This window comes from Cydia pomonella, chromosome 18, assembly GCF_033807575.1.
Source record: "Cydia pomonella isolate Wapato2018A chromosome 18, ilCydPomo1, whole genome shotgun sequence".
Classification (NCBI taxonomy): Eukaryota; Metazoa; Arthropoda; class Insecta; order Lepidoptera; family Tortricidae; genus Cydia; species Cydia pomonella.
The window spans coordinates 12,976,464-13,229,733 of NC_084720.1; the positions used below are offsets into that span (position 1 = coordinate 12,976,464).

Genomic DNA, 253,270 nt, shown 5'->3' on the forward strand with positions numbered 1-253,270 from the left:
AAGCTACTAGACTTATCTCAGATAACTATTGTAAACTTTATTGAATGCACCACGCAACCTTGAACCAGTGACCATGAATCTCCGCCTGCAAGATTCTGCGTTCTCTGTGCTCGTCTTTCACGCATGCGCTAACCAGATTCCTATAGATATAGAACACTAAACCTTATATCCTATACGAAATGACCAAAATTGTAAACCGCAAAGCTTCGTGTAATGCAGGGATCCCCAACCTTTTTTTGCGTCAACACCTTGTAGAGAAGAACAGAAATATGAAAATGAAACAAAGAAAAAATACTGGTTGTATTTGGTCTTTTTGCGCCCCCCCCCCCCCCCCCCCCCACCTCGCAACACGCCCTTAGATAAAGGAACATGGAAATCCTAATGACTAATGACACGCAAAATTTTAGTTCAAATTATTCTAAGCCGCGATCTTCGGAACGGGGTCGCTGACTGATCCATTCGCGCTCTTGGCACGAATTCGTTTCAAACTCGGCCCGGCTTCCACTATCGGGTGCTTTGCCAAAAATAAAGCTGCAGTGCAGTAGTGGTCTTGCAGCGAGACTGCGGGGTCCTCTCGCATTGTTATGTCAGAGGGGGTCGATACATCACAGGGCTCGGCACTCTCGGCAGTGTCGGAGCGCCGTCCGCGAAGCGTGGACGTCCCTACGCCGCTACGTTCGTGTTGACGTACCTCGCACCCGGTCTATGTGAATTCGGTATAAACAAAACGGAACTTGGTGTATTATTGGTTTTTGACAGACATTTCAGTTATAAGAAATATCTTGGAACGCATTTGGAACAGTATGTATGACTTATTAAGTATTTTAGCTCCGTTTTGTGGAATACGAATATGATAATAGAGCCTGAATTAAGAAAGGCTGCCTACAACTACAGATTCTGTAATATCTAATGCTAGGTATGGGCATAAATATTATGTCATGTGGATGTCATAGTCATAAAGCAGAGGTATTATAGTCAAATTGGCCAGATAACCTTCACAGATTTCGGTTGTCGCTGTCCAGTCTGAGGTGAGGATAATAAATTTTATTCGTCTGCAGATCCAATCTTGTCTTACATAAATATGTTAATAAAATACCGCATTCCATAATATCGCTATTACACTTACCTATTAAGTATTCGAAAGTTTTGCAATTTTTGAACAACTGTGTCTACTAAGTAAATCTAAGTAGGTCTAGGTATCCAACATAGAAGATGACTTCAGAATTTAAACGATGGATGGTAAGTGATATAGCGTAACCTATGAGGATGAATTTATTTTCGAATACTTAAAATAAAAAGGACTTATAAATACAACGTATATCTGAATCCTGAAAGCCTTATATCTTTACAGTAATAGATAGGATGGTCATAGAAAAAACTTTAGGGCTTTTAAACAGAGGAAACATTAAGTCGTCGTAAAAATAAATTGGTATATATACTTTTTTGAAATCAACAAAGAGCAAATTCACAAGGAAATAAAGATCAACACTTACCACCACAAGTACCACAACGTACGTATTTGGAACTGAGTACCTAAGTTTGAAAGAGTCACAAAAAACATTATCTTTACTTATCTTATAATAATATTTACAAAATCAAATAAAAGAAAAGATGTACCAAGTTTTTTATAACTCGTTAATGGCAAGCAAGCAAGAAAGCAAAATACATTGGATAATACGTTAATGATGATACTTCCACACATAAATAGTCATTGCAAAATGTGTGCAGAATTAATTTGGTTAGACTTTAAATTATTCTTCTTTATGGTTAAGTGTTAAACCTTTAAATAACTTGTGCTACTGAATAAATATTTTTTTTTCTTATAAAACTGATAGGTAACGTTAAATTCCACTTAAATTCATCTTTAACTGCCGATATTGTACTTTGATATGATGGGAAACAAATTCATTAAAAACCATTTAAGTCATAAAACCGTATCAGTTTCAGTGATAAGTACCTATACTAGAGAGTTTAGGTAAATCTTGGAAAAGTTCCTACTAGAAATAGATTACTTTATAAAAGGTTTAGTAGGGTGTATTTTCTTATATACAATTATTTATTATTTTCTCAAGGGCCTATTTTAGATATAAGCTAGTTATAGTAATCATCTGTATATATCCATTATTGTATATTGTTATTGTCAATAAATATTTCTCCAATTGTCACGATGAAAACAATATGAAAAAAAAAATGTAAAAGTAAATGTGATTTAAATTTTATGAAAGACCTGGTAATGTTTAAAATGGGGTATAACACTGCGCCCAGTCTTTCAGAAAATTAAGCTCAATTACAGCGGTTCCCGAATTCTTTTGGTTACCGAATCTTTTTTGCCTCACCATTTTTGAGTATATAAATATCTAAGTTAGTTTCATTTATCGTACACTCGGCAGATTCGAACTTTAAAATGAGCCTAACATTTCCTAAATTCTGTACCCCTAGTGTAAATATTTTCGACAGCGAAACGTGACGTACGGCGTTTGCGTTAAGTGTCATTTTGTATGAGATTTTTGACTTTCCAAAACGTCCCGCTTGGCGCGCTGTTCAAAAACCCATACAAAATGAGACTTAACGCAAACGCGTACGTCACGTTTCGCTATCGACTAAATTTACACTAGGGGTACAGTTCGGATTCGATCTTTTGGTCTTGTCACACCAGAAATTAATAGGGTAGCACGAATGATTGTTTCTTTAGTTTGAAACCCCTGTTAATAAATAATAAAATATTAAAAAATACTTTGACTGTCAATAAGGTCATGGTTGTCCTTAAAAAGTGCGAGATAAAGAAGTAATGAAGATAAATTGGTTTGTTTATATTATTACCAATTTCTATTCAACTTCACTTTACTTGTAAACTGGGTACACAGATAAAAAAGATATCTTAATTCAAAACGCAAAACTCTCTTGCGCACGGTTGCTTAAATAAAACAATAAATTGCTTAGTCCAATAAATATGTCTTGAGTTAAAAACAACATAATTTTTAAAAGGAGAATATAAATTATTTAGTTTTATCTTTACACATTTTTAAAGCGAATGGTAGTGATTTGAGTTAAGATATTAATTATTCGCCGCAAGAAAAAAAAGTCTTAGAAAGAGATATAGCACGCTCTTAAAAAACGGTTTTATCTTGAGTAACTCTACCTCAAACCAAAAATATTACCAAATTCCAAAAAAGAACCACCAAATTTTTCCTTTGAGACTTTTAAGTTTTTAGGCAAGAGCGATTAATTCTTGGTTTGATGTTTTCAATTTACAGTCAAGGGCTAAAGCTTTTTTTTAAAAGAAGCACCAAAACTTTGGTTTGAGACTTTTAAGTTTTTATACAAGAGCCATTAATTCTTGGTTTGATGTTTTCAACCTACAGTCAAGAGCCAAAGCTATTTCAAAGAAGAAGCACCAAAATTTTCCTTTGAGACTTTAAGTTTTTAGACAAGAGCGAGAAATTCTTGATTTGATGTTTTCAACCTACAGTCAAGAGCCAAAGCTATTTCAAAGAAGAAGCACCAAAATGTTGCTTTGAGACTTAAGTTTTTACGCAAGGCGATTAATTCTTGGTTTGATGTTGTCAATATACAGTCAAGAGCCAAAGCTATTTAAAAGAAAAAGCACCAAAACTTTGGTTTGAGACTTATACATAAAATAGTATCAAGAAATTTGATGAAGGGGACAAGAGCGCTGGTGGCCTAGCGGTAAGAGCGTATGACTTGCAATCCGGAGGTCGCGGGTTCAAACTCCGGCTCGTAAATTATGAGTTTTTCGGAACTTCTGTACGAACATTTGATATTCACCAGTCGCTTTTCGGTGAAGAAGAAAAACATCGTGAGGTAACCGGGCTAATCCCAATAAGGCCTCTAGTTTAACTAGTGCCTACGCCAATTCTCGGGATTAGTTTCCAAGCGGACCCCAGGCTCCCATGAGCAGTGGCAAAATTCCGGGACAACGCGAGGAAGAAGAAGAAGATAAAGAGGATTCTTGAAAACTACAAAGATTTCAACGAATGACGAAAACCATGCTGGTTTAAAAAAAATCATTCTTTATTCAAGACATACTAAACTTGGCGCTAAGAGATTTCGGCTCTAGATATAAATAATATCATATTTCACATTGAGTAACGCACTCTTGAACCAATACTTTTTCTTGTTTTTATGGAGAAATATAATTCTCAATTCAATTATGAGTATCTAACCCCAAGAAACAAAGTTTCTTGGCACAAGTTCTTTAAGTATTGCACTAAGACAGTTAGGTTCAATTTAAAAAATACAATACTTAAAACAAAACGTAAACGCTCTTGGTGAGAATAATGAGCTTTTTAAAAAAAAACTTTTTATAGCTCGGATAGAGAATTTAATTTTTTAGCTTAAATAATAAACTTTGAAATATTTTATATCTTGACGCAAGAATTTTATTGTTTCCTTATATAGGAAACACAAAATGTCTGAACACAAGAGTATTTACTTGGCTGGAGAACTTTTTTTTTTCTGTGTACCGAATCACTTAATCGAACCATCATCTGTGACAAAATAGTTTATTATTACCGATCAGTGACGTAATAAATTCGAAATCTAGGACACCAATACACACATTTCTTCGTTTTTACTACCTTAATTATAACTTGGCGTATTATTGCGGATTGCCACATATAACTACTACTCTGTTGTCTCAGAAACCCGTGTAACAATAACACGCGGGTAATCATTTCTCAGCGGATGTGACATCAAGATAAATTGTGCGTCTAAAAAAAGAAAATAATTATGATCTGCGTGAACTGAATTTACGATACATTAAGTTCACGGTTTTGGCACGCTTGATCTCGTTTTATGCTTCTGTTCTTTCAACCAGTTATGAATTTTTATTGTTCATAGTATGATATATAATGAAAATAACTTAAGTAAATAATTAGGTACATAACTACTTTTTTAAGTTACTAAAATATGCATAGTGCTCTTCAAATCTTCTACCTTGCTAGTCCATCACTACTCACTTGTTATATCTACTTACTTGCATATTTTTTGCATGCAAATGATGATGAAAATAAATAATTACGCAAATAAATAGAACAAACCACCACCTAAAGTACAAAACTCGACACGCGTTTCGCCTCTCTATGAGGCATCATCAGATACTGAAGATGTTGACGGTATTAGTTGTCAAGCGGACCCCAGGCTCCCATGAGCCGTGGAAAAAATGCCAGGACAACGCAAGTTAGAAGAAAAACGCTTGATTCTATTAATAATTTGAAAACTACCACTTCTGTAAAACAATTTTTGAGGCGAGAATATAATGTAAAAGATAGAGACAAACTTAGATGCAGGGTTAAGGATCATGTGAAGGAAAAATGATCCTCTCGTATCAAAAAATCAGAGAAGTAAGAGAAGGCTGGGTAATACTCCGTGTACAAGAAAATAAATCATAAGCTGATGATAAATATACATATTATAGCGAGATATAGTGAGTGCATGCAGTCAGAGAACAGCTACAGTAAATTAAAGGCATTAAGGGTCCGCAGCATGCTTATTACTCATTTTAATGAAACTCTGAAACTTTGTACTAACAATAGGATAAGGTATATCTAGTCTAGTAGAGAGTATTCGGTCGAGCTTGTTGGGGACTCTTACTAGATATAATATTAATTAAAATGCATCACCCTAAAATGAATGCGTCGTGACTAATCTCCTAATTATTATTCCTCGTAATTACAAAGCTTCAAGTTATGCTAGCTTATTGCACAGCGAATGAGTTTTTTGAACTCCTTATCTGAACAATAAAGAAAGTCGTATAAAGTCACAAAACTTGAATGGCGGCATCGCGTGACGAAACCAACATCTTATTGAAATGTAGGTGTTTTCAATAAATTATACAGCTTTAACCAAAATAAATTAGCTGGTGAAATAATAGTTGGATTAGGTAACATTAATAACCAGTTTTGCTTAATTTAGACTTTTTCGCTAAGTTGCATGTTCGCAATGTCACTATAGCTATGTCAACGTCATACTTGAAGTAGCACTTGATGCGAAAACTTAGCTTGGTCGGACTCTAGGTAGGTACATGTACATACCTGTCTATATGTATGTTGAAACAGATAGGCATAGATGGTCTAGATATGGTTGGGTAAGGTATGAGAAATGATAGCTATGTCGGGACAAGATCGCTTATTAGCGACAACACTGAGACCTATGTACCTAAATCAATTTGTTCTATCTGTGCTATTCTTCTTTTATGCCGGTGTGCAATAAACAGTATTACCTCATAGCAACAGAATAAAATTGAACTTCTTTGAAAATGTGTCACTCTGTACATAAGAGGGCTTTAGGAGGACTGGCACTTATTTTGTGCTTCGCGTTTGTAATATACAGAAACATAAATAAAGACTCCGTACAAATAGCCCTAAGGCCGCTACCACACTTACATATTTAGTATTTCAACACACCACTACCTTATGGTAGTAAGCCTCCAAATTCAATACGTCGTAAAGTTCCTAGGCAGTTAGTTGGCATTTATCAATGACTTCATTCATTATGGCAGCTACCGCCGTATAGTTTTTCCATTCATTTGCTGCTAAATATTAACCAGTGATGCCAAACTTCTGTCTTTCCTGGATTGATATTTATTGTTTGTTATACTGTATTTGTAAACGCATATTCATCGAACTACTAATTTAATTAGAGGTTTAAGAAACTTTCGTCTCAAAAGAAGATACAAACTTCACTGGAGTGAAAATTTAACTCATATAAACGTACCTACTAGTAATGTCATATAAGAGTTGTAATGTATGTACATACCTCCTATTGGTAGAACGTAAGTACTAAATTATAAAACTTTGGACATATGACACTATGCTTTTTCTTTAAAATGTTTAACGATACTGAGTTACGGATTTCAGTAGGTAAGTAAAGTACTGTCCTCCGCAGTAAAGTTTTTCTGACCGAAGTAAATATTTATAGCTGTTTAGACTAAGAAAGGTATGTTAGAATACAAGTTTTAGGGCATGTTTCACAATGTCCAAGTAAAGTCCTAAATAAGCAACTTGCCACTTATCTCACGAATAAAGTCATCGTTGGCGTTTCACAATCTTTAAATAAGCTTAAAGCTGGTAGATAAATACCTTTTCAACTTAAGGTAGTTTTATCTGGCAGTAAATTTATTTGTTAATTAACTATCAAATACTTTACAACATTTATACGCTGATGATTTGCAATTGATGATCCCTTTTCATAAACACGACGTTGGGGAAGCAATCCGTCGTATGAATGAAGATCTCTCGAGCATAGCTGAATGGTGTACGAAAAATTCCCTAGTCTTGAACCCAGCCAAGTCCAAATTCCTCGTCCTTGGAAGTAAAAAACAAATTTCTGGCTTTATGCAGTGTAATGATAATATTCAAATTCCAATTGAGCGAGTATATAAAGCTCGTAATCTTGGTATTTTAATGGATTGTCACCTTCGTTTCGAGGAACACGTTATTGACACGGTCCGCAACTGTTTCTATAGCCTGAAAGTGCTTTACGGGATGGGTTAATTCATTTCTGTAGACATGAGAATAAAACTTTGTGAAGCTCTTGTACTGTCTAAATTGAATTACTGTGACACGGTTATAGGCCCGTGTTTGTACAAGAAAACTCAAAAGCTGATCCAAAGGGTTCAAAATGCCTGTGCCCGTTATTGTTTTAACATTCCCCCTCGAACATCGGTTTCACCTTACCTATCCAATGCAAGGCTGCTTAAGATGGAACATAGGCAACACCTTCACTTAGCGTCTCTTCTGTTTGGTGTAATTAAAATAATTAAATACGGCAAGCCGTCCTATCTATCGGAAAAATTAATCTGGCGACAACAAAGGCGGACAAAACGTAATATCACTAACCTGAAGCCGCTCATCAACCCTAAATATAAATGTGCTGCATTCCGTGGCAGCTTCTGGTTCCAAGCTACCAAGTGCTGGAATAACTTGCAGCCGCCTATTAGAAACTGTGGTTCCAATTTCGGTTTCAAATGGAAACTGCGTGAAGTTCTTCTAGACTTTCAAATTAAATCTGGACCCGCTGCACATTAATTATTGTTATTATTTTAGAGGTATAAATTCTTATTGGCATGAATATTTAATACTTTAATTTAATCTTTAAAAACTATTCATTTACTATATTATTAGTTTTTTTGAATACCTATTTATATTACTATATAAACCTATTTATTAATATTTATATGTCACTCCCCAAGGCCTTGGCAGAATAACAGCGTTGCAATTTGCCTCGTTTGCGAATAGCAACAATATGCTGAGACAGGGTCTTTTCCCTACTGCACACATTGCTGGACCCAAGTGTGTAATTTGCGGATTTTAATGTGTACATAATTCTATCTGTTGTTTTTTTTTGTTTTGTTGTTCTTATCATTATCTTTCTATCTTATTTATTTCATCTTCTTGTCCTGTGTATGTGTGCTTTATGGAATAAATGTCATTTCTTTCTATTTCTTTCTTTCTTTCTTTACTTAGACATTGTGAAACAGGCCTTAATTTAAATAAAGTTTCCCTTTTGATAGCGGCGACTCGGCGATTCTTTAATGATGGTGGAGGGCCTGGGATTATCGACAAGATAAGACGAACGTCACCTTCAGTGATCGGCTGATCGCTCAATAGTACAACTCACCGAAGAGACGGACGCTGTATCTTATCGTGATCGCGAGATAAGGGGGACCGTAATAGGCCTTTTGGAAGGAAGATAACTGAAAAGAAGAAATTGCTAATTTCCGAATGGTGGGTGAATGAAGAATTGGAAATCTTATCACTTAATTAAAACATAATATCATAGTTGAAGTGACATTGACATTCCAAACACGCGAGATGTTCTAATTATATCAATGGAACTAAGAATAGAGAATAGATTTAGTGCAATAATTTATGCGCTGACGGAAAAATTCATTCTAGCCTCTCGTATCTACGTCCGTTTCAATTTTAGCTATGTGCAATTTAAAAACAAAGGATTATTAGTTAGTTGCTAAAGATAACAAAAACATGCGTGTAAATAAACATTGATATCTAAAAATATGTAATTGCTTAAAAATAAAAAATGCTCCCCAGGTCGTCACTATGTATTATGGTGCCCAGAAGACTGCCAGCGTTACCCCTTTGGATGGCCAGACTTAGTCTCGGGCCGAAGTACCTGCCAGCCCTCTGGTCACCAGAGGCATCCACAAGGCGCGGGGTAATCTCTTTAATACCTACTACGTTATTTAACTCACCATTTTAATTTGCCATTTAGACTCCTAAAGTACCTAACTATATACTTACATAAATAACTTCTCACTGATTTAACCTTTCACGATTTTTACACATTATTAAAATAACACGATTAGGTCCCGTTCTTTAATTTAATAATGAAAAAGGTTCTTTCTTTAATTGGGAATAGTTGTAATTGGGAAGTAGGTAATCAGGGAAAAATATCATGACAATGAAACATAAGCAAAAAAATCGACATAACTAACTGAATTATTCCTTCCTTCTAAATATGTTCTTCCACTTTATGATGCGATGTAAATACTGAGTCACAGTGTCATAAATAGCTAGATTGCGGGGTCAGCAATGTACTTATATGTATAATGCACAATCTACAGAAACTGCAGAACTAGCTAACGTCGTTAGTTGACTCGGACTATCAGTTGTGTTGTGCCTAACGAGAGGCCGAGTTAATGCAACTATGTCAGATAGTTTCGCATGGTGCAAACATCTCTGGAAAGTCAGAAGCCGGATGTTTTCCCTGACCTGGCCTGTACCTGCTCGATGCGACAATCACCTAGTGTTTGTAGACAATTGCCTAAGTATAAACACATTGTCTAGTCTTGGCTGGTAAGAGATAACTAGAGTTAGACCAAGCTTACTCTGCACGACATATGCAATGACAATTCATGTCGTCAAATTTCTATGAATATTTATTATGACGTTTAACCATAATGACACGTGTTTTTTTTTTCTAATCAAATCAGCGTAAACTGCAAAATTAGCTAAGACCGACTCTAGGCTATAGCCTCTGTTAGAGAGTTGGTAGACATTTTGGAGTATTATATAAAATGGCAAGGTGAAAACTTGTCTGATACTTCACCTATCATATCCTAACTCAGCACTGCAAGTCTGGTTGCGAGGTAGCGGGGCTAAATCGACCCTTATATTCAAGATTTTTTTTGGCCCAATAAATTTTATTTTTAAGGCAAACTGTAATTTCTACAAGTTAAAATTGTCTGCCTGTCTACCAGCTCTCGGTCCATATAGATTAATAGTTTACAGCAAATAATATATGTTGAGGAGATATTGGAGACCCTCGTATTGTGGATCCGATCAGATGTCACACAGTGAATGTAGTTATAGTGCGTGCGTAGGTTAGACAGATTCTGACACGTGATTTAAAAACCAAATCTTATCAATATTGTTTTGTAGCAGCCTATAAAGTTATAGATCCTGTCATTCACGAAGACGTGTGCCTTGACTCGTTTTGTCATGGAATTAAAAGTTAGATTTTACAAATCTGCGCGTCATCGTGGATGACACGAACTATAACTAATTAAAACTCATTTCCTTACAATTTTATTTTGACTAGTTTGTCATTTATCCCGGTTACTGAAATATTTACATTTAAATAGAAGTACACTGGAAATCAATCGTCGATTCAATTATAAATATTATCTCTCTTCAATAGATTCTAGATTGCAGGTGTTAAAATTATTATGCATGGTAGACACAACGCAGCGGTCAGCATTCACAAGTAAACTGACAATGCAGCGAATAGATATGATGTAAGTAATCGATTTTGCCGAGTTTTGCCGGCTTAGTGACGGGTTTGACGTTTAGTTTTGTGTACATTATTTGTAGATAAATAAAGTTAGACCAAGATACCTCGGCAGCGATTTTGATAGCGCATACTGTGCAAGTGTCATTTTAAACTTGAAACTTTTATGAAATCATGACGTTTAAAAGACCACTTGCAGTCTGTGCTATCAAAATCGCTGTCGAGTTAGCTTGGCCTGACTTAAGTCATAGTAAAGTCATTCAATTAAGATTAGAAGCTACCAGAATCTGGCGAATTTAAAATATTTTGGGGTCACTCTCCGTTAAATTTTGTTATTTCAGCCAGGGATCGGAAACCGGTATTTTTTGTTTGGGAACGAAAACGGTATTTTTTCGTTCTTTGTTAATTACTTCATTTCTAATTAGGCAATCTAATAATACGAAGTCGTTATCTGAAAACACAACTGATTCCTACATTTAGAGTATAAAATAAACCGAAATATATGGTTATTTCGATGTTTTTGCAAAAAACCGGTTCCGATCCCTGATTTCAGCGTTACATTACGTTGAAGTTTTCCACTCAGTTTCACAAAGGTTAGCTTGAAAATATCTCTTATATGTTTTCCTTTACATAATAATATTTGTAGAATTGTACGTATGCAATAAAGAACTTTACGTATTTTCTGTTATATTGTAACGAATATGGGCCATGCAATTTTAATTTGTAGTTCACCGCACTACGCTTTGCATGGAGAACATTCCTTTTGTTTCCGGATGAGAGCCACGAGCGCGACCCTTGCCAAGGTTCCTTCACATGTAGGTCGACAGCGGAACTAGGCATATTCAAAAGATATATGACTTGATTTTCTTTTGAATTTGGGTAAATAAGATACCTACTCTGTCGCTGAACAGTTGGTATAAAATAGATAATGACGCTGACGGTATAAGTGGCCAAATATAAACATCAATGGTTGCAAAGATGTGATACGATATAGTTCGTGTCATCCACGATGACGCACAGATTTCTCAAATCTAACCTATAATAACATGGCAATACGAGTCAAGGCACGTGTCTTCGTGAATTACACGATGTATATATATATATTTGGCCAATTTGGCGGTCCTTATCTATTCATAAATAAAAAAAATAAAATAAAAATAAAAATCATTTATTTCGGACGACACAATCCATATTTTGTTAGTTACAAATATACTTAAATTACTATTTGACTCTATTCATACACGTCTGCACCTACTCTCTCTATCTTCTTCTTCTTATTAGCCTTTTCGATCTTAGGCCTCCTTAATTTTTTGCTATTCTGTTCTATTTTGAACTCTTTAAACCCATTTCGATCCAGCTGTTCTTTTGATATCGTTATACCAACACATCTTTAGCTTTATATTTCCCTTTCCCTAAGTGTGAGATTCCTTACCATACTTCTTTCCATCGCTCTTTGGGTTACTTGCACCTACCACGATGCGCCATTTAATATGCAATAAAATACTTTTCTATAACGTCTTGTCCTGCCCTTTCCTGGGAAAATTTTCTTATTTGAATGGCGATACGAGATATCATCTCACCTGATTTTCTTTCTGACTCGAATCCTTACAAGTTTGCTTAGAATGACTATCTATTTGCCTTATTTAGATTCCAACATTCGATCTTTAAAATCTGGTCTTACTAGAAGAATATTTCGCTCACGCCAATATTTAGAAGTTTTTTTTTTATTTACAGACGAAAATTGCGAGTTTACTTTAAAACTTTAATATCTGTCAGTAGGTATGTCTAAACCAAGTCACATAGTGGCAGCGTCACAGCTAAAAAGGCGTTTTTGACTAAGTTATAAAAGAAACAAATTTTCACAAATTGTCATTAGGTATCTCTAAAACAAGACCGATTTCAGAAAACATTGTATGACATTTTAGTCTCTAAATGCGGTCAAGAATACACCTTTGAAATCTGTCAGGTTTAATTGGCCCACGGTTTATATTATACCTACGTTATACCTACGTACAAGAGAGATGTACAGACGGATAATGATAAAATGAGATCAAATCGACATCAGTTAGTTCAAATTTGCCTCTAGGAGTCTCTTTACCAATGCTTTGTATGGGAAATATATAGGATGCATTGATTCCTATTTCCCTTACAAAGCATATTGCGATCAAATATCACGCAAGATATTGTTTCATTAGCATTACGATACAGAAACATGGCTGGCGAACCGCACAATCCAATCGACGCATAATATTTTAACATTATAAACTACTTAGTTTTGTTTTGAAATTGTGATGAGAATTCGTTAGATGGGCTTATTGAATAGGCGTTGTTTCAATGAGAATATTCCGAATATAGTAATTTATGACCCTCATCTTTATTGATGTCCAATTGAGAAGCATTTCCACAAATATATGCCTCTATCAATATTGGTGATCAGACTATCAGTGTATCTGGCACAATTGATAGATTGGCAAGATTGATTAGAGTTCGATAACGGATGCGGCTATGAGACGGCGATGTAACTGTCACGATTGTTTAAGTTACGATGAGGGAATAATAGGAACTGGAGTAACAGAACTGCTTTATGATAATAGAGATGAAGGCAAAGAAATCGTGAAGAGAATTAAATAGGCATTATCTCAAAGAAGATATTCTGAATTGCTGTAAATAATAATATACCTAGAGTCAGACCTATGTAAGTTGGCAGCGATTTTGATAGCGGAGATTGTGGCAGTGTTGTTTTTAACGTGAAACTTCTATGAAATTAATATGTTTACTTAACACTTGCTCATTATTAGCTATCCAAGCCGCTGCCATCTTAGCTTGGTCTGTCTCTACCTTGATAGTATTCGGGTCTAAAACTGTTTTAGTAAGAGTAAGCCTTAAGACTCATGCTAGAACGGTCCGGGTTCGAGCCGAGGCGTTGTTCGTGTGGATTTCGTACGATAAAAATGTACTTTAAAGCCTAACTTTCTAGTTGGAGGTGGACCCTGACAGGCATGATCATGTCTTTCTATTTCTTAAAAAAAAATATTTATAGTGAAAGCGTTAGTAAAAGTGCGTGATTTTGTTTTATTTATATCAAATATTGGTCAGGTAGTAAATCTAAATATTAAAAGCAACTAAAGTTACTAAAATGTTCCTAAATATTTTACTATTATATTGTCTGCAGGAAACACGCCGTAATATTCAATTTGCCCATTCATTTCTCAAGTCAGAAAATGTAGGGACGAGAGATGAATCAAATATATAAATTAAATTGTAATTAATATGTATATAATATTATGGTGGGGAAATTTCGACCCTCATCTGTATTTTTTTTTATTTTAACAAAGTTACATAAGGCTGTATGAAGTGTAGGAAAATGGAATGGGAAATTGATTTATTTATAAACCGAACGTCAGTGTAATTTTTTTTAATCATATATGTCATATGCATATTTTGGAGTTGATATGCACTTATTCGTTTTTAGGGTTCTGTACCAAAAAGGTACAAAAGGACCCTTATGGTGCGAATCTGTCCGTCCGTCTCCGTCCGTATGTCACATCGCTAAATATCTCGAGAACCACTTAAGCCATCGATTTTAAATTTGGAATAGTTATGAACAACGCTAACGCAGACACATGGAAAGTATTCTTATTTTATTTTATCTTTATTAACTATGGAAAATGCCCAATATGAAGAAGGGGCAAAATTGCAAAGTCTAGTGACTAGGTCAAGTGGGGTATCATTTGAAAGAGCTCAAATGGCACATTTTAAAACATTTTTTTTTCTCTATGAAAAAAAAAAGATTTATGAAGGAAAATGTGAAAAAAAAATACCGCCTCGCAACCGCCCCGCCCCGTAACTTGTTTTTTATTAATTAAAAACCCTTCCGATTTCAGTTTGCAATTGAACCAACTTTACGTGTGTTTATTACACCTGAAATTTCTATGAGTTTACATTAAATACACCTTTCTCAAATAAAAGATCAATTTTTGTAATCGGTTTACATGATAGAGAATTATCCTCGAAAAACCAACATACGTGCATTACATAGCGCCGATAGATGGCGCTGTACATAATTATACTAGGTATAGGTACTTCTGTTCAAAAGTCTTTCGCCTTTATAGTTACAAGAGATAATTCAAAGTTTGTACGGAACCCTCGGTGCGCGAGTAAAACGAATTCGCACTTGACCGGTTTTTTATTTTATAGCTCTTGGCTAGGACTGAAAAGCTTAACGCTCTTGATGCTATCCAAGCTAGTTGGCAGCACTCTTAGCACGCTTGTTGACTTCTCAGACCAATTAGGTTAGTTAAGTTCTAGCTTAGCCTGGAAAACTTGGCTACAGTTTTATATACTACAATATTTGAGATGCTTGCTTGCTAATTTTGCTTGAATAATCACTACATAATAGGTAAAAAAAATAAAAATAGGTAGACTAAAATAATCTTGAAATATTTTTTGCAAAAGAAAATTGGGAAAAAATACTTTATGGAATGAAAATAGTACTTTATACGCACATAAACATCACACATACACATAAAATCAATTCCAAGCAACACTTTTAAGGTCCTTTATTTCCAATTTAATTGAAAAAAACAAATAACTTCTTCCTAGCGTTGTCCCGGCATACTGCCATGGCTCAAGGGAGCCTGGGGTCCGCTTTGACAACTAATCTCAAGATTTGGCGTAGGCACTAGTTTTTACGAAAGCGACTGCCATCTGACCTTCCAACCCAGAGGGTAAAACTAGGCCTTGTTGGGATTAGTCCGGTTTCCTCACGATGATTTCCTTCACCGAAAAGCGACTGGTAAATATCAAACGATATTTCGTACATAAGTTCCGAAAAACTCATTGGTACGAGCCGGGGTTTGAACCCGCGACCTCCGGATTGCAAGTCGCACGCTCTTACCGCTAGGCCACCAGCGCTAAAGCGCGCAGCGAAAAAAACAAATGACTACAATATACAAAATAATGCAAACAGTGAACAAAATAATGTTATGTATTATAGAAAAAATATGTATTTGGTATTGAAATTATTAAAAAAATGTTACGAATTATTTCCGTTATTGACCAAATATTACTTAACCAAGAACTCCGTTTCACCTTCGGCAAAAATGCGTTTATACCTATCTCCGGATTCGGATGTTCTGCTGTACCGGTTGGTCTGATTCTCATGAAAACATAGTCTAGTTTAATAGGTATTTGAAATATCTATTCTGTAAACCTTGAAGATTTGCCAGGAGCACTATATCAAAATTGTTATTATTATCTACCATTAATCAAATCATATGCGCCGTATCAATAAATCACCAAAATTCTGTCAGAATCAGAATTCCACTAATGAACATTCGGCTTCTCCTACCAATCGCTACAAAATGAGATCCTGCGCAGCGATAGATCAATTTCCCAGTAGAGACCGCTCTCATAACTATGTAAACATAGTGAAACTTCACAATCACGAACGCATATTATTGTGAGCTGCATGTCCAGAGAAATGGACATAAATCAGTGATGCCCCCCTCCCCCCCCAAGGGTCGAGTATAGCGGTCTTAAATATTATAATGAGAATAGCGAAAAACGATATACATTTTTCCGCAGTCCAAATAGGTAAAACATGTACCTACTTAGCGCTTTCATGGACGAAGCTCTTCCAGGCATTCTCGATACGTCTATCGATTTCTATAGACTGCCTGTTTTGTTACTCTTATTCATGGTAAAATATTGACAGTGTTTATAAACAGATTTTGATACTTATTTTACAGGATTTGTGGTTTTATGTCTTATTCACGGATCCACGCCCATCTTAGGGGTCCTTACTATAATATTTATTGTTTAAGTACTTTCATTATTCTGTAGTTTTAATCTAGTTAGGTAAACAAATCATTTGAAAATCTGAAATATGTAGTGAAAAACAAATTATTTCTCAAACATTGTACAGCTTTTTAAATTATTTCAAGTAAATAATACAGTGAAAACCCTCAAAACATCCAATATCTATGGTTTCCAGCTGATGCGTGTCGGCGTGAACTATTTTATCTCCAAGGTTGCGTGCTGAATGCTACAAAATAAACTAAACTATTCCGAACTAATTGCATTCAAAACAAACATCTATTCAAGAGCTTTTAATGACCTTTCATGACATAGCGGTGATGTCACCGTCACCGGTATGTCAGTAAGGTCGGTCGGACTGTGAGAACACTAAGCTGATATGTCAACACATCCTTTATCACAGAGGCTTCTTAAAATAAAACCACATAGCATACATTTTTAACATTTTAACGTAACATTTGTGATTTAGTCTGTTACAATGCCTTCCAATTCTAACCTACACTTTAGCTCCGGCGACACACGGCGCAAGACTCGGCAGGACTCATTTTTTTCTTCATACAAGAAATTCTAACAACTTCGTACGGAGTCATGTTTTTTTTTTCTGAGTAAATCTAATAAAATTTGTGATGCATTCAATGTGAGAGTTCTTTAAGAATTTCTGATTGAAATATACGTATATGTAGAAATAATACCTTCAGAAATGTTTAACTACCTACATCAGATATTAAGTATAGGTGTATAGTACTTTTACTGGTACCTCATGACAAAATATAATTCTCAATCATTTTATAAAATGAACTGTAAAAGCTTCCGCCAAATAATGACAGGAAGTAATCAGTTCAGTACGTCCATATTGAATCACGGAATTATCAATTCGCGTCCATTTTAAAATCGTAGGTTTACCCACTTAGTTCTATTTACTGTTCCATAAATAGATCACAATGGCACTGTATTCATACAAAGTGTCGTATGTACATACGATGGTAAATAATGAATAGGACTTTTTTAATTCGAGGAGGAGAATAATGGTACAATTTAAGTGGGAAATTCTCGCCGCCTATTAGCGGCGCAGTTTGTCACTTTGACACGACATGATACGGGATAGGTACGTGACATTGGTACTGTTAACTGTACACCGCTAGGCATTATCACATTATGTCCTACATAAGATATATAAGTTAATCACAGACATACACGCGATAGTATTAGCTAGTAACGAGTACTGCTCTATTTGCAAAAAAAAAATCGAATTTAATTTATTTTGTAGGTTTTACAGATCACATTAACTGTTTACGAATATTCTACTGTAAGCGCTTTCTTATTTTCCTTTTTCCAATTTTTTTTTGTGTAATAATAATAATATAAAACGATAACAGTAAAATACGAATTTTAATAACTTTCCCATGAAATATTTCAAACCGTAATTTAGTCAATGGCAACAAAACCACCGTTACCGGTGTTATCATTGTTTGGTTAATATTCAATATTTTGATGAGTAGGTAATAAGATTTTGTAGGTATGCCGATAAACGACACCTTTTGATAAAACTACAAAAATATATGATATACATTACCATGCAAACTTCCACCGAAAATTGGTTTGAACGAGATCTAGTAAGTTTTTTTAAATACGTTATAAATGGTGCAAAAACCCTTCATTGGCGAGTCCGACTCGCACGTGGCCGCTTTTTTAACACAAGTGTTATCTATCGCGATGGTTCTTATTAGTCATATTTTGGTGTATGTTTTGTCTTTATCGCACCTTTAAAATTTGGTGTCTAACGTAGTACCTACCAAAGGTTCGTCCGCAGCTAAATATTCACATAAAACTCAAAGTAACGAAGTTTACCATTATGATTACCGAACTCCACTAATGGCCAGACTTCGATCTTGCGTCACAGCTCCTACGCGGTCGTTTGTCATCAGATTTGCATATGTCTTGCGGCGCTTTTAGCTCCACTGTGTCACGCCCCATTTCACCTGACGTTACTTTATCAAGTTTTATTTGGCGAGAAGTCAGGGTGAGTCAGCGGTTCGGGAATAAGGGTAGGTTAGACATAACGGAACCAGGCGTGGCATGGCTATCCATAACAGAATATCGCTTGCCTAGGTACCTACTTAGATTTTTGTATTACTACTAAAGTTTTGTAATACTAAAAGTTTCAAGCTTTTGTTGTATTACGTAGTAGGAGAGTGGCGAAATAGCTGCATTTTAATTTAAACATATAAATATAAAACAGACCCGTTATAAAGATAATGACGGAAAAAACCTGATAAGCCAGAAAAAGCTGATAAAATCGCAGCCAGAGGTTAGTTTTCAATATATCGACCTTGAGTGGCGAAATTGCTAAACATTTATGTCATCTAAGAACCTACAAATTAAAGTACATACAATGGAAAGTTATAATTGAGCTAACTTGTTAGGTAAAGTCGATAGGCAGGTAAGCGGATCACAAATGAGGTGATAATTGGTAACTAAGGACTCGTATACATATTAGTCCGACCGATGTATACGAGCGTCTTTTGAGCATCGGCGTCTAGTTAGTGAGCGCTATGGAAAATAGCGTCGCTGCGCAATTAGGCCAACGTTGCGTCGAGCGGCAGCCATAGAATTGAGTAGACGCCGACGCTCGGGAGACGCTAGTGTGTGGTGGCCCTGAATTAGCATTTCGACATGCTTTTTTGTAAGTTTGAACATTACCGAAGTGCTAATGTCCGAGTCCCTGCGCTTAATAATAAAATTCTACCGGCTGCCGCATGTTGAAATCATTTCATGACTGTGTCGGTCGCAAAGACTTCTTTAATTCTTGCGATTTTAAATTATTGCTGGCTAAGTAGGAGCAATCAATTCAACTGATTGATCAAATGTCGCATTGTATCGATAATCGCATACGATTATCGGTGACGTTTGGAGAGGTCATAACATAGATCAACAAGATGGGCAGTTTTCATCTTAATACGTCCCTCGCTCTTGCGTCTTACTATTCCCCCGATGGATCTATTTCTCATTTATGATGCTCCAGCTTGTCTCAATCAATATTTTATTGCTGATCACATTAAAAAAACTATTGTTTGTTGTCGGGAGTTTAGGGGATTTAATCAAACAATTTTTTTGGATCGCCCATTGGTCATCTTGATACATGTTTCCCCTTAAATATGTATAGGTAAATAAATTAACTGCCAATCAAATACATATTTAAAAACTGTACAAAATAAAATGAATTACATAAATGTACCTATGACTAATTTCGCTGCATAATGAAATCAATTTGTAATCGTGTCAATAATTTATATTCTCTGTACTTACGAGTATGTTCAAGGTTTTATCTCTCCCTATTCACCCCCGCCAACCCTATTGACCCCGGTTGACGGTACTTGATTATTAATAAATGGGGGGGTTTCAATAATTATAACTAATAATTATTGAATCAATTACTAATAATTATTGTTTCAATAATTATAATAGAGCTGTTTTAGCCTACACCCAAGAGCAATGAAAATTGATTACGTTGTTTGAGCATATCCATGGAAAGTAACCTATTTTAATTACAGTATGGTTTATGGTGCTGTATGCGACACTCACGCGAACCTCTCGTCGCCTGTTTCCTGTAATTATCAAACGGAAGTACACTATTTTGTGCTTTATATTTATTATTTAATGATACCATCACGGTTGTTATTTCTTCAATTATAATGCTGTAACTACATGTACAGTCGCTATAAAATATATCGGAGTGGCCAATGTGTCCACAAATATCTGAACAACGCTTCTATTAGCAATCAGTGCGTGTTCAGATATCTTTAAGCACCTTGGCCGCTCCGATAAATTTGATGAGGATTGTACAAAACTGTACCCCTAGTGTAAATTTAGTCGATAGCGAATCGTGACGTACGCGTTTGCGTTAAGTCTCATTTTGTATGGGTTTTTGAACATCGCGCCAAGCGGGACGTTTTGGAAAGTCAAAAATCTCATACAAAATGACACTTAACGCAAACGCGTACGTCACGTTTCGCTGTCGAAAATATTTACACTAGGGGTACTGGTACCTATTTCGTGCCAAAGTCATTCGCATCGATTGTAAAAATCATAGACAATTTACATGAACATGCTTTTAAATAATACTTGTTTTAACTTGATTGTATGATATGAGTAAATTAATAATTTGTATTAACTAAAATTTTGCAACTAATATGGCTAACGAAGTAACGGTCTTCGATGGTACTGTATATTGATGAGACTTTTTGCCCCTGACATCTTCTCTATAGGGGCTTACTTAATGTCGTAAAATATGGAAAGTGTTGTTTAATAGAAAATGACAACATTATAAGTACCTATTAAACCTATTAAAAATATCAAAATACAATTTTGAACGTAAGATATTTTGTTAGTCGAAAAAAAAACATATTTTATTTCCTGAATTACTTTTTATTTAGTAACTGCCTAAAAAGGATAAAAATATATTTATTAAGTCAATTCTTTTATGAAACATCTGTACTTAGCAATATAAGAAAATACTTATATAATGCACACCTCACACAGTTCACAATACCTATATTTTAATTACAACTAAGCCAGGAGGTATATTGATAGTAATAACAAGTTATAAATTTTATCTGGATTTGTTATGGACTTTTCTTTAACTAGAAACGTCACTCATAACCATGACATGACTGATCACATCCATAACAAATCTAGACCAAAGGGCTATCCCACCCTACCGTCTTTCGAGTGTCGACGTCTAGTAGTTAGGGAGGCGAGGTAGCTAAATGGCGTAATTCAACGGCGCCGTCGAGACCTATCAAAATCGAAAGATAAAATAATTTCGAAAAGAAAAGCTCGTATGGTAAAAACCATTTTAGCGGTGGGTTTGGCGTGTACGGTTTATCAAAAATGTAAAAAAAAAACAGTTACTTAGGCATTCTCGAGCGCGTCAGATATTCATACTACGTATGCCCCAAGTGCCTCTGATAACAACGGTATACTAATCTGCCGGTTTGCGTGGTGGGGGTAGGAATATAAAGTAGTCAAAAATGCAAAAAAAAAAATTTACTCGAGCGCGTCAGATTTTCGGAAGGGGTGTTAAGTAGGCCCCAAGGAAGCTCCCTTTAAAAAAACTGACGATTTCGGCGTGACGATAAGTTACGATGAATTTGTGAAAATGCAAAAAAAAAAGTTTTTTTGAAATACTCGAGCGCGTCAGATTTTCATAGGGGAGGTTTATCTCGGTATCCTGAAAGCATATTTTCTTAATCTGACAAAAATGTTGGTGGGTTCTCTTAATCTGACCGAAAAAGGTTTTTTGGTTTCTTTTTTTTCCTTTCTTTCTCCTTGATAAAACGGGGATTTTAAGAATGACAATAAAGCGATAGATGCAACCAACGTAAATGTAGATGAAATGTAGTACGAATTGTATTATTTATTGTATAAAAAAATGAAATGATATAAAAATATATTTCCGCGAAACGCTCAGTCTGTATTACATGTTTATGGCAAATTCCTCTTTTTTGCTTCAATTCTTCACTTCGTTTTGCTTACGGTACGTCCAAAAAACAATTTGAGGATCAACAGGCTATTGAATAATATACATACATGAAACTGTACATGTTAATAATACTTTTGTATAAAGATACGCGTAACTTTTTCCGAGTCCACGAAAATTGTCGAGAAGCTTTGGAAAAAAAATTTTTTTTGAGATATAATAATAGTCACATAATTTAATCATCGTTATTTCATATAATTTTTTTTAACACCCTCAGTTTTCGAAATATACTCAAAAAACCGGGAGTTTGAGTTTTTATGATGCTTCAAGTCAAAAAGTTTTAACTTTGGACAAAAATGTAAAGAGACCTTTTTTGTGTAAAATAAAATTACCTTTTTTGTTTATTTAAACTTTTTTTTGTAAAATGTATCGTTCGCGACTTATATGCCGCAACGCGTTTTTCGGAAGACGAAATGGCTACTCCACACTTCCGGTCATGCGGAAACCGGCAGATTTTGTATTTTTAGTAAGTTTTAGATTATATTCTTCAAAATAAAAATAAAAAAAATCGCGCTCGAGAATGCCGGATTGACGTTTTTTTTTACAAGTTCGCGACCCTATAACTCGGCGGCGTTAAGGACTTATCGTCAGATTAGTTAAATTTAGTCTTAAAACACTAAAATCAACCCCCAATATCTTAATCTGACGCGCTCGAGTATTTCAGACTATCGATTTTTTTTTACTAATCTGATCGTCTATCCTAGGCGCGCGTCACTACATATAGAGCTAAATACTTTACAAGGTTGTTCTATTAGGTCTAAGGTATCTCTCATATCTTAAACTGCCACGCTCGAGTATTACCGAAAATTCCCCTATTCGCCGCCCTAACTATAGTCAGCGCTATTGAAAATGGCGTCGCTGCGCAGTTGCGCTCTAAGATTTTTTTTATACTACGTTGGTGGCAAACAAGCATACGGCCCGCCTGGTGGTAAGCAGTCTCCGTAGCTTATCCAGAGGAGTTATATGCGCGTTGCCGATCCTAGCATCCCCCCTCCCTCGTTGATCTCTGGCAACCTTATTCTTTTTGTATGAACGTAACGTTTGCACTTTGCAATGTGTTATTTGAATGATATTTATAACCAGTTTCTGTATTTAGGTACTACATATATACTTAAACATATTCATGTGGGAGATCGTGTCATTAACGACGACGCGGGCCTTCACTCGTATTATCATTCTATTAAAGGTTAGATTTGACAAATCTGCGCATCATCGTGGATGACACGAACTACAGGCAGGTAGGTTAAAGGATTCAGACAAAAATGACGCCTTGAATGTACAAAAAAATTACAATCGGTGTAACGTAATTTTTATGTATTTTTACCCAGAGACCGTCTAAGTCTCTGGGTAAAAATACATAAAAGGGCGTATTCTAATTTAAATTATAGGAGCTGTCAGTGTCAAAAGTAACGCTTTTTGGTTGAAGAAATGTTTTTTTTGCCCAGTTTGGCCTAGTGGGTAGCCCTACCACACAAAGCGAGATATCATTCAAAATGCCCATACCTCTCTTGTTGACGCAGTTTAAGGACGTACCCGGGTCCGAATGTCACTATTGACACTGACAGATCCGATCCACATGTAATCCAGATCAAATTCATATCCTATAATTAAAATTATAATACGCCCGAAATACTAAATTGCGCTAGTATAGATCGCGTCATTCACTTCGACGTGTGCCTTGACTCGTATTGCCATGTTATTAAAGGTTAATTTGACAAATCTGCGCGTCATCGTGGTAAGGTAAGGTAAGTAGGTACTGTGTGGATAGTTCTAATTAATTAAACTACCCGAGGTGGATGTAGTAAGATAGATTTGGTCAACAGATTTATAGTAAGTGAGCACTAAAACATACCTACGTGGTTAACATAGTAAAGAGCGACTCTAATACCTATACCTAGCTTGCTTAAGGTGCTGATTTAATACTGGAAAGGAACTCGCATGCACAAACAAGACCACTAAAAAGGGCACTTTGCAATTGCATACATATACGTTAGCACATCTAAGCTTCCAAGCAAAATCACCCATTTTCATTGCTATTGAGAGTAGAAAGCGTGGATGAATATTTATTGCCATTTTGGCTAAAATGGCTACCACAAATTACTTCCCATCGACTTGTTTGCGGACTTTGTTTTTCTAACCATTATAGACATTTACCAACCGAGCATCGTGCATCGCATTTGTGCATGCCTTCTCTCTCGGTCACGATCGGGCGAACTTTGGACGTGACTTGGTCATTTGCGGGCACAAAAAATATACGCGACCGAGTGGATAAGTCGAAAAAAAAACAGATTAAGAAATAAGGAAAATTCTAGGGAATTATACACATTAAACTAAATAAATAACATGTAACGGTTACTGAGCACTTAGGAAACAAGTTAGCCAGAATATGGACAAAATTTAGTTTATTTTTTCTTTTCTTTTGCTCTGAAAGAGGGTCATTGTTGTTCTAAAGTGTGCAGATACTTTTCTGCACTAGAGCTTTTTACTTTCCAAGTTCGATTTTTTTAATTTATTTACTCAATCGATGTTTGCTTTTAAATGGATTTGTTAATACAATATCCCTTTTTTAATGATATAGGAGGCAAACGAGCAGACGGATCACCTGATGGTAAGTGATTACCGCCGCCCATCGACACCCGCAACACCACTCTGATATTTAACTCCCCATTCCATAAATAACGATACTTTTACCTAAATGGTTAATTGAAAGTACCCTTAAGAAAAGCTATAAAAAATATACTTAGTCATGTTTAAAAAAACACATGTATTTTAGTTTTCTTCGTATTCGTAATGAAAAGTATAGTGTTTAACTCAGGTGAAAGGCATCATTTCATCGCTTGGTTAAGAATCTACGATTCCTGTGCAGGTACTTGTTTCGAAAAGCCTAGTTCACGACATAACAAGCGTAGTGTATATTCTATTTTAACCAAATGATTACAGCTTAGTACATAATGAATGGACATTATAAAATGGTGATACTAGTGTCAATGTCAACATCCTGTTATTCATTTTATCTACTCGTATTGTAGTCATAATTATAAAATAAAACATGCGCTTAAATATCAACGTTTTATATGTGCATATTTTAACACACTGACTTAAGTAGACGTAAAAACACATTTTAATTCAACGCCATTTAAATGTCATTTTACTAGTGTGACTTACCACCGTGTATCGAAAGTGCACTATCTGTATAAGTGGTTGGCAACTATCATAATTATGTATGTAAAGAGACTAAACGGATATTTAACAGTAGGCAAGGTAATCATTATGGGAAGTAGAGGTAAGGAATGAAATCTCCATGTACCAAAAAGTGTCCGTCAAAAAACCTTAACTGGGTGGCGCTACAATACCTAGAATATTAAAAAAAAAATCAAATCATAGAAAGCGCACTTTACACCGTCAATAACGTATAGGTTCTTTAGCTACTCTAGCGCTACTCTGGAGAGTTTTGGAACTATTATTTATAGCTGACAGCTGGACACTTTTGCAACACTTCTGCCTATGGAAGCTGGAGGTAAGGAATTAAATCTCAATGTACCAAAAAGTGTCGTCAAAAAACCTTAAATAGGTGGCGCTACAATACCTAGAATACTTGACAAAATTCAAATCATAGACAGCGCACTTTACTCCGTCAATAACGTCTAGGTTCTTAGCTACTCTAGTGCTACTCTGTAGAGTTTTGGAACTATTATTTATAGCTGACAGCTAGACACTTTTGCAACACTTCTGCCTATGGAGATTGCATTCCTTACCTCTACCTTCCATAGTAATCATTCTAAAGTTTGACACCCTATTCTACTAATTGACACTTGTTTGTCACTTTCATAACGGATGAAATGATTCAATATTTAGAGCACCAACTAAGAGCGTTTTCACATTGTCCAATCCGATATTGGGTGTTGTATGACTCTTGGAGAAAGCCAGCTGCTAGAGGGTGCCCTACCCTATGGCATAAAATGTTTATATCTGGTTTAAATATTTATTTCAAACAGTAAACATTTAATCAATCAACAAATTAATATATAAAATGACCGCACATTCGGTCGTAAATGCCGGTTTCGTATTGGTTTGTTTTGTACAGTCAGGAGAGACCAGTTGTCCCTCGCGTACAGACGCTGCCTAAGAGGACAGGGACGGCCGCTTCTCCATACAAACGTAGTCCCCATTTTCCTCTCTGGATATTGATATTATGAATTTTTTGACATGATTTGATGTATATTTGCCATAGCTATGCCCTACTTTTGGATTTCATAAAAAAATTTAAAAGCTCATCTTATAATAATTAAAGATTCGAAAAAATCCAACGTAGGGCATAACTGTAGTTGATATACAACAAATTGTGTCAAAATATTTTCAATTATGTTAATATCCAAAAAGGTAAATGAAGACTACGTTTGTAAGAAAAGGCTTTTATCAAGTTGTTAAAGGCCTCATGATGGTCGTATCGGACATCCGATTAGTGAACACGCTCAAATAGTACGAGTACGAGTAGTATCAAGCACTAGAATAAACTTATATTAAACCTATTTTAATAACGACTCGAGGTAAGCATCGGACGTTTTATCATTAGGTTTTAAAAAGTTGAGTCGTTCTTATTGGCTTTTGTTAAATGTTTTGTCTTGTTAAACATGCAAATACCGTTCTCAAGGGTCCCAAAATGAGCTCATCAAAGGTTCTCAGTTTTACCGAATGACTCATTGGCGTTATCCGGTGCCCGTAACCTTGGAATTCTGACGCGTCCGGCCTATTCACGATTTTTTTCAAATTTAACTTGAACCCGGGAATTGTAACTATTTTTACTGGAGGTCAGACTTAAAGCAATTCGTTTGGAGCAAAGTTATAAATGAGCTGTTGTGAACAAATGCAGCTAACTTAAAATTAGAGTAAATCAAGGTTATATGTGCAATGTATAAATAAATAAAAATTTACTACTTGCACGACAGGTACAGTCACGTCTGAAAATATCGGTACGAAAAATTGCCAAAAATATGTAAACACTACCTTAATATATGGGCAATAAAGTCGTGAATACATATTTTTGCCACTTTATTGTATCGATATTTTCAGACGTGACCGTACTAGTTTCATATGTCCGCAAAGTTCAAACAGCTACTATTAGTATTTTAATTTCATTATTTCATATAGGTATGTCGTTGAACTAGATATTTATGCCAAGACGGTTTCATTGTTATATTAGGAAATAAAATAATGCATATCGACAATGCCGATTTGCCGCTCTTAATAATGAAGTAAGTAATCTTTCGGACCCGATGTATTTATATACTAGTAAATTAAACACGATGAATGACCTAAGTACATTTTAGTATTATTCAATACCAAACGAAGCATTACATCGATATGCTTACGCCAAAATCATGTAATATTTCCTTCTATTCTAACTTCTTCCATCCAATAGCTCACGTACTCGACTGGAAATTATTACTAATATAACCGTAATGCAAAAGTAATGATGGTTTAATCAAGTAGTTACGCCGGCGCAATAATAACCTCGAAACAAGTAAATTGGTTCCTCTTTACAACATCCGTGACCGCTGACCTTGCATCATTATTTGGTGACAAATTAGTTGCATAGTCATCACACAATTAGGTAGGTATACGAAAGATAGAAGTGGCAAAGCCAAATTTGCCGCAAATACTAAGAGGGCTGACTCCGAGTAAAATGGGATTAGAGCCAGGACCAAGAAAAACTCTGAAGGGTTGCAAATTACCTATTCGCACAATAGCACTAGTGCGGTAAAGTAGCACCATATGTACCTACTGTAAAATATATATCAACATACCACATTACCGATGATAATTTTAAATTTCGTGTATTGGAGCTAATTCAATTCAAGGAGCAAACTAGGCACATTTTACGGTAATTTAAAAACCGGGTGCGTTATTATTAAATCACCTCTTTCTTGTTACAGAACACTCACTTGTACCAATCTCAGAGCTCCAACTACCCGAATGAAGTGTTACAAAACGTCCCGCCCTGTAATGAGGAGCTGCGTGAAGTAAAGTGAGAATGGGACGAAGGAACGTGAGCATGATGCGGCTGGGGAGGTGCGTGGCCTTCCTGGCCGCGGCCGCCTTCCTGCTGCCCTTTACTATCTTGCTGATGGTTGCTGACCAGCAGTACAACCTCACCTACAACTCTAAACGAGTCTTCTATCAAGAGGTAAGATACCACCATACAGTATTAGACTATAGTCAATTCTATTGTTCTTGCAAGTATTTGTATTTGAAGTATAGTAGGGCGAGGGCGGATGTGCGCTGCAAGTGCACCTTCTCTCTTGACAGATTTTTTAAAGCTGACGGCCTACCGCGAACCACGTTCGACGTGTTGCCTCCCTGTCACACTTACGTACAAATTTACAAGTGCGACAGAGAGGCAACACGTCGAACGTGGTTCGCGGTAGGCCCTCAGGTTCCTTCGCAATTTACATTTAATTTGCCTAATGCGTCGCGTTCAGAAGGTCCTTGTTTTGTACCTACAACTTCGATACGCTAAGAAAACATTACTTCGGAAGCGTTATTACTACACAGGTATCTAATGCTAGCTAGGTATGTAATGCTCAGAGTTGTGCCGTTCTAGAGAACGTTCTCAGTTCTGGATAGTCTCTAGTAATGCTTCAATGTCCTCAATCAGATAAAGGGCAATATACTTCTAAATCTGTAAATAAATTTAGTGTAGTTTGCAACATCGCCTCAATCACACATACACAAAATGTGTAACCAACTGTGTCTAATCTAATTTCTATTCAGTTGCTAGGTCCATTCCAACGCCGCAGAACCGCTTTGTGGCGTTTTTTCTTAAACCGTTAAGCGTACGCGACCTTTTTAGGTAGTTTTTACGGTAACGAAATGGACCCAGCAGGCCAGCGACCGTTGCTGGTTCTGGACCTACGAAACCACAAATATGTGGGTTATCTCCAGATAGTCTAGGTGATAGAAGGCATCGGTTAACGGCGAATAATACAGGGGCACCGGTTAACGGCGAATAATGCAGGATGATTCAGAAGACGTAAGCAGGATTAACCCTATGAATTCAGTAAATTATAACTTATAATTTATAAGCTACTGTTTCGTACCAGTATTAGTAAAAATAACGTTTGAAAAAAAAAGTTAGAGGATATTATTTACTACTTGCATGGTCACTCTACAATTAGAATACTACCGAACCGATTTGCTTTATCCGTGACAAATGTCAAATTGAATGTCATCAGCGGCTGTAGCGATCGTATTTTTATCACTTGTCACTATGCCTGTCACGTTCTAACAAGTATGTAAGAGCAAAAGTGACAGACATAGTGACAAGTGATAATAAAAATGCGACCGTGCTACAGCCGCAAAGCCTAAGTTACTAGAGGTAGGTTAAAAAAAATAAAATAAAAAATATTTATTTCAGACTCATAAAATCCATATCTTGTTAGTCTCATTTAAACTAGGAATCCTATAAACTAAATGTTAGTAGTTATAACAAAATTAAAACTATAAATTAAATTATAACACTCTATTTCCCACTTATTTAACTTATTTTGCACTCCCCGTTACAATGCTAACCCAATTCTTTAATATAGGGCAGCCAAGACGCCCAGCTACCATCCAGCTATCAGCTACCCTCCTACATCGCTTACTTTTGAAACATCGTATCTCACTCAAATTTAACGTTTTACTTTCTTTATATTCAAAGTGCTGACATCTACTTAAGTGGAGAAAAAAATAATGAAATACCTACGATGGTGAACGATCCATTAATATTTACTGTGCGTAGGGTTGGTCAGCCTTACGTCTTATGAAACATCCTGTATTTCACCATAGTTTTGTTTTACAACCTATTATTTTATTTGTCAGTCATACTTAGCTAAGTTCCATTATTTTAGTATAAAACCAGGTACTGTTTGTAGACTCATTTGACGAAAGTGAAGAACTTCATACTCGTACATAAAATTTGGTAAAATATAAAATTACATTACTTTCGAGATCGCCATATATTTTTAAACTTGTAAGTGACATATTAATTTATCAACCGGTAGACCGGTACTGTCTTTTCTTGCTATTTTATCACTATTACGAGAGAGAAGATGTTTTACGTCAGTAAATACTGACGTTGCTAGGCTGGGTATTAAGGGGCCTGATTGCCAGTTTGCCGGACGATATCGACCTGTCAGTTATTCGCAAAAACTGACAATCGCTAATAACTGACAGGTCGATATTGTCCGGCGAACTGGTAATCAGTGGGCCCCTTTAGGTACATGGTAACAAACGCCGTGAAAACTGAACGCAAATACCTCTACATAACGATGTTTATTTTAGAGATTTACGGCGTGCTTATGGCAATCAACACGTAATATATTCGACGCGATGAGCGTAATACGAACATTATTACGAGTAATTTGGGCGTTCAACACGTGCAAAGTCGAGACGATTCATCTCTTTAAAGGCGTTCTAAAATCTGTACCTACATTTGACTATTTTTTCAGTATTTGAAAGATTTGTGTCTTGTGTTGTCGACTGGAACAATATGTACACTTTTTTTTGTGAAACTCCACTTGATGAATTCTTCTTTCGATACAGGAAACTTCTTTTTTTCCAGAGTAACTTCTATAAAATAAATGGCTCGTATTACATGCCCGCATATGCGGCTCCATCGTTGTCACGGACACAGGTAACAGAAAAACGTATGACATATCGATGTGAACCACCCAATCCGACGCTACAACTGGGGCTCAATCGACTTGTTTTATCGGCAGTTCGTGACATAGGTAGCTGTTACAAATGCTTAAGAAAGTGGTGATACCGATTATTTGGCTTTAATGTCTATCTGACATGTCACGAAGTGTCGTTTAAACTTGTGGAATATAGTCCCTGCACCCACGCTTTACTGACAGACTTGAACAGACGGGGGCAATTTTACATACGTTCGGACTACGGAACTTAGTTATAGGTTAATACAGTTGTGATTGTTGCACACATGATATTTTTCGATGTTAGTTCAATCAGCGGCTGTAGCACGGTAGCATTTTTATCAATTGTCACTATGTCTGTCACGTTCTAACATGTATGTAAGTGCGAAAGTGACAGGGACAGGCATAGTAAGAAGTGATAAAAATGCGACCGAGCTACAGCGGACCTTAATTTTTGGCACCAATAATAAAAACTTAGAGTTCGTTAGAAAATTAAACGTAAGCACACTCGTATTATAAAAATACATCATTACTATGGACTTACGGCGGTTAACCGCCTGGGTACCCTGTTATATTATTTTCATCACACTTGCTCGAAATAGATCTTATTTCATGCAGGTGTGCTGAAGGACAAAGGCATATTTTGTTCCCGCGGGAGTTATGGATTGTAAAAAAAAGCTATAACTCCCCAGGGAGTTATAGCTTTTTCTTTAATTATGCCACTTATTCATACAAACCAAGTAGCATAAATGAGTTTTACTTTTAAAATACTGACGTTTATAATTTAATATTTTGTTTATGTTTAAAATTATATAATTTGATTAATTTAACAGCCGTTTAAAATATTTTTACATAATTTTCAATCGTGGCTGAATGCCGAAGAGGTCTGTGCCTTCGATGCCTCACCTGCCAAGAAGTTACAAAATGGCGGACGAATGTTTGATGGTGACATATCAAGAGCATTTAAGAATTATTTTGCTTAAAATTAATTTTTTTCTTCGCAAGTGTGATGAAAAACATTGTGTGTAACTCCGGGGGTAAGAATATTGCAAACTCGGGTCTTTAATTCCACCCTCTAATAACCACCCCCCCTCCCCCCCCCCCTCGTTGCACAATGTACTATTAAATATTAACTTTATACCATAACTATGGGCTGAATGAACGCGACAAGTGAACGACAGCCCGCCTGCATCCGGCCGGGCGTCCCTACACTACATCTCATACTATAACTAAGTTCCCAGTCTCAAAATTGCACTCCTATCCTCCTAACGGTCTGAAGACGACTCTGCACGATTGTTCTACACCTGCAATGCTGACACAACGACCTCGCTTTACACTTGGCCGATGAAAGGGTTTAAGTATTAATTGGGCAAGTTGGTCAATGAGGTTGGTCCCTATAACCTCCTGTGTGCGACGAGCCCTTATGAATTTAATGCAATAACCAACATTTATGAGTCGTACCAAATAAATAATATTATTCATTCTAAATTTAACAAAGATGCTTATAGGGGCCCACTGATTACCAGTTCGCCGAACAATATCGGCCTGTCAGTTATTCGCAAAACCTGACAATCGCGAATAACTGACAGACCGATATCGTCCGGCGAACCGGTAATCAGTGTGCCCATTCAGATGTAAATTAATATTATATTTTTAGGGTACCTACTTTGCGAATACTAAACGGACTCAGTAATAACTTTTTAGCTAATTATTATAAAAAAAAAAAAATATTCAATACATCTCGTTAAATAATAATTAAAACTGGTACGGTTATTACATTCTGTGAGAATGGGGCCAGTTTCATTACCATCGTGATATACAAGCATATTGTGATTTTATGAAGATGTTCAATAGTTAGTGATATAACTTAAAAATATATTCGGTTAATAAAGTTCAAATTAAAGAACGTTTTAAATTTAAGGCCTCAACAACAGGAGAGTTATGGGTGTCCGTCCGAAACTATATTCGTTAATCGTTGACTTGTGTATGTGCATAGATGTGTTGAATTTAGTACATGTTCAGATTGTTCAGTGTTAGATAGTACACAATTAAATGTATAAGATTTGTGAACGTACCTGAATGTTGCACTAAATGTTAAAGTCGGACCAAGCTCCGCATAGCGTTTAAAATGACAAAGTGCGTCAATGTCATCATTCATGTTAAATGTCTATGAAAATATGGTATTTAGGTATAATGAGACTATCACTATGTTCTATTTAAGTCAGTGAAAGGCATGCTTAGGCAGATTCTGAGGGCTTACCGCGAAAACCGAAATTCGCAAATTGCGGGGATCTTTCTCATTTACTCTTACTAAAACGTAATTAGAGGGACAGAGAAAAATGCACGCAATTGACGAACTTCGATTTTCCTGGTAGGAGCCCTGTTCTGTTAGTGAAGTTAATAATTCAATGATTTTTTGCAATAATTGATGATAATTTTAGATTTGGTCTTTCTTGCTCACCTGAGTCTAATTAATAAATTACTTTTTCGAGTGAAAAAAGAACTAAACTCAATCGCACGCTGCAAGGTCTAAATTTACTCGAGGAAATCCACTACCGAGTTTAATTATCCGAGTTTCTAGTACCTACAGTAAGATTACAGAGTTACTTACAAAAAAAACTAACATGCGAAACATATATTAAAACATGTTTAGGAGTTCCTTAATATGAGAAGGTACCTACTTCTGAAACACACTTACCTAATTACATTATGATTGATAGCCTAGCTTGTTTGCCGACTACGATAAACTGAAACTACTGACGAACCAGGGTATGTTCTTTGCTCAACTATTTAGCAAAAAGCATAATTTATAACTAAGTAGGTAAATATTTAATGATAGATATATACAGAGTTATTACTATTAATAACTAGCTTAAATCTAAAATAAGCCCTTACGACATTGTACCAAAAGGATGCTGGCGACATTTCCCAGTTGTATCGCAATTCTGATACGTTGTGCGAAGAAGCCGCCAGCTCTTTGGTCACCAGTTACGTCGATTTCACTTTATGCCCTGGCTGGAGCCCATTACTCGAATGATATTATTATTACTCCACGAACTGTCAAATCTTATGAGTTGCCAACGATGTACTAAATTTATAAACATAATGTCACTTGAGATATGGGCCTCCGCAAGCCTCACAAATGGTGTCAACAATACTCGTAGTACAGTGGCCATGAAATATATCGAAGCGGCCAAGGTGCTCAATAATATCTGAACACACTAAAGCCTCGACAGAAGAGGCGTGTTCAGATATGTGTTAGCTATAGCCGCTCCGATACCTATATCATAACTATATGGATTACTGGGTCTCAAATAAAGATATTTTTTTTATCCTTGTCCTAATTCGACTGTTGTTGTTAATTTGTTTTTCTCTAATGAACTATTAAGTGGTAGCATCTGTATTGGTTTATGAATTATGTATAGACACTAGCTATAAGGGACATGGAACGTTTGTGCCCAAATATACATTAAAATAAAACATTACTTATAATATAATATGTACAGTATATTATACGGTAAACTGGAACCAAAGTGATGAATTTATAATTGCTATTCTTGAATTCTTGCAAATGTGAAAGACAAGTTTTGCGATAATTGCGATCCCGTCATCCCGTCGTCCCATCATTAGGGTACGTCGAATATAGTTCGCTTTCAAACTCACTCAAAGTGTAAAATTTCAAAATTGAATGAAAAATCAATAATTTTTAGATGTTTAATAACAATTTGTTGTGAAAAGGTGTATAATAACATTCTAATACCACGAGTTCCCCGAAATAAAACATGTTCAGAACGATATTAGTTTGTAAATGTTTACATGCGGCTAGAACGAGAAAACAACAGATTTACACGAGTTTTGTTTTGACCGTGGTTATTTTGGGGGTATAGGGCGGGAAAAGGACGTGATGAGAAACATATGTAAATGTTTCTGAAAGTCGGCATAAGATATATCAGAGCGGTCAGGGTACTAATAAATATCTGAATACGTGAACTAAAAAGTAAAAACTGAAGTAGAATAGAGACTGAAATGTATATGTTAATAAATGTAGTAGGTACTGCGATACCTAAACGTACCAAACCTATATAATTTTAGGTACTTGTTTTATCGTGCGGTAAAATGAAATAGAAGTCGTGTATGAAACAAAAAGTTTCCATGGCCTCAAGTGCCCAGGTCTGGAAGTGTCTTCCGCTTTCGCAACTGCCGCGCAAATATGTTACTGTCTCACTGTAGAACAAGAACTATCCACTTTCAGAGTATGAGAAATGAAAAATATCTTATTGGGTCATGTTCTGACCATATTTTACTGCCCGGATATTAAATAAATAATACTTAATGGGCGAACTTTTCGGAAGGCAAGTTTTAATAATTGACTATAGGTACGAGTAGCGATACCTAATTTGCCTTTTACATTCAATGTCGCCCATAATGACCATGTCTGGTAATGGAAAAAATTGTGTACATTAACTAATGGCCGATGACAATCAGTTATTGGAAATGTAAACATATTTCCGAATATGTTATCGTACACTGTGGTTTTATACACATAATTGCTTATTTTGGAGGGTTTAATGTCCTTCATAATTAATATTTTTTATTAATCGAATTTACTGCATTGTGATATGTTATTAAGAAGGAAGTATGCCACGTAATTGTCAAAAAAAAAGAGAAAACGTTTTTCCACTTCTAAATCTATTGACACAATGAAAAACTAGGTTTATAGGTTTTCCTTTTTTTTTAAATTTGCAAAATATTTTTTTGAAGCAAAACCCATAATCCTATAATATATTATGCTGAAGCGATCGACATAAAAATCATTTGTTAAGATTTAGCTAGTGGAAAACGTTTTCGTTTGAAATGAAATTTCATATACAAATGCCGTTATTTCGCTAGGATCGCAACTTAAGCTATTCTTCCCTCTTAACCATAATTTAGTGAATCTAAAGGACAATTACACTTAAGCTACTTGGTACACCGGAACTGATTATATGGGACCATGTGTAAGCCGATGAGTACGAATGACGAAATTTCCTGGTAAACAGTTCCGGGGTCCGGTACAGCAATTTCACTGAGCACCGTATGTCTATAAAAATATACTCAAAAGGAAATTCTCGCACGAATGGACATACATTTCTACACATTCACCCATAGATTTTATCGCTGTGTTAATAATCTGTTATCAAATGGAAAATTATAGAATTGTGAATTTCCACAATAAATAACGATTTTAATGTAATTACCTATTTCCCCAAAGTTAAAAAGCTATATTTCTCAAAATAGGTGCTACTCGTGCCTCCTTACATCATGCCAAATTATTCCCAAACTCTACGAGCACTAGACCTTGTTTTATTAAATTTAATATTAAAGCACGAACCTAATTTTCTTCCTTAGACAAGTACCTGAACGCTTCTCACCTTTAATATTGTTACGCTCCGAAAAACAACTTAATAAAATATGCAAGTTGTTCAACACGGACGTTCTAACAATGGCCGAAAAAGACCCAGAAATATCGAATTTGTATTCGAGACGGCCTGGGGTCAATAACATAGCGGTAAAATAGACTAGTATTGTTTTAAAAGCATATAGAAAAACGCCATTATAGAATGGTATGTAAAAAAACGCGCCTTAATTAAGACGAAAGTGGACGACCCGTGCGAAATCGCCTTTTCATACAAACGTCGTACTCGTTTTTCTCTCTGGATATTAACATTATTGAAAATATTTTGACACAATATGTTGTATATCAACCACAGCTATGAATATATTATTTTTTTATTATTATTATCCTTAAGAGTTAGGAGCATTAAAATTTTTGTATTAAATCTGTTTTTGGCTCCTAATTTTTACAATAATCATAAAATCGAAAAAGCCAATATAATAATAGCTATGGTTAGTATACATCAAACTATTTAAAAATATTTTCCATAATGTCAATATCCAGAAAAAACGTTTCAAAAAATGGAGACTACGTTTGTATGGAAAAGCGGCCGTCCCCTTTCCTCTTAAGTATATAGGGCTTTTGTGAATGGGTTACTGGATGTAATGAGCACTTGGGCTTAAACAGTCGTATACCATTATAAACGCGTTTGCTCCAGTCAAAACTAGTTTATAACTTAAATTAATTTTGAACAATTTGTGAAAACTTGTTTTGGCCAGGGCATTTCCCCAAAACTATAGTTCTGAATGAACAATCCTAGTTAAAAGTAGTGTTTCGGAAAACTAGTTTTAAATATTGAAAATGCGTTTTCACTAATGTGACATGGAAAACTAGTTTTAACTTTTATTTTATGATGTCCACAGGAAAGTCGCATACCTAATCTTACCTAAGTCCTAATTCATACTAAAAAAAACTGTCCCAATTAATATCTAGGGTTGTTAACATAAGTTGAATTTTATAACTAAATCTAGTTAAATAGACAGAAAATGAGTAATTTATTACAATAAATTGGAAACTTATAAAATATATGGGAATAAATACAAGACCTCACTTTCAAAATAAGTAAATTTAAACATTTAAAAAGGATAAAATAAAATCGGTCCCTTATAATAAATAAATAAATATTATAGGACATTATTTCACAAATTGACTAAGTCCCACGGTAAGCTAAGGCTTGTGTTGCGGGTACTTAGAAAACGATATATATAATATATACATATTTATAAATACTTAAATACATAGAAAACACCCATGACTCAGGAACAAATATCCATCCTCATCACACGAATAAATGCCCTTACCAGGATTTGAACCCGAGACCATCGGCTTCATAGGCAGGGTCACTAGGTCACTACCCACTAGGCCAGACAGGTCGTCAAATATCTTATATTTTATTAAGAAAATAATTGTATAGTAACAATATATATATAAACGCAATATTTCACCGACAAAATCGCAAATTCCTTGGTTTCCATACATCGAAACGGCTTCTAAGCAATAGTCACGTTACATAGTGACGTTATCGTTACGATGTATTGCCATTATGTTAGGAGCGCTTCGTCAGTAAATGGCTATTACCAGACTTTGACTATCATTTGTGACAAAAAAATGCCGTGTTTAAACTGATCGGAATGTCACGTCGTTGTTATGTGCGGTAAGGAAGTGTAGCAAAGCTAATCCAAACGCGGTCAGGTTAATATTCCACAGTGTATGCCGTACCTGGTGCAATAACCTTTGAGGCTTTCCTCCTCACAGGTCGTTCAATAACACTAAATAGGAGTCCACGTTACGCCTATGTAGGTTGGTTTACCTAGTGTTAATATGGTTTATACTTTATACTCTATTATTAAGCTTTCTGTGGTATCAACGCAAATGTTAAATCATTATATGTGCCAAAAACGGCTGGACCGATCATGTTTGCTATATAGTTTTCATTGAAAGTATTTGTTAAATTTTTGTTTTACTTTTTTTTTTATTAATACATTTGTGGGTTATCGCACTGATGTGGTTTCAGCCATCAGTCACCATCAGTTAGCAACGCCAGTGTATTTAGCAAACGAAAGAAAAAAGTATTAATGCTAATATGTTTACTTCTGTGAAGCATATGATGCATTTACGTGACATGACTAAAGTTAGGAGGTTTCACTTTAATCTGTAGCTCAGCTTGTAGGTGCCAGCAGCAACATACTTCATCTAAGTTTTAAATAATTTTAAACTTTACTACAATGATATAAGGTCGAACAGATGTTTGTGCGAGTCTTCTACAAACTTGTACATAAAAGATGCACAGCGCGTGAATACCCGTCGTGTGTCGTGACACGGCACAGTTATTGGATAGTTCCAATTACCGGTCGTTCCTACGGGTGATTATATAAACCATGGGGGTTTAGGGTTCGCTAGAACTCTAAAATAGCTACTAAAGAGTATCGAGTACGAGGTACGTGTACAGAATATATTCTTGGGAACATGGGAACATGAGAATTTGATCATTCTCAAAGTAGCATACCCTATTAGAACCATAGACCACCTCAGCTACTAGACGGAACACATAATACAATCGAGGTCACCATACATAACACCACAATAATGCGGGCCATAAAATTGTTTACTACTCTTATCTTTGTATGAAATGTAATGTAGTACACAGATAGTACAACATTGTCGATGTAACTTTATTTAATGAAACTAGCAAGGCAGACGCACCTACGCTACAAGGGCGCAAAGGTGAGGATCGTGCTGACTGCTGACAGCTAATGCGTAGGCCCGGCCGTGACATTACTGTTTTGACAAAGGGTAGCTATATACTGTATAAGATAGAGCATTTTCAGCATAATTGGAGCGAAAAATACGACCTTTTAGGGCATTCCGCTTGAGCTTTAACGCAATTGACATTTAAGAATATACTTTTTGACAAGAATATTTATTCAATGAGCTTTCGTAAAAACTTCGTCCAATATTTCGCACAAGTAATCTTCAGCCACAGGACCGACACAGTAGGTATGTTGTATCATAGAGAAATATACCTAAGTAAAGAAAGAGTGGTAACTGGTAACTCCATATAACAGTTTTTTGTTTTTCTTACCAAAACGCGAGTTATTTCGTAGTCGACATCTAGCATCAAGTAGTGGATTAGTGGATTTAGAGTACCGCTACTTGACATCAGATGGCACAAGTGTCGCGACTGACGAAAAATATATTGTCAAAATAATTTAAGTACAACTAATATTACAAGCAGAAGAAGTTGAAAATAGAGTTCCGGGTAATCTGATTATAATATTATCTGAAAATTGTGGAGCATTAGAGTTTTTGTTCTTCGCAACATTAATTATCAACTAGCGGTACTGATAAATTCAACTACAAAATTAACTCGATAATCTTGGACCTGCTGGAGTTGGGATCTTTTGGACTATAGATCGGCGGTTTTGTATAAGAAAAAAAAGAGTGGTAACTCCATACATTAGTTTTCTTACCAAAACGCGAGTTATTTCGTAGTCGACATCTAGCGTTAAGTAGCGGAATTTATCAGTACCGCTAGTTGACAATTGAAGAAGACCAGGGGGGCGAAACTGATCCTTTCGGTCATTCTCGGCTCCGCCTCCGTTCGGTTCGGCGTTCATTGCTAGGAGCTAGGACCAATTATTAGGGTTGGCACAACTTGACGTCCCTTTGCGTGCATAACCACACATAAAATAATGACTTGAATGTTGACAACCCTAAATAGACGAAAGGGATAGTGCCATACATGACGGGACAGTTCAATTCGTCCCTGAATCGCTGTCAAACTTTGGTTTTGTAGGAAGTTTCTTTTCTGTACGGTAGAATTATTACTTATTGTGTGACAACACCGAAAAGAACATTGGTACGGATTGAACTTCTGAATCATAGTTGGACTATAACTCTGTGATTTTACGGTTCTTAAAATCCGTAACTTAAAAAAGTACAAATTACTGCATTTGTGCTCGAATGAGTTGCCTCTAGATCTATGGAACTATAATGCCACTTAGACCCAAAATAACTTAATTTCATTAAGCAGTCAAGATACTTTAGTCGTTTTAGTATTTAGGCTGAATCCCATTCGCCACGAGCACCATTCGGCGTTCATAAAATAAACGATTTGGGTGTCTCCTCAAACTAGCTCTTGTCACGCTATACATTTGAGCAACCCGTTCGATTCAGGCGATTTATTAACTCGACACGCGTGCCTATAAATTAGTTTGTAAGTTCCCATTGACCTGATACTAAAAATAAAATCTAAATTACTCAATAAGCAATCAATTAAGCCTTTATAAGGCAGAGGGAATATATTTCCCACGTAATTTTGAACTTTATTTCAAAGTGATAGGGTTAAATTTTGCATAATTTCTGACAAAAGGTTAAGTAAAGTTGATGATTAAATTTATTTTTGTAGTTGTAGTTGTTGTAGTATTGATGTATCAGAATAATAATATTTTTAAATAATTATTAAAGTGGCATAAAATAACAAGATTTGAAAATATTTAAGGAAAAATTAATTTTATCAAAGTAAAGCCAAACCTAAGCGCGTAACATGTCGCTGTCCTAAAAATGGAACAGTTTTTTTTGATTAGGGCTTTTTGTCTTATATTTATACAAAAATCTTGTATGCTATGTACCAGACAGATGCATTGATTATAAAATTATCCATTGTATGCTTAGCAATCTATGTAAATAACAATATTCGGTATGAAAAATTATAGCAAACCAAGATGTTACTTTCAATATTTGCCTTGGATGCAAGATTTCGTGTAAAAAGGGAAATGTTTACTTTATAATCAATGACATATCATAGTTTACTAAATGTGCTCGTAAAATACTAAAAAAACACATCTTTCACCATTAGTTATGACCACACAAACTAGTAAACTAACGAGACTAAGCCATTTGTTTTGACACCTAACTAATATGCTAGAAGAGGATCAGCATACCCTGTCAAAACTCATTAGTTTAACGATGAACATAAAACGCAACAGGACAATGAAAAATATTTCAGTTATTAATGGCGCAAATGTCTAGTCGCATTAATTTTCCATAATAACTTGCACACTCTGTTATACGCTATCAAAGATATTAACTCCGTATAAGATTAATAAAGTCAACTTACAGATGATTCTATTCGTTATAGGTATGTAGTACTAGTGTTAGTACAATTACTGGTTGGTGTATACTTTACAGCAATTTAATATTATGTCATATCACAGGTCATATGTACGAGATCTTGAGAAGCCAAATCGATTAAATATAGATAAAAATGGTGCCTTTAAATATGTATGTTTATTTTAGTGGTAACATCTACATCTCTTACACAGCACTACATATTTATAGGGAGCGTGCATGAACTATAGGAGGCAGCACAGGAGCCGTCAGATTTTTGGCGCGAGGCGTAAATGTGATGTTTTTTGTTCCGATGTAGCCCACAAGATGGCAGAACCTACTATGCACAAGAAAACACTTGACGTGTAAATGTGCCTGTTTATGGTTTCGATTCAGACCACAAGATGGCAGACCCTCCAACGCGCACGGTCCCTATAGCTGCTAGTACAGTTTTTAGAAGCTTACTTAAGTAGCTAACCTACTGTCAACTTATTATAATACAGGTAGCTGTATAATAATCATTTGCATATTATGAAATCACACATACTTATCAGTGATGCAACGCAACATACCGGTATTAAAGGTCACGAGACCGGCGAATAATCGTAAATAAGTTTGTTTTAAACGATTTCCTTTTTTCCAAACTAATACACAGTATATTCATGTCTTCTACTTTTCAATTTAGTTGTAAATAACCTCAGAATTCATTTAAGCTGAACCAGAGGGCCTACCGCGAACCACGTTCAACTACGACGTGTTGCCTCTCTGTCGCACTTGTAACTTCGTACGTAAGTGTGACAGTGACAGGGAGGCAACACGTCGAACGTGGTTCGCATTATGCCCTCAGAACCACAATACACGTCATATTTTCATAGAAATTTTACGTTCACGATGTAATTTTCACAATTTGTCATTGTGATATCAATGTAGAGTTAGCTTGGTTAGAGTCTACGTTTGTCTTCTGTCGTTTCAAATTGTTATTAATAGCTGTATACGTTTTTTGACATTTTGAATCATTAATCATACTCGACGTTAACAAAATACAACCTACTCAAATTATCGCCCAACAACCCACCACTAAGTAAAAGTTTGATGTTATTTTTAGTTCGATTTACCTACTGTATTTTATTTTTAATGGTTTGTTTGATTTGATATTACGGTAAAAGATTATGAATAATTCAACTTACTAGTTCGGTCGTATAATAGGCAAAATGACACTTTATCGATATTATAGGTACACGTATGTACTTAGGTACAAGACTTACAAAATAATACCTACGTGTTAGTAGGAGATGCCTTGTAAGGAATATCTACCCTAAGGATTAATCTAAAATCTAAGCAACCATGGACTGGACTAACTTTTTAATAAGGCGACCTATTACAGTTAGATTATATATTAAGTAAACTTTCATTTGATATAAAATTACCGATTAAATAACAGACAAAAAGTAAAAAAAAAACAAAAACAATTTTGTCCGTACGCAATTTAACTAGGCAATCTATTTGGAAATCTATGTGAATATTATCAATCATTAATTTCTTATCACAAATAAATAACATATGAGGGCAGATATTCCTTAGAACGTATCTTAGATTGTTTTTTATTTAAAATAACAATATCGACTTGTCATTTATTTTTTATGGCAAAGAAATATACATGTAATATTAACGTAAACTTGAAATTGTTGTAATCAGTGTATACAAATTTAAGTGCTTACGCCGTATTTCAGCAAATGCGACTTTTCTTACTAAAAAGCGTTTGGGCAAATGCAGCGAAGTGTAGGTTCCATAAAGCATTATGATTTCATATCACACCGCTATAAAAGGCATAGGCATGGAAGTGGAACAAAAGTTCGATTGAGCTTCAACGGCCGCACTTTCATTGATACGGACATCGGATAGGGGAGCGTTATTGTCTTCACGTGCCTGTATAACGAGCGATCGACTCAACCGAACCAGCAAAGGTGTGATGTTACATTAACAAAGGTATGTATAAAAAAATAAACAAGACAGTTGATTCTGAAAGACAATTTTTAATTCAACTCTTAACCACAACAGCATAATAAAATTATATGTGTATGTAGTTGTATTTTTATCGAGCGGCAATATATTTCGCACGCCGTGATCACTTATGATAGTTGTGTCATTTTGGAGTTACAACAAAGTAGTGATACATTGCTAGCTTAATTATTTTATATGGGAAAATAAAAATCGTCCATTTTTTATAAAACCTATGAAAGTTTGTTCATTAAAGACAAAATAACTACCCTTTGACTAGTCTAGACTAGTAGTTCTAGTCAACTCTGTGGCTGCTGCACGACGCAACGTTGGCGCAACTGCGCAACGTCATTTTCCATAGCGCTGACGCTCAAAAGACTAGTGGGGTGGCTCTATCTTTTGTTACATTTTACATTCGAACGATTGAAAGCGATAATAAATAAATAATAAAGCAGTCACGTATGTGAAATTCTTTCATGACCCTTTCGCACTGACGAAAAGTGTATAATATAGTTATAGAAAATTGCCTATTCTGCTATTTTGAGATCCTCTTAAGATCGTATTTAACAAGTCGATTCAAACACGTACGCTGAAAGCGATGAGAACACAATGGGGAGAATAGGTAGGTAAAGGGGAAATGATTCCTCGGTGCAGCGCAGTGCGGCATAGCCTTGTGCTATTACCGTTCCATCCCCACTGTCCCCAGAAGGTCGGAACAAGTGAACTGATTATAGCTTTGTAGCGTGTTTATCTCTCTTTGATCACGCTTTGAAACGGATTCAGTTTCTATACTTACCTTTAATAGAATAATCATTCTGTTTTTATATGTGATTGAATTCATAAGTGATTATAAAAAGCTTGATTTCAATGCGCGCCGCGCGCCGGTAAAGATAGGTATGGGTTTATGTATGGAGGTACAGTAAGCTGCAGAGATAACTAACCCCCCCCCCCCCGTTTCTATGCAGGCAGGTGCAGGTTTGTTTGCAGGGAGGCAGTTATCTCTGTAGCTTACTGTGCACTGGAAAAACAAGATTGAAGACACAAAAAACGTGTATTTGCACTTTCCATACTTTTAAAATAAACAAAAAGTCATTAAAAGGAGGTGGATTCATTATGACGTCATCGTCTCAGTTTACCGTCTTCGATTCTTATAACAAACTATCGAAATAGTTAAGTTAGTGTTTTAAAATAATTGCTGATTTGACTGGATTTATTTATTCCAATATGACAACAATCTCTTCAAGCTGGCTGGAGCATCATTGATCTCAAACTTGATAGGTATGTTTATAAATTTCAAGATGTTTTACTTCTAGTAGACTTAAACTAGTTAGGTTTTAGACGGGTCATTTGAGAGTCTAGTTTGATAACGGTAAAATAAAGTAACATTAAAAATATAAAATTATAGCAACTTGCCCGACAAGTTCCTTGTGCAAATTGCGTGAAAATTATTAGTATAAATTATTTAAATCTTCGCTGTCTGTACTCCCTTTGAATTTTTAAAACAACGTTATCCTCCGCTATTTCTATCGTCTGATCAGAGGTCATTAGTACATAATTAAGTAGGGAAAAGGAAAACCTATGCTTGACCCGTAAGTCCCGTAACGCAAACCAAATCCAATGTTTATCCTGCGCAGGTAGGTATTTATGTGTTTTTGGAATCGTAGCTCTCTACAGTCTACATAAACCATTGACAACCAATCAAATTACCGGTAAACCGCTTGTTGTGTGCCTCTTCTTGAGTTGCCGTTTTCATTGTATTGTTTTCAGTAGCATATTGTATTGTAAAGCGAGGCGAAATAGACTACTTCGGCAAAATTATTAAGATTGCATTACTACTATTGCTAGGGCTAGACTTCGTTTTTTGTTCTCTCCACATGTCGTGACAGTGACTGAAATTGACTACGTCCCGTGTGTAGGTTTCTTCACAGCTTCTAAAGGAATCGCTCCTGCGTAATATATTTATGACTGCAATATGGGGCACAAGAAAATAGAATAGATACTTACTTACAGAACTTAAAAGAGACGGTAATGCGCCTATGGCCTGTGACACCCCTAGAGTGCCATGCATTTTGTGTCTGTGATTAAGATAATGATAAAGATAGTTTATCTTCCAAGTACATATGCATATTACAATGCGCTTAATGCTTAAGAACGTCAAATAAAGCTACGGTGCTAAGCTAAGCTGCAGTGAGTTCACGTCCTTCCAGGGCAGGGGCCGTGGAAAATTTTCAAAATCTGTGCTAGCTGAGCCCGCTGCATCTTAACTTATTATCAGGGCCGTGAGCCTGACAACTACAAAAAAAATACCCTTTAAATAATAGGATTACAACCGCTAAAACCGCAAATAAACAGAAACTATCACCGAATAAAGTTGTTTACATTAATAAGTACATATGCAGCTATATCATAGAGACGCGAGATAGCAGTAAAATAGTGTCGTATTCGGCTATAATTTTCACCTGGCGATGGCGGTCCCGCACGGTCTGAGGTTATTTACATCTTCACGTGAATTAACTTGTAATACGGTTATCACACTCATGATTTGAGCAAGACAGCGCTATGGACGTATATGTATACCTACGGATGTCCCACTCGCTCACCGGAGCGGCGTGCGAATAAGTAAATATTCAACGCAAAGACCGCCTTAATGCGCAACTCCAATTTTAGAACTTGGTTCACTTACTCCACTTAACTTTCTCTGTTTTACCTTACATATAAAAAATAACGGCATCCATTTGCTCCAATCCATATTACGTTGCACGCCTGCCGGCTTCGCTTTCCCTAAACATTGAAATGAAATTTTATTTTCGATATTAACATTAAATATTCGAAATTAAGATATCAACCGTTACGTCACTGGTTACGAGTATAAACTCTTCTTTTGTTGTAATGGTCTTCAAGGGGCCTATACCAATACCAACTGGCGACTGAGATCACAATACTATCTCTTTCACTGTTGGTTGATCTTAACAATGGTAAAGGAGATAGTAGCATGACCTCAGTCGCCAGTTGGTATTGCGTTAAGTATAGCTAAGACGGCAATCACCTTAGCTAGGCGCCTGAAATGAAAATCTTTCCTTTGCGTCTAGGTACAAAATCATCATCATCCTCCTAGCGCTTGTCCCGCACTGTTACGGGGTTCACTTTCCTACTTTTACCCTTCCACTTCGGTCTATCCTGGACCTGGATATGTTTTTCCGCTAAACCACAGGCGTTTAAATCTTGGGCGATGACATTGCGCCACCGCTGCCTTGGTTTGCCCCTCCTGTTTGGTCCTGGTAAGGCAAAGCTAAGGGCTCTGTTGCCTACGTATTTAGGCGGTCTTCTTTTGACATGCCCCAACCACCTCAGCCGACTTTTTTGTAGCTTATCGGTGACGTCATTCACGCCGATACAAAAGACGTGTGTATTTATTGGAATAAAAGTTTGACCTTCAATGAACCGCAACATAATGATTGCATTTTTGTACCTAACAATTAGGTATATCTTAATTAACACCTGTAAGGTCTACATAAGTGTTAATTAACATATTGGAATAAGATATGATAATACAACTTTTAGAGAGTGTAACTAAAGGCCTGCCAATTATTTTAGGCAGTTGGTAAAGAGGTTGCGTACTTATTTACTAGTAGAAGGTAGATGAGTTTTGGATAAAACTAGTTTATATAACTAGGTATTACATTTTTACTTTTTTTTTAATAATACGTCGGTAGTAAAAGAGCATCCTCTTTGAGCTCTGGTAACCTTAGTCACCGGCAGAAACACAACACTATGAGTAGGGTCTAGTGTTATTTGGCTGCGGTTTTCTGTAAGGGAGGTTCTTGGAATTAATTTTCTTTGTTTTAGTATGCAATGAAACAAAATAATTGCTACTTTATTTGGTATATGAGAAGTTCTAATTAGATTAAAACGGAGTGTATTTTGTATTGCACATTGGCAGAGATGTGAAAAATAGTTTATAAAAAGTATTTGAATACAAAATACAAATACTTCCTTGATATACTATTTCAAATGCAAAATACAAAATAGTTTTCAAATTTGTATTTAAAATACTAAATACAAAATAGGTATTTTCAAAATGCTTTTTTAAAATACAAATACTTTGCGATAAAAAGTACTCTTAAATAGTGAATACCTAGTCTGAATTAAAAAGTTAGTATTGCTTGGAATTTACAATTTGGAAAGGCTTTCTTTATTCTTTAAAAATAGTGTGTATATCAGTCCTCTATAGTGCAAATTTTGTGTCTCCTCATGTTTGCCGGTTGAATGGACTTTTAAGTGATGGTTTTTAACGGTCAATTATTAAAAGCATTAATTTAGATTTGTAATGTTTTACAGCTAGTATGTACCTCTCGTTGGTTGGTGAAAACGTCTCGTTTGTGTTTCACCAGGGCAGAAAAGTGTGTTTACCTCTCGTGCCTTGAAACCCTTGCAACGCTTAAGATTCCACATTTTTAATCTCTCGCTACGGTTGTGGTCATTTGCGGCGTTACTAAACAGATTCACCAGTTCCATGTTAAAATAATAAATAAATATTATAGGACATTATTACACAAATTGACTAAGTCCCACAGTATTAAGCTCATTAAGGCTTGTGTTGTGGGTACTAGACAATGGTATATATAAATTTTTGTAAATACTTAAATACATATACATAAGGTCGATATTTAAACGATAGATACAATAACAGCTTCGACAAGAAAACATAACTAAGTATGTAATAATAGTATTAGGCTACGTTCAGATGAACGCGCGGTGCCGCGCGGCTGTTCACATGACGGCGGCTTGCGCGCGGCAGTCTATCGTGAACATTCAGCCAGGATGGAAGTGGAGCAGGCAATTTGCTTATGGATTTTACACCGCAGACAGCGACGTCGTCGTCGAAAGCAAAGACGATACTGGGTGCACCCTGTTCTAAGTCATAGACTTAGTTTAAGCCTGTTTGTGACTTTATATCCTATACTGAGATTGCACGCAGATCGATTTTTCAACTATTTTAGGATGTCAATTGCATCCTTTGACTTTTTGTATAGTTGCGTTGAAAGGGATTTCGTCAATAAGTAAATCGAGACATATTTCCTCCTCCATTTTGTACGTCGCTCCGTGCGTCCAACCGCCTCAAACCGCGCGGGTCATCTGAACAGGTCGAGGCAGGACTGTAGTTCGTGTCCCGCGCGGCGCCGCGCGGGACAAGAACTTGCGCGCGGTACACGGCGGTGCGCGCGGTGCCGCGCGGCGCCGCGCGCTCATGTGTACAGCAACATACATTTGTTACGATCTTGAACCGCGCGCTGAGCAAACCGCGCGGCACCGCGCGTTCATCTGAACGTAGCCTTAAGCAAACGCGGATCGGTCCACGCGTTCTCGCCAATTATTACATACACCCTAGAGGTTTTAAGAGGTTAAAAAAAAACATAGAAAACACCCATGACTCAGGAACAAATATCTGTGTTCATCGTACAAATAAATGCCCTTACCAGGATTTGAACCCGGGACCATCGGCTTCATAGGCAGGGTCACTACCCACTAGGCCAGACCGGTCGCCATAAAAGAATGAGAGAGTTGCAAGGATTGTAACGTCAGAAGAGATTGTAACTCCTACTTACTTTACCTAATAAAAAGTATTTTGTATTTTGAAAATAGAAAATAGGTCCCAAAATCTATTTGAAATAAAATACAAAATAATTTTCTTTAAAAGGTATTTAAATACAAAATACAAAATAGGTATTTTGCATTTTGTATTTGCATTTTAAATACAAGTATTTCAAATAAGTCACATCTCTGCACATTGGGCCTTGCGAGGATAATATTAGTTTTAGTTCTATTGAAATAGGAACGGCCCTATCACTCTTCATCAGCCTATATTCGGATTCAACGCTATATCGGGGTCATGGGTCACTGGGGCCCTATCAAAGGCTTGCCTGACATATTGGCAGATTTTCTACACCGTTTTTGCTGTAAACGATATCAGGCGTGATCAAAAAAATACACCCACATCAGAATTGATATCTGGTATCCGGGAAATTATTATCGTGGTTAGCGAATAAGTTACGTTTGTAGTTTTGATTATGTGATAATATTATCAGTGTCGTTTTGAAGCAAACTACATTTGCAATAGGTAAAGCGTTTAAAATGCAATAAAAATCAAAAATATTTCTTCTAAATGCATTTTAAGTCTTTCACCGCCAAAGATGGTCTCACCAACGTTTACATTTTAATAATATTCCTAGATTCCTATAAGTTTTACTATGGCGCGTTATGGAGGGTTATTATAATAATTGCTTGCTTTTTGCAAAACACCTAAAGTCAGCCGAAGCTTACAAAGGCGATTAAAAAAAGTACATTTAGACGCTTACAAAGGCGATTAAAAGAAGTAGACCCCTTTTCCTCGAACACAGCACTGCAATTTACGACACGCTTAACGTTATTGTATAGTGCATTTTTATTCCGCTAGCTACCCGCTGAAATGAAAATTTATGTTTCACTTTATCGCTTTAGTCTAAATCATGCAGGCGATGATAGCAATAATGTATGTTTAGCGACATTACGCTCAAGAAAGCAAAAACTTTGACTTATACGTACTGTTGCGGCAAGCAAGAAAGTTTACTCAATTTCATGGTAGATGGCGCTGCTCTGCATACATCGCGCGTTACGAGTTCCCAGCAACCTATATAAGCGGCGGCGGATTGTCAAGCTTTTTATTTTTGCAATATTCTTTATCGAATGAACATGTATACGCGTTAAAATGTTATAATATAAAAGTGTGTTGTAAATGGCGTCTCAATTCTTATTTCACAAAATATGAGTAACTAGAGTGTACACGTACCGTATTACACTGCCCCACCTCGTATACATTAACTACGCGAAAATGGGGGATCTAAATTTAAAAAAATATGTACTACGTATAAGCTTTCCTGGCTGTTATCAAAGATAATTTGAAATAGTATTGTCAAAGAAAACTTTAAAGCGACGTAAATTTACTGCCATCTTTTGACACATAATTAAAACTTTACAACGCCATCTTACCGGGCACTACCTAAAGGTTATGGCGCCATTCCCACTTTTTGATATTTAACAAATTTAACTAATATCAGTAAAAGAATAAGGATGAAAGTCAAATGGCGTTCTAAAAGTTTTAATTATGTGTCGAAAGATGGCAGTAAATTTACGACGCTACAAAGTTTTCTTTGACAGGACTTTTCAGGAGCTACCGGATCTGGTAAAAATCAGAATGTTGATTTTTGTTTAGGTTTAAAGGTTTCGCTTTATTTATTTATTTGTATTGCATATTTTGAAAAATAGGAAATCCTTTAAACCTAGTTTTTCATTGTGTCAATAACATAAAAAAAAAAAAAAATCATGGAAAATGTAAAATAAGTGGAAAAACATTTCCTTTTTTTGTATAAGTACTTCCCTCTTAAATTATCATTCCATTTCAATTTGATCAACTTAGGCTCTAAAAATAAAAACATCTGCAATTTTACTGTAGAACTTAGTCACGCCTCGTGTTAGTTCAAAAATAGTTCACCGTTACCTATCATTGACCGGCTAGCTGAACTGTTCATTCAAACATTTCGAACTTTCCAGTTTATTCTGCAAACTCCGGTCCGATAGTAAAACAATGAATGGACCAGAGTTCTATTCGAAATCATTCACGAACGAATGAACGGAAACTGAAGTTTGACTGTTCGACAAACTAGGCGGTAGTTTAAACTGCAAATGTAGCTAGAAACGAGTACTAACTTTAGCTATAAGTCTGAGTATGATTAGTATAGTTTTACAGTAAATCCAAGCTAACGGATATGTAGGGTCAAGGAAGGAACAGTGGCTCGGTAGAAAATGTTCCCTCTAATACACTAATAATAAAATAATAGGGAATATTACGCGAAACTCTGCGTAGGAGGCGCCACTCTAAACAAGAAAATCTAAATTTCGTTATCTAATTTAACGAGCGATTTTTTTTAGTTTATTTATTAATTAATACAAAGATTTAAAAACTTATAGGTAACTAAAATTCTTGCCAAAACTGTATATACAATTTGACTGCAGGCATGAGTCTCTTTAACATTACATACCCTTTGTAAACAAACCACCTTGATGATTCAATGTCAAATTTTATTATCTGTGAATACTTGTCAAAAAACAGTTTAAGGAACAGTTAGTCTATGGTTTACGATACTAGCCCCTATGCTAGGTGTGCTAGCTGCTGCACTCTGACGACAGGACATTGCAGTAATAATCCATATTCGGACTTACAAATAAATCATGTTTTAATGCAAAAATACATATGTAATACTTAGATTAAATATAAATATTTCCTTTGCATGACCTAATGTGAATTCCATTCTGAATAGGTAACTAGGTTTTTTTAATTTTCATTAGTAAGTAATCTAAAATGTTTCTAGAGTAACTATACTGTTTTGATATTTTCCTCAACGGTAACTCGTAGCAGTGTAAAATGTAACGGTACATTAATTTAAAGCTTTATAGCAGGTCAACTCATTAGAGGCTAATCTGCAGGCTAGTTACACGCATTAGGCCAGGGGTCTACAAACCGCGGCTCGCGACCCGCATCAAGCTCTTTTGAGGTACAATTACGGCTCTTGTAGCTTTGCAAAGTGGAACTTTTAAACTATTTAACACGTTCCCTGACCCAAACTGAATTGTTAACCTTACGGCTTTGTAATAAAGGCTATTTTTTTACATCGGACACGGCGGCTGGCTTGTAGATCTTATGAACCGCGGTCACCAATTTTCGTTTCCATGCTAATTTGTTATGAAAGCGCGACTGCTTGCGTCCGCATCACTACATTTTTAGGTGCTCATTTAATTAAACACGAGTTTAACTGTTCATGGCGTAATTTATTATAAAAGTAAAGGAGCTGTTAAGCGCGCGGTTGTTTATGCAATAAACGCAGCGTTGAACGCATACGCTCAACTGTAGGAAAATAGTACATTACGATACAAGTGCGAAAAATAGGAAATTCGAAACGAGTGGCGATAAATTAAAACACGACCGAAGGGAGTGTTTTAAATCGACACGAGTTGCGAATTACGTATTCGCACATGTATCGTACAACGTTTTACAGTACATATGGCCCTTTAAATGTTCGACACAGTAACGTAATAATCTCATAACACTATATTGTTTTCCTCGGTAAACGCAGCGGTAAGCGCATGTTATTTTTGAAGTGAAAACTTCTTTAGCGGCGCTGTGCACTTTTTGTGATGGGGAAAAAATGTTAAACTGGCGTCAGGACACAGACAGACCAACAGAAAAGAAGCGTGATTGTTTTACTTAATATGATGGTGAACGATTGATTACCATTTACTGATTGTGTAGGCTGTAGCTCACGTCTCATGAATTACTCTGTATATGTTATATATTAATACTAAAATTCGCATTTCAAAATATCTTCCACACTCAAATTTATTTACGTGGGTATAATAGAGAATTATCTCTTTCACAACGTTAATATTCAAGTTTTCACTTCTGCCGGCACTCCCGGAGTGCAACCTGTTGTTTTTTTCTACTGGTCGACTGTAATGGTTGAATTAATATTCCGTATACCAAACTATAACTGCGTGCTTTTCATGTATGGGCTCCCAACTAAAGTATAATATTCATTTCGATATATCATACGCTGTAGTCACCTATAAAAAGATTTGACCAATCATGTGCCGCCGCTCCCATAGAAAATACATAAACGGGAGGTTCGTGCGTTTATTTCTTTTATACTACATTTTTGTCTACCGAGATACTTACCAATTTTTATGAATTATTTAGGTTTTATAAAGTATTATTTTACATTACTCGTATAAAAAGTATTGTATACAATAGTGATCTAATCAAGCTTTTCTATCTCGTACCTTACTTAGGCAAATCAGCAAGCTTTGTTGCCTAAACATGGTACTCGACTGTAAAACTCTATTATAACACGATTTTATAAAATAATATATTTCATACATTTCGTTAAAGCATGCGTTCAACGCTGCGTTTATCGCATAAAAAACCGCGCGCTTTATGAGTGTGTGGCGACCTGGCGGTCTTTATAATTCGGAGACTGTGGGCAATGCTAGTTTATGGACTCCCGTTCTTAACAGCTTTCCGATCCCTGGATTAAGCTAATTTGTAGCATATTCGTGCGCAGGTTTCACGACCACGGCCAATCACGACAAGAATAACTGATGTCTAATGGATTCTTAAATCGGTTCATAGAAATGTCAGAAGTTAATTAATAGGCATGATTGCATGGAACCAACTAGGTAATTAAGATTGGAATGCACTCAAATATATCTTGGCATCGACTCTATTGTCATTGAAATAGTGACAAAATATTTTTGCTTGAGCGCGTATGTTGCGTGTATAATATACGGAACATATCAAAAGCTGTTGTAGCAATATTAAAATACTAAAGTATACCAGACTACGTAAATCGATAGATAATATATCAACAATTGTTGCAACAAAGCTCATGGTGAAACTACATAAGCATATTATGTCTCACTGGGACATCTATCGCTAAAAACAACCAGCAAAATGACACCGTAACACGTAAGGTCTCATCTTCAATCTTTCAAAGAGTTGGTAAACGTGACAAGCATCCAACCCATCTATCTACTGATACATCAAGCCTGCTTGACAAGCACATACTGTCGACGTAGGATACTTATTTGAATTACGTAATTGAGTGCGATTTGATGTTATTTCAAGCCATAAAAAGATGTAAAGCGGAACTTCGCTTGACAATTGCTTTACGGAATAATCTGGTCAACTAATTTCATCAGGTTAATAAAGTACCTAAACTATATGTATCTGTTTTTATAGTGTCTCAGTATAAATATCTCCACTGACAACCAACCCTTGCCAAACTATAGGTGGTACAGTCGGCATCAAATATACACCGTGTTTTTATTGATTTCCGTTAACTTCAGGGTATCGGTATGTACGTTGAAGGACACCAAATGGCATAGTTAATTAAAAAAAAAAATAATAATAATAAATCCGCAGGGCAGCTTGTGGCGAGCTGTTGGGGAGTAACTACCCCACGGACCCGAGTACTCCCGAGAGTCGGTCAGGGTCTCCATCTCCGGCGTGTCTTCGTCGGTCGGAGTGGACCCCAAGGGGACCCGCAGGACTCTCAGCTCTGGCTTGCCTTCATTGGCCGTCCAGAGAGGAGTCGTTAGAGCTAAATGCTCCAGGGGTGGAAGTGAAAACTTGCATAAGACGCGAGTTGGCACAGTGGCTGTAATCAGCCACTGGGTAGAAAGCGGCGTACACCTCTCGACACCCCTGAGCCGCTCACACCGGTGTTGCTCCTGGTCGTCTTCACGACGGCATTTTCAGGGGCCCATCTAGTGGGCGGCAAGTCACCGCCTGCCTGGATAACTAGTGGAAACATTGTTATGGCAGGTGTCCGGACGTCTTTGCAATAACCCAGTCTCATTGTCCTCCCAAACTTCAATCCATAGACCGTTATACTGTTCATTTTTACTACAATAGTCCCAATGCCTGCTGCGACCGGTTCATGGGTGTCTATTGTTGCGCCTGTGAACGGATTCCAGCAGGCGTTCTACATGACATTAAAGCTCTCCAAGGGGCCTCTACGTGTTGGATCTATATCCCCACGCAAGCCTATCAAAAGACCGGGATTTATAGGCCCGTGAAATCCAAGGAGATACAATAATAATAATAATATTTTATTTTTTATAAAAAGTAATTAAATGTTTCACATAGCGTTGTTATAACCTAGACATTACATGCATTTAACTCAACTAAACAATTGAAAACTGTGGCATATCGACGTCATTTCGAACACCGATCGTCCGAGATAGTACTTACGTTTATTAGTAAATGTATGAACTCGTACTAAACACTACTCAATATGTAAACAGGCCCTAAGGCAACTGAACACTCTCGTAAGGGCCTAATCAGATAAAAAATAATGATTGGTTATCTCCGAAATGGAGTTAATTAGAATACCGGTGTCTTTGAGAAAGTTACTTAATTTAAGCTCAGGGATGCACCCTTGCAATTAGCGGAAAAAAAAACACGGTTTATAGTAGCCACAGTGGCCAAATATATCGTAACGCACCTTTGCTACGTAAGAAATAAGATAATATTTCATTCTTACTGTACACGATCAATCGTGTTTGTACCTACAGCACGCTTCGTGTCGTCATCGTCCACGCCGCACTTTAGAAAATTAATTCGCTAAGCGATAAACACTTAGCTTTAAACTTGAACACGTCTGTAGCATTTGTTTTTATAGAGCCATAACCGAGAAATCCTGCAACCACAGACCGACCGTAAACCCCTTAATTATAGTCGTAAAACTCAACCGCAAATTTACTGTCCGATTAACGGATTCAATTAAAAACACCATGTCTTTCATCTTTAATGAACATCAATTAGCGCTTAATCATTTTAGTTCCGTAGTAGATTTTATGATAAGCTTTACGAGATAGCATTTCGTTTATATCTTCATCTACCGCCCAAGAAGCAAGTCTAATATTGCTTTTTCAATACCTATTCAAAACTTCTCACATTGTAAATATGGAAAACGAACTACACTCCCTGCCGCACCATTGCCTACTTCCCGTACAGGTAGAAAGTACATGCGCAGAATAAACTAATTTTTAATTTTTTTTTTTTTTTATTTTTTTTTATGCTACGTCGGTGGCAAACAAGCATACGGCCTGCCTGATGGTAAGCAGTCTCCGTAGCCTATGTACACCTGCAACTCCAGAGGAGTTACATGCGCGTTGCCGACCCTAACCCCACCCCCCTCGTTGAGCTGTCGAAATGTCGGAGACATTGCGGTTTCTAAAGAAGCTTCTTACTTAAACTCACGTGTTATCAGGGTTCTCAAAGGTATAAGTGGGTCGGCATAGTATAAGTACTTCTTTTGATTATGCTATGTCCATTAGCGCCAATGACTTTTCATAAGGCAGCATGTCGGAGCAACTTTGCTAATATATGGGAATGTTCATTTCCAGTTACTAGTGACTTTGCTTTGCCAATTGTTTTTTTATGCACAATGTAGTTCAGATATTTACACGAATGTAAATTACTTTTATATACCTATGCCCTGTAAATGACATTTGAAACCTTGAAAACTAATGCATGGTCTGCAGTCGGGCTGGAATAATCAAACTAACACTCACGAACAATAAGCGGCGGTCGCTTTATATTAAAATTTCCACACGAAGTATCCCATTTTAATGGTTATTCAGTGTACGTTGATGTTTTCTAGACTTGACCGCACATAACATAGGTAGGTAAAGTAATTAAAATGCTATCATTCTGACTACGAGTGTTAAGCTAACATTAGTAGGATGATTACAATAGCCTAGGTATAGTAGGGAATTGTAAATACTCGTACGAGGGCTAGTTCGACTTAAGGTTCCGTACTGTCACAGTTTATTTTTACGGCGTGGCAAAAATGCTGAATAACTATGACGTATTATTTGTTTTTCTTTTTTATTAGGCGGGTCCACACTGAGCGAGTATACGCGCGAGGCATTTGCGCCTATTGAAATATTCTTTCATGTGTTCTTATTCTAAGGCAAATATAAACATCAAGTGGGTCTATCTGTTTAACTGTCACAGAGTGCAAATAGGGAAACTAATGAAAATATTTTATTAAATGTGACCGCGGCCGGCAAAGCGTCCCACTTTCTCGCTTGCCATAAGATCGCCTTGACGGGTTATTCGTTAAAAAGTCGGACGGTTTGCCGGCCGCGGTCACAAATATGTTTTGATTCGTGTTTTTAAGTTCCCTAGTCTATTGCAGTACATCAAAAAACCGTTTCGGACGGGCACCAAAGGCTTAAATAAAGCTTTAGTTTTTCACCCTGCGAATACAGAACCCCAAAGATGGGCTATGGCTATTAAGATCACTATCTTTTGTGGTGATTACCTTTACCTATCTCCATTATTTGGATCAGTAATACTTATTGCTGCAAACACAAAATTGTTTGATCATTAAACAAGTTAAACAAAACTGTCTGATAAGGTCTTCATTAAATAACATAGGTATATATGTATCGATCAAACTTTACTGTACCTACACAATCATAGGTAATTTGTGTTAGGATCATAGCAAATATAAAATGAAAATGTTATTAGTGTACTAGGTATATCTAAATGTAAACTTGACGTTGTGTGTGTACTTATGTTTACAGAATGTGTGTATTTTGTTGAAAATAACAAATATAGTAAATAAGTAAGTAAGTAAATATTCTTTATTGCACCAACCATTATACATTTTACATACATGTACAACGACAAATATAGGTATTAAATAAAAACTTTATCAGACCTATTAAGGAAGGGGTGATGTGGGAAAGGTATTTACGTTTTTATAGGTTTGTAGCTTTCTCCATTTTGCGTGGTAAATTGCACTTATCGTACTTAGGGCCAGTTTCAGTTGCCCAAGTAAAGTCCTAAATAAGCTACTTGCCACTTATCTGTCGAATAAAGTCTTCTTTGGCGTTTCACAATCCTCCAACAAGCTTCACTGGTATATAAAGTGCTGAGTTTTGCAGGAAGTTTTATCTGGCGATAACTTATTTGTTAATTAGCTATCCCATATTGCGATAACTTATTTGTTACTTGGAAATTGTGAAACAGGCCCTTATTGTACTAAAAATAACCTTATTTTTTAGCTCTCATGATCAGCGAACGTCGTCCAATTTAATACAATACAATAAATACACATACAGCATAAATTACTTCATGCGATTACCCCCACACAGATTTGATTAACCGCCTCGCCTTGTTATTTGTCTAGTTCCTCCTTCAATAAGCAATAAGTAAGTATAGTAATATTTATACTATATTACGATACTTGCTTATGCGAATATTTGTAACATCGTAAACGAATAGTCGTAAAATATTAATCAACTTACCCAACTAAACAGAAACTTATCTTGTCAAACTGGCAGCAAAACTCTCGTAACAACGGTAAAATGTTCATAACATAAACGGGGCATGCACAGCCGTACAGATTTGATTAAACCCACTCGAGTTGTTGTCCTGGAAGACTCGATTGAGATTCTGATCGAAACAGGAGATTGAAATACGTAGGAAAAGAGGGGACTTTTTATTTTTATTGAGATTGGTTCTATCACAGATCATGTAACCTGTGTCAAAGATACGTCACCCTCATGATATATTTTACCTGAATACGAAGTATTACTTCAATGTTCTGCCGCCAGAGAACAGCACTATTTTAAATCAAAGAGTAAAACATATACTAAGCCTTAAAAAAAATTGAGAAATTTTCACTATGACATTGATGTATCAAGGCCATTGGTTTACAATGTTCTACTAACAGAGAAGCAGATAACGCAATTTCGATATTCGTGTTTCGCGGTAGGCCTTCAGTATGTGCTAGAGGCAAACGCAGAGTTTTGCGTAATATTCCGTATTATTTCATCAAATGCCATATTTCGGTTGTTCGTAGTAGGGTAGTAACGTGATTTCAGCTCTTGACATACGTAATTACGAGTTACACGAACTCGCCACCAAAAACCACTCCCATGCTGTCGAAATTACGCTTTAATTTTAAAACGACATGCTTAGATTACATGAAACTTGGCAATAACATTTACGTAAAATAATGAAACATCACTTACAAATTTTGATTGCTAAAAATTTATATACAAAGCAGTATAGAGCGAGTAGAAAGTTTGTATATATTATAACACTTCTATTTGCTCTAATTTCTTTTTATTACAATTTCTAGCAACGAATATCAGTACCAGATATAAATGTTTAGAAGATAATGTTACTTGAATGTCCATATCAAATTTCATATTAGGAATTTCAGAACGTCGTTTTGAAAAGGAAGCGTAACTTCATTAATGTTTTTAGACTTTTTAGTTAGATATGTTATCTTATAATAATCATAATAATAGATATATCTACACACAGGAGCTTTATAGTCTTTAGCGTTAGCACTGCAACCCGCTCCCTTCCCAAGTCTCCGGCGCTTAGTGGAATCCTGGTATAAACATTTAGTTTTTTACGACTATATACTACTTATTAGACAGTGGCGTATCTGGAATTATAAAATCCTTGCTGCCATCTCAAGACGAGTGCAGCCGCCAGTCGGAATGGGATCGCACTCCGCTCAGGTTCTTGCGGGAAAGCGGAGAAAGTTAGGCACTAAACCTAAGTTTAGTTTAGTCTAGAGACTGGAAAGTGAAATGAAGACTCGTATGTGCGTGGTACCACAGAATAAACTGCGGACAGAAGTCTCACTGTTTAATATAATATAAGCGAAGTTTGACAGCGGCGGAGGGTTGAAGTCTTGTTGTCACTCTTATTAGGTACTTACACGTTATTATTTTCACTCTTTTTAAAAGGCGGTAAGCGGTAAGAGCATACGACTTGCAATCCGGAGGTCGCGGGTTCAAACCCCGACTCGTACCCATGACTTTTTCGGAACTTATGTACGAAATATCATTTGATATTTACCAGTCGCTTTTCGGTGAAGGAAAACACCGTGAGGAAACCGGACTAAACCCAACAAGGCCTAGTGTACCCTGTGGGTTGGAAGGTCAGATGGCAGTCGCTTTCGCAAAAACTAGTGCCTACGCCAAATCTTGGGATTAGTTGTCTAATTCTCTAATGTTGGAATATTCTAATGGACTAAAAATATAATTGTCATCATCATGATATCAGCCTTTTATCGCCCACTACTGTATAGGCCTCTCTTCGCCATTTGTCCCGGTCCTGAGCTAATCTCGTCCAACGGACGCCAGGCACGTCTTTCGTCTGAAAGCGGCCACCATTCCGTTAACATTTTGGCTTACCAGCTATCACTGCCTGGCAACATGGCCCGCCCAACTCCATTTCAGTTTCATAATGTTGCCGGATCTTGACCTCACTCGGTATTGAAGTTTGATGCAGAGAATGGCGCGCTCCATGGCTCTCTGAGCCACTCGGATTTCATGCACAGCCTCCTTAGTGAGCACCGTGAGTCTCAGCACCGTAAGCGGCGTAAGTCATGGTGGGCAGGACACATGCATTGGTTAAAGAGGCGCGTTTTTATGCATTGTGGAATGTTAACGAGTTTGAGGATGTCCGCTAGTTTATTGAATGCCGCCCAACCCAGCTGGATTCTCCTGGAGATATCCTTCTGCTGGTGTGTGTCAAATGTTAGAATATGTCCAAGATGGACGTGTTATAAAAATAATAGATAGTTGAAAACGTAAATAAGATGAAATTCTATGATAATACTTGCTATTTAGTAATGTTGACGCGAATGCCGTTGTTTATAAACTACTTATTTACAACCCTCAAATACGTATTAATCGTTTGTCGTTATCATAAATTAACTAATAGTGGCTTGTAATTTCTATGCCTAAAGTAAAGTGGTGATATATGTAGTTGTCCGATCATTTTAACGAAACATTATGACTACTTTGGACCCAGGTACGTCCTTAAACTATGTCCAAAAGAGAGGTATGGGCATTGTGAATGTCATCCCGCTTTGTGTGGTAGGGCACAGCACAGCGGATGTCATTCCAGATCTAGAGCGGAGCCCAACTGGGGAAGTACCTCCACCTTAGGGCTGCTCTACACGATGGCCCAGCGTAGGCCAGTCTAAGGGACGCAGCTATGCGGTGGAATGAGATAGCAATATCACTTACTCCCTCTAACGCATAAATGCGTCCCTTGGACTGGCCTACACTGGGCAATCGTGTAGAGGAGCCATTACAGAAAACCGCAGCCAAATAACACTAGACTCATAGTGTTGTGTTCCTGCCGGTGAGTAAGGTTACCAGAGCTCAACGAGGAGGGATAGGGTCGGCAACGCGCATGTAACTCTTCTGGAGTTGCAGGCGTACATAGGCTACGGAAACTGCTTACCATCAGGTGGGCCGTATGCTTGTTTGCCACCGACGTAGTACAAAAAGAAAGTGTAGTTAAACGCGGAATAATTATCATTTTTTGACTCGAAGGGTCACTGTCTAAATCCTCCCCATCTTATACCTACGTCATCGCTTCAGGGGTTACTTACGTTTATTTTTTCATCAGATACTACAGAGAAACATCATAAAACATACTTTTCTCTTTCCCTCTCTGATTTCAGCAGTGGCCTGAAAAAATAAAGAAGTAATAACCCATTTTCCCCGTTGCCCGAAATAGCCCGGGGACCGTTCGGTTACCGTAACTTTTCTGTCTGAATATTCTGCGATAAATCTTTTATCGAAGTTTCTATAAGCGTCTAATTTATCTTCTCTAAAAACTATTTTATCCGCAAATTTATGCCACCGATGCAGGAAATTAATAGTAAATCATAAGTTATCGGGCTATTAAAGTTTGTTGAGAGTCTGTTTTGTATCCGGCAACATTTGGTTAATAATTTCACTGAACTCAAAGAGATAACATAGTCATATTAATTATGCGTTAGATTTAACAAATAATTTATTTATTTTACATTATTTAAATAAGCTAACAGTGTTACACCAAAACGCTTAAACAATAATAACAAACATAAATAGTTAAAAACAATCATAAAATTGCTACTGAAAACTTTTTAACTGACCTACCTGTCGACAGACCTATCTTTCTACTATGATTTTTATTTATGCAACCTATGTTGTGTCCCACTGCTGAGCATAGGCCTTCCCTTTCTTCCGCCACTCATCACGGTTTGGTGCATGTCGTCCCGCCATCTCTTTTCTTTTTTCTGCCCCTCCTTCCCGGCTAATCTGCGGTATAAAAAAAAACAGAGTATAGCCTGCGCAGTCGCGGCGCATTTTCTTGGTTTCTTAACTAAATAATAAATATGGGCCACAACGGCTTTAGAAGTCAAAGATACATTATACACGTTGTTTTATTGTAATTTTTTTGTATCTTTAAGGTAACGAAATGGCATTAATTTTCCTAATATGTTTTTATTCATAAAAATTAAATGCTGAAACTGAAACTCAACCAAACTATTGAAAACTATAACATATCAATATCATTTCGGACATCGTTAGCTCGGGCTACAGTCAGTTCAGACATTTGCTACTAAACGCAAGTACAATCCCGAGATTGTACTTGCGTAAACTGAACTCGTACTAAACACAAATCAATAAAAAAATCAGGCCCTAAGGCAAGTGTACACGCTAAGGCTATTATTATATAAATATAAATTATTGATTATCTCCAAAATGGAGTTAATTGTATTACCTACTTGTGTTTGAGAAGTTAATATAATTAAGCTTAGGAATGCACCCTTGAAATTAACGGCGTTCAAAAATGTATATTATATTCCGTAGGTACATATATTTGTATAAATCCCTTGTACTACATACGAATAAATTCAATTAAACTCTAGGTAATTCAAATGAAAGCGATAATGAACAAACACATTAGTAAACAGCACTTTAAACAATTACAACTTTTAATAGTTTACAGTACAATAATAACAGACAGTATAGTGACTAACCTAAAATTACCTACTTAAAAATAAATAGAAAAAGTATGTTTTTGGTGTGTAACAAATTTTTGTTTATGCAACCCTTTTGGCTGACGCACAGTGTGACAAGAAGCCTCATTTTTGGAGATGTTCTGTTGATGGTCAAAACCGGTAGCCTAGACCAAAACAATGCTACGACTCAAGCTCCCGATTGCCAAATATTGCTAGTTTTTTAATAAAAAAATATTAAAAATCAACATCTTTTTAACCGGGTTTTTATACAAATATAAAAAACGAGTAAATTATAAGCTTTAGGTCAATATTTTAAAATAACTCAAATACAACTTTTTAAAGACTTCACTGACCAGTAATTGAAACACGCAATAAGTGAATCATTTCGAAGTTATTAATATTATTTTAATATACATTTATATTTTTTTTCTCGGAAACTACTCGATATTATTTTCTGATTACTAAACATAAAAATAGCATTCTATTTCTCCTACAAGCTGTAAAAATTTGGGAATTGTATTGTGTGGACTATCAAAGTTATCAACAAAGTTAAGTTATATCCGGATTACCCGGTTTCAGGGTTGGCACTAACAAGTTAAAACAATTTATTTTTTAATGGGATACAATTTGTTATTTTGGCGTATTTATGATCATTGAGGTATAGTACTAGAGTCGGCATCTCTATCAAAATGTTTCCGCACCTCAATGAAGTGCCGGAACTTCATTTTGTTTAGTACGTCTCCAGCTACTGGCGAGATGCCACGAATGTAACGAAAATTAAAAAAAATATTAAAAATGCCTTTGTGCGTTATGAAAATGTATTCTAATAGTATCAAGAAACATAATAAAAGCAATACAATAAAAATCCACTGCGAAAATATTCTTGTTTTAAGCTCATTTAGATTATTTCGAAACGTCACTTTAAACACTCGTGGTGATATGCCATTTTTACTTTTTACATTTCGCAGATATAACACATAGCTACTAATGATTACCTACCTTATTGTTTGCAGAATATATACACAATAATGATATATTACTCTTTATATTGTAATTATTTGTAGTAATTTTCTAACATTTAAAGAGTATATTATGCTATAAGCGCGATTTTACCAAAATTGCTACGAGTACGAGAGTCAAATAGAAAGAGTTTTATAATTATTTTTATAAATTTTAATTTCGCCAGTGTCACGTATGTAAAAAAAATCAATACACTTTTAAGAAAATAAATACATTTAATCTTATTATATTATATTATGTTAGACAATATTCAAATATGGCATCCCTTCACGCGTGTATTAGGATTTTGGAATCTTTACACAAGTTAGGCTATAAAAACGAAGTGAAGCAGTAGCGCATAGCGCAAAATTTGGAAGAATACCGCCTCGTTAAAACAAGGACAGAAAAAATACAGGAAGATATTCGGAATAAAATAGGAGTTTTAGTGGCACCACAAACGATGGTAACACAGCACGTACCGTATTATGTTATGTGATAAGTACCGACATGTTTTTGCAGACATTATCGGCGTTGAGAAATGGCTGCTAGACGGACTATATACAATATTAGTCGATTTATCTAGTAGCTTTCCAATCGTCTCTCTCAAATTTGATGACTTCTGCAAGCAGCTTGCTTACAATTACGCGGAAGAGCACCACTACCGCTGGCACCCTATGACTGTGACTGTACATAAAATCTTAGTCCACGGAGCCGCAATCATAGAAAACTCTTCTGTGCCAGTAGGGATGCTCTCGGAGCAAGCGGCAGAATCCTGGAATAAATTTTGGCGACATGATCGCGAATATCATACCCGTAAGTCAGATAGGATTTTTCACAGGGCATTGGTATCTTCAGATCCAATCGTTTCTGCCCAACGCCAAAATCAAAGGCGAAAGATGTTACGAAAACAACCACTTCCTGCCGCCGCATTAGCCTTGATGAAAGTACCGTTATTTGAACCCAATCCGAGTACGGCCTCTGAAACAAGTGATGAAAAAGATTGCGACAGACCCTGTGACGATTTTGAACTCTTAGAAGCCAAACTTGTAATTTTAACCGTCGAGGAATATTAAATATTTTACTTTCTTACACTACCTAATTTGTAGGTACCTAACTTGTTCTCATATCCGGATATTGTGTGACAACCCTAACAATACATTTAAACATGCCATAACTTCAATAGTCCATGGAATTAGTTAATGAAATATTTATAGAATATAGAAAAGCTAAGTAGCTTTCCGTTCTACAAAAATAACAAAATAATATGGTGGATTTTTCGAGAAAAAAAATAAAAACCAAAAATGACTAATTCGCTTCTAATACCGATATGAATGCTGTTAGCACTGTGCTGATTATTACGTTCCATAGTATTTTGATAGTTCTAAAAGTTTTGTTTGAACTATTTTTTTATTATCGGTATCGTTCTCAGCGTATTTTGAGTTTTAGTCAATACCCGGGTACATTTTTCCTGACTTTCAAAAAATTATTTCTCATTAACTAGTAATATTTGGCAATCGGGAGCTTTAGTCGTAGCATTGTTTTGATCTAGGCTACCGGTTTTGACCATCAACAGAACATCTCCAAAAATGAGGCTTCTTGTCACACTGTGTGACGCGAGACATCTCGGTAAAGCGTATCGATAATGATCTGAATTTATAGCGATGCACTGATGGCTATTTTTATACGTCTGAGTTACAAATGTAAGCCATATAAGGGTTAGATGTTCCTTGCCATTTTTATCACGTCTTCAGTACCTAAGTAAGGCCAAACCTATAGAAATGAAGTCTTCATGAAGTTAAGATACTGATGAATGTTTTCACTATGGCGGTAGTGATTAATTAGTGTAACTATGTTAATTAACACTATTAAACAAGGTCGCTGCGATGAAATTTAACGTACTCGTTGCTTATGTATGCTGTGAATGCAACATCACATATGAACTTTATGATAATGAGGAAGTAAATACTACTAAATCGAAATTTATTTGCAGTTAACCGCGATGACTGCATAATCGTCTTAAATCAATTTACTCGCCATGCTATTTTGCTACGGCTCATGGGATCCTGCGGTCCGCTTGGCAGCTAATCCCAAGGATTGGCGTAGGCACCAGTTTTTACGAAAGCTACTGCCATCTGACATTCCAATCCGGAGAGTGAACTAGGCCTTATTAGGATTAGTCCGGTTTCTTCACGATGTTTTCTTTCACCGAAAAGCGACTGGTAAATATCAAATGATATTTCGTATAAAGTTCCGAAAAACTCATTGGTACGAGGTTTGAACATGCGGCCTCCGGATTGCAATGCAAGTCGCACGCTCGCTCTTACCGCTAAGCTAGGCCACCAGCGCTTCTTACCTACTTCAGCGCGTCCTACCTTCCCACCTATTTATAGATATTTACTTTTAAAAAATCCTGCCTTCTACAGGTGTCCTAAGCCAAAGGATATTAAGAGCACAAAAGCAAGCTTTTTTTATTTATGAAAACTAGTCTATAAAAGAGATATTTCTTCTACATTTAAGTGAATTGAGTAGAAAGAATTTCTCGCAGATTTAAGCACTCGCAAAAAGAAATATGTTTACCACTCGCCTGTATCTATCTAACACTATTTTAAAGTGTGTTTGTGTGTTGTATGTAGTTGGGTTTCTGTTATGCACTTTATACTGTTTGGTAGTTTGTGTCCACTTTTCACAGGGCCTAAGATGGTCGCCGTTTTAAAGTCTGTCGTCATTGTCGTTACGTCGTAACAAATGAGTGCATAACACGACAAACGATACAAGTGCACCCATCATACTCGCATACATCAGAAAGTGTATGGTCCCTCTAACCGCACATGTCTTGACATATCATACTAATGCGATGTCAGAAAAAGCCGTAAACTTTTTCATATCGTGTCAAGGGCGACAATGACACGTCTGCAGCAACATATACCTTAGACACTAATTTAGCACATTGTTACAGTACATGTACGAGAACGGGACAAATGACGATGGCCTCTTAACTCGGGACAAGTTCATGGAAGTGAACGCGCGAATGGAGGCGCGGCGGCGTTTCCTGAGGAGCGAGTGCTCGCGGCTCGGCCTGGACAGCTCGCGGAACAAGGCCTACGCCTGGGAGTACCTGATCAACCGCCAGTACCATGTTATTTGGTAAGACCTCATTTTCTTGTCCCTAAAGTCGGTCATTTTCTTTCGTATACCTAGGTACTTCTCTCCTACACTTTTCCGGTTGTATCCTAACCGAAAGAAACGCGGGGTTAGCTTCTAGTGCGTGCACCAGAACTGGGGACCTAACTAAGATAACAATCGTTTGCAGATAACGATACGAAATTTTCATAAATTATTTACGTTTATCTTATCGTTTTCTGCAAACGATTGTAATCTTGACTAGGCCCACTGGTGCCCGCACTAGATAATAAAGCGATGGTCACTAGCAGCCGCTTTCGTAATAACTAGTTCCTGCATCAATTCTTGGGATTGAGATACAAGTTCTGAAATCAAAAATAAAGTAAGTATGTGTGAAAAGTATTGTCCGGCCGAAGTTTCGGTCTCGGTTTCGGCAGGTTACGACAAAAAAACTGCCGAAACCTGCGCCCGCGCCGAAACTGTGTTTTCATTAGTATCCAACCGAAGTTTTGGTTTGATGTTCGGTTTGTTCAATCCCCGAGTTTCAAATGCCAAATTCTGCATCAGCAATGTATGTTGCCATAATCCAACAAAACACCTTAAATGACCTTTACTGGCATCTAAACTGGGTCGTTACTCTTATCACACGGCAAATAATGGGTTTAACGTATAATTTAAACAACGGAAATGTCAGTGAAGTGCAAATTCTCGTCGTTGCAATTAAGCTGTTGTTCCAGTTTCATGTAACGAGTAACGACTAATGCATTGTTAGGGTTCCGTAGCCAAATGGCAAAAAACGGAACCCTTATAGATTCGTCATGTCCGTCTGTCTGTCCGATTATGTCACAGCCACTTTTATTTTATATGCCATGATGTGGCAAAAAACTTACGGCGGCTTTGCTATGTAAATATATTTTCTCCAATATGCTCGGAAATGTTCACCTTATTGTAGCAAAAATAGTACGGGAAGTTCTTCGTTATGGTGAAACTCAAATTAAAAAAATTCAAACCATTATTGTCGTGTTTTAGCGGACGGGAAAGTTATTACTGTACTGTATTGTTTTTTACTTTTAAAAAACATGTATCTACTAAGTAAAACGCATACAGCCAATAGGGTTGTTTCCATATACAAATCTCAGGGTCGAATTGTATCCCAATAAATTCTTTTGGATTATAAGAACATGTTAAACTACTTTTAGGGGACCTGTAATGACCATATTTTTGTAAATATTGAAATTAAAATATCTTTTGGCACACGTCACGTGACCAAACTCGAAACGTCATTGAAGATTCTGATGACGTCACAACTCTCGGATTGACACTGTTGACAGTTAGGCGATAAACAACAAATGAAAAATGTCAGTTGACAGTTCGTATCTTCTACGTGTGTATATAATGTAGTTATGTGTCAAACCGTAAACTGTGACGTCACACAATTTTCAAAGAGCGTTTTGGGCGCGAAAGCATCTGTCAAAATATATTTTGTTAAATTAACATATTTAAAGCCGTTTTTAGTATAAAAGTTGAATTTTAGGGCAACTTTTAGTTAATATAGAACGTGATACAAGCGTTTCGAAAAATTGGAAACAACCCTATTAATATAGCTGCGGGCTACGTCTACACGACCAGGTCAATATCATTTCAAGCAAGAGGATAATCGTGTAAGATCGACGTGTATGTTCGTGCGAATACTGCTTAAGAAAGTCAAAGACGATAACTTTTATATTTTTTTAAGGATCTCATGCGTGCAAATACAGCTTATATTGCACAATTATATTAAATGAGCTAATATTGAATGGTACTAAATAGCAGAATAGTTGTGCCTTTAACTTTTAAAAAATAATTAAAGAGGGAAATTGTTTATGACATTTTTGATGTAAGGTTCGATCAGAACGTAGTGATTAAGTATATGCTCTTTGGGTTCGATTTGAGTGCTGGTTCATGTTTAAATTATGATTATTTTACCTGATTTCCTCGCATGTTTGGAGAAAAGCACTACATATGCCTCGGCAGGAACAGTAATTCGTGGAATCGTCTTCTTTGTCGATCGACTCATCCACGAATTGCCCTTTCCCGGCCTCTGCAATAATATACTAGTATAGTTAATACTCGTATATACTCGTATAGCAACAGTGATACCCTAAAAGGAGAGAAGGTACGTACCTACTTTTCAATAGGTACCTAAGATTCTGTTAAAATATAAGCAGTTATGCAAGATTTCTTTGCAATGTGATACCTATCGAACAAATTTTACTACAGGACCTACCCCAACATCAAAAAAATATTGTTGCAAAGAAAACATTACCATTCAACTTCTTTTAATTTTTAATCAGCCGATATGTATGAAATTGTTGTTTTACTTCCGCGGTTACTACCTATACGGGGTTAAATAAAACAATAGTTGTGTAGTATAAGTAATATATTTTACATTAGATCAAAATATATTTTTTGTTTCAGGTGTAATATATTTAAAGCGGCCTCCACGTCATGGATGTACAACTTCAATCTAATGGCAAACTACACGGCTGCTTTCTTAGACAAAACTAAAGAAGTGCCTCTAGGACTGGCTAGAAAGAAATACGCCAGGCCATCAGTCGAAATGGTCAAGAAAGCCCAAGTAGACTCAATATCATTCCTGATCGTGAGGCATCCTTTAGAAAGGCTAGCTTCGGCGTACAACGACAAAATCGCCCACGCATGGCCCAAGTCCTTCCATGACAAGATGGGATACAGGATTATTCAAAAGTATAGGAAAAAGGTAAGCTGAAATGGAATTTCAATTACGTTGAAAGCGTTCCATTTCGTTATAGCTTCACTTTGCTGATTGTTTCGCGGTTCTGTCGTTCGCTAATGATCGAATACTTGAAATGAAATGACATGCGCTTGGGAAATTAAAATGAATGGCACGCGGTAATAAGTAGGAATGAGGGCTACCGCGTTTAATTTCGCCGCTAGAGGCGCTGGTGTAGTTGGCCTAGTTTACGCCAATTCTCGGCATTAGTTGCCAAAATCCCACGAGGCGTTGCCAAAAAGCCGGGACAACGCGAGGAAAATGATGAGGGGCGCTGGTGTAGACGGAGGTCTTTTATTTATTTATTTATTTAAACTTTATTGCACAATACATGAAGAGTACAAATGGCGGACTTAATGCCAGAAGGCATTCTCTACCAGTCAACCATGAGCCAAACCGAAAGATCCTAATTGGTGCAGGGTCAGAATACAGAGTAAAATGACAAAAAAAAAATCACAATATTACCTATATTAAATTATACGTACATAAATAATATGATACATAAATATAAATACATACATATATAAATATATACCCATTGTGAAACATCATGAGGACGACCTTTGAACCTTGTCAAACAGATGCTTGCGCAACATGCGCTTGAAGGAGAATTTGTTCTGAGCTTGTCTCTTTCAAAATGTCAAATGCATAGAATTTTTGGGGGTTTTTTATCGCGAATTTTCACTCGTTATTCATAATTGTGGTAAATCTTTTTCCATCTTTGAATAATCATGGAAAACATTCGATGTTGTTCAATAAATGTTAGTGGTTTTAAAAAGTGCCAACAAAAATATATGCAAAATTAATCAGGTTGAAAAAACGGCAATTATAGACGGTAAAGTACCTTTATTTATATCAGAAGAGAATTTTGAGATCAGTTCTTCTAAGCCTACCTACATCTACAGTGGCACTAACTGGTGAGCACTAAAACGGTAGCCCTCATTGCTTCAGAATTTAAGCTGGTTTGTAATTTCTTAGGTACCTATGTATAACGTATTATATATTCAATTGTATGTCTGGTTAAATTTTGTATTTAGAACAGCAGTCCTTCGGACTTCGCAATTTTCAAAACGAACGTTAGCTTAGATACCATAAACTGCATGTGACTCGGTGATAAAAAGTACCTAATTAATGAAATAATGAATGTAACTGATTAAATAGTTATTTGTGCAACAAGCGAGGAAAGTTAGTTTTTCTTGCGAATGTTGATTTTCAGTCCCTCACTACGCTCAAGGATGACTCAAAAACACGAGATGTATAATAACTTTACTCTCGTGTGAGACATACAACTTTTCACCTCAGTAGTGAAAACATATAGAAGGTTAAAAAATTCAACATCAAGTAAAGTTTTTATTCCTGTATTCATTTCACCTTCACTAAATTAAAAAAGCTACTTTGTCTCACTCCCTGGAGTGACGAAAGGAGGCTTGTTCGAGCTGCTGAGGTGAAAATGTTTTTTTTTTATAACAAAAACTTAACGGTAACTTTAACTTACTATTATTTTAATTTATACTAAGAAGGAATACACGAATAAAACTGTAGGTACCTAAATATCACAAAAAGACTGTTATTATTTGGTCATACACATGACCTATTTCATTCGACACGACATATGACAATCAAATCCCTTGCAAGCCTTCGAATAATTGATGACAGCACCACAATATTTGCTATTGCTATTGTTACCTCGTCAGGCAACGGTGACTTACATTAAGGGGTTGAATGGGGGTGGAAAAGGGGTGGAAAAGGGGTGGAAATGGGTGAAGCGCGTGTAATCCCTCGACGTGAATAATCATGAAGCCATTTCATAAATTCATAACAAATGAGGGGTCTTGTTTTATATGCCATAAGTAATGCTCTCTTTGTAAAACTTTGGTTTAGTTTGCGTGGCCTAAATCTACTTCATACATAGTATAATTACTAATTAGTGTTTTGTACTGAATAAATAATGAAACTTTCATAGTTTATTTGATTGCTGGTCTCCGGCTTAGGTGCTGTGTACAGTGCCAGTTTTTGTGGGTAAACAACAACATTTCTATGAGAAGAAGACATTTATAGTTAGGTACCTTACAGAAAAAAGGTACATTGGTTATTACAAGTACCCTATGATAATATTTTTAAAGTCTTACTAAAAGTGTAAGGAAAACAAAATAGGGTAGCAACTGTAGTATGTAGCAAGTAGCAAATTATAATGAATATTTTTTTTATCCTCGTATTAAGTGACCTTGCCTAAGTTATATGTAATTATTACGTATTTTTGAGTGACTAACACTAATCCACGGACATACGCCAATGCTGATAACTACCGATACAATATAGGTTACAAATAACCCACAATGTATTTTTTAGAAATCTCCAGATGCGCCACATTCGCCGCATCCCATGTTCGAAGAGTTCGTCTCCTACGTTCTGGACGAAGCCCGGGCGAAGCGGACGCTCGACATGCACTGGACGCCGTACACGGACTTCTGCACGCCGTGCAAGTTCGATTTCGACGTCGTGCTTAAGTTCGAGACTTTGGACGTGAGTAGCCTAATTATTTTAACTTCAAAATGTTAACGTGACATTCGGAATGCGACTGCAGCTATAGCTGCAGCGTTGCTGGTGTACGTTTAAGGACACTTTCCTTGACAAATTGAGTGAGGAACTGAACGTTCTAATCCCAACAGCAATGCGGCAACGACAGCAGCGCTGCCATCCGATTTTCACCTTTATACGTGACTGAACGCCACGGCCTTACACAACGACATGTGCTGACACTTACACATACTCGTACTTCGTTTTCTAGACCTTGAATGTGAGTAGATTTTGTATGTTGTATGTTGAAGTATTTATCAACTTATCATTCATATAAAGTTTCGTCATCAAGTGCCTTGGTAGTGGTAGGTACAATGCAAGAGTTATTGAGGTTAGTGAAGCAGTAAACGTCAAACATTATTTTAACATCATCCCAGTCTCGTAGCTCCCTAGGGGAGGTTATGACGTATTTTTATCTAAAGAATGTACCTACCGAGCACACAAACAAAATTTTGAAATAGGTACGTAATTGAAAAAATATTTCCCCGATTCCGTTGCAAACAACAGGAAACGTTAATGTCGCGATGCTCCGCCGGTCGCGGCTTGGAAGCACTTCCGTGTTTCGTTTTGTTTTGGTTACCGTGACAAACAGCGAACATAATACTATTAATGTAAAAATTTAAAACATAAATGTCAATTTAGTCAAATCATTAAATCAAGATTAGATCCTCGTTTTATTACCAAGAAGACCTGTCGGTATGGCCATTTAACGTAGATCAAAGACATACCTAATGAATCGCTCTCGTTGTCACGGCGGTTCTGGCTAGGGCTCCCGGTATCCGTGTTACACGCCGAAACGGATACCCGTGTTCTTAAGCCCGGCGGTGCTAAGAACACGGTTTAAACGGAACCGCCGGGATCCGGATCCGTCTCCAAGAACCGTTCCCAAGAAACGTTTCTCAGATACGTATCTCCGTTTAAACGTGTACTTAAGACCGGCCCGAACGGATCCGAAACAGTTTGAGCCAATGCTTACAAGGTATTGAATGTTGACTTCAGATGAACTTGTTAGGCGTACAATTTTTTTTAATTGTTTCTAACTGGGTGGATATTACATATTTAGCCAACTATACTATATATAAATCGAAGTAGGTGTCCCTATTCTATATTGTCTATTATTTTTAATTTTAAACCTATTCGGCCCTAGTTTAGAATCTTATTTTTTTAGTATTATTGTTTTTAACCTAATATCATTACATATTATATTTTAATGAAATAAACACATTTTATATATACTGGTGTAATAGTTTCGTGAAGAATATGTATTCAGACAAATACTACCTATATTAGTTAAAAATAATAGTTAAGAAAATAATTATTAATTACTTTGTGGTTATTTTTATCAATTTACTGCTATGCGAAAACAACAAATCTGCCAATGATGCAAAAAAAATACACACACAAGCGGCATTCGAAACGAAGAATTTCACGCGATAACCTTAAAGACTCATGCTACCTTTCTTACCTTTCGATTATATTGTTTAATACATTAAGATAGATCTCAAAATTGGCAATCATTCATATTCACTTGGGACACTTTCACAGTTTGCCGCCCGGTGGCGTTCCATTCACTAGATTCTTAGAACGTATTGTTTTTCGAAGACCCTATTGTACGATATCGCCAAAACAAATAGGTTCCCAAACAGTTATCAGAACTGTCACAACCAATTATGAGCTTTATGTCCTTGTAATAAGGTAAACATATCTGCATACATTAAAATTGTAACAGATGCAGCGGCAAAAATTAAAGTAAATGTATCCCATTGTTTTGTAGCCGCACCACACTAAAAGGCATTTTTCTATGACGAGAGTGAGAGCTACAAGATGTTATTACTTAGGTACATATTTGATTGTAATTTGTTTTCAAATTAATCTTAATACTAGCATTTGATTGTTTTTTAATAATTGTTTTAAGATATTGCATTTTTTAATTTTTACGAATATCATTTTGATTTCAATTTTATTGTGTAATCATTTAAATAAGTAGTCTACTCGTAGTCGTACTAATGTTTTTTTTTTATTAAACTTCCAAACTTTGTGTTCTAAGATATTATATTTTTTACATACGTTCCCCAAGATTACCTATTTTTGAAATACAACTATTTATGTTATTGTTTGTTATTGATTATACACTACATTTAACGAAATCTATTGATATCATTTGTTTATATACTTATACATTTTTGTTTTAAACGATATTCGATGGAATTAAGTAAATAATTTTAGTAAATATTGTCAATTTTGAGCCTTTGTTTGACTTCTGTTATATCTAATCTACCTACTGAACTCGACCGATCCTATAAAAAAAAAATAACATTACCTATTCCTAAAAAGGCTTTTTCATTTCTCATGCTTTGAAAGTGGGTCGTTGTTTTTCTAAAAAGTGTGCAGAAAATGTACGTTTCTGTTAGCGTCTTTCTTTCGTAGTTGGTTTTTTTTTACGATAAGCAATTAAACTTTAATTTTAAACGGATTTGTTGTACAATTTCCATTCTGATATTTAACTTCTTATTCTATAAATAACGATACCCTAAGTAAGTACCCTCAAGAAAGACTATAAAAGTTTATATGTACTTAGTTATATATTTTTAAACACGTATCATGTATCGCAAACATGTATCTTACTTTCCTTGTATTCCAAATGAAAATTAGAGTTGAGAGTGAAAATTAACTCAGATGAAAGGCACCATTTCAGCCTCGGACTATTGGCGATGTGAAAAACAGTATGAGTCTTATGTTAGATTTTTTTTTTCCAGTTTGATTATTAACATTTGAATCCCTCACTTTGATTAGAGTCCCTCGCTAGGCTTGGAGTTTTACTGTAAAATTCTTCGTTTCGTTTATGATTTAATTTACACCCACGCCGTAAATATGTCTTATTACTCCCTTGTGACACAAACTACTAAAGACTACAAAAATTACATAATAAAAATACAAACATAGTTAGGTTGTCTATGATTTTTAGTAATATTTATATTGACTCCACCATTGCGCATTATGGTAATTCTGATTTTGACATTTATTGCTTTAAGCTAAAAGGGCCATCTTATATTTATTAGTACACTTAAACGTATAAAGTTCATTTTATATGATAATAATATGTAAAACTTTTCGTAAATTCAAAATTAATTACAATACAATTTATAAGTACATTTATTATTGGCAGATCATTATACAAATGTTAATTTAATAATTTTTACATGGTTTACTATAATAAGACAAAGATGTCAGGCTCACGTCAGTTAAAAAATAAAAATATATATTTCATATTGACCGAATGTAAATTCAAGAAAACTCACACATACATTGTAATATGATTGACAATTGATTGAATTTTTACCACATAGGTACCCCAATAGGACTTATATCTACAGATTATTAAAAATATAACTGTTTAAAATGTTCAGTTGGTAAAAAGAATACCAGATCAAGCACTTGGCAGATTTTATCGTGTACAGTCTTTATTGATTTTATTTTTTATTACTAGCACTTTATATTTATTGCTATCAAGTTATATAATAAACAATAAAGTTTTAGTATTTGAACTTTTATATAAAATACTACTATGGTAGCACTATACAGTATTTCTAATTTTCTACTCGTACTTATTGCAACTTAAAACATTGCAAGCAAAAACTAACAGAGGACCTACCGCGAACCACGTTCGTCGTGTTGCCTCTCTGTGGCACTTATAAAATTTTACGTAAGTGTGACGGGGCGGCAACACGTCGAACGTGGTTCGCGGTAGGCCCTCTGCTCAGAAAACGGTTTTGCAAATAAACCGTTTATTGAATTTCGACTCTATGAACCACGGAATAAGGTTAAATATGGCATAAACGTCATGAATCCTTTGTCTAATAATTTGTAGCTCTTACGTACGCCGGTCCGTTCCTTTGCTACTCGTCAAGGACGTTTCCGGAGCCACGGGTAAATAAGATCCGTTTCTTCGAATACCCGTTTATCCGTGGAAACGGCTCTTAATTACACGTTTCTTAATTACACGTGTGGAACGGGCCAGAAAACCGTTTACTTATTATTCGGAAACGGGTATTCGGAACGTGTAAACGAAACACGGATCCGACCGCGAGCCCTAGTTCTGGCCCATCAGGAGAGGAATTTTTTTCGTGCTTTAATCTTTGACTGTAGGCAAAGAAAAAGCCAAAACAATCTTCATTGAAATTTAAATCGCATAGGTTTTAAGAAGTTTTAAGAAAACTCTGTCGCAATTTTGATACCATAGACTGTCCAAGTGTTATTCATACAACATAATTTCATAGAAAATTATTAATAAACACATGCGACCTACGACTTTTGAGTAGACCGTATTTGCGTCTAAATAGGTTTATTATTAAAGAGATCTTATAAATTTGGTAAGGTCAAGTAAGGTAAGTTTACCTGTTACCGGGTTAATTTACACAATTAAACTATGTTCACCTTACCCAACCTGCCCTTACCCATTCGTAATGATTTTGTACTTATTTCTTATTCTGACGCTATCATATCATTGATAGCCAAATTGCTTTCTATAAGTAAAGCCTTAAGGACTTTCAACTCATTGTCTGTAATTAAACGGTACTCTTCGACCGGTAAAAGTGAGACAAAGAAATAATAAGTAACCCATTAAAAGTTTCTGTTCGCAAGCAACCTTTTATCGCCAATCGCATAAATATTCTTACCTCGTCTTGCCTTGCCAGACATTGCCATGTATAAACTCTTTATTGTACAAAACACAAAACATAAATATGGCACAGGATAGGCAGTACACAAGCGAACTTATCCCTTTAAGGGATTTCTTCCGTTAACCTTTGAGTAGATGAGAGTTGATGAAGATATTTATCTCTAATCATGAAGGTTCGTCAATAGGTACCTACCTATTGACGAACAATTTATTACACAAACAATGACTTCCACAATTATGTTGTACTTATGTTGAAAGTATCCCTTCCTGCCCTTTCATCCTGTTTGCATCTTCAATCATATAATGTTTTTATAGTTATGTAGAAGTGGAGACAGTAATAGAGAGATTACCTCCCTGGCTTGAGTACAGTACCGGGACAAGTATAAGCGCTTTAAACAAGTTGCATTCGTTGTATGGGAAGTGATCCTATTACCATCTGTAGATAGCTTGTGGCATGATGCCCGAATTGGCGGCTGGCAGAAGAGACCTACAATTTAATATAAACGAAAATGTACGTGTTTGACAGGAGGACCAAAGGTACCTGATTCAGCTAGCGCGGCTGCAGGACGTGGTGAAGCCGGAGTGGCGGAACAGCGGCAAGGGCAAGACCCAGCAGAGCATCAACCACCTCTACTCGCGGCTGCGGCGGCAGCAGCTGGTCGGCTTGTATAACCTTTACAAGTGAGTTTACTGTTTACACACAAGCGCAAATAGCGCTATTCCTTTCTATCGTATGACAAGTAACAAGAACCCGTCACCCCGTACAACCGATGTTACGCTCTCATTTTAGACAACATGCTTGTGGGCGTGGTTGTAAAGTGGACCTCAGCCTCCCATGAGCCGTGACAAAAAGCCGGGGCAGCGATAGAAAGAAAGATGTTCCAAATATCTTGAAATTTGGTATGAACATTCAAGTAATAATTATGTCTGGTATTAGTTTTCTTTGCTGAAGCGCTGGTGGCCTAGCGGTAAGAGCGTGCGACTTGCAATCCGGAGGTCGCGGGTTCAAACCCCGGCTCGTACCAATGAGTTTTTCGGAACTTATGTACGAAATATCATTTGATATTTACCAGTCGCTTTTCGGTGAAGGAAAACATCGTGAGGAAACCGGACTAATCCCAACAAGGCCTAGTTTATCCTCTGGGTTGGAAGGTCTGATGGCAGTCGCTTTCGTAAAAACTAGTGCCTACGCCAAATCTTGGGATTAGTTGTCAAGCGGACCCCAGGCTCCCATGAGCCGTGGCAAATGCCGGGACAACGCGAGGAAGAAGAAGAAGAAGATTAGTTTTCTTTGCTAGAAATCATAAATTATATAATAAGAAAATAGAGCGAGTAGAAGTTTTGTATGTGAAATTTAAATGACGCATTTCTTTTATTGGAGGGGTTAGTTCTAGGGGAGATGTAACTATTTAATCCTAAATTTTTCCTAAGGTGACCACACACAAGTGTTAGGGTCGGCAACGCGCATTGCATTGCAGACGTCCATAGGCTATGGACACTGCTTACCATCAGGCGGACCGTATACTTGTTTGCCACCGACGTACTATTAAAAAAAGATCTATAACTATTGTTGAAGCATTGAAGCAACATCCCAGTAGAAAAATTGCGGGTCATATTATTTTGTCACATATACAGAACACAGTTGTGATGAAACTTATCCACTCATATAAAATGGACGGGAAATCCCAAGTCTCGAAGCAAAAAGTTTTTATTTTGAAATCCCCAGCCGGACCGCGCGCAGCACCGTATTTCTCAAACGGATTAGCAAAACTGAATAGGAGCCGTTTTATCTGTTTTCTGGAAATGGGTCAGCTGTTTAGTTGTCAGTTTTTATTGTTTGGTCGGTGTTTGTTTGCCAAAAGTGTACCGTGTTCTTCCAAAAATGGAATAGGTCCCGACTACTTTGTAGCAATTAAGGTCTAATAATATCCAATGTGTTAATATTGACACTGACGGCGATTTGACGATTTTGTGTGTTGACAACCGGTCTGGCCTAGTGGGTAGTGACCCTGCCTATGAAGCCGATGGTCCTGGGTTTGAATCCCGGTAAGAGTATTTATTTGTGTGATGAGCAGAGATATTGGTTCCTGAGTCATGGATGTTTTCTATGTATTTAAGTATTTGTATATTATATGTATCGTTGTCTGAGTACCTACAACACAAATCTTGGCTTACCGTGGGACTTAGTCAATTTATGTAAGAATGTCGCTATAATATTTATTTATTTAATATTTCTCGTTACATAAAAAGTATCGGTACATATGTACCTAAACTTAATTTTTATAAAGTGCGTCATCCAACAACCATTTGCACTTCTGTCCGGATCAGTACGGATATGATGGTCGTTCTTGTCTACGTGACCACGTGATAAAACGGTGTCCATCACTTTCAATCCCGCGGTGCTAAAAAATGACGGTTAATTTATCACGTGGATAAAGCCATCCATAATACGCCTGCGAATCGCATCGTTTTTATCGTAGCCGATTTAGTGTCCTACTGGCGGGCAATGGCCGCTCCTCTTTTTTCGCCGCTTCCCTACAGAACAGTGTTGGCCGAAATGCAATTGACCATTAACCATTACAAATTGAACCGTAAACTGTAACTCAACTTAGTGCAATTTAGTTAATTTTTTATTCGAAAGCGGCACATTTCCAGAACTACTCAAATTGTCTATAGTAAAGCCCTTTTTAAAGTTAAAAAAAAATGATAAGAAGGATATGGGAAACTACCGGCCCATTACTCTAATTCCAATATTAGCACAAAAATTTTAAAAGTGCATGCTCAAAAGACTAACCAGTTTCTTAAATAAATTCAACATAATAAAATTGGAACAAAATTCTTTCAAAAACATAACTATCACACATAATGACACTTGCTGGTTTTAACCTAATTCACCACATCGGTAAATGCATAGACGAAAAACAACATACTACAGCTATTTTTCTAGATATGTCAAAAGCTTTTGACTTTGTAGACCATTCGTTACTTTTAGACAAGCTAGAAAATTATGGTATAAGAGGTCTTGCACTTAACTGGTTAAAAACCTACTTAAAAATCGGAAAAAATGTGTAGAAATTGTTAAACTCTACGACTTTAATGAAGAAACCGGCTATAGATTGGAGCTAAAATGTAACGACTTTGGTGTACCGCAAGGTAGTGTACTTGGGCTTTTAATATTTATTGCTTATATAAATGAATTACCCGATATAATTCTATATAAATCTGTTATGTTTGCTGATGACGTATCCTTTATTGTTACATCAAAAAAGAATGAAAATATTGAGGAACATGAACGTAATGTTAATGGGACTTTAAGAAATGTTATAAAATGGTTAGAAGGACATAATTTACGAATTAAACTACGGAAATGAGACAATTCAAGAAATGCAAAATGTAAGTTTTTTTAGGGATAGTTTTAGATAAACACTTGGATTGGCAAGCACAAATAGAAAAAAATCCGTTGTAAACTATTTAGTTTCTAATCTATTTAGATTTGTTTATGTACTACGTAAGTTAAGACGCATATATCATGGGTATATTAGTTCAGTGTTAAGATATGGACTTATTTTGTACGGAAACTGTACGAATTTTAACATTGCATTCGTAGCACAGAAAAAATGTATACGTGCTATTTGTAATCTAGCCCCATACAAGACATGCAAACCATTTTTCAAAAGACTTCAAAAGACCGCTGCCATGTTTATACATTTTAGAAATCTGCATGTTTGTAAAGAGGCATATGTATTTATTTACAACAGCGGAAAGCGCCTCTACCAGAAATCAACGGGATCCTGGAAGGTTAGTTCATAATTGTGTTCCCAAGACAGCATTATATTCCAATCACTGTTTCGTTATGTGCATGAAACTTTTTAACAAGTTACCAAAATCTGTAAGAGAACTGCCGGTACATAGATTTAGAAACAAATGAATGAAGCTATTGTCTGATAAAAACTATTACAGTGTAAAAGATTTCCTCTCTGAATATATACCTACAGCCAGATTTGTAGTACGAGTATTAAGAGTTTTGCATGCTAGTACAACCTGTTTAGTACAAATAGCAGAATAAGCAATCAATTGTCACTTACCACTTAAGACACTTTTGTACCTACTTATTTTTTGCAAATAAATACATACATACATAATGGTTCATGGTCAATTCCAATTAACGTTCGGCCAACACTGCTACAGAACGCATCAAGGCGCTGCCATCACATTTTCGATCCGCCTAAGTCCTAGCCATCTTCCAGGACCAGTTACTGGCAGTTTTGGCTTACCAGTCCGGATGTATATATACATAGGTAACTTGCGTAAATTACGTACAATGTAAACATCAAGAGCCCCTTTAGATAGTTTTCGATTCATCGATCGACTTCTATGACGTCAGTGGATAAAACCTGCAATTTGCTTTAATTCACATCCATTTTATATTGTAATTACGCCGACTGACACTAATAAGATAATTATGCTGCCTGTATCTAGTTCTAACATTAACTCAATTACCGATATATCGTTTTACGAGTCGTAAAACATGTCACATGACAGATGAATTAAATATGACCCTATTTTCAAGGGAATGCCTTGATGTGTTACATCTTTTTTAACCGCCTTCAAAAAAAAGGAGGTTCTCAGTTTGACCCGTATGTTTGTATGTATGTTTGTCCGCGATTATCTCGCGTATGGCTGAACCAATTTTAATGCGGTTTTCAGAAAAGTGTTTGCCACATTCTGGAGAAGGTTTTAAAGCGAAATATAATGGATGGTTTGAAAAACACTTGGACCCGGTAGGTGGCGCTGTTATCGGTATACCGTCAAATTTGATTTTCTGAAACCGATTTAAATAATGTTTAAGCATTTTTGACTAAATTAGGTAGAATTGAAAAAAAAGCAAATCTTTAAAAAAAAGGGAAACGCCTTCGAAAAACTAACCCGCTTCTAGGGTTTGTTGTCAAACAACAACTACTCATCATAGCGCAAAATACTGGTTTTCTGTGCCGGATCTATACGTAGTAATAATAGTTAAATGGTCATAGTCTAATTCAGCCATTTTCAATGTGTTCCGCGGAGTCCTAGGGCACCCCAAAGCCTCCGTGAAGGGCTCCACGAGGATATCTATACATATAATAAAGCTGAAGGGGGTCGAAAGTCTGTACATGGAAGATATTCGAAAAAAAGTAGGCTGGGGATACTAAAAATCGTTAACAGAACACGTTCCAACAGTTTTTAGAATTTTTGTCTGTTTGTCTGTTTCTCTGTTTGTCTGTTTATTTGACCTCGCATCACGTGAAAACGGCTGAACGGATTTTGATGCAAACTTTACTAATCTGTCGAGAAAATGCCCGGCCAAGTTATAGGCTATAAAAATTCAACCCCTAGAATGGGGGGTAGCCACTACACTCGATTGAGTTAAGTTTGCACCTGAATCTTATGGCGCTACTTAGGAAGGAGGTGCAAACTTTTGTGCTACGAGTATCGAGTACCCTGCTAAACTAACAGATATGGTGCTGAAATTAAGCCACCGAGGAAGGATTATGCCAAATTAACTCTAAAGTTAGAAGAGGGGGGTACGGATATCAATTCAATTTCAATTGTGTTGATGTAATAATACAACGAAATTAAACGACAGTAAATTAATTGCCATACATTGCAGAGTGCCATCTTTTGGGAAACTGAGTAAAAATTTGGTAATCAAGTCAACTAATAATTTTTAAGAAAAAAAACCGACTTCATTGAGGTAGACCGGTGAAATAACGATTATTGTTGATTTTTGATTTCATACAATTAAATTAAAAAGACAGCATCCTACGCCTAATTATGTAGAAAAGGAGGTAACATGTTTTTTTTGTCACTGCACCCACCTTGACACATTTCAGATTTGCCCTATGGTTGACTGGTAAGATACCCGCAATAGGGTATTCGACTGTATTTAAGATAAATTATTTCACACCATGCATGAAATAAAGCACCAGATAATTATTAAAAAAACTAAATAAGATAGAAATATTGTTTAGTTTTTAATATCATATTTCGGAACGCATCCTCAAAATTGTTTCGTTCGACACATTTGTCATCCTTTTCATTAACACCATTTTTATCATATATATATCTCGTTCGGGGAAAGTTTGGGGCATGCGCTTTGGAGACAAGATTTTGAAATTGGAAATAAAACGAAAAGAAGAAAATGTCAGGGAGACTTGATTTTGCCGTTGGTTTGTGAACACGGAAATTTATTTAACAAGAAAGATTTTGCGGTGAATTTTATATATTAATATTTAGAAGACGGACTCTATATTGAAAGCGGAATTTATACAGTGAAAAACAAGCCAAGACCTGCACAAGCGCCACGGGGGTGAGTGTAGGGCCTTTATTTTATCTATTTTATGTTTAGTTTCCATCTGTTTTCATCAAGAAACGGGTGTTGAATGTCCGAGGCGCCAACAAAAGTATTAGCGGCACCTGAACCAGCGCATTGTATTTACGAAGGTCTAAATCCTCGCCGATCGCCGGCTGGAAGGCTTTCGAATCATTTGGTCTTCGAGCCGGATTTGCTTAAATTCGGGCTCATCGGCGCCTCGGTACATTTCATCCGTTTCTTTTCTCATCCTTATATTTCGAGCGGTCGAAATATAATCAGTTTGTCATTGCGGTTTCACTTCACACCAATTTTGGGGGTAATATCTATTTTAGGTCTCATTTTTTAATATTTTCATATATATTGACTGGGGATTTTATTTTATTACATTTCATTTTCATACACCTACATACCACTTTTATTCATCGCGGATTTATCTTATTTGGCGTTTTGCGGTCGCGTTTGTGGTATTTTTAAACGAACGTTCATTTTAAGCATTGAATTTTATTGAAGAAATTCAATTGCAAAATTCAATTTTTCATAAAATTATTTTATTTGAATTGTTTATTTTATGACATTTCAAATTAAAACAGTTTGGTTGCTAGGTTACCATATCGACGTAGGATACTATAGGGTTATTTCGTTCAACTTGTTAGTTGCTTGAATAGCCTAGTGGTTATAGTAGGTGCTTAGTAAACGTGAGGTCGACGGTTCGAGCCTCAGCCAAGGTCCGGTTTTTGAATTTTTCTAAGTATTTATATTTCTAGTACAAGCGGTATAGAGCATTATTTATCGGTATTTAATGCTATTTCGGTACATTAACAATTTTTCAGGGGTTCTAAACATTTTCCTTTAAAGTTTGCGGAAAAACATTTTATAATATATTGAAGTTAGCGGTAAAAACTTAATTTATTATATTTACACGGTGCGGTTTAAACTTAAGATTTATTGCGGTGCGGTACATTAAAAATAATGTGTAATTGTTAATGTTATTTGTAGTTTTCATGGTGTGGTTCTTGTTTGGGTTCGGGATTCTATTGATTATATTTTTTTGGATTTCGTATTCAAATACTAACGTAAACATGGCGGCAGCTAGGCGGATACAGTTGCTGCATATGAAATATCATACGGCATGTCGTGGTATTGATGTATTGGATGGATTGGCTCGTAATCCCGAATTGTCTTCGGAACAAGAAAGCGATTTTATGGTGCGGTTTCAAGATTTAGATAAAGTTTATGAGGCATTTACGGAAATGTTTTATGAACTTCAGCTCTCTGCTGCGGATATAGAGAGCTTTGATTTGGAAAGTCATCTTCACGAGTTCGAGGTGTACAATAAAAAATATTATTTTATAAAACAACGGCATTTAGGATTGACTAATTTGAATGCTTCAGCTAATGCGGACAATAGCTGTAGCAGCGGTAGCGGGAATGACAATCCTAAGAGCGCGCGAAATAGGGCAGTTCTCCCTAAAGTTAAACTTCCTACCTTTGCGGGACAGGTGGAAGAGTTTGTTCCGTTTATGGAACTATTTCAGTCTTTGGTGGGCAATGATACCACTTTATCGGACACTGAAAAAATTTATTATTTAGCGGGCTCGCTTTTAGGAGAACCGAAGTCCTTGATTCAACATTTGTCGGTCACAGGGGACAATTATTCGGTAGCGATAGATTTATTAAATGCGCGGTATAACAACAAAAGGTTGTTGGCGGACCGCCTGTTGCACAATTTGTCAAGTGTACCTCATGTCACCACTAAAGGGGTAAGTGGTTTAAAAATATTTTTAAATACTTTGATTGAAAACACAAAAGCCTTGGAAAAGATGCAGTTTCCTGTTGATTCGTGGTGCTATTTGCTGTTTTATATTAATTTTCAAAAGTTAGACGGCAACTTGAAGAAACATTTTGAAGACAAGCACGCCGATAAAGAATTACCCACATTTTCGGACCTTATCAAGTTTTTGGAAACCGAAATACGGATTTTGGAATCCAGTGCGGAGCCACAGGCCGGTACGTCAGCGGGAAGGCGTAGTGGAAGTGGACAGAGCCATGCAGTAAAGGCTCATGCGGCATTTCAGGGTGCGGGTTCGGCGTCGTCGTGTCGACTATGCGGAAAAAGCGGACACTTCATTGCTAGGTGTGAGAAATTTTTGGAGATGAAACCTGCCGCTAGGAAGCGTCAGGTAGTATTGCTTAGATTGTGCTTCAAGTGTTTAAATGGTCACAATATTAACCAGTGCACTTATAACAAGAACTGTTACAAGTGTAATTCGTCTAAACACCATTATTTATTACATTTTGATCTTCCGGCAACTGGTTCAGATCGTGAACAACATTCGACGTCAAACAATGTTGTTAAAAGCGGGAAGGCTCACAATGCTACCTCGTCCTCTCCAAGTGCTCCTATTGTGAGTGCACCCTTGACCAGCGGTAATCCAGGATGTGCGGTCCCTGGAGTCACTGGGCTAATGTCATCACAGGTAAATAAACCTAATGTGTATCAGCGGAAGGTGCTACTTGCGACGGCAATAATAAGAGTACTGGACAGCAGCGGAAGTTACCAGGAGGCGCGGGCCTTGTTGGATGGAGGAAGCGAGAGCACATTTATATCGGAGTCATGCGTGCAGAAGTTGGGCTTAAAGCGGTTTAAGCCTGACGCCCCGATCACAGGACTGAACTGTACTCCTATAAGCGGTTGTAGGGGAGCAGTTAACCTGACCATGGCACCTAGGCTGACGGATCAGCCTGTGCTAATGACCACGGCTACAGTCTTAAATAAAATCACGCATAACCTGCCTGGATATTCTTTGCCGGATCAATTAGCGGATAATTATCGGGGACTGTATCTTGCGGATGAACAGTTCTTTGTCAGTCGGGAGATTGACATTTTAATAGGCGAAGACCTACTTGGTGAAATTGTACTCAGCGGACGCATTAAAATTAATGATCACATTCCACGGGTGACGAAAACAGTGTTCGGCGATGTATTGTCAGGTCCAGTCACTATTGCGGCTTCCCCTCAAGTTCCTTGCGCATGCCATCACTGATGACATGACGATCGACGGAATCTGCGGATGGTGTGACAACACTATTGTTCCCTCATGTTTGAAGGTATCGCCACATTTGTTGCAGATTTTTGAGGGCAATCGGGTTTCTCAAATCCTGAATTGCGGTTTAGACATAACCTGAAGACACTTACCTTCAGAAATGAACCCTGCTGATGTCGCGAGTCGCGGTTGTCGCGCATCGGTACTGCTGGAGCATCCTTTATGGTGGGGACCTCCTTGGTTGTCAGGTGATGCGGAGACCTGGCCCAGGAATATAATGGATAAAGCGGAAGATCCATTACCTGGATTGCGGAAGGTGAAGGTAAATGTTCGGGCCTTAGTCGGAATTGTTGACAAAGATAATATTTTTACGCGGTTTAGTAGGTTAAATATGTTATTGGCGGTCGTAGCATATTGTTTCCGGTTTGTCAACAATGCCAGGAATTCTTCTGAAAAACTTATAGGGGTTTTGACAGTGTCAGAGCGACGGTTCGCTTTGCAGCGGTTAATTAAATTGGTTCAGCAGGAGGAGTTTGCGGATGATTTCCACTGCTTGGCCCAGAATAAACAATGTTCCACGCGGCTACGTCGGCTTCTGCCGCTTATTGGGGATGACGGCTTGTTGCGCGTTGGAGGTCGTTTGGAGCATTCGAGTTTATCATTTCCACGAAAGCATCCCGTGATTTTACCAAAATCACACGCTCTTACAGTTTTGATTGTGGATCATTTTCATGTGACTTATTGTCATGCGGGAGCTACGGTGCTCATGGCGGTATTACAACGACAATTTTGGATTCTTTCCGCGGGACAAGTGATTCGTACACGAATTTTCAAGTGTATGAAATGTTTCAGAACCAAGGCTAGACCTACAGCGCCGATTATGTAAGCATTACCCAGGGATCGGGTTAATGCGACTGGTGTGTTTCATACAGTGCAAACTGATTTTGCTGGTCCGTTCAGCATTAAACATTCTCGATTGCGGAACGCGAAAATTTTAAAGGCGTATCTTTGCGTATTTATCTGTTCTGCATCCAAAGGGGTTCATTTAGAGTGCGTCACTGACCTTTCGACAGAAGGTTTCCTCGCGGCTTTGACGCGCTTCACATCTCGACGCGGTATGCCGAGTGTGATACGTTCAGATTGCGGGACTAATTATACTGGTGCAAATAGGTACTTGGATGATGTACGGAGATATTTGGCTTCTCAGGAAGTACAACAAGGGCTTAGCGATGGCGCAGCCAAGCAGTCAATAACGTGGCGGTTTAATTCTCCAGCAGCGCCTCATTTCGGTGGTTTATTTGAGGCGACCGTAAAATCGGCTAAAACATTATTGCGGCGTGTCATAGGTGAACAGGTTTTAACGTTCGACGAATTGGTAACGGTATTTACCAGGGTAGAAGCGGTTCTAAATTTTCGTCCGTTATGCCCGTTGTCCCAAGATCCTCATGAACTGGAGGTCTTGACGCCTGCCCATTTACTTATCGGTAGACCTTTGCTTTCGGTTCCGGAGTACAATTTTGAGGATATTCCAGACTCACGGTTAAGTCGTTACAACTTAATAAAGGCTATATCTCAACGCCTCTGGAGGAAATGGAGTGAACAATATCTTCATTCTCTTCAAATGCGTAGAAAATGGACATCTCCAACTGATCCGCCTAAGCTGGGCGACCTGGTTCTTATAAAGGAAGAAAAATTACCTCCTCTGAAATGGAAGTTAGGGAGAATAGAGGAGTTGCTACCCGGCAAAGACGGTGTTGTTAGGGTAGTACGTATTAAAACTTCCACAGGTAGTCTCACGCGGCCAGTTGTTAAAATTTGTAGGCTTCCTCTGGAAGATTAAGTGGAAGTAGCTATACCAAACTGTTTTAGTTTAATGTTAGAGTTGAGTTTCGTTTGTTTGTTGATAAAGGCTTTAGCCTTTCTCGGGCGGGGGAATGTTTAGTTTTTAATATCATATTTCGGAACGCATCCTCAAAATTGTTTCGTTCGACACATTTGTCATCCTTTTCATTAACACCATTTTTATCATATATATATCTCGTTCGGGGAAAGTTTGGGGCATGCGCTTTGGAGACAAGATTTTGAAATTGGAAATAAAACGAAAAGAAGAAAATGTCAGGGAGACTTGATTTTGCCGTTGGTTTGTGAACACGGAAATTTATTTAACAAGAAAGATTTTGCGGTGAATTTTATATATTAATATTTAGAAGACGGACTCTATATTGAAAGCGGAATTTATACAGTGAAAAACAAGCCAAGACCTGCACAAGCGCCACGGGGGTGAGTGTAGGGCCTTTATTTTATCTATTTTATGTTTAGTTTCCATCTGTTTTCATCAAGAAACGGGTGTTGAATGTCCGAGGCGCCAACAAAAGTATTAGCGGCACCTGAACCAGCGCATTGTATTTACGAAGGTCTAAATCCTCGCCGATCGCCGGCTGGAAGGCTTTCGAATCAAATATAAAAATGTGTCTTGAAAACTATAGGATACAAAGATGCACAGAGAACAAATTGCCAAACGTGAACTATGCATCGTTGAAGAGTTCCATTCTGTTCATCATGAACAGTTCCACTTCATCAAATGTCACTTCTACAAATGTAAATACTTGATTTGTTGATGAAAATACAAAAATCACTATATGTATGCCTTTCACATTTGAAGAGTTCCCTCGATTCCTCATGGACCCCATCGTCAGAACTCGAACTTGACAAAAATCTGTCTTGAAAATCTAATTTACTTAACAAACACAGCGAAGAGGACAAATCACCAAACGTGTACTGTGTATCGTTGAAGAGTTCCATTCTGATCATCATCAGCAGTTCCACTTCATCAAATGTCACTTTTTTAAATGTAAATGCTAGATTTGTTAAAGAAAATACAAAAATCATTATATGTTCATTACTTTCATATTTGAAGAGTTCCCTCGATTCTCCTCCTTTTGAAATCTTGAAGTCGGTTAAAAATGAGTTTACTTACATAGTTAAGTAGTGGCAAAATCATCACACATATCAACACGCGTATAACTGCATAATTATTTAAAAAAATATTTTCTCCGTCATGAATTATACCTAATCGTAATTTTATCGTATCCATATTCATACGTATCGCCTCTTTTAAGCACTTAATAATGGCTACGAAGGTGGATGCTATGAAAAAAAAAATTCTCTGATGTTTGCGGTGTAAATGTCAAACGATTTGGGACACGCATTTTATACGCGTTAAAATGCCATAAGAACTAAGAACTGAAAATGCCTTCCCGAAAAAAGCGAACCTTTCACGACAGTCTCACAACGCATTGACGTTACGAAACTATAGCGACGATCGTGATTTTAGGCGTAGCCACAACTACCAGAGACGTTATGCAGGATCGTTCCATCCATTGAAAACCTCATTCGTAGCGTGTACGGAGACCTGAGCCATTCTTGGGTTTGTGAGAGATCCATACTCACGCCCATAGAGGAACGGTCCACGCTCACGCAGAAAAATGAGCAGGCGGAAATCGAAGGTGAACATGCAGTATATAATTCCATTAACACTGTCTTGGATGAAGGCAATGTCACAACATAACTAAGGAACTCTACCGGGTGGTAGAGTTCCTTCGTTCCTTAGCTCATTGAGTGCTTCAGGACTCCTAGCACACACATTAACCCTGAAAGTTGGAGTTCCAATCATGCTTCTTCGGAATTTGTCGCCTCCGAAGTTATGCAACGGAACCCAGCTAAAAGTAGTGCAGCTGCAGCGTAACCTCATTGAGGTGCAGATGCTGACGGGGTGCGGCGCCGCAGAAGTCGTGTTCATCCCGCGTATCCCCCTCATCCTGAGCAATTTCCCGTTCCACTTCAAGCGCCTACAGTTCTCCGTGAGCGTCTGCTTCGCCATGAACATCAACAAGTCGCAGAGGCAGACGCTGCGCGCCGCTGGCGTGGACACAGGTCAAGAAGCACGGGCAGCTCTACGTGGCGTGCTCGCGCGTTACCAGCTGCACGGAGCTGTTCGTGCCGATGCCCGCCGGGGAGACTCGCAATGTGGTGTACAAATAAATATTGTAAAATGTCTATTTTATGTAAATATACTAATTAATAGTATGTAACTGTAGATATAATTATATGTATACATTTAGTTGTGCATACGTAAACAAAATGTAAATACTCGGCCTCAAGTTTTTGATATCTACGAGTATTCTCCTTTCCTCTAATCCTACTTCTAACTAATAGGGATTACACCTGAATTCGATAGTGTTCGGAAGTATGGATTTCTATGAGTATATTTCTTACCTTATCATGCTTAAACTGATTGGTCTGGAGCACCGATTTGGATGATATTTTCCATGGACATGATTTGGATAGGTACAGTCAAGGACGTAAAAAAAAAATACAAAAGTGGAACTGTATTGTCCGAGATACATCTACTACTCTATGTCGTTTAAATCACGTCAAAAATTTGGATAAGGACGAATTTGAAAAAAATAACAATTGATTTTGGAGTGTAGTTTTATTAAGTGGTACCTAATTGTAAAATATTTTATCTAGACTACAGTCCTCTAGCGTATCCATCTGTCAAATTTACTTCAAGTTCCACCTCCAGGGGAGAGGCAGAGAAATTAGCGGTGAATGAGCCGGTTACTGACACAGACCGAATACCACGCGGGCGGAGCCGCGGGCACAGCTAGTTTATAATAAGTAGGTACTTAATAAGAAAAATAGAAAACCCAGCTCTTTAGTTATTTTTATTTTATTTGGAGCTCCGTGAATATTTCGCTTTCCAAAAGAGTTCCATCACAAAAAAAGTTTGAGATCCGCTGGTCTAATTGTTCTACTTACAGACTCTCACTTACATATACAGGGACTTATGTCTTTTTGTTAAGCTATTAGTAATGTTACCATAATATTGCATTGTCACCCAACTCACATATGTATTAAAATTTTCAGCTTCATCGGAAACCGGGAAGTAGGTCAAATTTAACTTGCAAGATTTAACCCGTACAAACATATAATTGCAATTTCCAAGTTAAATAAAAACTTGTAAACGCGCGTAAAGCGTACAAAACTTCTACACGCTCTATTTTATTTGTATTGCAATTTTAGCAACAAAAACCAAAATGATAAATGACTAGACAGATATGTGTTACCTAAATGTGCATGCCAAGTTTCATGTTATTTCAACAAGTTTTAAAATGAGAGCGTTGTATCGGAGCGGATTTTTGCCCTTATTGGTGGAAGGTTCGTGAGTAGGGTTTCCAACCGTCCCCCGCACTCATCTGCACGCGCACGTTTCTGGAGCCCTAGAGTATGCGTCCCGCAAAGGGCCCGCGCGGGACGCCAATTTTCCCGTTTTCATGCTAGACTAGATTAGAAGCTCTGAAACGAACGTTCAGTTACATATAAAGTAAAGAGCGCGTGATTTTAATTTGAATATACCGTGCCGACACCGTGCGCTCACGCACGCACACACTAGGCACCCTGCCTAGAAAGTAAATTTTTCATGTCTTTCAATACGTTGACGGCGAATATACCCTACCCAGTTAGGCCGGATGAAGGAGTCCCGCATTTTCTATCCAAGTCCCGCAATTGATCGCAAATGTACCGCAAATCTGTGTACTAAGGTTGTCAACCTTATTCGCGAGACTCTAAATCAATGCAGACTATCCTGCACTGTTTAGGTGCCGAGGACACACACAGGAGGATGTTTTAACCTACAGTTTGAGCAAAATATCGCTTTGATTGTTGCTCATCACGACACCTTGCATGCAGGAAAATGTTAAACTGCGATAATGGGCCGAACCCTTTACGACCTCATTCGGTGATCCAATTACTTTGCGAACTGTCGTTCCGCGTTCATCCAAAAAAAGGAGTGTAATGTTTCACAGAAATAGTTTAACCCTTCGTACAAATGAAACAGAAAACTGAGGATACAATATTTGAATGACTAGCTTCTACCTACGACTTCGTCTATGTGGAATGATGACAAAGATTAATAAAAACTATTCTACATATGTCACAGAATAAATAATAGTACTACCGTACAGAAACGAAATTTCATACAAAGCCGAAGTTTGACAGCGATTCAAGGCCGAATCGTGTTGCCCCTTTCTAATGTATGGAACTTCAAAATTTATGTAATTATCTTATCTATGGTTGTGGGACGTCAAGTTGTGCCGACCCTAATAATTGCTCGGAGCAATGCCGAGCCGAACTGAGCCGGGAAAGCCCGAACACTCTAGTTTCCTCCCCCTGCTTATGTCCTTACTCGGGCCTCGTACTATCTCCATACCGCATATCCTCTAAATTTGGTCGGCGGTTTAAGAGTGAAGAAGTAGACAGAGTTAGGTAATTTCGCGTTTCCTTATAATATAGGTACTTATTAAGTAGGGATTGCAAAAAACAAAAATGATGTTTATTTATTCGCTATATATTTGGAATTAACAACATGAACTTAGGGAATCGTTTAGAATCAGAATTCCTATTTTCAGTACATTTCTGAAACTACTCGAAATCGCTGAGCGTAGTATCTATCTCTGTATAATGAATAACTGTATGTCTATATGTGTATGTAGGTATACATGGGGCTCAATATAATGCTAAGACGTGCTATACCAGTCATCTACATATTATAATTGGTTTTAGATACGTAATACTGTATATATAGCGGAAAGCTACTATAAGGGTCGGCTAGTCACAAAGTCTCTTCATTTGTAATTACTTGCAAAACGTGACTAACTTACACCTTTCTTTCACAGATACGACTTTCAACTCTTCAACTACACCATAGACAGCTATTTCGAAATCGTGCAACCCGACGACCCGAGCCACGGATGAGCGTAATTACATTTTGGCTTAGTCATTTATACTTAATGCGCACAATATAAAAGGGCGTAAACGACTAGAAGGTCCAAGAAAGTTAGAACCTTTGTAACAGAGATAGTGATCGACAGTGTACCGACCAAGATAAGGCATGTGAGCGATGGAAATTAGACATTGTGTCTGTGGGTTAAGGATCATGTGGACTGTTTATTTGGTGGAATCGATTCGATAGAAGTTGTCAATTCAGTCTTTAGTTTATGGGCTAAAGCTTTTGTTAGTTTTTGATGTTAATGTTTGTTGGAAGTGTTGAGATGTGATACCCAGTAACAGCATAAGTACAAGGATTATTTGGTATGTTTAATGATTTGTAAACCTATGTACAAATTAAGATATGTATTTCCATTTGATTATCAGATGTGAGATATACAGTCATGTCTAAAAATATCGATACGGACAAAGTGCCAAAAATATGTACATATACACACACTCCCTTATTGCCCATAGCCCCATATATTAAAGTAGGTAGTGTATATTTTTGGCACTTTTTGTCTATATCGGTATTTTTAGACGTGACTGTATCTTGTCATATACAAACCTCTAATTTCACGTCATATTTGAGTTTATTTCAGCGTAATATCGCTTTATGGAAATATTGAAAAAGTCAATAAATTATTTAACCAGCGTACACTGACGCCCTTGCAATAAATCACTTGCGATTTTCAATACTTACATTGCATCATTTGACCGATCAATTGAATATGTTGCACCGACTTAGTCGGCAATGCATCGAGAATCGCATGCGATTTGCTGCCAAGCCTGTCTGGGACTTAACATGGACGCCCCGCTGGACATCGCCACTCGAGCGGCATATTTTCACTAATCATTTTCCTCTCAAGCGGCTAATTGGTCTGTTAATGTTTGCCGATATAATATCCCTTAATGGACGCAAGTAGGCTCGATATTTGATACTGTTGGTCGGAACGAACCTAAGAACCCCGATAAGGTTAAGGGATCGTATTAAATGTTATTGTATGAGTAATAATACTCTTGATCTGCTCTTGATTAATTGGAGTCAGAGTCTCCGAACTTTACCTACGTAACAAATATAATGCTGTATTGTTTTTGCAAGATATATACCGGATGTCCGGTAATTAAAAGACAAACTTCTACCACCGACAGGGCACCTTATGTTGGTCCAGAAAAATGGACTTATAGATTAGCTTGTGTCATATAATGTGACCATATTTCTAAAAAATTGTTTGTCTAATACTGATTCTAAAATAAGACTAGGCGAAGGCTAGACGTGCAATAGGTATTGTGATTTTACTGATATTTATCAAATATCGTGATATCTATTCATCGTTTAGTCTAGTCTATCCCGGTTCCAGATCTCAGTTTGTGATAAATATTGTGATCCGTCAATATACTACACTTACACGTTCAGTAAATACTGCGATATGCCAGTACGCATCGCCACAGCTATGACTGGCGACTAAACTCTACGAAACACGTTAAAGTACTAACGTGATAAATATTGCACGTGTAGCCTTGTTACGTGATCAGAATCAGTTCAGCATTTATCACATTGAGTGGATAGATCACAGTATTTATTGTACGTCTAGCCTTCGCCTTACACATGCTTGATGTGCTATTTACATCTTAACAAATAAAGATATGGCCTAGATGGTGATAAAGTGAAGTAAAGTGAAAGAAAAGTTCGATTATCTCGAACACTACGAAACTTTTACTAGACCTATATGTCCATGTTCAGGACCAGCCTAAGGTGTGTTAATTACCGGCCACCCTGTATATTGATTTATTTGACTCGTTTATTTTAATGTTTGTTAGATTGTATACGTAAAATTTTGCAAGCAGACAAGCAACAATTGAACCAGATGCCGATATCCGATCGAGCAGTGGAGTCCAATATTACATACACATAAATTGCGTACATTGCAGACCGAAAGTTGCCATAAAAACTAGTAACCTCATTGAGTTTACGGTCGTTAATATCGTCAGTGACTTATTTGACAAAAACAGAAATAAAGTTACATATAATTAGCCCACGCCATTCTTATGAGAAGTCCGTAGTTGATTATATTAACACAGAATTGTTATAATTTATAATGAGTTAATGATGAAGAGTTTAAATGAATTGTTGAACTGATAGTTTGTAGTGATAGCAAAGTTTAGCTAATATGCGTAGAGTACAGACATTGTTTAGTTTTGTATTGTACTGCTGATGCTGAATACAAAATTCTTAGTGCTTCCATAATATAGGTTTATGGAAATAGATGTATTTAATGTGTACCTAAATGATTTGTTTAAAGATGTCGATAGATGTATACGTACAGCTTTCTCTGACTGATCTGTCTGGCGGGAATTAAGCACAAATGTGGCTGCCGGCCATCTGTCCTCAGACACATGCGCCAGAAAATGCCAGATACATCTGCCAAATAAATTTGACGGATACATCTATAGGGTGTTTCCTGTAACAGGAGCAATAAATTCAACTGTAGGCCGTACTCCTCAAATTGACCAACATTTGTTCAACAACTTTGAAAAATATGTTTATGTTTTGATTTTTATTACACATTGAAGTTAATTCTAAGACTCAATGTATTGCAAAATTTGTTATGTTTAAAGCGTGACAAGCAACGTCAAACACACTGATGTCAGCCTATATTGAAAATAATATTAAATTTGCATGAAAAAGTTAAAATCTAAAGATTTCATCATTTTTAAAAGTTGTTAATCAAAAGTTATATCGTTTTAGGAGTACAATATATGGTTTAATTATCTGCTCGTGTTACAGGAAACACCCGGTATACCTATCCCTAGTTATTAACGATGGAATATGGGAAATTTAGGATATCTACTCACAATAGAGGACATATTTATTTAAAATAAGGTAAAAGTGGCATCGAATGATGGTTGTTTGGTGTAAGGAACAAAGAACGTACCAAAAGAAAAGCCTTGTAAGTATTTTTCCCAGCAACACACTTGTAAAACCAAAAAGGAAGTAGGAATAAACCATTTTTAATCTGCGCGCATTTACTCATAGACGCAACGCACACAGACACGACAGTACTAACTTTGGTCTTGATTCTGTACGACGCGTCCGAAAAAACTGTAAATGACGGGCGTACCGGACAGCGATCTTGGTCCGGTCGGCATGTCTCTTTTCGCTCTCACTTATAGGTGCGTCCTAAACGGACGTACGGCGAGCCACTTGTCTTACAATCGGACTGGCCTCGGACCGGACCAAGGTCACGGTCCGGTACGCTCGACTGTTAAAGTCCTTTAGACGTATATGGTTTATTTCTAGCCCAATGCATTTTGTGCAATGACACGATTGTTTAGTGATAAAAACGATTTCCTATACTTTTGGTACGAATACAAACCTAACGTAATCGATAGGTACAAAACTTTATCTTTTAAGATTTCATAGCTACCGTAGTAATGTTGAATAGGTATACTAGTATTTTACAATCCAGTAATTTTGTCAACGATTTTTATCAATTTGTAAATATTTTGTATCTTAATAATATGAATTGTTACATAGCCATGTTGTTAAAGTACATATTTCGTTCTCGTAAGCTTGAATCCGAACCCTAGACGCCCTAGACTAGAAGAAAGTTTTTAAATATCTGTTATTTATATATTATCATAGATAATGTCCAATACATAAATAGGTATGAATACATTAGAGCTTAGAGTTTTTGAAATATGTATCGTTCATTTATATTTTGTTCGTCTTAGCTCGGTGCATGTGGCAGCTGTCATTAAACAACATATTATAATCTTACAACGTAGTATCTGCGAGTACATTCGCGCGAAGGTATGATAAAATGAAATTTAACAGCACACTATTCATTTAGGTCTGTGACCTGACTGTGACCGTTCTATAGAAAAAGTGACCAAGTCCTCCAGCGGCCGCGGCCGGAATCGAACCGGCATACCCATACTTTTAGGCCACTCGGTCACTCTGATAGCTATATTTGTTAAAAATAATTGAATTCAACATTTATTTTTGGATATCAAGAGCATAAACAATGTGCTCGCGTACTCTTACCTACAGGCTTCGCCATAAGACAATAAGGCATTCTGTTCATGACTAGCCATCTAATCCAATAAGAAATAGTAAAATAGCTTAAGTAGAATCTTGACATTGAAATAATAAGGATTACATTACGTTAACGCGGTTATCACAATTATGCGAATCCGCATGTCTCTCCGGTGTGTGAGCAAGATAGCGTTATGTATGTATATAGCTATGTCCCGCTCGCACACCAGAGCGGCGTGCGCATCCCCATTCAATGTGTAGACCGTCTTATTCAACACATAACCTACGGCTAAGGAGTATTTGAGCCAAATAAACTAGTTACCCTATAAGAATTAATTTAATTTTAGCAGTTAAGTCATTTGTATAGATAAAGTAACACTAAGAAGCGTAACATGGTGCAAATGGTTTTTTCATCACACTTGGTCTAAAAAGATCTTATTTCATACAGGTATACTAAAGGGCAAAGGCATGTAGGTATTGTTCCCGCGGGAGTTATGGATTGTGAAAAAAACAACTGTAACTCCCTCGTGTGTTATAGCTTTTTTTTTTAATTGTGTCATTAATTCATACGAACCAAGGTTTAAATGAGTTTTACTTTTAAAATACTGGCGTATTTTTATTGTTTATATTAAAAAATGTTAAATTTTATAGCCGTTTTAAATATTTTTACAGAATTATCAATCGCGGCTGAATGCTCGATACCTGACCTGTCAAAGAATGACAATATGGCGGACGAATGTTTGAAATGTCACCGTGTTTAAGAATTATTTCGCTAAAAATTTTCTTTTTTTCTTCGCAAGTGTGAAGAAAAACATTGTGTAACTCCGGGGGTAAGAATATTGCAAACTCGAGTCATTAATGCCCTCCAGCCTGCAAACTTTGCAAAATTTCATTTACCCCCCCGTTGCACAATGTATGTACTATAGTCGCAGTTTCGACTGTTGGTGCTGCAGTAAATGGCGCTATACGGTAACGCAAATTACATGATTACTATCAAGCGCTAAGTTTGACAAATGTACTGTCACGTAAAATTGTTATTCACTGCAATTTTATTATTATTATTGCAATATATTACGCGTCTTAGTATCTCTTTGTCTATGTTATTTTGTAAACGTTTAATTTTTGCATGAAATGTATACTTATTTATAAGTACCTTGTTTTCAAATGAACAAGGTGGAAAATTAAATCTATAAGAACTATACATAATACGCGACCTTTTCATACTTGCTAATTATTTTGTGAATTTTAAATGGATTGTTTTGTTTACGATTTAAGTTTATCTTTAACGTGTTTTGTAATCTAATTACATTTAGGTACAGTCAGCTAATGAAAATATATGCTAGGTATATTTAGGATATTTCTTTTATCTGAATGTAAGTTTTAGTGTTACGAGTACAATATTTCAGAGTTTTGCCTGTACTTATGTACAATTTGTAAAATGTTATTTTATTTTATTTTTAAGTTCCATAGATATGAAAGTCTGCCTAGTCATAGGGCTAAAGAATTATTTAAGCTTGTTAGTCTAAAAGTTCTACCGGTTAGTTATACACTAAATTTAGTACTAAACCGTTACTCAATTTACAGCCTGTTTCATCGCCCCAATTTATATGAAACTTAATATATAATGTATGTCAAATTGTAAAATGCGCTGGCTTTTGTAATTCAGTAATTAATGTACATTAACTGTATATTATTCGATTGCCAAACTTAAAAACTAGATTTTATAAAATTTCAGATCACGAACTAAAAAAGAAATAAAATTGTATTTGTTGCCAACAATATGTACCTAAAGACCTAATGGTATAGTATGAATTTTGTGAATTGGTTTTTTCGGTGTGGGACCTAATTTGTTAAACAAAACCCTTTGTTTCTTTTATGCAGAGTCGAGAGTCAGCGCGTGCCAAAGCAACCATGTCGTTAAAAAACAACTATCGTGATATGATTTTAAGGTTCACATTTATGCAACAGCTTATTCAAAGAACAAGCCACGCGGATGGCAAAAACGGGTGGTAATTTTTCTTAAAGATATCATAACGTGTTATCTCCGAATGGGCTGTTTCATGAATTTGAACCATACATATAAATAAAATTGGTTTTTAAACGGCTTGTTCCCGTTTATCTACCTATGACGGTGTTTTAGCAGTAGCAGAAGTATATAGTCGCTGCATAAAGGAAACAATACCTTTTGTTTAACAGATTAGGGCCCGCACCGAGGAGATCATTTCATACAATTTATACCATATGCGTTGGATCAAAATTCACTTGGCTGCAGTCGAATATATTTAATAACATTGCATTTTTGAATTACCGAACTTGTTAAAAACAGATGGCATGGGAAACATTTTTAGTTGTACTTCATACAAAATCTAGTACCGAAACCGTAATCAATTGCTGTAACTGAAGAAGTTAGAAACGGCGACCCTATCAAGGTATCCACTGATATATTCATAGGTTGCTTTAGAAATGGCAAAATTAAGACTCTTGAATGAAAAAGGCATGTGTAAGACAGGTTCATGTATAAGGGGTCTTTAAATTTTCCACGATTGTAGTCAAGTGAGAGTGAGAGAGAAACCATAGTTGGCAGCGATTTTGATAGCCCAGCCTGTGCAAGTGTTAAGTAAGCCATAATTTCATAGAAGTTTGTCGTTTAAAATAACACACTTTCTAGGCTATCAAAATCGCTGCCAACTTATCTTGGTCCGACTCTACGACAGACGAAAGTACTACTGATACCAGAAACAAATAGAAAGCATGACGCTATCTCTTTCTCTTTTCCGTTCTACTTATATAGCGAATCTGGGATGAATATTAGGTAAATTAGACCAAAAAGACATGGCCTATGATCGTAACTGAAATGGTGCTATAGTCGTGTAGATGATCTCATATCAGATTGTGAGACGGACGTGCTTGAGTTGTAGGTTTGCTGTAATGAATCGGTTGTGTTACGTAATGTTACAGAAAATTATTCTTAGTACATACAGGGTGATTCAGGAGACGTGAGCAGGATCAAGCTTGAGCATTCAGTAAGTTATAAGCAACTGTTTCGTACCAGTATTTGTGAGATTAACGTTCTTTAATTTTTTACTGTTCAAAAAAAATAGTTTTGATTTATTTACGCCATGTATGGTCACCCTCTTTGTTTTATCCATAACAAGTGACAAATTGAATGTCATCGGAGTCTGGTTACTTTTGAAAAATCGTATCTCACGCAAGTGTGACATTTTGTTTTCTTCATAATCAAACTGCTGTCATAACGGTTAAAGAGGTTTTATCTTTCTTAATTAAGTGTTGTAGGGTGTCCATGATTGTAGATAATCAAATTTGTCCTTAACAAAAAGTTAAATACCAGATAAAAAGAGTAATTGTTTTACTTAAATATGATGGTGAACGATTCATTAACATTTACTGATTGTGTATGCTTAATCCTGCTCACGTCTCATGAATCACCCTGTATAGATAATTAAATTATTTAATATTTCGTTGCGTTTACTTTAACCCCCTACTTCCCCATAAAATGCCTTCTCATACGTCTCATAACGCTATAGCTCGTGTTATCCACGATGACGCACAGATTTGTCAAATCTAAACTTAATAACGTGACACAATAAGACAAGGCACGCGTCTTCGTGAATGACACGATGTATAAAAGGTTAAATAGGGAATATGACGCAAAACTCTTCGTAGGAGGCGCCACTAGCACAAACAGTAAACAAACCTTGATGCATCCATGACATATTTATTCATAACATATTATCTGTGAAAAATTGTCAAAAAATTGTTTACCGTATAGGATATAAAAGTTACGAGTACTCTGTGGTTTACTTTGTGCTAGTGCTGCACTCTGGCGGCAAAACATTGCAATAACACTCCGTATTAGAAAGATGGGAATTTCACCAGTTTAAACATATTATAACGAATCCCCCACAAGTATATAAAGGCGAATATTGTTCGACATGTTTCGCTTCAGAACGAGGAGCTTTATCTACCTACGCAATCCACGATGGTTTCTATTATATATTAGTCTGCGTTGGCTAGCCAAAGCTTGTTCGCAAAGTAATGCAGGTGTGGGACCTCTAATGTGCTAAGCGACTACGGCTACGCTACGGCAACCGCTTACCTTCAAGCTAGTTGTTTTCTTTTTTGATATCCAAAGGGGTATAAAAAACAATGGTTCAATATTTTTTAATAACACATTCAGTGCCAACGTAGCCAATAATAAGATTTCGGCAAAAAAATCATTTTTGGTACAAGCTTTTATCGCTGACTCTAGGTACTTTTTTCCACAAGCAACTAATACTCATCGAGACGATTCTAAAAACCCCAAACACAATTTTAGGTTGCGTTGTTTTATCACAGAGTTCCTATGGCTACCTCCTGTTTCCATCATTAGATCAGCTTGATGGACCATAAAATTGCATTGTCACCCGACTTACATATTTCATATGCAAATTTTCAGCTAAATTGGAAACCGGGAAGTGGGTCAAATTTAACTTGCAAGATTTGTCCCATACATACTAACAGGGTAAGTTAAATAAAAGCTTGTAACATACGGAACCCGTATGAGCGAAAAGCGACTACGAGCAAAGAACCCGCCTAGCGGTTCGCTGGCAATAAATGCGTTGAAAAAGTTAAATTTTTGAATAAAATAGGAAATCAGGTTTAATTTTGGTAATTAAAAATGCCTCACATATAAAATTAATATAAGTTTATTAATACCTTTGTTCATGGGTAGTAACACTCTTAGGACTAGTTAGTTTCCACCAGATGCACTGGGAACTGCGGCAGGTAACTGCGCTTCTCTGGTAACGTGGGTTTCAGTCTGTAATCGAAGAAATTAGCTTATATGAGACTACCGTAAACTACCAGCCTAAACAATCCTTACTTTGCCAAGCATATTCCAGCTTGGAAAAAAAATTAAAATTACTCAAATAATGTGAGAAAATCGACCATCACTATGATAATGTTAAGGTAGGTAACACTCTTGAGATTTTCGAGCAAGCTTATGGACGAAAAATATAAATCACTGACTGGCTGCAAATTGATTGTTAAATAAATACTACCCTATCGGTTTATAAGCGGCTGGTGAAAGATAAGATTTCCTTTGATAGAATTACATAAATAAAGTAAGCTAGAGCAGAACGGTCCAGCAAAATTTCACGTAGAGCAACGAGCAAAAGGGGTAATAGTAAGGGTACAAAAGTACCATCAGCCGTAACAGTGCATGGCGAATTTATCAATGAATTCAATCATAATTTCTCCACGCAATTTCGCAGCTCACTGTATATTTCACTCGAATATGAGTAAATTAGACAATGTTCACGTACATATTTTTTTAGGCCGTACTCTTTTCTGCCTATTCTTCGGAATTGATTATAACTTTATCAACTTACCCTGGCTCAGTCTTTCTCTTCCTCTTAGGTATATCCAGTATATCTATGGGGTCGGTGGTGACGACGACGGGTCTCACGGACCCGAAGAAGTCGGTGATGGGCACCCGGCTCGGGTCGCGCTTGAACAGGTCGCGGCGGACACCCACCGTGGACAGGCACGCGCTTTTAGGGCATACGGCTAGCTGTAACAAGTTACATAATCAGCACAAAGTACTGATGGGCCGTCGGAAAGGTTTAAAGAATTGCAATATTTCCAAAACTTATGATTTATATATAGAAATCGAAGTTTATTATTTCCAAAATGAAAGTAATAATATCATTCTTCGTGCATTCCGACAAGATTTACGATGACGCGCCGCACACTATAGGCGTGGCGTTTAAAGTGTTAAGCCAGTACTATACTCTCAACTGTATCACCACAATGTGACTATAGTAATGAAATTGAATTTATGCCTGAGCTTTTCCTTAGCTTGGGTTAGATTCGCGATATATAAATATTTTAACAAAAAAGCAGTACTTACAAATTCTGACATAGTTCTGTGTGTATTGGGATGCACATTCTCAAGGAACTCCAGCACATAGTATGTGTATCTGTCTATGATGTACACGCCGATCGCGGAGTCCACGTGATGCTGAAAAATAAATAATAACCTAATGTTACCTAATTTAAAATAATATTGGTAATAAGTTTATATCTGTAACGTAACTCATTAGTTACATTATTGATGTAATGAGTACTAAAGCACGCGGTTATTTTATGTAGGAAAAATTACAATGCGCTTACCGCGTAAAACAATTAATGGTCATTAGATTACCTGATGTTAAATGGTGTGCGGCAAACGCATCGTGTTTAACACAGCGTTAATCGCATAAAATAACCGCGCGCTTAAACCCTCCAATATACAATAGTGTTAAATAAAAATACCTTCACAAGGCAAATTGCGATGTTAATTTGTCTAAAAACAGGTTTGAAATGAAGGCATTAGCCGGGTCCACACAGAGCGATCATATGCGCGAGGCAATTTCCTCACACACAATACGGCCAGTGTAGACGTGCCTCGGCTCTGTGAGGACCCGGCTATTAATGAAAAGGAAGGCCTGAACGCGTTCCGGGTACTGGTGGGGCTTCTATAGCGCGTTAGGGATGATTGCTAAAGCGCGCATAGATTGCTTTTATACCACTATGCGCAAACGATGCACATCCCTGGTGCACCGGGTGTGGGCCAGCCCCAACCTAATCCTGCGTTCGATAACCAAAAAGATTGACTACCCATATTTTAGGCATTGTGATGATATGCATATTTCTAGAAGTACTTTAGCTGCCCTAGTAATAGTTATTTAGTGATAAGTCTGTACATATTAACATAGCTGTAACCTATAAGTGCATACTAACATAATATAAGTATTTATGAATCTGTGGAAGTTACTTGAAATAAATGATTTATTTTTATATTATTTATTTATAAACTAATTAATAAGTTGCTAAATACTTACTGAAAGTGAATCTTCACCAACTAAACTGCTAGCAGTGGCTAAAATGTTGGGCGAGTAGAACTTTTCATACATAGATGATGCTTGACATGTGTCTATTATGAAGAAAATCTCATTGTACCTGGAAAACAAATAAAAAATCTTGAAGAAACTTTTTGGTCCATCTTGTTGTTGGTGGTTCAACTTGGTATTGATGCAAAAATAGGAATACTAATTTCACTACTAAAATGCAGGGAAATTACATGATTTTGTTATTGTGTGCGTGACTTCAACTCTAATGCCCATACCTAACTCATTATTTAACTATTGTCTTTATTTTCACTGGGCATGATTCAAATAAATACCTTCTCTTCTGCCACATCTGCTCAAGGGCATCAGCCAGCTCCTGGCTAGTCACCTCCTCTGAGTCCTGGAACTTGAGGAACCCGTCTCCACCATGTCCAGTTAAGTAGATCAGTATGTTGCTGCCCTCGTCGGTGAGAAGGCGCTTGGAGCGAGGAGTGTCAGGGGGCAGGCGCCCAGTTAGGAGACGGACAAAATTCTCAACAGAAACCTAAAAATTAAAACATTTATATAGTAATGTTGATCATTCAAACATTAAACTTCTAAGTAAGAAGTCTCTAAATAGATAAGTTAAGCTGATCTAAAGACAACCTTTTGAAAAACCTTTGAATCAACCCACAAATTGTCCCGACAAGATATACAGTCGTCATCAGATATATTTGAGCGGTAGTGGGGCTCACAAATATCTGAACACGCCTCTATTGTCGAGGCGTTAGAGTGCATGTTCAGATATTTTTGAGCACTTCGAGCGCTCTGATATATCTGATGGCGACTGTATTATGCAAATGTGGTGACCTACAATACCCCCCAGGGGTTCTAGAGATAATGGCAAGATACTGGGAAAATATTATTTATTTATTATCCCTTCACACATAAAAAGACTTCTAAGTATATAATTTATACATCATTTTAGACACGGAGTTAATAGTAATAACCATACAAGGCAAAACAACAGTACAATAGCTTTGTTTTTCCTTCTGCTATAATAGTCTAAAAAATGTGGTCAATAAGGGTACCCACACTATCCAATAGCTGCACAGTGTTGCCGTATTAGGATATTGTGACTCTACCCTTATCAGCCGGGTCCACACAGAACAAGCAAGCGAGCATGTACGCGCGAGGCAATTTTCTCACACACAAACCGGCCAGTGTAGATGTGCAGCGCGTGCGTTTTCCTCGCCCGAGCGACTCACCCTACTTACATATTTAGGCAAACTTTCAGCTTCATCGAAAACCGGAAAGTGAGTTTAATTTAACTAGCTAGATTTGACCCGTACAAACAAACATAGTTACATTGCAAGTTAAATAAAAGCTTGTAAAGTAACTTAAAATATGTTTGATCTCAAAAAGGTTTGGGATAATGCTGCTTCAGTCATAAATCTCAAAAGATTGATCAAAAATATACCGCGTAGCATAAGACCATAGCATAAGAGATGAATTTTAATGTCTATAAATCCTTACCTCATAACCTCTATAATCCACTTCAACATCATCTCCATACACATTGATCTGCTCATGAGCATTATTGAATATGGTGGCCGGGCGCGGGTTTCGCGGGTTACACGCCATGTCGTCCGATATCATGAGGATAATCTGACTGTCCGGGATCCCGAGCCGCTTGACGCTCCGGTAAATAGACAACACGTTCGCTACATGCCGGTAATTGAACCAAAACCTGCTCGTGTCTACTAATACAGCCCAGTTATTAGTGTGGTTTGACTTTTGGAACTTCTCTGGAATCTGGAAATAGCGTTTTTTATTGAAAAAAATGTTTTCCTGTTGGAGTAAGGAAATTAGTAAGGCATAGGCACAAAATATTTTGTAAATACCTCTATTGCGAATATACATGGCACTGAAGCTATGAGCGTAAGGGCGAAGAAAAAGGTTTTTGATATCAACATTTTGTGCACATTACCACGATTAATAATTCATTAAATTATTAAAACAGGAATAACTACGGTAAATAACGATAAGATTAGTTTTCATTTTATTTAGCTGTCAATGTCAGTTGTCAGCCCGCCCATTTAGTGCAAAGAGCATATAATCACTACGTATCTAGTGTAGTGAGTATTATATTCTTTGATCTAGTGCTCTTGAGAATATGTTTGAGCCTCTTATAAAACGACTTACACTTCTATCGATTAGAAAGCAGACTTAAATAGAAGCAAGATTCTTTTGTTTCCTTCAAAGAGCATATAATCACTACGTGTTTCCTTGTTTTTTTGGATAGTTGTATCTTGCTTTAACATATAGCTGCGTCTCTCTTATCCACGATTTATTCCTTTGTTTAAGATACAAATAAAAACGTTGCTAAGTATGCGTTTTCGATGTCCAGAGAAATAAAACCTGCAAAATGTCATATAACGAAATGACATTTCTAGTATTTCATTTCAGTTCAGTCAAACTGAAAGAAAAAATGGAAAGGACGTAAACAGAAAATTACAATAAATTTAATTAAAATAATTTTCCTCTCTAATCATGAGTAACCGTAATCCAAATACATTGATGACTATCCCAGACGAACAGTTTGACTATCTATTTAAAATTGTGTTAATCGGAGACTGTGGCACGGGGAAAACATGCATTGTGCAACGATTAAAATCAGGGAATTTTATCGAAAGACACGGGAATACGATAGGCGTTGACTTTTCTATGAAAACACTAATAGTAGACGGAAAGAAGGTCAAGGTTAGTGAATCTAATTTAATTTCTATGGCGTAAAATTCTTTGAATGTAATAAAAACGTAGTTATATGGTGTTTTAGCTGCAAATATGGGATACGGCCGGCCAGGAGCGCTTCAGGACAATCACCCAGAGCTATTATCGTTCCGCAAATGGAGTAATTATTGGTAATTATTCTGATAAAGCAATGACGATTGCATGTTGTACCCATTCATGCATATCAAACGGAATAAACATGACAGCATTGTAACGTTTTATTTCAGTATACGACATTACGAAGCGTTCAACATTCTTATCACTCCAAAAATGGATTGAAGAGGTGAGACGGTATACATCGTCAAATGTGATAGTATCATTGATTGGTAACAAGTGTGATTTGGCGGAGCAACGGGAGGTTGAGCCAGATGAACCAAAATCCTTCTGCCGCTATGTGCCTGAAATCATGTTTGTGTTGGAGACATCGGCCAAAGACAACACCAATGTTGAGGATACATTCCGGAGCCTAGCCACAGAATTAAAGGTAATTTTTTTATAAGTTTCAAATCATGTTGTTGCTCCTTCCTCCTAAAGATTGTATAATCAATATTGAATAAATGAATATGAATATAATATGAATTGTTTATAAGAAGAAGAGTGCTGGTGGCCTAGCAGTAAGAGCATGCAACTTGCAATCCGGAGGTTGCGGGTTCAAACCCCGGCTCGTACCAATGAGTTTTTCGGAACTTATGTATGAAATATCATCTGATATTTACTAGTTGCTTTTTGGTGAAGGAAAACATTGTGAGGATACCGGACTAATCCCAACAATGCCTAGTTTACCTCCTGGGTTGGAAGGTCAGATGGCAGTTGCTTTCGTAAAACTAGTGCCTACGCCAAATCTTGGGTTTAGTTGTTAAGCGGACCCCAGGCTGCCATGAGCCGTAGCAAAATGCCGGGACAACGCGAGGAAGAAGAAGATGAATGATTTATAAGGTTATTACCTTTAATTGAGAAATCAAAATCACTATGTATTCATTATGCATCTAATTGAAAAACAAAAAATCTGTTTGATATCTCACTCTTTCACCATGCATGCTATCTCATGATGCAACTATTTCTATAATCATTTCTCATAATACCACCTGGTTTGTTCTGCCATACAAATACAAAATTACGATTGCAATGTTGCAAATGTGAATGACCTCCATATTATTATGGTCATAAAAAACTACATTCTACACAATAGATGACCAAAAAATGTTCTTTGATAAGTCAATTTCAATTGTATTCCAAGATTTCCAAGGTCTTGTGTGTAAAATTGACCGCAAGCCATTCAAGTGGGACTTAACAATATTAGTGATATACTTTTTTTATTTATCTCTGGTTGGGTCAAAGAGGTTTGACTTGAATATAAACATAAAATAAATAATTAAATATCTTTGAATAATATTACAATGTCTTGTTTGGTATAGATTGTGAATATAACATACAGCCAATCAAATTGCATTGAATTGAATTAGCTGATAAATTTTACCACTTTTCCTGTGGTATCCCATACCAAGTCAAGTGGTTAATTGATTATCTAATTGCTGAAATGAACATGAATAAGCCCATGTGACTAAAGACTGTTAAATTAAATGAAATCCTTAACATTATTAGCACTTGTTATGTATTAACACTGTATTTTATTGGTATGTTTCAGAGGCAACATGACAACAGTGAAGGGCCACCAGCAGAGTCCGACTCAGTAGTCCTCGGAGAGAGCCACTCCATAAGCAGATGTCAACCTTGTCGCTCATCTTAGATGAGAAATCAGGTATTTTATAACAAAATATTGTCACAATCTAGGCTATGTAATTTGATACCGTTAAATATTCAGGCCTCTTTCTAATTTAATTTACTTAGTTTTTTTTTCAAATCTTTTTTGAGTTTTACTTATTTCCTCCATTTTTTGTTTATAACAAAGTTTTATAAATGCATCTGACACATGTACATAAATACCTAAGTAAATACTAAAACGCGCCCAACATTTTTATCGTGTAGTGCTAAAAATTCCAAGTGAGAATAACCCAAAAAGGTAAATTCAAAGTGTAATAAAAATTGTACAGTAGAAGTAGGTATGACACTGACAACTTATATCTTAATGATACAGTTTAGTAATAAAACATTAAGTAAAATAAAGCAGTTACCAGGAAGAATTTAACCTATACATGCCCATTGGGTTGTTTTCGATACACAGGAAAATAATCTCTCCTACTCATTAAAAATAGTCTGAAGTCGAGGAGTCCGAACCAAAAACAATTTCTGGGCATAAATGGGTTTAAGTATCAATCATATGAACTGATTCTTCTGAGAACAATGTATCAATAAGTATGCACATAGTGTCATTACTTTCCCAGTAATGTTACTCATTTTCTGGTAGCTGTGGGTTGGTATGTTCGTAACGTTGAGGCCTGACGTTTACATCGTTTTGAGATTTACACACATTTACAGTATTTGTTTATTCTTCTAATGTGCCTTTAGTCATGAAATCAGGTTAGTTGAAATTGGAGATGTTTTTTTTAATGAGTTATTTTACGCTTATCCCCTGGACTGCATATTCCTTATAAATGGTATAATTTACTCGAATTTAATTTAGTAAGAAAAAAGCTTATGGTTGATATTGTAGGTAGGTATAGGTATATGGATTTTTCTGTTTTCCTCTTTTTGGATTGTCATTTACGTTATATTTGTAAAAAAAAGTAATTATGACTACATACACAATCTTGTATTAAAAGTGTGGATATTGATTTATCCAACAACTAATAAATCATATGAAGTCGAGCACGGCAAAGAAAGTTTCTCTGGGAAAGTAAATTCTAAGCTAATAAGTAGATGTTTATGTAGGCAGCAATAAAACTCGGTTTCCACCGTCTTGCCTATCGGGTACAGGTACGGGTACGGGTCTTGGTGTGAAAGTAGCCCATATAAATATATTTCGGCTTGCCTACTGATTATTTTGACATCTAATCTGATGATATTCAATTGAAATGAAAAAAAAAACTGTTATTGACATTTATGAAATCTCATTTTCTTCATGATATATTTACTTTATTTTTAAAGTCACTGTTTAATTTTTAGTTGGTGCTCATAGTAATGATCTTTTAGCTTGTATAGTGGATGAATTTATGTATATGTAGATGGGCTCGTTTGGTGGTAACATTAGGGTTAAGATCATGACATTCATGACCACCATCAGTTTCGATATTGTAAATTATTAGATAATGTAATTGTACCACCTAGTCGAGACTGATATAAGCCATATATTAGTATTGATTGTTATAAACCCAGAATTGTATGCATAATTATATAAATTATAAGTAAAATCTTAAGCATGTAATACTCAGTCCGGATTAGTCAAAATTAAGTCCTTTTACATTGTATGAAGACTCGATTTTCTTCAACCTCATGCTTTAACGCGTAAGTGGGTTTATTACGTGTAATATGCCAAGTTTTACTATAACAGTTTCATGCAAGACGGCGTAACTAAATTTTAACGACTTTAAGGAATCTTTTGTATTTTTTGTTCTATCATATGAACTATGCATACAAAAACTTTCTATGAATTAATGGTGCCTTTTTGTATGCAGTCAATGCATAAGGTCCGGCATACATTCATAATCATGCTAATCAATGAAATACATAACATGAAGATATTACATATTAGAAGTCGAAGTTACAGTCTTCTTGTTATCTTTATGCAGTATCAGAATATAAACCAGATTAGATCTCTGATTCTGATAAGATCTCGGAGCGGTTAAAATGAAAGATTTTAGAGCTAACGCAAACGGCGGTTTTTGATGAAAGACAATCGGGCGTTTCGAATCTAACTCCTACATAATTATGTCCTATAATATTGGGATTGGCAGGATCTTGCTCAATACAGGAAGGATTGGAAAGGGAGAGGGGAGGCCGTTGCCCAGCAGTGGGACACACAAAGAGGCCAAAAATATTATACATACTATTTTACTACATCACTACATGTAACCGTTTCTCGGATTTGGAATACGTGGTAGCAGATATATACAGGGCGTCCCTAGACTGGGACATTAACTTAACGGAAAGTACCTTAAATATCGTAGATAGGATATCTTGCTGAAAGAAGACTTTATGTTATTTATAAAAGTCAGTAATTCTGCATTTAAAGATTTTCTAAGAATTACTTGCTTCGTCTGGGAATCGAACCCACTTAAATGTGAAATAATAGTTACATGCGTGATATATTGCGTGCCCGAAATATGGTTAGAACATCACATGTGTATCGCTCGAAAAACCGCCGTACGCGCCGGCCCTAAATGTTGCGAAGCATCGCATGTGTTCAATATTCAGGAAATTTAATAAGTAGGTGCTTCTGTAATAAATCAGATTAAATGCTTTTATATAGACAATTATCCGTAAAATAGCCAAAAGTGCGTCGTTTGTACTTTTGTAAGGACTGAGTCTGGCTTATTAAGAGGCAATATAAATGTAATCTCGTCGATGTAGAAAAAGTGAGCTTTGGTGCACACGTGTATAATGTAAGTACGATTTCGGCGAGTAGTCAACTGCCCGATCGGCGGCGATAAGCGAGTAGCGATTTTCTCTTAGAAAAATTTCTTCAAGAACCGTTAGTGACGCATCACTAATATAATCGTATTCTTCTCTTTTCACATGGAAGGTACATGTATTATTCATATTTCTTGCGCGAAACTTTTAGTCGGTCGCTCGACGCTGGTGCCGACCCTTATGCTGGATGGGCACCTGGGTACTCCGCAATAGTTCAGTTCTAACTAAAAATACTTTTTGTTGTAAACTGTATGTTTTAAGAATCTTACAGTTTTATGGAATAAATGAGGAGTATCCGCGTGTGGAGGTACATTATTTAAACTACAGTCGCCACCAGATATATCGGAACGGCCAAGGTGCTCACAAGTATCTGAACACGCACTCTAACGCTTTGACAATATTATAGAGGCGTGTTCAGATATTTGAGAACCCCTTGGCCGCTCCGATATATCTGATGGTGACCGTACCTACGTATTGGCTATGACGATGTGAGGCAGCAACAACCGATGACAATGTACATCATGGCAAAAACTTGAACTGCGGTGGACCCAATTTGTCAATTAGGTAATCAATATGATCTTTAACTAACCAACCAATTGGCTCCCTTAATCGTGCTCATAGCCAATATTTTTGATTATCATGAACTCCAGCGCGAGCATAAAGGAGGCTCTGGGCCGTTGTATATAAAATGTATCTTATTGCTCGCCTACTGCTCGCATTGCAAATATGGAGGCACGGTAGTGCCCCCCCCCCCACCCCCCATCCTTTAATTCGGACACGTAGGGTTTTACGACCTTCATAGGAAGTAACCACTGAAATTGGCTATGATATTGATTGAACAAAGATATTAGAAAAGATGCCCTATTTAATAAAACAATATTTACAATTGAATTATTTTAAACACTTGTGTATTGCAAGTATCTGCCGTAGCTTGTCATATAATTGTAATGACCTTTTAGTAAAATAAAATACAATTTTGTAATATAAATCATTATATTTTTATTAAGTAGTTCTAAATGTTAGAGGTCACATGGTTTGCTATATATGGCCAGATAGATGTCCAAATATTACATGAATTCATCTTTTTCTTTTTTCAAGCAGTGCGTTTAGGATTTTACAAATCTATGCAAAAAAACAGTCAACATTGTCGATTGTGTGGCGTAAGATATAAATGTTAGAGTGAGACAGACTACTTTTGAGTCTATCTCCTAATTCCTATATCGTACATGTCTTTCTGTTATGCAGACCATGTAGAAAACCCTTTAGATATTTACATGAATCGGAATTGTAGAAGTATCGTCCAAACATAATATCTAAAATTCCTATTAATGGCGAGGCGTCACATTGACTCAAAAACGCTACAAAAGTTGGCAGTTGTTATTACATTCTTTGTGGTCAATTTCTAGGTTAGAATTCAGTTTCAATATGGACGCCCCGCCATTAAGGGTACTTCCCTATATTTCCCTGGAATAGGTATGTTTTGCCCAATAATCAACTATATTCTCCTAAGTCCCGATGTCCTTTTAAAATGTCAAAATCAAATCGAATTTTAAACTATAATGAAATAAAAAAGGTTCCAAATTCGAAATGACTGGAACTTAGGAGGTTATTGAAGACCCCTCAGCTTGGAACTATACCAGTATCAAAACCATCTGACCATGAGCATGAAGATGAAGCAGATAGTATATCGGATCTCTCGTTCGCACCCGTGCCGCACATAATTTCTATTACTTCATTAATCAATCAATCAAATCATCTTCATCAGATAGTTTTGATTCAAGTATAACTGGAAGTACCCTAAGATTATTAATATAGTAGAATTAGATATCAGTAGTCACGTTAAACAAAATAATACCGTTTAAATAAAGCCTTAGGGCCTAAATTTATAGATAATTTAGTTATAAGTCGAATCTCTGTGATTTTGTTTCTCAGTGCATCTATTTTAAGTCTTCTAAGTTGTAACACGGCCTCTTTTAGTCAATTTTGATTGTATTAATCACTGGTAATTAAAGTTAATATAGTTTTTTTATGACCCTCATCATATATGAATAATGAGTATATTATATTAATTTACTAAATGCATCCAATCCCACTTATTAAAAAATATTTTTAAGATTAATGCAAATTTATTTTCTGTACACATGAAATAAAAATATTGTTATACACAAGGCAATTTTTTTTATAGGCAAGGCAATATTATTAGAATGTAAAACCTATCATGGTCCCTGCAGTTTTACAGCAACAGCTATCTGCGAAAGTGAGGTATTGCCATCTCAGTCTAGCATCTAGTTGCCTCCTGCTCTTGTAGGGCTGCAAGCACGATCGTGAGTATTATGTAAGTTCAATGTGGTAAAGACCGTCTCTCAGATAATACCGTTATCAAGCTTTTTCATCGCTTATAACTCTTGCGTGTGTACACATATCCTCTTAAGGCCCAGCCATAGAAATGAAAAATCCAAAATTTGCCACTGGAATTTGAACCTATAGTGCACGGAATACAGTAGATTTTATTTTGTTTGAAAATTGCACGAAACAAAACAAATGCAACTCTGTCCTAATTGAATATGATTTAAATTTCATCGAACTGAATAAGTCCTATAGGTAGGACCTTGGGCCTTACGAGGTTATTCCACTTACAGAAGGAGCGAAGCTCTTCCTTTCTATGTCTGACCGGTGTACGTAATGTATGTATACAAGTACGAGAGTTTTTGTCATGTCTTCCCAACCAAAAATATTATATGTTATAGTTACGCACGCAGGTCTTCACCGCATATCCCTTAGGTTGGCTTTACTGGCATCATCAATTTTATATGCGACAAGCGATACAAGAGTTAAATAAAATTGACGCTATGATTCTTAGTATCACTAACGATTATATCCAGCTGTTTACTGACAGTGATTCCCGAAATCCATCCAAATTTCCCCGCCTCCGTGCCTAACCCACCAAAAGCGCGTACCAACTGACCATTCTGCTTGAACACCTGCACTCTACAGTTCCCAGAATCCCCTACAAGAATGAAGCCCATCGGATCCACGGCTAGAACTTCAGGCTGCCTGAACTGTCCTTTCCTCTGACCTACAGAACCGAATTCATTAATTTTACTCTTATCAGCTTTGTTATAGACTTTGACTCTTCTATTTCCACTGTCTAGTACGACAACTCGATCGCTGGTGACAGCGACGCTGGTTGGTGCATTCAGCTCTGTTACTGTCACTTCTTTGGTCTCCAAGTTTTTGGTAGTGTAGACGGTTTGGAGCTTTGTCATGACGCCGATTTGATCGACGAATTTCCCGTCGGGATGAAGGATCTAGTAAAGACAGAAATTGTTAATGATGTTTTTGATAAATGATGTACTTATGATAGAGATAATTCAATTATTTGAAGTTCGGGAAATATTGCGTACGTCCACACAGAAAAACATGTCGCGTGAAGCAGTTCAATTAGGAAAGACATGACGTCATCAGAGGCATCGTGGCCGCGAGTGCGTTAACTTTGGGTGAGTTATGATTACACTGCTTTGCACCTAGTGTGTTGGCTCGTTCTGTTTGGACCCGCCTAATCGATCGATAACATAGATAGTTTTTTTACTGTTGGTACCTGAACTCGATCGTTCCCAGTGTCTACCACATACAGCAGCTGACTGGCATTGTCAGCAGCGATGCCTTCTGGAGAACGGAACATGCCGACTCGACTGCCCTTCTGCCCGATAGAACGGGCGTACTCGCCGTCCTTCGTAAACACGTGAACACAGTGCTTCCATTTGTCTGAAAAATATAAACATAGGTACGTAGTAAATCGGAATTCTGTTATTGATCTCAAAGATCGATAAAACCCTAATGCAAAAACATGGGTAGATCGAGGCGAATCGGATTAAGACGAGAAATCCGTTGATATGTGAACTATTGCATTATACATATATAAGCGCATTGAAATTGTACCGTAGGTAACGTCTCGCTTTTTAGCCTGCGACGGCAGTCATAAGAAATAGGTATGTCAAATATACTGGAACTACTAACGAAGCAAGTTTTAAGAGAATCGTAGAGGTAGTTGTCTAACAGCTAGTCCTACATCTGATCCCAAGAAGAATAACAACGCCAAAAGAACTTTAAGTCTGTGATATTACCTACCTCTACTTCACGCAATATTCGTATTGAGTGTTGACTGTTCCGACCTTGAACACGTCTCAAAATGTCATGAATCTCCTCCTAGATAAAGACGATGTGCACGGGATGCAGCATCTCACAAGTCAGTTTGGTTACAAGTCTGATCTTAATCTGGGTACGTTCCACATCTAACACCTTGTGGGTATCCATCCCATACACGTACAGATTACTTTTCTGTCCCATAGTTTATTAACCAGGGTTCATGGATTTTATATCACTTAGCTTGTCTATAGTTTAAGGTTGAGATTCAAAACGATTACCTGTGACATAAATCTCTCCCAAGCTCTTCATAAAGGCGATGTGCACCGGGCACAGCATTTCTTCACACGTCAGCCTGGTAACTATCTTGGCCTGGGTCCGTTCGACGACCAATACACTGTGGGTGTCCATCCCGCAAACGTAAAGATGGTTGTTCCATGGACTAATGCCCACGCCGCAGGGACGCGCGGTTTTGCGCCAGACATAGTGTGGAGTGAAGTTACGGGATCTGCAAAAGACAATCAAAAGTAGTATATTAAAGTTTTAGGATGCAATCGATTTTTCCTGGGATTACGTCAGTGAGGACTGAGAACAAAGGAAACCATGGAGTACCCACACCTCAATAATGATTTGGCTGCATTAGTGCCTTGTAATCTGGATACATACTTAATAGTAGACATGGACAAAAATGATTTAAGTCTTATTCAGTTTTTTTTGGTCATATCTCGCATTGCCAGTGTCTTACTGCTATACTTTTGAAACCCCTTTGAAAACAGAATAGCAAATAGGTACGGTCAGCTGCAGAGAAAAAGTACCCCCCTGCATACAAAATTTCAATGCAGGGTACCTTTTCTCTGCAGCTGACTGTACCTATTGTGAAGTGGCAATAGGTACAGTCAAATTCATAGTGATGGCCAGATACATATATCGGCTCATATATTTATATACATCTTTGAGAATCCCTTTAACCTTAATCTCAGGTAACCCTATATTAGCCCCAAAGGCGATTTAATCAGGAAGAACAGGTTGATGGCCGTTATTTCTATAATCATACAGCGGAAATGGAACTACATTACACATACGAATGGAGTAAGTAAATTAATATAACGTTCACCATCGAATATATAGGATATGAGTGCAAAAGCATACCTATAATCTTAGCTTCCAACTAAATATATAGAGAACTATAAACTCATGTAAACTAATTTATACTTGAATTTAATATTGTGCAATAAATAAATCTAAATCATGAAAGAGTTAGGTAAGTACCTCTAGTGGCTCTAATGGGTCATCCCACGGCATTCGTGGACAGCGACTCATCCTCCACTGCGTGAGGAATTCACCTTTCATCAATTACCAGTAATGCAGTTTTAAGCGGTCCTAATCCCCAACGGCTAGTTCTGCCCTCTCACGGGCCATCTGACTTAATCTGGGTGCGTTTCTTGTTATCATTTACCTGTAGTGTAACGTCAAGCTCTCTTCACTCTCCAAGGGGTTGTTCTGCCAACCAGCAGCGGGCAGCGGCTCATCTGACTCAGCCTCTAGAGGAGTAGCTGAGTCCATCTCGATGCGGAAGTTCTCCTTGTCGAACACGAATCTTTCCGAGTCCCATTTGGAAACGTCTGAGAGAAGCTGGACGGCGTTCTGATGCAGGTTCATGTAGGTGGATACCTGAGAAACCAAGAGAAGGACTTTTTAGTGTGTTGGAGGTTTATCAATAACTAGGCAATATCAATGTTTGAAGGTTCTGGACGAGCTTAGCCTAGGACTAAAATGAGTGGTGTGCTTGAGGAGAGGCCTAGATATGTGTTCAGAATTGGACAGTAACTGGCGGCCTGAAGGCTCGAAAACCTAAATAGGGGTCTTACTAAGTAAGTATAGCTACTGAACAGCTAGCTCTTAGTTTGGCAATTTCTCTCTATTTTACGAGTAAGTGCTATCTCGCTGCTCTCCCACGATACTTGATCATCTAGAATTAACGATGAGTTGAAGATTTTAGCCATTTCATATTGTTATTGCGCTGTTGAAGTCAGCGATCGCATTACATAAACATATGTCACACAAGTGATCAATTATCGACATAAGCCTATCGTTTCCGATTCAAAGTTTACGATTTTTTACGAAAACACGTTGCAAACAAGTACAAATGTACAAAGGTACCTTACGCCAAAAAATCATAAAAAGCTACTGAGAAGTAAGTACAGCAGTTCAACAATTTGTCCTTCTTGGTATAATATCAAGCTTCTACTCAGCGTGAATCAAAACGCCAACCGAACGCAACGTCTCAAGAGGTACGTGTAATCTCTGATTACATATTCTTATTACAGATCTTGTAGGTCCACTTATACTAGTTCATCAAGATACGCTCGGTAAGCAGTAGTAATGAAATGCTGGTTATTGCGAAACAGGTTGAGCATAATTACATCGATGGGTCAACAAACCTTCGTTTTTTCCTCCACATGCTCCTTCAGTGACATGGTTTTCTTTGCTACTTCTCGGGCTTCTTCCAAAGAGCTCTTAAGGGCTAAAGCTGACATTTCCCCACATTTTTGAAGTTCTGAAGCTTCCTTGAGTAGCTTGTCTTTGTTTTCGATGATAGCGTTGATTTTTTCGTCTGCAGTGATGACTATTTGTTCTGTTATGCGTTCACAGCGGTCCTTGATTTAAATAAAAGGTGTAATTAAAAAAATATTAGGCCTAATGAGTGACTTACAAGGTAGTTTCAAGTAAGTAAATATTACGACCACGCACGTATTGAAATATAATATGTACCGAGAGCTTTTTCAAAAGTAACTTTTGCCGTTGCCTGTGGTATCCCCAGGTTAAATGGCGGAACCCTAAATATAAATAACTATACTTTACCTTGTAATATTCCACTTTGTGTTCCATCCTTTGAGAGGTCGCTTCCAGCTGCTTAAGGATAGATTCCACTTGGGTCCGCATGTCGTCCAAATGCTGAGACCAGCAGACGCGACAGAAATTCTGGAATAAACAATAGTAGGTAGGTAAATAATTTACTTATGTATTGGAATTTTTGTCACCCATTTGATTTTTTTATTCGCTATAGTAGAAACAATTTGCACATTGTTATTTATAAATGTTTGCTTGTATTTATGAATCCGAACATGAATACTAGTTATTTTATTTACCTACAGGGTTTTTTTAATTCAGGTTTTAATTAGTTCAGTTCTCGATTACCAGAAGATTTATCAAACACACAAAGTACCTAGTTTTGAACTCTACCACCAATTTAGTGAACTTAACCGTTGGACACAGAAAAAACAAATTAGAACCTAAATATATACTGTATAGTCCATTACTCGTATATATATTAGGATTCGAATTATTATACGGTGTAAAATTAGGTTGATATGGAAATACATACAAAACAGGACCCAGTTAGCAAGAAACCTGACTTATACTAGTACTTAACTAGCAAGGAAAATACCTTATCGCACTTTTAAAGTGGGTTATACCCCGACATTACCTACGTGTAGGCAAATGGTAACTTGATACTTTGTATGTCGATGGCGTTTAACACGTTTAGTACCTACTGGATGCCTCTACCTCAAATATTAATCACGCGCCTCCTAGCTGTGCTTATATTTACTATTACGTAAGTATCAATGAAGGCGTTAAACTCGCGGTTTGCGTTGACTATTAGGTGGACACTGAGGATTGTTTTGATAAAAATGGGGCTGCGTAGCCAACGTTACAATCGGTAACGCTCCGTAGCGTAGCGTAGTCATCTCTCTCTATCACTCTTCCAAATTATTGCGACTGTGACAGTTGCGTTTTGTTCGGTACGGAGCGTGAACGATAGGCATGTTGGCTACGCGGGCAGATCGCACGCTCTCATTTAAAAGAATGAAATGAGTAGGCATATTTGTATAAATTAAACATTAGGGACCGAATTAACTTTTTAATTAGGTACCGGCGTGCGTCAATTTCATCAAGACCCCCACTACATTTATTAATTTTATTATCTATTAGAAAATGTTTTATCGGACTGATTTTGTAGAAGACAGCATCACTGTAGACTATCGCTATAACTCTGTATCTTTAGGTATTTAAATAAAAGTAAACAAATCTACCCTCAAATGGCTCCCTAAGCCAGTTAAGGGTAGAAGAAAACATTACATGGTCAAATAATGTAAGTAGGTTAAAGTCAGGTTGGTCAGTCATAGATCCAGGCGGTTTTGTATTTGGTTGGTTAACCAATGAATGTTATAACTACCCGAAAATGTACAAATTGTTTGTTTACTTTTATTTCAATACCTAAAGATACAGAGAGTGATAGCCTGATAGGTGTCTAATTACCTAATGATAAGATTTCTTTAAAAAATACCTATAAGATTTTAAAACATTGAATACCGGGTCTATCGTATATTTATTTTGTTACCTTTTTTTCGACGTTTCGACGCAGGTTTCACTGGTCGTGCTCGTGGTGGTGGTGGTTTTAAATGTGTTCAAAACGCGAAAGTTTAAAATGTTATACATATAAAAAATATTTATTAATTTCGTCTACTCGGGCGAGACTGCAACTCTCAATTCCGGGAACAACCAGCCCTACTTCTATGAACTGAACTTCCCTACAATATCCTTAAATCAATACGCGCCTTAAAGGGCGGCCTAACCATAGTAGCCATTCCATTTTCCCTTAAGTATATAAAAGACTGTAATAATTGTACTTACCATCTTGCAATGTTCACACGCAGTAACATCAATGCTGTCGCACATAGTCTGACACTGTGTACACCTCACTCCCGCTGCAAAAAGTTCGACACTCTGCATCCCTGGTATCAAAGGCGTCTGTGGAGGAGTGGCAACCTTCTCGCTTCCATTGCTGATGCCGACTAGTTGAAGCAGCGAGTCTATGTACAAGTTTGAAGGCAAGTCGCTGATGTAGTTTGGGCTGGTGACTTGAATTTTCGTTCGGCAAATTGGGCACTCTAAGATAGGCGAATCTGCAAGTACGCAATTAAGTAGATTTACTTTTACCTACATATTTATGCGAGGAATGAAGATTCATCCAGGCGTCAAGGCGTCAATTTACCAACAAAAGCTCTTACTATGTGCATAATGCGTGAGGATGCAATCAAATATGTAGTAATAAATTGTTGCGTGAAGTTCGTTTATTGATTTGCGTCTAAAGCCCAGGGGCGTAGCTACCGCCGTATCTGCCGTATCAATTATACGGGGCCCCCGGGCCACGGGGGCCCCCAACGTGCGTTTTTGTGAGAAATCTTTACCCTTCCTAAGGGCCCCCAAACAAATTTTTATACGGGGCCCCGCCAAGGCACGCTACGCCACTGCTAAAGCCAGATCTTCAAATTCAAACAGGGGATCAAAACAGTACATGATCATGAAGATAAGAGATTTGGTAGGTGTAGTGTGTGTCTTTATACGCACTTCCAGCGTAGACTGCCAAGCAAGCCATGCAGAATGTGTGCTGGCACGGTAGCATCTTCGGGTTGTGAAGCACCTCCAGGCACAGCGCGCATTGAACCAACTCCTTGATCCCAGCCGCCGATGCCCTGTGACATCAGCCAATTAAACTAAAGAAATAACAACCAGTTGCAAGTAAGTACGAGTCAGTATGTGATCCTTTAAAGCAACGGCTACTATTAAGGAATAGTTATTTGTTTTACAAGGGGGCAAAGTTATTGTATAACCGCTCCAGGGGCGTAGCTACCGCCGTATCTGCCGTATCAATTATACGGGGCCCCCGGGCCACGGGGGCCCCCAACGTGCGTTTTTGTGAGAAATCTTTACCCTTCCTAAGGGCCCCCAAACAAATTTTTATACGGGGCCCCGCCAAGGCACGCTACGCCACTGAACCGCTCGTGTCAATATTGATACCCGAGCAACCGAGAGATTGCAAAAATTAACCACAAGTGTAGAGGAGTTCGAAAGATGGAATCTTAAGCGTTGCGATTAAGAAGTATGGAAAAATAATAGCATAATTTGGAAAATGCTCAGCGCCAGATCATCGTGAGCTTGAAAAGTACCGGTGCAGGTTGTTTATGTTGTCACATATCTTGCCTGAATATCTTCTTTTTCGGTGGCGGTAAAACATCTTTAAGAATTTCTATGTATAGGTTCTGCAAACAAATTTAATAATGCCATGCCCAATATGCACAGGGCTAGCGTAAGAGTTATTCCTTCGTCCTGCGAAAGTCTGTGGCAAACAGTTGTACGGAAGTAATGAGGTTGATGATGATGATGTGAGAACTTGATGTACTTTTATTGAATAAAACCCGGCCAAGTGCGAGTCGGACTCGCGCACCGAGGGTTCCGTACAAACCTGTAGGTATATATTATTATATGATGTTACTAAAAATTTACGGTTTTCGCAATTTTTCCTTTATCTGTGCTATAAGACGTTGCTTCGTACGAAATTTCAAGACTCTTGAGTTCACGGGAAGTACCCTGTAGGTTTTGATTTGACTATCGAAAATTTGCGGCATAAACGGCTGTAGGTATTTTTTGATTGCGTTGGCTTAGAAGTTTGATTTTTTCACAGCTGCAAGGGGCAGTAGACTGAGTATTTGATATAAATTCCAGCTTGATACCACCACAAGTTCCTGAGAAAAAGGGTCTTGACAGACAGACAGACGGACGGACGGACAACAAAGTGATCCTATAAAAGTTCCAATTTTTCCTTTCGAGGTGCGGAACCCTAAAAAACACAGAAAAGTAGAAAAACTTACGATCTAGGCCGCGGCTCCTGACTTTGCGCATATTTGTTAACAGAATTCGATGAGAAAAACTTCACTTCCTGTCCATTAGGTGTCGACGGGGTCTTAGGACTTATGTTACCATCTTTGACACTCCGAAAGCTTTTCAAAGAGAAAAGGGCAGGTTTTTTCTTTATTTTCTCCGCCATTTTGCAAATGAACTGCTTGAATAATTGACAATCGTAAACTGACTCCTTTGAATCAGTGATCACTGATTACGATTATCGCTAATTGTTGTTTTAATTGATATCTTTTGATAATACGAAAAATATATCTAAGGCATTGCTTTGTTGATAATAAATAAAGTGAAATAGAATTATCGTTGCCCGTAGGTAATTGCATCCTTTTCAGGTGTTAGTAATATACACATTTGATACTTATGCTGTAAAACTTCATAATACACAGGCATTATCGATTGATTAGATTGCAAATAACTAAAGATTAGATTATTAAATGCAAAGATAAGATACATACATAATGACTTCCCTATTTAAAGGCAACCGTTTAATATCTTATAGAGGATTTATTTATTTATTATTTACAAAGAGAAGTCCCTAATCAACCTATTATTTTTAAATATTAGTCTTAATCCGGGTAATAAATAAATGGTAGATATTCAATTGGATAATTCAACTTGGACATCGCAATTTCTTAATCGTAAAAAAATATACCTACTTAAATAAACAAAAACTTGACCCCGTCCATATATTGCATCTTCAGCCGATTATGATAAAAAATGACCAAGGTTTTTATCGTTTCTCAAAATATTTGTCAGCGATATATTTTTAAATAATTCAGTTGAGCAAAGTCACATATGCCCAAACGTTTTATCAAACATACGTCATTTCTCTACCAATTTTAGATGAACTCTGGTCGAGAAAGTAATCGAAGCATGCAGACATCGAGGCTGCCATATTTTAGGGACGGTAACGGTAAAAACAGGTGAACTTAAATGCAATGTTGCGATGGTGGCTTCCCGTGGTGCATGGTTTATGACAGTGGAAGACACATTTTTGTTCGCGGATTTCTGAACATGAGCTCGAGCCCATATACACTATTGGTTATGTGCAAAGTGCTTAGTGGAAATACAAAGGACGAGAACACTCGACGTGGGAAAAATGTGAACTTCAGAACGATTAAGCAGACTCGTGTAATTTTAAGATTATTTCGTGCGAGTACTGGGTACTGTACTAGCCTAATCATGTACTAGACTAGCAGGTATCTAATGCTGTTGCTATCAAGGACTAGACTTTTCACGAACACACTACATACTCGTAGGTACCTACTGCATAGATTCTACTCAAGTAAAATAAGTACAAGGATGAGTTAATATAATTATTTTCCTTCAATTCAACCGCATTTTAAAAGTCAAAATTTAAGCCTGAAGCTTTTAGAGCAACTACATATGTATTATATTAAAGCTTTTAGAGTAAAATATATTTTGTTTTGTTCATTTATTATTCCTTAAATTAATACTGACAGTCAGGCCGTTATAAGTACATGTTAATCGTACGAGAGGGTATGGTAAACCTAATAGGTATCGGCCATGATGACGTGGGCATTTCTCAAATCTTACTTACCTACTGACTACTCTAGTCTTTATCATAATAATATATAATAGTCGCATTGCAGTCAAAATAGTCGCCCTCGGGCTCGTATTCCCTTTCATCGATAACGGATCCGTAGCCTCTGACCTCTGAACCAAGTCTAGCTTGCAGGGATTTACCTTTTTAGGACGAGGCTATTTATTTATAAGTCTTTAAGTGCTAAGTCCAGTATTTTCAAGATAAAGAAATAAGTACTACTAATATCGTTTAAAACGTATCCCGCTATCTTCGCTGATATGCAGTCGGTTAATAATAATCAGCTTTTATGGCTGCAATAACTACCTCTAAATACTTCACTGATTATCGTGTCTGTAAAAGACTTAAGTCTTTCAAACCTAAACTGAACTAAAAGCAAACTATTTTTAACGTTAGGCGGATCCCTAATAACACATGTCTAACACCAATCTACTTAGACCAGAGGACCTAACCAAGATAATAATCATTGATAGAAACGACAGTCAAAACTTAAATAATATATGGAAATTTTTACTTTTAGTTTGTCGATGTACGATTGTCATTTTGGCTAGAACCCCAGATTTACATTAAGTACAGTAAGTTACTTACAATGTTTCGTAGACTCAAAACAAAACACAATCTTGATCACAACACACGCCGATCACGCGTACTTATAACAAAAAGAAATATGAAATACTCTCTTAATAGGGTATTAAGCAGGCGAGTCACATTTATGTATAATCGCGAACGCACAGATCTAGTCTCATGCGAAATGTTCGCGAAATTAGACAATGTGCACTATTAACCTTCCGCACATGACTCGAATGTGTAACTGTTTTATGAGTCGCAACAGCGGTTATCATAGTGGAAGTAGAATCCGATTATTTTTGGTAGTTCGTAATGTCAAAAATTGTCTGAAGTACTTAGGCACAGACATTCTATGACATAGCATTGCGAATAGCAACAATTAATAGTTCACCTGTGTACCTAATCCTCCACTGTTTACGTCTTTCGTCTCTACTATGAATAAAGTTGAATTTGCTTCCTAGTCCATAGATCGAGTTTTTCGGTGTTAATGTTCAATGGCAGGGTAAGAGCTTCGCATAAATTTTGGAACGCCTGTAACCAATCTAGATTTATAATATCACAGAGTTCTTCAGGCAAAACATGCTACTGAGTATTATTTGCACGTGAGGTTCTGTTGCTCTTTATAATTTGTCAGGAGGAAAATCAAATTAGTAAGAGTAGGTATAGGTAAAGGCAGAACATGATCATAACTATGCTTTGACGACCGGTCTGGCCTAGTGGGAAGTGACCCTGCCTATGAAGCCAATGGACCCGTGTTCGAATCCCGGTAAGGACATTTATTTGTGTGATGAACACAGACATTTGTTTCCGAGTCATGGGAGTTTTCTATGTATATAAGTATGTATTTTTACGCATGTATATCGTCGCCTAGTACCTACCCATAGTACAAGCTTTACTTAGTTTTGGGGCTAGGTCGATCCGTGGAACATAATATATTGTCCCCAAATATTTATTTATTGTTTATGCTGCATGCATACAGGGGCGCCCTTTATACTATAGGAAACTTAAGGGTACTAACATATATTATTTTAACCATGTAGAACAAAACGCGGTAAAAAATAAAAAAAGACGTAGAAATCAGATCCCCGTAATATCTAGACAGTTTCCTTAATAGGCTCATTTTATATCTCAATATGAAACGTGACTTTGTTTCAAAAGCAAAATATTTTGAAGTCACATTTATGATAACTGAGATTTTTGAGTATTAATTTATGGGCTGGATTTATGAGATTTTTCGCCAAGATATTGGCATCATTAAGAGGGATGTATCCACGTGCTCGTCCATAAAAAAAGAGAAAACGTTTTTCGACTTCTAAATATTTTCCTTTCTCCATGATTTTTAGTATGTTATTAGCCTACTAAAACCTAGAATATATTATGCCGATTTATTAAGATTTAGTTAGTGGAAACCGCTTACTCCCTAAATGGAATTTCATAGAAAAAGTACCATTCATTCGTTAGGATCGCAAAGCTACTCTTCCCTCTTAAACAAATAATATTTAGACATATATTTTCCTGTATGCAGATAAAATGTGTTGTAGAGTCATATAGTTATAAAATCTAAAATATTTTCTATACTACATACAGTTTAAGAGCAAAATACTCTTTATAAATTATTACAATACCTAGTTAGATTTCAGTTCTCTTCATAGTATTGTTGTAGTTTCATTTAAACAGGTCATGCCGTGACCCACACTGCCAGAACAAAGCCTACTTACCATCTACTTAGTTATGAACCATTTGTATTGACAAATGACCACATTTCAGTTTACTACTCATCTCAACAAACACACATAATTTAGTTTCAGACGAAAGTCACGGTAAGATGTATTGAGCAGGTATTTCAATGCAGGTTTAATCACTTCACACAACAATGGTCAGTTTAAGTCGGCAGAGTCGGTTAAACGGGAAACCGAGTCTTTACGAATTTCCTTGTAAATAATATACAGCATGTTAATTTTGGTATTGATAATTCAAGGAAAATATTTGAGGTTAATTTCTAGATAACAGAAAAAATACAGCATGTTTTGGAGGATTTAACAAATGGAGATGCCTTGTCTGTAATTTTGTCTTGCCGATTTTTATTGGAAGCACGTCAAATGTATTGCTATTTGTGCGTAACGTACAAGTAGCCATGTCAGATAAACGTCAGTCCATACAATATGTATACGACCATTGGCCGAGGTTTTCGACAGAGGGGTAAGCTCTTAAAGGCGACTCTGGTTGTGAAATCGTCCAACGAGCGAGCGAGTAGAAGTTTCGCGAGTCTATTCACTCTATTGCCACTTGACTGTTAACTTCTAGCAACGAAAACCAATACCAGATAGAAATAATATTTATTTAATGTTCATGTCAAGTTCTATGTTATTTCAGCATGTCATATCATTTAAAATGACAACGTAACTATACGATTGTATGGGGGCAGCTATGTTCTTGTAGCTCTTAAAAGAAGAAGAAAAAAAAATGACACGAATGTGAACTGAATTTTTTCGATTTTCCGTCTTTTCATTATTTATCAATTGTTTGCTAAGTTATATGAAATTTTAACTCCTAAGATTCACTGAGGATTGTTTAATAAATTCCTATAAAAAAATAATAGAATATAAGCTGTAAAATTATTTGCAGCTGCGTTTATGAAATGCGAAAAATTATTGGGGTTAAACAAATACATCCTGTATGTTTAACAGAGAACAGTCCCAGTTTCCGTATCCTTTGTCCAAGTGCATACAAATCAGCTGCAGTTTTCCCTCCACCGGAACTGGGCCAAATTAATTACCACAACAAAGCTATGTAAAATGTATTATTTATGGAAGAGGCACCCTCTGCATAGACTTACGGCGGACGATAGAGTTTTAACAAATAGCCTTATATAGGATGGTTGACCCAGTCCCAAACCAGTTAAGGACAAATTTTGACTTTAAATCGTTGTTATTTAAAACTATTTGGACGTTTACTTTTAGTTTATTTTTTATATTGTATATTGTCTAATTAAAAGTCGAGATAAGAAAAAAAAACACAGAATTACGTTCAGGTTTTTTTTATAATATTTTTAAAATTCCAAAAACGGGAATGTACCTAAGTTTGACCAGCAGGCCCCAGTAGTTGTTAAGTTTTGTACCCAAAGTTGACCAATTTCAAAACAAGGCAAAAATAGCAAAAAATAATAAAAAGTAGCTTGTTTTTTATGATCAACTTTATTTAAATTAGAAGCAATATCTTTTTTTTAATTTAGATCAACAAGTTTTCATATTCAGTCTTAGCAATCACATTGAAAATAAAACTGAAATGGCACATTTTTTTCTTATCACTAAAACAATTAGGTAAGTACAATTAGGGTTTTTAACACCTACAACAACTGAGTTTCTTAATTATACAATCACCTAGGTACTCATCTAAAAGCCAAGGCACTTATTCATCATACTCATTAGAAAATTTATTAATCATTGTTGAATGGGGGATTTTATATTTGCGGCATGTTTCTCTAATTTTTTTTCCCAGAATGTATTTCTTTTACTGCTTCGTAAACGTCATCCTCACTATATTGAAAGAATTTCTTTTTTGGTGGCATTTTTTAATCTAAAACAAGCAAAGCAAAGAATAATATTTTATAAGGCTTGGTCAACCATAGGAGCTTTTTTTTTGTACGTGGTACCAAAGTCAAACCACTGGTCAACTTAAGGAACCACCACGATTTAGACCTTAAAATCGTGAGAGGTGGTATTGAATATGCCAAAGCTATGAAAATCCAGTTAAAAAAAGAAAATAAAAAATAAAAACCATATAGCCAGTCGTTGACCATCTGGTCAACTATAGGAAAACCAAGAAAAACATGCACCAGAAGTTAACCAGTTTAAAAAAGTCATGAAATAGGGTAGTTATATTTAAAACTACGTTGAAGGCGAGAAGATAAACATTTAAACTTTACAAAAAACAATCATTACAATAAGGTTCATTCAAAAACAATGCCAATTAACAATAAAATAGGCTTACCTGTCAGAACACGTGCCTAACTGTAATGGCGGCAGATCGGCAACTAACGGCGACGAGCGGAAGTAAAGTGATAGTGTAGGCTACATTTTTTGTCTCATGTCATCGGGAATGTGATTGGTTTGTCAGTTAAAGTTGAAATAACATGTAGGCAACTTAAAAAATACCAGATAGTGGCGGGAATTCTTAATATTGACATTTGAAGTCGCAAATGGTCAACTACCGGTGCGTGGTCAACTACTGGGTCAACCATCCTATATTGTAAAACAAAACACTGTTTGTGACGTTTTCAGGCCAAAGACTCATTGTCGGTTGTCAATAAGGAAGATTTCTAATTGCATCTTTATGATAATAGAGCCTTATTTATAATCGGCATGTGCTGAGAGCTGAAACACACTCATGATCATGACACATTAGCTATAGGTATCAGTGCAAATTAAAAATCATTCAACATTGGTTTACATTATACCGTTTTTAACAGTTGACTATTGTGTTTTGTAGATAGCGAAGAACGAAGCAACATGCACGTTAATAATATTATGTTTCTAAACCCAGAAAAGAAATAGTGTTAGGTAGTATGTTATAATCAAACTTTGAAACAAAGGCTTATGGACTAAAGTCATATTATTTGTATTTAAACCTTTACTCCCAAAAATTTAGGTAGGTATGTAAAAGGCGTAGAGAGCAACACAACTGGTTAAAATCCACTATAATACTGACTTTGTTTCGGGAAGCCTGCGAAGATACAACACAGAACAGAATATAGCTCTGGTGGCCAATCTAACGCCGCCCAGAAGCGAGCCAACTTCCTGGTGAGTTTATTATATCACACACAAGCCCCGTACAATGGCCGGATATTTACGGACTAAATTGCGGAAAGTGCAGCGCAATATTAATAAATACTACATGTAAAGCTTCTGACATAAGTACCTGCCGAAATCATGAGATTAAATTTAAATTAAACCAGTTGGCCGTTTCCACACCTAATTGCCGATACCCGTCAAGAGCCATTGGGCATATACAAATACCTGGTAAAATACCTCTTGCAGGTAAGAGTCGATAATGACACTGACTAATGCAATGTAGCTTTTTGTTGTTGTTTATAGTTTGAAATCAAACGAATATGCTTGTTTTTTTTAGTCCAACGGTATGGGAATATGTATTCGGACATAGTTACTTCCGTAAATTGCAGCTTCCATTATGTTATTATATTGTTAGTCAAACCTTCAGCAGAATAAAAGCACATGTGTATATACGACCCATCCACAACCGTCTTTGTGGTTATTATGGTACCAATTATTGGGCACATTTGCGAAACCCCACCTCACGACTGTTCCGTCCCAGTTCGGCTGTACAATCCTCTTATTGATGTGACGTATCTACGTTGCTTTATTTAGTGTTTTCGCTTTCGTTTTATTACGTGTACTGTATATGTAATTAGCATGATCTAGACGCATTTTTTGCGTTTTATTATCAGTTTCAAAGTATCCGGCATCTTATGACACTTTTGCACATTACGAGTACGTGCTGCATTTATTGTTGGATTTGTTGGCAAGTAAACATTGCCGGGCGTTCAATAAAATGACTATACCTTTATTTTGACCGGGACAGGGCAATCTAAAGAATAAGGATAATAAAATAAGCGGCTTCTCAATTTATTATAACTTTCTTTTATTGCATTGCGATGATGAAATAATATCTTGAAACTGTATTTATAAATTTTGATTATGTATTTGCAAAATAAAAATATTAGCGAGGAAACTGTAAGATTTTCATTTTTTGTGCCTTGATTTTCTAGAGTTAAAAAAATCTCAAAATTATTTTTGCATCTCAGTTACCCCTTAAAAGTTTGGAATTAAACAATGCGATCGTCAGATGCGTATACCTCTAAGTATGTTACCTATTAAGAGGTGTAGCAGGAAAAGGAACGCCGCTAACCCAGTGGCCAACTGAGAGGTGACATCGAACGATTACGCCCGCCGAGCCTCCATTCCGTACCGGTATCTGCGCTAACACACACCGCGACCAGACCACGCGCTCACGCGCTTATACCACCCGGACTATAGGTACGATGCTTGCACCCAGGGATGAGCTCTATTGTCTTTCAAAACGAAACGCGATGGACGCGCGCTGCATCATAATCAGTGTAGAGAGTTTTGGCGACATGTGAATACAAAGTCGTTGTCGATAACGCATCGGACGGACAAATTACTGAAGGAAGGACTATTGGCTGATGAAGACGTCAGTCAGACAATTGAAGTGTTTGTGTACTTGTGAAGGACCCGACTGTGATATCCGTACATTTTGTGCCCAAGTGAGTTAAGGATCTGCGATTAAATGAATCTATAAACCTGTTGAAATAACGGGGTAAGTGTTTTTTTTAGTTGAAATTAATTATGTTATCTGGTATGTTCAATTAATGCAATTTGTTTGGATGTGAAGTATGTTACCGTTACTCAAGACATTAATTTGTCAGTAATAGGAATAGGATGCCGCGTTTTTGTGCTGCTATTGAGACTTTTTGGATGACTTACCCTTAACTTAACTTTAACTTTTAGTACCCTTTATTAGAATTTCATGTATATTTTTTTTTGTATGTTGACCTAATTAAAAGAAGAGCAGTTAAATAAAAGTAGGTGCTGAGGACGTCCTCGAATTCATTTAAACTTATACGTACCCACCAATTGTCCCACGTACAAACAACTAGGCATTGCAAATATATAGAGTTTTAGACATGTATTGCACACATTTAATTGTACATAAAGTAACTTTTAAATGTTTAATCGGTGCCTTTTAAGGTAACACATAAGTTACTGGTCCAAATCCGGCTCAAAGGACCATAAAGTATGTTAAACATCATGCAATATAGTGTCATATTTTAAATTAAATAATATATATTCAGTATAATTTAGAAGGAAGAAGCGCTGGCAGCGGTAAAGAGCGTGCGACTTACAATCCGGAGGTCGCGGGTTCAAACCCCGGCTCGTGCCAATGAGTTTTTCAGAACTTATGTACGAAAATCATTTGATATTTACCAGTCGCTTTTCGGTGAAGGAAAACATTGTGAGGAAACCGGACTAATCCCAATAAGGCCTTAGTTTACCCTCTGGGTTAGAAGTTCTGATCGCAATCGCTTTCGTAAAAACTAGTGCCTACGCCAATTCTCGGGATTAGTTACCAAGCGAACCCTAGGCTCCCATGAGCCGTGGCAGAATGCCGGGACAACGCGAGTTAGAAGAAGAAATATAATTTAGAAGCACTATATTTAAGAGGCACTAGGTATACCTTTAAGTACCTTCTTTTATTTGCAAGGTGCAAGGTTTAATCAATAGGACATAGATACATAGCTAGGTATTAGGTTCACGTCTCTCTTGTGGTCACCTAAAGTTAAGGGCTTACTCTGTATGGCATTAGCAATGACAAAGAGTTGAGTTAGCTTAGACCGATGATTTATAATCAGAATGAGACCATCCCTAAATTCGACAGTCATATAAGCCTTTGGATTATGTCCAGTCGATTTCCCAAACATCTTTACAAACCAACGTTCCAAAACATTAACATAATTATATCTAAGGATGGGCCTTACGGGAACTAAGTATGGTGGTAGTTCAGTGGTATCACTCGCGAATTCGAGCCAATCGTGCAGTTTAACGCAACTAGTTGCGACCAATCGCCCGCGTGATGCGACCTCATCAACCAATCGCGTTGTGGCGTTAGACTGCACGATTGGCTCGAATTCGTCTGCGTGACACCGCTGTACTGGCCCCATTCTTATAGCCCGTAAGGCCCGTCCTTAGATATATGTCAATGTTCCAAAAATATAATCTACGCACGTCTAAGACACTGACAAAAAGTTCGTATAAATAATTTTTAGAACGTTGTATTTAAGTATATTTGTAACTAACAAAATATGGATTGTGTCGTCCGAAATAAATGATTTTTATTTTTATTTTATTTATTTAAAGCTATTTGTGTAATGTATAGTTGTTACGAATAGCTATATTATAATTATTAGGGACATTAGGGTGTTGCCGGCGTTTGAGTTCCAGTGATTTATTGTGACGGCCCTTTAAAGTTCATTACTAATGCCCGTGGAATCCAGGAAGTTCCATATTATTTGGGCCGTAATGTTCTGTACCTCGTAGGGTTGCAATACTTGCAATATGCCGTCCTAAGTAGGTAAGTACTTCTTTTTGACATTAGTGGTTCACAGGTACAGATAATATGCATTGCAGTCTCCTGTGACTCCTGGCAGAACCTGCACGTCGCATCTTGTTTCTTTCCAACTTTACGAATACCCAAAGAGCTAAATTTATGAAGAATTAAACCATATGACTATATTTAAATTACGTATCTAGTGAAACTATAGCTAAGCGCCTTATAATGAAATGCTAAGCTTAGCATTAAGCTTAATCTACATTTGTATGTGTGTGTATGTGTAATTTATATGTGGCTTTATCGTAGACGGTTAATATGCGTACACATAAATATGAATGCGCCTTAATCATAGACTATCTCCAACAGACTTCGCGTTATGTGGTCAATTGATCAATCCATAAATCAATCAAATAATTTATTCATTGCAATGACAATGGCATTCAAACTCAAAGCCGTCGAAATTACACAAACATAAAAATGTATACACGTCCATAATATACGAGTATTCATAGGAACAGAAACTTTTGTTGCAATATCTACATAATTTATGGCCAATTAAAATGCAACAATTGATTTGATGTTGTCATCAACAAAAGTAAAGGTAGGTATTTGACCCACTCGCTAACCAGTTGTTTCTTGTTCGACACTGACTGTGCAGCAACTCGTACTTATCCTGGAGTATGAAACTTATTTTTGGTTGAAGAATTTACTTTACTGAAGTAGGTACTTGTAAACTGGATTATCTTTGAAATGCAAGGGTTTCTTTGAAATTTCAGTTTTTAAGCCATAATATATTATATGCAGGGTTTTTGGTGGTACCAGGTAAACAAAAATTCATAACTTGTTACGCAATAATATCGAAAATAATGCGTGCCTAATCCCAAAATGCCTTAAAGACATCCTAATAAAACTTGCTGAATAATGGGAGAGTGTACGTGTGGTATCCGCTAATCTTCTCACATGCTCTATCTAGTACCATACCAAAGTAATCTTTGTCTGTAAGTGAATCGCGCACATATAAAATGGTCATACAAGGATCACACGCAACCCGTCCGGCCTGTTCCAAGTGTCACGATAAACCTCTTCTGTATTCGTCCTCCTTTTGAACCTATTTATTTTTCACTTGCACATTTTATACCACGTTATTTATGCTTATGCTTTCTAAGTATGTTTTTGGGTTAATGTTTTTGCAAAAATATTTGTACGTAGGAGTTATTGAGGTTTTAGTCGTCGTTTTTCGTGGGTTCTGGGTTGTGGGCGGTCCAGTGAATCCTTTGGCTGGGGGCATATTCGAGATGTACAGTTTTAAAGAGAGTTACTTATTACGTGCCGATTTGTATTTGTGGCCAAATATCAAAGTATTTGCATTTCAAAAATCAAACATTTATTCAGCAAACAGGCCACAGGGGCACTTTTACATGTCAAATTTTTACAAGCAATAAAAACACCAAAAATTACAAAATACAATTACAAATATGGAATCTATGACATATAATTTAATTACATGTATCAGAATTAATTTGACAGTCTCTAATTGTCGAATTACACAAAAAAAACTATGATAATACAAACAACAAATACTAAAATTCTTTGCGGTTAAACCTGAGAGCGTAGGTTAAATTCTCGTATTGACTTTCCTAACTTACCTTTCATAGTGTTTGATGGTGTCCCGGTTCCTGTATCGAGCCAGGTATATTAGATCGCACACTGTCTTGGGTACCACAGATAAGTGAGATCAGTAGGAAGATGTTTGCTTCTCTGATGGTGTCATTTCGCAGGCATGCATGCATTAAAATAAGTGAGTTTCAGCAAATATGTAAGAAATATATATCATAACATAAACAATTATTTTCATTCGTTTGCTTTCATAAGTATGTAATATAAACTTATTTCCAAAAAGCTTTATTCAATAGTTTTCAATAAAAAGACACGTCAAGATTTTTTCTAATGGTAAAGAAACTACCTATAAGTTATTCCTCCCTTGCTTCTAACACGTATTTAAAAATTAACGCGACACGTAAGATACTCAACTTCTAGGCATTCCACGTAAAGCATTAACATGGAGCTGGAGCCACTTGACATGCGTTGTACGCAGAGAAGTGTTCATTTGTGGTACGTGCTTGGTGACCACCCGTACGGTGTACGGTGTTAGATAATAGGGATGTATTTAGATGTAAAAGTTATCACATACCTTTTTTATGGGATCGATACAATTATTTACAAGATGTTGCTGCTTAGATGATGAATAAAATTCGGCGTCTAAATATTACGAGTACTTTACGATTAAGTAAGTCTTGATGTCAAGTGTACATTTATAAAAAAATATAAATGAATTATACCATACACAACACAACAGGCAACAACACACACGACACACAACAACAACAGGAAAAACAAAATTAGTTCTCAGGCCCTCTAAAATAGCTTCATTAATTATAATTACTAATCTGATCTGACAACAACTGTTTACGAAATAGGTAACAACTCTTGGGGGTAACACAATAAGATGTAAAATTCACGAAGTTGTTACATAAGTACCTGTCTAGGTAAATACTCTTTGGTAATTTGAGTACTAAGAGCAATTGGACGAATAACTAAACTACCTAACCCATTAGACGAAACAATGGTAATGATAATAGAGCCATGTTAAGTTCACCATTTTCTACCTAAATTCCTAGCACGAAGAAAGATTACATATAACCACAGAATAAAATAATAGTACTAACGTACAGAAAGGAAACTTCCGACCATAGATATAAGAAGTAAGGAGATTTATAACGAAGCATAATTTCAACGAGTCTCGCTGTCTCCAACTGTCCCCCACCACACCATTAAAGGCGTGGCCAGACAACTAACTGACGCGCTGTGATTGGCCAAACCGCGCGGTGTAGGAGCCTAGAGCGGCGGCACTAGAGTGAGGACAATTCGATAGAGCTATCGATATTTTACATGTTCTGAACATGACCTTAGAGTTTTGACATTTTTGTTTTAAGTAATTATTGCCATAGACTTAATTTATATTCCTTTAAATTTTTGACCTTATTTACGAACTAAGAATTTTAAGGTACGTGTAAGGTATATTAGTTGATCCATAAGTTCTCTCACAAAGGTTTTTACTGATAAAATGTAATACAAAGCTTTTAATTTCAAAAAAAAAAACATGTACCATGATGCGAAAGCTTGTTTATGCTTAACTAATCAAATTTGTTAAAATTTTAGTCATTATTTGATGTAATGTTTGTTTAAATTGTTTACTTTGGTATTGTCGTTAGACGCGAGCGCTTCATTAAAAAAATAGTTTCAGTTTATTATAGCATATTTCGTCACCAATTGAAAGCAATTCCAGCATGTTACATAGAGTTATGAAGAACTGCGAAAGCAAGTTATAGTAAATTATATTGTAAGTATAATGCACCATTAAATAAGCTTTTAAATCATATGTACGAATAATAAGGAAAGAGTTATCATAATTATCAGTAAAAATCTTTCTGATAGAACTTATGGATCGACTAAGTATACAATATACTATTATTTTAAACATATTTATATTCTATCGTTATATAAATGAGGCGAACTGTAACTGGAAACATTTTTCTTGAAAATGATCCGAACAAATAACACTTTTCTCGCTCGTAAACCAGTTAGGGCCTCTGCCTGTAGCATCTATCCATTTTTCTTTAATACTGGGATTTTTCGGGAAACTGAAAAAAATTGCAATCATGAACATATTTGATTATACCTAGTGCAGATATTCGAATCGTTGCTAAGAACCTGAATAAAATATACTTATAGGTATAAACTATAATGTTATAAATAAATTGTACTTAATTAAATCAGTTTATTTTTTGGCTTACCTATTCGATTTTTAATCCATATTAATAAGTAGTTAATTAAACATTACGTGCATATAAAATAATTGTAAAACTTTACTTGAAAAATAATTACTTTCACACACACTATATCCAAACATTTTTATCGATAACGCTCAAAGATCAATTATATGCACGAGCACCACTCTACTTCGCGGCGTCGGTTGGCGGTCGTACCAAGAAACAATAATGCCCCTGTGAATATTGTTAGCGGTTTAATGCATTGCGCCGTTGCTAAGGACACTACAAATAGTTTTCCATGCCCAAGCGTCAATGTAGAATGCATAGACAAATTGCCACGCGTTTGTATGACAACATGGTCTGACTCAGAAAAATCATATGTCACTGGATTTATTTGTTAAAATGTGTGGTTTTATTGACTAATACGTGAAAAAAAAATGTACTCACATGTGGTATGTAACTCCATGATCCTTATAGTTTTTGGATGCACTCCTATTTCGACACAAAATAACGCTATAATTCGGTATTTCAATAAAATTGACGCGCACATTGTTCAATGACAGCTAATTTGCTACTGTCTTACGGCGGGCCGGTATGGCCACGATGTGGCCATGTCGCGGCGACACGCGCCACGCCTCCGTCAGCCATCTAGTACTTTCTATGATCTGAGCTTCCGACAAAACCGAAGTTTGACAGCGATTCAGGGACAAATCATGTTGTCCCTTTCTAATGTATGGCACTATCCCTTTCGGCTATTTAGGGTTGTCAAAATTCAAGTCATTACCTTATCTATAATTTTGCACGCACATGGACGTCATGTTTTGCCAATCCTAATAATTGCTCGTAACAACGCCGAGCCGAACGGAGCCGAGAACGCCCGAAAGCTGCAGTTTCCCCCCACTGATATAACTAGAATTCTAGAACCAATTTACGCACAAACATTTGCAAACTCAAAACTGGCACACGCCAACGCCACCGACCGTCAATTCTAGGTAATAAATGCCACTGCGGGCCTATAAAGACACCACAGGTTAAAACAATAACACATTTGGCTGAGATGCATGGCTGTGATTCGCACCGCAAACCTGTTAACCGAATGCCGAGCAAAATGGGTAATGATTTGGCAGTCTGAAACAATTTTCGCGGAGTAAATGTTTGGGTCTACTCTAGTGGTTGACTAGTCCGCTGTGGAAGATATTTCTTCCACAGTGGAGTCCGTTACATTACCTACATATTTTTCTTCTTCTTAACGAAACTTTAAAATGGAAAACAGGACAGATGATGATGATAAATTTGGTAAAATAATAAGCATATTTGTGTTTTACGTATATTTCATGTCTGTCGATACATAATACTAATCTGTGTATATCAAACCAGTAATAGTAACAAACAGATATCAAATCAATCGCAAAATTTCGTTATATGTTATACAGAGATTAAGAATGTCTACTGGAAATTTCTGCGTGGTAGAATAAAATAATTTAAAAAAATTCTTTGTTCCTACATTTTCCGCACTCAAATACCTATAGTTAGACTTTGTAAGACGTTTTTAAAAATTGACACAATGAAAAACTAGGTTTATAGGTTTACGTTTTTTTTTAATTTGCAACACTTTTTTTTTAACCGAAACTTTTAAACCTAGAATATATTATGCTGAAGCGATCGACATCAAAATTAAAGTGATTATGTTAAGCTTTTTAATTAGTGGAAACCGTTTTCTCCCGAAATGGAAATTTCATAGAAAAAAAACCGTTATTTCGTTAGGATCGCAAAGCTCTTACGGATATTTTAAAACCGTCAAACTAGGTATACTAAGTAATACACAAAATATAGAGTTTATCTAGATTAGAATGCTATAAAACATCTGAATGAACTAAACTGAATGGATTGCAACACTAAAATACCATTTTAGTATCAGTTTAATGGACATTAGTACATCCACGGTCTAGAATCTAGTGCCTGTAGGTCAGCACAAGCCGTCGGTCGGGTCCCACGAGCTTAACTGGCGACTAAACTCATCGCCGCGCCGTTTGATACAGGGTTTAATGAAACCGGTAGCTAATGACAGATTGGTAATGAGAAAGAGATGGATCACAGTTTACTCTTGTACAGTAATATCCAGATAATCGCCACTATGGCCGCCAAAATAGAAAAATTATACAGGCTGTTTATTTTAGTCACCTGCAATAATTTACGGGGACAATATATAGATCATACTGAGCTGAGCTAAATAAACACTCTGTATGTTACCATAGAAATAAGGACATTTTCTAAATATGTATTTCGTTATATTGTCTGTCATTGTCTATTTGATGCTGACTACAAATTATTCATTTTTCGCTTTTGCTTTTATGCAACAAAATTCGCAATATGTATGCTTCGGCTATATGTAGTCCCCACGCCACGCTGGCCCAATACGGATCGTGGACTTCACATACACCTTGAATTTCTTCGCAACTGTATGCAGGTTTCCTCACGATATTTTTCTTCGCAGAAAAGTTAGTGGTAAATATCAAATGCTATTCCGAAAATAAATTCCAAAAATCCATTGTTGCGAGCGAAGTTTTTAACCCGCGACCTCCGGATTGAAAGTCGGAGATCATATCCACTCGGCCACCGACGCTTATATGCAAGGTGTAATGGCGCCTCTACACGGTAGGTCATCAAGCCATGATGCTAGCCCACTAAGATGGGCCAACGTGTAGAGAGGGTAGTAGTGTCGGATGGCTTAAGGCGCGGCGGGATGGCGATGGGATGGCCACGGTGTCGGTTTTTCGTCCGCACATTAAAGGTAGTGGGCCAGCGATGGTGCGTACGAATCTACACGTGGCCCATTAAATAGTGCGTGCTCTCAACCATCGCATGGCCATCTCGCTGGTCCAGCATTGGGCCATCGTATAGAACCATAACTATGAGCGGTTCTTGAGTAATAATGATTTCTTGTTCCTGCTCCATACATTTTTTTGAAACAAGAATTCGTAACTCGACAGTTTTCTTTCCAAATCGTCTAAAATTCATAGGTTACCATAACAATGCTGGGGAAAACCTATTTCAATAAAAAAAAACATAAAATTAACAACTTCGGTTTCTATGTCAATGAGAGCCGAATTTCAGCCCACAGTGGCTCGTGAAAGGATTTTATCTGGTCGGCCGCCGGTCCTGCGAAATAATTTGTATATAGTATAGACCGCAATTTTTTTTAAAAGCGAAGTATTGCTGCCCTTCTCTGATATTTCTTAAACTTTCTGGCCCGCCATGAAGAATTTTTGCCCACCACTGCTCTAAACAGTACTTACACTTAATTAACAAATCATGGATCTTAAATACTGTCATTCTTATTATTTATCTACTTATGTAAATACAATAAGAAATCAATTCCTAATAGAGGTAGGGACATGCCACAGCCGTATAACTTTTTGTACGTTTTCGGCTGTGAATATTTTAATCCTCTCACAATGAAATGAAGGAAAGGTTTTGAATGGTTTCTCACAACAAGTCTCAAGTGTTTGTAGAATATTCATGTGGGGCTTTCTTTTCGTGTTCTTTATTTAAATATATGACTTTTCGCGTTAACCTTTCCTTAGTGTTTCTTTTTTTAGGCTTTTGAATCTTGCACAATTTCGTCTTCTTGACGTAGGTCAATTGCCAAGTCAATCTACTTATTTAAAATAGTACCTGGGCGACCGAGCTTTGCTCGGTTATAACTATTTATTGTAATATGGTGGTCTATAGGTGATAATCTTAACTAATTTTTTTTACTAAATTAAACTTGTCTAAAACAATAAAAATTAAAAAATTATATATAAACTTGAACATATAAAAAAAAACAAAAGTTAGTCACCGGGCGAGATTCGAACCCGTAACATTCGTTTAGCAGCCCGCGTCTTAACCCGCTGGACCAGACGGACAGTGGCCGGCAACCCGAAATTAGCGACGATATTCTGCGTCGAAAGAAAAACGCATGAAAACTCGAAAACACGCGTTTTTCCAAACATAAGACTAATCTAGATAGATTGTATACCCCCAAAAACCCCCATATCAATCAACAGATCAGCGAAATCGTTAGAGCCGTTTCCGAGATCACAGAAATATATATACATATATATATATATATATATATATATATATATATATATATAAATATACAAGAATTGCTCGTTTAAAGGTATAAGATAAAAGATTTTTAATATTGATATAGTTACTATAAGATGTTGTTAGGTTAGCTAATAACGTAATAACTTAAGACAGGAGGTCCCTTAAGTAGGGACTGAATAAATTAACCGACTTGGTATTACATAGATCTCACTACTTTTTACGGTAGAAGAACTGAGTTGCGAGACTTCGTTTTTTTACAAGTTGTGTTTTTGAGGGCATTCATTAATACTTATGCCGTAACACACAGTTACGATACTAAAGGCTTATGAGCATTTCTTGCATTATGATGCAAGGCAATATCATAGGACTCTATATCATGCATGCACATTTGTATTGTTTTGCAAAAAATGTTTTCTTTTTCAATTTCCTACACTAAGGGCCTCCGCTAGCTGGCGCGGGTGCACGGAGCGGACGAGCGGGTTAACGAAAAATAGTATGAGCGACGCTAACTGAAGCGGACGCGTGCGGCGGATTTCACCTACAAATAGCACCCGCGTGCGTGCGCACGCGGCGGGCGTCCGCGTCAGCTAGCGTAGGCCCTTATTCCTATAGTCAATAATAATTCCTATTGTCAATTATTCCTATAGTCAAAAAAGTGATAATTTTTTTGTTACTTCTCTTCCGTAATATCACACCACTATTATCTGTAGTATGTGTAATATTCTTAACTGTTAACCATTTTTTAGGACAGTACCAGTAAAATGAATAAGTAATTATTTTAATCGGTATAACGTATCGTATTTATATTTTCATCGCACTTGCTCGAAAAAGATCTTATTTCATGCAGGTATACTTACTGAAGGAAAAGGGCATGTATTGTTACTGCGGAAGTAATGCATTGCTCCCGAGGGAGTTTTAGCATTTGTTTTAGTTGTGTTACTAATTCATATGAACCAAGTAGGTATTCATGAGTTTTTCTTTTAAAATACTAACTTTTATAATTTATTTTTATTGTTGATTTAAAAATATATTTAATTTGCTTAATTTAATAGCCGATTAAAATATTGTAACAATAATTTTAATCTTGGCTAGTTGGCTGAATGCCGTATATTGGTCTGTGCCTTGGACGTCTAACCTGTCATTGAATGACAATATGGCGGACGAATGTTTGAAATATCACCGTATGTGATGTAAACCATTGTAACTCCTGGGGTAAGGATATTGCAAACTCGAGTTTTAATGCACTCCAGCCTGCGGCTGTCGTGTGCATCAAAGACCTCGTTTGCAAAATTTAACTTACCCCCTCGTCGCATAATGTGCTAATAACCTATTAAGTAAGTCTTAAGTACGGGAATTCATTAAATCGAAGATTAGTCTATGGGTGAATTCCACAAAAAATTTACGTAGCTCAGTGCTGAAATTAGCCTTCATTTAATGATTGATTAGGTAATCAAAATCAGTCAGTCAAGTGTGTTCGCGTAAGCTGTAAGCTTATAAATGTACAAAATAATTTCACTAAATTCAGACGAAAATTATACGATTTTTTTTCATGACTAAGTATTTCTTTTTTAACAATTAAACAAGTTAAAGATGTTCAATTAAAGCAAGGTACTTAATTAATTAGGGTAAGTATTATCTATCTCTTGTCGCGCAAAAATAATTATAAATACATAATCTGCACTTTATGAACTGGATATATAATATTAATTTTATATCGAGATAATATTTCACATTAATGTTAAATAAACTATATTAGGTAGGTATATTTTATGTCAAACAAAGCATGGAATGTATATTTTACGGACAAAGTCTTAACCAGAATGTACCTTAATTTCCAAAACCAACTTTTTAAATTCCATACATTACCTACATACCCACGGCAGGATTAAGTTGGATAAGATCCAATAAGTTTCAAAACTCAATTACACCCGAATTCAAATCTCGTACCAACTTTTCCAATCCGAATTCGTCAATACCTTTATCCTTAAATTCAAATTCTTTGTGAAAGTGATTGTCCGGAATGAATGTCAATCATTGTGGAAAATAATCGGATCTGAACTATCGAGTCCTACTCCTAAGTGACTCGTGCGGTATCGGTAATCACTTGATGAATGGCAAGATTGGCAAGTAGCCGAGTCGAGTCGAGAATCATTTTTAAAGACCTATCCATAGATACCCCACACGTATGGGTTTGATGAAAAAAGATTTTTTGAGTTTCAGTTCTAAGTATGGGGAACCCCCAAAATGCGAAGTCAATGTATTCTGCGGGTACCTTCTTTTGTTTTTGCTAGCTTTTACTAATTTATGTATTAAAATGAAACCACTTCGATGTATGGTTAGTCGTTTTTAGGGTTCCGTAGCCAAATGGCAAAAAACGGAACCCTGATAGATTCGTCATGTCCGTCTGTCTGTCCGATTATGTCACCGCCACTTTTTTCCGAAACTATAAGAGCTATACTGTTCAAACTTGGTAAGTAGATGTATTCTATGAACCGCATTAGGATTTTTACACAAAAATATTTTTTTTCTATTTTAATACATAAATTAGTAAAAGCTAGCAAAAACAAAAGAAGGTACCCGCAGAATACATTGACTTCGCATTTTGAAAATGAATTGTTAAAGAGCGTACTCCCATCTTAAAGGCCGGCAACGCACTTACAACCCCTTTGGTGTTGCAGGTGTCCATGGGCGGCGGTAATCGCTTACCATCAGGTGATCCGTCTGCTCGTTTGCCTCCTCTGTCATAAAAAAAAGAAGATCGTGAGGTCATCACATCGGTGACATAGGGTTAATTCTACTATTGAAAATCTACGCCGCGAGTGGAACTACAGCCCGCGTAGCCAACATGCCAATCGTTAACGCTCCGTAGCGAACGAAACGCAACTGTCACAGTCGCACTAATATGGAAGAGTGATCGAGAGAGATGATTGCGCTACGCTACAGAGCGTTAACGATTGGCATGTTGGCTACGCGGGTTGAGTTGCATCCTACCTACACCTTTTCGTATTTACTACATTTGCTCATTCACCGTTACAACTCATATCTACATTTCTTGTAGATATTTTAGCTCAGATGAGTAAACAACTGAAACTGAACAACTGAATTAAGCGGTAATTCTAAATTAGCACCTATATGTGGACACCCCGAGGTTCCTAACTTGCCTTATATTTAGCAAGCAGAATCGTAGCACAAGTAAATGCTAAGGTTAAAGGTTTAACTAATTTTCACACAGTTCCAACGCACAACGTTCCATTTATATTTTCATACTAATAACATTTAAATGGCTTGATTAGGTAGTGGAGGGTAGGTTTTGCAGTCCGGATACTCCGGATCCAATTAGTATGTATATATTATCCGGACCTGGACCCGGATTTAGTTATACAATTTGGACCCGGATTTACAGTACCTAATTGTTGAGACGCGTGCAATTTGAACACTTAACTATACTGTCTATACTTCTATTAAGTTTCAGGTTTACAAGTTACCCATTGGCCAATAACCTTTTCAAAATAGTGTTTTACTTTATGAACACTTGCCATTAATGAAGTGGAATACGCATGACGTGATAATAAACAATAGTCATTCTGATTATTTCAGTCTGTCTAAGACTTAAAATAGGTTAAGAAGTTAATTAGTGTCTAGTTTTTCATATATAATGTTTGGTCTTATTAGTAAGCAACGTATATTTAGCTCTTGAACCGTCTACACGAGGCTATTGGCCTAAATAATCACATTTTACGAAGTTGATATTCGTGACGGCTTACCGATTGTTGTCGAGACAATACCCAACATCGTAACGGTTATGAGGAAAGCCTGCAGCGGAGGCCGGGAAAACATAACCTTCAGTGAAAATAATAGCGTATGTTTTATCGAAATCTTGTGTAAATACGGCCTTTTCGTACAAGAGAAATGCATTATTCAGCACGGCCGAGCTGTGACGAACCGCGCGCAAACTCTTTATAAATGAGAACCATTGACCACCGCGACAAATATACGTAAATGCGGATACTTAAACGCCTCAAATAATATAAAATGCGCGGTCATTAAGGTACCTTACCTATACCGACTACTTGTTTCGCGTACATGTTTGTTTTTCGTGGGTAAAAAGCGCCCCACTGGTCTCTATGGGCTAATAGTATTGTATACAATCTTGATATAATAGAGCGATTTTCAGTCGAGTACAATGAAGCTTGCTGAGTTGCCTAAGTAAGGTATAAGATTAAAAAGCTTGATTATGTACAAAGGACATAAACGCGCGACTCCCGCCCCGCGCCCCGCACCCGTTTAGTCAATTTGTTTTATGGTCGACTATAACGTATCGAAATGAATCTTATAGTTGAGTTCTTCTTCCTCACGTTGTCCCGGCATTTTGCCACGGTTCATGGGAGCCTGGGGTCCGCTTGACAACTAATCCCAAGATTTGGCGTAGGCACTAGTTTTTACGAAAGCGACTGCCATCTGACCTTCCAACCTAGAGGGTAAACTAGGCCTTGTTGAGATTAGTCCGGTTTCCTCACGATGTTTTCCTTCACTGAAAAGCGATTGGTAAATATCAAATGATATTTCGTACATAATTTCCGAAAAAGTCATAATCCGAGTCCACCAACCTCATTTAATTGTGATACCTACCACTACCAGAATTTTAATGACTATCTGACTACTTTAACTAGAACTTGTAGACAGTACTGGGGCCTTATTAGAAAAAGATTATTATTAGAAAAAGTCAAACAGTGTTTAACCAAAAAGATGACTCGGGGCTTATTATGAGTGAGTCATTAGAACTTGTATGTTCATAAAAATGTAGTCGGAGAATAATGATAAGTTGATAACTTAGCGTTTGACCGATGTATTGCGATAATCCGGTCAAATTGAGGAATGGCGCTTATTTTGCAGAATTTAACCACTGTATTAAGGCTACAATGTAATTCATCTCAATTTAAGATTTATTACCGATTGTGGCTGTAACCTAGTTCGGGCTGGTTCAATGACTGTCACATTGTACAGTCAGCAACAAAAATATAGTGACGCTGACGGTCAAAGTTGCCAAATACAGGGTGTTTATTTAGTCACCTGCAAGAATTTACGGGTTGAATATATAGGTCATACTGACCAACTTTTACTATGGGATCAAAATCGATTTTTTTTTCTCTCCCGTAGAAAATGTCAAGGTCAGACAGCCAAAATGTATAAAACAGACAATTTTTTTCGCGATTTCGGGGTTGGTCTCATAGTAAAAGTTGCTCAGTATGACCTATATATTCACCTAGTAAATTATTGCAGATGACTAAATAAACAACCTGTATATCAAATAAGTATGTTATAATAAAATTAATAAATATGTCAAATATGTTATCAAAACTTATAGAATTATGATTTAAAACATTTTAGTGGATTCTAATGAAATTTAATTAAAAATTAAAATAGAAGTTATTGCAGTACAATTTAATTTAATGATTAAAAACATATCGTTAAACGTTCTCAGGCCTATGATGTAAAATAACATGAAAATACAGACAACGTATACTAGTAATCACAAACTTGCTTTTCTGTACAATTTCAAAAATTCCGATGAACAAGGTGCTAAAATTTCATAATATATTGGTGGTACATTACGATACACCGACTTATCTCCGATGATAATAATTTTAATTGTCAGATGTACAAAATCTTCTCTTACATTTTTATGTAGATCTTTAGAACAGAAACCCACTAAAAAACTGACACGCGTACCAGTAGGTATAAAAGTTTCCATGGGAGTTATACTAATCAGCTGTTTCATTTTTGATGTAAGTTTAATTTTAATTTTCACCGGAAATCTTTTGTTACTGTTTGTGATTGTAAAGTGATCTTCACAGCGTCCCTGAACGATAGATGACACAGTCATATCAAGTAAACCAGGTTGAATTTGTACAGGATTCGGTAAAACTTCACCGAGAACTTTAACTGTTTTGTGCAAAACAGTTTCTTCCGTCTCTGGATTCGTGAATTTGAACTCATAAAGACTTTGATGGAAACCTATGTGTTCGACTTTTGTTTGGTATACTTTAATAGTTTGTTTTGAAAAAGGCTGCAAAGGTAAATATGTTTTTTCGAAAACAAAAACATCTAATGCCCGTTCAATGGCATCATTTATAATTAATGTAATAAAGTTTGAAATTAAAGCTGATTCGGTTTCTTCCTGGCTTTCATTCGAGGAAACGAATGTTTTACTCTGAGCTATTACCTCTTGGTCAAGATCTCTTTGAGCTATTGTTGTCGAGCTGAGAGTCATGGGCTCAATTGAAAAAATATCATGTTCTGATTCTTGAACTAGATTCAAATTCCGTTTGGTTATATGCAAGTTGTAGCAATGTTTATCAGGCACTTTTATAGTAACATCACTAAAGGGAAAACCACAGTTTGCATTGATGTGCCAAAAGTACGTAGTTGGTATATTTATTTCTTCGGTAACATGTATGGCCTCCGGTTTTCTAGAGAAAACACCGACTACTGGCAAGCTAAATCCTTCCACAGGAGCTTCAGCCAAAACTTTTTGGCCCACTTTAAAAAATAAATTAACCGTAAAATCTTCTGGATTCGGTTGAAGTTTAAAGACAAACTTAAAATTTACTGCTAAACCTGGAAATAATTTTACCGGAGTAACTGGAAGAATTTTTGCTCGTCTAAATGGCGTATTATCAGTTAATCCTTTGTACCTCAAATTTAAATACGGGTATTCACTGCTAAAGGTAATCAATGAAAACGATATGGTTTGTTCATTTAGAGATTGGTTTTCAATAGTGATCGTATCCGGAACACTAAATATATTTGTACTTTGGGGTAAAACTAACCAGTCATCAGGCTTCTTCACACAATTTACAGGCATTACCGCTGGGCCTGAATCTGCAACACTTAAAGAACTTTGATCAGACTGTAACAAAGATATACGTTTGTGTTGATTTATGCAGACATAAGTAGGTAAATGTGATTCTGGCATTGCCAGAAGTTCATCTTTTCCTCCAGTTGGGTCCGGGGATGCATCGGTATTTGGGTGTCCTAAACTTTCTTCGCCCAGTATTTCCCCATATACAGTTTCATCATGTACACTGCTATGAACTGATTCTGTTAAATTTAAAATCGATTCCTTCTTAATCTTCAAATTGGCTTCTATTGCTTTCCATCTCTTAGCAGTCCTAGCCAATTCGTCCGTAAGCTCAAAGGGTGAAGGCCTACATGATTGTATGCATAGTTTATCGATGATAGTGGCTTTGCGACGTTTCGAATCTTGTATTTTTCGCTTGCAGTCTGTAATTGCAAGATGCATTCGTTGTACGAGCTTTTGCCATTGGGGTAAAGTTCGGAAATCAATCTGGTAAAGGTCTTCTAACTGTTTTATTGTTCGCTCCACGTTCATCCCATAAGTATTGCCATCTCTTATCCGTATATGATTGCATTCTGCTATCTTCATTTTAAACTGTATATTTAAACAATAAATAAATAATATAATGTACTCAATGTGTTTACAAAAGTGACGACTGACAGTCCTGACACTGTCAGTTTCGCGAAAATCCAATAACAGTAAAGTACTACCTCTATGGTCGACAAGGCGTGCAATTATCGTAAACATAATTATAAATCATATTATTATTTGCCATGCTTACAAAGCCATATGGTTTCAATGTTGAACTCTATTGACAGCTATTAAAATGTTTGATATGACATGCAGAAAAGGGTTAAATATAAAATAGGGGTGTATTTTATATTTAACCCTTTTCTAATAAAATCTAAAATAAAAATATGTTTGAGTTTTAACTAAAAATCCCGTGTGCTTCCAGACATAGGTTCAAAAATACGTATATATTTAGTATGGGACACTCACCAAATGTGCAGTCAGCATCAAAAGTAACGAATTAAATAACACGCCATAAGTATATGCCACTTTCGAATACTTTTCCAAATAGGTAATGATATATCTCTGTTTGCGTTTTAAAGTATCTGCCATTGTCTAGTTATTCTACATATAGAGGTATATCTCTTTTATTAATCTATTTAGATAATAGTATATACTTTTGACGCATAGTCTGAAGTCTGATACGTTACTTTTGACGCTGACTGTAGCTAAGTAGATCGAAATATTCTCGTAATTTTTCGTTCCATTTAATCTCTGTCGGGCTTATAGATAGTACAGATTACGCTTGTGTTGAGGATCTTCGTAATGGACCGAAACATGTCGCGCGAGATTGTAACTAAATTATAGCCGCCTGTTATATTGGAATGGTTTAAGTAATTTACCTACGTTTTTACAGCTTCACAATGGACTCAACGATACCACGCGTCATACTCAGCATAGTTCTGGCCACATTGCTGCCAATGGCGTCTCCCCACCAAGGCCAAGCGAAGGAGAACATCCCCCACTCCAGGCAGAAGAGGATACTCTGGATCACCAACGATGGCCGGCTGGCATTGCCTCCTGGCACGACCATGACGATAACGCCTTCTCTGTCGATGCCGTTTGTAAGGCATCCGCCGAAGGGGTTCTTGTCTAACGTCTCAGTTAATTTTCCTTTTACAAGTAAGTCGATTTCTTATTATTTTGTGGTTGAAGATTAAAAATGGCGCATATTTTGAGAAATAAGACGCTGTAACTACAACTCATAAATAATTTTATGACTGAAGAATACAAAAAAACAAATAGACATGTATTTGTGCAAAATATTGCATCAAATCAAATTGAAGAAATTAGCAAAACCGACGGCGGTGAAGATTCGCAAGTAATTTTAATACACTTTATTAAAATTACGCCTCACCGCATGTCACCCACACTAAGAAGAATCTAATAACAAGTCTTACACCCATGACCCTCACATTCATTCGTCGTCAGACGGCATTGGCCGTGCCAAGGAACTAGACGAACGGAATTGTAAAAGCCAACTTGAAAAATATCATTTTTAGTTTCTCATATGATGATGGAATGCAATAGATGTTGATGGGATCACTTCTTTAGTCGTATCTTCGTCGCTTACAGATATTTTTGTACAATTTATATTTATCTTGTTGACTATTGTGCTAGAGTGTAACGAACAGATGTTATATCACAACAGTAAAATAAATAAATAAATATTATAGGACATTATTAAACAAATTGACTAAGTCCCACAGTAAGCTCAATAAGGCTTGTGTTGAGGGTACTTACAATTAGACAACGATATATATAACATATAAATATTTATAAATACTTAAATACATAGAAAACACCCATGACTCAGGAACAAATATCCATGCTCATCACACAAATAAATGCCCTTACCAGGATTTGAACCCGGGACCATCAGCTTCGTAGGCAGGGTCACTACCCACTAGGCCAAACCGGTCGTCAACAGTAAATAACAACATTAACGCGACCATTATCCTTATGGTTAGCATTTATAAAAAGGTAATAAAAGTTGAGTTATCACCCTTGTTCACGATTCACAGGTACACTAAAGTACGAGGTGGAGTTTAAGAGTCAGTATAATAAGTTTTATAAGTAGAGATAGACGGTAGTAGTAGATGTAGCATCAGTCGGTAGTTTGGTAAGTAACTGTAACGCTTTTGTAGTTAACTACAATGTCTAGATGAACTTAGACTAGTTATTAAGTACTAGTTTTAGAACCTTGTAGATAGATAAATTTAGATTAGTATTATATTTTCAAATTTAGTAGATGTTAGTTTAAGTTAATTATTAGTTTGTAGAAGTCTCGTCGTATTTTCGTTAATTATGTAGACATTGTTGTAGGCAGTTGACTAAAACCATTCTATATTATATAGATTCTATAGAAGTAGAAGACTCAAATATGCCGTTCCGTATATTGTCAATGCCGATACTGACTTAACAATTTATTATGGTTTTGATATTGTTTTGATACGACTTTTAAAATCGCTCATAGTGAATGGTGCATGCGAAATGCAAAATTAAAGTCGTGCGTGAGGTGCGCACCACACACCACAAGACGATCGTATCGTATCGAGTCGTATCAAAAAAATATCAAATGATTAATTTAGAATCGACCACCTTCTTGCTGTGCTATTATTATTATTTTATTTTCACGTTTGGTACGTATTTGCCAAATACTTACCTACTGTGGTGGGTATATATATTTGGGCGAATAAATATTTATACATTCGTTCGGAAAAACGAAATACAGATTTACGTACTTTAACGTTTTCCTTGGAAATTACTTTATGGATGAATTGATTTCAAAGCTTTGTGTTTGAAACAAAAGCCCTCTAAATATTGGCTCTACAAATTCGGCGGTTGATATACTTACGAATTATTATAAAGAGTTTTAAGCGCTTTTTAGATATTTTTAATATATTCACGTTTTTATTTTGTGAAATTTAGTAACTTAACTGTAAACCGTATTTGTATCGAACATTATGATCATAATGTTGCGGCAGGTTTACATGTAAACAATTTATCTAACTAAAAACCTTTCCCGCAGTTGATTTCGACAAATTGGGTCTCACGGACAATGAGAACCCCTACGGCACGCTGCCGCCGATCCTAGCCCGGTCCATGGGGAGCGCTGCTGCCTCAATGATGGCGCAATATGTGGGACAGTACTTGGAGAGAAGACGAGGGAAGAGGGCAGCAGATGTGCCCCCGGAGGTGGAAACGGCGATATTAGACCGATTGCATGGAGGAGAGAGGTAAGACTTGATTAAGTCAACTACAAGTATCTTGTTCTTGACAAAATAGAACTCGGTCCAGTGGGAGCGCTGAAGCCTCAATTATAGCCGCATCTGGAGAAAAGACGGGGAAAGAGGGCGGCTGACGTGCCGCCGGGGGTGGAGACGTCGATATTTAGACCGATTATGCAATGAGGTTAGGAGATTATGGGGGAGAGAGGTAAGACTTGATTTATGTAAAAAAGTATATGATATGAACGTCACAATTAAGATAATTCGGTGAGGTGAACGGTGAAAGTGAGGGACAGAGAAGTAAAAATGTGTCCACTTATAAAAATGTGTCAACTTTCGCAACGAACCACTTTAACTGATCCAAAATATTTTCTTAAAAATAATTTTAAAGGACGTATGTGTACTGCAGAGCACATCCTTAATTCCGTAAATTAAATTCATGTCTCTAAACATACAATATCCTCACATGAATCCCACCAAATAAGGCATATGCAACATAAATTATGAATAAGCAATCTCACAAGAATGGGAACGCAATTACAATAAATTTTCTCGATACACTTGACCAAAGAAGCCTCTATAGTCCTGTTATCACGTCACGTCCTACTGATTGGATACAAGTGCTTAGTTATTGGCCATTACTTTCACCTTTAGTTAAGGAATACATCAGGCATTCAAGGCACGGAAGGGAGTCCAGCGGTCACAAATGTTTCAAACATTTCGCGATTCGAAAACTGTTACGCAACGCAAGTCAGTGTCAGGGTTTCGGAGTTATTTGGCACATTTTTAGCACTGGGGTTTAAATTTTTTTTTATGTGACTTAATCCTTATTAACTTACTGGATTTTATGAAATTTAAGAAAATTTACGTGAAACGAACGCTTCTTTATAAAACAAATTTGCACTTTTGCATCTTTACATCACGCATCTTTGCATGCATGTCGAAATTCAGTTCATTTGTTTATTTTAAGTAGGTTTAGTTAGGGCCGGTACAGACGGACTGCAACTCGACTGCAACTTGTATGGGAACTGCATGCCGACTGCACTCCAACTGCAACGTCGACGTGCAGTTCCTATACAAGTTGCAGTCGAGTTGCAGTCCGTCTATACCGGCCCTTAGTGAGTGTATGTTATAGGTACATATTTATATATTTATTTACTATTTAAACTGTATTGCACAATATAACAAACAAAGTACAAATGGCGAACTTAATGCCTAAAGGCATTCTCTACCAGTCAACCATCAGGCTAAACAGAAACAGTAGTACGTGCAGGCATTAAACATAAAAAATAAAACAGAATAAGTAACTTAAAACAAGCAGAATAGCGATAAATAATATATACTACCGGTAATAATCTTACATAAATATACTATAATTAAATATACATAAATATATATTAATTTATGTACCCAGTGCAAAAATACTATGACTGTATGACTACGAAGGACAATTAACCAGAGAGCTTGTCGAAAATTGCTTGCGTAACATACGCTTAAACGAGAGCTTGGTTTACATATCATAACTCGAAGACACATCTATATTAATTTGTTAGAATATCTAATCCAATAATTATTTTATTTTATATTATATTAAGCACAAATATTTTCCGTCCACATTTCAGAGCCATAATGTACAGCATCGCAGAGGACATGTTCGCCAACTTCGGGATGGAAGGCCGGGAGTGCCTCCTGCGCGCCATCTGCGAGATCCACGCGCACCCTCTTACCAACTTTGGCTTCCTTGGGGAAGTTATGAAGCTGTTCTTCACGTCAGTATCTTTATTTCGTTATAACGTTTTAGTTTGATGTTAAGATAAGTTATAAAGATTCGCTAATTGAATCCGTTTGCACACATGATATTAGATTAAGTACCGGAAAGCGATCAAACCTGGAGCAACTCGGCATAAATATCTATTGTGAGACATCGGTCATCTTAAAAGATGTAAGACGGAACGAGACGTATTGCTGTCTCTTGCAATTCAACTGTCGCAAAGCAACAGATCTGTGCAATGAAAGGAAAATTAAATATATATGTAAGTATGTGTGTTTCAGGCCAAGCAAATCTCCATATGCAACTCTGCTGTCAGAGTATGTAGAAGCCCAAAAAGCAGGTGAAAAGGGCGGCGAATGTTGGCCATACTACCGGCTCTGCCCTCGGAGCATCTTTCAACCCTCACCCAACAAATACTCGTAAGTGTTCTCATATTTTTTTTAATACTGTCATGTGCAAACCCTCTTTAGCGGTTTTGCTGTTAGTATAAATAAGTATAAGCACAAAAATCTGTCGAATGCTGACCTACTCTACTCTAAGTACTCTAGCATCTCCCAACCACCAGTGACGAGTTAGGTATTAGCTGAATACGATATAAGTACTCGTAACTGGTTTAAATTTTATCCCATTCGCTTTTGAGACCCTTGGTCCGTGGGGCCCTGGCGCTCTGAGTCCCTTCAAAGATCTGTCTAAGAGACTAAGATACGCCACAGGAGATCAAAGAGCTGGCAGCTTCCTCGCTCAAGGCATCAGTCTAACGATCCAGCGAGAAAACGCTGCCAGCGTTTTCGGTACTATGCCGCAGGGGCCATTTTTAGATTTATTTTGGATTTAATTTAGTCATATTTTAGTTTAATTACAGTTTTTATTATTAATTATAATAATTATTTTATATCATAATTGTATTTCTTTATAATCATTTGTTTAAATTTGGCACATCCCTAGCGCTAACGCAACGCTAAGTTCTCGCAATCATCTAAGAACGAGTTCATTTCTTAGACAATTTGGAGAACTTAGCTCTATGTTTGCAGCGAATGTACCTATACTTTGAACGTATCTAATGGTTATTGTTGTTGTCCGAAGGCGCCCCAGAGGTGCAGTGCAGAGGGCCTTAACAATCTAAGTATATAATGGTGGCTTGGTTTAATTCTTTCTCTTTAAAATGCTGTCTGTGAATTCATGGGGATATTTAATGATAGCGGTTCGAATGCTCCAATAACTCACCTGCGTCCCTTAGCACTGCACTGTCTGAGAGCCTGCATAGGCCCGAATAGGTACATTTAATGCCCTTTGGTCTAAGATATTGCACTAATCTTCCAAGCGAGTATATTTCCATTTATTTGTCTAATTTCCGTTTATATTCCAGGAAAGACGCAGAGGATCTACACAGGCGGCAAGAACACGACAACATAGACAACAATATTGATATAGACGGAATACGAGCGATGTAGTGAACGGGCGAAACCAGGATTGGATCTAGGATCTAGCCAATGCAAGCTTGCTATATGTTCTATTGTAAAACCAGTCATCGGATTTTATTGAAGAATTCAGATAGATTTTGCGATAAAAGTTATAACCAATTAGAAAGAAAGGAAGGAACCGAAAAGATTAACATAATCCAAAGACGAGGACAACGTTTCTGATATTGTAAAAGTTTTAATGCCAAGCGTAAGGGCCACCCCACATTAGCGTTTCCAGAGCGTCGGCAATCTAGTCAACTCTATGGATGCTGCTTGACGCAGGGCAGCGACGCCATTTTCCATGGTGCTGACTAGACGCCGACGCTCAAAAACGCTAGTGTGGTGGCTTTTATGATGCCTCCCTTTTAAGAAAGCCAGTCCGCTAGGTTCTAGATCTGGTCTTGGATTAAGTGCCAGTAAATTGTCCCAAAATTAGTGTAGTCTCCGACCAAAGTTGATCGTAATTAGTCTAAATTATTTATTCATTAGTGCCATTCCGTGATGCATTTATCTCGACACTCTTTACAGTTTTGTCGACCGTTTCGATACTACATGTTTTCATATAACTTAATGCTTTTATCAATTTGTCACAAGTTTGAGCTATCTGTATAATATATTGTAAAAATGAGAAGCTCTTTATGAATGAGGTTTTGATATACACTCTACTATCTTTGTGTTAAGTATGTTTTATTATTCAAATGTTTTACTGTTGAGTTTTAAGTTCGAATGTCAAAGTCCTACGTGGCTAGTGATTTTTGTAAATTGAGTATGTTTAAGTCATTAAATAAGAGTATTTTAATAAATGTTATTAGTAAAGTTTTATTCCCGCTGTTTTATTTCTAATCAATTTTTCTGTATTACGTAGGAATTATTAGCATAAGTAACAGTGTTGGCCGAACGTTAATTACAAATGTAACCGTAAACTGTAACCATCCGTTACGGTTTACGGTTCAATTTCTAATAGCTATTGGTCAATTATAATAAACGTTCGGCCAACACTGATAAGTAATATCTATTTGGGTCATCTATGTATGGAATTACATATTTTTTTATGAAAAATCAAATCTATGGAAGTAACTTTAGTTTGGTGTACGAAACTAGCGTTGAATTGATAAAAACGACGAACATAGAACATCTGTGGAATGGTTAAAATGGAGACAGCTCACGGAAGTAATGTGCGAAGTTAAAATGCCACTGAGGGTAAAGGGAAAACCATATAAGACCGCGATTAGACCCGCCATACTCCATGGTTCAGAATGCTGGGCCACTACTACACAACACCTAAACAAACTCCATTCCGCAGAAATGCGCATGTTAAGATGGTCGGCGGGCGTCACTCTATTGGATAAAGTAAGGAACGAATATGTCAGAGGCAGCTTTAAAGTCGCTCCTATTATAGATAAAGTTATTGAAAAACGCCTTAGATGGTACGGACATATACAAAGACGACCAGAAGACCATATCGTCAAAACAACCTTAAACATGCCGACGACGAAGCGTGGAAGCGGATGACCCCTCCGCCACTTGGTTGACGACGGTCCAAAAAAACCCTCAAGTACAAAATATCGATAAGAACCTAACCATGAATCGTGCCACCTGCGTGACCCCAAATAGAGATAAAGGCCCAGGATGATGATGATGGTGTACGAAACTAGCGTATTTGTTAATATTTAGACGACCAAAATTTTTCTTGAAATTTAAAATTTCAAGTAAATTAACTTTTTGAATACTCGACGATAAATAAGTTTATAGCGACAAACCTCCCACTATCAATCAAAGGGTTAAACAGTTAAACGCACAACACATTTACTCGCGTACTATGATCAACATAAACCGCGTGACCCATTCAATTGGAATGATTCATTCACCGGGCTACTGCAGACGCGACGGGCGACAGGGCGGCGCGTATCTACCGCGCCTGCCTCCGTCTAAAAGGTTACGCGACCAAAAAATACTATTTTAAGCCTCAAACTCTGCTATGATTAAGGTAAATACCACAAAATTAGCTAACCTACACGTGTGTGCGTTCAAATGAGTTTATTGTGTGTGATTTTAACGTTTCAGGCGCAATATGTAACGATCGCGATTCTTCTGTTCGGTGCAATGCTGGAGACGGCTTCTGTAAGCAAAAGGAGCTACTCCGACCAATCGGTCAAGGGATATGTCACGGAGGTACATGTGATTTCGATTTACATTAACTTAGAAATACACTAACCTGAATCCTCCAGGACATGATTGATCGTTAACAACCTGTTGCTTCTCAAGCACAATTCTTTTTGAATTTGACTCGATACCTGTTTGAAATTGACGAAGAAGATTTCTTTAATATTCGTTGTTGTCAAATATGCATGTAAAGCTGCCGAAGAAGATTCCGTAGAAATTAAATTAAATGAAGGTTCTTCGTAGACGCTATGACGTAAACAAAACAAATGACTGAAGTTAATCGCCTGTAAAACAATGTTTCAGCGCACTTGCTGGTGGAACGAGGTGTGCAAGGAAGAGTTCCAGACGCTCTTCAGATGCAAGTGCCCCTCTTGGTCCTACTGCCGGAGCCCTGGACGGTACTACAACGCCGTCTGCTCCATGACGGAGACGGGCTACATCTGGGACCAACCCAACTCAGACTTTAGACCACAATAACAAGACCTAGATAGACCCAGCTTCCAGAATTTCATTTGCATTATTGGCCCTTACAACGATTCTAATTTGAGACTGAGCCAGAACGGAAATTATGCCTTCTATTTTCGTAATTAGAAGAAGAAAATAGCTCGCCTAATTTCGGAGAAAATACAATGTGATGCGTGTTCGACCAAATTGTTGGAGATTCTTGTTATGTGAGAAATAAACGAATATTTCCTTATACATATTAGATTTTTATTACGTTTACGTCCTTGAGAAAGTATGATGGATCGTTGTTCTTGACCCTACGAGCCAAATCCGCTGCCGAATCGCGCACGCGCGGTGGTCTTGACGTCAAGCAATCAATAGTCAGGGTAGTGCTACGTCGGCAGCAGACATCAACAAACCGCTTAAAAATGTTGCCGATATTATTTTTCCTCCTCGCTTTACGTGGATTTAATTGTGAACCTGAAACGGTTAGGGAAAACTTCGACTACTTCAGTTACGGGCCTGAAGATGATCTTTTGAAAAGTTTAAATTTACACTTGGTGAGTGTTAAAAAAATCGCTGAGTGACTAAACTACTGACCGTACTATTTTTGAATAATAATTTCGTATTTTCAGCCTAAGGAGGAAATAGTGCTAAGACCCCAAGAAGTGAAGGACTGGCCGCAACAGTCCCTGAACGTGGGTCAGATTACGGCGGTTTCTATCAATTCTTTGGGACAGCCGGTCATTTTCCATAGAGCTGAAAGAATATGGGACGAAAGGTAGGTGTCTACTTTTATTATGAAAGATTTTAAAAATTCGACGGCACTTTCCGTAATAATTATCTTTAGATTCTGAAGTTACCCAAATCAGGGTTCGGACGAATTTTGAGAAGAGCCTACCACAGGAGAAATCGGAATATTCAGGAATTTCGAACAACCAAAATTAAGTCATCAATTTACCAATTTGGATACTCAAACTATTATTTTTTCGAAGCCTAATGCATCGGCAGCAAAATGTATATGCCAATCCAAAACCTACATAAATTAGACCCCATAAGGAATGGAATATTGATTAGCCAATGTTTTATTTCAGTACATTCAACGAGTCCAATGTATATCAGAACTTGGACAAAGGACCGATAGTAGAAGACACAATCCTAGTATTGGACCCACATACCGGCTCCGTACTTCACAGCTGGGGGGCCAATGCGTTTTACATGCCTCACGGCCTTACAGTTGACCATCATGACAACGTTTGGGTCACGGATGTGGCTAAACATCAAGTTTTTAAGGTATTTATATAAAATTCTGCACCATTGATCCAATCAAAATGCTAATTTAATAATCATACCTCCTTTTTCCTGGTGGGTATAAAAAGTTAGGCGATTAAGGTATCGCATTTGCGGCGTATCCGGAAACCCTATAAGTGCAATAACCGCCTTACCTATCTTACCTTCAATTCAACCTTATAATATATTTTTTAGTAACATAAGAGGTTCAGGTCCATAATTTAAAATCGCGTAGAATGCCCCCAAACCAAGCTGACTTCTCCGCTTACTAATAAGATCCCAAAGATAGGTTAAAAATACTTTTACAACATAATTAATTCATTTTCTAATACCTATCAGACTGAACTATTGGTTTTATCCTTTCGTCGTAATTCTCATTAATCTTAAAAACTACATCTCTTTCAGTACACCCCGCTGAACCACAAATACCCCACCCTGACGATCGGCGAAGCCTTCACAGCGGGCTACCCCTACCGTCGCCGAGTCCTCCTCTGCATGCCCACATCAGTCGCTGTTGCCACTACGGGCGAAATCTTCGTCGCCGACGGCTATTGCAACAACCAAATCCTCAAATTCAACGCAGCAGGAAAACTTCTACTCGAAATCCCCATGTATTCCGACACGCTTACCTTAAATCTTCCACACAGTGTTACTCTGTTGGAGCATTTAGATATGGTATGTGTCGCTGATAGAGAGAATATGAGGATCGTCTGCCCGAAAGCTGGATTGAAGAGCTACATCAAAATGTTGGACCCAGCTACGATTATTGAAGATCCGACTTTAGGCAGAGTTTTCGCTGTCGCGTCGCATGGAGATACGATTTACGCTGTAAATGGACCTACGTCGCAGAATATTGCTGTAAGAGGATTTACCGTGAACGCTATGACTGGGAATATTTTGGATACTTGGGAACCTACTGCGGTGAGTTTTTTTTTATTAAACCCACTGTCGCGACACTCGCGACTTCTGAGTCTTCTGACAGGCTACCAAAGACTCTGAGGTGTAATGAGTATGCAAATGTAGGTCAAGCGTCAATTTAACCTCATTAGGTATAAAACACAATTTACAGAGGACCTAGTTTTAACGGTGAAATTTTATGTATCGAGTATATCGTCAGGTGACAAGCAAAACTCACTAATTGCCATCACAAGTTCATAGCCACAATGAACCATATTACTACTGAAATTAAGGTTATTTTTGTTTAATTATTTTTTTAGTAATTAGTGACTTTTCCTTGTCACCTGATGATATGAAAGTATTAGTTTAAAGATACATATGTGAATAGCTACCACAAGAAAAATGGGCTAGCTTTAATAAAAAGTACTGGAATTTCTTTGCAAGACATTTAGGCGTAAGATCTACGAATAACAAGTAGATATTCAATATGACCACCCAATTCACCCAATAAACTTACTTTTTAGATTATTACAACTTACTTAATATTTTTTTCTTTCAGGGATTCACTAACCCTCACTCTCTTGCCGTGACCAGAAACGGATCCCATCTCTACGTCACGGAAATCGGACCCAACAAAATATGGAAATTCGAGTTGACCGACGTATACGACAAGTAGGAAAATTACCTTAAAAATTGACATAGTGCTATGCAACATACTTCGTCCTATTTGCTGACATATTCGTGTTGCAGCAGCCATGTTTGCGCAAATAGCGCGAAGTGTGCGGCGGGCATTATATTATTTAACGAAATGCATATAATCAGAATGTTGAAATGAAATGAAATGAAAAGCGCGAATGAGATTCGCTTATGGTTGAGTGCGTTAAGATTCAGATGGAGATCTAGGTAATACTTTTAATTTCTTAAGCTTTTCCTTACAAGGAACTAAAAGCTACGAAGCTCCAAAGCTTACCTACGGCTATTTAGTTCCTAAAACTCCCATTTATCAGTATTATATAACTGTTACTAAATAGAATATAACGCTTGGATCTTTAACTTCTTGTAGTGTTATTCCGTTGAAAATATCCTGCCATATGACTAGATAGCCACCGTTATACCTATTTGTAGAAGATATATCGCGTTTGAACTAGGTTCGACGCTATGCGCACAGAGTTCGATATATATAGACATGACTAAGAGTATTTTATAATGTCTTCGCATAGGTTAAGCTACATAAGGTTCCTTGGGAACATTCCTTTTTCACAATTATACCCTCTTTAGCTGCCTCTTTCTCTGTAGTTTCTATACCTTTTCTATAGCCTATTTCTTCTAAAACTAGAAAGTTTAAAATAAGCTTACAGAAGAAAACTATTTAAACATAATTTTGAAAACAGAGTACTCAACAATGTATAGAGCTATAAACATGTGCTATAAATTTGTTATTCAAATTGTTCTCCAGATTAGTTAAATTAAACGCATTAAATTGTTAACCCTTGCCTAAAACAAAAATAGTAATGAGGTAACAAGTATGTTATGAGATGTCAGAACTTAATTTGAAAATGAAGGGCTGATGGAACTGTTCGGACAAGAGATAATATCTTATAAAACTGACTACAACTAAACTATTTTCAGATTAAGAACAATAAATGTATATTTTATGTACATACATAAATAAGTATTACACGACAACCGCGCTATAAGAACGTCAATTACTGCTATCCAATTTTCTATTACAATCAAATGGTTTAAAGAAGTATTACTTTGTATTTGTACCTACCTACTAGGGATGTCAAGAATATTCGCACCATATGAAGCGAATGTTTTGCGAATGCGAATGTGCAGGTCGTGTCCTGTCTCGTCGACTCGCGTATGGGCAGTGCGCGCAAACTGTTTTCAAGTAATGCATTTTTCCCAGTAGAGTAGACAGCATTTCTCAACCCTATAACATACCGTTCTAAAGTTACATATGTTTTATGTACTTACTTACAGATTTTTCCTAATTAGGAATGATAATAACAACTACATTCGCATTCCCTAACATTCGCATTCGCATCCTGGACATTCGAATTCGCATTCGTATTTGCTAATGTGAAGAATGCGACATCCGTGACATTCCTACTACCTACACAGCGAGGGAGAGAAGAATGCGTCAAACATTATAAAGAAAATCCAGGGAAAATTAAGTTCATTTGCTCTTAGACTTGACACCTCTTCTACAATCAATAGGTAATTCATTGCTAAGATCGAATTCAAAATTCACAAACAGCTTTACAACGTTCTAAAAGTATACTTACACAACATTGTCAGTGTCTTGGAGGTGCAAAAAAATATTTTACAGTACATATGGTGCTACTTTACCGCACTAGTGCGAAAATTTGCATATTAAGTTACTGTGTCGAAAATTTAAAGGGCCATATGTACTGTAAAACGTTGTACGATACATGTGCGAATAGGTAAGGTGCGTTCGGGTAATCCCGGACATCGGGTATGATCGTATTATTTGATTGTACCCTTATTTTGTGGACTTTTTTAAATGCTGGCAACCCCACGTGATGCGCCATTTTATTCTGCTCCCCTCTTCAGTCCGCACTGGTCGCTCCGACCGACGAGTCGCGTGTTATGTGCCGCGAAGTAAAATGCTAGAAGAAATCGTGTGTCCGAAAATACACTCCGCTAGTGTTTTGGCATTATTTGGTAAGTAGTTGCGTTTATTGTTTCTTTTACATAGTACATATTAGTTTTATTAAATTTGTGATATATCTGTATAATTGAAATTGGGCTACGGCTACTGTAGGCTGAGATCCGGTCTTACCCGAGGTAGTGAAAGATCGGATGAAAATTATTTGATCTGAAACTGTCAGGTATTCCCAAACTTTGAATCTACACGGATTATAAGGAAGCTCAATTATGATGTTGATTATTGTGTTATAGTCTGATCATGGAGTCAGGATCAGGATAGTGGAACTTCTCAATGGTTTTCGTATACCTTTTGAGTGTGGGCTTGGAATTTTATTGCTTTTTGTTCTTAAGCTTAAAAATGTATATTTTTATATAAAGAAAAGATTTAGTTCCAAATTATAAGAATAGATGGCGCTGTCATTATTTGGCCGATATGATTTTGGTTTTATGAGATTTCGTTTTGCGTTTCGGAGTTTGAAAGCCTATCCGTGAAAATTAATGTTGGTACGGGCAGTTCACCCGACTGCCCTAACATGAGCGTCTTTCTCTAGGTACACGATTCCATCAACACTAAACAAGAGTATAACTGTGTTATGCATAATTCCTTCTACACTTTATTCTTAAAGATTCACTATAAAAATAAAGAAAGCAAAACCATTTATATAAACCATAAACATTAAACTTGGATTTCAGAAATATTTTTTATAATTGTGTTACAGATTCATCATGCCTACGAAATACATTAGAAGTTCACAGCGAGCTTCATATTCTGAACAAGATTTGAAGACGGCTGTTGAAAGAGTGAGAAGGAAAGAGCTCACTAATGCCGAAGCATCTCGATTATATGGAATACCTACTTCCACACTCAATGTCAGGGTGAAACAAAGGACGGGCCAAATAAGTGATAGCCTTGGTCGACCAACAAGTATACCGCCTGAAATGGAGAAATCATTGGCAGATTGTCTTCGCACTATAGAGAAATGGGGTTGGGGGTTGTCGCGATCAGAAGTATTAGATTTGGTTCAGCAATTTGTAAAGAAGAATGGATTAAATACACCATTTCGCGACGACAGACCGGGTAAAGATTGGTTCATTGGGTTTCGTAAACGGCACGGCTTATCGATTAAGAAAGCACAGCCGGTGGAGTACCTACGTAAAAAAATGACGGACCCTTTTGTGATCAATGAGTATTTTTCACTACTGGGAGACACTTTAACAAAATTGAAACTTGATGACCCCCGGAGAATTTGGAATATAGACGAAACGGCTGTCTGTTTAGATCCGACCAGAACTAAAGTAGTCGGTGGAGTAGGAGCACCCTGTGTGAGGACAACGGCCGGCAGCGGCAGGGAAAATATTACCGTTTTGGCAGCCGTCAATGCAGCCGGTTAAAAATTAAATTTGGACTAAAGGGGAGGATCCAAATATATATATATCTCTTTTAGTATGACATTTAATGAGATAGATATATATTTGGGGCCTCCCCCCCTGGTCCAAATTTGGCCAGACTCTAACAGTAAAGCTGCAAATGCACTTAGAGTAGAAGCAGAGTGGTGCTGCTAATGTTTGAAGTCTTCTAATTTCTATGAGAAAGGTTGTGTACGACAGCGGCCTGTGCATTCCAGGCACCGATTTTAGTACATCCCACTTCGCCCCATGCAGGCTTTCTATGTACGTCTGCAGCTTTTAAAGTAGATATAAGGTATAAAGTTATGGTTAAATCCAAAAATTCAGCGGGTACCTACTTACAGTGGGATCCAGGAGACGTGGTAGTAGTAGTCTGATACTTCTGACAACTTCTACTAGTCTCTTAAACGTTCTCCTAGCTTGATCTTTACAGCTAGTTATTTTGATGATTGATGTTAATAAGAGAGAAGATTTATTAATACGTGTAGGTACATACTTAGTGCAATTTCAAGTTGTTTCTATTTGTCAATTCAAGCTTATCCTGCACTCAAGGTATAAATTATGGTTCGGTTACGCTTGGTTTATTGTTGACAAAATGGTATATTTTACCTAATTATTTCGATTTAGAATGTTTATTATTATAAATAAGTAAAACTCCAATCGTGTTCAATTATTTCGACTGAAATCAAACTAGTAAACTTAAAGAAGCCAAAAAAACTGCGTGTACCAAATAAAATTGATCTCTAAGTAAGATATTAGGTATATCTAATTCTAATTACTTAGGTACACACATTTTGAGTTTTCTGACATTTGTATTAAAAGTATATAATGAATGTTGAGTAAAACTCGAGACTGATTTACAATGGTTGTATTTATTTTAGTTTTAGTAAAAAACACTTTCCTGATTTTCTTAGCGCTTGTAGATACGGCTATTGACCCAACACTTGTAGGTCGTTGACCCCACGATAAAAAGTTTGAGATCCACAATTTCTGTGTTTTTGGGTGGTTCGGGTAAGATCGGACGGAAAAAGTCGAAAAAAATATAATAGCTCCGGAAACTTTTGTTTCCTATACTTTTGTACTAATCTACTATATTATGTTTGTCAGCGGATAAAGTCGGATTATTCTCTATAATGAACTCTCTACTAGCAGTAATAGAATCGATTTTACAGACCCGTCCGTTCTTACACCACCACGTAAAAATTCACAGAGGCCGAAAAATTTTTTTTTTCATTTTTAAACACTCATTACACATTTACCTGCACGTGTAGGGATTTAATAAAATTACACGCAGTAGATTAGTTCTTTCTCTTTATTTTGATATATGAATCAGGCTCGTAGCGTATACACAAGCTGAGAAAATAAAATTCTATCAGCATCAACAAAAAACACCTAAAATTGTCCGAAACTTACCCGAACGCACCTTAATTAGCAACTCGTTTCGATTTAAAACACTCCCTTCGGTTGTGTTTTAATATCGCCACTCGTTTTGAATTGCCTATTTTTCGCACTTGTATCGTAATGTACTATTATACAATCGTGATATAATAGAGAGCTTTTCAGTCGAGTACCGTGTTTAGGCAACGACCCTTGCTGAGTTGGCTAAGTAAGGTACGAGATTGAAAAGCTTGATTATATCACTATTGTATACAATACTTTTTCCACTTGTCATCTAAAAATAATACTTTTTTTACTATAAAACCTAAATAATTAATGGAAATTGATTGACTCAACACAAATGAAGTACAGACATAAACACGCGAAGCCCCCGCCCGCCGGTTTCCCGTTTAGTCTTTTCTATGGGAGCACGGCGGCACGTGATTGATCTTTTTTTTTAGTTGACTACAGAGTATCGAAATGAATATTATAGTTGAGAAGGGAGCCCATGCGTGAAAAGTAAGCAATTATAATTTGGTAAGTATACGAAATCTTAATTCAATCATTACAGTTGACGACTAAAAAAATATATTTTTAAAACGTTTGCTTGTAAAAGTGTTTGTGAAGTCGACTGCGCGCATTGGATTGAGAAAGTCAATTATCTCTTAATATCGTTGTAAATGGGATTGTCATGGTTTATCCTCTGGACTCCATATTAGTTGGCCTTGGCTTCGACTAGGTGTCATATAGGTATATAGGTTGGTATATCCAACACCTCGCCGAGTCAAGGTCTTATTTAATGGCGTTCGGCCCCTATCGGAATATTTGCTAGTGCGTCGTAAGCACGCAATCTGGAGAGCCAATATGACCAAAGTACATAGTGTAGTACTAACTGGTAGAAGCTTAAAAGTTGAAATGGCGTAAACTTGTGAACCTAACAGTTTATGCAGTGCTCTAAGATGTCGCAATAAAAATGTGTAATGACGAAAATTAAAGTTTGTATTCGATACAATACCTACCTAGTATGTTCTTGACTACACTAAAAGCTTTTATTTTATATCTATACTTAAAATGAATACTTCCCCTCTTTTTCTTGAATTAAATTTAAAGAACAATGGACCAAATTTGGATTTGGTATTATATTGGTGTAACCACATTTTTGACATATACTTATAAAAATCTCAAAGTTGCGTAGGTTTTAAATTAAAACAATGTAATAAATTGGGAAAATGATGGCGTTTTTTATTTCAAACTTAAACCCCGTGGAAATATAATCTAATTAAGAATTTATGATATTTCGTAAAACGTTAGAATTACATTTATTTTCAATATATTTATTTACAAGTCATGTCTTAATTTATAATAATTTAAACGATTTGATAATATAAGTAATACATATAAAGTGGAGTTGATTTACTTACATCCATTTATTTACAGTTCTACTCTTCGTTTCTTCATAACTTTCATGAATAAGACCATATCTGTAAAAAAATCAGAAGGCACGTACTTAAATATAACGGTCTCAAATAAAGTCGATCCTATAACGTCAACTTTTTGTATTATTTCTTGAACATAATTTTTAAGACTAAAGAATATAGATTGACGATGAGGCTTAAATTGAAATGAGATGTTTTTCAATCTTGCCCGTTAAATGGTTAAGTCAATGCCTTCCTGGTAACATTAACTATTAAAAAAAATCTTAATCATCCTTTACTCTTTGAGCGCCAGATCAGATGTAAGTATACAAAAATGTTACCTCACGCCAAAACCAAAGGCCCAAGTTAGCCAATAGGTGTTAAACGCCAAAGCACTTAAAATACTCCTTGCCGCAATGTAGTCACATACAGTGTTGGCCGAACGACTGTAACCGTCCGTTACGGTCACGGTTCAATTTATAATAGTTAATGGCCAATAATTTTTTATTGCATTAACGTTTCAGCCAACACTGGTCACATACCTACTCACGATGACGTTTAGGCGTGCTTGGCGTCAAAATGCTTCAAAGATGTACAAAAAGAAGTATGAAGGGGACATTACAAGTTATTCCTCTAGAGTTATAGCGGTTATATCAATGTCCACAATGATAAAATAAGACTAAAAGTTTTTGACAATTTTTTTTTATCACAAACTGTACTTGCGTTTAAACAGGCAATTAATTCTCATCGAGACAATTCTAAGAACCCCAAGCATAATTAGTTTATGTTGTTTTATCACATAGTTCCCCTGGCCACCTCCTGTCTCCATCGTCAGATCAACTCCATGTCATCATACTTAATATTGCATTGTCATCTGATTTCCATATGTATGCAGAATTTCAGCTTAATCGGAAATCGGGAAGTAGGTCAAATTTAGCTTCCAAGATTTGGCACACACACACATACATACATACTAACAGCACGGATAAGATAGTCGTCTAAAACAGCGTAATAAAACGATGTCTGTCCCTTTCAATCCCGCGGTGTTAAAAAAGGTGACGGTTATTTTATCACGTGGATTAAACCATCCATAATACGCCTTCAGGGCAAGTTAAATAAAAGCTTGTAAAATATAGTAGCAGTAAAAAACCAGTCGTTATATCACAAATACTAAAATGACAGTTCCAATGGCCGATTTATCAGACATTCATTCTGATTTTGCATCAATTTTGTAGTATTGTATACTCACTAATAAATATGCAGGTGACTATAGCGAGCATGATCCAGAGCCAGCACTTCCAGGCGTTCCTGCTGTGCTCCTGCAGCCTTTCTGACTCCACTTTCAACGAGTCCACGTTACGGTCCGTCATTTCTGATGATTTCTTCAATGCCTTTAAATTAAAATATGTAGGTGTGAGATCGATAACAACAAAATCTAGCGACCTTAACCAAGGAAAAGTTATGGCGAAGTTCTGGCGGTTCCGCGGCCGGTTCCCTTTCACCGCGAGGTTACGTAGTAAAATAAAAAATAACAATAAAAAATTAAATAAATAAAAATAATTTATTTCAGGTATACCAACCCATAAGACACATTACAAAATGCAACTCAAATATAAAAAAAAAATACTAAAAATAGATTAAATAACAAAGGACCATGGGCAACTTTGTATGGAGCCTGGACCCAACGCCAACAGAAATGAGAGTAAGGTCATTAGATAGGTATTTCTATGCACTTCATTTTGTTCTATGGGCACCAAGCGGAATTCCATTGCAGAACTGAGATATTGGTATTTTAGCCAAAATGTCGTCACCCTTATTACCTAGGCAATAGAGTCCAAGTAAGTAAATTAATTACTGCAGGGTAGATGTTCGCGCACCGCCGGGCGAGCACACTGAATGATTTGCCGCGCTGGCCCGGCAGTGGACTATATTGCCTAGGTAATAAGGGTGACGACATTTTGACTAAAATACCAATATCTCAGTTCTGCAATGGAATTTCGCTTGGTGCCCATAGAACGAAATGAAGTACATAGAAATACCTATCTAATGACCTTACTCTCAACTCTGTTGGTATTGGGGCCATTTTGACGCATAGTCCTTTAGCAGCTACAAACATAATAAATGATTACAAAAATAATTTAAATAAAATAATTATTAGCGGCACTAGGTAGAAATCATCACTTTGTTTGGCCAGTGATGATTTCTACCCAGTGTTTTGTTATGGGGCAGTTCAAACGCTCAGCGAACATGCTCAGGATGGTGTTGGAGCACCCGCGTACTCTGTTCAGCAGTGACGCTACTCTCTTCCTTCTGACGGCGTGAAAGCCATCAGTGCGCACCTCTGCGAACATAGCCGACGCACTGCAGCGTCGTGGCAGCTTCATCAGCATCCTGAATATGTTATTATATATTATGGAACCCTGTGCGCTGCGTATGACTCACCCACAAGCTGCTGGTGTAGGTTTGGCAATAAACCCTAAATAATGTGATTTTTACTTCCTTCATACACCGAGCGAACCTGCGGGCAATGTTACCTCGCACAGACAAGGCCCTCCTCTCCCTCTCTATATCCGCATTGTCTCGCAAGTCCGGCGTGACTATATGCCCTAGATATTTAAACTGGTCCGCTACCTTTAGTGGAACGCCGCCCAACATTACCGGAGGCACAACTGTCGGGTTATATTTATTCGATTTAAATATCATAACTTCACTCTTTTTAGAGTTGTACCTCAAGCCATGTTGCTCGGCATAGTTCTCACATTTGCTAACCAGTTGCCTAATTGCGGTGATGGAGGGACCCAGCAGCACCATGTCATCAGCATAGCTAATAACATGGTGCTGCTGGGTCCCTGGGTATGGGTAATACATTGAAGTTCTAGTTTAGGATTTAGATAATATTTTATAATATAAGTTAAATTATATAACTGCTATTAAGGTGTATGTGATATAACTACCATTAAGGTGTATGTCAATGATCCCTTAGTTGCCTGATAAGAATTATTTATTATTATTATTTTATTTAATATTAGCACTAACAGATAAACCTTACATATAGCGCAACCTTACATACAGAATAGCGCATTTTGATACATTTGCGTAAGGTATGTCATTATACAAGAGTTTCGTGTGATTTTTCACGAGCTTTTTAGTGAGTGGCATTCAAAGGTGTAGTATAAACTTTATACATATATTGCATTATGGAATGTATGGACATTTAATGCATCCACCAAAGGACAACATTTACCTCTGTATCGTTTTTTATGATGGTGCTGGCGATCTGCGACTGCTCCTTTAGACTCTTGGTCAGCAGGACCATGTTCTCGGCCACCTTCTCCTGCATGTTCTGGTGGTATTTGAGCAGCGAATCCATGTCTTCCTGGCTGCTACTCGTGCTTGTGAAGTTGGGAGCTTTAATGATGTTCCGTTTGCGGAGAGTGTCGTCACTGTCTTCTAGAAATGGTATGAAAGTTGATGAACTAACAAAAGTATACAATGACATAATCATTGATTAATTATTAACCCTTTTCTAGGTCGCACCAATCTACAAGGTTTCGGATGGATCATGTAATCTGAAACATGTAATCTGTTATGAACTGTTATATAGATTTGAACCTTAATACTATCATGATAATTTGCTTTTTAAATGACATTGTTGCTTTGCCAAGTCCCTCACACCTAATTAGGGTCTAAGGTATAAAAATTATTTAAATTATTTCAAAAAACTGATACCATACATTTACAAGCAAAGTGTAAATGTTTGAAATGCAGAAATACTAACCTAGTCCAAAAAGCTCAGACCTCAATTCATTGCCATACTTGGCAACTGTCTTCTGGTGTATTTCCTGTGCCGCCTCATCGGTGCATAGTGTGGCAGCACCGTGAGATAGCAACTGAACTGCTTCCAACTAAAATGAAAAAATGACTAATGTTGTTAAACAAAAACAATACTTTATGTAATAAATATTTTTGCCTCTTAACTAAGATAGTTAGTAACACAATTAGAAATTTTATTCAGGGACCATAACTTTATATCCGCAATGCAGGCTCCATCCGGTGAACTGAAGATCAGCCACGTACCCTCACAAAACAATACAGCGGTAAAATGTACAACAAGCTTCATCAATGTCATGTCATAGGTAACTTAAGTGAGGTTGTGATTTACTTTATATTGATTTGAGAAGGTACATATTCATTTTTTTAACTTCCCATTGGCACATATATCTCCTCAAGGTGTTTCCTGGTGATGGATTTTATAATGTCAACATATTCTAATTTTTTACTTTTTTCATACATTTATTAAACAAGGTACAAGGTGGTTCTCTATAGATTTGGGACTTATTTAGTTAAAATATATAATTTTTACTTACTGAACATAATACAGATTGTTTTCATGCAATTATTTAACCCCCAATTTCATAACAGTCAACTATATTTAATAACTATTATCTCTTGACCCATTGACTTACTAGGGTTGCTGAAGATAGGAAGGAAGGTGTGTGAGCTTGTGAAGGCCCACTGCAACCCTGGGGTGCCTTAGGACAACAACCACAACAACATCTCTTAACATTTTCAATTGGAAATTGTTAGAGGAGGCCTATGTTAAGAGGCAATCTGAGCTTCGGGACATATTATAACAAAGAAGAACATGTCTAGTATTCATACTCAACTGAGAAGTTCAGAATCAAAAGGCTTATTATTAACTAAACATCTAGTGGATTTCAATTATTTATAAAAAAAAATAGTGAAAAGCCAAAAGTTTTGATTTTCAAATGAGACCAACTTACCTTTTCTGTTGGACTATTTAATGTAGCTGTTTGTATTAAACCTTTCAAGAAACCAGCTCTTTTTGTGTATTCTATGAGGATATCTTTAGAAGGCTTTCTGTAAAAAAAATATTAATATTATTTATTTATTGAAGTCATATCTGCCACTTCAAAATATTCTAAAATCCTAGAATAAATAGGATGGTACTGTGGTTAACCAAGGGTCTAATACCATACAGCCTAAGAACCGTTAAGTTTCTGGCAGTGTCTGGTCTTGTACAAAATATAAAACAGATTTACTTACTCTGGCCCTGTCCTAAGTTCAGTCAACATCTCATCCAATGAATCAACGTATTTCTTAAGCCTCCAGTTGCCTTCAATAGCCTCCTGCTTTGCAATCAGCTCACATCTGTTTAAAAGTAGCCGCACATTCATTTCTAATCTGGACTTTTTTGGCGCAGTTGGTTGTGAGGGAGTCGTTCTTAATTTTTCGACCGCCATTATTAGCTGCAGCCTTAAGGTGAGGTGACTTGTTTCAGCTAAATTGTTGAAAATGCACTAGTACTAAATAGCAAATCAACGACCCAATAAAAACGCTAATTGATTTCAAATTCTAAACCAAAAGTGGAGTAGAATATGAGAATGAGATTGAGGATGAGGAATTGAGGACTCAAAACAAAACGTCAGTTACACGTCAAAAATGTCACTGTCATCTAATTATTTCTTTCTACGCATATTTCTTTTACCTCCCGTTCCTTTTCATCATAATAAATTACGTTGCAAATTCTATTTGAAACGAAACGACAAACTCTTTTTAAGGTGCCGTAGCTTTAGAAAGCGGAGTTTTTGAAAAATCGTACCGCTTCTTTAGAACACAATACGTTTGTCAAAAATGTAATTGACAATCTTAAGGATTTTTTTTCTACGGACTTCATCGATTCGAATCCAGATGTTTTGACTTCGGAGCAAAGAATATAATACTCACTAGGAGCTTCGGAGTCGCTTTATAGAGCTTACCGCTCTGGCAAAAACCTTGCACAATGTGCATATTATTTTGTGCAGACTAGCCGTCTCCAGTTACTAAATGATCTAAGTCTAAAACGCACTTTAGAATAGAAATATGAAAATCGCTTCTAAAAATGGGCATTTTGTTTTTGAAAGAACTTATTGAATACTTTTTTTTGTTAAAACTTACAAGTTCAAATTTATAAACATGATATCTGCGGTCCCGAGGATGTACACCTATCTCGCTCACGCTGAGTGATCGACACGAAGCTACGGGGCCTTAAAGCATATGAAAATGCTCAATAACTTTACATACATGTTGCAAATAAATCAGTCTATAAATCTTTGCTATGGTTTAACCATTTGAATTGTGTTTTCAATAACAATTGCGACATAATGATGCGGGATACTTCTGCACGGAAGAGGTTACTGTGAAAATCGAAATCAGTCTATATACCTCTCATTCGCTCTTACTTACATTGGGTATTATTAAAAGGATAATGATTTACATAGGCAATGAAGCCTGTGCTACCAGTTTACTGTTTCTTTTCAAATCAAAACAACCTAGACACAATAGGGAATCAAAGAAACAAAATAATATTACCGCAAATCATTTAATGGACCAGTAAAAGAGCTCTTATAACAAAAGATATAATTAAGATTTAGCAGGCTGCTTCTTAGCCGCTTCGGCTTCAGCTTCACTCTTCTCAAAGGCAGTAATGAGCGCCTCTACTTCAGTGTTTGTCAGCACTCTGATCACCGTCTTATTGTCTTGGCGGGTTAATGTTGCCATCTCAACTGAAATAATGAGACCAAATTGCATTCATTATCCTTCTTTTAAAGTAAAATATTTATAGCTTCTTGCATCTAATGATGGTCTCTATGACAGTTCATTTCTATACGAGACCATAAGTGACCATTGACCGCAGCAGGCAAAACGTCCCACCTTGTCCCTTGCCATAAGGATGAGATTTGCTTGTATCTTTATACGAATAAAGGCGTCCTTTTGGGCAAGTGACAAAGTAGGATGTTTTGCCAGCTGTGGTCACTTTTTGTGTTGGGATTTAAACTAGAATAAGGAGGTCCTCATATGGGATGCAAGTCAGATCAAAGCTATGCATAAATATAGCAATGTTCTGCTTGTAGCCAGGAGACGTGAATATCTGCATGTAATGTGAAGCCTGGCTCAAAGGAGTAAGAGTGCACTTCACATGCTTAGCCACATAAATACATACATTGGCAGCTTACAATCTCCAAAAATCAATTAAAATTAAATAAATCATATTTTACCTTTCTCTGGAGTCAGCTTGGTCATGTCAAGGGTTTTGCTCAGAACTTTAATTGCAAGGGCTTCCGCCTCGGCCAGTGTGGTCTCGTTCTCCTTGTACTCCTGCTTCAAGCTGGATACTGCAGCCTGGGTTAAAAATATTTATTTGGTTTTATTAATCAACTTTTAGAGCCACCCCACACTAGCATTTTTTGAGTTTCAGCATCTTGTCAGCCCTATGGAAAATGGTGGCGCTGCGCAGTTGCGTCAATGTTGCATTGAGCAGCAGCCACAGAGTAGACGCTAGTGTGGGGTGGCCCATATACTTACTAAAAATACCTTTTCAAATGATAAATAGGTGTACGGGCCAGACCATTGCAATCAAGAGTACATACTTTTGAACCATTCAGCCACAATAGGCCTGAATATATTTAAAGATGTTAGTGTTACTTTTCTTCTAGCTTGTTACTTGTAATAGATTTAGAAGTCTTCTTTGAACTCCTTTCATTAAAAACAAAGTTTTGCTTCTGTTAAGGTTTCTTAAAATAATCCTTTGGTAGTTTGTTGCTGTGTTATTAGTGAATGTAAGAAAAAACAACTCACAGCACTGTTGCTACCAATGCAGGTAGCCTTCCATCCTCCATAGTTGCCACTGGGGTCTGACTGGTAGAGCTGGTAGCCGTAGTGCTTGTCCCAACCCATGTACAGGATAGAAACACCAAAAGGCCTTTTACCTGGAATTAAAGTTCATTTTAGCATGGAATATAGATGTTTGAAGAGCAGCTAGAAATAGAACATTGTAATGGAAACCAGTGAAAGCCGGACACCAAGAACACTGAAACATTATCATGAGCTTTGATCAAATCTTGAGCAATAATTTATTAGGAAATAAATATAAGTACTGCTAAAAATAGTTAGAAATAGTCATGAAATAAGACTTAAATGATTTTGAAGTTCCAAAATTTCCAAATGACTCCTACTTATATATTTTACACCTAACTTAACCTACAGGCTGCCAGATAGAAACATTCAACCACAATTTTATTAATACTTAATATATTTTTGATAAAAGAGCGAAATCTTACCTCCATACTGTGTGTAAGCTTGCTTAACATCACACAACCAAGACACTAGCTGTTCACAAGGAATAGATTCACCATACTGCAGCAGGTACCTCTGGGCAATCAGCCTCAGCTCATTAGTAAGCACATTAGCGTCAGACGTGATCCCCGCGACTGAACAGACCATGTCATCATTCAGCTTGTAGATTTTCTCAGAGAAAAATACTTCATCGAGAAGTTTGTTCGTGTTTCTACGCTCCGCGGCTAGTAGAATGCCGTCTGTTGCTAAAATGCCCAGTGATGTGCCAGCATGACTGATGGCTTCCATGGCATACTCGACCTGGTAGAGCCGACCTGTGAAAATAAAACAGTGTCCAAAAGTACTGGATTTATGCTTATTATGATTAGACTGAATGACTAGTAATACTTACCCTCCGGCGAGAATATTGTGGTACGTGTATCATAACGACGGGCCTGTAAATAAAGCCGAAATAAGTGTTTATAGCAGGAATGACCAAGCAAGTTGTTTGTGGTAACCTAACACAAATCGTGAAATACGGGTTTTGTGACTTACCATCTTTGTGAATTATACTGAATAATCACTGAATTTGATTTAGTTAACTATCGCAAGTCTAATAAACTAATTTATAGTAAAAATCTTGCTTTTCAGCAAACAGTATTCTTTTACCGGACGATGACAGCTAACATTTCATGTTTTTTTTAAAGCTTGATGTCACATTTTAATAACAACTGTAAACATACAGCCACTTAAATATATTTGTTTTAATTTTATTGAAATATTTTGTGTTAAGTTCAGTATAAAGCAGCAGAAAAAAGGGAAGCATATAAAATATTAAATTATATTGGTTTAATTGGTTAAGGTTTTGGTAAGGTTTTAGTGGTATTGCCATCTCTTATCAGGTAGTAAAACAATTAAGATATAAGTATACGCTAAACGCATAATAGATGGCGTTAATATCTAAAATAACTTAAGAAATTTTTCAGTCAACTGCAGAGATGACTGACCACCTTGCATATAATTTTATTTGCATGCTCAATTTTATTATCTCTGCAGCTGACTGTAGGTATATTTCAGAGGGCCTACCGCGAACCACGTTCGACGTGTTGCCTACCTATCACACTTACGCACGAATTTACAAGTGCGACATTGAGGCAACACGTCGAACGTGGTTCGCGGTAGGCCCTCAGGTTTCAGGTTTTTTTTTTCAATATAAGTAGTAAGTACTACTTACTACTAAGTAGGTATATCATAAAGATACTTTTTATCTTGGATGTTTACTCAACTTAACTTTCATAATCAATTAAATGTATAAAAATCCTGCATGCGAACTATTAAGCCAAGTATAGCTAGGTTCTTACTCATTATTCAACAAAAAATATCCGATAAAACCCGAAGTCTCAAGGTTTAACAGACAGCTGCTGTATCGCCTGCCGCGCGAAAATTAAAATACTCAGTCCGTAAAACGCCGCAGACGGGTTGCGTCGATCCGGTTTATTCTCGCGCCAAAATCGCGGGAATCTGTATGTTTATCTATGACAAAAGAAACGCGAGATACGAGTACAAATATGTATGTTTAGTTTTTTTAACTAGCCAGAATGTCGGTAAATTTTAATAATAATGAGGAGTTGGAGCCTCTTATGCGGTCCAGCCAAAGAGCTGATGGACCTCGTCGTTCCGTGTGGCTGGCCGTGGAATTGCCACTTTTTCTTTTGCTATTCAGTTCATCTCTCACAGGTGAGTGAAATAATCTTACATTTCTTAAGAAGTCCCGCGATTGATACCTACTGTGAAGTGATTTTTTTACACAACAAGCTAAAAGTTGTTGGCATTGACATTGCCTACAACGAAGGAATGCATAAAACAGTATCTACTATGGATCAAGCGTTCAATGGTTGTTTTACCACAATCAATAATACCTACAGACAGACCAAGATAAGTTGGCAGCAATTTTGATCGTTCAGACAGCGCAAGTGTTATTTTAAACGTCAAACAACGTATGAAATTATTTTATTTATTTATTTAATCTTTATTGCACATAAGAAAACACACTGTACAATAGGCGAACTTAATGCCGTAAGGCATTCTCTACCAGTCAACCTTTAGACGACTGACGACCTTTATGACGTTTACTTAACACTTGCATAGGCTGGGCTATCAAAATCGTTGTTAACTTAGCTTGGTCTGACTCTAGTTACTTTGTTTTACGGCGGGGGGGGGGGGGGGGGGGGGGAGTTCTTGTTTTTAGTTTTACTCCTCGTGCTAATATTGATACGCCGGGCAAGCGAATGTTTTGTTTCTAAATTGAACGACGACGAGTGTAACGAGTGGTTCGAAAAGTGGAATCTTGTGCCTGGAGTGTCTGAGGTTTTGTGAGATGATGGATGAGATGGTGGCTTTCCAGCACTTGCATTTGACTTTTAGTGTACTTATGCTGCTGCTGTGATACCGTGTAAATATATTTAAATAAATAAATGAAACAAATTGTGAAAGTTTCAAGGCACAAAGGGTTAAACAAACTTTACCTACTACCGAGTAAAAGATAAAAAAATTCACCACACCAACGCGAGGAAAATACTAAATGTAGAAAACATTCAGTACAAATCAAATCCAAATGAATGCTATTAAATATTAATCATTCAAAATTATCTTACGAGCCGCCGGGATGGTGAGAATTTATTGAACGTTCAATGTGATGCATGCCAAATTTTTAACTCTATTAAAAATTAAATATAAATAATCTTTGTACAAGTTTGCAGTCATTGACCTAACATCCGACACCCACAAACCTACCTAACCACGGAGGCCACTCGATCAAACAAAGGCCTGTCCTTGCCTGATTCAATACGCTGACATAATTACTAATCAGTACAGCTGCAAATTCAAACATGCAACTTAAAGTCTTAGTCCTGAGATCATAGAGTTCTACCATTTTTGGTATAGGTTTATATTAACAAGTGTACGGCTGTATTAAGTTAATTGCATTGTGTCTACTTAAATATAATATAAAATGAGTAGTAGAATCTTATGTACCTTGTTAGGTAGTCTAGCAATGATCTCTAAGGGGTTTGTGCGCGAGGCATTGTACCAAGGATGCTGGCGGCATTTCCTTGTTGTATCGCAATACTGATACGTTGTGCGAGGAATCCGCCAGCTCTTCGGTCACCAGTTACGTCAACCAGACGTTTCGCGATTTCAATACTTATTTAGAATATATAAAATGTCAAGAAAGATAAAATTTACAAATTCAGCCAATTAATTACAATAATTCATAACCAGTACCTCTACATCTTCCTCCTCACAATAAGCAATCTAGATTGTTTTATGATATATGCACTTACGGAATCGGGTTCGGGTTATTACATAGTATTAGTAAGATTAATTAGCTTTACGAGGAACCCTCCTCCTTTACCAGAACTCAGGACCAGCAGTGCGGAAAATACAGCACAAGCAATCTTGCTTTCATTCAGTAGCCATTGCTATATTTTTCAGACACCGTGACATACAACCTCCTTCTATACCGCACCTGCATAGTCGAGCTACAGCACAACTCAACAAAGTGCGCTCTACTCAACATCCTAAACAAGACCGGCGAGGCCAAAGACTTGGAGACTGAGGTCCAATCCGAGGCCTCTATTCTAGTGACAAGTATATCAGTCTTTAGCAGCATTATGCCGGCTATACTGGCTGTGTTTTTAGGGTCCTGGTCTGATAAGTATGGAAGGAAGCCGTTGGTGGTTTGGCCTCTTTTAGGTAAGTTTCTGTGGCGTTATTATACTTACGAACATACGAACCTCATCACTTTTCTCCTGAAGAATATAGTAGGTAGTGACCCTGTCTGTGAAGATAACAGTCCTGAATCCAACTAGTTTTGTTTACGTAATTTTTCTAAATAGAAATGTTCTTTTCAGGACAGTTCCTATCTGCTGTATTAACAGTTATATTCAGCACAGTTCAATATTTAAGTGCATATTGGTTTATTCTATGCATTATGCCGTTTGCCATGCTTGGCGGATTCAGCACAATCATATTGGGAGCTAATCTGATCACTACAGATATCACTAATGAGGAGGATAGATCCTTCAGGTGGGTTGGAGACTAGAATTCTATGTTTTTGTATATTATTATCTTCACCTATGTTATCACCCACATTCACGGTCATCGCGATCAAAACTGACCTTGTTGGTTTAGCTAGGTATAGTTTTTCATGTTATGCCACTTTGGCCGCAAAAAAGCATGCAGCCTGATGCCATAAGTTTCATATCGTGGTTGTTTATCAAGAGGTACAAATCTAGCAACGTATTAATGAGTCATCTCATGAAGTCATGATATAGAAAACTTCGTGTGTTTCAGGTTGGCACTTATACAGGGATGCGGGTTTGCCGGTGTTTTAACAGGAACCATAGCTTCAAGCTACATATACGATTTCATGGGCTATACTCTCTTGTTTACGTTATCAGCTGCCATTTATTTCTTCACATTATTATATACCATCGTGTTGGTCGAAGAGACTTTGGTTATAGCTGAGAGAGTGAGTATTAATGTCGTTATTTGCATTGTTTATACGGACTACAAATATCTTTCATATAATGATTCAAAAAATATATATTACTCTAGGAAATCCCAAACTTTTATCGTACCTACCGTTTACTTCAAGTACAAACTAAAGGTATTTTACGCCTTTTGACTTCCATACCTATGTATACAGGATGGCTTAGTAACTATGACTATGAATTTAAATGTTAAATTACCAGCAAAAAAAAAGTCAATAGGTTTGACAGTAACAGTGTCAAGGAGCGCGATAGGTACTTGAAGCGAATACTTAGGTATCGTGTTCGTGGCCGAAATCTGGTATATATATTTGGCGTTGAGACTCTAGGTTCATGGGGTCCCAGCGCATACAAGTTTTTTTGCAAAAATCGCGGAGGGTCTGGTTGATGTAACTGGTGACCGACGAAGAGCTGGCGGCTTCCTCGCACAACGGATCAGTATTGCGATACGAGGAAATTCGCCAGCAGCATTGGGATAATGTCTCAAGGGCCTATTTCGGATTTATACTAGTTATAGTAATTTATCCTCTGTATATATCTATTATGTATGTATTGTTATTGTCAATAAAAGTTATATATTTATTGTATTGATATTTTTAGTTTAACCAAGTAGTAAATATATTGTAGTTAATATTTATTTGTCTGCTTACAGGGAGGTCTTTGCAAAATCTTCAATTGTAACCTCATCAAAGACATGTGCCGTACGTGTTTCAAGAAGAGAGACCTTAGTATTACTGCTATATTGATCATCCTTATTACCGCTTTTGGAATCACCATGTTCTGTATATTCGGGATTAGTGCCGTGGACTATTTATTCACGAGACAGAAGTTCCAATGGCTTCTCAAGGAGTATTCCACATTCTGTGCTGTTAACATCATTATAGGTAGGTATTATAATTTTAAAGCCATAAAACCATCTGAATCGTCTTAATAACTCCATAAATATTACATGCATAGCTACTAACAATAATTGTAGATCTATTTAATGGTACCATAGGTACAGTAGAGATGGGGTGAGGTGGGAGGAGGTTACCCAAGCTGCCCAGAACCGGACCCCAGCAGAGGGCAACAGGATAAAATGAAGAAAAGAAGAATACAGTAGGTTCGAACCCCCTTAACAATTTCATGTGAAATGGTGATAACTTGATAATAATGTGTGACTTGGCCAAACACGTGGTTTAGAGTATTTACGTTGCATTTGCCTGAGTGATACGTGTTTCAAAGACTTATATTGTATCTACAGAGGCCGCTGTAGTCTTTCGCTACAAATGGCAAATTATTTTAGTGGAATAGGAATACCGACTTATATATTATTTTATCATTACAGGACTTATCGGGATGTTTGTTGGGATGTCGTTTTTCCAATCCTACTGCAAGATGTCGGATGGTATGCTTCTTATTTTGTCCTACGTGTCGTCTATTTGCGATGCGACTGTAAGAAGCTTGTCCCAAAAATCCTGGCACTTGTATCTGGGTAAGTCGTTAAAAATGTTTATCAGCCAGGCCTTCGCCTTCCCTAGGTTAAGTGACTCTTCTTAGGAAGTAGGTTTATAATAGAATGAAGGCACTATAACAACATTTTTTCCGAGTAATAAATGTTATCTTAAGGCAGTCTCCATTTTATGACTTTGTTCTACCAAGTTTAGGTATTTATCTATTCCGATCATTGGTCATGGGTGCTTTCTATGTATAGGAGTATAAAGTATAAGTATGTATTTATCTATATAAGTATGTGTATATCGTCGCCTACCTTTGCTTACTTTGGGGCTTGATCTGTGTAAGATGTCCCCTAATATTTATTTATATATTTATTATTTATTAGCTGCCAAATTTCCAATATTAATTTGCCAATATCATACCGCCTTAAGGCCTGTTAAGATCAGAATTGAGGCCCTCGGAACAAAGAGTAATATTAATTATGTAAATAATTTTCGATACCTCGATAATTCGATACTTTAGGAGTAATATGTTAATTTCTCCTAAAGTAATACCATAATACTGATTGGACGACTTTGTATATCAACTTGTTTTCACAATTTTTGCTATCACGAATCCACTAGGCGCGTTTGGAACTGAATAAAAGCATTTACTTACTTACCTTATTTTCAGCGGGAATGATGTCCATACTAGGATGTTTATCACCTCCACTAATCCGGTCACTGATCTCCAAAGTGCTGCCCAAAGGCGAAGTAGCCAAGATGTATTCTCTAGTCAGTTGCGTAGAAGCTGCCATGCCGATATTTGCCCCCGTTTTGTTCAATTGGGCGTATTACCGCACCTTAGCAGTGTTCCCTGGGTTTATATATGTTATATCTGGAGGATTGTTCATGGTGTGTCTCATACTGGTAATGTAAGTATTAATTGGTACTCTTATTTCATTTTATAAAATAGTTACGAGTATTATAGGTACTTACTGCATTACCACTAGATTAGCAGTATCGCTTATCTACCTCCTTTCGTGTAAAATAGTATTTTATACAATCGTGATATAATAGAGAACTTTTCAGTCGGGTACCGTGTTTAAGCAACGAAGGTTGCTGAGTTGCCTAAGTAAGGTACAAGATTGAAAAGCTTGTTTATATCACTATTGTATACAATACTTTTTCTACGAGTCATATAAAATAATATTATTTTTACTATAATACCTAAATAATTAACGAAAATTGGTAAGTATCTCGCTATATACGCGCGACTCCGCGCGACCTCGCGCCCTTTTTAGTATTTTTTATGGGAGCGAGGCGGCACGTGATTGGTATTTTTTTTAATTATTTGGGAGTATGCAAAGTACGCAATTGTTTATTTATTTTATTTAAACTTAATTGCACAATAAAAATAAGTACAAATGTCGGACTTAAGGCATTCTCTACCAGTCAACTATAAGGCGAAACAAAATTTTCGAATGTGGGTGCAGTGAGAAAAATAATTCAGAAAAAATTACAAGTATAAGTAACTTTGAAAAACTATTTACAATTTTGGACATTAATAACATTATATTTACAATGTTACACAAATTATAGTATGGTATACGAAATCTTAATTCAACCATTACAGTCGACGAGTAGAAAAACAGTTTTTTTAGAGTTGAGATTTAGTTTTTATTACCTGCCTCTCGTTTTAGAAACGCATCTATTTATTTATATACATGTCAGCGGCCGATCGTAAAGTTCATGTGTAATGATTTAAACAGTCATATTAAACCAATAGATAGGTAGGATAGGTTCGTTAGGCTACTTCAGCTGTCCAGAAATAGGAGGGGCTCCGTCGACTATGATTTTGATTTTCACGTTTCACGATTTGCCTAGGAATTACAATGATCTGCCTGATTTTACGATCGGCCGTCGACATACACATAACGAACTTTTGAAAATTATTATCTTTTTTTTCAGAATCGCCAATATTCTTTACTATAGGATAGTGAAAAATCGAAGTCAAATCAACTCCCTCCTTGAATAAGATGTTTGTACTGCAAATTAATAATGTCATAAAATGTGCATTATAACAGTCTACATAAATCTCATATTATGCTTATGATGCATTGTTGTATATGATAAGGTAACTCAGTACGAAAAATCTATGTCGAGAACTCGTATCAAATCAAGTCTAGATATATTGAATTAATTGTTATATTAGTACAAAATGGTCTTATTGGTTCTAGAGATTTCAGTTTATTTTATTTATTAAGTTTAAACTTATAGTTCATTCATTATACGAAACTTATTTGGAACCATCTTATAGTTGTTTAGAATAAGCAAATTGTGATATAAAATCAGTACATATCAAGAATCTTATGTTATAGGTATAGGTAGAAAAGTATATTAGGTAGCAGTGGCGGATCGTTCAAAGAACCTGATTCCCAACGGCTGGCTTGTCTGATTTCAGCCTGTTTAGTACTTTCACGATCGGTTCATGGAGAAAAGGAAAGCATAATTAGCTCCGGGTTCCCTACGAATATTTGTGACGCGCCGCCACTGTTAGGAAGTAGGTCTACTACATAATTACCCACTTTTATTGAAATATTATATCATGTAAAGAAACTATAATATTACTGCCAGTATTTGATGAAATACTATAAATAAAAAGCCCCTTATATATGTAGTAGTTACATGCAAAAGAGGCTTTGTCATAGTTATTACTCTAATCTTAATCTAGTTTTAGGATATCGAATAAAACAACGAATACTATAAAACCATGTCTTAATACAATCACACAGACAAACATACACATTGACTTAATATTATTATACTTACAATAACAATACAAGTAACACAACGCCTAAACCATAAAAATACATTTAAAAACTTTGTACATAAGTATCGGTAAAAAAAAGATAACCGGAAGAAAATATAAAATCTTGGGTTCAAGTAGATATATACAAATAGGTATCTACTTCATTATATTGAAAAAATGTTTTACAGTAGGTATGGACAATTGAGTGTGCATAAATACTTAAAAAAAAAAAAAATATTTTCATACGTAAAAATTAATTTACATATGAAAATGTAACAGAATCCTCATTTACTCCACATTTACTCAATCAATTAATTTCGTATCGGCATAAGAATCTATTATATAATGTAACAAAGTCCAAGAGCATAATAAATAAAAACTTAAAAATAAATGCGTTTGGTTTATGTTAGGTACCTTACATCAACCGATTAATTATTAATAAATAAATGTAATACTTATCTTTATAAGTAACTATTAAAAGGGCGTGGAAAAAAGTGTTATTTTATTCACAATTAAATTAAATAACGAAAATAATAAACAATACGCTCAGCTGACCACAAGAAAGATGTATTAAATACGAAATATACTTTTTTCTATTACTTTTAAAATCTTTGATTACGATGCCAATGTCCTGTATGATACCTTCTTTGATTTTGCGAAATGCAGTTCCCAGATACGTTCAAGTCCAAATATAATCGATTAAATTTTCGGAGGATTCATGAGAAAGATGAAGCAAACTAAGTCGATTAAGTCGATTAATCAAACGAACTTATTTTATGTTTCCTTATGATTTATGAATGGGAAAAAATACACAATACCGCAGTGGCACCTGTGACCGACGGGGAACCAGTAATCCGACACTTCAATTTTTATCCTAAAAATAAGGGTAGGGAACCGATCTCCTAATACGACCACAGAGTGTTGCCACATTAAGAAATCGGCTTCCTGCTCCCACTTCGTTAGTATCGCCTACCTGTAAATAACACCTTTTAAAGCAAGTGTGATGAAAACATATTATCCCACGCCCCTTTTTTTCTACACTTAAACCTACAGCCTGCTTACCATACTCTCACCGTCGGAAGACCCTGCCTTTTTACTTAGTCACAGGGTTTTCCTAGTAGTGGATATCAAATTGATAATCGGCTGAACAATAATATAGAGCAGGGTGAACACCACAAAACACATCAGAGCCGTGGACAAACCAGGGTTTGCGGCGCTGAAGTAATCCATATTGAGCCCTATGGCTATTGTGATGAGGCCCATGGAGAGAGCAATTAAGCCAAGCGCGATGTGGAGGATCTTGACTGGTCCGCTCCTGATCATCAGACGTACTTTCGAAGAGAAAAGTGCTATAATTCCGGAGATGAAGCTAGCTAGGGAGAACGCCAGTGCGATAACACCTGAAATAGATAATTTGATGTAGATAACAGTACATTCATGTCGCTAAAATTTATCCTTTCGCGTAACTTGGCTTAGTATTCGTATTTCTTGTTAAAGTAGGCCTTTTTTGTGGAAACTATGATTAATTAAAACAAGTAAGCTTAATTATCAAGTACCTAAGTATACCAAAGTATGGTCTCAGATTATGTAGGCATTGTTGTTAGGTAGGTACTATGCATTTGTGGTTTAACTTATTGTGGTATATCTAACGGCGCTTGCCCAATTTTAGCAAGACGTATACATCTATGTCATCCCACCATAAGATTGCCATAGCTTGGAGTACATGCACCATTAAATGATGCCTTAAGAAAAGTGGGTACTAGGCCCGGCGCCCACTATCAGCATGGCACGACAAGGGATCCTTCGGAATTTTGCCGAGGCGTCCTCAGGCATGTCAAGACGTCCCCAGGCATACCGAGGCGTCCTCAGGCATGCTGGGGTGTGCTTGGGAATGCCAAGGCATCCCTGTGTCGTTCTCAGGCATACCAAGGTGTGTGACATGCCAGACATGCTAAGAACACCTCGGCTTCCACGGTATGCCTGGGGATATCTTGGCATGCCTGAGGACGTCTTGACAAAATGCCGAAGGATCCCTTGCCGTGCCATGCTGATAGTGGGCGCCGGGCATTAGGGTCTAAAATAAGTCCCAGCTGTTACAGGTAAGTACCTCTAGTTAATAAAGTTTTGCAAGATTTTTTCGGTTTATTAAAGGCTAACCCATCTTGTCCCGTCTTCTGGAAACTACTAGTCAAAGTCATTTCAGTTAATCAAGTTAATGGGTCGGGTGTTAAAAGTATTATTTTTTACTCCAGCACTTTAATTTGTCGATTAAATGACTGCCATCAAAATCAACTTGTGTTAGGATCCTAAAAGCAGTGTTCTTAGGAATAATCATATAATATTATGCAACTGTTGTTTTTCTATTATTCTGACTTGTAGGCAAACTTGTACAAAGCAATAACTTTGATTTTATTTCTAATTTTAGGTTTTTTCTGCTGTCTTAGAAAAAATATTGTGTGCAACGGTACATAATTAGGTTTTAGGGTTGAACATATAAAAAGAAACGAAGTTGAATTTTGTTAAGACAGCCGGAGAATTTTAAGAACCCTTATTATGTACCAGTTGCACAAAATACTATTATCAAATAGAGTCCGTGCCAAAAGAAAGTATTATAATTATAAAATTACCGCAATATCCATGAGGTGTGTTAACAGTCATGTCAGTCTCAGCTAAAGCCAGGAAAGAGCCCACAATGACGAATAAGGAGCCGATAAGCTGCAAGCAGCCGTGGACCACACGTTTCCCATCCTGGGATAGTTGGAACGACCAGGAGTTGTGTCGGTGGAGCGTCAGGACCGCTTCTACTAGGAACAACTGGTACTGGAATATGAAAGGATAAGCGCCTGTAGTTATTCATGAGCAATGTGCCTAAAAGGGGCCCGGTTTATGAAAACTTGTGTATTGTAATAAAATCCTATAACTGACGATCTTCCACTTGTATAACTTGTATAACTACCTAAATATTACGAGTATGTGAAAACAAATGAAAATATTGTTCCTATATTGAACGAACTTTTACATTGAAGGCATTGGTAAGGATTGCTGACTCATGCCCTGGACGTTTTAGTGGTTGATTTTATCGGGTAAAACTACCTCTCCTAACCCAGTAGGACAGGAAAGGAATAGGGCTTTGTGATACTGGCTGATGATAAATTTCATTCAATTCAGACTCAGATCTGACTCGGGGGGTCTGGAGTATTACTGGTTATTGGGAACGTATTGAAAAGGGCCTAGTGCTTGACACTCTTCTAATAGTTCTTCAATCTTAATTCCGAGCAGTAAAGGTGACAAACAGATTGGCAACTATTGGAATTAGGCTGTCAAGCTCTACGACTATTATCTAAGTATTTGGCAATTTAACAGCACATTTCATGCACAATAGTGTAAATATTTGTTTAAATCTAATTTGCACTCAATGACATTTGCATGCTTTTTTTAATATTCTTTAAAACAAGCCATGTTAAGTAATTTTCTGACATGACATTCAGTCAGGTCATTTACACTCGCTATACATTATACGAGTACCTACTCGTACAGCAATGATGTAAAATAAATCTAGACACCAACCGCGGATTGTATTACATATTTGTCGTTCTTATCGTGTTTAAAGAGATTAATACTCGCACAATACACTGAATACGTACGCCGGTTCCTGCGAAAATCATATGGAGTTGAAGATTGCTGATGGTCCCACTGGGTTCTACAGTCAACGCGAAGTGCCATATACAGAACACGACGATGGCCACCTGCATATGGTGAAGGAGGTTCAGCAATTGACAAATGGCCAACCATGCGGAATCCCAGGAGTTGGTATAAACGTCACCGCTCTCCGCGTCATAAGCGCCTGGTGCCCGAGTGACCTCCGCTTGATACGGCACATGCTCTCTCACTTCAAACATTTCAACCTTGTCCACAGACTGCGTAGAACTAGTCGGGAGTTTATCTAGCCTGGGCACAGAATATTTTTCCGACTGCTGGCTCGTGCTAGGTCTATCCATTTTGGCTATTCTAGATACAGCGTAGACCCTGCGAACCGTTCTTGAGCGGTGACACGCAGTCACATGGACATTCGCGAGTTACGTACTAAAACTTAGTCCTACAGATCTGCTTGAGATAGCGGTATTGAGATAACATGGGAGTATTCGATCGGAAGGTATCATAGAAAATTGACAGTTTTAAGATTAGGGAGTTGTGCAACTTTCGATAATGCAGAGAGATTAGTTTAATCTCGTTCATGTTTGTGAAATGTCGAAATTCCTTTGCTTCTTTAGGAGGTGAGTATTTGCTTGTATGAATGGTGATATTTTGACCTAATTGTCGAGTATCGAGGCTTGTAATATCTTACAAACCTGCCTTACATTAAACAATTCTATATACGTATTATTCATTTCAATTTGAAGTTTTCTAAAGACGTGACGAACATATTTAAATTACTTAATTTTAAGATGTCTAAGTAAGTGTCACAAACTATTGGATGCAGTGCAATATTATATAGCCTAATGTTAAAAAAACTATGGATCAAGACGAAATCATGTTTAAAGCATTAAGAGCCCGGTAACGATTTTAGAGCAAAAATATTAAATTGATAGATAGGTATTATGTGACGAGAAGGGACAGTTTTAAAAAATTAAACTAAAAATTATGGTGGGAAATTATAGAAAATGATGTAAGTATCAGAACAGTTTCAGCAAATGTTGTAAATTGTTTAAATATCAAAATTACGTTGAAATTAAGTCGATTTTCAGAGAAATTGTCACTTGTTTTGAAGTAATTTCTGGAGAAAATTGATAAATGTCTGACTTTCATTTACACTACTTCAAATTTATAATAACAAAAATGTAGTTTATTAAAGTTGAAGTACAGGATATGTGTAACACAAAATTACCATTTTTAGCAGCCCAAACGTAACGAAATTTATAAATAAGACCTTTAAAATCAGTGCTTAACGTGCGTTTACCTAAACGTGAGAAAAAAAACATTACTAATTAAGTGAGTATGTTTTCTAAAAAATGTGTCATTATGATGAAAGATAACAAGACGTGCTAATAGAAACCAGTACTTGTTATTTCTAATAATTAACAAAAGGTGTAGGTACAATTTCATCGACTCAATTTATCAATTTGACATTTTTGCGACTAAAATCGATAACGGCCTCTTAAGGTAGATATAATATAAGGTACAATAAAATCTGAATTCGTTCATTTTAAATATTGTTGTATCACCGACTTAGTACTTACCTCCTAAACACCTTACAAAATACCTACTTTGTCTATCGACTACCTAGTAATTCTTTAACTAAAACATTTGATGGCACGTGCCGTTGAATGCCGATGAACGTACGTTGAGTCGTCTGCTTAATTCGTTGGGTTAGGTTAGTCTTTAACCAACTTTTATATACTTAATATAACAAAAATATTTATTCAAATCTATAGAACACAGAATGTTATAGTTCTGCCGCTACATGCTAGATGGCCGCACTACAAGTTACGAATATAGCGCTATATAATAAAAAGATTAGTTCTACTACTCATCGACAGATGGCATAGACTGTACCATATCAAAACAACATTTCTCTGTTGGAATTTCAGAAACCAACGAATAAGTTAACAGAAATCATTGTAATATGACATCGTACCAAATGGGATTAATTTCTTCAAGAATTGAGAATCTATGATAAATTAAAGCCCTATTTCTAGAGAGAAAAAAGTTTAAAGAACTTTCGCAATTTAGGGATACATATTCGTAGTTTATTGATAAAGATAAGATAAAGATAGTTTATTATTCAAGTACGCATACTCAATTGGAGGAGGGTATCCCAATATGGACCGGCAAGAAACTCGGCGGGACACATCTTTTCAAAACATTACATATTATAATTAACATGCATTAAATAAGAAAAAAAAATACAATTTAGATTACTATAGAAATCATGCAATTACATACAGTAGCTACTTTTCATATTAGATTTGATTTAAAAAAATTATATATCAAATCATCCGAATACGTAACTCTTTCAGATAACATATCGAATTCTTACAAAGGGAAAAGAAAAATAAAATAAATAAATAAATGAGAATAGGTATACATCGCCGTGTGCCTGCTATACGGCCACAATTCAAAATTTTTAATTTTCTGGATTATTGCAGATTCGTATTCAAAATTGTTCAATTTACGACCTTATTTCGAGCGCCATAGCAGAAAAGGTCTTTAAGAGCCTTTTTCTCACAAGTGGCCTTATGGATTTGACCATAAATTGTCAGAAGATTCCCTGCAATACAGCCACTTGCCTGCTCCCGCGGCGTTCGCACGTGAACCTGACGGCCCTTTTGAGTTGTGGCTATATAGCACACGTTATAAATGAAGCTTTTGAGTTGCGTCCTAGAAAATAATAATTAGTTTAGTGATAATTACGATGAATCACTATAAATATAAAAGAAACAAACGGCAATTGGTTGTGTCACAGCAGTATTACACTTATTATTAAAAAATTACCAGCTCGCCACCAAAACTACCACAACGCAACAAAACGATTAAGAAAATCTCAACTTTGTTTTCTTACAAGTGCGGTTCAATATGGCTCATCAGTGAGGGTCGCGAGCCTAATTCATATTTTTACCCGTCTGAAGAAAGATAAGCATTGAGCATGTTTTCGAAGAGTGTGTATGTATTTAACTAACATTTTATTGTATATAATACTATGTGTGTCTAATTCTATAGCACGCTTTACTGCCAATAATATGCAACGGATTTTATTGTGTGAGGTAAATTACTAACTGTGTTCGGAATGGTTGTATTCGGGATGGTGTCATAATATTGGAATTTTGTTAAATATTATAATAACTGCTTTTATTTTGGGGACTTTGGCGCCAAAAATTAAATCACGTGGAAAGTCGTTACTTTGATATGTTTACATTTAAGTACTATATACTCTCCCGGCCGGTTTCGACCACGGCGACTGTTTCAGCTTCGTCGAATACGTTCGTGTGCTCGCAAGTGGCTCGCGTAGCCGATTTTATTTGCGAAGACCCGTGCACACGACGGGCAAGAAAGCACACCATTCACGTAATTGTACGTAATAGCCGCTGGTGGGCGGGCTTTCAGCTCATCCCGTCTGACATCGAGTTCCACAAGTCGACGGGATTCAAAATCACTTGTTTGCTTAACTACGAAAGATCTCCACACAGGGCGGTCGGCCGCCTGCTTCTCCCACAGAAACGGGTCAATGTTGCAGCTCTTCATGTGGCGCTTAAGCACATCTTTATACCTGAGAAGTTGCCCGCCGTGCTTTCGCTTGCCCTCCTCCAGCTCCGAGTAAAAGATGCGCTTAGCCACCCGTCCCTCAGCCATCCTTGAAACGTGGCCGCCCCAACGAAGTTGTCGTCGCATAATATAGACTTCGATCCCATTCACTTTGGCTCTTCGTAAAACTTCGGTGTTCTGTACGCGATCGGACCAGCTGATCTTCAAGATTTTGCGAAGACATTTAAGGTGGAATCGGTCTAATGTGCGGATGTGACGACGGTATGCGGTCCACGTTTCAGAGGAGTACAAGATGTTAGGAAGCACCACAGCCATATATATAGAGATCTTTGTCGCCAATGTCAAGTCATGTGAGCGGAAGACCTTTGCATCCAGCTTACCAAATGCCGCAGCAGCGGCACCGATTCTGCTGTTCTGTTCAGTTCAACGTCAAGGTCACACGTAGAAGTTACTGTGCTCCCCAGGTAGCGGAACTTATCTATCTGTTTCAGTATGTCCTCCCCAAGCCTGACAGTCAGTGTCTCACGACCATGGATGTCTAGTGACATTACTTCGGTCTTTTTGACACTGATTTTCAGTCCAAACTTGCAGCAGGATTCGTGAAAGTCGATCACAAGTTGCTGTAGGTTACCAGGGGATTCCGCAATGAAGCACAAGTCATCCGCATACATGATCTCGGTGATCACAGCGTACGAGACTTTAGTGCGAGCCTTAAGGCTCGCACTAAAGTCTTTAAGTACAATTTACTTATTTGATAATGGTAAAGGCATTTTCGTGGTAATGACTGTGTTTATTGTTTTTTTCGGTGTGTGTCCTAGCTATTCAATTTATTTCAATTAAAATGCTTTTATGAAGAATGATAGAAACTAGATATAGCTATGTTTTATATGCTTGCTAGTTTTAGATCTAAAATTTCGAGGACTACGAGTAGATCTGCTAACACACGTAATGCCACCTCGGACAGTCTCTCTCGTGTGACACCTTTGTCAAAAGCGAAGGATTCACCAGAAAACAGAAGTTTTTCCGGTCTTGATTATGACCTAATGAAAGACATGTTCAAAGGACGTGGAAGACTATTATTGGACGCTGCTCGAGCCCTACAAGATTCACCACCAACTATAAGCGATTTTAATTATTCCGAAAGTCACTCGCAATATACACAATGCATTGATGAACTATTACAGACTGATTATTACATACGTTGCTTCTACTAAAGTAACGAAGAAAAAATATTTTGTATAACAACGCTTTTTTTATTAGTGCTAAGTTGTGATACATTGTGACATTCGTTATTTCTTGAACTGATTACCTATGATTAAGTTTAGTGTCCAGTAGTTACGTATTGGCCTTTTAAAGGAAAATATACAGCAATTTACTACCTTTGTATTTTGTAAGTCTACTTAAGGAAGACTGATTATTACATACGTTGATTCTACTAAAGTAACGAAAACAAAATATTTTGTATATCAACGCTTTTTTTATTAGTGCTAAGTTGAAATACATTGTGATATTCGTTATTTCTTGAACTGATTACTTATAAGAAGTTATCTACTTGTAAGAATTAACTTACTGAATACATTATAATAAATAAATTGCCTGCAATGTTCTTAAAGATGTTGATTTCACAAATTAGTAAGGAACAGTATTGTGTTTTGATTTCTTATTTTATAATATAGTAGGTATTCTAAATACTTATTATTATTTTGAATGTTTTAAAAAAGAAGTTACAAAGTTTTATTTGTTCACATTTTATAAAGAACCTTTTAAACAATTAATATTATTTGGTAATGCCATGGTATAATGTTGCTGATTATAAGGTAGTTACACATATTATCGCGTACAGTGATCTTCTTCCTATCAAAGTTGATAAAATAAAGGGATTTTAACTATTTTGGTGTTTTTATTTATATTTGCATGGTATCCTTTATCCGATAATTTTGGGTTTAAATTTGGCCGCATCCCAAAATCTTTAAAAAACGTTTCTGCAATACGGACACAACTCTAAATACCTGTCTTTCGGGCCTTGCGTCTTAAAAAATATACATTTTCTTTTAAAAGTGGCGTGGTCATAAGGAGGGTTATATCATTCTGAGTAAAAAAAGCTAAATTTTAAATTCATAGACCTAAAACTAAAGGAGTAAGATCCTATTAAACACCCTGAACTATACTCTCACAACTTTGAGACGCGATTTCTCGAAAAAACGGTTTTTTGAGATGTGGCAGTGTAGCAGGCACACGGCGACATTATATAAATCTGACAGATTGCTATACATACCTACAAAAAATATTTGATGTGCTTCCTTACCTGAGCTGTGTCACCTATACAATGATTTTACAACATAATACAATGATTTTAATTGCTACTTGTTTTTACAGTTTCTGGTTTGGACTATGCATGTTTGTCTGTCAAGTAGTCCTCGACTCTGTAATAAGCCTTCAACATCAATGACTTTTTTAAGTAATTCTTAAAAGCTGGCAAGGGTAATCTTAAAGCATCGTCAGGTAACTTGTTATAATATTAAACAAGTGCGAGTCGGACTCGCGCACGAAGGGTTCCGTACCATTATTTATAAAAACGGCAAAAAAATTATGTTTGTTGTATGGGAGCCCCCCTTAAATATTTATTTTATTCTGTTTTTGGTATTTGTTGTTATAGCAGCAATAGAAATACATCATTTGTGAAAATTTCAACTGTCTAGCTATTACGGTTCATGAGATACAGCCTGGTGACAGACTGACGGACAGCGAAGTCTCAGTAATAGGCTCCCGAATGACCCTTTGGGTACGGAAAATGACTATAAGTAACCCTCTGTTGGTCCCCGCCTGCCATACTTACCATCAAAAACAATATTCTTGTGGGGCTTGTTTTCCTCTTTTTTAGAGTGCAGTCGGGTTTTTTGTTTATTTTTAATAATTAATTTTTTATGACATGTGTTTGCATGCTTGTCTAGAAAATCTAGATAGCAGAAGTAAGCCTAGTTTTAAAGCATCAGGAATAATTAAAATAAATACAGACTCTGTAAAATATGAATTTAACCCGATTGACAGCGAAATAAGTAATTAACAATAAATATACACATATTGTTTAAACACACAAAGAATTATCTTACACCATGGTTAGCTAGACTCTAGACTGTAAGTTGATACATTCGATATAATAAGTTCCTGTGTGGTACATTTCATTCGTCGAAGCCCTACATCTGACCACCTACTCGCACCATAGCTCTTTCAAATTACAGACGTACAACTATTTAGACGCTGCTAGCAATTAATTACGTTCAAAGAATGCACCGCCTCTATCACGCCGGTGTTAGGGGCAGCCGCCCCCTATTAATAAGATCTAATGACCCAAGGCGGGACCCATTTGTCACCTGATTTGATAACGAGGGGTGAGAAAAAAAGGATTTATTAGGTTGTATGAGAGAAATAATTAACTTTTGTAAAAAAACGTGCGTGCTATTAATTTTTGAGTGCCACTGATGACTTGAGTCTAAATTGTCAAGGTACATGATATAAAAAACCAAATTATACCAAAGTACCTATAACTATAACTATAATAGAGAGCTGCAAAACTGCAACACTGAAAAGTAAGGTCACTTCGTAGTAATGACATGTTAGGTTAGGTACTTACACTTTGACGCTAGTGCTTACGTTTTTTGAATAATTGATTTTTACATTCCACCTTTCAGTGTATCTGTCTAATTCATAGTGCTATTGGTACATAATTTAATCAGAATATAATATTATACATTTATTTATAAGATATTTCGGCACCGCCTTTCTAGGTTTAGTTCTTAGGTTTCTAGGTTCTTTTTAGGTTTTGAATGGACTTTTTAAATAATTACAATTTGGTTCTTTAATCATGAGATCTTTTCTTGTGCTAGAATCTTTTTAATTGAGTACCAAAAATGAGTGGAATTATTTGTCACACACCTCGGCAATTATTTAAAATTAAATATTAGTACCATATTACTTCTTCTCAAGTAAACAGTACCAAATCCTTTCTTAATATACGCAAGAAAAATAGGTCTTTTAGGCATTACTATTCCACACTACTATTTTATTATTTCGCATTACTATTTCCACAGGAACTCAAGTCTAAAACAGGATAATGCGAACTAAATAACCATAAGACTGACGTCCACGTTGTACCTCGGTCATTACTCGGATCGCATGTAACATTACACTCACCGCCGATTATAAATCGATGGCGGCGTGTATCGATTATGGACGATTCGATTCTGATTTATAGTGCCGCGGACGGAGTTTTTTTTTTAATTTTTACTTTTTATGTCGTTTCGTTGTTAGGTTAGGTTATAGATGTTGTGGGAAAACTATTATTATAAGTTGTGGAGTGAGTTGGGATGAAGCCACGACCACCATAATAATACCTACTACCTATGTTTCGTAGGTTATTTCATTTGCCCATAAAACTATCTACTCATACACTGTTACTATCTGTTTTAACTTTTATTATGCTTTCATTGTACTTTCGTGTTTGTGACATCTTAGTAGATAACCAGAGGCCGGAATTTTCGTGTCATTTTTGATTTGCAGTGACTTCTCATATATCGATTATACCTAAATGATATCGATATATATATATGCCGACGTAGAGCGTTATTTTTCTACATACAAATGGATATTTAACTATAAAAGAAGTAATTTAAAACCAGATAATATAGAAAAAGATATGACTATCAATTTTTTTGAGAATCTAATGGAACACTTGTTAGGACTAAAACAGACTTTAAAAATGAAATCGCAAAAAAGCACTGAACTGAACTGAATGTGAAATTTTTAACTTTTCCTTGCATATTTCTATTTCACATTTTCAACTACTCAAAAGTTTTCTGGAAGAGATCGCTTTTTAGCGATAAGACCTCCTGTTGTTAATCTTCTTTAATATGTTGTGTTCTATATTGTATCGATATATGGAAGTATATTGGATGTTGATAAATGAGAAGTCACCATGACAATTTTAAAATTTACGAAAATTTCGGCTTCTGCAGATAATTCTTATTATAAGAGTTAGAATACAAAATCAAATTCCATACAGCGTGTTTATTTAGTCACCTGCAATAATGTATGGGCTGAATATACATGTTATACTGAGCAACTTTTACAATGGTACGAACCCCGAAATGATTACCCTCCCAAAGAAAATGTCAAAGTCAGACAGCCAAAATGTATGAAACAGCAAATTTTTTCGCGATTTCAAGGTTGGTTCCATAGTAAAAGTTGCTCAGTATGACCTATGTATTCACCCCGTAAATTATTGCAGGTGATTAAATAAAGTCCCTACTGTATACATTTTTACAACCTCAGAGCTCTTGTAATACTTAATAAAAAAAATCTTAAAATTGCGTGGACTTTTATTTTCTATAATGTTAATACCAGAGGAAAATGGGGACTACGTTTGTACGGAGAAACGGTCGCCCCTTTCGTCTTAAGTTCCGAAGTTACAACGTTAAGGTGACAGTTTACACAGAAAGCTAGAATGCAAAAATATTGAATAGCAACAGTTTATTACTAAGTATATCTTTCTACTTAGCTTAGCAGGCAACATACTTGTAGACATTTTTTGGAAGTCGCATTCATTTATTTAGAAATGTAACATTTAAGTAGGTAATACGATAAAAACATATTTTATCGATTATTTTTAAATTAAGCCCATCCAACAGACACTTGAAGAAACTGCTGTCATTAGGGACCTCCCTTCAAAGTGAGATCAACGCGAGATGTATAAAACAATGACGAGGCAGCCGGCGTTGTTTGGAGGTTAATAATCTTGATTAATATAGGTACCCTGGCTAATAACATGGATAAAACACCTAAGAAAAACGCCACAAAAAATACTATAAAAAAGAAAAAAAATAAACAATGGATTTTGTTGCCTCGCAACTTTTCTCACATCGTAGCAAATATAAAATCTAAATTATGTGAGAGCGGAGCACACAGCATGCCTGGTGTCATCCCAGTCTGGTTAATTATTATAAATCGATGCAGTATGCTACAGTAAAACAGAGACTAATAAATGAAACAGACTGTAAATCTTCATACGAGTTCATCGTCGTCTTTATTGTTCATGGCGCTGATGAAGCATGAAGCAATACAGAGTTGAAGTATACTCGTACTGTATGTATTACGCTGGTATTCTGATATCCATTATAGATGTGTGGCACATTTGGGATAAATCATTATTTAGGGAAAAGACAACCGTTGCCATCTCTTATGGGATATGCAGGTTTGGTCAACAGTCTATAGTACGGCTACCACCAGTTTGACAATGATATATTCACTAGCGTGTGCGTAACTTACTTTCTATGCATCACGCTCGTACTCGCATATTAGTGCGAGCGAGATGTACAGAAAGTAAGTTACGCAGACCTTAGAAAATATGTCAGTTTGACACTGTTAGCAGTCGTGGTTAGGCTATGTATTGCATATGGTTTAATAAACAGATGTTCAAAGTGATTGACTAAAACTGCTAATTATACTCATATAGCTAATGCTCATTTAGATAGAACTGAACTTTGCCTTGCTAAAGTGACGACATGCACAACAACAAATACAAGTCTTTATTATTTATGGGTCCCCACGGACATACCGCCTATCTCACCACAAGATCTTCCCGTCTCTATCTATCTTTACGATTTCGAAAAGGACGAACGCGTGCGATTTAGTGTGTCGACTTGATTCGATTATTATCAATAGATTTATCGTTACTATGCTGTAGGCATGATGTTTTACGTCAGCACGCTTTGCTTAAAATATGGCTCTTTTTAGTACGTAATAGTTTAAACAAAGCGCGATAGGTTGATTCTGTTAGGAGTTTAGTCGCTATAGTCGCTATCTGATATATCGGAGCGACCAACGTGCTCACAAATATATGAACATGCCTTTATTGTCAAAGCGTTATAGTGCGTGTACAGATATTTTTGAGCGTCCGCCTCGATATATACAAAAAATTGAATGTTGATTTAGATTTGTAGAGGTGTCGCTTTCGACTGTATTTCATGGAGGAGACATTTATCTACACTCCTGGGTAAAGTTAGATGTATTAACGATATAAAGATCATTCATTATCAATTATCATTAGTTGTTCCCCGATCGTTACTTAGCTCAATACTGAGGTTTTTGTCATCATGTCTTTCTATGGAAAACCAATTGTTCATATTCGTGTCGGTTTGTAGACAAAAATTAAAAATTTAAAACGAGGCTCACTTTCATTAAGATTTTGCTGGCGTGACTTCTCCTTACGTATCCTTTAGCTCGTCTATGGTATCGTATATTATATTCCACATCATTTTCCACATCAAACTCGGAAAATATTTTTATAAACAAAAAAACTGTTACATAACTTACCTTTTACCTAGTTACGTCTTCAACCCAGCTTGTGGTGATTTTGGTACGGTCACGTGCGAAAATATCGATACGGGCAAGGTGCCAAAAATATGTATACACTACCCTAATATATTGGTCATAAAGTCGTGTATACATATTTTTGGCACTTCGATCGTGTCGAAGTTTTCAGACGTTACTGTATAAATAAACATATTCCGTACTAAATATTTGCTAAATTCCTTGATACCCAGGATTTGAACCCACCCGCGGTGTAAAACACAACTCCACTCAGCTACCTAAGCTTATCCTAATGACGATGACAGTACAATTTGAACGACAAAATTATTGCAACCCAACAAAATAAAGCCTTCAAAGCGCCCGGCCATTATTATGGCCGAACCGGTAGTTAAACATCTTAATAAGAAACCAATAGAGATTACAGGCTCAGGATACGGGGGTGGGCCGCTTTATCCAGAAATTGAATGGAGTAAGTTACTATGTTGCTACTGGTGAGCGTTGGCGGGTATTGGTCTCAGAAAACCAGTTTGATCTTAAAGCAAAACTTCATAATACAAATAATAAGTGTATTGTCTACTTTAGTCTTTGAATTAAGAAATCGTAGGTCAAACTTCATAAACACTTAACTGGACTGAATGTTCATTATACAACGATACATTGAACTATAATATTTATAATGAAATACTTACTAACTGTTCTCTACGAATTACATCAACGCGCGTTTAATCAAACAAGCTTCTTAGATAAACTATTTTTAAGATAGTTGGTCACACTGGTCTTGTTGGAATGTTGGTCATACATTTTTATTCACCAATCGCTTTATTTAAAAAAATTACATTTCCTGGTACTCTCTTTGACTTTAATGACCGACTACATGCCACAAATTAAGAGATATATTGATTTTTATGGATGTGTGTTAGAGCTTTATGGTGTACAGAGAGATTTTTCAATCTAAAGTTTGCTTAAAAAAAATTCATACATAGTGTTTTATTTCGGCTAACTCTTAATAAAATAATTGTATACGACACAATTAGATTTCACATAAATTATGTAGAGTATTTACCACGTTATACGTTTACAAACTTGAGTAACCTAGGAGATAAGTAAGGTATGAGAGAAAAGTTCTATATTATGTCACGGTGGTATTCAATATATTATAGTACATTACGATACAAGTGCGAAAAATAGGAAATTCGCAACGAGTGGGGATAACATAAAACACGACCGAATAATTACCTATAATTACCTATTCGCACATGTATCGTACAACGTTTTACAGTACATATGGCCCTTTAAATGTTCGACATAGTAACGTAATATGCTAATTTTCACACTAGTCCGGTAAAGTAGCACCATATGTACTGTAAATTACATTTAATAAAAATATAAAATCCTGGCCATTTTTTGGTATATATATTTCAAGTAAACCAAATAACATAAATATTGTATCAGAACTTATAAACTAAACTAAATTATAACCATCGAAATTAATAATAATTAGAAAAAAAATTTTTTTTGTTGGTTACTTCCAATTAATTGTCTAGTGATTTTGGACCTCGAAGTCACTCGTATACTGATTGCCCTAAGTCAAGAATTCGGCAAGCGATAGAAACAGGATCCCTGAACATAGGCTCTTCTGTTTCAAATGTTAGACTGCTTAGGCCACAATATGTGTGGTCCGTCCACCTCAGCCGCTAGGGTTGGCAGATATCGATAAATTTAGTTGACTGAGCTCGACACTCACGTAGAACGGGAATGTGTCGCTTTCTATGAAAGTTACATTATAAAATGAACAGTTTTCATTGCTTTCGTGTGTAGTTTTCCCTTTGAATTTACAGTGTGCACGAATGTGAATTACAGCAATTCTGTTTAAAATATGGAATTGTGTGACACGTTTTATGAAAACATTAAGAGATATCCTGGACACTCGATCAAATGGAATTCTGGACCACCATGGGACTGTTAAATTAAATTTATTGTGACTATGTTTTTGCCATTTGATTGATAATTTTATTTTAACGCATTTCTATGATGTTAGTGATTTTAATGATTATTTTAATTTAACTTGTCGTTATTAGTACGCATTAAAAAAATGTGGTGCCTACATTACATTGTTTACCACATTTATAAAGGTATTTTGTGTACTGTCTACTGAATCTGCTCAGAAACTAATTTTACAAAAATAATACATATCGATAAAGATGGCATCGATAAAAATAGGCCCCTCTCTAAAAGTATCCCAGTTCATCAATACAGTATTAAGGCATTATTTTTCAAATCTAGCCCAGAACCTCCCGCGTGCTATAATTGTTTCGTGACCCACATGGTCATTTTAGTCCAATCATCGAAGACTCTTCCTGTTTGGACACATTCCGCAGGACGATTAAGAAATGGCGGGTTCAAACTATTGAATGTATAGTGTTGATATTTTTATTTACTTTCTAACGGTTGGTTTAGCCGCTAGAATAGTCACACGCCAGACAGTCATCCAGTGCGCTAAACTGTAGCACATCTCACTACGAGACACGCATCGCGCCTCGCGCGAGACAAACTATTACACAGCTCTTTCTAATGAACAGTGCGGTGCGAGAGAGTCGAAAAATGCTTCTTCGGACAACATACGATTCGACTGATTATCAATTTCTGCACGAATGATTGCATTATCTGCCCAAAATTTTGTGTTTTATGTTGCATCTATTTCCTTGACATGTCAATAGAAAGTGCTGGTGGTTTGATTTCTTTAAAGTGACTAGGTACATATATACAAACAATACATACTATAAATATATAAATCAATATTTCCCCACAGCTCAACTACTCGTATTTTGTATGTGATGGGGATGGGCGAATAATTTTCACATCAACGACCTATTTCATCGGCTTAACATGCATGCTGATAATTATTTCACTCGTCCATTTTTAAACGCACTTAATTGTAAAATAAGAGTAATTGCCAACTTGTTTTCAGGTTATGGAGGTAGTTGATGAACAACTTGGCAAAAAAGGGCCAAAGTATTTCAGGCCATTTAAGAGATAATACATTAAAAGGGCCGTATGCCAACAGTATGTAAGTAAAAAAGTTTATGTGACATGATAATTACTTATTTAATATAATAACCATAATACTGGTTTGCAACTTTGCACCGGGCAGAAATCAGTACCCCTAGTGTAAATTTAGTCGATAGCGAAACGTGACGTACGCGTTTGCGTTAAGTCTCATTTTGTATGGGTTTTTGAACAGCGCGCCAAGCGGGACGTTTTGGAAAGTCAAAAATCTCATACAAAATGACACTTAACGCAAACCCGTACGTCACGTTTCGCTGACAATCTGAGTCAATCAGTACCCCTAGTGTAAATAAATTCGATTTTGAAACGTGACGTACGCGTTTGCGTTTAGTCTCATTTTGTATGGGTTTTTGAACAGCGCGCCAAGCGGGACGTTTTGGAAAGTCAAAAATCTCATACAAAATGACACTTAACGCAAACCCGTACGTCACGTTTCGCTGACAATCTGAGTCAATCTGACTACCTTCCTGGGTTAAAATTACAGGTGGCAGTCGTTTGCAAAACTGTTTTTTACAGCTACACAAATTCTTTCAAATAAGATTGCGAAGTGAACTCTTAGGATCATTTTGATATGGTACTAGATACATAAGGTGAGGAGTTATGTCCTTATGTGTTTGACATCAGAAGAGGCTGATTAGTGTTACACATCTTTGATTTGGAAAATATTTGAATTAAATATAAACTAATCTATTCAAAATTATATTTTTCTAACATGACGTCACACCTCATACGGCCAACGAAGCACCGTCAAAGTAATCTAAAGCCTAGCACACTAACACATTTAGAAAAGGGTTTAACTTAGCGGATATTACTCAGTTGTTAGAACCTTTGTACACTGAAGGGAATTAACTTGTAGTTAGACGTGGAAATCCAGGATGCGAGGCGAATCAGTAAGTACAGGAATTGCAGGATGCTGTGAGACATTTTGTCTACATTATCGCTGAGAGTTGACTGGTGATAAAATAAAAATAAAGCCATGTTAATAGCTTTTTATGTGTACGATGTTATACTTCTACTCCCTTAGGTTTGTGATTTTATTAAAGATAAACCTTTTTTTTTTTTAATACTACGGTGGCAAACAAGCATACGGCCCGCCTGATGGTAAGCAGTTTCTGTAGCCTATGTACGCCAGCAACTCCAGAGGAGTTACATGCGCGTTGCCGACCCTAAACCCCCCTCCCCTCGTTGACCTGCGCTGTATTCTATTTTTATATGAAGTAGGAGAAAAACGAGCAGACGCAACGCCTGATGGTAAGCAATTCCCGTTACCTATGGACACCTACAACACCAGAAGTGTTGCAAGTGCGTTGTCGGCGTTTAGGTTGAGAGACCTTGGTGTCGATATTTCCAGTGACGTCCAACTCCGTAGCCACCTGGAAGGGAAGGCTGCGCACTCATCCAAAAAACTTGGTGTGCACAATAATACTTTACTCCGCGGCAAGGACTGCATAACAGGACCTCATATTTTCTAATAGATCGTAATAAAATCGACATAACCATTTATAACTATTGACTATTTATAACCATTGACTAAAATTTTCTTGTAAGCGAAGCGTTGAGTCTACTACAGGTAACTCAACATTTACATATATTTTGTAAAGTTTTGTGTAGTACCTAGCTTTATAATTTTTTTTTTAATCAAACATCATGACTCATAGGCTCATATTCAAGTAGGCTTAATAATAAGTATTTTTGACAAGTCATACAAAATAAAATATGTCTAATATGTAAGTATTACAAACATTCGGTGAATCTAGAGTCAGGCCAAGATAAGTTGGCAGCGGTTTTGACACCCAAGACAGTGCGAGTGTTATTTTAAACGTCAAACTTCTATGAAATTATGACCTTTTACTTAACACTTGCACAGTCCGGGCTATCAAAATCGCTGCTAACTTATCTTGCTCTGACTCTAAAATAAGATATGATTCATTTAAAAGATCACTTGTCAAAATATACAAAAAAAAGTCCAACAGTTTGCCCATTTCGGGCGTACAATATTATAATAAACTAAAACTAAAATTAGCAAATTCGAAACAATTTTAACTATCTATACTAGGTATATACATAAAATATTCATCTTACATAACTAAGCACCTAGCCGACGTTGATCTTGACGAGACGCCGACGTTGACTTATAATTGCCGAGAAGCTGCTGTTTTTGTGTTCCCTATAGTATCTAAAGTGAATCGTACACAATAAATCCGTTTTGCTCGTGAAAAACCATAACCGGTACACACAACACGCCGACAAGCCAGTGTCCAGCAATTAGTACTTTTACTCATAACGATTTTTACTTTCCACACTGCGCTAACCAGGCAAGCCCTTTTCAAACGGTCGAAAGCCGCTGCGCGCGCCAGTTGCCCTGCGCCGACGCAACGTTTGGAAATTGTTACTATCGTGCCGTTGCGTTTTAAATGGCGGCTTTTTAAAAACTGAAAAGTGTTGTTGAGTTTTGTATTTTGACTTTGCGTTTTTATTTTGAAAGCTGTTTGAAAGCAATTAAAAAAGTTTGTATGATTTTAACTAAAACTGGACCGAATTTCGCAGTGTTTATTTTTAAATGGTTTATTAACGTAACAGGAAAACATCCCTGAACGTGAGATATATCAAGTAAGTATCGGTTAATACGTAAGAAGAGACCTCCGTCTAAATATACTCCATTCCAATCAGAGATTCTAAACCTTTTCTGTCAAACGGCCCGATAATTCGAAGAATGATTAAGACACGTTTAAGATCTTGGAAAGATCTTTAAAAGATCGATAACTAAACATGTCAAAACTGACGTTTATTTCGATTCCGCTGTGATGCCAATAAGATCTATCTACGACATTTCTAACGTCAAAGTGACATTGGTTGCCCGAATCGAGCTGATGCTTTTGTCAATTATATAGGTACGACATACAAACGATATCTAAATGAGAACTCGTACTTCGAATTGGGCCGAAATTGTAGCGGCAGATTACAGAAAAACAACTTCGATCTCGATACAACGTGAGCGAATACAAAAGCAAATTAATGACAGTGACAGTAATGACACCTGGCATCAAGCCTTGTTGACCTCCTCATTAAGTGTTTTGTAAAAAAAATTCTGTTTGTTAAACTACAATTATGATATTGTATAAAAAAATACGCACATCGTAGTCGCTAGTCGCTAACATTATTGGCAGATAAAATGGATGGATTAAAATATCCATTTAGAACTAGATTTGGAGCGTAGGTATACTTAATTGAGAAATATTACTTATTGAATGACGTCCTAAAAAACGATACAAATACATGATAAAAATAAGGAACTATTCCCTTCTTTTTAATTGATAGCGTTAGCGAAGGTCTCCGATTCGACTCGGGCAAATTGCTTTCGTACCTATGTCCGGATGTTCTCCTCTACACCTACAGGACGCAATTCTCAACCGATTCTCGTGAAATTTTGTGAGCAGGTTCAGAAATTAGACAGAATTTTTCTGTCGTTTCGTTTTTTGAAAATGTTCAAAATGACACAAAGTACTTAAGTGCTAAGGCACTTAAGACTATTGTCAGTATGCTGTGTTAATGACTCAACGAAGTATTTCTTGTTTTTACATTTTTGGAGCTTAAGAATCCTACCGCGAGTAGACAGGAGTATATTTCTGTACAGAATTGGTATGAAAGCTATGCTAATGAAAACAGTCAAGTTGCAAAATCATAAACCAAAAGCATTTCACGAGTTTTTTTAAATATTTTTAGGTACCTACCTATATTTGATGTTAGTAAGGTACTAACATAAACCGCTTTGTGAATTCAAAGACAAAACACTCTTAACACCAGTCAATGGTTTTAAGTTTAAGATAATAAGTAATAAGCAAAAACAAAAGGGCATTTTACTGTAGGTAAACTCTTTACGACTTGGTGTTGCTTCATACGTCCTGCACAAAACTTAGAAAAAAAATCACATTGCTACCACCTGGACCACAAGTGTAGAGACGGATCAAGGTAATGGTATGGCATTTGTAATGACAAAGTGTAAAAATGTCATCATTTCGACGACGTATCAAACACAAACTCGGACGCCAAGTCACGTGTCGCGGAGATCGCGAAGTCTGTTATTGTGGTATGTACCATATCTGTCACTCTTAGCGTAATTTTCACTGGTAACACTGACGATCGAGGTCGGCTAGTGATATAGGAGACGGGGGAGAAAAAATGGCGGGTACAAGTGGAAACAGGCGATCTGAGTGCTGGGAGGTAACAGGTGGTGTGGCGCGTGCAATCGCGTACAGGAGACTCTTGGTAAGCGAAACATATCTATATTCTGATATTTATATATATAATATATGGATATTGCAGTGACCTTGAGTTAACGGCTACCCTGAGAAAGAGCTGAGTTGAAGAATTGATTGATATTCTTTGTGTGTAGCTCGAGTTTGAATGTAACAAGTGAGGTGGCTGGAGTTTATCGGTTTGAGTTACTGGAGGTTAACTATGGAGGCTGATGGATGAGCTGTAGGGGTTGTTGTGGAGGCTCGTCGGGGACCACATGGTCCCCACCTCAGTACTCATCGCATGAGGAGAGTATACAAGTCTGCGGGATGCACGATGAGTTCTCTTGTGGAGATTCAGTTGTGCCGTGCATCCACCGATAATAGCCACGGGACTTGGGGCCCTTCTAATTTTCCCCGAGAGTGTTGAGGTTACATTCATAACAAAGAGATACGAGATTGAGAGGAGATGGAATTGTGCGCCCATCGAGTGTTGATTCATGGTCGGTGCAGTAGCTATATTATGTTGTGCTTTGTATATGTGTAGATCCATGTAGCGAGGTTATTATTACATCCCCCTGAGAGTAAAACTCCGCTACATGTTTTGGTGTAGATGCTTAAAAATCTGTCAGTTGCGGTTCACGTGTTTGGAATGATGAGAGTTGTCGTACCCAATGTTGAAATACATTCCTTATGGTACTTGATTTTTTTTTTGGTTTGGGTATGCCCATGGCGGTGCGTACACATGGGATAATTATGACCCATTGTGGTGCGTACACATAGACAGTAATATTACCAAGCCATGAAGAGAATGTGCATATCGCGAGTTTTTTTACACGGTGAACCGGCAGACAGAGGAATTCTTGTTTTTATTTCATATTAATCAGCATTTATTTGCGTAGGTTGTGTTATAATATACCGTATAATATATACCGTGTTTGAAAATAATTAATACGGGAGCGGTAATTACGCTTTTTACTCTAGCGACACTGAATTTAGTCTCTGACCACGTTCAGAAACACGCCAATGTTTACGTTTTCGGTCAAATTCATGTGCAAGTTTATTTAGTAAATTTGTCACTCAGCGCACGTTTTCTCGTTAATTTTATTACTACAACATTATTTTTATTGTGTAACGAGGAAAATATATATATTGAAACATTTACTTGTATATTATTTTCCCCATGGACATTATTTACGTTACGGAATATTTATTGTGTTTGGTACGGAACGGTTAGATATTCGGTATGACAGACCGACGGATCGATTGGTCGTGTCGTGTAGAGAATATTTAAGATAGAGTGAAGTTTAGAAATTAGTCTATGGTTTGGTTATGGTTTATTAGTTTTGTAAGCTTACCCGTTTTTGTGAATTGTGATTTGTGATAAAAGTTTGATATAGAAGTAAAAACGAATAAAAGTGTGCAATTACTTAATTAAGGAGTGCCGAAGAGTGGAAGTGGACTGCTATATAAACCGTTGTAAGTAATAGATTTAAGGCGACTCCATTATGAAGTAATAAAGTAGTTACATTTTCATGTAAGAACTAACAAACTTTTATGCTACTTAAACTCGACTTCAAGTATACGCATTTAATTGCAGATTAGCATCAAGCACAATGCAAGATTCACAGAAGATTTAAAAATAAAATATATCGGTAGCTCGCATTGCGTTCAAAATGGACTTTCTGCTTTCCACATTACAATTGCGCCTAGAAAGGCTAGCGGAAGCGTTAAAGGGAGCCGCCGAGGCCCTTAACAGCATTGAGACTGGTGTTGCAAAGGACAGGGTAATTGCCATAAGAATTAACGTTAAGAATAGATTGTCATCGCTCACATCAGATTTAGACAGATATTTGTCTGGGGCGACGGACATAAAAGAAGATTTCTGCAATGAATGCCGGGATATGCAAATAAAAGCCGAGGACACCCTGACCGAACTAGAAGTCGCGGTAAAATTATACTGCCATGAAGTAGAAAATGGTCATAGAACGCGTCTGCCTAAATTAGAGCTAGGGAAATATAATGGTGACATCCTAAAATGGAACACTTTTTGGGATAAATTCGCGGCTAATGTTGATATTAAGGACATTGCCAACGTTGAGAAGCTTTCATACTTACTAGCCTCATTAGAGGGACCAGCCCTACAAGCAGTTGAGGGTCTGGAAACGACTAACATGAATTACCCGATTGCGGTAGACATTCTCAATAGCCGCTTTGGTAAACCTACAAAGGTCATTGATGCTCACAACGATGCTTTGCAAAATCTTGCTGTGGCGAAGGATTCACCCGAAGATTGTAGGCGCACTCTGAATATGATAGAGAAGCATCTGAGGGTATTAGAGGCTTTAGGGGAGAAAGTGGATGCTAGTTACCTTAGAGTTATCATACTTAATAAATTTCCATCAAGAGTGGTATACCAAGTGTGGCTTTCGTCAACCGATGATTCCTTTGCTGCAATCCGGAAGGCTTTGGATGCCGTAATAACAGCTATGGAGAGTTCAGCTGTTACAAACATGGAGAGTTCTGTGGTTCCAGTAAAGTCCAGTGACATAACGGAGATGAGTACACCTGCTTCTACAGCAACACTACAAATTGGAGCTGTAAAGAAAAGGAAATGGCAACAGAAAAGGGAAGCAATTTCAACTCAACCTAACCGGAAACGCCCTAAGAGAATGTGCATATTTTGCAATGAAGAACATTACAGCGAGGATTGTACCAAATTTAACACATATAAGGAGAGGATTGGGAAGCTTAAAGATAGGTGTTATGTGTGCTTCCAAATAGGACACCGTGCCTCCAAGTGTACCAGAAGGAGGAAATGTGTACATTGCTCTAGGATGCATAATAGAGCCCTTTGCCGGCAGAAGGTGCAGAGGGGTAAGGATAGTGATATGGTTCTTTCAAACATGACTTCAGTTAATGTACAGTTAAATAAGCCATCTAATTTCTTACAGACAGCAGTAACCCAAGTAAAGACAACGGAGGGGAGAAGTCTGAGCATTAGGCTTTTACTTGATTGTGGAAGTCAACGATCTTACATTACAAATAGAATAGCAAAATTATTACGAATCAAACCTGATGGAGAAGATTGTTTGATGATTTATACATTTGGATCAGAGAAGCCCAGAGAAATGTCATGCCCATATGCAACAGTAACTGTAGTGAGTAAACGTAATGTTGAAAGATTGATTAGAGTAAATATAGTCCCATACATCACCGCAGAGATACCTATGGCTAAGGTAGAGTCACCAATGATAGATATCTTGGCTGACGACGCTTCTACCGGTGAAGGCATTGATATGTTGATTGGAAATGATTTATACTTTTCATTTATCAGAAAGAGTGTTGATTTGGGAAATAATACCTTTCTTGTGGATTCTGATTTTGGTTGGTTCCTCGCAGGAAGTGCTACTAACAGCAGGGAAGGGGAGACTCTATCAGTGGCTACATATTGCCAGTGCCATGAAATCAATCAAGACTTTTTTACAGAACCAGATCTTCCTCTGCGTACCATAGATGTCAAATTTTTATGGTCACTTGAGAGCATCGGGATATGTGATTCTCCAAAAACTACATGTGAGGAAGAAGCCGTCCAGCACTTTAACAAGACTGTCAAATACAGTGAAGGAAGGTATCAGGTCAAGTGGCCGTGGATAGAGTATCCACCAAAATTGCCTACTAACTTTGGACTTGCCTTTGGAAGATTAAAGGGTGTAATACGAAGATCAAATAAAGAAGTCATGACAGAGTATGAGAAAATCTTAAACGAACAACTTGAAGCTAACATAATAGAAATTGTGGATCCTACCATTCCTGCTGACCATCCAGTTCACTATCTACCTTTTCATATGGTTCAACAGAAGGGAAAAAGGGGTCGGCTGGTTTACGATGCTTCAGCTAAGCTGAAAAACGAGAAAAGCTTGAATGAGTGCTTATACAGAGGTCCGAATATGCTGGAAGACCTTACAGGTTTAATACTGAAATTTAGAATTGGGAAAATTGCTATCACTGCTGATGTTGAAAAGGCTTTTCTTCAGGTTGGTTTACAAGAAGAGGACAGGGATGTGACCAGGTTTCTCTGGGTCAAAGATTTAGAAAAGGAACTATCTGAAGACAATATCATGCAATATAGGTTCTGCAGAGTGCCCTTTGGAGTAATATCGAGCCCTTTCCTCTTAGCGGCAACAATTCGATATCACATTTCAAAGACTAACAAAGGTCTTCTTCCTGTGATAGCAGATAAATGTTATGTAGACAATTTAGTGACGTCCGTTCAATCAAGAGAAGAGGCTCTCAATTTGTATGCTCAAACTACAAACTCATTTAAAGAATTAGGAATGAACATACGAGACTGGATGTCTAACGACAAAGATTTTGTAGACAAGATTCCCAAGCTAAAGAGAGCTAAACAGGAAAGTGAAATGAAGATCCTCGGTTTGATATGGAATTTGGAAAATGACACTTTACGGCTCAAACTGAATAACGAAACTTTTGAGAGTGAGATCACAGACAGAGGCATTACAAAGAAAGGAGTCCTGAGAGTGCTAGCACGTCTGTATGATCCATGCGGGTTTGTATCACCACTCATGCTACCAGGAAAACTCTTGTTTCAGGAGATCTGCACTAGGAAGTTAAAATGGGACGAGATTCTGCCTGAAGACTTGTTGACATCATGGAGGAACATAATTGAGAATTTAAAAGTGGTTAAGAACGTAGAATTGCCAAGACATGTTGCAAGTGGATCAAAGTCGGAATGTACGGAGTATGAACTACATTGCTTTACTGACGCATCTATGGATGCATATGCAGCAGTCGTTTATCTACGCGTCATAACTGGAAAGCAAGTATCAACTTCGTTTCTCATGTCCAAATCCAGAATAACTCCAGCAGAAGACAAGAGTGATCTCAAAATTCCTAGACTTGAATTGCTAGGGTATCTCATAGGAAGTAGACTTCTGAGATATGTTAAAAGCCACATAGACCTAAATATATGCAAGATATATTTGTGGACGGATAGTCAAGTTGTTATTGCTTGGATCAAATCAAGTAGGCTACTTCCACCATTTGTATTGAGAAGAGTCAATGAGATCAAGCAAATTAAGGACATCTTGGGTGCAGAGCTGCGCTATGTCAACTCAAAAGAAAACCCTGCAGACGTAGCTACCAGGCCAGAATTGTGGCATCATAGACAGGATCTATGGCTCCATGGTCCAGATTTTCTTCTACAAGACCAAAATGATTGGCCTAAGGAGCAGAGGTATGAAGAAATGTGCTTGGCTGGGAGGGCTCTGGACACGGTGGATGGTCCAGAGATGACAATGAAAGGCTATGAAGACCAAGATAATGATCCTAACTTTTCTGAAATGGAGGATAATTCTGCAGCCACTGCACTTCATGATTCTGTGCAAAACCCATCTGATGAAGAAAAGTGTGAAGAGACAGTGACTGAGATAAAGAAGTTACAAGGTAAATTCTTTTCAGAAGAAGTCTCAGGAAAGGTGACCAGTTTGTCACGAAACTTGGGTCTCTTTGTAGACGAAGATGGGATCTTAAGATGTAAAGGAAGGTTCGCGAATGCTAATTTATCATATGATAAGAGATATCCCATTCTGATTCCGAAGAAATCACCCTTCACAACCCAGATTATACTAAAAACGCATAGAGACAACTACCATGTTGGGGTCCCACACACGCTAAGTATATTACGCGAAAAGTATTGGATCCCTCACGGGCGAGCTCAAGTACAGAAAGCTTTGAAGAGATGTTTGCAGTGTGAGAAGTATTCTGGAGGTCCTTACAAACTGCCACCACCACCTGCACTCCCCAGTGAAAGGGTTAATTATAGTTCTCCATTTACCTTTACTGGATTAGACTACCTGGGTCCGGTATTAGTGGAAACAAATACAGGCAGAGAAAAACGATGGATTTGTCTTATGACATGTCTAGCAGTTCGTGCTGTACATTTGGAGTTGGTCAAGGCTTTGACGGCTGAGGAGTGCTTGCTAGCGATACGGCGGTTCGTGGCGGCTAGAGGACCACCTAAAGTATTGATATCGGACAATGCACTACAGTTCAAGCTGACAAGTGAAGTACTAATCCATTCATACTGCCAGGAGAAACATATCAAGTGGAAATTCATCACGCAGCTTGCACCCTGGCAAGGCGGCTTTTACGAAAGATTAGTTGCACTGGTAAAGCACTGCTTGAAGCGCACACTTGACAAGCATTTATTAACAGACGGTCAAATGCATACAGTAGTGAAGGAGATTGAGGCCGTATTGAACACAAGACCTTTGACTGTAGTGGGTTCCGACCCAGAGGGAGTACTGCGACCAGCTGATTTTCTATCTCTAGGTCAGTGTCTAGAAATAAACCCAGATTTTGGTGAGGGAACTTCACAGGGCACCAATACCAAAGTCGACTTGGTTGAAGGCTGGAAAAGGGGTCAGAGGATTCTTAACGAATATAAAGAGATGTTCACCAATCAATATCTACCAAGTCTGCGGGACAGATTCAGTCACTCTCATAAACAACCGCGAGTGATATCAAAGAAGTCTCCAGAAGTCGGTGACATTGTACAGATTAAAAATGATTCCAAAAATAGAATCAATTGGAAGGTTGGCAAAATCGTAAGTTTAATCCGAAGCCGTGATGGTGAATGCCGAGCAGCCAAAGTGGTAGTTGGGAATACAGAGTTTACGAGATCCATAGCCCATCTGTATCCGTTAGAGTCTGATATGTACGGCCCAACGGATTATGCACTACCACCATCACAAGACAACGAGATGGCAGAGACATCAACTGTACCTATGGAGATGGTTAAAACTATGGAACCTATAAGGGCATCAGAAACGATAGTGTCACCCAAGCCTGAGACAGAAATTGATGAGTCAACAGTTCCTACTGAACCGGCAACCGAGAAAGAAATTTCTGTGTTAGATTCTGATGGTAGTCCTACGCATACTGAGCAAGCTCCCGCTATTGATACATACGAGACAGAAGTGAGAGAGCCAAGAGTTACGGAAGAACGGCCAGAGGAAGTGACAAGAGTAAGACGGAACGCTGCCATTTGGGCTAGAGAACGAATAGCCGAATGGACGCGTCAGCTGATGACGCTACTTGTATAATCTTCTCGCGTTCGGGAGTGTCGCGGAGATCGCGAAGTCTGTTATTGTGGTATGTACCATATCTGTCACTCTTAGCGTAATTTTCACTGGTAACACTGACGATCGAGGTCGGCTAGTGATATAGGAGACGGGGGAGAAAAAATGGCGGGTACAAGTGGAAACAGGCGATCTGAGTGCTGGGAGGTAACAGGTGGTGTGGCGCGTGCAATCGCGTACAGGAGACTCTTGGTAAGCGAAACATATCTATATTCTGATATTTATATATATAATATATGGATATTGCAGTGACCTTGAGTTAACGGCTACCCTGAGAAAGAGCTGAGTTGAAGAATTGATTGATATTCTTTGTGTGTAGCTCGAGTTTGAATGTAACAAGTGAGGTGGCTGGAGTTTATCGGTTTGAGTTACTGGAGGTTAACTATGGAGGCTGATGGATGAGCTGTAGGGGTTGTTGTGGAGGCTCGTCGGGGACCACATGGTCCCCACCTCAGTACTCATCGCATGAGGAGAGTATACAAGTCTGCGGGATGCACGATGAGTTCTCTTGTGGAGATTCAGTTGTGCCGTGCATCCACCGATAATAGCCACGGGACTTGGGGCCCTTCTAATTTTCCCCGAGAGTGTTGAGGTTACATTCATAACAAAGAGATACGAGATTGAGAGGAGATGGAATTGTGCGCCCATCGAGTGTTGATTCATGGTCGGTGCAGTAGCTATATTATGTTGTGCTTTGTATATGTGTAGATCCATGTAGCGAGGTTATTATTACATCCCCCTGAGAGTAAAACTCCGCTACATCACGGAAGTGTCAAAACTGAAATTCAACATCTTGCATTTGCATATGCACGTAGGTGAAAGAGCGCTGGTGGTCTATCGGTGCAATCCGGTGCGGAGGTTGCATTGCGGGTTCACACCCCGGCGCGTACCAATGAGTTATTCGGAACTTATGTACGAAATATCATTTGATATTTACCAGTCGCTTTTCAGTGAAGGAAAATATCATGAGGGAACCGGACTAATCCCAATAAGGCCTAGTTTACCCTTGGTTTGGGTTGGACTGTCCGATTCTGAGGCTCCCATGAGCTGTGGCAAAACGCTGGGACAACACGAGGAAGATGATATGCACGTAGGTTTATGTTGTTCTGATGTGGTCTGAGACAGATTAATCCTACGGATTAAGTCTTCGGCGTTGGACCTGCGGTGCGGCTATAGTCATCATTGGTGTCAAAACGGTTAATGTCAAGTTATCATCATCATCAGTTGGAGGTAATAAGTTTATGTAATAAGCGATTAAGTTCCGTTTTAATTAATATTAATTTCCTCCGCCTGTCCGTTAACAGCTTTGAAAGATTCATCCTGATTCCTTTATTCAATTTAATTATAACTTTATTGCAAATGTATTATTATTGCATGAATGTTTCAAATTAGTTACGGCGTGGCAAGGCAATTAAGGTGCAGTAGGTTTAGAAAGCGGAGTTTTTGAAAAGACGTACAACGTACTTTTTAAATCACAATATGGCTGCCAAAAATTTAATTAGCAATCTTGAGGCTTTTCTTGAGGGACTCTATCTATTCGAATCCTGAGTTTTTGACTACCGCTCGATAGAAAAAAAAACACGAACCTGTCTAAAATGCACTTGAAAAATGTGTAATAAATTTTGCACTAAAAATATGAAAATTGGGTCTAAAAATCAGCAATATCATGTATCGATTACTTTTTTATTTATTTAAACGTACAAAAAATTCAAAAACATGGTATCCGCGCTCACGGTATCCATCTCGCTCACGCTTACACTCAATAAGAGTGAGAGAAGACGAACTTATTGGGCCTTAAAAGGACTGGCGTGGTTTGTACTAACTAAGTATCTTGGGTAAATAAATACTTGAGTACGTGCGATTTTCTATACTCCAGCCAGAACAGATAGGATTAGACTGAAGGAAAAATTGTTCATTAGGTATATGTAGAGCAATTTTTAGGATGACATTCAATAAGTACCATTGCTCAATTATACGCTCCAAACATTGACATATATCTAAGGTCGGGCCTTACAGGCAATAAGAAGCCAGTGGCGGTGTCACGCACACGAATTCGAACCAATCGTGCAGTCTAACGCCACAACGCGAGTTGAGCTCGACGACCGCCGGTACTTTAGCACTGACAAGAGCCCTTCGGATGACGTGATGATTGGCGTGCCGAGAGATCCTCCCAGCATTCCGGCTGCATGAGAGGCGGAGGTGGTCTAGGTTACCATAGCTCCGCATGGGTGCCGGTGAGGCATGTATGTTGACTAGTACACGTGTATAATAAAACGTAGTCTCATTCGGGAGTGATCTGCCGGTCTGCGGTATTCGCATGGCGATCCACCACGTGGACGATAACAGGTTATTCAGCCTTAGGCCGGTGTCATTGTGCTACAATCAGCGGCATACGATTACTATTCTTATCTTGATATTTAAAAAATCGTTGTAGCTCTCTTATCAAGTTTAAGGTGCAGGCAATCTTCGTTGTAAGCTCCAGGCTATACTATCTTTAACTTGCCATAAGTTTTTCAAGTGCTCGAAAATTTTTAGTGTTGTGTCACAAAAAATGGTCGAACAACGCAGCTCTAAACGTAAGTATATTTTATTCATGACTTATGCGATTTAATCGATTAATCCGTATCTTATTTATTATGTATACGAGTCTAGAAATACTATTTAGGCGGCTATAATTTTTAAAACAAAATCTTGTTAGTTTTTCCAATGCACCACCAACGACGAACCCACATAAAATACAACCATGAACTAGACTGCTATATTCACTGATCGGTGATACCACATTGTACTTGAGGCCCAGAGAACTAAATCCTAGAATCTACGGGACACACATACAATTTAATGCCTTTTTGAATTGGAGCATATTTCCATAGCAAGTACTCGTAGTAGGATAATGCAAATGTTGTATCAGTTTCGCAGTTCGCACACATTTAATTCGTTTCGGAATTGGAGCAGAATATTTGCATAGCCAGTAGCCAGCGCAATTCTACTTGCTGATCGAGCTTGAGCGAAGCTCTCTCATTCTAACCAGCCGGCCTAGCAGGTGAAAATCGCTACCGCTACGAAGACGAAACGCTTCTCTCTATACTCTTCCATATTAGTGCGACAGTGATGGTTGCTTTTCGATCGCTACGGAGCGTAAGCGATTTGCATGTTGCCTGTGCCATATCTTTGCCATGAGTTGACCGCGGCTGTAGTCGCTATCTCACCAAACTCGCATTATCCCTCTCACACTAATATTTGAGTTCGATCAAGATGCACTACGACTGTCATTTGCCAATATGGCGTCGGTAAACCTATGATGGTTCAGTCAGTATCACTAGTAGAGAATGAAACAACGTGCCAAAAGTACCTGCTATCCTGGAAGCCTTCAAACACAGATATATTTCTACAGTTCGCGTTCGCGGACTGTGCAGTTTACGTAAGTGCGTACTGCAATTACGCATAGTTTTTACTAATTTCAAGGTCACGCTACACTGGTTATCACTAAAACTAGTTACCTGCGCATGAGCAAGAATACTTCGCCAGGATTACTGTTCGCGATGACACTGATACCACTGTTCTGAGCCAGTGCGGATGGGAAGCAGAAAGCGCTTCAAGCTATTTATTAGAGTAGTAAGGTAGATTAGCATAAATTTCCCGAGACAGTACCCTATTGATTGAAGTAAAACTAAAGGTAATAGAGATGCCTTATTTACTTTTTGTCTCGGTAACACAGTACAGTACCTAAGGGACTTACGTTAGCAACTTGTCTTGTAGCAATTGTTAGCAAAAAGCTCGTGATTCGCTTTTGAATTCGAAGAACTCGCGAGTCGCGCAGCGCAGAGCGCCTGCCGCAAACCACTTTCCACGTGTTGCCTACTTGCCTCTCTGTCGAACTTGTGAATTCGTACGTAAGTGTGACAAGGAGGCATCACGTCAAACGTGGTTCACGGTAGGCTTTCAGGTATACTTACTGGTTTTTACGAAAGCGACTGTAAGAACAGGGGAATTAGTCCGGTTTCTTTACAAAATTTCTCGGAAGAGTAACTCATAAACCGATATTTTGTACATCAGGTCCAGGAAGCTTTGGTACGAGCACGAGCATGCACACTTTGAACTTGAACTCGATCTGTCGGCTGTCGCAAATTGGTTCATCGCAAATATGTAATTCGAAGTTTACGTATACAATGTGCTTGCAGCCTTATATTCACTCTAGTCCACCTGTAATTGATGTCAGATAATATTACGACTCGACGCTTGTTACTACATAATAACATTATATGTATAGGCATTCAGGTTCATTATTTGTTGATCCCGTCGAGTAATCTGTCGATACCCCCCGTCAGGGGGGTATCCGTGTATGACATTTAGCCACCGGAGAAGCGCTGGTGGCCTAGCGGTAAGAGCGTGCGACTTGCAATCCGGAGGTTGACCAATGAGTTTTTCGGAACTTATGTACGAAAGATCATTTGATATTTACCAGTCGCTTTTCGGTGAAGGAAAACATCGTGAGGAAACCGGACTAATCCCAACAAGGCCTAGTTTACCCTCTGGGTTGGAAGGTCAGATGGCTGTAGCTTTCGTAAAAACTAGTGCCTACGCCAAAACTTGAGATTAGTTGTCAAGCGGACCTCAGGCTCCCATGAGCCGTAGCAAAATACCGGGACAACGCGAGGAAGAAGAAGAAGACATTTAGCCACCGATTTATTATATATGTCGGATTGTTCAAGGTAATGGGACGGTGAGCCAATGGCTTTTGTTTTATAAGAAAATACGAGATCGATTTTTGTATGAAGGTGTTCTGACTGCCTCTGAGGGATAAGTTTTTGGTAAAAAAAAGAAAAAATTGGGAAATTCATTTCAATTATTCATAGATACATGACTCTATTTTGTTTTCAGATTTTTTACTTGGTTTGTTTCTGGGCTAGAATTACGGGTTATTTTATTTGTAAAAAAAATATTTAACTTATTATTTTTATTTAATATTGCGTCAATAAAAATAAACATAAAATCAAAGCAAATACAGTCTAGGTCCATATAAAATTAACTTTCAGAAGAGCACAATTAATGTCGATTGTTCAAAAAGCTATATGTGTTGTGTTACAAGTTTGGAAAGTAAGCAAGTGTCAATATTACAAAACACGAGTGGAGTTAGAAACTCGTCTACTACTGAATGTATTAGGCTGCAGCAAGTCTAGGTTTAATGAACATCACTCGTTATCACTTTTAAGGCCCCGCTTCCTCATACTTGTTTATACGACCGGTTGAACGATATAAAAGCTCGTTCTATAAAAAAACGACAATGTTGCATAATGCAAATCGCACTGAGATAATTTTTTATTTATAATAAACCCTCATAGCTTATAAATTATGTGAGTGTTATGAATACTATCAGATAGCCTCATCCGCTATAAAATGGAGGTAATCCCTTGCAAACTAGTATTTTTGCATAATTTAATGTAATGCTTAATCGTGCCATTCAACGGGATATTTATATAGGGATACATAATTATACTTAGATTTAAACTGAGGACAAAAAAGTTCTTGGCATGCTATTTTTTTGGCATTTAGCAAGCGAATCTAGATCCTGAAAATTGGTATATCATTAAAAAAACTAAAGTTCATAAACTATGAATGTTGTTTGAGAACGAAAAGATAAAACAGTTCAGTTATGAACTATGCAGAAAGAAGTAACAAGTCTCATGCAACTAGAGTCAGACCAAGATAAGTTGGCACTGATTTTGATAGGCCTGCCTGTGCAAATGTTAAGTAAACGTCATAATTTCATAGAAGTTTGACGTTTAAAATAACACTTGCACTGTCTGGGTTGTCCAAATTACTGCCAACTTATCTTGTTCTGACTCTATGAAGAAAAGATACTTAAACGGCCTAATATAATGGCAATCAGCTCTGTCACAAACAATTCAGCAAACAATCGTATAATAAATGCTTTATAATGGACACCTACGTCATGGAATCAAATTGAAAACAGAAGCCTACAGAGCACTGCAAAATTAAATATTAATAGCATCTTAGATATTGTTTCATGCAAAGTTCTAATTTGTTCTCTATTACCTACAATTATGAGATATGAGATACACACAGAAACTTCGGATTTCCAAGTTAGAGGTAATAGAAAGCCTGCTTATATCCTCATAAGATTATCCGCATTCTGAGTTAGGTTAATTTTATTCCGAGCTGCAATTAACCGCCTAGAAAATTGCAACTGTATATTGAAACTGTCACGCTCCTAAGGACAGCTTGAAATAAACCGAGATGAATAATCTCGGGTAACCCAATCCGTGGGTTAATACGTAGCGTGCCATTACGTTCGGATCGGGTTCGCTTCCTGCGCGGCGTATGCGCATGCCTAGAGATAATGAATAGAAGTAGCGTGAAATAGAATTAGATATTCTATGAGGATATGAAAATGAAAATTAAAAAATGTCTATTGCAAGACTATGATATTCGTATGGTCATAGATTTTAATTGTTACGGTTCAAGTTAATTTGATTGACAATACTAACGCTATGGCATCTCCAATGTAAAGTTAACCCTAAATAGCTCAACAATTAAAGTCCGTGACTGTACATTCACAGTGGTAAATATGTTCAAATATTTTAAAGGACGCGTGAATACAGCAATTTAAATATAAATAAAACAATCAGCCCGATTCGAAGAATTATTAAGACACGTTTAAGATCTTGGAAAGATCTTTAAAAGATCGATAACTAAACGACATGTCAAAATTGACGTTTATTTCTATTCCGATGTGATCCCAATAAGATCTATCTACGATATTTCTAACGTCAAAGTGACATTGGTTGCCCGAATCGAGCTGCTTCTGTCAATTATACGACATACAAACGATATCTAGATGAGAACTTATCTAAACCAGAACTTATCGTTATCGTGTCTCATTCTTCGAATCTGGTCGAATGTATTTTTGCATAACCTACGGGAATACTATAGACATTTTTGAAGAAAGACACAGTCAAGGACATTACTATGAACTCGAAATTTTTGTATGATTATTATTGATGGATGCTAGGTAACTCACGTTTTTGTCTTAAACGAACAAGAGCAAGCCAATTAAAAGTTGAATGACTTCATAATTTTCATTGATTTAGTTGTCTTACTGATATACCAGGCCTTTTACTCCATATTACGAAACCGATTACCCCGTTCCTGTCAACCGATTAATGTAAGACACGCTGTAAAATTAAATTTATTTACATATAGATACGATAGCCGAGTGATTTGGGCCTCTGGCAGTCAGCGTCAATGGCGCCTCTACAGGAGGTTTACTTTCTGGGAACGTGATCATATTAGGGTTTATTAGAATTTTCACTCTTTGTTTTTATAACTTTTTGTTTTTATAATTTTGTTGTTCTTTCCAAACTTTCCACTGTTGAAAAGGTTCCAAATGTTGTGTTGTTGTCTTTCTTTATGCGATTACAAAAAGTTCGTTGAAAAAATATGAAACTTTTCTTTAAATAAATTATTAGGTACCTATTTAGTTGCGTTAACATTTAAAAAACAACGATGACGTTAACCATTATTTTTTATTGCACCTTAATAATGATCCCCACAGGTACATTGATTTTGTTTTCAAATATTTTAAAACAAGAAACTTTTGACTTAACCAAGAAATAAATAAACGGGATTAAAAATGACAATCTAAATTCACAGAATTCTTAAAAGCACATTCCCCTCTGTCTTAAACATAGAAATAGGATAGTATAGAACGACTGTCAAACTTCGAAAGTGTGACCAAAAATGAAATGCAAGTGTGTGCGTAAATTGTCTATGTGCGAACAAAAATAGTGATGTCATGTTACAACATAATAATAATCTATCGATGTTTAACTGCTTTATTGACTACTTTTTCAAATGTGTTTGAAAAAGTTGAAAATGATAAAGTTGAAGTTGTTTGAAAATGTGTTCGCAAAGAGTTGACTTACCAAAGAAAATCTGAATTTCGCGCCTTTTCCTGCTGACAAGTTGGGTTGAGTGTGTATACGCTGTGTACAAGTATACGCCGTTTTGTGTTTCCTTGTGTTGGCGGCAATGCCGTGGAAAAGTGGTTAAAATGTAAGTACTGTGTTGGAGAGTGAAGTTTAAATTTATCGCTAAACATGTGCACCTTCAAAAAAGGTTAATACCTGACAGCGTATACTTGTACACAGCGTATATTACACACCCAACTTGTTATAATTAACAATCGTTATTATTTTAAGTCGGTTATAAAGGTAATATCTTAATGATATCTTGTGAACAACTAATTCCATACCTGCTACTATACCGACAAGTTATCGATACAGTCATATGAACATTTTGTCAAGCCCTAGCGTAAAGTAATAGTTTAGGTTTTTACACAAAATATTCTAAATTATTGACTAATATGATGAAATATTAACACACAATTGAAGAAAAACTTATAATGAACTGTATAAATTGGTTTTTTACACTTTTTATGCTGTTAATTTGATAAAATATCGTTACGAAAATTTCGCTAGGAATATCATAATTACCTGTGAAATGAGTATTTTCCTGGGTTTTTTGGCCCTGAAACACTACAATCCGGCACACAACATGACACCATTGTCACTAAATTACTTAATATACATTTTTCTTTTTGATTCTCTTATATTTTTAACGTTAAAAAATACGGCAATATGATCTTGGCCGCCTCGGCCGCCTTCGAACTCAAAATTGGTTACGTTTTCTCTTATGTAGTCGGCCTCTTTCGCACGTATGGCTTGTTCATATACGTCATGGCTTCCCTTTCGCACACTTTATCTGTCTGTCAAGCGAAGCGACTGACATGTCTCTGGTCTTAAAACCCCCGCTAGTTTACGATACCGACTGCATTCCTCTGCACTGGCCCGATAATTTAATTATTTATACGGTTATTATATAGCCAGTGTTTTGATTAGATTAATCGCGCTCTAAGTATTCAACTGGTTAAAAAAGGATTTGGGTGCTCGTAATTTTTTTACGGCCGAATTGGAAAGTGTCTACAAGTTTGAGCTCTTGGGTAGAAAGCAGAGTGACATATTACAATTTTTATCGCCTCTAAAGTTTGAGCACCATTCACTTGCTTTTATAAACTTTATGTGAAACAAATAGGTTAAAAGGCGAACTTTCTCAAGGCCCTATCCCGACTACGTAGTTATAGGAGTTAAAAAAACTTTTTTTTACTTTAACGTAGGTGTCAAATAAGCCTAAGGCCGATCTGATGGATAATGTTTACTATTAAACTATGGTCGCCTTATCAAACAATAAACAACTCGTGTGACATATCTTTAGTGGTTTTATAATAAAAGGTTCGCTAACACAAGAGTGTATTCAAACTGTGTAAATTGCTTTCATTAAAGGCACCATCCACGAGTTAAATACTTCAAATATTGCTAGGCGAATTCAGGCATCTTGTATTTATAGGCTTGGCTTGAAATTTCGCATGCATGTGTATTTCCGCTGACAATTCAATGTTAAAACCTAACGGGTAAGACACGAGACGAGTTAGAGGAAGTTGGTTGAGTTCGACTTCACATGCTTGACTTCTTGTAATTTACACACAAGCTAGTTCATATGAATTAAATCATACGAGTATACAGTATTAGGGCCACCCCACACTAGCGTCTTCTGAGCGTCAGCGTTTTGTCAGCCAGCGCTATGAAAAACCGAACGTCGTCGGGCCCGAGCTAGAGTATTTTTCTATTTCACTAAATATCAGCAGAACTTTTACAATATTTGACATGTAAAAATATTTTGTCTCTACTACTGTGTCTCTCTGTTGGATATTTTTGCATATGGACCATTTTTTAAATTTCAAATATTCTTAATACGATTATCAGGCCCGACATCGGGACTAACTTCCGGCCCGATATTGGGAAGACTGGATGTAATTGGCCCTATAGAGACTAGACGCCGACACTCGGGAGACGCTAGTGTGGGGTGACTCTTAAAGTTACACTTGGATGACAACTGTTGCGGCATTACTGCTCCAGCGCCGAGCCGCACGATATCACTGTCAATATTATTGATAAAATTAGCAACGCTATGAACATTTTGATCACAAAAGCAATGCGGCCACGACATCAACGCAATTTGCAAAAGAAATTGACAGTGCAATAATACAGAGTGACTCAAAAATTCGTTGACAATTTTTTTTTAAAGAATACTTACCCATTTTTATTGCTTACAAGTCTCTTACAAAATGTTATATTCTCTTCTAGATATTAAATGATATATTCTCCTTTAGCTAAAATATGCGGCAGTAAAAAAAAAAGTGATACTTATTTTTGGGTCTTAGTAATGAAATGCCCGGGTAAAAATAATTTAAACCGTGTGTACTTCATTTATAATTTATTCGCCTCTTCTTAAATTACGGGACCAATATCAACAAACCAAATCAACTTTTTGTAATTTTAAACCGATTACAACGATTGTACAATCGAAATGCCTTTAAGAAACAAGTTTAATCTTATTATTACTGCCGGCGAGGGATTATCACTTTATTAAGAGCTCCGAGTTATTAATGATGGCACATGATGGTAAGCCTGGTGACTTTGATCTCAGATTGTTGACATGTAACATTAAATATATGCAATAAATCCCTGCTGTATATTAATATTATAAATGCGGAAGTAAGTCTGTCTGTATGTTTGTTACCTTTTCACGCTTAAGAGGCAACAGGAGTGGTCATTTCTCCATACAAATGTACTCGACTGTTTCCTCCGCGGTTTTTGAAGCTAGAGCAATGTTTCTTTCAACACAGATTATTATTAATATCTGTGTCGGACCGTTTTGTAATATTCGCAAAAATAGCCGAATTTAATAAGCCGCAAAGAGAAGCATGGTATTCAAAACTGACATCAATTAGCCTAAAAAGCAAAACAGTTCGACACAGATAATTTAATTATCATTTAGATCTCAAAATTTCGTTAGTTTCGTTGTGTCGAGGACGAAACATCGTTTTTTGAGATTTTTACGCAGGATTTTTTGCCTAGCCTATCGTTGTCCTTATCGCACTAGTTTTAGGAGCGGCTTCTGTTAGCAAGACGGATATATTCACCTAAAATATTTAAATCTCCCGTATCCTCTTAAAGCGCTGAACCATTTTAGATGAAATGTGGTAGTGGTATGGAGATAGTTTGATACCCAAGGAAGAATATAGGATGGATTTTATCAATCATCATTATCCCACGCAGACGCAGATATGTAGTTTAATAAGAAACATTATATATATATATATATATATATATATATATATATATATATATATATATATATATAAGGTCACTGTGGGCAAGACCGTCTACAAGGCAAGTCCGTCAACACATTATAACTTTTGAATTAGAAAGCGTTTGCCGCTTTGGCGTCGAGTTTATAAGTCAGTTTTTCGCGCTAGTTCCCTCACTCTAAAACAGATGGCGCTGTGACAACGAATTTCATAGCAATCCGCGTAAACAAGTCATTACGTGTATGGAACTCGAAGTGATAGTGCGACAGTCTCTGCAAATAAAATTGTTAAAAATAGTTTGTGCCAAGATTTTGCACCAGAAATTGACTACGTAAGTAATATAAGACCCGGCAATCTTTATTATGTGTTTAAATTATCAGATATTGGCTTAGTTTTGTAATTACATGTTCCATCATTCATCACATTAAAATTTTGCTAAGTTGGAAAGTCCGTCTACTGTGCACCAGGCAAGTCCGTCATATGCCGGACTTTCCTTGAATCAGAGGTTACCAACTGTTAAATGGCTTCAATATTATTTATTACGATTTTATAAGGTTACTACAGATATGCATCTTTACAACATTGCGCATGATGTTTGTGTTTTGTGTTTATTAACAATTTTAATCTCGAAACTACTAAAGAAATGTGTTCTTCATCCTCAGCACTATGTAACCGAAAATACAAATAAGAAAATACCTATTAAGTAAATAAATAAATAAATATTGGCCGCAAACTAAGCATAGCTTAGCTTTTACTATTGGTGCTAGGCGACGACATATACAAACTTATATAGATAAATACATAAAAAACAAACATGACTGGAGGAACAAATATCTGTGTAGATTATACAAACAAATGCCCATACCGGGATTCGAACCCATGATCATCGCCTTCATATGTTATATTATTATACATATGACACATATTATTACCCTTTTTACTCCTCTTGAATTTTAGAATACGATTGTAGTCATATTTTCTTGACAGTTTTGAAGATTAAAATCATTGCAGCCATATCAGTTCGTACGTATTTTTTATTTCGGAACATTTATTGTACTTATCGTGGTTTAGGCGTTTTGCCTACACCGTGATCACGACACGCTGTACCGCGCGTGCCACGCCGCTATGTGACGTGGGTTCTTCGCCTTACTTATCCTGAAAATTTACGTATATAGGGTACCTACTTGTGTTATGGAGGTTGATTTGCCAATAACTATTTGATTTAAACTTAAACGGTGTTTGTAGTTTAATTTTTTTTTTTACATGATCATATGGTACAGTACAGTAGATGTTATAAATTTACATTGTTGACCCCTAATATGTTCTGCCATATGGCATGTGAAAATGGTTTTCCCATGACATGACAAAGCCATGCATGTGGACACTAACTACTAAAACTAAAAATTATTACTATACTAAAATTGCTACTACTATGAGTTTATTTATGTAACCCTCTTTGATCTCCGTAAATTTAAAACGAGTAAATTTAAAATGACTATTGGTATTTTATTTGAGAAGTACAAAAAATAAGTACGTATAATTATTTTCCAAAAAAGGTTTACCACCCCATTTTCGTAATATATGCCGGACTTACCTTTTAATAAGAAAAATTGTGTTTATTTCGAATCTAAACCCTATATTAACAAGTTTAGAGTACACTTTTCATTGTCTTGTTTTATTCTTTGTAAGGATTCGAATACGAACAAATAAGCACCCATAGTATGGCTGATATCGTTACTAGACGGACTTACCTTAAACTACACGGGAAGTCCGTCTACTCGCCGAATTTTTAAAAACACTATTGTTTTTGCTTAATTTATGATTAAAATGATCTGTCACTATAGCTTAACTATTATTTATGAAATTCTTCATCGTATGTGATTACAAGCGTAAGAGAACGTAAGTGAATAATTAACGGAGCTAGAATACTCCAATGTAAAAAATAAATAAAGTATGCCGGTCTTGCCCACAGTCACCTTATATATATATAATGTTTCTATATATATATATATATATAGTAAACGGTTGGTCCCATACTAAAAGTTGTTCAGTGTTTACCCCGTAAATTACTGCAGGTTACTAAAAAACATCCTGTATATTAATAAGTGAGTACATGATGCTTATGAAAGTTATGAACTTGCGGAGAATTTGATAGTGTATGGAAAAGCGTAAGCGTTATAAACTTTTTTGATAATTGTTATAAGTGGTAACTAATATGGTATAAGTATATGACGACATTGACTGACATGAAATATTATTTTATTAGATTATATTGCACAATAATTAGTTAAGTAGTACCTAGTTCTTCCACGTTACAAAAAACCGCAGCCAAATAACACTAGACCCTACTCATACTGTTATGTTCCAGCCGGTGAGCGGTAAGTAAGATTGCCAGAGCTCAAAGTGGGTGCGGTTATGGTCGGCAACGCGCATGTAATACCTCTGGAGTTGCAGTCGTCCTTAGACTACGGAGACTATTTACAATACGCCGGGCCGTATGCTTGTTTGCCATCGACGTAGTATAAAAGTATTTTTTGTATAAGTAATTGTACTCCGTATCTTCGTAAACGTGTTAATAAGTAATTATTTTATCATATAGGGTATCTATAGTCAATTTCGAGTTGTCCACAGATGAGACGTGAACGAAATTGTTGTGTATGACCCTTTTACATAACTCTAAATACTTTATTTATAAACTAGTTGAATGACTGCCCCGCTAAACAAGTTGCCCAAAACCAAATTAACCATCAATAAAGCCGTAACTGCTCCCGAAAAGCAAATTGGTTTACTCAATGATCCATTTTATAATTAAAAGTGATAAAAGAATTATACTACTCGTTAATTTCCCCCAATAAAATGTTTCACCATTATTGTTAACACGAGAGACTATTAAATAATAACGACTTTCAACCTTTACAGAAAGTTCCGATCTTTGTCATTTTTCCGCCGTGTCATAACTACTTGCAATTTACCGAGTACGTATTTTTTTATCTCCGCTCACTATGGATGGATGTATGAAAAAGTTAAAATAAGCACTAAGGAGACTATTTTTTGTTAGGCTCACAAAACAGGTTGCAGTCATTGCATATACATGCATATTAAATGTGTACAACGTTCTGAACTGGACTCTAAAACTAAATATGTGTGCACATTATGAACAAAATTTACATGCATTAAATTTGTGTCTATGTATCAAATAAGTCAAATAATAAATAGTATCAAAATTATAAACAATTATTAAGGATAACTCATGTCAGTATTACATATGTACAAGTGAGGACATTAATATTAAAATTACAATATAATACAACAGAATCAATCATCTAAAACATACAGCGTGTATTTTTGATACGACCGCATAACCAAATGAACACACTTTCATAGGTTTTATAAAAAAAACAGACGCCTTTTATTTTCAATTAAAAATAATTCAGCAAGCAATGTATCACTACTTTGTTTAAACTTAAAACATCGCATTTATGACGGGATGTCACAACTGTCACAAGGGCCTATGATGTACAAAATAAATTGTCACTCAAAAAATTTTCAAAAAATAATTACGCTCTGGTAGTTGAGACTAAATTATAAAAATCTTTCAGAATCATTTTATAACACTAAAAACTACGTCTAGTTTACGTTTGCGGTTATATGAAAAATATCAAAACAAAAAAAAAACAGAAGACTAGCTTCAAGCAAAATATCAGCCTAAAAGTGGCCCCACAATGAACGAACCAATTGCAATAGGGTTGTTTCCATTTTTTTGAAACGCTTGTATTACGTTCTATATTTACTAAAAGTTGCCGTAAAATTCAACTTTTATACTAAAAACGGCTTTAAATATGTTAAATTAACAAAATATATTTTGACAGATGCTTTCGCGCCCAAAACGCTCTTTGAAAATTGTGTGACGTCACAGTTTACGGTTTGACACATAACTACATACACACGTAGAAGATACGAACTGTCAACTGACATTTGTCATTTGTTGTTTATCGCCTAACTGACAACAGTGTCAATCCGAGAGCTGTGACGTCATCACAATCTTAAATGACGTTTCGAGTTTGGTCACGTGACGTGTGCCAAAAGATATTTTAAATTCAATATTTACAAAAATATGGTCATTACAGGTCCCCTAAAAGTAGTTTAACATGTTCTTATAATCCAAAAGAATTTATTGGGATATAATTCTGCCCTAAGATTTGTAGATGGAAACAACCCTATTCGTCAAAGTTTAGGTCAAAGTTTACTTCGTTTGACTATGATTAGTCAATTTAAACCACCCAAACTACGATTGGTCTATTATAAAATGAGGCGCTGTGATTGGCTGTCGCGTTGTCACTTAAAAATACATGACAATGGAAACCGATTCTAAGTAGATGGTATCATGCAATATTGAACATGTTTTAAATATAATATTTTTGTATGATAATTTATTTTAATTTTAAAATGTATTAAAACACAGGCTTATTATTTGTTCGTTGGTCGCATGTGCAGCATCCGAACTAATTAATGGATTGTATCGTTCATCCACTTGCACCTGCGATGTAAAGTTAGGTGACACAGAAAGTTGTCAGATATAAATTAATGTAAACTTGATCTGAAATCATAGACAATAGGTCAAAATTAATTATAAAAAACCAGCAGGCATTGGTGATTTTTGAATTTTGCTCTGATCAAGATGAACATTGATATCTGAAGATCCGAGAGGACCTTTATAATTAACACCTCGTTGTAGGAACAGAATGCATGAGAAAATGACATTATTGTTTTTACTATTTTCCTGGGAATCTTTCCATATTATTTCACCGTTCAAACCTTCCTTGGACCTAGAAATATTCCAATATCACAATTAGCCAAATCGGTCCAGCCGTTCGCGAACTTAACGAAAAGTTATCAATAGCACCGAGATACCTAGAAAAAATGTACACATAAAAAAGCGTCACCTACAACGACAATTAGTATTTACTACCACAAATTTGAATTATCAAAACAGTAATCTGAACAAATAAAAGTATCTACATATCAATGGTTTAAAAAATGCATAACATCATCCCCATATAAAACCTGGTTTGATCAAGAGAAATCAAAATAATATGATCGTAGCTAAATTATACGTTAAAGGTAATCCCCTTTTTTTTTCAGTATTTGTTGGAACGACTAGCACGTCATTTAACAGTACAATAAGGCTTTTTTTTGTTAAAGATATAATTTAAATACTTCTTACTATGACTGTTACTACGGGCCGCCATTTGCGAAATAAACAGCTCCACGGCACAATGTTGACGCCCCGCCCGCTTCGGCACAATATGTGTGGGGTCATTTTGCAGAGTTAGTTCGTCATCTATGTTTATTATCATTCGCTAAAAAAACACACTGAAAAATACACACTGTATATAAAAACACTAGCTTCTCCCCCGCGACTTGGTCTGCCTGGAATGATAATGATGATTCATAAAAACTATCATACGTCCTTCTCCGAGCCTTAAACTATCTTTATACCAAATTTCATCTAAATCACTTCAGCGTTTTAAGCGTGAAGAAATAACAGACACACAGACAGATTTGCTTTTACATTTTAAATAGTATTAGTAGGAATTTGACGATATTGACAGTCTAACATTATCTTGTCTCTGTTGACACTAAATAACCGTTTTGAAATGCTTCTATATAAACAGCTTTTGTGCGATGTATTGTTATTCACGTCACGGATTGACCCGAGACAATAAAATGATCGATTGCAACCGAGGCTGCACACTTGGGTTTACGATGTCGGTGGGCTTGCATATCAAAATGTGTTAACAGTCGGACCATGCTAACTCTGCGTGCTATTTTCAATGACAAAATGTGGCCATGTCATCGTTATGTCGTCGTTCGTTGGTAGAGAATGCCTTCTTGCATTAAGTCCGACATTTGTACTTTCATGTATTGCGAAATAATGTTTACAATATAATACAAATACTCTTTATTGCACATCTCAATACAGAAACAATACAAATAATACATCACATTAAGAAGAGGTAAACAACAGGCGGTCTTATCGCTAAAAAGCGATCTCTTCCAGACAACCTTTAGGTAGCCAAATTAAACATTACCTACATAAGTCGCTACATAGTAAAAATATCAACCACCAACCAATCACTTCATACTAAAATAGAGTAATGATATCATTATATTTCTCACATTCCTATTTTAATATCAGTAGATTAGAAATCTGTCTAAATCTCAAACAAAAACTACAATGTGGAGACATGGGTGATTATACCGTCAAGGAAGTGACGACGTCGTTCCGAAGCAGATGTTATTTTTATATTGTCGTCAGTCTGTTGCATTTTTATGGTCTTAAATCTTATATAAAAAATAATTACGTTCCCTTATACTATGTTACCAAATGGCTTGTTTAATAAGGCATAGGTACTTAGTACCTATGATGCTTTATGTTCATATTACCAAAAGTGAGAAAAAATATTGCACATGATATATACTAAATACATGTAGCTATGTATATTTCAAATTGTTTTAGAAAGCTATAGGTAATTACTGACAATACAAATGCTTTATTTTACAGTTTAGAGTTAGAACTCAGAATAGCAGTAGTGGTCAAAAACAGTTATTATTATTGTTTAAGGAGTAAGAGTGATAAATTTAGTCGACGACACTTACTATTTAGCTGTTTTGTTATGTATGCACAGTCAATCAATTTGAATCCTAGGCCACTATAGAACTGGGATTAAGTGTGATTGTAAAGAATGAATTATTTATTGTTATGTTATTAATGATGAAATTGATAATTCAATGTATATATATACCGTATTATTTGACATTTAGATTTTATTCTAGAAAGGTTCTAGACTAGTATTTTTATACAATTTTGATGTTTGACGATCCTTTTGTGAAATTCTTATTATTAAGTTTACCATATCTATAATAGTACAATGTTTTTTTTAGAACAATAATAACTGCATCAATAAATTGCTCTGATATTTAGATTAAGATGATATTTGTAAAATGTGACGATTTAAAAGTGCTTGTTGCTAGGCCTATTTGAATAAAGAATATTTTGACTTTGACTTTGACTTTGACTTTGAACCTTGTCGCTTTAACTACTCTATACATGACATGCATCACTCAATAAGCACTGTCGTAGAAGTCATTATGACATGGTTCTATAGTGGCCTAGGAATCAAATTGGTTGACCGTACCTACCTACTTTGAAATATTAGAAGATCGTCATTTTTCCTCCATGATTGACAAATATCAAATCAAGGCTTTCCCTGACACCCAATTGATTGAAACTGTGAAACAATCACAAAACTCAAGTTTTACGACTTGCAAATCGTCCCAGCAAGGCCGACAGAGGAAACAATTGGAGTGACCGATAAATAGATATGCTCTACTTAATAGGTCAACCTCTAATACTCGTAGAGAATGTCATAAGCGCCTACGAAAGATGTATGGCTGAAGTTTAAGGTGACTGAAATACGACAATCCTAGTTACGGCTTTTTAAACCTTCTTACTAAGATGATAAGATTCATATTTGTATTGATAATTTTATTGCAAATGCTCATCTCATAAATTTCATGTGCTTTTTAGCTTGAGAAGCGTATCTGCGGTTGAATAATTATAGAACTATTGGACACCCGTGATTTGAGAGTCAATGACATTGTAATACGCTCGTTTATTTGATTGCCTAGGTCTTGGTGTCTATTAGATGTTCTAGACTGGCTAATAGATAGTAGTGGCTATTGTTAGCTTCTCTATAATGTGATATTGTGAACCTGAAGTTGAAGTTTAGGTACTAGAATATTCGCGATCCCATGACGGCTCCCCAAACGGCATACTGTGAGAAACGGGTTTAGTGGGTAGGCTCCTCCCCCTCTTTCTCAATGGAAAAAGCCGGGAGGTGAGAATCCCACATTCCCCCAAAATGGGCCCACCTCAGGCCAGGCGGACGATGCGTAACAGCATTCCCACACCAAAAAAAAGATTATGTTCACATTATATGTATATTGCTGGTAAACTGGGGTTTTTATTGAATCGCGGGAAAACATTGATAATCGTGTTTTAAACTATAAGGAATTGGTTTCTGAACGCTTTCTTCGTGTCGAGATTCAAAGTAACACCAGTTTACGGTAGTGCGAATTTTGTAGGCGTAATTTTACTACATATTAGCTACATTGTAGCTACAGTTAAATATAGTTATCATCCCAATACATATCCGAAGACAATTTATAATAAGTACTTTATTTTCCACAGCTATTAGAGCAGTAGAGTAGGTAACTAACTATTTAAAATAATAATTTGATTCAACTTTAACTTGATTCTATTAGAAATTTAAACAGGCACAATGTTTGGTCAGGGAAAAGATTTAAAGACTAAAAACAGTAAAACCGCTTTGATTACAAAGTAAAGCAAACATCAATGGGCGGCCGCATTCCAGATTAATGGCAATAGATTGTGTATCCAGTGGGTATTCTTCAAGTATACGCTAGGTTCACATGGACTTTTTAATAAATATCCCGTGACATGGCATCAAGTTATGTAAAAAGTTATTGAAAATTGTTGACTACGGAAACGCGTTCAAAACTCGAGATTTACCTAGTTGAATGCGAAATCAGAATATGATATGAACCTTTAAAGCTGAGATTATTTTTTGTTTGGCTTAAATGTCTCTACCACATAAAGTAGAGCTTGGGCTATAAGTCCCCACGCTGGGCCAATACGGGTTGGGGAATTCACATACACCTTTGAATTTCTTCGCGGATGTATGCAGGTTTCCTCGCGATGTTTTCCTTCACCGAAAAGCTAGTGGTGAATATTAATTATTAACAATCATTAAACATAATGCCCGACGATCTATGAAAATACAAGATACCAACAGTAAGCGAATACCGTATTCTTAACACAAAGCTTAACTCTCAAAGACCCAAAGCCCATTATTTAGGCACGTTCTTACAACTTTTTACCTGTGAAAGTAAGTTCGCTACCAATCGAACTTTCAAATCCGCAAATATGCTGCCATAAAACCTAACCTAAAACGTGGATGTCTAAATTTAAAAGCGAGTTACACACTTGCGGTTGCTTTTCCCGACCACGATTGTATTCCTATTGGTTAACTAAGTGTAGACTTTAAGCCAACGTTCGACTCATGCCAGTAACATACAGGGCCTCATCAGGGCCGTATTGGCTAAACATACCTTTTGCATCTCTTTCCCTAATTTGGAAAACGAATGAAGAGTCGCACTCATACCACGTCATTAAAACTACGAGAAATGCTGGCGTCAAACCAGGCGTCAAAACTTTGAGTATGAATCTGTGACTACTAGAACCTGGCCATTAAATTGTGATAGTGAAAATTAGCATACGTAAATCACGGTGCGTTACTTCAATTTTCTGGTTAAAACAAAAAGAATGAAACATTAAAATCATTTTAGTTATTAATCAGCTATTTAACAAATGTAAAGATTTTATAAAAAAACGGGTCGCACTCCGAGAGTGCCGGCAGAAGTGAAAACTTGAATAAAACGTTGTGCATTTTTGATATTTTGGAATGGTTAGGGAATAATTTTGCACTTTTTAATTATCAGTATAAAAGTACTATCATTTATGTGGTAAAATACAATATTCATTTATCGCGCTATCGTACACAAACATGACAATTTATATTACATTAAAAATTTAACACTTCTGAACTATTAAAATTATTTAACATTATAAAGTTTATCTCTCAGAAAAATCAACGTCCATCCATAATTTCAACGACTTACACCATCATCATTATTAGAACCATCATGGAGTTTTTCGACGTCCGACTGTCCGTCTTACGAATTTTCAATCTGACAAATCTGTCGGTATCCTGTCGCGAGTTTAACATTTTTCCCCATCACAAAAAGTGCACAGCGCCGCTAAAGAAGTTTTCACTTCAAAAAGAATACTGTTAATAAAAAATATGACGTTCAAGGTCAATACTACGCGTTGTTAGAGATCTTACTTTACTGGTTCGTTTCGTATCAGGGAATGTTCAACTGCGGTTAAGCCATACGAATAAGGAATAAGAAAGCGAGCGTGTGTCACTACCTTTACTAGCAAGAAGGTGAAGTGCGGTTACAGCTAAACCATAACGATATAACAGCGGGAACAAGCGTTATTCAATTCTAAATCATCGTATTAAGGACATTGACGCACGCATTAACTGTTGTGGTTTTTGTGTAGGTAATACGGTGAGAGCACTATTGGCTGACAAAAGTCTAAAGTGCCTACGGATTTTATAGCCATTTGAGATATTTCTTAATCAAAAAGATGTTCTGGTATGGTGTCTGCCATTTTATTTAATAGAGGTTCTTAATGAATTTACCACTGAAATAATAGTGACATGACCATGAAATTGTATGGTTCCAGTTTCACATACAAATGTACACATGTTTTTGAAAGAAACTAATTCTAATACTGATATTACCTCTAGATGTTGATGACAAGTAAAAAAATATAAATTAAATTAAAAATCAAGCGAGCTTAGGTCATATATTATTTATTTATTTATAGTTAAATTTACCTTTTAAGCACGAAATTCACTATACTTGACGCGGCGAATGATGATCCCAATGACAGTTAATTTTTGTGTGCAGGTGGTGGTAACTGTCAATCTAATGTTATTGGTAATCCTTCTAGACTTTTTTGGTACCCATTTTGAAATGTAACAGCTAAGCAAAAAAAAAAATACGATGAAAACCTATGTATTCAATTTATTTTTAAATTAGGTCTATCCAAAAGCTATTTGGTAGGATAAAGTTACCGGAAATATTTTCGCCCGTATACGTTAACCAAACCGATAGGTAAGTAATAGGTTTTCTGCATGATAAATGCTGAGCCTTAAATAACTTAATCTATAAGCGACATACACTTACTTAATGTAAAGTTCACACTATGCACCGAAATCTATCAAATGGGTCACTGTATCGAGTAGGGTCAAAGGTCACTGCCCTTCCTAACTCCGCTAATAAGCCCTAACGTGCATCATGCCTCTAATTCAAGCTGTTTGGGTAAACGGTTATGGTCTCATCGGACATTTAAACCCCCAAACTATGAAATCATTTCACGCAAAAACAAACCTAATGTGATTTGGTGTATGATTGAAATTGGAACGTTAGAAATGGGCGATAGAAGGCAAAGCAAGATGCGGTTGATATATGTGTAATAATCATCACACTTTGTCGGCTATTGTTGAGAAGAATGTTGCATAAAATGATTGTCAAAGTTGGATGTAAAGTTAGCTAATTTGTCAGATGGTAATAATGAAGTTGTTAGTCAAAAAAAATGATTGAGTCATAATTATTTAAAATATTTATAGAGAATAGGAACGTTAGATACCTATATAAAAAGGGGCGCGTTTGTGGCCTAGCGGTAAGACGGGCGACTTTGAAGCCGAAGGCCGCGGGTTTGAGCCTCGGATCGCATCAAAGAGTCCCATGGAACACATGTCATATGAAACATCATTTGATATTCAACAATAACTTTTCGGTGAAAGAAAACATCAGGAAACCGAACTAGTTTTCCCTCTAGATTGGAAGGGCAGATGGCAGTTAATTTCGTAAAAACCAGTGCCTGTGTCGTACTAGAAGAGAGGCCTATGCTCAGCAGTGGGCGATAAAAGGCTAATATGATGATGATGAGTGCCTGTGTCAAATCTCGGGATGAGTGAAGTGCAAAGTGAGCCGTGGGAAATGCCAGTACAACGTTTGGAGGGTCGATATATATTCATTTTGTTGCTGATTTTTTTCGTCATATTTCGATAAAATTAGGTAGATACAGTTCCCTGTTCTGTACAATTATATGTAAGCGCAAATCCCCGTACGTCCTAAACCTTACCTATCTTCTTCTGTATTACGAAACCTTATAGTACTTTCGTAAATCTACAGAAATATAGGAAAAAAAATTTCGGGACAAGTTGTGATTTCGTTTTTATTCCACTAAGAATAATCTCTTCATACTAGCCAAATTTTATACAAATCTACCTAAAAGCAAAAATTGTCCCAGAAAGATGCTGATGAATTCCTGAAGAGGCTTAGAGAAATCTTTTTAAACGCCACTTATAGCAACAGAAGTACTTTACATTGATAATTAGAACTTCTGTACTAAATCAATATTTATTATGACGAGCGTGACTCGGTGGATCCTATCTCCAATTCAAGGATAACTTTCTCTTTAATTTATCAATTTGATTAAATATTTGTATTAGAGATAGGTACTTTGTATGATCGTTACAAAATGTTGAAGTAGTTATGGTCAATATTAAGCAATCGCTGATGTCGGAAGCAGAATGGACTAAGCGACAAATTTAATAGTAATAATACCATGGTTACAGGCAAGTAAATTAATAAGCCTCTGCTATTGACCAAATTTCAATTCCGCTGGAGAGATGAAGTGCAAAAATACCTTAGCGAACTCGGCGCCGTCGACTGAACAGAAACGGCTTTGGACAGAGAAGCATGGCGGTCTTTGGTGTCGGAAGCTAAGATCCACTCCGGGTCGCTGCGCGAATGTGTGTGTCTGTTTGTGAATAATTTAGAGATGATAAAATATGTTATATAAATATGGTTGCAGAGAATTCCAACTTTATAGACTGACCACGCTAACTTTGCACAAACGTGGCAGTAAATATGCATACCTACATATCCCGATAAACTCCGTACCGTGGTTTCTGACTACTAAAGTCTTAATATGACACCAATTACAGCGAATGACCTCTAATACATTTATAATAGAAACATGCTCAGATATTTCTGAGCACCTTTGCATTTTACCTGATTGCCAGTCGACTTCATTTCTTACTGCCATCGATATTGGTCATCGATGCCCACAAATTACGTATTGTCCTCAACTTTCATTACCATATCCTTACCCTTATCTAAATCGACTCCTAAATCCAGGATAGTGTTTTGTTTACAAGAGTTCGTTAAGTTAAAGTGGGATTACCCATATATTGCGGGTTGTTTAATGGATGTGGGTGAAATAGGACATCGGGACAATAAAATATTATCGGGAAGTAACGGGTGCTTTGTTGATGGTAATGAAGAGTGCTGGACCACCATGCGTGGGTCTAATGATGCTCGACTTAGTTACTGTGGGGTATTGGAGGAATGCGTTAAGGAGGAGCCGCTTTGGAACTAACTGATACTCGTAGTTCTTTGTAGTTTTTAACCGACTGCTAAAAAGGGTTAAGAAGAAAGAGGACTGCTGATTCTCCATACAAACGTAGTCCCCATTTTCCCCTCCGGATATTGACATTTTGGAAAATATTTTTACATAATTTGATGTATATTAACCATAGCTACGTTTGACTTTTTTCGGTTTTTGTATTGTTATAAAAAATTGGAGCGAAAAACAGATTTCATACAAAATTTTAAATGAGTTTTTTTTAATATGTAGAAATTCAATATAAAAACCCTGTCACTTTCAAAATGTGTGGGAAAACTATTTCCTTTGCCTTATAAAGGCATAATAGGTATATTAATATTTGTCTATAAGTTTTTAACTCTGATCATTGGATCTAAAGTCCTTATAGTTGAGTTGATCCTCAGTTGATGTTAAATAAAAGAAATTGAATTGAATTTAAAGTGGTCTAAAATATATTCACGTCACAAGAATTAGTTGAAGAATTAGATAAATGTACACTAGGGGTACAGTGTACATTTATTCGATAGCGAAACGTGACGTACGCGTTTGCGTTAAGTCTCATTTTGTACGGGATTTTGAGTTTCCAAAACGTCCCGCTTGGCGCCCTGTTTCTAAATCCCATACAAATTGAGACTTAACGCAAACTCGTACATCACGTTTCGCTATCGAATAAATTTGCACTAGGAGCTCTGGAGTCATTTCTTTGAACAATTTGAACGCAGATTCACAATAAGGTAAAATACTCAGCATCTCAAGACTCGGAAGCGTCATTTGACAAATTCAATGGCCTCTGTAAATTATTCACTTCCCGGCTGTTGCGTAATTTACCTAAAACGTATTGCGTTTATAACTAAATATAGTAAGCTTTTTGTTAAAGGCTAAACGTAGGAAGAGCTTAAATATCTTCGAAGACAGGTAAGAAATGCTTGGATATTAAATTTATGCAAAATTTTGCTACAACTAAAGCTAACGGTGTATGATGGAAAAGCTAGTTGGATAGAACATTTTATAAAGTCTAAGAAGCAGTCAATCACAAAAACAACTTTAAAGTAAAAAAAAAAAGTCAGCACAGTTTTAAATAACTACTACCTATCCAGGGATGCCCAGATAGAAGTCCACTTGTCCAACTACATTTCTGACCTCGCTGATTATTTATTTAAAATGCCTTAAACATTGGTGCGCCGGGAATGTTAATAAAGACGCCTATTCCAAGGTGCTATACTAATGAACCCAGTAAAACAAAGGCTTAACTCACTATGAACTTCTTAGACAGTTAGTGTCTTGTCTTACTAATAAGCTATGTGTCTACTGATGACTGTGACGCCAGCAGTAAAAATAATAAATAGGGTACTAATGAATTGCCCATTATCTATTTAGGAGAGCACACGAATTCGCTTTTAAATTTAATTGTTTTTTAACTCGGCCTTTAAATATTCTAGATTCTTATTGTGACGGGTTTAAATGAGAATATATATCTAATACTTTGAACCCGCGCTCGAAGGTAAGGAACGCAATGAAAACATACAAATATGGTTGTTGAATGAATGATCGTGAATTTACAAAAAAACCTGTGCTGCGATGGCTATCAGGCCAATGAATACAATCGCCATGATATATATATCGAAGCAGCCAAGGTGTTTAAAAACATCTAAACAAAGCCTCTGTTATAAAAATGTCAAAGAGCATTTACAGATTTTGAGGACCTTCGCTTCGCCGCTCCAATATACCTATCTGATGACGAATGTAGATCTCTCTCGCTTTTTCTCTTTCTCTCTCTCTCTCGATATTTTGCATACCAACCAAGTTTAATAGACGACGATGAAAGTGTTTAAAATCATTGAATGATAAATGATTCCGTAAACGAAATCGACAGCTGATCAATTTGCTGGCCACATAAGCTTTTATTAGCAATAAAATAATTATTGCCAATTCTACAACTACGTCACATATAGTCGTTCAGATATATTTGAACGACAGCGGTGCTCACAAATATCTAAGCATGACTTAATTGTCAAGGGGTAAAAAGTAGATTGTTAACCAAGGGATGAAATGATGTCTTTCACCCGAGTTGAACACTCTACTTTTCATTTAGAATACGAGGGAAGAAAAACACGTGTTTTTTTAAACATGACTAAGTATATTTTTTATAAAAATTTGTTGAAAGTAAGAAAGTTTTTATAAAAGTATCGTTATTTATAGAATGGAGAGTTAATTAAATATCAGAATAGAAATTGTATAAAAATCCATTTAAAACCAAATTTCAATTGCCTATCGTAAAAAAATGAAAAAAATCGTACTTGTAAAGTAAAATGCTATAGAAACGTATCACTTTCTGCACGCTTTTTAGAACAACAATCACCCTCTTTCAGAGCATGAGAAATGAAAAGTGGATTTCTGAAGCAAAGTGCATACTACTGAATACTAAATACCTATAGCGTTGCGAAATATCATTATAGGTTCTATGTTATGACACAGATATTGTCAAAAAGGAAATTGTATGGAATTTGAATAAGTGAAAGAAAGGCAAAAGTAGAAGTGGTTTGACCGGCTATATTTTTATAATTAAATTGTTTTATGATATCACATTCTTGTCGCATTCAGCCAAGTGAGTTAAAATTCGTCGTCTATGTAAAGCTCGATTTTAAAGTAGCGTTGACATTTCTAGTCTTCTTTTCTTCTTAGAACTTTTTACTTGCCAGACATATTGAATAAAATGCCCGACCCGAAGGTTGTATCGTACAAAAATAATGCATGCCGTTTTCAGTAAAAATCGCGTCGTATGCAAAGAGTAAAGTAAGTATTGGTCGTAGGTGTACAGCAAGCATTACGCGTAGGTTTACCAACCTGCCAAAAATCGTTAAATCATTCACCACCGATTCATTGTTGAATGATCAAGCGATACCTAAGCCTAACCAGCCAGCTCCAGTTTCCCGGCATTATTAATTATAACCTGCTTGAGCACACGTTAGAAGCCATGTCGTCCAGTCGGCTAAAGGCAACATACACGGGCGTACGGGCGCGCATGCCCTTCGTGGCCAAACGCGGGGAATCTGAATTATAAAAAGTTTGAAACTTTTAGCGGCAAAAGTTTTAGGTTAGGTTATATATTTGTTGAATTCTTATTGAGCTCAGAACTGTGAATATTTTATTTTAATATCTAGGCGTGTTCCTTGAATTAATTTAAAGGACCTAATTTACTCGATTCAGGTAAGTTTTAAATCATTGCAGTTTTTGGTTTAAGATCACCAGTATAATTATGTTTCGTATCGTGAAAACTGTTGTAGCTCTGCATTGATTAAGATAAATAGGCATACTAGAAACGATATATGATTCATACCTATTAAGTATAACAATGTAATCTGAATCTGACCCTATTCACACAAATAAATTATTATATGATTTATGGATTCTATGTGATTTATTAAATAATTGTGTGACTGAGTGGACTTGAATTATTGCATGAAAAGTGTTGATAACACGTGGGAACGAAGGATTTTAATCTAGCTAGCGAACTTAATAAGTAAGTACATAGTAAGTACGTAACATAATAGCAAGATGTTTTAAAATGAGACCGTAACTTTACTACGATTGTATGGAAAACCGGCTTGCTGGGGACCCTTAAAGCAAGACCGTTGGAGGACTATATTCTACCTAATATAACTTTTAGAAGTAATAACAACTCAATGAACTTGAGTTCTTTGGACGTGGCTCACGTGGCAGTAGCGTTGTGTTCGCGCATTATTTACTTTACTAATGTAGACATTAGACAACTCAACTGTTACAGCGATTTGCTGCGGCTGTATAGTGTTACATGTCTTGCTTTGATATAAACATCTTTGGGCGAGCTTTAAGCATAGGTATTACATACTTAATACATATTTATAAAAATTGCTCGCATACACATTATACGTGTTAATTACTTGCTTGATGAAAGCAAGCACGCGATCTATTCTATTCTATTCTCTCAACCTTAATCTTCCTCGCGTTGCCCCGGCATTTTGCCACGGCTCATGGGTGCCTGGGGTCCGCTTGGCAACTAATCCCAAGAACTAGTGCTTACGTAGTTTTTACAAAAGCGACTACCATTTCTGACCTTCCAACCCAGAGGGTAAACTAGGTCTTATTGGGATGAGTCCGGTTTCCTCACGATTTATTGGTACAGCTTTCCCACTGATTGGAACTTTCGGACCTATAAGTATTGTAATATATCTCTTTTTCTCTTAGCCTAGTTAATTTTATTAAGTTGCATGTTCATGCTCTTGATAAAAGGACAGGTAAATCGTATAATATACAGTTTAATATTACCAAATGATGACAAGACTGCAGCGTGTCTATTTCAAACGGATAGCTGCTGTTATTCGCACACATAGTGGCCTGGCCTTTTCTCGAAAAGTCTTCTAGAAATCGATTTTTGCTCATGTCGTCTCGGGTGTAGGTATATTTGGTGTCAGGGCATTCAGTATGATGTCCTGAACACAAATATATGATGTGACAACCGCGAAAGTGGTGGAGGTAGTTACTGTGACGTCATAAAGTCAGCAGTACACACTTTTTTTATTTTAAAGATACCATGTGGGGTACCAATTGAAGTGGCTTTATGAGTAGATCACAAATATATAACATACTGTAACATTTTCACTACTTGGTCTATCAAATTATTTGAAAACGATCAAAAATTTCACAATCTAGAGTTAACTTTTTAACTAAACAACCAGCATAATTTTGACTTCCAAATTATCTAATATTTCGGGATCAAGTATTATTGGGTATATGTAAAGTACAACATAATCTTAAGAATAGATAACTTGTTATCAGTGCTTATAGTGATAACGTAAAAGACGAGCTCACAATGTAACCGAGTTGAATCAACGGTTAGACAATGGTTAGTTAAATATTGAATGAAGTCTTTAAATTTATTTTGTTCTAAACTGATACTTCTGGTATAGATCGTGTCATTCACGAAGACGCATGGCTTGACTCGTATTATCGTGTTATTAAAGGTTATAATAATAAATAATAATTATATACGTCCCACTGCTGGGCACAGGCCTCCTCTCATGTGCGAGAGGGCTTAGGCTATAGTCCCCACGCTAGCCCAAAGTGGATTGGGGACTTCACATACACCTTTGAATTTCTTCGCAGATGTATGCAGGTTTCCTCACGATGTTTTCCTTCACCAAAAAGCTAGTGGTAAACATCAAATGATATTTCGTACATAAGTTCCGAAAAACTCATTGGTACGAGCCAGGATTTGAACCCGCGACCTCCGGATCGAAAGTCGGACGTCATATCCACTCGGCTACCACCGAAAGACTGGCTAAAGTTGACATCAACATTTTGTAGCTCCGCAAGTTTTTCGAACTACCCGCACTCAAATCATACATTGTGAGTGTTGTGTGTCGACCGAGTGACATCTCTAGTTGTGCAAAAAGTGGATGACACGAACTATAGAGATTTTGCCCTAAATCTTAATACTTTCAGGCAGATTATAATTTCCAGATACACACTGCTTCGGGAAATTTAAGCACGGGGACCTATAGTAAACACTGCTATAATGGAACAGGCACCAGTAATGGAATGGTATAGACAAATCCTGTAAGACAAGTATTTACCACCAGTTTTTAATCGCTGGTAACAGTTTACCATACACAAGAGCCAAAGGGCTGCTTAAGTTTAATTTTTCATTGATATTTGTTATTTTGAAAATGAATGGCGCCATACATTCTATGACTGGAGCAAAAAACCACAGTTTTAATTGGTTAATAATATTGAAACCAATTGCAGTAGCTTTTATTAAACACTAAAATTAAATAAAAAAACTAAAAACTATAACGGACGAATTGGACATTCAACTTTTAAAGCGTAAAGCGGTAGAAATTTTACAGGTGTCGGTGAAATATGAAAAACACTCCAAATTTTCTCTGATATGTTCCATGATTGGTGCCGTAAACATACCTAACTAAAGAAAAATCGAATATTTTCATGAATGTGTTCTTAAAAATTATAAAGCACAGTCGACGTCAAATATATGCCTACACTGTTGCACCTTATTCCTTTGTAATAAGGCAAATAATGTAAACATGTCTTTGACGTCGACTTTACCTTATTCTAATTCGCGTATTTAATTCTCATCAATCAAGATTCCCACTCATTTTATCAACATTTAAAAGTCAATTTCCACAATTAGTCAAAGTTGGCTCAAATCAAGTTACTAGGGCCGTGTTTACTTAACTGCATGCTCCAGTTATGCAGTGAGTCAGTTCTCACGTTGTTCGTGTACGGTTTCTTATCTAGGCAAGTAGCTTGGGCAATTTTGTTACATCATTTTGACGAAATATCTCCCGGGGTATCCGGGATAGCGGGATAGATATGTGCAATATTGCGGGAAGTTTCCCAAAAAGTTTCCGTGCAAAATTTATGAAATGGTCAATTTTCATTCCTATAGGTACAAAAGTATGAGAAATTACCGAAATATTACTAAGTGGAAATTTCCCAATTTTTCGAAACTTCCTGGTAGACATCAGTATATGTATAACTATATATTCCTAAGCGAGGAAGATCAGATATTCGTAGAATGCCTATAAAGTCGGAAGATGTTGGCGTTTCTGGACATTTTAAGGCTGCTGATGTAATGAATACAATGCATGTACCTACTCATAACGACCATAACGTAAATAAATCAAGGGCCTAGTTAGACAATCCAAAAGTGACATTGCTAGGACACCGAGTGGACATCATTTACTTTCATGTGACATACTAGCTTTGCGCTTTCATATATCATGCGACACAACACACATGATATTTATTTACAAATTTAGTCACGATGAAATGTAATGTTGCTTACTGAGTAATTTATTTATTATAACGCTGTACGAAATTGAGATTTAAAGGTAAATGTTTATAACATGTGAGCATGTAAGCGGATTGTCGAATATGAGGAGTAATTCATCATCCTAATTCATATCTTAAGTTTTAAAATTATCTCTGACGTTTCGAGGATGGCATTGCCTCCGTGGTCTTGAAAAGAGACTGACTGAAGTTGACACGAACATCTTCTAGCTTCGCGTATTTTTTGAACTACCCGCACTTAATTTTGTTTATCAACCTAAACGTTTTGCACTCTAGCGATGTCACTCGGTCGACACACTACACTCACAATGTTTGATTTGAGTGCGGGTATTTCAAAGAACTTGCGCAGCTACAAAATGTTGATGTCAACTTTACCCAGTCTTTCTCCAAGTTCATATTTTAGTGCAGAATCTAAAAACTATCGTTTCCTTGTTACAGGACATGTTAACAGACTCTAGAAGCGTACAACCTGCCGAAATGCTTTGATGTCATCCAACAATGATCCGCGGGGTGACGTGAACATGGATTGCTATGTCTACCTCCAGTGGGTTCTAGACATGGAAAGAGAGTGCAGAGAAGATAACGAGTGATTATAAAAATGGAGAGGTTGCGGATGGAGATCCTTTGGTACGTAAGTCCTCATTATTCTAAAGTTATCCCGGGTTTTGCCGCTACAAGGGTCCGGGCCAGGCCAAGGTGTCCGACACTTTAGTTTTCTAAAGAAAGCAGCACGTGAGCGTCGGCATCTAGTTAGCGCTATGGAAAATGACGTAGCTGCGCAGTTGCGCCAACGTTGCGTCGAGCAGCAGCCATACAGTTGACTAGATGCCAACGCTAGACGCTAGTGTGGGTTGGCCCTTATAGGCATCCTTTATGCTAGAGTTGCCCCGGGTTTTGCCTCGGTTCACTAATGGAGCGAAAAGCCCGCTCGCCAACCTTATTATAAAAATTGTAGGCACGCCATCTGATCTTAACGCTAACAAATATTTCTTTTTTTAGAAATAACTAATTCCTGCAACATTATCTCAAAGGTTAGCTAAAAGAGATCCTTTTTAGGGATAATTTTGCCTTTGTACAGTCTGTTCGGAAAGAGAAGAGTCGTGGAATGTATTGGGCCCCATACCTTCCACGGCTCTTCCGCGCAGACTCTACATAACATTTTTTATTGTTTTGTTTTTTCTGTTAACCTGTTTATGTGAAATAAATTGACATACATACATTATCTCGGCTGTCAGTACGAAACGAATGCATCTCGACTATTTGTTGCTGGATTTTTATACTTACCGAAAAATTTTTCAATTTAAAAACTACAAAATTTAATAGCACTGTTTGCGTGTTAACAATAGTTTTAGTGCAATAACTTTCTACAGCTGTACAATAAAACTAGACAGAAGAGAAAGATAGTGGCGGAAAATGAAATTCATGTAAACTTACTGTTCCTTGGTAACAGCGGAATAGCTCAATACCCAATAAATCAACTCGTACGCATGCATGCATTTACGAGTTGTGGCATAGACTGCCTCCCACTTATAAAATACAACACCTCATGGTAGTCATGGTTACCAGAAATAGGTGCACCAATTTCGTTCCCACCATTTTGTTAAGCAGTAAAATTTTTATTTTATTTTACACCATAAGAACGTAACCAACATATTATGTTCTTATATGTATATGTTTTTATCAGGAATAATATGATGTTGTGACATTCCTAAGTATGTATATGTAGGGTTACGCACGCACGTTATAGTTGTAACCGTGATACAGCTAAAATGAGCGCAAATGAGTGCCAGTTGACCTAAATTGCATCCCGCGAAATTTTCTACCGTATGTCCTTCAATGCAAATGCAAATTTTACAAATTAGGTGGTAAAAGGGCTCAAAAAATGGCATATACCCAATCTTTCATAAGACACGTAACATTACATAATTTACGGTTTTATTTGCTGGCAATGCCGGCAACAGGTACTCCTATCTATGACATGCGCACACGTAAAATCAACGCGAGTGAAACCGTTAAATTCAAACGCAGAAGAACACTTTTTAGTTTTTTTACTAGCCCACAAAGTAGCCCACTGCTGGGCAAAGGCATTGCCCCTAGACTTCCAATCTTCACGATTAAGTGCAGTATCCGTCCAGTTGTTGAGGAATGTGTTAGGTTGTCCCGCCATCTCTTCCTAGGCCGACCACTCCGGCCTTAAAAGACGTAAAAACATGCTCTATCTAATGGGGCATAGCACAAGCTTTACGAACTACGCGTGCCGTACGCGGTACTATCTGATTTTAACGGCAACAGGTACACGTTCGCGTTTGAAACAGGAAGCCTGCCAAAAATGCCTAAACATAACCTAATTGTAAACAAATTTGGACTTTTAACACATGGTTATTTATTTTCGGCTCGTAGGAAATTTACAGGCGACATTTTTTATTTTATTTATTTAAGCCATTTAATTCCTTAAAAATACATTTCATAATTAAATTGATAAATAATACAATAATAAATTAAATTAAATTAAATATTATCAAACTAATTCACATGCATTTTGGTAATTTTGTACAATAAGTTTAGTAATTTTTTATTTTTTATTTATTATTATTAAGGACCTCTTGACGAGTAAAGGCCTCCTCCATTTTACTCCACATTCCCCTGTCTTGGGCTATTGTTACCCAATCGTCGCTGGCAAACTTTTTTAATTCTTCGGTCCATCTTTCGAGTGGGCGGCCTGACTTTCTTTTACCGGGAGGTCCCGCCCATGTAGTGGCTCTTTTTGTCCATTTTTTGTTGTCCATTCGTGCCACGTGACCAGCCCATTTCCATTTTAGTTTCATGCAATGTGATAGTGCGTCGATAACTTTAGTCTTTTCCCTTATAACCGTATGGCGTTGTTTGTCTCTAAGTTTTAGGTTCATGATGCTCCGCTCCATGGCTCTTTGGCAAGTCATAATTTTTCTTTTCGTATATGCATTATAGATCCATGTTTGGCTCGCGTAAGAAAGACAAGGTAAGAGACATGAGTCCATAATTTTCTTTTTTAGTCTTAAGGGTATGTTAGATTTTAGAACTTCCTTGTGGCTCCAGAATTTATTCCACGTCATTGTAATACGTCTTTCTAATTCGTCACAGTGTCTAGACTTTGATAGAGATAGTTGTTTACCTAAGTATATATATTGCTGTACATACTCTAACTGTCTATTTTCGACGAAAATGGGTCTATGAGCGTTGTTGGACATGATTTTCGTTTTATCGATATTTAATTCCAAACCAATATCACGGCTAACCCAATTAAGTTCGTTTATCATCCCTTGTAATTGTGACGCTGTCTCTGAGAAAAGAACTAGGTCGTCAGCGAAGCGTAAATTGCTCAAGAATTTTCCTTTTATGTTTATGCCTTTTTTTGACCAATCTAGTTTCTTCATAATATGCTGTAAAACTGTGATGAATAATGTAGGAGACAGGGGGTCTCCCTGTCTTACACCTCTTCGAATACGTATTTCGGCACCCGTTTTGTCCAATTTCACTCGACTAACGCTTTTGTTGTAGATATCTTGAATGAGTTCGACTATTTCTGACGGCAATTCACATTCGTATAAAGCTTTCCATATACTAGTGTGAGAAATAGTGTCGAAAGCTTTGGCGTAGTCAATGAAGGCTAAGTATAGTGGATGTCGTTTTTCTACATATTTTTCAATTATTTGATCCAGTACGTGTATGTGGTCCATTGTAGAGAAGGATTTTCTGAACCCTGCCTGTTCTATTGGTTGATGTTTTTCAGTTATTTCAGAGATGCGTCGTTCCAAGCATGATGCAAAAAGCTTGTAGAGACATGGTTGTAGGCTTATAGGTCGGTAGTTTGCAATGTTTCCAGGATCTCCCTTTTTGTACAATAAAATAATATCAGATTTTGCCCATTCATTGGGTATTTGTCTAGAGTCCAGTATTTTATTAAAAAGCTTAGTTAGATAGGGTAGTAATATGTAACTTCCGGCTATGATTATTTCGTTAGAAATACTGTCGAAACCGCAACTTTTTCCTTTCTTTAAGGTTTTAATTTTGTTTAAAATCTCGTTGTCCGTGAATCTTTGGAGTGGTGGTGAGACGGGTGGAGATATCATGATTTCAGTGTTTACAGTTTCATACTGGCATGCACTCTTTTTCTCAGAATATAATTTTTTGTAAAAATTCGTTGCAGTATCTAAGATTTTTGACCTGGAGAATATTTCTTTATCCGACGCATTTTCTTTTACGGAAGGTATCCATTTTTTCGTAAGGTTAAGCTCCTTGTATCCTTTTTTCAGGCTTCCCTTGGTGGCTAGGTGCTTCTCTATTATATTAAGTCTATGGGTTTCGTATTCTTTCTTGATAATTTTGTGTATATTTTTATATAGGTTTCCTAGTTCTTGTTTCTCTTCCTTAGATCGCGGTTTTTTGTGTTGCAGTTCAGATCTTCTTTTTAGTAGCAGCCTTGTGTTTTCAGAAATTATAGTCCTAGATTTATTGTTTATTTTATTTTTAGAACCCATAGAGTCCGTGATACCTTTCTTCAATGCAGAATAATATAACTCTACTACATGTTGACAAGTTGATAAGTTACTATTTTCCAAATTGCGTTTCAGCTTTCGCTGGAATAGTTTTTCATCTTCTAGTGTTTTTAGGGTTGTATTTTGGAGGCTATATTGTGCTCTACATTTCTTTGTTTTTGCGATCTGGAAAGTGGTTCTTACTAGGCGATGGTCGCTAGGAAAATTAAGCTTATTTATAATCTCTATGTTTGTGAAGTTATTTTTTGTGTTTGACATAATATAGTCGAGTTGGCTTTTTGTACCTTTTGGTGATATCCATGTCCACATATTTCTAGTATCCTTTTTAAATATGCTGTTAATAACAGTTAGATTATTTTGAAGAGCAAATTGTATAAGTTTCTCGCCTCTTGTGTTCCGCTTTCCATAACAGAACTCTCCAAGAGCTCTACTTTCTTCAGGCATTTTTTGTCCAATGCGAGCGTTAAAATCGCCCATTACGATCACGTTTTTGTAACATTTTTCAAAAGCTCCTTGTAGCTGATCGTAAAAAGCATCAGAATCATTTTCACATGCAGTGCTGGTAGGCGCATATACTTGTATTATCGAGATGTTTATACTATCGAATTTTAAATTTAATATGCATACTCGTTCCGAAATCGCAATGAAGCTTTCTATATTTGGTTTGAGTTGTTTTTTTAATAGAAATCCTACGCCATGCAGTCCTTTCGTTTCCCCGTAATAGCAGAGTATATGTTCGGTATCTTCTAGGATTTCGTAGCCTGTTCTGCGTATCTCGGAGAGTCCAATTATGTCAAATTTAATTTTTGAAATTGCTTCTTTTAACTCTAGCAGTCGTTCGTTAGATAATAGAGATCGTGCGTTGTACGTGCAGATGTATAAGGGTTGGAGTGGAGGGTTGCGGTCGTTTGTCCCCGCGGTGACCGGCCGTGTTGGGGAACATCGTTGGTGGAGTGATTTCTTTTTGTAAAATGTGTTTTTATCGTATAATGGAGGAGGCGATGATTGCTATACATTGTCTTCATTGTCTGTGTCTCCTCCGGTTTTCGGCGACTCTGGCCTTTGGAATGTTAAGTATTGCTTTATATTTCGGGTATCTGTACTCGGTTTGGTTTTCTTTAACGCCTGGCGGTTTAGGTTTTTGTTTACGGACGATGGTGATGTGTCAAGCGACCGCTTCTTGGTGTTACTGGTTCCAGCAGGTGACTTTTTATTATTCGGAGTATTTTTTTCTGGTATAATTATTAGTTTATTATATTTAATTATAGCTTTGTTACCCTTATCTAACTCTTTCTTTAAGTCTTCCTGTAGTGACTGACGTTCTTTTAGCACCTTAGGGGGAAAATCTTCCTTAATGTAACACCTGGATCCTTGAAGCTTTGATTTATTCTTAAGGATTTTAATTTTCTTTCCTAGAGTCGTAAATCCAATTATTATTGGTCTAGGTTTCTCGCCTTTCCTCCCCAGCCGCCTGATGTGCTGTATTTCCTTTTTGGAGCATTCCACCTTCAAATCCTCATTTATTATTTTTACGGCCACATCTTCTAGATCAAAATAGGACCTTTCTGTCTCTTCAATACCAAAGAAGACAAGATTTCGGACTCTAACATCTCTTTCCAGCTGGTCCAATCTCGTTTCTTGAGCTTCTTGGGTTTGCTTAGGGATGGTGGACAGGCGACATAGGAATGTATATTCCGCAAGATTTTGTATACCTATAAAGATCTTTTTTGTATAAGCGATACCGTGTACTTGAATTACTTACCTAAAAATGTAGGTACACAACAGTAGCAAAAAAGTCTTAAAAACAGAGCTCTATCAATATTATTCTTTAACTATCAACTTCTTTGACGCAAACACAAAATCCGTTATTTTTTTAAACTTGACAAAATGCGCTTTCCAAAATGTATTTATTCTTAAAATCATGTCAACGAAATGCGTGTCCAGACAAACATAAACATCGTAATGAGGTAAACAATGCAAGTACTTACTAATTTGAAGCCATGTCTGTAGCACGAGATACGTATGTAATAAAGACTGCTAGTCTCCACACAGAGCTGGGTTCCACATCAATGTTGGCGTCAACATGTTTCAGTCTCATTTTGTAAGATACCTCTACTTCAAAGGCGTATTCTGATGACAATTGCAGCCGCATTACTGGTGCGGTATTAGTGCTGCGGTGCTGACGGGTGCACTGTCAGTGCACTGACATGTTATAGAAGTTAACTGGCCTCGACGCACTGCATGACATTATTTCATTGCGCATGTTGTTACCAAGTTACCAAGGGTTTTTGTAATTAAGTCGTTCACCGTTTTTGCATGCTACCCTCTCCTATTTAGATTTAAGCAAAATTATAGTTTTCTCAGTAAGTGATTTAAGTAAATCTTTAGAGAAATAAATATCTTAAACCATATATATAGAAGTCTTAAATCCTAAAAAATGGGACTCAGACTTCGCAACCCATTACGAAATACACCACTACGTGTCACTTTAACTTTTTAAATGACGGAACCCTTTTGGAAAGCGAAATATTTGACGGAACTCAAATTAAAACGTTTCGTTCGTCGCTCTTGAATTGTGAACCAGACATGTAGAAGACCTGGTTTTTGATTTGTTTCTCGCGGAGCCCTCACAAAGGCTCTGCGGGGCACAATGACTGCTTTACGCAGTGGTGCCATCTAATCTAATACAACAACAGACCTGGGACCCATTTCTCGAACGGTATTATTCTAATATTATTAGTGTGTTGCCATGGTAACTCATATGACTTGACAGTTCGGTGACTAATAATATTAGTCTAATACCGTTCGAGAAATGGGCCCTTGGCTGACTTTGTATAAAGTTTGACAGTCTTTAAATTTTTCTTGTCTGTGGTTTAACATTTGTCCATGATAAATATTTTTTCAAACGGTAACTTTTTTCTTGCTACTTGAGACTCCTTGGAGAGTAAAAGTAAACAAAAATTATACGGCCCATTCATGACACGCGCTGAGTCGGGACAAAAAATAAGGTCAAGTGGATCCTGGTGTGAATAAACTCCTTTTTGTATAACGGTGTTTGATAAAATTCTATAACAAAATTCAAATTATGACATCTTGCTTTTAGAACATACCTATTTAATATGACTTTTCTTCTTGCTTTTCTTATTTATCTACTACGGCGACAATTGAAGCAATTTTATGGTAAGTTACGTCGTTAAGATTCATCGTTATTGATCGCCATATGAAAAAAAGGATAAATACCATTTTCGTAGTTTCTGTGGGAAAAATGTATGTGACGCTTCACGGTAAAAGTTACCTTATGGCGGTTGGCGCTTACGCCATTATTGAGGACGCTTCAATACGAATGCGGTGTTACGTGACGTAAGCGCCGACCACCATAAGGTACCTTTACCCTTGGAACGACACATATATATATAGATATATATATATAGATATATATATATATATATATATAACCCTATTATAATAATATAAATGCAAAAGTAACTCTGTCTATCTGTCTGTTATCACTTTACGCTTAAGCCACTGAACCGTTTTGTATCCAAGTTTGAGGCCCGATAATGGACACAGGATAGTTTTTACCAATCTTTACCATCATCATCCCAGGCAGACAAAGTCACGGGCAGAAGTTATATAGTTTCTAATAAAAACATTAAGCGTGTCTTATTTTGAACCAATAAAAAATGTCTTAATTTATAACTCTTTTGTTACTTCGTTTTAGCATTTTTGATAAATTGATAAGTAAGTATACAATTACCGCGCTGGCATGCTTCCGACTCGCTACCTTGCGTTTAAGTTCTGCGCATACTTATATGCTAAAATCGATTAATAATTGTGATCAACTCTAATAGCGGTAATTGTACATTTTAAACACACTTCGGTAATTGAACGCAATGTGTCATTTGTGAAAGGAATAAAGTTTAGTGTAAGACAATTTTTTTATATTTAACTACTAATCAATAAATCTCGTATCAAACACTGAAGTCACATGTCCAGTTTCTTATAACTCTAAACAAGATCAAATCTTTTGACTTTAGTGTTTCCAACCATTGTGATAAGCTCGTGAGAAAACCCCTATAAAATTGTCTGGACTAAAATGGACAGAATAAATCTGCTCGTTCGAGGCATACGTTCTTACGGGAGCGCTTGATATGCATCTCATCCCATTCGTGCACCATATAGAGCAACTAACTTATGTTACATATCTAGCCGTAGGCGTAGATTATCACCTATAGATACCGCATTGTTAAGGGTTTACAAAGCCATATAATCACCATAAATAAGCTCTTATGGACATCGCCAGCAGCAACGCTCAGTCGCAGCCAAATATTTAAAAGCCCAACTAACTGCTTACCCATGAGGTCTAGTTCACTTACTTATTTGTAATTTACATGCGTAGTGTAAACACTATAGTTAGTACTCCTATTAGCTACTAACAAACATGTGAAAGGTTAAAAAAAATACCTAAATGGAAAGGCATCGATCCTGGGAAATATGGTGCTGGAATTGCTGGACTACTAAGAATTGGATAACTAAGAAAAAGAGACGCGTAACAGAGAATATCTAATAGTGCTTAACTTAATGTATGTATGTAGAAACTATATTGTACATAAGGGTCAGGTAAAGATAAAAAAAAATGTTAATTAATCTCGTACCTAGAACAAAAGCAGGATTGGGTAGTAAATTAGTCAAGCGAATTATCATTTTAGCATCGAGCATAAAGAGACAGCTTGGGTACAGTCAAGGAATTTGATTTTTACCTTGTCACAGTGATTAATCAATATGTAGGCGCTAAAGATTTCATACTGTGGTCACTGTGACAACTTGAAAATGTGTGAAATAGTACAGAAATCAAATTCCTTGACCGTACGTGAAAATTATCCATCTAGCGTGTGAGTGATCTGCGCGTACTACACTTCTACCGCGTGCCTCAACATAAATCCTCTTAGCACAATTGACATGTTTATCTTTTCGTAAGCAAAGCTATATCTAACTGCTAATTACCTTGGTTTATTTTCAATGGCTTCTTTGTTTGTGCGCCTGTTGATACGTGGATTCTAAATGCGATGTGAAAAGCTACACATTTAAAGGGCTGTATAAGTTTGGTAATACGGAAAGGTATTTCGTACAGGATATGATGAAATGCTCGAATGAGAATAATATTGGAAGAGCAATTCACGAGTTAACCTAGTCTAAAAGTAATTCCGAAATCGAGAATTTATGGGTACAAATATCAACACTCTTAACTGTCCATCAATGGACCTTAGGCATGTCTTTTCTAATAAGGTCCACCGATGGAGAGTTAACAGTGTGGTTGATGGTCTGTGTTTTTAATAAGTACTCATATTTCTTTGTTTTTCAAAACCAAATGTTCCTTTTCGTATTATATTCAGTCACGTTTGTATAAATTTGCAAAAAAATATTTAAAT

At 36.7% G+C, this 253,270-nt stretch overlaps 12 protein-coding genes across 19 annotated transcripts; 6 read left to right on the forward strand and 6 right to left on the reverse strand.

Annotated features, from left to right (window-relative positions):
* The first annotated feature begins 503 nt into the window (after positions 1–503).
* LOC133527514 (carbohydrate sulfotransferase 13) lies at positions 504–94,386 on the forward strand. 2 transcript variants are annotated; one of them, XM_061864554.1, is made up of 7 exons: positions 504–801; positions 28,060–28,310; positions 66,752–66,939; positions 69,373–69,673; positions 72,056–72,229; positions 77,488–77,642; positions 93,095–94,386. In XM_061864554.1, the coding sequence occupies exons 2-7, from the start codon at positions 28,158–28,160 to the stop codon at positions 93,171–93,173; spliced, it is 1,050 nt and encodes a 349-aa protein (XP_061720538.1). In that variant the 5' UTR covers positions 504–801; positions 28,060–28,157; the 3' UTR covers positions 93,174–94,386. The 2 variants fall into 2 exon arrangements, with proteins under 2 accessions (XP_061720538.1, XP_061720539.1); XM_061864555.1 differs by lacking the exons at positions 504–801; positions 28,060–28,310 and adding an exon at positions 28,626–30,800.
* LOC133527516 (putative GPI-anchor transamidase) lies at positions 62,071–106,187 on the reverse strand. Of its 2 annotated transcripts, XM_061864557.1 has the most exons (8): positions 105,998–106,187; positions 105,630–105,908; positions 104,450–104,658; positions 104,109–104,226; positions 103,136–103,246; positions 102,615–102,796; positions 101,941–102,043; positions 62,071–62,089 (listed from the first exon to the last, which is right to left on the reverse strand). In XM_061864557.1, the coding sequence occupies exons 1-7, from the start codon at positions 106,067–106,069 to the stop codon at positions 101,971–101,973; spliced, it is 1,044 nt and encodes a 347-aa protein (XP_061720541.1). In that variant the 5' UTR covers positions 106,070–106,187; the 3' UTR covers positions 62,071–62,089; positions 101,941–101,970. The 2 variants fall into 2 exon arrangements, with proteins under 2 accessions (XP_061720541.1, XP_061720540.1); XM_061864556.1 differs by lacking the exon at positions 62,071–62,089 and having other exon boundaries at positions 101,915–102,043.
* A 322-nt stretch (positions 106,188–106,509) lies between these two features.
* Positions 106,510–113,581, forward strand: LOC133527519 (ras-related protein Rab-43). Its single transcript, XM_061864565.1, has 4 exons — positions 106,510–106,856; positions 106,933–107,017; positions 107,114–107,370; positions 108,532–113,581. Exons 1-4 carry the CDS (start codon positions 106,647–106,649, stop codon positions 108,631–108,633), a joined length of 654 nt encoding a protein of 217 aa, XP_061720549.1. The 5' UTR covers positions 106,510–106,646; the 3' UTR covers positions 108,634–113,581.
* Positions 108,553–155,228, forward strand: LOC133527517 (uncharacterized). Of its 4 annotated transcripts, none has more exons than XM_061864560.1 (7): positions 108,553–108,645; positions 148,802–149,067; positions 149,970–149,999; positions 150,977–151,184; positions 152,798–152,944; positions 153,228–153,365; positions 154,313–155,228. In XM_061864560.1, the coding sequence occupies exons 2-7, from the start codon at positions 148,809–148,811 to the stop codon at positions 154,395–154,397; spliced, it is 867 nt and encodes a 288-aa protein (XP_061720544.1). In that variant the 5' UTR covers positions 108,553–108,645; positions 148,802–148,808; the 3' UTR covers positions 154,398–155,228. The 4 variants fall into 4 exon arrangements, with proteins under 4 accessions (XP_061720544.1, XP_061720545.1, XP_061720542.1 ...); XM_061864561.1 differs by lacking the exon at positions 108,553–108,645 and adding an exon at positions 129,503–130,499; XM_061864558.1 differs by lacking the exon at positions 108,553–108,645 and adding an exon at positions 130,506–130,800.
* LOC133527509 (uncharacterized) lies at positions 112,388–129,233 on the reverse strand. 2 transcript variants are annotated; one of them, XM_061864550.1, is made up of 9 exons: positions 129,154–129,233; positions 120,969–121,093; positions 120,252–120,523; positions 118,419–118,538; positions 117,998–118,213; positions 117,013–117,227; positions 115,838–116,064; positions 115,012–115,178; positions 112,388–114,721 (listed from the first exon to the last, which is right to left on the reverse strand). In XM_061864550.1, exons 2-9 carry the CDS (start codon positions 121,021–121,023, stop codon positions 114,245–114,247), a joined length of 1,749 nt encoding a protein of 582 aa, XP_061720534.1. In that variant the 5' UTR covers positions 121,024–121,093; positions 129,154–129,233; the 3' UTR covers positions 112,388–114,244. The 2 variants fall into 2 exon arrangements, with proteins under 2 accessions (XP_061720534.1, XP_061720533.1); XM_061864549.1 differs by lacking the exon at positions 129,154–129,233 and adding an exon at positions 122,270–122,873.
* Positions 145,899–148,076, reverse strand: LOC133527508 (uncharacterized). Its single transcript, XM_061864548.1, has one exon. It carries the CDS (start codon positions 147,961–147,963, stop codon positions 146,047–146,049), a length of 1,917 nt encoding a protein of 638 aa, XP_061720532.1. The 5' UTR covers positions 147,964–148,076; the 3' UTR covers positions 145,899–146,046.
* Positions 155,229–156,246: 1,018 nt separating the features above from the next.
* LOC133527520 (uncharacterized) lies at positions 156,247–157,270 on the forward strand. Its single transcript, XM_061864566.1, has 3 exons — positions 156,247–156,393; positions 156,471–156,578; positions 156,873–157,270. Exons 1-3 carry the CDS (start codon positions 156,385–156,387, stop codon positions 157,044–157,046), a joined length of 291 nt encoding a protein of 96 aa, XP_061720550.1. The 5' UTR covers positions 156,247–156,384; the 3' UTR covers positions 157,047–157,270.
* A 104-nt stretch (positions 157,271–157,374) lies between these two features.
* Positions 157,375–160,950, forward strand: LOC133527513 (peptidyl-alpha-hydroxyglycine alpha-amidating lyase 2-like). Its single transcript, XM_061864553.1, has 5 exons — positions 157,375–157,573; positions 157,649–157,794; positions 158,108–158,306; positions 158,709–159,224; positions 159,760–160,950. The coding sequence occupies exons 1-5, from the start codon at positions 157,442–157,444 to the stop codon at positions 159,874–159,876; spliced, it is 1,110 nt and encodes a 369-aa protein (XP_061720537.1). The 5' UTR covers positions 157,375–157,441; the 3' UTR covers positions 159,877–160,950.
* A 4,927-nt stretch (positions 160,951–165,877) lies between these two features.
* On the reverse strand, positions 165,878–171,585 carry LOC133527518 (vesicle transport protein USE1). Of its 2 annotated transcripts, none has more exons than XM_061864564.1 (6): positions 171,143–171,585; positions 170,860–170,956; positions 169,854–169,980; positions 169,320–169,522; positions 167,325–167,466; positions 165,878–166,141 (listed from the first exon to the last, which is right to left on the reverse strand). In XM_061864564.1, the coding sequence occupies exons 1-6, from the start codon at positions 171,337–171,339 to the stop codon at positions 166,092–166,094; spliced, it is 816 nt and encodes a 271-aa protein (XP_061720548.1). In that variant the 5' UTR covers positions 171,340–171,585; the 3' UTR covers positions 165,878–166,091. The 2 variants fall into 2 exon arrangements, with proteins under 2 accessions (XP_061720548.1, XP_061720547.1); XM_061864563.1 differs by having other exon boundaries at positions 169,320–169,525; positions 171,143–171,558.
* An 856-nt stretch (positions 171,586–172,441) lies between these two features.
* LOC133527432 (proteasome subunit alpha type-4) lies at positions 172,442–174,901 on the reverse strand. The gene is made up of 6 exons (XM_061864443.1): positions 174,746–174,901; positions 174,603–174,645; positions 174,196–174,525; positions 173,714–173,844; positions 173,134–173,257; positions 172,442–172,641 (listed from the first exon to the last, which is right to left on the reverse strand). The coding sequence occupies exons 1-6, from the start codon at positions 174,746–174,748 to the stop codon at positions 172,499–172,501; spliced, it is 774 nt and encodes a 257-aa protein (XP_061720427.1). The 5' UTR covers positions 174,749–174,901; the 3' UTR covers positions 172,442–172,498.
* Positions 174,902–175,450: 549 nt separating this feature from the next.
* On the forward strand, positions 175,451–183,191 carry LOC133527431 (probable peptidoglycan muropeptide transporter SLC46). Its single transcript, XM_061864442.1, has 8 exons — positions 175,451–175,927; positions 177,683–177,943; positions 178,102–178,276; positions 178,544–178,721; positions 179,393–179,624; positions 180,068–180,214; positions 180,850–181,090; positions 182,127–183,191. The coding sequence occupies exons 1-8, from the start codon at positions 175,789–175,791 to the stop codon at positions 182,191–182,193; spliced, it is 1,440 nt and encodes a 479-aa protein (XP_061720426.1). The 5' UTR covers positions 175,451–175,788; the 3' UTR covers positions 182,194–183,191.
* Positions 183,192–183,322: 131 nt separating this feature from the next.
* LOC133527433 (uncharacterized) lies at positions 183,323–187,600 on the reverse strand. Its single transcript, XM_061864444.1, has 3 exons — positions 186,612–187,600; positions 185,595–185,787; positions 183,323–184,367 (listed from the first exon to the last, which is right to left on the reverse strand). The coding sequence occupies exons 1-3, from the start codon at positions 186,963–186,965 to the stop codon at positions 184,069–184,071; spliced, it is 846 nt and encodes a 281-aa protein (XP_061720428.1). The 5' UTR covers positions 186,966–187,600; the 3' UTR covers positions 183,323–184,068.
* Between the last annotated feature and the right edge of the window lie 65,670 nt (positions 187,601–253,270).

What these genes read in the sequence shown, in the direction of transcription:
- LOC133527518 (XM_061864563.1), bottom strand. Translation starts at nt 171,339, where the DNA reads ATGGCGGTCGAAAAATTAAGAACGACTCCCTCACAACCAACTGCGCCA. An exon ending in GAACTTAGGACAGGGCCAGA is followed by an intron (nt 170,957 to 171,142) that starts GTAAGTAAATCT and finishes TTTTTTTTACAG; the next exon opens with AAAGCCTTCTAAAGATATCC. An exon ending in TCATAAAAAACGATACAGAG is followed by an intron (nt 167,467 to 169,319) that starts GTAAATGTTGTC and finishes TTTAATTTAAAG; the next exon opens with GCATTGAAGAAATCATCAGA.
- LOC133527508 (XM_061864548.1), bottom strand. Translation starts at nt 147,963, where the DNA reads ATGAAGATAGCAGAATGCAATCATATACGGATAAGAGATGGCAATACT.
- LOC133527520 (XM_061864566.1), top strand. An exon ending in TCAAGGGATATGTCACGGAG is followed by an intron (nt 156,579 to 156,872) that starts GTACATGTGATT and finishes ACAATGTTTCAG; the next exon opens with CGCACTTGCTGGTGGAACGA.
- LOC133527432 (XM_061864443.1), bottom strand. An exon ending in GCATTGGTAGCAACAGTGCT is followed by an intron (nt 173,258 to 173,713) that starts GTGAGTTGTTTT and finishes TTTTTAACCCAG; the next exon opens with GCTGCAGTATCCAGCTTGAA. An exon ending in CAAGCTGACTCCAGAGAAAG is followed by an intron (nt 172,642 to 173,133) that starts GTAAAATATGAT and finishes TCATTATTTCAG; the next exon opens with TTGAGATGGCAACATTAACC.
- LOC133527516 (XM_061864557.1), bottom strand. Translation starts at nt 106,069, where the DNA reads ATGTTGATATCAAAAACCTTTTTCTTCGCCCTTACGCTCATAGCTTCA. An exon ending in ACAGAACTATGTCAGAATTT is followed by an intron (nt 102,797 to 103,135) that starts GTAAGTACTGCT and finishes AACTTGTTACAG; the next exon opens with CTAGCCGTATGCCCTAAAAG. An exon ending in AAGAGAAAGACTGAGCCAGG is followed by an intron (nt 102,044 to 102,614) that starts GTAAGTTGATAA and finishes CTTCGATTACAG; the next exon opens with ACTGAAACCCACGTTACCAG.
- LOC133527433 (XM_061864444.1), bottom strand. Translation starts at nt 186,965, where the DNA reads ATGGATAGACCTAGCACGAGCCAGCAGTCGGAAAAATATTCTGTGCCC. An exon ending in TGATTTTCGCAGGAACCGGC is followed by an intron (nt 185,788 to 186,611) that starts GTACGTATTCAG and finishes TTCATATTCCAG; the next exon opens with TACCAGTTGTTCCTAGTAGA. An exon ending in CACACCTCATGGATATTGCG is followed by an intron (nt 184,368 to 185,594) that starts GTAATTTTATAA and finishes TATCTATTTCAG; the next exon opens with GTGTTATCGCACTGGCGTTC.
- LOC133527431 (XM_061864442.1), top strand. Translation starts at nt 175,789, where the DNA reads ATGTCGGTAAATTTTAATAATAATGAGGAGTTGGAGCCTCTTATGCGG. An exon ending in ATTCAGTTCATCTCTCACAG is followed by an intron (nt 175,928 to 177,682) that starts GTGAGTGAAATA and finishes TATATTTTTCAG; the next exon opens with ACACCGTGACATACAACCTC. An exon ending in GGTGGTTTGGCCTCTTTTAG is followed by an intron (nt 177,944 to 178,101) that starts GTAAGTTTCTGT and finishes TGTTCTTTTCAG; the next exon opens with GACAGTTCCTATCTGCTGTA.
- LOC133527519 (XM_061864565.1), top strand. Translation starts at nt 106,647, where the DNA reads ATGAGTAACCGTAATCCAAATACATTGATGACTATCCCAGACGAACAG. An exon ending in CGCAAATGGAGTAATTATTG is followed by an intron (nt 107,018 to 107,113) that starts GTAATTATTCTG and finishes GTTTTATTTCAG; the next exon opens with TATACGACATTACGAAGCGT. An exon ending in GCCTAGCCACAGAATTAAAG is followed by an intron (nt 107,371 to 108,531) that starts GTAATTTTTTTA and finishes GGTATGTTTCAG; the next exon opens with AGGCAACATGACAACAGTGA.
- LOC133527509 (XM_061864549.1), bottom strand. Translation starts at nt 122,445, where the DNA reads ATGGCGGAGAAAATAAAGAAAAAACCTGCCCTTTTCTCTTTGAAAAGC. An exon ending in ACAAAGTGGAATATTACAAG is followed by an intron (nt 118,214 to 118,418) that starts GTAAAGTATAGT and finishes ATTTAAATCAAG; the next exon opens with GACCGCTGTGAACGCATAAC. An exon ending in AGCTTGACGTTACACTACAG is followed by an intron (nt 116,065 to 117,012) that starts GTAAATGATAAC and finishes TGTCTTTTGCAG; the next exon opens with ATCCCGTAACTTCACTCCAC.
- LOC133527513 (XM_061864553.1), top strand. Translation starts at nt 157,442, where the DNA reads ATGTTGCCGATATTATTTTTCCTCCTCGCTTTACGTGGATTTAATTGT. An exon ending in GAAAGAATATGGGACGAAAG is followed by an intron (nt 157,795 to 158,107) that starts GTAGGTGTCTAC and finishes GTTTTATTTCAG; the next exon opens with TACATTCAACGAGTCCAATG. An exon ending in CTAAACATCAAGTTTTTAAG is followed by an intron (nt 158,307 to 158,708) that starts GTATTTATATAA and finishes CATCTCTTTCAG; the next exon opens with TACACCCCGCTGAACCACAA.
- LOC133527514 (XM_061864554.1), top strand. Translation starts at nt 28,158, where the DNA reads ATGGGACGAAGGAACGTGAGCATGATGCGGCTGGGGAGGTGCGTGGCC. An exon ending in CGCCAGTACCATGTTATTTG is followed by an intron (nt 66,940 to 69,372) that starts GTAAGACCTCAT and finishes TTTTTGTTTCAG; the next exon opens with GTGTAATATATTTAAAGCGG. An exon ending in TTAAGTTCGAGACTTTGGAC is followed by an intron (nt 72,230 to 77,487) that starts GTGAGTAGCCTA and finishes CGTGTTTGACAG; the next exon opens with GAGGACCAAAGGTACCTGAT.
- LOC133527517 (XM_061864560.1), top strand. Translation starts at nt 148,809, where the DNA reads ATGGACTCAACGATACCACGCGTCATACTCAGCATAGTTCTGGCCACA. An exon ending in GTACGAGGTGGAGTTTAAGA is followed by an intron (nt 150,000 to 150,976) that starts GTCAGTATAATA and finishes CCTTTCCCGCAG; the next exon opens with TTGATTTCGACAAATTGGGT. An exon ending in GTTATGAAGCTGTTCTTCAC is followed by an intron (nt 152,945 to 153,227) that starts GTCAGTATCTTT and finishes TGTGTGTTTCAG; the next exon opens with GCCAAGCAAATCTCCATATG.